At 43.9% G+C, this 234,312-nt stretch overlaps 1 protein-coding gene across 2 annotated transcripts; it reads left to right on the forward strand.

Moving 5' to 3' along the window:
- The first annotated feature begins 96,955 nt into the window (after nt 1–96,955).
- Nucleotides 96,956–210,192, forward strand: DEUP1 (deuterosome assembly protein 1). 2 transcript variants are annotated; one of them, XM_073612997.1, is made up of 13 exons: nt 96,956–97,277; nt 108,536–108,593; nt 111,371–111,542; nt 116,610–116,705; nt 132,102–132,236; nt 148,417–148,530; nt 154,075–154,329; nt 160,128–160,264; nt 168,006–168,075; nt 180,085–180,267; nt 187,867–188,015; nt 203,677–203,947; nt 208,341–210,192. In XM_073612997.1, exons 2-13 carry the CDS (start codon nt 108,586–108,588, stop codon nt 208,518–208,520), a joined length of 1,770 nt encoding a protein of 589 aa, XP_073469098.1. In that variant the 5' UTR covers nt 96,956–97,277; nt 108,536–108,585; the 3' UTR covers nt 208,521–210,192. The 2 variants fall into 2 exon arrangements, with proteins under 2 accessions (XP_073469098.1, XP_073469099.1); XM_073612998.1 differs by lacking the exon at nt 96,956–97,277 and having other exon boundaries at nt 108,413–108,593.
- The last annotated feature ends 24,120 nt before the right edge of the window (nt 210,193–234,312 follow it).

Consider the following 234,312-nt stretch of genomic DNA (forward strand, 5'->3'; position numbering starts at 1 on the left):
AAAAGGGTCCTGTGCGTGTTTGGGTTCGGTTCAGGTGTAAATTCAGGCAAAAATTCGGACCTGATTCGCACCTGAACCAGTGAATAGGGATGTACCGAACCCCATGCTGGGAACTGCGGCTGCGCAATATGTGAACCTGGCCTAAAAGAACTGTGGACACTAGGGAATTTCATAAAGTGTATTGCATATTGTCTCCAGAGTGGTATGCTAAAATACTTTGGCAAAGCCTTCATGATCAAAGAATCCCACAGGAAGTAGTCCTAGCACACTGTGCTAGGTTGACAATGCTGCTCCTCCACAGATACAGTACAGTGAACTTTGCCACTCTAAGCAGGAAGGGTGTACCAGACAGGGTAACCAGGTAAAAATAAAGAAATTAAAGCCTGAAAGTGAAAACAAATGCATCTTTCACATCCAGACTTCAACAATATATTACATATTTGTTCTTGGGTTTAGATACATTTTAGGGTGGGGAGGAAAAGGAGAATGAAGGGGTAGAGGAGGGGTGGGGGCATGAATGATCCTTTGGCAGCAGTCATTGACTGTTGATGCAAAAACCTAAGAGCCTGTTTACACTCTTAAATTGTGTTTTCAGGTTAGATGTGTTAGGACCAATCGGGTCTGCCTTTCAGTTTTTCAGGCGGACACGATTAGACCATCCATAGTTCTCTATGGAGCGGCGGACGTCAGCGGACACGTGTCCGCTAACACCTGCTGGCATCCGATCTGGTCTGCTAAAAACAGATAGATGTGGATCCATTCACCCTCCGTTCCGCAGATCGGATCAGATGACAGTTGGGTGGAAATGGACAGGCGGTCCATTTCTTTCTGACCGCCCCACAGAGGAGATTGTTTTTTTTTTTTTGTTAAAAATTTTCAGTCTTTTTTTGTTTGTATAATAAGAAATAAAAAAACACAGATGAAATATCACCAGAAATTACATACACTTCATTTGGGTACAGCGTTGCATGACTGCACAATTAGCAGTTAAAGTAGCACAGTGCTAGATAGCACCTTCTGGAGCTCGAGTGGTTAAATTCTGTCTTCCAGTATGTAATTTATAAATGGCAAAAGTCCAATGGGTAAATAAAAGAGGCTAAAAGTGAATAATATTTGGAAACAAGACCCCAAGATATAGAAGAACCAATTTAATAAGTGTTGGCCGATGTTATATTTCCCTAACTGCAAAATGTATTCTCTGATTTCTTATATTTCTTAATTGGGAAGTCATTAGTATGCAGAAGAAAGGTTCAGAGGGTAAGATCATGTTTATGAATTTTCATAAGATCTCTTTGACTCTAACCCAAAATTCCTGGAACCTAGGGCAGCCCCCGGATATATGCAATATTGTTACTTCTATTCTGTTGCATCTCTAGAAAGTATTGGGGGCCTGAGGGGAGAATTGTTGAATATTATTTGGTCAAGATTTTGTAGCCTGTTTTCTGGAATTTACTACTAATGGAGGATCTCTGTAACAAAGGTATGAGTTTGTTCTTTGCCCAGGGTAAGTTGGAGCTCAGGGTCAGTTGGAGTTATTCTTTCCATACTTGCCAGCAAGGCGATACAAAGTCCTCTAGTCCTCTGAATTTTTTATTACGATTGTACTACCATCCTACGCTCATCCCTCGGATATTATGAGTGGGACAGAAAGTGAGAGGAAATTTCCCTGTAGGACCACAAACATCTGATCATCATAACGTCATAACATCCTAAAACCGAAAATATTTTTTGGCTGCATTAGGCTTTAATCATTGTCCCACAGATCAAATTATAATTAGCAATTTTGGATTACAGATTTAATTATTGATGTCTTTTCTATCTTCTTAGGAAATTGCTCTACCAGATTAAGTTTCTTGATGACTGCAAGTCTTGCTTAGATTAGTATATGCCTTGAAAAATTCACTTGTTTTCTGTATTGGCCATCTATATTATAATGTTCTAAAAGCAATGCTTTCCCTTAAAAGGTTAGTTCACCTTTACCCAAAAAAAAGCTCCCGGGCTCTGGGTGAAAAGCAGCACTTTAGGCCAATTAATAGTTATGCCTGAAAAAGTACAAAAGGCATAAATTAAATCTAGGGCAGCCTGGATAGAATAACCCCCATCTAATAGAGGGTGTCATTAGTGTAGCGCTGGTAGATTTTCAATCTACTGCTTATAGGTAAATTTAGTGGGTTGTCTGTTCATACATAGTCAGATTTGCCTCTGTTCCAGCTTGGCTGAGTTGCATGTAGTTTCGCACTGTGCCTGTGGGTGTCGTTGTCACCATGGGTCGGTGCTGGAAAGGCAACACGTTAAAGTGTATGAGTGCACCTCTGTCCCAGAGATAACTCGGTGGAGGTGGTCCTCCGAGTTGCATTCTGGGAGAGGGTATTTATGGGACAGATGCCATGTTTTGGGGTTTGTTTCGTTCCACCTGCTGGCCCTCCTAGCCGACAGGTATGTGTTAGGAGTACTTCATTTGAAGATTTAAATGACCATATCTGGTTTCCATATATGTTTTGGATGCCAGTAAGGATTTCACTTGATACATTTTTATATGTTCACTTCACCAACCTTTTTTTCACAGCCAGATTTGTATATTTGACTTATGTTCACCTACATAAGGGGGTAGTTTTATGTTTATTTTGTAAATGTGATCCTACACACACTTATTCACTTTACCGTATTGGCCTTTTTAACACTAACCCAAAGATAGGTTATATTGGCTTATTTAACACTAACACTGTAATTTTTGGGTGAGATTGTAGGTCACTACCCGTGTTGTTTTTCGTGATCACTGATAGTTTCACGTACCTGTAACCCCCTTTCCTCCTAGGGGAGTTACTGCCTTGGTTATTTTGACATCACATTAGCGCTACACTTTATTTTATATACTCCGACCGGGAGGCCCACCCTGCTGCAGCAGGTGGGTGGGCCCAGAAGCCTGTCTGGGGCCTACCACAGCGGCGAGGGAATGGTCCTGGGCTGTCTGTCCTACGGGAAGAAGCTGGACAACTGAGAAGATCCCAGGGGAGGACCTGTCATGGAAGGATCATGCAGAGTGCTGGTCTGGAGAGGGGCCTGGTGACTCAGTTGGAGGACGCATCCAAAGTTAACCTACCGCATAGTACTGCCGGGTCGGCTTAAAGGTTCTAGTGCTGTGTTTGCTATCCATCGTGAACCATTACATCCTGTGGCAGAGGATCGTACGGGTTTCTATTCCATTCAAGTCTGTGGCAAAGACTTTTGTTCATGCTGCGTACTGGCTGCTAGGTTAGTGAGAGAAACCTATCCAGGCGGGCAAAGATTCAACTCTAAGAGGAAAGTACATTCATCTATAAGATTCCAATTCCTAATACTACACTAAGAAAAGGTATTTGAACTTCCCTGCAACTCTTCTTCTACCTCTTTCCTGCTACTTCCTTCAGTTACGTTTATTAAAGCTTTGGAAAAGATACTCAAGTGTCTGGTGCCTACATTGTCTGGTATTAAACTCAACGGGACCCTAGACCCGGTTCTGGTGAAATTGAGGTAACGAAGGTGATGGTAACAGCCCGCTTTAAACCAGCAGCTCCATCGAGAGTTATTGCTACATTAGCATAAAGCCTCTTACTCAAAGTCACTGTAACCAGGGGTGTACCTAGAGCATTTGGCAACCGGGGCGGATCCTATATGTGGCACCCCCCCCAACTTTAAAATGTAAAAACACCCAAAGATTTGTAATGCTTTCAATAATATTTATTGCACAAATTCATCAGTGCAGCCTCACCAGTTCCCATCAGTGCCAATCAGTGCAGGCTCACCAGTGCCCATCAGTGCAGGCTCACTAGTGCCAATCAGTGCAGGCTCAAGAGTGCCAATCAGTGCCGGCTCACCAGTGCAGGCTCACCAGTGCCAATCAGTGCCGGCTCACCAGTGCAGGCTCACCAGTGCCAATCAGTGCCGGCTCACCAGTAGAGGCTCACCAGTGCCAATCAGTGCAGGCTCACCAGTGCCAATCAGTGCTTGTTCACTAGTGCCAGTCAGTGCAGGCTCACCAGGGCCAATCAGTACTGGCTCACCAGTGCAGGCTCACCAGTGCAGCCATCAGTGCCATTCAGTGCCCATTAGTGCTCGCCAGTGCCAATCAGTGCTCACCAGTGCAGGCTCACCAGTGCCCATCAGTGCAGGCTCACCAGTACCAATCAGTGCAGGTTCACCCGTGCCAATCAGTGCAGGCTCACCAGTGCCAATCAGTGCAGGCTCACCAGTGCAGGCTCACCAGTGACAATCCACGCAGGCTCACCAGTGCCAATCAGTGCCCATCAGTGCAGCCTCACCAGTGCCCATCAGTGCAGGCTCACCAGTGCCAATCAGTGCCCATCAGTACAGGCTCACCAATGCCAATCAGTGCTCACCCATGCAGGCTCACCAGTGCCAATCAGTGCCCATTATTTCAGACTCACCAGTGCTAATCAGTGCCCATCAGTGCAGTTTCACCAATGCCAATCAGTGCAGGCTCAACAGTGCCAATCAGTGCAGGCTCACCAGTCCCAATCAGTGCTCACCAGTGCAGGCTTAGCAAACCAGCTCAGGGTGGCAAACACAAACACCCCTTCATCTTCTCACACCAGCTCAGGGTGCTAAAGTGACTGGGTGGCAGACACAATGCCAACCCCCACCCCCTTACCAAAAGGTCACCTCGGGTGGTGGAGGACACTGCCATCGCAATCTGCAACCCCCCCCCCAGGGAGGGCGGTTGGCTTACCTTCAGGTACACATGGGCAGCAGCTAGGAAGGTCCGGACTCCGGAGGACGCAGCCTCTCCACCCAGGTGGAGAATAGGGACAGGCCTGACTCTGCAGCACAGCAGTGGTGGGAGGAGCGAGGAGGAAAACACAAACCAGGCCAGGCTAGCGCTGCCAAAGGGAGCAGCCAGAGCTCTCGCTGCCCTCAGGATGGTGTCACCTCTGGTGGGTGTCGCCCCCAAAGCGATGCCACCGACATCCCCCCATAGTGTGGCACCCGGCGCGGATGCCATACCACCCAACTTTTTGAGACTGGAACGAGAGATACCTATTAGCAAAAGTATGAACGCATAGGACACACCCCCTACCACGCCCCCTTAAAAGAGGATTATACAAAAAAAAAGAGGATATATTAAACCCACAAGTGCTTTTACCCCTACTATTCCTTTATAGTGGCTTCTGAAAATTACAAATGCTGTCATTTAGAAATTGGATGAAAGGGTTAGCATTGGGAAACACTTTTTGAAAGTTATATATTGCATTTTATATACAACTTTATAGATCAGACCAAAATGAGGGTCAATTGAGGAGTAAAGAGGGACAGAGGGACTTTGTTCTGAATCAGGGACAGTCCCTCGAAACCAGGGACAGTTGGGAGCTATGGGTATGCCCCTGCCTGTAACAATGTAGATAGAATAACGAGGGATTGCAGGGTTAGTGTAAAAAGGCAGGATGAGAGAAAACAACCCTGATCAATACGTCTCTGTAACATGAAAGGGTCAAATATAATTATGTTGATATGCACTGTAGGGCTCTAGGTGTTTATAGCATATGCAACCAATGCACGAATTTAGACCCAAAACCATATCTACGCAGTCAAATTACTTTTCAAAATTTAGTGGGGCAATAACTCCTTGCCCCCTTAGCATGAGGGATTTTTAGATTTAAAATTGAATTGCCTGAGATTAATGTTGGTGCCCTTGCCAGGCATAAAACCCATCTGGTCTATGTGAATCAAGCTGTCCAGGACTAAGGAAAGCTGTTTAGCCAGTATTTTTTCTAAAAATCTTGGTATCAGGGGCGGACTGATAACTCATGGGGCCCCCGGGCAATAGGAGATTATGGGGCCCCCAGGCAATCAGAGATTATGGGGCCACACAGTATACACACACACACACACAGTATACAATCACACAGTAAACACATACATGTACACACAGTATACACAGACAGATGTAAAAAAAACACAGATTTATACATACTGTCCCTGGTTTTACTGAGGCGGCAACCCTGATGGGGCCCCCTAGTGGCCCAGGGCCCTCGGGCAGTGCCCGAGTGGCTCAATGGTCAGTCCGCCCCTGCTTGGTATGAACATTTAACCAAAAAATTGGGCAATAGGAGACACACTTGTTCAGGTATTATAACCTTTTGTATTCCGTTCCCTTTTAATTCGATCCTGTACGGGTGGTATCTTGTGACAGCTTCTCACAACTGCTAAAGGGTTATATGGCAAGCTTCATTCACATTTATTTTGTCCCTTTATTAAATGCCGTTGCTGTTTTGAGCCTCTGAGAATCCCAGTGACATTTGTTAGTGCTGTGGCTGTTTGTAAAATGTCACATCTTCTGAAAAAAGTTAGCAATAATTATTTCCAATATACCAAGATTATTTTCTGACTTGAATGGGGAGAATTTCCCGGAATTATGTGCCCTAAACGTTAAAGTATCAGTATACAAATATACAGTAAGACATTTTAAAGTGAGCAATAATTGCCAGGAATATCAGCGAAAAGCTTGTTCTTGACATTTATTTTCAAGGACACCAGAGATTCTATTTACAGAGAAAAGCATTCACTATTGGAAATGTCTGCTTTGTTTTAGTAGATGAACCTGAGTTATAAAGAGCAATTGCAAAATGCGATGATAAAAATCAAAACTGTTCAACACCATAGCATGCTGCATGGTAATTGTTTTCTTTTGAAAGAAACTTCAGGAGTCTAATCCTAGCTACACTCTTGGCAGTCTTTGGGTAATTTTCAACACTTTCAGTCAGGTTTTGATTGCAGAAATAGTTAAAGTTTTCATAGAAACATAGAAAAGTAACAGCAGAGTCTGCATTTTCTTTTTTTTTCTTTTTTTTTATTTATACATGTTTTTGTATTTATTTTTTGTTACCTTTTTATATCTGTGTATAGATCTATGTACAGTGCCTTGAAAAAGTATTCATACCTCTTGAAATTTTCCTCATTTTATCATGTTACAACCAAAAACGTAAATGTATTTTATTGGAATTTTATGTCATAGACCAGTGGTCTCCAAACTGCGTCCTGGGGGGCCGAATGCGGCCCTTTGCTTGCTTTTATCCGGCCCTTGGGGCAGTATTTTATTCCCTGACACCAGCGAAGGGGGACAGTTTATCCCAATGACACCAGCAATGGGCCCAATAATACCAATGATGGGGACCATTCCTTCCAATGACACCAACAATGAAGCCCAGTGACACCAATGATGGGGGACCATTCCTCCCAATGACGCCAATGATGGTGCACAGTTCCTCTCAATGACACCAAAGATTGGGCACTATTCCTCCCAATGACACCAATGATGGGGCACAGTTCCCCCCAATGACCTTAACAATGGGGCACTATTGCTCTCACTGACACCAAAAATTGGGCATTGTTTACTCCAACTGATGCTGGGTCAATTTCTACTCATGATGGCCACAGTCCGGCCACCCTAAAGTCTGAAGGACAGTAAACTGGCCCTTTGTTTAGAACGTTTGGCGACCTCTGTGATAGACCAACGCAAAGTGGCACATAATTGTGAAGTGGAAGGAAAATTATAAATTTCGATTTTTTTTACAAATAAATATGTGAAAAGTGTGGCGTGCATTTGTATTCAGCCCCCTTTACTCTGATACCCCTAACTAAAATCTATTGGAACTAATTGCCTTCAGAAGTCACCAAATTAGTAAATAGAGCCCACCTGTGTGTAATTTAATTTCAGTATAAATACAGTTGTTCTGTGAAGCCCTCAGAGGTTTGTTAGAGAACCTTAGTAAACCAACAGCATCATGAAGGCCAAGAAACACACCAGGCAGGTCAGTGTTAAAGTTGTGGAGAAGTTTAAAGCAGGGTTTGGTCATAAAAAATATCCCAAGCTTTGAACATCTCACGAAGCTGTGCTCAATCCACCATCCCGAAAATGGAAAGAGCATGGCACAACCGCAAACCTACCAAGACATGGTCGTCCACTTAAACTGACAGGCCAGGCAAGGAAAGCATTAATCAGAGAAGCAGCCAAGAGGCCCATGGTAACTCTGGAGGAGCAGCAGACATCCACAGCCCAGGTGGAATCTGTCCACAGGACAACTATTAGTCACGCACTCCACAAATCTGGCCTTTATGCAAGAGTGGCAAGAATAAAGCCATTGTTGAAAAAAAGCCATAAGAAGTCTTATTTGTGGTTTGGGAGAAGCGTGTGGGGGACACAGCAAACATGTGGAAGAAGGTGCTCTGGTCAGATGAGACCAAAATCAAACTTTTTGGCCTAAAAGCAAAACGCTATGTGTAGTGAAAAATGAACACTGCACATCACCCTGAATACACCATCCCCACTCCAAAACATGGTGGTGGCAGCATCATGTTGTGGGGATGTTTTTCTTCAGCAGGGACAGGGAAGCTGGTCAGAGTTGATGAGAAGATGGATGGAGCCAAATACAGGGCAATCATAGAAGAAAACCTGTTAGAGTCTGCAAAAGACTTGAGACTGGGGCAGAGGTTCACCTTCAAGCAGGACAACACCCCTAAACATACAGACAGAGCTACAATGGAATGGTTTAGATCAAGGCATATTCATGTGTTAGAATGGCCCAGTCAATGTTCATACCTAAATCCAATAGAGAATCTGTGACAAGACTTGAAAATTGCTGTTCCCAGACGCTCTCCATGCAATCTGACAGAGCTTGAGCTATTTTGTAAAGATGAATAGGCAAAAATTTCACTCTCTAGATGTGCAAAACTGGTAGAGACATCCCCAAAAGGACTTGCAGCTGTAATTGCAGCGAAAGACGGTTCTACAAAGTATTGACTCAGGGGAGCTGAATACAAATGCACGCCACACTTTTCACATATTTATCTGTAAAAAATGTTTAAAACCATTTATCATTTTCCTTCCACTTCAATTATGTGCCATTAGTGTTGGTCTATCACATAAAAGCCCAATAAAATATATTTATGTTTTTGGTTGTAACATGACAAAATGTGTAAAATCTCAAGGGGTATGACTACTTTTTCAAGGCACTGTATAGTGCAACCCACTATCAGCAGGTATAGTGGCCTGCACTATATTTACTCAGGGAATTTGATAATATACTAGCTTGTTAAATATAGGTCTAAAACTGATATTTCAGATTTGAGAGGACACCAGCTTCTTATAACACGGGGGGGATTTTGATAGAAAAAGTTTCTCTTGGGAATTCTGATTAAGGCCTTCTTCTATTTCTCTGCTTGATTTGATAGCCAGCAAAGTTGTCATGCTTGCTGGAATTCTGTCCTGAGCTTCATGACCACATAGCTCAACTTCAAGACAAACTAGGCTGAACTAAGAGGGGGAGGTTAGTATTTTGCAGAGATTTTTCCTCTGAGATGGCCCAGTGTTATAAGAATCTGGTAAGTGATTAAAGTGGTTGTAAAGCTACTTTTCTTCTTCCTACAATCCCCACTGTTATATTACAGTATGTGCCCCAGTGCATGTTATTAATAAAAAAATGATGCTTTACACCTAATTTCAGAGCGCCACTCACGTGACCACCCGTCTCCCCTGATCCGACAGCTACAGCGGGCAGGGCTGAGAATACCTGGCTGACGTCAGCCGGGAGGAGGGGAGGGGAGCTGCGGGTGGTCACGTGAGCACCAAGCAGAACTCTGAAATTAGGTATGAAGCAGCAATTTTTTTATAAATAACATGTACTGTAATATAACACTGGGGATTGTAGGAAGAAAACAATGTTTTTTGCAGCAGGCGAGAAGCGATCAGCCATGACACAGTTGACAGGCAGACAGGGAGCAGAGGAAAGAGGCAGCAATGAAAGACAGCGGATGACAGAGGCATGTAAACTGACCAAGGTGTCAGAGCACAGCAGCCATGATAAGCTGTGGTCAGTTTACAGGGGGGAGGGAGAACCAGGCAGAATCAGCCAGGTATTTTTTTTTTTTTTCTGATCAAATAGTTTTTATTTAGAGGTTTGTACATTTTACAAAAAACAAACATACAGGCAAGAAAAAAAAAAAAAAAAAAAAATGAATATGCCAAAAAATGGACAGCAGCATCATAAACCTGAGCAAGTCTGGGATACAAATCCTGTTAGCGCATATGAGTAATAAAACAAAAGCAGTCGCTACAAAGACAAAGTATGTCTATTTCTCCACCCAGATCTCCCTGCACTATGCAGCGTGGTGCACTTTGTGAAATTTTAACATAAGATACAGCAAAAAAAAAAAAACAGATCAGAATACCTAATACATGGTATAACACTAATTCAGTGTTATATAATGCCAACCGCAAGCAGCTTGATCAACAGGGCGAAAAGGAGGGGGTAGAGGGGGCACCCCTGGCGCGTACCTCTATGAAGGGAAAAGACATCTGAATATGAGCCATTGACTTGCATAGTGGCCTTTGGGGCAGAATATAGCAATTTAACCCAGCCGATAAAGAGTTTACCCAGACCAAAGAGATTTAATACTTCCCATAGATAGGGCCATTCCATGCTGTCAAACGCTTTGGCCGCATCCAGAGAGAGTATGGTCCTATCTCCAACATTGTCCGAGGGAAGTTGTTGGTTAAGGTACAATCTTCTTATATTATTTGCTGTCAATTTGGTGGGAATAAAGCCTGATTGATCTGGATGAACTAATTGCTGCAGAACCTTACTGAGGCTATTTGCAAGAACCTTGGCCAGAATCTTAACGTCCGAATTCAATAGCGAGATCGGACTATATGATTCCGGGTAAAGCCTATCCTTTCCAGGTTTCAAAAGAACCATAATGCTGGCCACGTTCATGGAATCTAGGTAATTGGTGGGATGTATAAGCCTCCTTTATCACTTTTAATAACTTGTGGAGCAACACGTTTCCGTATACCTTATATATTTCGTCCGGAAGGCCATCCATCCCTGCCCTGGCGCTTGGCTATTAGGTGTCTGTGCTACAGCTGTGATAAGCTCTTCAATAGTTAGCAGGAAATTTAAAAGCTTCCTGTCCAATGAAGTGAGGCCAGGCAAGGTTACTGAGTATAAAAACTCCCAACATTGAGAGGGGGGGTAATGTACTTTGCTACTTTAGAGTTCCCTATAGAATTCGTAAAACACTTTCAAAATAGCTTGGGAGTCGAGAGTAGATTCTCCCAAGGCAGTAGCAATAGAGGAGATGTACTGTGGGGGGTTTTGGGAACTCGCAATTACAGCAAGGAGTTGTCCCGTGTTTTCGCCGTCAGAATAATACTAACAGTGTGTAAAAAAGTTTTTATTCTCAGCACTTTCTAATGCTTTTTGCCTGTAAACCATTTGAGCATCTTTCCAAGATGCTCAATTTTGTTTTGTAGGGGAGGATATGTACTGTGTCTCTGTTCTATGAACCTCAGCCGAGAGAGACAGCTCTCCCATTCGGTCGTGGACTTTTTATATGCACTAATCTCCTTAACCAAGAGGCCACGCAGCTTTCATGGTATCCCACACCATCATGGGCGAGGCAGAGTGGATAATTAATAAAAAGAATTCAGAGCGGGAAACCCCCACGGAAATACCCCGCAGGAGCACTTTTAGCCAGAATGGATTGACTCTCCAGTGGAATCTTCTAGGGGTAGAAGAAGTTAGCAGAATCAGTGCTAACGGGGAGTGGTCTGACATAGCGGCATATCAATCTGAGATAGGGTATTATATGTGCTAGAGCAGCAAGAGCGAAGGAGAGCGGGGGGGGGGGGGGGTTGCATATTCTCCAAATGTCCCTTAAGCCCAGTTCCTGAATTTGAATGCAAAAGGGTGTAGCAGATTGTGCTCCTGCCGGGTAATGTTCCACAGCAGGATCCCCCACCGAATTAAAGTCCTCCATCATCAGGAAAGGAACCCCAGGGTGATCAGCCAATAAACAAGCCACAGCCCTGAGCACCTTGCTGTTATATGGGGAAGGTATATACACATTACCCAAAAAGCAGAACAAATTATCAACATCACATAAGAGAAAGATATACCTGCCCGCAGAGTCTATAAACAACTGCCGGCAGGTAAAATGCACTTTAGATGATATTAAAATACAAACCCCCCTTGCATAATTGGAAAACACAGAATGATATTGCAATGGGAATAGTCTACTATTTAACAGACATGTAGTATCAGTGGTAAGGTGCATCTCCTGCAGAAAGACCACCAGAGAACTGTAGAGGGATAGTGACGTAAACATAGCCTTTTTCTTCATGGAGTCCTTAAGGCCTCGGATATTCCAGGAAACAAAAGTTCAAACCAGTCACCATAAGTGAAAAAAAAAAATAAAAAACTGTGCAAATATTTCCAAGTGTAGGGTATCCTTTACTTTGCTTGAGGAAGAAACTTATTTGGTTTATGTAGATCAAGTGTGATTGACATCCACACCAGAGTCTGACTGTTAAGGATGAATGATAAACAGAAAGACAGGAACATATGGAGTTCAAGTTGTAGGCCCAGGCATAGGGTGCGGAACTCCGCACAAAAAATAAGAACAGAAACTTCAAGAGCAAACCAACAAAAAAAAGAAGAAAAAGAAGTAATTATTCTCGCAGGAACTTCCATTGGGGGGGAAGTATATATACCACCAAGGCCAAAAAGGGAGTCAGCTGGTGAACTTGTAGCCTCAAGTGGACCAAACTTCTTTATGAGGAAAACCTTTGCATGTAGGTGCTGCCTATTGCAGGTAAAGGTGGAGCATCATTGCAGCAAGGAGTGAACAAAACCGACTTAAGGTTGGAGTGCGTGAGCGAGAAAGATGGCGCTCATTTCTATCCAGCCACTGTTGTGCCATTTTGGGAGTAACAAAGAAGTGTGTCTCTCCTTGTGCCACCACACACAGTTTGGCCGGGTGTAGCATTGCGTAAGCAATGCGGAAGGCCTGTAACCTGCTTTTAATATCATCATACTGTGCCTGTAATTTTTGCACTTCCACTGAAAAATCTGGGAAGAAAAAAACTTTGACGACATTTATCTCAACAGTTCCTTTTGATCAAGCCATAGTAAGAATGTTGTCATGGCCTTTGTAGTGTAAACGTTTCAGGATGAAAGGATGAGGGTAGTTACTGGGAGGAAGAGCATGAGTCGGAATGCGGTGCGCCCTTTCTACAGCAAAGAAAGGCGTGAAGTTGTGCTTATCAAAGGTGTCTAGCAGCCATTTTTCCAAAAAGGCGACTGTTTTTCTCCCTTCAGTGCGTTGTGGCAGCCCCAGAATACGAATATTATTCCTGCGTAGGCGGTTTTCAATGTCGTCAATATGCGCAGCATGGGTTTGGACAGTAATAGTATTAGCTTTAATGTCGCATTTAGCAGGGGCAATCTTGTCTTCAAGTGAGCTCATACGTCCCTCCAATGCAATAGTGTACTGCCGCATCTTCTGCATGTCATGGCGAATGAGCACCACCTCCTCATGCAACTGTTGAAATTGGTTGGTACCCTGTTTCCCCGAAAATAAGACCTAGCGTGATTGTCAGTGATGGCTGTAATATAAGCCCTACCCCCCAAATAAGCCCTACCCTGTTTCCCCGAAAATAAGCTCTACCCTGAAAATAAGACCTACAAGGACTTTAACTAGGGCTTATTTGGGGGTAGGGCTTATATTGCAACCATCACCGACAATCACGCTAGGTCTTATTTTCGGGGAAACGGTAAGTGCATTCAGAGCTGAATTGCCACATTGCACAGCATGTAAAACATCTTTCAGGGTAGGCTCAGGGGAAGAATCCTGCAATATAGCTGGAGTGTTAGCAGCCCAGTCACCCTCATGTTCAGCTGGCTGCATATCCTCCTTCTCTCCCCCTGTGACTGTGTGTGCAGCAGTGGACGACTCACCATGAACCAGCCCCACTTGAGATGAGCCACCAGCCCCATCCAGATTAGTTCGCAGCGGATCCTGCAGCTCTCCGGCCAGGACATGAGCAAATTTCTTCAGCCGTGCAGCTGCATCCCTGCTCCTGTCCCATGGTGCACTGGGGGGGAGCAGAATGGTGCCATCTTAGACAGCTCTGCCCGGCGCCGTGGCCTCTCCTTTTTTCTTCCTCGTCATGTTTCTGGTGACCAGGCGGGAATTCAACGTGGACTGGGGGGGTACACCAGTCCCACAGCCAGACGAGAAGTTAGGTCTTGGCTGAAGAAGAAGCTGATTATAAGCAGATGGTCGGCGGCTGGTCCGCGGCTAGCACCCTCTTACATCGGCAGCTTGGCCATGCCCCACCCAGGTATTTTAGGTGATACAGGGGGCTAAATTACTCTGCTGTATAACATGCTTTAACCCCTTAAGGACCGCCCCACGCATATACAGTACATTACTGATTGCATATGGTCCTAAATGTGCGTATTTGATGCGCAAGGGCCAAACTGTCTGTATGCATGTGGCTTAATGCTCCATGCTGTGCTTTCAGAGATGGTGAACCTTGGCACCCCAGATGTTTTGGAACTACATTTCCCATGATGCTCAACTACATTTCAGAGTTCATGAGCAACATGGGAAATGTAGTTCCAAAACAGCTGGGGTGCCAGGATTCGCCATCACTGCTATAAGATGTATTTTTGAAGGTCTTTATTTCACTGGATGTGCAAAAGCCTCTGTGAAGCTTGCTGTCAGTACCTGTAGCTGTGTGGCAGTAGATCGGCAGTATGGAAAACCTTTATAAATGTTATCTTTCAGTGAAAGGTACCTTTTAAAATGATTGCCAAAAATCCTGCTGATAAAGCAATTTAGTCTTGCAATGTAAATGGTATATACGTCCATCAAGAGGGATTAGGAGAATTACTCTATAATAGTAGCTCATTTGGAAATAATGTAACAGCATAATTAACACGATATAAAGCAAATTATCCTGGTTGTGGAGCGGTTTCACAGCTTGGCGGTTACAATTTGTGTTATTGGAATCAAAATCAGTATAAGGATTGACTGGCCTTTTTTTTAATGAAATTCGGAGTCCTGCCAGCAAGAGATAAATACGTAGTTATCTTAACTGCGAAAAAGTGTTTACATTTTTATTCCCTACAATGTTACCTGCTACGCCGTTTCTTGCCCCATAAGTTCTGTCTATAGGAAGACAATAAAGGTTGTCCTGGTAATTAGGTACTATATAAAGCCCTGATAGATAGAAACTCCACAGGCAGTTGGGAGAGTGAGAATTAAACATTCTGATAAGATCTTAACACGCTGACAATACGAATAATTAGGAATTCTTTTCTCTTCAATTACCAGCATCTCTCATTCAACTGACCTTCACTTAAACTGCAAGCTTATAATCACTGATTGTCATATCTATAACATATCAATAAATGTTGCATTTACAGAGCCTTGCAAAAGTATTCACCCCCCTTGGCATTTCACCTATTTTGTTACATTACAGCCTTTCAATGTTCAATGTTTTTTTAATCTGAATTATATGTGATGGATCAGAACATTATAGTCTAAGTTGGTCAATGTTGTTGAGAAGTACAAGTCAGGGTTAGGTTATAAAAAAATATCCAAATCTTTGATGATCCCTAGGAGCACCATCAAATCTGTCATAACCAAATGGAAAGAACATGGCACAACAGCAAACCTGCCAAGAGAGACGGCCGCACACCAAAACTCACAGACCGGGCAAGGAGGGCATTAATCAGAGAGGCAGCACAGAGACCTAAGGTAACCCTGGAGGAGCTGCAGCGTTCCACAGGAGAGACTGGAGTACATAGGACGACAATAAGCCATATGCTCCATACAGTTGGGCTTTATGGCAGAGTGGCCAGAAGAAAGCCATTACTTTCAGCAAAAAACAAAATGGCACGTTTTGAGTTTGCGAAAAGGCATGTGGGAGACTCCCAAAATGTATGGAGGAAGGTGCTCTGGTCTGATGAAACTAAAATTGAACTTTTTGGCCACCAAAGAAAACGCTATGTCTGGCGCAAACCCAAAACATCACATCACCCAAAGAACACCATCCCCACTGTGAAACATGGAGGAGGCAGGATCATGCTGTGGGGATGTTTTTCAGCAGTCAAGATTGGAAAACTGGTCAGAGTTGAGGGAAAGATGAATGGTGCTAAATACAGGGATATTCTTGAGCAAAACCTGTACCACTCTGTGTGTGATTTGAGGCTAGGACAGAGGTTCACCTTCCAGCAGGACAATGACCCCAAACACACTGCTAAAGCAACACTTGAGTGGTTTAAGGGGAAACATGTAAATGTGTTGGAATGGCCTAGTCAAAGCCCAGACCTTAGAATAGAAAATCAGTGGTCAGACTTAAAGATTGCTGTTCACAAGCACAAACCATCCAACTTAAAGGAGCTGGAACAGTTTTGCAAGGAGGAATGGGCAAAAATCCCAGTGGTAAGATGTGACAAGCTCATAGAGACTTATCCAAAGCGACTTGGAGCTGTGATAGCCGCAAAAGGTGGCTCTACAAAGTAAGAATAGTTATGCACATTGACTTTTTCTGTTATTTTGTCCTATTTGTTGTTTGCTTCACAATAAAAAAAAACATCATCAAAGTTGTGGGCATGTTCTGTAAATTAAATGATGAAAATCCTCAAACAATTCATGTTAATTCCAGGTTGGGAGGCAACAAAACACAAAAAATATACAGTGCAAGGCACTGTATATTATTGGTTTTATGTTCATTCATTATGCAGATCAAAATATGCGGTATGTTTGTCTGAGTCTGTCCTATGCTGTCAAATTCTAAACTCTAGTACAAATAAGGCATAGTAAATGGTCAATAAAGTGACCCTATGAGGATATGCATAAGGGCGATACAGCAAAACCTTGGTTTGAGAGTAACTTGGTTTGAGAGACAAGCTAATTTTTTTTTAGAAATTTTGACTTGATATAAAAGCGATGTCTTTATATACAAGTAGTGTCATGTCATAACTGAGTATAAGAGAGAAGAGAGGCGCCGCTAAGTGTAGCAATATGGTTACATTTAACGAAGGTACAACATTTAGCAACATATACACTTAGAGGCGCCTCTCTTCTCTTTTATACTCTGTAGCTCCTGCTGGATTTTGCTTCTAATCCCCTTGTGGAGGTTTCCATTTGTGGATGGACATTTTATGGTTACACAAGCTGGTCACATTGCTATACCCTTTTTATATGGACTATAAACTGAAGGACTTATGAATAAATGGTTGTGGAACGAATCATCTGATTTTGCATTATTTCTTATGGGGAAATTTGCTTTGCTATACAAGTGCTTTGGATAACAAGCATGTTTCTGGAACGAATTATGCTTGCAATCCAAGATTTTACTGGTAATTAGTAACTGGTAACTTCTATAGATGCAGACCAGGGATGAACAAAAATCAAGAGTTTTCCTTTACCCAAACTGCAAAAATCTGTGGATTTCAATGAGTTTCAATGAAAAGCAATCTATGAATGGAGGACAGGTGGATGAATGAAAGATCCCCCTTCCCTATTTAGAGATCATTTTTCATTCAAGGAAGCTATAGTACCGCTTCTATGAGTGGCAGAGGGGCCAGAAAGGGTGGGTATAGTCGGCACTCTTGATAAGTACTTAACAAAATTCTAGAACTATATATATATATATATATATATATATATATATATATATATATATATATATATATATATATATATTTTTTTTTTTCCTGGGAGGAGTCAGCCTTAGGGAAGCAAACTGCGCAGGTTGCAAACTTGCGCTAACAGTAGGAGGGGCCTAAAACCTTAGTGCATATCGCACAGATCACAGGGGTCAGAAGTACGTAAGTACACAGAATGCAGGGAACAAGGGTGTGTAACACACAGAGAGCAGGGGTCAGAAGTAAGTAGCGTACAGAGTACAGGGGGCAGCAGTAGGTATTGCACAGAGTGTGCAGTACAGCTCTCCTCAATACAACCCTCCCTCCCAGTACAGCTTTTCCCTTCCCCCAGTATAGCTTCCCTTCAGTACATTTCTGCCCCCTCTCTCTCCCTCCCAATACAACTCTTCTCTTCCCCCAGTACAGTTTTACTCTTTTCAGTACAGCTCCCTCTCACAGTACAGCTCCCCTCTTTTGCCAGTACAGCTCTTCTCTTTCGCCAGTACTCCACCCTGGCACAGCTCTGCCCCCTGTATACATTTCTACCCCCTTGGTACAGCTCTCTACTCAATCCCTCCTAGTACAGCTCTTCCCTTTCCCCGGTACAGCTCTATCCCCTCAGTACAGATCTCCCTCTCGCAGTACAGCTCCCCCAGTACATCTCTGCCCCCTAAGTATATTTCTACCCTGTTAGTACAGCTCTCCTCCCTTTGTATAGCTCTCCCTTCCAGTACAGCTCTACTCTTGTCCAGTACAGCTCCGCCCTCTCAGTACATTTCTACATCCTCAGTACAGCTCCCCCCAGACTTGGTTCTCACCTACAGGTGCGTCTGAGCATACGTGCGTTTTCAGCACGTCCCAACGTGTCCCGTGTTGGACAGCTCAGTGATTGCAATGGGATGCCCTAGGCACGAGAAACATGGGAAAGAAGCCCTGACTCACGGCACTGCCATGTGTCTGTTTAATGGCAGTGCATTTCTTTGTGTGAGTGCTTAATTTTATAATCATAGATGTAAACCTAGCCTAAGTACAGCTCCTCCTTTTAAGTACAGCTTTCCCCCATCAATACAGCGCTCCCCCATCCATTAACCACTTCAATACAGGGCACTTATACACCTTCCTGCCCAGACCAATTTTAAGCTTTCAGTGCTGTAGCAGTTTGAATGACAATTGCGCGGTCATGCAACACTGTACCCAAACAACATTTTTAGCATTTTGTTCCCACAAATAGAGCTTTATTTTGGTGCTATTTGATCACCACTGGGGTTTTTATTTTTTACTAAACAAATAAAAAAAGACTGAAAATTTTGAAAAAAAACGTATTCTTTGTTTCTGTTATGAAATTTTGTAAATAAGTAAGTTTTCTCCTTCACTGATGGGCACTGATGAGGCTGCACTGACGGGCACTGATAAGGCGGCACTGATGGGCACTGATGAGGTGGCATTGATGAGGTGGCACCGATGGGCACTGATGATGGGCACTAATATGCAGCACTGATGTGCACTGATATACAGCACTGATGGGCATTGATAGGGGGCACTGATGGGCACTCATAGGTGCCACTGATGGGCACTGAAAGGCTGCAGTGATGGGTACTTAAGGGTGACACTGATGGGCACTGATAGGTGGCACTGATGGGCACTGATAGACACTAATGGGTGGCACTGATAGGCATCACTGATGAGGAGGCACTGGCAGGTATTACTGATGGGCACTGATTGGCATTATTTATGGGCACTGATTGGCATCTCTGGTGGTCATGGGTGGGCATGTCTAGTGGTCATGGGTGGGCATCATTGATGGGCATCCCTGGTGGTCCTGGGTGGCATCCCTGGTGGTCCTGGGTGGGCATCCTCAGGGGGGTTGCACTGATAATAAATCAGTGCAGACCCCCCCATGTCAGGAGAGCAGCCAATCGGCTCTCCTCTACTCGCATCTGTCTACTCGAGCTGTCAGAGTCTCTTTACCTACATCAGAGTTGCGGTGTGTCAGATTGACACACCACACCACCGATCGCCGCACTGCACACTTCTGCAGGCGCGTGCTGGCTTGTTATCCTACTGGACGTTATATGGCGCCCAGCCAGGATAACTGAACCACTTCCCGGTCGTCATTCTGCTATAGGCCGGGCGGGAAGTGGTTAAACATACCTACCAGATCAGGCCAGTTTAGAGTAAAGGAAGTCCTCTCTTGCTCTTGGGGGAAGGGGTTGAACCCCCATGCCCCCCTTTATCTACACCCATGCATAGGTCTCCCTGCTTTATTGGCTAACTAAATAGATTGTAGTGCAAGCTTTCAAAGCACACAGGTCTCTTCTTCAAGCAAAAGGCCCATCTGTATCGAAAACAATCTATTTACTTAGCCAATAAACAGTATCACTCTAGGTCCAAACTTCTACTTTGTCAATGGCCAACATGGTACAACATTCTTCTACTGTCACATTGTTTTACCAAAGGCAGTCCAGCTTCCATAATTGCATAAGACATTTATAATGGTCATTCCCATTCTATATACTATACTATATATGTAGCGCCCTGCTCCTGAAGAGCAGATGCTATTCTTTTGAAATTTAAGTTGGCTACAGTTTGGCTCAGCTTATTATTATCTAAATGTAATGATTTCTGTACCAGTTTAGCTGGACTGTGCAGTTTTCCATCTGACCATGGGTGGTGCTGTCACCATTGGTGGATGTTGTAAATACAGTCTGCTTGGACATATTGAATGCTCTTTGCTCAGAAACAGGTTCGGTGGGAGTGGTTCATTCACCGTGCATTCTGGGGAGAGGTATTTAAGGGACAGACACCATCTTTGGGGGTTTTTTCGCATTTCTTGACCTCATGGCCCTCCTGGCCTGAGGGGGGTTCGCGCTTCCTGACCTCATGGCCCTCCTGGCCTGGGGGAATTGCTGCTGCCTAAAATTCTACCTTGGGGTCGGCGGACCCAAGGCTCTGTTAAGAGACGCATCTGAGATCAAGTACAGTAAGCAATTCATCCAAGGTTGTCAGGTCTGTGGCAGAGACCGTATCAAGTACAGTAAGCAATTCATCCAAGGTTGTCAGGTCTGTGGCAGAGACTGTATCCAAGCATCGCATCGGCTGCTAGATTGGTGAGAGAAATCTATCCGATGATTGCTAAATCCAGCTGAAGCTCCTGCTCGCTGGATATAAGAAATACCTTTAAACCGCAAGATTCAAAATACCTGAATTCCGTTCATCCCTTTGTCCTGCTATTACATTATTTTGTTTTCTCAATAAAACTTGGAAAAAGGACTAAGTGTTGGAACCAGTGTTTCAATTGAGCAAATGACAAGTACCCCTATGATGAACACTGTGAAGATGGTAAGGGTAAGCCCGAAGAAAATTATTAGCAGCTCTTTCGGGGGAAAATTAGTGTTTTCTACATGTGGGGGCTTGAGTCCGAGATTTACGGTTACCTATAGCGAGTAAAAGAACCTTTTTTGCCAAGAAAATAATGCAATAGAGGGTTTTGGACTTTGCCATTTTTTTTGTCTGTTTGTGCTCAACAAAGTGATTGGTTGCGGTCCAAGGTACTTGCGGTGGGCGGAGTCAAGAAAGCCCAGGAGTTGTGTGACCAGAGGAGCCAATGGGATGAGTTGTCTATACTACGTGCTGAGTGATTCACCGCGTGGTCTGACTAAACACGGAGAAGGAAGGTCCTGCTGAGCTGTCTCCATGTCCCGAATGCCAGGGATGCAGTCTGCTATGGGGCCCAGAATGTTCTCTGGAGGCACCACTACGAGTATCAGACTGCCTGGAACATTATTGACAGACACGGGGATTCGCCTGAAACCGCATGGGCGTTTCATCCTGTATACAACGGGAGACTCAGAGGCTTTGGGTATGCTGTGTAATGGATGCAAGGGGCTGGTTGCAAGTCCTCGACCGTTTGTTCAATGCTTACACTGCGGGGAGTATCTATGCACTGTGGAACAACCCACCGTGTCGCCCCGGGCCTACCGGATGGATTGGGCCACAGGCATCACCACTGAAGAGACTGATGTATTCAATCCTGCAATCAGGCCTACGCTCTCAAAGTCTACTACGCCGAGTGTTCCTGAGAGAGATGGTGCTACCATTAAGGAACCAACAGTGGATATTGCTACTGCCATCACTTCTACCATTACCAACCTTGCTGTTCCTACGCAAAAGAAGGTTGGGTATGTGAAAGCCTCCCGCGGCTGTGGTCGAGGTTTACCTCAGAGATTGCCTGAACTGGATCCACAGAAGGAGTTCACGTCAGGAACAGGTGAGATCTCAGGTGACATTATGCATGGGGGGACTGTTTGCTGATATACGCCTGCGGAGGAGTTGCGGGACTCGGAAATAGACTCTCTCTCAGACCTTTCAGGAGATGATGATCTCTTTGAAACTATGTCCCAAGAAATGCTGTGGGCGAATAGTGAAGATGTTGCTGCAACATTTAATTTGTCTGACTGGGCAGCAGTGAACTTGGGGAGCACATCACCTCGGGTGGAAACACCTACAATTACTAGCGGGACTTTGTCTAAAAATACCGGTCCGTCCTGCCAAACAAATCATCTCTCTTTGCCATGGTACACAAATCCCCGGTTTCATGTGTGCCTTCTGGTTTGGGAAGTTTCCGTTCTTTGCCAAGGCTTGCTCGATCTCAACGGCTGTTAAATAAGCGAGTGGCCACGGAATATGGACTTGAATTCCTGTACGTTCCCAGGGATATTATGCAAGAGATCGAGGGAAACCAGAGAGCTGGTATAGTGAGGACATTTGGGACTATTTGAAAGTACCAAAGCCCTTTAGGAAGCCAGGATGTTCTTCGGTGATGGATGATCGGTCTGCCGGATGTCTGTTGCATTGGAGTTATGGGAGGCATATATATGCGGCCAAAGTAGTTATCTGTCGGCCGGGAAAACACAACATCGTATACTTCATCACCACAGTAGATGCACAAGGGATAGCCGTGACTTTGCCTGATCCCCGGTTTTATTGGTGATCGATTATGGTAACTGTTTCTGTTGGTGTCAGCCTAAGAAGAAAACTTCTATTTTCTTTTTCTTTCTTCAATGCAAAGACTATGGGGAATAGTTAGTTAGTGCCAGTTGATAGAGAAACTGCGTGTCAAGGTTTTCAAACTCTTTCAACATTTGTTTAAAAAGATTTGCATTGCAATGACTTCTGCCACTAGGTGGTAGCAGTCTGCCCATCAAGGTTGAACTTTTTGCACTTAGTTATTTCTCATAAAAAAAAAAAAAAAAAATAATAGTAAATCATGGCGAGAAAGAAAATTTCATTTTTCAGGAAATGGGGTTTTGCTTCTTGCAAGAAAGGTACTGACTTGTGTATTTCTGTTTGTTTTCTGTGTGTTTTGTTTCAGATTCAACCGGATCTTCTGGCAAGCAACTGGACCATAGGTGGCATAGATAGCTAGATAGGTCACGGGAATGTGTTGCTGTATTCTATAATTCATGTGTTATGCTGTTAACCATTTTAAGGTGTTGTTACTTTATCCTTCTGCTCTTTCCTATTCAAATGCTGGGATTCAAGTACTTGATTCTCAGGATTGAGAGTCAATTGTTTTTTTTTTCTCTTCCAGACGATGGGGACATCGTCTATTGCAGTGGGGGGAGTATATAGCACCCTACTCCTGAAGAGCAGACGCTATTGTTTTGAAATTTAAGTTGGCTGAAGCTACAGTTTGGCTCAGCTTATTATTATCTAAATTTAATGGTTTCTGTACCAGTTTAGCTGGACTGTGCAGTTTTCCATCTGACCATGGGTGGTGCTGTCACTATTGGTGGATGTTGTAAATACAGTCTGCTTGGACATATTGAATGCTCTTTGCTCAGAAACAGGTTCGGTGGAAGTGGTTCATTCACCGTGCATTCTGGGTAGGGGTATTCAAGGGACAGACACCATCTTTGGGGGGTTTTTCGCGCTACCTGACCTCATGGCCCTCCTGGCCTGAGGGGGGTTTGCGCTTTCTGACCTCATGGCCCTCCTGGCCTGGGGGAATTGCTGCTGCCTAAAATTCTACCTTGGGGTCGGCGGACCCAATGCTCTGTTACTAGAAGAAAGCCCAAAGTCTTAGTGGCCTATTGGTCCATAGGATGGTCTTTTTGCTGTCTGGCCTGCGGGAAGAAGCAAGGGACTGTAGCAACCAGGGGAGGGCTCTTCGGGAGAGGACCGAGCATAAGGCTGGCATCTTGAGAAGAGCCTGGGAACTCAGTCGGAGACGCATCCAAGATCAAGTACAGTAAGCAATTCATCCAAGGTTGGAAAAAATAAAATACTGCGCTAACAATCATAAAAATGTGTGAGCTGCGACTAAAGTGTTATACAGCACAATCAAATATAAAAAAGTAAAAGAAGTTGCGCTAATGGTGTGATACAAGCAGCAAATAAATGCCTTAAGAACTTATACCGAAATTTACAAATACTGTACTGGTGACCCCACAATAGGGATAAAACTTTTTCGCAGAAGAGAGTTTAATAAGACTCGTGGCCACTCATTACAATTAGAAGAAAAGAGGTTTAACCTTAAATTACGTAGAGGGTTCTTTACTGTAAGAGCGGCAAGGATGTGGAATTCCCTTCCATCAGGCGGTGGTCTCAGCGGGGAGCATTGATAGCTTCAAGAAACTATTAGATAATCACCTGAATGACTGCAACATAAAGGGATATGTAATGTAATACTGACACATAATCACACACATAGGTTGGACTTGATGTACTTGTGTCTTTTTTCAACCTCACCTACTATATAAGTAAAAATGTAAACAATAATCAATATATAAAATGAATGGGTGATAATCAATATTGTGAAACAGATTAAAAATGTAAATGATGTCCATAAAATCTGTGCACAATGAACAGTGATTGGTTACAGTCCATATATTGTGTAGGCCAAACGGAAAAAACAGAAAAAAGGACCAAAAAGAAGAATGTCCCCAAGTGACAGGTGAAAAAATAATAATAGTAATAAGCTTGCTGCAGTGAATGGGGTGCGTAGATGAAACCTCCACCTTCAAAAAACTGCTGCCTCTTATCAGAGAGCGTTGGTCCCTTAATTATAGGAGACCTCACTAGGCAGGCGGCTGTAACCCCAGCCAGGGATCTCAGAGACAGGCACTGGGTGTCATCCGGTCCACAGGAACCCTCTCCACAGACCGCAGCAGGATGGATTGGATGTGTCAGCGTGAAAGAGATAAATAGCTCCACATGGCATAAAATCCTCACATTTATTGAGTAAATAAAGCAATAAAATACACTTACAAACAGCGGTTGTAAGAAAGCATATAGAGAAAGCTGGCCGGCTCCAAAACAGCCCGTAACTTCCGGGTACTAGAATAGCGGTGTCGTCTTTTACCATAGAGCGTTGGTCCCTTAATTATAGGAGACCTCACTAGGCAGGCGGCTGTAACCCCAGCCAGGGAAGGTCCCGTGACCACGTCCTGTAGTGACGAAACGACGAAGGGAGGAGGAGCTACGTCCTGACGACACCGCTATTCTAGTACCCGGAAGTTACGGGCTGTTTTGGAGCCGGCCAGCTTTCTCTATATGCTTTCTTACAACCGCTGTTTGTAAGTGTATTTTATTGCTTTATTTACTCAATAAATGTGAGGATTTTATGCCATGTGGAGCTATTTATCTCTTTCACGCTGACACATCCAATCCATCCTGCTGCGGTCTGTGGAGAGGGTTCCTGTGGACCGGATGACACCCAGTGCCTGTCTCTGAGATCCCTGGCTGGGGTTACAGCCGCCTGCCTAGTGAGGTCTCCTATAATTAAGGGACCAATGCTCTCTGGTAAGAGGCAGCAGTTTTTTGAAGGTGGAGGTTTCATCTACGCACCCCATTCACTGCAGCAAGATTATTACTATTATTATTTTTTCACCTGTCACTTGGGGACATTCTTCTTTTTTGGTCCTTTTTTCTGTTTTTTCCGTTTGGCCTACACAATATATGGACTGTAACCAATCACTGTTCATTGTGCACAGATTTTATGGACATCATTTACGTTTTTAATCTGTTTCACAATATTGATTATCACTCATTCATTGTATATATTGATTATTGTTTACATTTTTACTTATATTTCGGTATAAGTTCTTAAGGTATTTATTTGCTGCTTGTATCACACCATTAGCGCAACTTTTTTTACTTTTTTATAATTCATCCAAGGTTGTCAGGTCTGTGGCAGAGACCGTATCAAGTACAGTAAGCAATTCATCCAAGGTTGTCAGGTCTGTGGCAGAGACCGTATCTGAGCATTGCATCGGCTGCTAGATTGGTGAGAGAAATCTATTCGATGATTGCTAAATCCAGCTGAAGCTGCTGCTCACTGGATATAAGAAATAAATTTAAACCGCAAGATTCAAAGTACCTAAATTCCGTTCATCCCTTTGTCCTGCTATTGCATTATTTTGTTTTCTCAATAAAACTTGGAAAAAGGACTAAGTGTTGGAGCCAGTGTTTCAATTGAGCAAATGACAAGTACCCCTATGATGAACACTGTGAAGATGGTAAGGGTAAGCCAGAAGAAAATTATTAGCAGCTCCTTTGGGGGTAAAATTAGTGTTTGCTACATATATAAATGTGTATACTGTTCAATCAAGTTGTGTTACGGTCAGATGAAAGAAACTGGAAGAAAACCTGGTGGCAGAGGCATCCAAGGAAAAAAATCTCAGCAGGTCATCGACTTCATAAAGTTTGCTGTTTATTAAAAACCATAAAATGTGTTTCATGACTTATTGCAACTTTTTCAGATGTTTGGTTTGACAGAAGTTCTGTAGCAAAAATAGAAGATATACAAAATAAAAAGAAAACATGTATGAGTATATAGAAAGGGGAAGATTACAAGGAAAATTTGTGGTAATATGGTTTTATCAGTCATTTTCCTGCAGACAAAATACATAAGAAAATGCATTGCTTTTAAAAGAGTTTCTTCCCACTCCACAGTGCATTGGAAAGAGTCCTTCAGGGTGTATTTTGGATGCGTGGATCTGTAGTTTGTAGCTCAATTGAATTCAAGTCAAGTCTTTCAGAAACACCACTAAAACTCATGTGAACTCATAAATCAGGGTAATACACATTAGCATGTGTTGTGGTGTGATTGAGCCTGTAGTTATGAAGTGCGTGTAAAAAAAAGAGCTTTAGGCCATCGCTCCCCATCTCCCAAGCTTCCTTATTAGTGGATGAGGTCTTCCATCACATGAAAGTTCAAAAGAAAAGCAAAGGAGTTGGTGCCAAGCTACGATTTTGCAGAGAAAAACATGTTTACATAAATATGATGCTTATATATTTGCCATATAAGTTATTTTTTAAAGTTATGATTTTCCAGAATCCTCATTTAAATAAAAAATGGGGCAAAGTTAGTTTATAAAGTTCCATTTATATTTCCCATGGGCTTTTATTTTCATTTTGCTGGAGAGTTTTGATATTGGCGGGAGGGATCAGGGCCTTAATAAATAATCAAGCCTTGTTTCCTTTTTTTTTTTATGGGTGAAAAGTACACTTAGAAGTACACTTAGAAAGTCTTATTTCATGAGAAAGAGCTAGTACAGCTTTGAGACTCATTTTGAAAAATTGACATTATTTTATTGGTTACATAACAAAGACTGCTGGAAGTTGCGGCTTGTTGTGTGACGTATGGCATCCCAGGTATCCTTTTAGAACTGTGCAGAACATCTCAGAACTGTAAATAAATGTATTCCCCCCGGAAAATAAAGCAGATCTACACCCAAAAGGAGAAGCTTCACTTGTCTGCCCCCCCCTTCTGCTGCCACATTTGGCACTTTTTGGGGGGGTGGGGGAAGCGGAGAGGGTACCTGGTTTTGACAGATACCCGTTCCCACTTCTAGTTTGGCCCCCTCCTCCTTCCTCCTTCCCCCCGTAGCCGTGCCAATCCACAAAGCGCAGCACAATTTGTGCATGCGCAGTAGGAAACCGGCTGTGAAGGCTTCACTGCGGGTTTCCCCTAGCCAAGATGGAGGCGCCAGCACCCAGGAGCTGATTCAAGAATTGGCTTGAGTGAGGACACCGTTGGATGCCTGGACAGGTAAGTGCCCTAATAGTAACTTTTAAATTTTGGGGGTGGGGAGCCATCTGCTAATCATTAGGAAGCCCTTCATTTCCTGTCCCATAGCCAAAACAGGATGTGAGAGGAAATCCCTCTAAAGAAAGGCAATTTCTGGTTGCCACCAAAACTAGCATCCCCATTGGAAGATTTCCCCTCTATTCCTGTTTTGGGGATAACCCAAAATTGGGGATCTTCTTTCACTTTTACTTTCAGTGATAATGGTAAACAGGACAAATAAAGAGGGTGAATCTCATAAACAGAGAAACAGACAGTAATAAAACCTCTCCACTCTATCCAAAACAAAAAAAGTTTTGTCTTTAGGTATACGTTAATTGTCTTATACATTTAGTTTCATTGAAAGAGTGTGAGATCCTTGCAGATGACAGGCAGGTGGCTTAGCATCAGCATTTTCAGAATCTACACTATATTGTCAAAAGTATTGGGACGCCTGCCTTTACACGTCCATGAGCTTTCATGGCTTCCCACTCTTAGTCCGTTGGGTTCAATATTGAGTTGGCCCACCCTTTGCAGCTATAACAGCTTCAACTCTTCTGGGAAGGCTGTCCACAAGGTTTAGGAGAGTGTCTATGGGAATGTTTGACAATTCTTCCAGAAGCGCATTTGTGAGGTCAGGCACTGATGTTGGATGAGAAGACCTGGCTTGCAGTCTGTGCTCTAATTCATCCCAAAGGTGTTCTGACTGGTTGAGGTCAGGACTCTGTGCAGGCCAGTCAATTTTCTCCACCCTAAACTCGCTCAGCGATGTCTTTGTGTTCCATGAGTTGAAGCTTGTTATAGCTGAAAAGGGTGGGCCAACGCAATCTTTAACCCTACGGATCAAGACTGAGATGCCATTAAAATTCATGTGCGTGTAAAGGCAGACATCCCAATACTTTTGACAATATAGCAGAGGCGTCCAAACTTTTTTCAAAGAGGGACAGATTTGATGAAGTGAATATGCATGAGGGCCAACTATTTTGCCTGACATTCTTTGAACCATTAAAATTAAATGCAAATTAACTAATACACTGCCCAACAAGAGTTCTCTTGCCTTTGTGGCTGTGTGTGGTGAAGAGTCTAAGGATGAGCTCCGGCGTGTTATTTGGATAGACCATATTTATGGGCATATAACACGCACCTTCACTTTAAGAGGGAAGTTCCAGGACAAAAAATTTAATTTTAAATGAAGAACTGTGAAGCAAAATAAGGGTCAGTGCCCATCAATGCAGCCTAATCAGTGCCCATCTGCAGCCTCACCATTTCCATGAATGCAGCCTCACCATTAACATAAATGCAGCCTCACCAGAGATATAAATGCAGCCTCACCATTGTCATGAATGCAGCCTCACCATTTTCATGAATGCAGCCTCACCATTGCCATGAATACAGCCTCACCATTGCCATGAATGCAGCCTCAGAAGTGCCATGAATGCAGCCTCACAATTGCCATGAATGCAACCTCAACATTGACACGAATGCAGCCTCACCACTGATAAAAATGCAGCCTCACCATTGCCATGAATGCAGCCTCACCATTGCCATGAATGCAACCTCACAAGTGCCATGAATGCAACCTCACCATTGCCATGAATGCAGCCTCACCATTGCCATGAATGCAGCCTCTGAACACAGCCTCACCATTGGCATGAATGCAGCTTCATCATTGCCATCAGTGCAGCCTGATCCATGCCCATCTGCAGCCTTGGAGGGGGCAGGACGAGCTCTAACAGATTACATACAGGAGAATCTCCGGTTTACTCTGCGGCCTCTTTAATACAAATTCCCGCCTCCTATAATAGACAGAACAGTCGTCCAATGCCAGCCCAGGAGACGGGACTTCCTATTACAGAGGGTGCCGAGTAAACAGGAGATTCTCCTGTATGTAATCTGATGGCACTCATCCCGCCCCCCTCTGAGGAACGATAAATACGGTATATATCTTTTGTGGGCCCCCAACAAACCCCTGAGCGCCGATTCATTGGGGGCCACAAAAGATATATTTATACAAATTACCAGTGGGGCAGTATAAAACTTTGAACATGCCTGCAATATAGTGTACCTCTTGGTTTAATTTTGAAAATTTTCAGCAGTGACAGTGCCCTTAATTAGAGTATGCGCAGTGACTACGCAGCAAAGGTAGATACTAGGAAGTGAGAATAGACACAATTTATTAAAAAAAAAAAAAAGCCTTGCTCTGTTCTCTAGTCACCTTTCAGCAAATCCCAGAGGGGAGTTTTTTGTACTAAATTTGTATTAAAGGTAGAATAACTAAAACACATTTTTTTTTACTTTGCCATCGGTACAATACTTATCTTTTAATAATCTCCTTGTGTTTCCAAGAACAATGTCACACCAAAAACAAAACAATACCAACCACTGAACAGGCAAAACATCAATGTAGCGATCAGACGACATTACCACAATAATAATCAGTTTGCATATGGAAATGAATGTCACCTATTAAAATTGCAAAAAATAAAAAAAACACGAGGAGTTATAGCGCAAGGTAATTAAAAGCGGGGAGAGCACACTATCACAAAGATAACACATGTTATTGGAGACTTTTCTCATTGTGAGTTGTTATTAATACAAAGCCCAAATGTATGTAAGACAGAAGATTTAATTATCTCCATTCCCTAATCCTCGTTAACACACCAGCTATTCAAACTTCATGCATGACGTCCGCGAGGACACACAGACCATACGGTGCAGGTTGGTGATGAAAACTTGCATTCGTTAACCTCATCCTAAATATCTCTTTATTAAAACAAGATGTGGATTTAAAATGGTAGCACAGAAAAAGTTTGTTAATTAGTAACAAAAAGAACAACAAAAAAAAAAAAACAGAATGACTCAGAGAAGGATAGTGTTCCAGTGTCTGCCCTGATGCTGATAAATTCAATTTTGCTTATCGAAATAGAAGCATGTATACACATTGGGAACGGTCCAGAGAAAATGCATTTGTTGGAAAGTTTTCAGCAAAACTTAAAGCGGAGTTCCACCCACTTTTACTACTCCTCAGCATCCCTCACTAATCTGCGCACTAGAAACGAATTGGATATATACTTTTTTTTTCCTCAGCACCTACTGTATATATGCTGTATTCATTTTTCACTTCCTCCTCCCTGGCCGCGGCCCCGCGCGTCATTTCTGGTTTGCAATGCCTCCTGGGAGATGTGTGTCATCAATCCCAGGAGGTAATAGGCATCACTGGGCTGTGGCATCGCGTTATTTGCAAACCGGAAATGACGCCATGCAAGGCGGTGGCCAGCACCATTTTTAAAAAGGGTAACCAGGCTTTTGTTGCCATGGTTACCAAAGCTTCTTATACACAGTGATGGGCGGTGAGGGAGGCGGCTGGAGCATCTCAGCTCTGATTACAGAACCCGGGGGAAATCACAGCCACACCATCTATTAATGATTCATAATAGAGGGATATATGGAGCATTTTGATGGTGGCAGTATGGTGGGGGAAATATGATCGGGGCAATATGATGGGGGCAGTATGATGGAGGCAGTTTTATGGAAGAAGTTTTGATGGGGGAAGTTTTAATGGGGCAATTTGATGGGGGCAGTTTTGATGGGGACAATATGATGGGGCAATTTGATGGGGCAGTTTTGATGGTAGTAATATGATAGGGGCAATTTGATGGGGGAATATGCTGGGGCAGTTTTGATGGTGGCATTATGATGGGGGGCAATTTTTATGCATTTGATAGGCAAAAGTGGCTGCATTTGACAGGCACAAGTGGTTGCATATGGGGGGCCACAAGTGGCTGCATTTGATTTGGAGAGTGGCTGTATATGATGGGCACAAGTGGCTGCATATGATGGGCACAGTGGCTGCATATGATGGGCACAGTGGCTGCGTATGATGGGCACAGTGGCTGCATATGATGGGCAAAAGTGGCTTAATTTGATGGGCACAAGTAGCTGCATATGACGGGCACAAGTGGCTGCATATGATGGGCACAACTGCCGGCATTTGATGGGCACAAGTGGTTGCATATGATGGGCATGAGTGGCTGCATTTGATAGGCACAAGTGGCTGCATTTGACGGGCACAAGTGGCTGCATTTGATGGGCACAAGTGGCTGCGTTTGATGGGGAGAGTGGCTGCATATGATGGGCACAGTGGCTGCATATGATGGGCACAGTGGCTGCATATGATGGGCACAGTGGCTGCATATGACAGGCACAAGTGGCTGCATTTGATGGGCACAAATGGCTGCATATAATGGGCACAAGTGGCTGCATTTGATGGGCACAAATGGCTGCAAATGATGAGCACAAGTGGCTGTATATGATGGGCACAGTGGCTGCATATGATAGGCACAGTGGCTGCATTTGATGGGGCACAGTGGCTGCAATTGATGGCACAGTGGCTGCATTTGATGGGCACAAGTGGCTGCATATGAAGGGCACAGTGGCTGCATATGATGGGCACAGTGGCTGCATTTGATGGCCACAATGGCTGCAATTAATGGCACAGTGGTTGCATATGACTGGCACAATGGCTGCATTTGATTGGCACAGTGAGACTGCAATTGATGGGGGGGGGTTCAGCAATGGCATCCCTAGGGGGGGCCAGAGGGGGCCCTGACCCACCCAACATTATGCTGTGCCCCACCATGTGACCCCCCCAATTAAAAAAAAAAGTTTTGTTGTTTTTTTTTTACAAAAAATCAATGTCTAAGAGGGAGAGAGTCCCGAGTCAGCTCCTGTGGGTGATTCCTCCCCCCTCCCTCTGCTTGCTAACACTGCATAATGCGAGCGCTCACACAACCACGGCCGCCCGATCTGCTCCTTCCCCTGCATCCTCATTGGCAGGGAGAAGAGCGAGTTGCAGGAAGGACTGCAGCAGGACTCTCAGTTACTGAAAAAACAGACTGATTTCTCCTGTTATTAGGACAGGAGAACCAGCCTGTAAATTTCAAGAGATGCCAGACCAGCACTGTCAATAGCAGGGGCAGGACAGCAAGAGGAGGCTGGGGAACCCCCACAGTGGCAGAACACCAGGGTTCAGAGGCAAAACAACCTTTGCAACCCTGATAGTTCTCCCACTGCTTTGGATCCTTATATTTTCTTGGTATGCTGGTGACATATATATCTTGTTTTCTGCCACCCTGGGGGACCCCAATACAGTAGGAAGGGAGCTCACTGCAGAACATGTGAAAGGGCCGTTGTGGGGTCGTAGTAAAGGGCCCCAGTATATATTTATATATCTATATATATCTATATATCTATATATCGATATAGATATATATATCTATATCGATATATATATGCATTTTATAGTTGCCCCCCTACTTTTGTCCCTGTCCCCCCATGTGCCCCCCCTAAATATGAAAGCTGGAGACACCACTGGGGGTCAGTATTTTTCAGTTTGTTTGTGCCCCCCCAAAAAAATTTGAGCACCAGCCTCCACAGTTCCTCTGCGTTGAAAAGGTTGAGAAAGGCTGCCTTAGTGTGATATTAATAAAAAGTGCTGTGCTAATACATGAAAATCACCTAAATCATAAATATAAATTATGTAAAGTCCACTTGTGTGGAGTCCATTTTAGTGCACCATATATACAAATAAAAATTTGTGTCCAAAAGACTCAAACTGGTAAGCCCAAACCATGTAAACTTCAAATAGTAGACCGGCACCACAGGAGATCTTCACCACCAAGAAGACACAAATGGAGGCTTACCAGAAACCTATGACTCTCTTATTAAAGAGACTTCATACAGTAGAAGGCATTGGGTATTAATATTATTAAACAGGATATATATATAACCAACAGTTTGCGCAGTGCTTTATCAATAGTCATATATTGACTGGATCTTCAACATAATTTTCAAGGTATGCTAATTGGCCCAAGATATCAATACCACTATGTATCCTCCTGCAGTCTCCACATCTCTCAGCACACTCAAAGTAAAGAAAAGGAAGGATACGCTCCACATAATGTGAAACCCCATCTAAAACTTTTATTAAAACTTTAAAATGCACTTATAGTACATTCAGAACGTACACATTGCGCAATAAATGGAATCACAGCCGGCAAAATGGTCTGCTTCCTGTAGCGCAATGATGTCAGGATGAGGCTTAACCCTACAGGTTTCATCAAAGGTCACATCTTCCAAGGTATTAGTGCACATTAGTGTGATGGTCAGTGGGAAGAAATCTTATTATATTTGTGGACACTGGGAAGACTTACCCCCTTACAGATCACTAAAAAGATCAATGGTGTCAGTGGGAACTTATCTTAGAGGCAGAAATTGCTCATTGCTCAAGGAACCCCTAGCAAGCTCTGGATGAACCCTAGGGTTCCATGAAACCCTGGTTGACAACCCCTGTTTTATGTTTGTATTACACATAGAGGTCTCCCTTGAAGTTTTCTTTGCTTCAATAGACAGTCCCGTGGGAACATAGATAACATTTAATATCCAAGTGTACGGCCAGGAGTGATCTTTGTTGTTAGGCATACAGTTGTACTTTGTCTCAGCCAGTTTAAACCTGATCTAACCTTATCTCTTAACAGTACAAAATCTTTTGTAAGCTGCGGAATAAACCAGAGAACCTTCTTGCCCCCATCTGGCATGTATGTGTTCTCATACCGAGTACGTAGTATGGGCATCTTCTTATTTTTTATACAACAGACAGTTCCTACTTCAACATCGGTTGGAATGAGAAGACTTAGACCCTCTGGCAGTTTTCTTTTTTTTTTTTGCTGTCTGTGTTCCTGCTGAGGGGATTCACCCTTTCTACTTGTTCTGGTAGCTATTGTCACTGATAGAAAAAAATTGTTTGTTTGTTGTCACCCAAGCAAGAAGTGAGGGAAATTCTTCCAATGAGGACACCTGTTCCAATGGCAGCTATAGGAATTAAGTTCACATCTGAATTCTTCTCATTTTCTGTTGTCTATAGTAGGGGGCCTTCAAATGATGGCCCCAGTACCACATCTGACCTGCTACAAGATTTTATCTGGCCTGCAGCTAGGGTCAGTCGTTTGTTCTTAATGTGCACATGACTAAACATTAAGGTCAGCAGTGGCTGCCTATGATCTCTGCTTCAGACCCACCCCATATAATGGGGGACTCTGATGTAAGGGGGCTCTGATAGGAACCGTGATGCAAGTAGGAATTTGATGGGGACCCTAAAGCAAGGGAGACTCTAAAGTGGACCGTGATGTAAGGGGGGTTCTGATGAGGACCTTGATGTAAAGGGGGCTCTGATGGGGACCCTGATATAAGGGGAACTATAATGGTGAACATGATGTAAGGGGGAACCCTGATGGGAATCCTGATGTAAGGGGGGCTCTAGATTCTTTAAAAGACTCTAGTTATCCTTTAAAGCAGGACTAAAGTATATTTTTTAATGCAGAAACTCTAATGCCCTGTACACTCGATCGGATTTTCCCACAACAAAATCCTGGATTTATTTCCGACGGATATTGGCTCAAACTTGTCTCGCATACACACGGTCACACAAATGTCGGAAATTCCGTACGTTAATAGCCAGTGCGGCTCTTCTGCTTGATTCCGAGCATGCGTGGAATTTTGTGCGTCAGAATTGTGTACACATGATCGGAATTTCCAACAACGGATTTTGTTGTCGGAAAATTTGAGATCCAGATCTCAAATTTTGTTTGTCGGAAATTCCGACGAAAAAATGTCCGATGGAGCCTACACACGGTCCGAATTTCCAACAACAGGCTCCCATCGAACATTTGTTGACGGAAAATCCTATTGTGTGTATAGGGCATTACACTGCGTGTGTGCATACCTCCTGCAAATATTTGTTGCTTTATCTACTTTTTATATTATCTATATGCTAATTAGCAGAATCTGTTCAAATACATCTCTTTAGTAGTTATGGCCAGATCTGCCTGGGTTTGATTCCCTAAGGGTTCAATGAATCTTGTTCAAAACCTGAACACACTTGAAGTTTATAGTAGGGGATTTTAGAGGCAGATGCTGGGTTCTTATGAGAGCCTGTGTCTCCTTGTATACAGGGGCTCTGGAGCTCAGTTTCCTCTGATGGGCACAATGTGAGCCATTGTTAAGGCTTGGGATTGTGTTCAGAGGTTGATGGCACCTGCCCCTACCGCCATATCTTCGGCCTCAACGTTGTGGAGAAATCCCCGTTTTCCCAATCTGCTCACTATACGAGATTTGATTATATGGGTATCCCGAGGAATTAAAACTACAGTTTTCAGATCTTAAACAGAAGTTTGACCTTCCAAACCCCTTCCAAACCCCTATCTCTTTCATTAACCTCCAATTGTGCCACACTTTCGTGTCCCAATTTGGTTACAGTAAGCTGGCTCTCAGGCCCACATGTTTGGAGGATATTTGGAGGATATTCTATTGGATGACTCCATGAAAAAAAAATTATCTGGATTATATAGAGCTGTTCCCTGTCGCGCCTCCTTTGGTGGCCCACTGGCCAAATGTAGGGCGCAGTGGGTGGTGGAGGGCCCGGATTTGGGTGGAGAAGAGTGGGACAATATGTTCCTTTCACTCACTTAATGTCCGCTAGAGATCACTTGATCCAATTTAAATTTCTGCACAGGATATATTACACCCTGGCTAAGCTATCTAAGATCTACCTATCTACATTGGCATAATGTTGATGTTGCTCAGATTCTCCAGCTACTTTTAGCCACATATTTTGTCACTGCCGGGTGGCCGGGGAGTTCTGGTCTGCTGTTGGGCATCGTATAACTGAGATTACTTCTGTGCCTGTGCCCTTAACGGTGGCAACCTACTTGCTTGGTTTGGTGGAGGGCTTGACATCTACTAGGGCTTAGCGTACCTTGCTTAGCTTGTTATTGTTTTATGCGGGCAAGGCACTGATCCTCAATTGGAAGAAACCCATGACCCCCTCATTGTTATACTGGAAGGGGCTAGTAAATAGAGTAATTCCGTTCTATAAGGCAACATACCTGAGCAGAGGGTGTCCAAAGAAATTTGACAAAGTTTGGAAGATTTGGTTAGATCTTTTGGTAGCCTAATGACTATATAGATTCTTCTAAGATGGAGGAGGTTATCTGCAGGGTAATGGATATGAGAGTATATGGCTTTGTAATTCCTGAACTACTATTGCTAGTATTCTTGGGACTGACTGCTGCTTCAATAGCTGTATATAGGAATGATTGCTGGCCTTATTACCTGGTGCAATGTGAAGTTGTTATATTGATGTCTATATTATGATGTTGGTATATTTACCCCTTTTGTTTTAGGGGATTTGGAGGGTGGATTGTCCACAGGGTGGTAAACCTGGATTGGTGGGGATGTTTCTTTTGTTTTAATGTTTCCTGCCCTACCGTAGGTTGTTTATTTTTTTCTCTTTTTTGTGTTTTTTGTACTATGCAAAATATTAATAAAAAGAAATTTGCAAAAAAAAACCAAAAAAACAAAGTTTATAGTAGGTGAATTTTATAGTTAAATTATGCTCATTTTTAAGGCTAATAGGCAAACATCTGCAAAAAATAAAAAATAAATAAAGGCATGAGAAATAAGACACTGCCATAGGGGACATATATCGATATATATATATATATATATATATATTTTTTTTATTCGGTACAGCAGGCAGAGGATCTATTCCTGTGGCTTCAAACAGAACATTGAAAATACACAAATCCTTTAAAGATCATGCCTGAGAATGCCTTAAAGCTGGTGTTATGGAACAGTAAAATTTTTAAAGACAATATCAGCAACAGCTTATACTGGCAGCACATCAGTTTAAAAAAATGGCACTTTTTCAGGTAGCTTTAGCAGCAACACATGCTTTTTTATCAAACTGTAATGGGCCCACTTTGACCAGCGGATAGAAATTGGCCAGTAGTTTGCTGTGACTGTTCCTGTTCTTGCTGATGCTAAACTGTCCTTTACCTGGACATTTTCTACCAAACTGTCATTAAAGTGATCCTTCACCTAAAAATTAAAGTAGTGCGCAGTTCTACCTCCTCACCCCTGCCCCTAACACTAACATTATTTTGTTTGTTTTTTCATGGGAGCAGGTACCTTTCTTGACAGATACCTGAACTCAAATCAGAGATTGTCCCCAGAAACTGGGGATATCTCGTCACTAATGTATACTGCTGAGGGACCAAGTTTGCATTTGGGACTGATGTATTTATGATGCATACATCATTCCTAATGAGTCCTAGCGGTTTTAATATATGGTGTGCTCAGTGACATTTGCTGTTATTTCCACCTGCATACTAATCCTCTATTCCAGAAATAGCAGGTGTTGCATGGGGGTTTACCTATATGATATGTTCTATTTTATTCTACTAAGATATATATCTATATATATATATATATATATATATATATATATATACACCTAATATTGAGTATGTCCCCATTTGCCAACAAATTAGTCAGTAGCAGATCCTTGTTAATTGCAGTGTGAGGCCACCATGGATCAAACTTGTTTTTTTAAGCACATCCCACAGATACTTGATGGATTGAGATCTGAAGAATTTTGAGGCCAAGCCAAACCTCAAACCATTCCTAAACCATTTTTGCACTGTAGCAGGGCACATTATCCTGCTGAAAGAGGCCACTGCCATTAGGGAATGCCAATTCCTTGAAGAGGTATATTTGGTCAGCAACAATGTTTAGGTAAATGTCAAAGTAACATTCACATGAATGGCAGGACCCAAGGTTTCCCAGAAGAACATTGCCCAGAACATCACACTGCCTCCACCGGCTTGCCTTCTTCCCATAGTGCACCCTAGTTTACATACCCTGGCAGAATTTAGGATTTCTTGGCCATTTTCAGAGAATATGAATGATAACACAAAAAATTTTCTTTCACTCATGGTTAGTGTTTGGCTGAAGCCATTTATTATCAATCAACTGTGTTTACTCTTTTTAAATCATAATCACAACAGAAACTACCCAAATGACCCCGATCAAAGGTTTACATACGCTGGTGATTTTGGCCTGATAACATGCACACAAGTTGACACAAATGGGTTTGAATGGCTATTAAAGGTAAACATCCTCACCTGTGATCTGTTTGCTTGTAATTAGTGTGTGTGTGTAAAAGGTCAATGAGTTTCTGGACTCCTGACAGACCCTTGCACTTTTCATCCAGTGCTGCAGTGACGTTTCTGGATTCTGAGTCATGGGGAAAGCAAAAGAATTGTCAAGGGAAAAGGTAGCTGAACTGTATAAAACAGGAAAGGTATATAAAAAGATATCCAAGGAATTGAGAATGCCAATCAGCATTGTTCAAACTCTAATCAAGAAGTAGAGAGTGAGGGATTCTGTTGAAACCAAACCACGGTCAGGTAGACCAACAAAAATTTCAGCCACATAAAGCTTTGGGCCCTAATGGGCTTCCCTACTCATACTACAAAACCTTGCTTCCACTCCTAGCCCCACGCATGCTAAAAGTCTCACTTTCTAGATGCATTTATTACCATCAATCCTAAGCCAGGTAAGGATCTATCACTACCCAATAATTACCGTCCTATTGCCCTGTTAAACTCGGATTATAAAATTTTTACAAAGATATTGGCGAATAGACTCTCATTGTTATTGCCGTCACTGATACACAGGGATCAGGTAGGTTTTGTTCCCACAAGACATGCAGGCGATAACACGAGACGTACAATAGATCTTATAGATCTTCTGACTAAAACTAAACGCCCTGCTTTAGTACTAAGCTTAGACACTCAAAAAGCCTTTGACCGCCTGAGTTGGCCGTTTATATTTGCAATCTTGTCCCAATATGGGGTCTTTTATCCAGGCTCTACAGGCATTATATTCAAAACCTACCTCTCAGGTACAACTCTCCTCCCATCTTTCATGTTCGTTCCCCCTTAGTAACGGTACTAAACAGGGTAGCCCTTTGTCACCTTTACTTTTCATTCTCAGTTTAGAGTCCCTTGACGCGGTCATTAGGTGCAGCCCTGATATTCATGGGGTGCATTTGCGACAGCGGGAGTATAAACTGTCCCTCTTGGCTGATGACTTTCTAATGATGCTTACACATCCACACACATCACTTCCCTCTTTACACAACATTTTAACCTCTTTTAGTTCTATTCCGGGATTCAAAATCAACTCTGCCAAAACAGAAGCTTTACCTATTAATATCCCCCCAACGCAACTTACAACTCTTCAACAAAACTTTGACTACCACTGGTGTCCCCACACACTTAAATATCTAAGAGTTCAACTCACATCTTCTTATTCTACTCTGTATCAGGCTAACTTTCCCCCTCTGTTAACGGAAATTGATCGTCTATTGACCCATTGGACCACCCTCCCTCTTTCTCTTCTTGGAAGAATCAATGTTCTTAAAATGTCAATACTCCCCAAATTACTTTATTTATTTGAGACGCTCCCAGTATCGATTCCTCTGTCACTACTGAAAGCTCTTCAGAGGTGATGTCTCCATTTTATATTGAATAATGGTTCCCACCAGATTGCAGGATCACTGGTCCTGGACCTGAGAAATAGGTCTAGGTGCCCCAGACTTTATAAAATATTATTACGCCTCACATTTATTGACCTCCTGGACGTCCAGGAAGGCTCTGAATCGTCTGAGATTAAGATCAGTGTCACTTCACTTCGGTACATCCTTGTTATATGCTATGGCCATCCTCTAGCAAACATATGCTTCAATTAAGGAGCATATATTTAGCTCTGATGTTATTTACTTTATCAATATGGAGAGGATGCTCTCTCTCTTCCTCATGCCCTCCACTTCTAAACGTGCTTTTCAATTCAAACATGCTAGATGTCTGTCCTATGATCGAATACTACCCGGGACTCAAGCAGGAATTTTCCAGTTGCGACAACTTATAAATCCAGTGACGCATAATTTTATGACCTTTATTGACCTGCAAAAGAAACATCAGATTCCCAAAACAATTTTCTATTCCTATCTGCAATTTAAACATTTTTTTCTATCAAATCTCCATCCCTATCATTAGAGAAACCAACTGATTTTGAAATGTTATGTGCCAGAGGCCCATATGAACCCCAATTCATTTTTACTATTTATAAAATTCTAAATGAAGCCATTCCCTTAACTGAGTGTAGTCACAACTATATGAAGAAATGGTCTTGGGTCCTACAGCAAACTATTTCCTTGGCGGATTGGGAGTCCACATCCAAAATCTCCTGATGTGTGACCCAAAAAGAAACCGCGTCTAAGATTCTTTTATACTGATATAGGACCCCAGATATCTTACACGCCCGTAACCCAGCAGCTTCGATGCTGGAGATGCAATGACGCTGTAGGTTCCCATTACCATATTTTCTGAGAGTGCCCCTCTGAGAGTGCCCCTCTATTAGCCAATTTTGGGCTCAGATTCAAAACCTTCTGCAAAAACTGTTGGAGACTTCCATTCCTTTGAACCCTATACATTACTTGCTGAGTTTCCCTTTCTTAGGTATCTCTAGGGTTGAAGGGAGGTTGATGTCCTTTATATTGCTGGCGGCTAAACAGATTATACCCAGACTTTGGTTATCTATCTCACCCCCAACGTTTTCACAATTGTTAGCCACCTTGGCAGATATACATAGGATGGAACATCTGACTGCATTAATAGATGGCTCACAACAAAAATTTTCTAAAATATGGCAGGTGTGGGATGAATCTGAATATTGCTCTGAGGCAAATAGCTCGATACTGTAGGTAAATAGACTTCATGCAATTCTTATTTTTTATTTTTTTGGCTCTAGTGATGATGAAAGTTGTATATATTATAGTCTTTGGTGCAAACCCTTTTCCTTTTTTCTACATGATTGTATGGTGTGATATATTCGCATAACTGAATCCAAGTCAAGATTTATTTATTTATTATTTATTTCAGGTACTTATATAGTGCCGTCAATTTACGCAGCGCTTTACATATACATTGTACATTCACATCAGTCCCTACACCCTCAAGGAGCTTACAATCTAAGGTCCCTAACTCACATTCATACATATATAAATCAATGTTGGTTCATGCCATAGCTTTACTACTCATCGTTTTCATGTTTATATGACAGTGTATATTTGAAATACCTGAAAAGTGTTATTTTCTATATCCTTCTGTAAACTCTGCAAAAATTCTATAAATAAACAATTCAAAAAATAATAATTTCAGCCACAACTGCCAGCAAAATTGTTTGGGATGCAAAGCAAAAACCCACAAATAACTTGTGAAATACAGGACTCTCTGAAAACATGTGGTGTGTCTGTTTCAAGATGCACAATAAGGAGGCACTTGAAAAAAAGATGGGCTGCATGGTCGAGTCGCCAGAAGAAGGCCATTACTATGCAAATGCCACAAAATATCCCTCTTACAATACGCCAAACAACACAGAGACAAGCCTCAAACTTTCTGCCATAAAGTAATTTGGAGTGATGAGACCAAAATTGAGCTTTTTGGCCACAACCATAAACGCTTCATTTGGAGAGGAGTCAACAAGGCCTATGATGAAAGGTACACCATTCCTACTGTGAAACACTGAGGTTTTGGGGATGTGTGAGCTACAAAGGCATAGGTAATTTTGTCAAAATTGATGGCAAGATGAATGCAGTATGTTATCAAAAAATACCGGAGGAACATTTGCATTCATCAGCCAGGAAGCTGCGCATGGGACGTACTTGGACAATCCAACATGACAATGATCCAAAACACAAGGCCAAGTCGACCTGTCATTGGCTACAGCAGAATAAAGTGAAGGTTCTGGAGTGGCCATCTCAGTCTCCTGACCTCAATATCATTGAGCCACTCTGGGGAGATCTCAAAACGTGCAGTTCATGCAAGACAGCCCAAGAATTGACAGGAACTGGAGGCTTTTTGCGAAGAGGAATGGGGAGCTTTACCATCTGAGAAGATAAAGAGCCTCATCCACAAATACCACAAAAGACTTCAAGCTGTCATTGATGTTAATCACAACAGAAACTACCCAAATGACCCGGATCAAAAGTTTACATACCCCAGTTCTTAATACTGTGTATTGCCCCAATACACAGTATTAAGAACTGGGGTATGTAAACTTTTGATCAGGGTAATTTGGGTAGTTTCTGCTGTGATTATGATTTAAAGAGTGTAAACACAGTTGATTGATAATAAATGGCTTCAGCCAAACAATAACCATGAGTGAAAGAAAAGTTTTTGTGTCATCATTCATATTCTCTGAAAAATGGCCAAAAAATCATAAATTCTGCCAGGGTATGTAAACTTATGAGCACAACTGTATATATATAAAAATGCAGAAACTTTTTGAAGACCCCCTCATATATATATATAGATATATCTATATAGATATAGATATAGATATAGATATATCTATAGCTATATATATATCTATATCTATCTATCTATCTATCTATCTATCTATCTATCTATCTATCTATCTATCTATCTATCTATCTATCTATCTATCTATCTATCTATCTATCTATCTATCTATCTATATATATCTAAAGTATTCATACCCCTTGAAATTTTCCACATTCTGTCATGTTACAAACAGAAACGTACAGTAAATATATTTTATTGGGATTTAATGTGATAGACAAACTCAAAGTGGCACATAATTGTGAAGTGGAAGGAAAATGATAAATGATTTTCAAAATTTTTTACAAATAAATATGTGTGGTGTGCATCTGTAATCAACCCCCCTCAACACCTTGTAGAACCACCTTTCGCTGCAATTACAGCTGCAAGTCTTTTTGGGGATGTCTCTACCAGTTTTGCACATCTAGAGAGTACATTTTTGCCCATTCTTCTTTGCAAAATAGCTCAAGCTTTGTCAGATTGGATGGAGAGTGTCTGTGAACAGCAATTTTCAAGTCTTGCCACAGATTCTCAATTGGGTTTAGGCCTGGATTTTGACAGGGCCATGCTAACACATGAATATGCTTTGATCTAAACCATTCCATTGTAGCTCTGGCTGTATGTTTAGGGATGTTGTCCTGCTGGAAGGTGAACCTCTGCCCCAGTCTCAATTCTTTTGCAGATTCGAATAGGTTTTCTTCTAAGATTTCCCTGTATTTGGCTTCATCCATCTTCCCATCAACTCTGACCAGCTTCCCTGTCCCTGCTAAAGAAAAGCAACCCCACAACATGATGCTGCCACCACCATGTTTCACTGTGGGGATGGTGTGTTCAGGGTCATGTGCAGTGTTAGTATTTTGCCACACATAGCATTTTGCTTTTAGGCCAAAAGGTTCAATTTTGGTCTCATCTGACCAGAGCACCTTCTTCCACATATTTGCTGTGTCCTCCACATGGCTTCTCGCAAACTGCAAACGGGACTTCTTATGGCTTTCTTTCAACAATGGCTTTCTTCTTGCCATTCTTCCATAAAGGCCAGATTTGTGGAGTGCACAACTAATAGTTGTCCTGTGGAAAGATTCTCCCTCTTAAGGTGTGGATCTCTACAGCTCCTCCAGAGTTACCATGGGCCTCTTGGCTGCTACTCTGTCAGTTTAGGTGGACAGCCATGTCTTGGTAGGTTTGCAGTTGTGCCATACTCTTTCCATTTTCGGGATGGTGCTTTAATGCTTTAAATTTTTCCACAACTATATCACTGACCTGCCTGGTGTGTTCCTTGGCCTTCATTATGCTGTTTGTTCACTAAGGTTCCCTAACAAACCTCTGAGGGCTTAACAGAGCAGCTGTATTTATACTGAAGTTAAATTACACACAGGTGGACTCTATTTACTAATTAGGTGACTTCAATTGGTTCCACTAGATGTTAGTTACGGTTATCAGAGTTATCAGAGTAAACGCGGCTGAGTACAAATGCATGTCACACTTTTCACATATTTATTTGTAAAAAATGTTGAAAACATTTATCATTTTCCTTCCACTTCACAATTATGTGCCACTTTGTGTTGGTCTATCACATAAAATCCCAATAAAATACATTTACGTTTTTGACTGTAACATGACAAAATATATGAATACTTTTTCAAGGCACTGTGTATATACTGTATATATACAGTGGGAACGGAAAGTATTCAGCCCCCCTTAAATTTTTCACTCTTTGTTATATTGCAGCCATTTGCTAAAATCATTTAAGTTCATTTTTTTTCCTCATTAATGTATACGCAGCACCCCATATTGACAGAAAAACACAGAATTGTTGACATTTTTGCAGATTTATTAAAAAAGAAAAACTGAAATATCACATGGTCCTAAGTATTCAGACCCTTTGCTCAGTATTTAGTAGAAGCACCCTTTTGATCTAATACAGCCATGAGTCTTTTTGGGAAAGATGCAACAAGTTTTTCACACCTGGATTTGGGGATCCTCTGCCATTCCTCCTTGCAAATCCTCTCCAGTTCTGTCTGGTTGGATGGTAAACGTTGGTGGACAGCCATTTTTAGGTCTCTCCAGAGATGCTCAATTGAGTTTAAGTCAGGGCTCTGGCTGGGCCATTCAAGAACAGTCACGGAGTTGTTGTGAAGCCACTCCTTCGTTATTTTAGCTGTGTGCTTAGGGTCATTATCTTGTTGGAAGGTAAACCTTTGGCCCAGTCTGAGGACCTGAGCACTCTGGAGAAGGTTTTCATCCAGGATATCCCTGTACTTGGCTGCATTCATCTTTCCCTTGATTGCAACCAGTCGTCCTGTTCCTGCAGCTGAAAAACACCCCCATAGCATGATGCTGCCACCACCATGCTTCACTGTTGGGACTGTATTGGACAGGTGATGAGCAGTGCCTGGTTTTCTCCACACATCCCGCTTAGAATTAAGGCCAAAAAGTTCTATCTTGGTCTCATCAGACCAGAGAATCTTATTTCTTACCATCTTGGAGTCCTTCAGGTGTTTTTTAGCAAACTCCATGCGAGCTTTCATGTGTCTTGCACTGAGGAGAGGCTTCTGTCAGGCCTCTCTGCCATAAAGCCCCGACTGGTGGAGGGCTGCAGTGATGGTTGACTTTCTACAACTTTCTCCCATCTCCCAACTGCATCTCTGGAGCTCAGCCACAGTGATCTTTGGGTTCTTCTTTACCTCTCTCACCAAGGCTCTTCTCCCCCAATAGCTCAGTTTGGCCGGATGGCCAGCTCTAGGAAGGGTTCTGGTCATCCCAAACGTCTTCCATTTAAGGATTATGTAGGCCACTATGCTCTTAGGAACCTCAGTGCAGCAGAAATTTCTTTGTAACCTTGGCCAGATCTGTGCCTTGCCACAATTCTGTCTCTGAGCTCTGCAGGCAGTTCCTTTGACCTCATGATTCTCATTTGCTCTGACATGCACTGTGAGCTGTAAGGTCTTATATAGACAGGTGTGTGGCTTTCCTAATCAAGTCCAATCAGTATAATCAAACACAGCTGGACTCAAATGAAGGTGTAGAACCATCTCAAGGATGATCAGAAGAAATGGACAGCACCTGAGTTAAATATATGAATGTAAGTAAATTTAAGGGGGTCTGAATACTTTCTGTCCCCACTATATATATATATATATATATATATATATATACAGTATATTATATAAATATATATTCATATACAGTTACTCACAAAAGTGAGTACACCCCTCACATTTTTGTAAATATTTTATTATATCTTTTCATGTGACAACACTTAAGATATTACACTTTGCTACAATGTAAAGTAGTGAGTGTACAGCTTGTATAACAGTGTAAATTTGCTGTCCCCTCAACATATTTCAACACACAGTCATTAATGTCTAAACCGGCTGGCAACAAAAGTGAGTACACCTCTAAGTGAAAATGTCCAAATTGGGCCCAAAGAGTCCTCTTCCACTCCTCCATGACGACATTATGGAGCTGGTGAATGTTAGAGACCTTGCGCTCCTCCGCCTTCTATTTGAGGTTGCCCCACAGATGTTTAATAGGGTTTAGGTCTGGAGACATGCTTGGCCAGTCCATCACCTTTACCCTCAGCTTCTTTAGCAAGGCAGTGGTTGTCTTGGAGGTGTGTTTGGGGTCGTTATCATTTTGGAATACTGCCCTGCGGCCCAGTCTCTGGAGGGAGGGGATCATGCTCTGCTTCAGTATGTCACAGTACATGTTGGCATTCATGGTTCCCTCAATGAACTTTAGCTCCCCAGTGCCCAGACCATGACACTCCCACCACCGTGCTTGACTGTAGGCAAGACACACTTGTCTTTGTACTCCTCACCTGGTTGCCACCACAAACACTTAACACCATCTGAACCAAAAGAGTTTATCTTGGTCTCATCAGACCACAGGATATGGTTGCCCTTAGTCTGCTTGTCTTCAGCAAACTGTCAGCGGGCTTTCTTGTGCATCATCTTTAGAAGAGGTTTTCTTCTGGGACAACAGCCATGCGGGCCAATTTGATGCAGTGTGCGGCGTATGGTCTGAGCACTGACAGACTGACTCCCCATCCCTTCAACCTCTGCAGCAATGCTGGCAGCACTCATACGTCTATTTCCCAAAGACAACCTCTGGATATAAAGCTGAGCATGTGCACTCAACCTATTTGGTCAACCATGGTAAGGCCTGTTCTGAGTGGAACCTGTTCTGTTAAACCACTGTATGGTCTTGGCCATTGTGCTGCAGCTCAGTTTCAGGGTGTTGTCAATCTTCTTATAGCCTAGGACATCTTCATGTAGAGCAACAATTCTTTTTTTCAGATCCTCAGAGAGTTCTTTGCCAATGAGGTGCCATGTTGAACTATCAGTGACCAGTATGAGAGAGTGAGAGCGATAATACCAAAGTTAACACACCTGCTCCCCATTCACACCTGAGACCTTGTAGCACTAACAAGTCATATGACACCGGGGAGGGAAAATGGCTAATCTGGCCCAAATTTGGACATTTTTACTTAGGGGTGTACTCACTTTTGTTGCCAGCGGTTTGGGCATTAATGGCTGTGTGTTGCATTATTTTAAGGGGACAGCACATTTACACTTTTATACAAGCTGTACACTCACTAATTTACATTGTAGCAAAGTGTAATTTCTTCAGATGAAAAGATATAATAAAATATTTTAAAAAAATATAAAGATACTGTATATATATATATATATATATATATATATATATATATATATATATATTATATATACCTTTGTATGTACACTATATGGAGCTTGCAAGTAAGAGCAGTCTACATTGATTCCAGTGAGGCTCGCTACTGTACGTTTGAAGATTTCGCCTTTAACAGATACACCTGTTTCAAGAGAACACCGTAAGGCTTTATGTAGGTTTTTTTTTTCTTCTGGCTGAACTATAACGAAAGCAGCATTAGATAAAATGAGAACATAACGGACCTTTCCAGAATATAACATGATGGCAACAATTACACCACCTTATCTGGTAAAAGTGATAATTAGAAGATATGTAAATGCGATGCTGCACAAAAGCACAGAGTTGTGCTGTCCTTCCAGTAGCACTAATGGAGAACAAGTCATTATGCTCATTAATCTTTTTGTTGTCCTTATTTTCACAATGGAGAGCGAGGTGGCACAATGAGATGTCCTTGCTGCTTTCACATTTCTGTAAAGGGTAGATTTGTCACCTGGTCACATGGAACAAAACAGCGGGTCTGACCGTGAAATATTCCACTTACACCTCTTCTGGAGGCGCTGTTAAACGCTTATTCTAATAACTGCCATTTCCACCTCTGGTACAGTGTGTCCATCTATTAGCCATTCAGATTGACCCAGTTTTGATATTGTATATCTCATTAGATGATCCACAAGTCCAGCTTTTCACTTCCTCACAACAAAGCCTGAATATGTTTTTCTCTGTGACGCTCATAACCGCTGTATGATTTAAGAAAGTGTGATATCATATTGGATTAACACTCAAAGTCTGCAAATTTGTTGTAATTAATCTTAGTCATGGGTTGCCTTTATTTTCCTATAAAATTGTTGTCATAAGGGTATAGAAACTAGAAGGCATTCATATAAGTTCTGATTGGAAGAGTGCATAGTGGGGATAATAGCGGTATGATTTGACAGTAACGGGCATGCTGAGGTTTAAATTACAGGTAATATGGGCCTCTAATATAACATCAATGACACAACAATACGCAAGTGAAAAAATAGCATCCCTGACAATACATAGACTACAAATGGGTAATCACTGCAATATCTGGGCATGAATGGGCAACTGTACCAATACACAGGAAACAAATAAGAAATCATTACAAAGAACAGCCAACAAATGGGTATTCCTATCACAAGCCAAGCAACATATAGACAATCCTAATGCCATGTCACCAGCTATGGTTTCCCACTCGCTTTTCCCATTCCCATCCCTGCACTGGAGGACAGGGTGCAGCAGCAGCGGGCAGACTGTGTATGTGTGAAAGCCTCTTCACCCTCGCACTTCTAGCAGCAGCCATTGCTCAAAGCAGTGGATACAGCTGCTGCTCTGCACACTGGGAGATGTAGTTTAAGAGAGCAAGGGAACACTGCACTGTTTTGTTGGAGGAAAAACTACAGGTCCCAATAGACCGTTGGACTCAGGAGGAGGAGAGGGGCATTTTTACTGTTGTACCTGGAGAAAGTTCGGGCTTTTGAGCATCAGAGCTGGAGGAGAGAGGACCTTTGCATGTCATCTCCTGAAAATTGGGGAGTCTGGCCGGCGGATACTGAATGCTGTGTCCGAGGGTCAAGGACGCTTGGTACAGCACAGCATTGGCTGCACTAGCAACACTTGTGCCGCTGTGACAAGAAGGTCAGATTCTTTACTGCAATCTGCTCATACCACTGTCCGCTGGAAGTTTTGGGGAGAGTCTAGGGGGCCCTCTTCCGCCAAAACTGCCTACAGCTATACCCTGGAATTGGTGAGAGGACTATTGGCCCATTGATAATACTGTTGGCAGAGACTTTGTTACTGAGAGCAGGGTTCCAACTACACCTATGCACTTATGGGCACTGATAGGGGGCACTGATATGTGGCACTGATGAGCACTGATAGGCAGCACTGATGGGTGGCATTGTTGGGCACTGATAGGTGGCACTGGTGGGCACAGATAGGTGGCAACAATAAGCACTGATAGGCAGCACTGGTGGGCACTCACAGGCAGCACGGATAGGTGGCACTGATGGGCACTGATAGGTGGCATTGATGGGTGGCACTGATGGGCGGGACTGATGGGCATTGATGGACAGCACTGATAGGCGGCACTAATGGGCACTGAAAGCCAGCACTGACTGGCATCACTAATGGGCACTGATTCCTGGCACTGGTGGACACTGTTTGCTGGCACTGGTGGGCACTGATTGCTGACACTGCTGGCGCTTTATTGTAATCAGGGCACTGATGATGAGTACCCTGATTACATGTGCTGATGTCCCCTGTGAGGAGATGCTGCCGGTCGGCTCTCCTCGCCACACACTCTGTCAGTGTGAGGTGATGAGAGCCTATTACCGCCACTTCCGTGTTTACATGTGACCGGCTGTGATTGGATTGGAGTTGATGGAAAATGTATGAAGTCAAATACAGGGCAATTTTAGAAGAAAACCTGTTAAGAGTCTGCAAAAGACTTAAACTGGGGCGGAGTTTCACTTTCCAGCAGCAGGACAATGACCTCAAAGCATATTCATTTGTTAGAATGGCCCAGTCAAAATCCAGACCTAAATCCAATTGAGAATCTGTGGCAAGACTTGAAAATAGCTGTTCACAGACGCTCTCCATCCAATCTGACAGAGCTTGAGCTATTTTGCAAAGAATAGGCAAAAATGTCCCTCTCTAAATGTGCAAAGCTGGTAGAGACATCCCCAAAAAGACTTGCAGCTGTAATTGCAGTGAAAGGAGGTTCTACAAAGTATTGACTCAGGGGGGCTGAATACAAATGCACGCCACACTTTTCACATATTTATTTGTAAAAAAAAATTGAAAACATTTATCATTTTCCTTCCACTTTACAATTATGTGCTACTTTGTGTTAGTCTATCACATAAAATCCCAATAAAATACATTAACGGTTTTGGTTGTAACATGACAAAATGTGAAAAATTTAAAGGGGTGTGAATACTTTTTCAAGGCACTGTATGCATTTGAATGGAAAAGCGTCTTAATACTTAAATTTCTTTTAGACTTTTCTTAAAATGTTCCAAAAATATTAAGTTATATATTATCATTCTTGAAATGTGTAATTTCTTTTTAGACAGTTTCTCGAAAGTTTACTTTTTGTTAAGCTCTCATACAATGTCCTTTCATTTGGTGCACAACAGGGATATACTGCCATTGTTATAACTGTCCAAGAATAATGACTTCTTCACCTGGGCAAATAAAGTTTGTTCTGTCCACAATTCCATGTTTGTGATTTCTGAAGGTCCTTGAAAATATAGAGGAGCCGTTCTATTTAACTTTTGGTCTTGATCAGGGACGTACCTAGAGCATTTGGCACCCGAGGCGGATCCTATATCTGGCACCCCCCAGGGGGGGCAGGCAGCGCACCGCGCATCAACGTCAAGTGAGGTCACGTGTAGTGCCTCCACGCACTGTGGCCCGGAACCTGGAAGAATCCCCCTCCCTCTGCTCTCCTGGGCAGCCAGGCCCCTCCTTCTCCTCTGCAAAAATGGCGCCAACCGACCCAAGGATTGTCATCGGGCGGCCAGCGCCAGACAGAAATACATGTAACTGGCAGCGGCCTACTTACTGTGTGCTACTGCCAGTGGCATCACCAGGGTTGGTGTCACCTGGTGCAGTAAAACATGGTGTCACCCCCCCAAAAAAAATGTTTTCTGAAAGTGCGCCAAAGATGGAGCATGCGGGACTTTTGGTGCGCTTTCAGAAAATACAGAAAAAACCCTTTACATTACATTACCACACCTCTGGACCCCTTTGCATTACAAAGCCCCCCACACACCTCTGGATCCCTATACATTACACAGCCCCCCACACACCTCTGGACCCCTTTACACCCACCAGAGGGATGACAACCAGGGCCGGCCACCAAAATGCCTCCACCACTCACTAACACAGGAGAGCAAAGCAGGGGCAGAACAGGATATAGACACAGCAATGCTTAATAGACAGCGGGAGCTGCCGGAGTTAACCATCAGGGGATTGGTTTTGCTAGGTGGTCCTAGCAACCAATCACCAGCTTATTAGTATGAAAAATTAACTCCGGCAGCTCTCGCTGTCTATTAAGCGCTGCCGTTTCTCTCTCCCGTTCTGCCCCCTGCTCCGCTCTCCTGTGTTAGTGAGTGGTGGAGGCAATCCGGCGGCCGGCCCTGGGTGTCACCCCTCTGGTGGATGTCACCTGGGTGCCGCCTGACTCCCCCCTAATGTGTGGCACCCGGGGCGCCCGCTTTCCCCCGCTCGCCCCCCCGTATGCCAGTGCCCCCGTCTAGTACAAATCAATCAACAATACTTCCCAACTCTCCCACTTTTTGCGGGACATTCCTGAGATATGAAAAAAATCCCGCAAAGCCGGACTAAGGGCCAGTTTACACCAGTGCGCAGTGTGGGAAACCTGCGTTTCTCGCACTGCATTGAACGCACAGCAGTTGTGATATGCAGTGGGTGTCGATGTTAACTTAATGACACCACAAACGCAGGTCCCAAATGCGTTTACCCGCATTGGATCGTATGGCACAGTAGTACCATGCGATCCATTTCCTGTGGTTCTTATAACTCTTGGTGCGGTCCGGCACAGTTTCAGCTCACTCGAATGGGCTGAAATTGTAATGCACCTGGAACGCATGTGAATCGCACACAGTGTGATCCTGTGCAATTCATTGTGTAAACTGGCCCTGATTTCTGGAGCCCAGTGACGGAAAAAGTTCTGCCACCTGGCTCCACTAACTTGCCTGGCAGGGGGACATTAGTGTGAGCACCTGCGGTGATTGGCATGCATCTCTAGCGGGGTGCCCAGGGTCCTGGATGCCATGATTGTCCCCTGTGTAGCAGCCAGCATCTTTTTGAATCAGGGGTAAGGGAGAGGTACTACATGTGCTAGGGGGCACTTTGGGAGGAGAGAGGACTGGGGGGGGCAGATTTAATATCCAACAACATATTATAAAACACCCCCTAGCACATGCAGTACCCTTTCCCCCACACCCAAATCACTGCATGTATTAATTTATGTCAGCTCCCTCCCGCGCAAGTGCTATCTATAGTGTGTGTGTGTAATGATGATAGACCTCAGATTCATCGGCATTGCACTTTCTGTATTCACAGTGAGAAAGGCAGCCAATGGGGAACAATGCCAGTTGCCATAGAGAGCTGATATCACGTGGGACCACAAAACACCCTGCACAAGCTACGGGGCGGGTGCACCCACATTAGCGCACCCCTCTCGGGAAATTCACTGCTGCAGTGCTCCAGCAGGATTTAGCCTGCATTCCCTGGTAAGCAAGGGGCGGCTAATCAAGGAGGTATGGCTGACACCCCCCCATGTGTATCAGCCGGGGGCGGACCGCCCCCCTGTTGGTACACTGCTGGTCTTGATTATAGGAAAAGAAAACTGGGTTTAATTTGATTGAAACTCTTCTGCTTACTTGGAGTCTTCCAACTTCACAGGTCTATTTATTAGGCAAATGTCTCCTTTTATTTTGGAAGTCAACAGTGTCTTCTTATCTAGACAAACAAAGTCCTTCCAAAGCATTGCATCATTACCTAAAAAAGAAGTTCACATGAACCTAGTGAAAATGAGAACACTATGATAAAATATAAGTTTTCCTTCATAGAAATTCTAACACTGCTCAAAAGTCTACACTACTTCCACAGCCTACACTTACTTCATGCAGGTTCGTCAGGACTGTTGTTAAGTGCACCAACACTTCTTAAAGGGCCCCAATAATAGCCAGCATAAGAAACCTCTTAAGGACTTCTCCTTTCACATACCCTTTTTTTTATGGGCCACACCCCAAAACACGTGACCACTCTCATTTAAGCCACATATTCTGATTGATACCATCATGGCCGTCTGGTTGGCCTGCAACACTTACTTGTTGTCAACAGTGGTTCTCATCCATGTGATATACACACACAGTCTGCTGCTTCTGTTGGCTCTTCCTGGTGTTCCCCTTGTTACTTTGCTGGTTCCAAGCACCTCACATCACATCCATCCGGAGAGGCTTGCTCACCAATGACCACCTGGAAGGTTGCCACCTGCTGGAGACTTATTGAAATGCTTTTTAATACCTTGTACATGTGAGCGCATAATTATTGTTTTTCATTTTATAAAAATGCTTTAATAAATACCACACTTGGATAGCATCACTTTTCTCTCCTTTTTTTTTCATTTATACATGGTTTGCTGGTGAGAGCCTCCCCAGATCCTGCTTGGAAGAAAGACTGCTGACACTGTTATAATATGAACTTCATGCCACAGCGTTTTTTTTACGGACATTTCTCAAGGACTAATAATACACTTTCTTTTTATGTCATTTATAATTTTATGTTAATTCTCATTTTTGGCAATTGTACTAGTGTCCCATTGTTTCTTGGGCCTGGGTATGTTTAGGGCGTTAATGCTCTTTGCAATTTTTTCAGCTTTAACTCCCCAGTACCCTCTGCAGAGCAGTTGAGTTTTGGCAGTTTCAGAGAAAAGAAAGTTATATGTAAGTAGCAATGAAAAAAAAATGTTGCTGTGTTACGCTATGTGAATGGGAACACATAACAGATATAAAGCTGGTGTTATCCCAATTTGGCTGTAAAAGTGGAAATACAGTTTAAGCATAGATGGGGAAAAAAAATTCATGTTACCAAGTGTATATGATACCTTTTGCTCTGGAACAATTTCAAACACCATAAAAGTGATGGCACCGTAATGTTTTTCCAGATTTCATCTGATGGAACAGAAAATGTGCCAGAAAAGAAAAAAACAAGTTGACAAAGATAAAACATCTGTTTTATCTGTGAGACATGATAGTGTGTCTGAAGGATTTTTTTTCACTCTGCGGAATACAACACTTGAATTGCAATTTGAAAATGGCTCAGAAAAGAAGAGTTATTTATTGAAGAGTATGGATGATTACAGCAAGCTTGACACAGCCTTGTCTCACCATCAGTCCTCAATCCCGGCTTTCCAGTGGTGAAATGTGCATTGTGCTCTAGTGGTTCCTAACCAGGGTCCTGAAAAAGGTTTTTGCTCTTAAGGTGATGTTGGCATTGAACAAGAAATGATGCACCTAGTTTTTTTTCTGAAACGGATTTGGTGGATTCAAAATAAAAAAACTGGGGATGTGCATGAAACTATATGCCAATCTACTTGAGACGGTACATGAATTTAATTAATGTGTATTTAAAGAAGAATTCTGGGCATGGATATTTCATACATAGTTATGTTGGTCCAACTTGGACCAATGAAACTATGTGCAGTATATACCATTGCTGCCTGATCTCCCTGGAAGCTGGAAACCACTGAAGTAGACATCGCTACTCCAGTAATTTCCACTAAGACCCCTTTCACACTGGGGCGGTTTGCAGGCAGTATTGCGCTAAAAATACCACCTGCAAACCGCCCCTAAACAGCCTCCGCTGTTTGTTCAGTGTGAAAGCCCGAGGGCTTTCACACTGAAGCGGTGCACAGGCAGGGCGGTGAAAAAAGTCCTGCAATCTGCTTTTTTGGAGCGGTGAAGGAGCGGTGTATTCACCGCTCCTTCACCGCTCCTGCCCATTGAAATCAATGGGACAGCGCGGCTATACCGCAGCAATACCGCGGCTATAGCCGCACTGTACGAGGGATTTTAACCCTTTTTCGGCCGCCAGCAGGGGTTAAAATCGCACCGCTAGCGTCCGAATACCGCTGCAAGAACGACGGTACAGCAGCGCTAAAAATAGCGCTGTTTTCCCGCCGACGCCCCCACTGCCCCAGTGTGAAAGGGGCCTAACTTAAAGTTCCCGTGCCGAGCAGATGGTGGCATGGACACTATTCAGAGAATATGGAGTGCAAAACATTTTCTGATTGGATGAGGTGGAGAGGTGGGGCAGTGACATCACCTCTCCTATGTCCAGTCAGAGAGTGCTTTGCATTCTTAAATGAAAACTCATATTTGATGGGCCAATTTTTTATTTTATTTTTTTCTAAGTTCAAAAGTTTTTAGAGCAATGTTATACTATGCATACTGTATTCAAATTTACAAAAAAAACCTTTACCCCTTTACAGGGGATTCACAAAGCATTATGGGGTTTCAAATGAGAGAGCACAGCAGTGGCAGTTTGCTTTAGACTCTCTCTCTCTCATCAAAACTTCTAATGGTCTGTCTAAAGATAGAGGGCAGGAAGGGGGGAAGGGAAAGGAGTCACTGATTTGACGTGTTCATGCCTGCATAAATGTCAGCTTAAGGGCTCTTTCACATGGACGATCCGTGTGTCCGTTTTTCATCCTTCTGTTTTCGGATGAAAAACGGACATACATGTATCCCTATGGAGCGTCGGATGTCAACGGTGACATGTCAGCTGACGTCAACGGAATTATCTCTGCAGTTATGTACATATACTCTTTACACCAGACTTTATCATGTTTTGGGTGTGATTATACTTCCACTCCAATTTTTTGCCATCTGCACAGACATCCATTTTGCAATATTGTCTTAGTTAGAGATCCACTCCTTTTTTTCCCTTTTCTTTCATTTCAATTTATTTATTCAATATATTTTTTTTTTTCCCTAGCATGACTGACATATTTATTATGTCCTTTTCATTCTAGGCAGTAATTACTGGCGCATTATTATCTTTTTTACTATGAATATCAGCAGCCTGGGCTCTGGGACCAGGGGTGGCTTATGTGCGTCCCGCCTGCACGCTACCCCAGAATACCTCAGCTCCCGGGTCAGACATCCTCCTGGACCCTGGTACCACACCCGCTATACCTTTTATTACATGTAAGTACTCAGGGTGGGCTTTTCTGCCCTCCCCTAGTATGACTAGATTTACTCAGACTAATTGCACCTTACGATTTTTTCTAGATGTCCCTGTGCTATCGCCCCTGATGAGTGTCCTTCACACGAAACGCGTCGGGCATTGTGGGATGCATATATATTTCCTTTGTATACCTCCACTCCAGAACCATTCTATTTGTAGTATGATTGTACTGTTACACCTTATTCCCAGTGAAAGTGCTGCTGTAACATCACATGTACATATATGAAATTTTCTGTTTTGTCTGTACAATTTATCAATGGTCACCACTATATGGCACCAAGTGGGTATATATTTCATGTACTCTTGATGTCTGTATTACGTTTGCACATACATATGTGCTTGTAAATACTTTATGGAATGATATTTATTGCAATGTCTTTTATATATGTGGTTTATACCGATATGATTGTGCATTTCATTACGATCAATAAATATGTTTTTATCCAGTCATTTCCACAGTGTCCATGACCTCATTTTAAAGTCCCAACTTTCCCATTTTTAGTCTTGTAACACCAATGAGTCACATGACACCAGGGAGGGAAAATGGCTAATTGGGCCCAATTTGGACATTTTCACTTAGGGGTGTACTCACTTTTGTTGCCAGCGGTTTAGACATTAATGGCTAAGTGTTGAGTCATTTTGAGGGGACAGCAAATTTACACTGTAATACACTCACTGTACATACACTGTAATACATTGTGTACACTCACTACTTTACATTAAAGCAAAGTGTCATTTCTTCAGTGTTGTCACATGAACAGATATAAAAGAATATTTACAAAAATGTGAGGGGTGTACTCACTTTTGTGAGATACTGTGTTTGTGTGTGTGTGTGTGTGTGTATATATATATATATATATATACAGTTGTGCTCATACGTTTACATACCCTGGCAGAGATTTCTTGGTCATTTTTCAAAGAATATGAATGATAACACAAAAACATTTCTTTCACTCATGGTTAATGTTTGGCTGAAGCCATTTATTATCAATCAACTGTGTTTACTTTTTTTAAAAATCATAATTCAACCATGAGTGAAAGAAAAGTTTTTTGTGTTATCATTCATATTCTCTGAAAAATGACCAAGAAATCATAAATTCTGCCAGGGTATGTAAACTTATGAGCACAACTGTGTGTATATATATATATATATATATATATATATATATATATATATATATATACACATACACACACATATATATATATATATATATATATATATATATATATATATAAAATATATATATATATACTGAATGACATCTGTTTAATATTGTAATTGTAAAATGCAACAAAGTATTTTTCACATTTTTGCATTTATCAGTCATTAAAAAGAAATGGAGCAAGATTTTTTTTTTCTAAAAAAGGATACCAAATAAGCATGTACCTCAGAGGTACCCGAGGATCACAACAATTTTTACAAATATAATCACAATTTTATTATTGAAATATACATATAAAACAGCACATACATTGTTAAAACAAAGAATAATTATCCTAGTACAATTCTAGGCGTGCTTTTTATTTTATTGAATACAGATTGTTGTTCTCCTATCCTCTTGTAAAAGCAGGGTATCCTGTGAAACACATTAAAGTAGAACTATAGGCTAAACCTTTTTTTTTTTCATTTTGAATAGAGCAAGGGAGGGTTATAACCCCTGCCGGGTTTATTTTTGCCATCTTTGTTCCTATAGGGAGATTTATCTTCACTTCCTGTCTCATAACCAAACAGGAAGTGTGAGGAAATTCCTGCAAATTAGGGGAATTTCTTGGGGACCCCCAAGTCACTAGAACTAGTGTCCCCATTGGAAGATTTCCCCTCTATTTCTTTTCTGGGGACAACTCAAATTTTGAGATTTTCTTTTACTTTCACTTTCAATGATAACGGTAAACAGGACAAATAGAGAGGATGAATCTCCCTGATGGGGGCACAGACAGCAATGAAAACTGACAGGGGTTCTAATTCATCTCCCCTCTTTCCAAAACCACAAATAAATGTTTTGCCGTTAGTTATACTTAAACTGCTTCCTGCCCACCATATAATGAAATGACGGATGGGCAGGGGTACCCTCCTTCTGGGAGGACATCATATGACATCCTCCCTTTCTCATTGTGCAGCATGGCAATCAGTGCTGCGCCATGTCCCTGTGACACAGCGTACCACAGATCACAGGAAAGAGCCTATGACGATGGCCCTTTAACTTGTGATCAGCTGTGTCCAATCACAGCTGATCACAGTGTAAATAGGAAATGCCGGTTATCGGCATTCCTCTCCTCACGCTGTGTTAGCATGAGGAGTGGAGAGCCGGTGCAGAATTCCTCAGCTGGGACATCTGCACTGACAATCAGGATCATCAGTGTCCCGATTATCAATGCAGCCACTACAGTGCCCACCAGTGCTGCCAGTCAGTACCCACCAGTGCTGCCTGTCAGTGCCCATCAGTGTTTCCTCATCAGTGCCAACTATCAGTGCCATCTATCTGTGCCCATCTGTGCCACCCATCATTGCCAATTATCAGTGCCCATCAGTGCTGTCTATCAGTGCCTATCAGTGCCGCCTATCTGTGCCGCCTACCAGTGTCCATAAGTGCTGCCTATTAGTGCCCATCTGTGTCACCTATCAGTGCCCATTAGTGATGCATATCAGTACCGCCTATCAGTGCTGCTTATTAGTGCCTCTTCATCAGCACCCATCTGTGCCATCTCATTAGTGCCCCCTCATCAGTGCCCATCAGTGCCACCTCATTAGTGCCGCCTCCTCATTGCCCATCAGTGCCGCCTCCTCACTCCCCATCAGTGTAGACTCATCAGTGCCCATCAGTGCAGCCTTATCAGCGTACATCAGTGAAGGAGAAAAATTACTTATTTACAGAATTTTATAACAGAAATGAAGGGAAAAAAAATTCTCAAAATGTTCAATCTTTTTTTGTTTGTTTAGCAAAAAAAAGAAAACTCAGTAGTGATTAAATACCACCAAAAGAAAGCTCCATCTGTCTCAAAAAAATTATTAAAATGTTGTTTAGGTACAGCAGTGTCCATCAGTGCCGCCTATCAGTTCTGCTCATCAGTGCTGCCCATCAAAGCCCATTAGTTCCACCCATCAGTGCCACCCATCAATGCCACCCATCAGTGCCGCCTATCCGTGCTGCCTGTCAGTGCCCACCAGTGCCGCCTATCAGTGCTTATTGTTGCTACTTATCTGTGCCCACCAGTGCCACCCATCAGTGCCACCTATCAGTGCTCATCAGTGCCCCCTATCAGTGCCCCCTATCAGTGCCCATAAGTGCAGCATATTAGTGCCTCCTCATCAGTGCCACCTAATCAGTGCCCATAGATGCCGCCTCATCAGTGCCCATAAGTGCCACCTCATCAGTGGCCATCAGTGCAGACTCATTAGTGCCCACCAGTGCAGCCTTATCAGCGTACATCAGTGAAGGAGAAAAATTACTTATGTACAGAATTTTATAACAGAAACCAAGGGAAAAAAATCTTTTTTTATTTGTTTAGCGGAAAAAAAAACTCAGTAGCGATTAAATACCACCAAAAGAAAGCTCCATATGTCTCAACAAAATGATAAAAATGTTGTTTAGGTACAGCAGTGCCCATCAGTGCTGCCTATCAGTGCTACCTATCAGTTCTGCCCATCAATGCCCATTAGTGCTGCCCATCAATGCCCATTAGTTCCACCCATCATACCACCCATCAATGCCACCCATCAGTGCCGCCTATCCGTGCTGCCTGTCAGTGCTCACCAGTGCCGCCTACCAGTGCTTATTGTTGCTACTTATCTGTGCCCACCAGTGCCACCCATCAGTGCCACCTATCAGTGCTCATCAGTGCCACATATCAGTGCCCCCTATTAGTGCCCATAAGTGCAGCATTTTAGTGCCTCCTCATCAGTGCCAACTAATCAGTGCCCATAGGTGCCGCACACATCAGTGCCCATAAGTGCAGCCTATCAGTGCCCATCAGTGCAGGAGAAAAGGAGAAAAATTAATTATTTACAAAATTTACTGAAACTTTTTTGTGGAAAAATAAAAAAAACAGCAGTGATTCGATACCAACAAAAGAAAGCTCTATTTCACAAAATTTCACATGGTTACAGTGTAGCATGATCCCGCGTTTGTCATTCAAATTGTGACAGCATTAAAAGCTGAAAATTGGCCTGGGCAGGAAAGGGGTGAAAGTGCCCTGGAGGCAGGGCTTTTTTTCAGTGGGAACGCGGGGGAATGCAGTTCCGGCATCTTCTGCACTAGATGTATATATGTATGTATATGTATACTATATGTATGTAATGGCAAGCAATGCTGAGGTGTGCTGAAAAGTCTATTGATGCTGGCTGCTGGGGAATCTATTGTTGGTGGAAGGGATCTATTTCTGTGTAGTGGTCTATTTTTGCTAGCGAAGTCTATTGTTGTAGGGGGTAAATTGTTGCTGGGAGGAATCTACTGTTGAGGGAGGGGTCTATTGTTGCTTGAGGAATCTATGGTTGCTGGGGAGGAGGGATCTATTGCTGCTAGCTGCAGGGGATCATTAACCAATTCCATACAAATTATTTAGCACCACAAAATAATACTTGGCTCTAGGGCGGTACTGAGATGTGGGTACGGGGTGGAACCAAGGGACAGCGTTTGGAGGTAGGTAGGGGGGAGTTCCTATACCTATTGCCTGAGAAAAAAAGCCCTGCCTGTAGGCAAGTGGTTAATGGAAAGCAGGACCTCTATAAAAATCTTAATGTGATTTACAAAAAGGCCTCATGACCTTGTTCAATGATATGTATGATATAAGAAGCTGTTTAGGGGCCCTTAGATAAAGGAGGGCTTGGATTGTACTGGAATACGTACTCTTTTTTTTTATTTTTTTATTAACAATGTACAGTATGTACTGTTTTATATGCATACACCAATAATAAAACTGTTGTTTCATTTTTTTTAATTGTTGTGATCCTCAGGTCCCTGAAACTCCATACTTATAGTTATGTACAAATTTTGTATGAACCAGGATTTGGTACCCCTCTTTTTGCCCACTGCCTATTTTATTCTTCACTAATAGTTTACTAAATAAAACGTTTTAAATTTGTACATCGTTAAAAAAAAAAATCGTATATTTCTTGAAAAAAGATTTTATTCCAGTCTTCTAGACCAGGGGTAGGCAACATTTTGAGCACAGTGTGCTGAAAAATTTTTTCAAAGAAATTGAGCGTGCCGATTTTATAACAAAAAAATGTCAACTTTACACTCTCAATCACGAGAAGGATTTTTTATAAACTAAATGATGTAAACTACTTTAGTAGTGAGAAATTAACATCCTGCACTCACATCTCAGATCAGCCCCAATTCTCGCAACTCCACACCTCAGATCACTGTGCCCCCTGCACATCTGCCCCACCACTGTACCCCCCTGCACATCTGCCCCATCAATGTTTCCCCTTTCTCATCTGCCCCACCACTGTACCTCCCTGCACATCTGCTCCACCGCCATACCCCCATGCTCTTTTGTCTGAACCATCTTCTCATCTGTCCTAACACTGAACTTATCTGCTCATCTGCCCCACCACTGTAACCCCCTTTCTCATCTGCCCCACCACTGTAGCTCCTGCACATCTGTCCCACCACTGAACTCCCCTGCTCATGTGTTCCACGCCGATGTACCTCCTTTCTCCTCTGCACCCGTCTGCCCAAACTGCCCGCCTCTGTACCCCCTGCTCCTCTGCCCCACTGCTGTATCCCCCTGCTCATCTGTCCCACCAATGTACCTCCGTTCTCCTCTGCCCCAACACTGAACCCCCCCACTCATCTTTCCCACCACTGTAACCCCCTGCTCAACTGGCCCATCACTGTACCCCCCTTCTTTTCTGTCCCATCGCTGAACCCCCTTCTCATCCCTCCCACCACTATACCTCCTGCACATCTGTCCCACCACTGTACCTCCTGCACATCTGTCCCACCACTGTACCCCCTTGCTCTTCTGTCCCACCAATAGAGCTCCTTTCACATCTGCCCCACTGCTCTACCCCCCGGCTTTTCTGTCCCACCACTGAACCCCCTTCTCATCTGCCGCAACACTAAACCCCCCCTGCTCATCTAGCCCAACACTGAATCCCACTGCTCATCTGGCCCAACACTGAACCCCCTTCTCATATCTTCCACTACTGTACCTCCTGAACATCTGCCCCACCACTGTACCCTCCTGCTCATCTGTCCCACCTCTGAACCCCTCCTGCTCATTTTCCCCAACGCTGTACCATCTTGCTCATCTGCTCCACTGCTGTACCCTCTTCTCATCTATGATATGTGTGATATGCAGAGTGGTGAAAGGAAGCAGAGATGAGACACATCTAACTGTCCCGGCACACTCATCCTGCTGATCCAACTCTTGCATCCAACCCACGTGCTTGTATGTGATGTATGTGATGTATGTGATGTATGATGTATGGGATGTATGTGATGTCACATACAAGCATCTGGACTGGATGCACAATTATGAGCTCAGGTCAGGGGCATTTTCTGAAAGCAGTGGGTCCGTGTGCAGGAAAATTGGGATTTTATGTGATAGAACAACACAAAGTGGCACATAATTGTGAAGTGGAAGGAAAATGATATATGGTTTTCAACATTTTATACAAATAAATATCTTAAAAGTGTGGCGTGCATTTGTATTCAGCCCCCTTTATTATTATACCAATAACTAAAATCTAGTGGAACCAATTGCCTTCAGAAGTCACCTAATTAGTAAATAGAGTCCACCTGTGTGTAATTTAATCTCAGTATGAATACAGCTGTTCTGTGAAGCCCTCAAAGGTTTGTTAGATAACCCTAGTAAATTAAACAGCATCATTAAGGCCAAGGAACACACCAGACAAGTCAGGGATAAAGTTGTGGAGAAGTTTAAAGCAGGGTTAGGTTATAAAAAAAAATCCCAAGCTTTGAACATCTCACGGAGCACTGTTCAATCCATCATCCGAAAATGGAAAAGTATGGCACAACTGCAAACCTACCAAGACATGGCCTTCCACCTAAACTGACAGGTCGGGCAAGGAGAGCATTAATCAGAGAAGCAGCCAAGAAGCCCATGGTAACTCTGGAGGAGCTGCAGAGATCCACAGCTCAGGTGGGAGAATCTGTCCACAGGAAAACGATTGGTCGTGCACTCCACAAATCTAGTCTTTATGGAAGACTGGCAAGAAGAAAGCCATTGTTGAAAGAAAGCCATAAGAAGTCCCGTTTGCAGTTTGCGAGAAGCTATGTGGAGGACACAGCAAACATGTAGAAGAAGGTGCTCTGGTCAGATGAGACCAAAATTTAACTTTTTGGCCTAAAAGCAAAATGCTATGTGTGGCGGAAAACTAACACTGCGCATCACCCTGAACACACCATCCCTACCATTAAACATGGAGGTGGCAGCATCATGTTGTGGAGATGCTTTTCTTCAGCAGGGACAGGGAAGCTGGTCAGAGTTGATGGGAAGATGGATGGAGCCAAATACAGGGCAATCTTAGAAGAAAACCTGTCTGCAAATTACTTGAGACTTGGGCGGAGATTCACCTTCCAGCAGAACAACAACCCTAAACATACAGCCAGAGCTACAACGGAATGATTTAGATGAAAGCATATTCATGTGTTAGAATGGCCCAGTCAAAGTCCAGACCTAAATCCAATTGAGCATCTGTGGCAAGACTTGAAAATTGCTGTTCACAGACACTTTCCATTCAATCTGACAGAGTTTGAGCTATTTTGCAAAGAAGAATGGGCAAAAATGTTACTCTCCAGATGTGCAAAGCTGGTAGAGACATCCCCAAAAAGACTTGCAGCTGTAATTGCAGTGAAAGGCGGTTCTACAAAGTGTTGACTCAGGCGGGCTGAATACAAATGCACGCCACACTTTTCACATATTTATTTGTTCAAAATTTTTAAAACCATTTATCATTTTCCTTCCACTTCACAATTATGTGGCACTTTGTGTTGGTCTATCACATAAAATCCCAATAAAATACATTTACGTTTGTGGTTGTAACATGACAAAATGTGGAAAGTTTCAAGAGATGTGAATACTTTTTCAAAGCACTGTATGCAAGAACTTTGCCTTTGGATATTACTCTGCTGTAATTATGCATTTCCTAAGTGCAGTTGGGTACGGGAGAGAAGAAAAAGAGCCCATTGTATGTGTTGGTGTTAGGGGTAGAAGAATGTCCTTTTCTTCAGTGTCATTTTCCAACACTAATCCTTCTGCCGCCGTTCATTGAATTTTCATTCCTGTTTCAATTCCCCAACATTAGAATTTTTTTTATATTATTCATAACTCCTCTGCCCCTTTAGCTAATGTATCCACCATCAATACCATTAAATGTACCATTTCATCTTTTCAGAAAATGGAGCTAGAGAAATTTGTGTCATCTTGGCTCTACAGACTGTGCTGGGCAACTTTCATTTGCTTTGTAAAGTAATGTATTGTGGTTTGTCCATTTCAGTAGACTCTGTCATTTCAGAATGTATGTACAGTTTTCATTCTGTACAAAGCCATCAGGACTAGAAATACAATAAATATAAATAAATACAATTTGCATCCAATCCTAGGTGCATTTGTTATTATGCATATATACTTTGTTTTATATATCTGACTTTACCCATAGAGCGCTGCTTTTTTGTGTTTTCTATCAGGACTAGAAATGAATGTGGATTCCTCTATCTGCAATCACAGAGGGCTTATTATATACTATCGAGACAGGTTTTGTCCTGCTAAATGCTTATTGCAGATTTAAGGATGATTGTAAATGTTTTTAAACCTGTACCACTGGGGTCAGAATACTTGATTTTGCCATGTTTCATTTTTTTTAAGATAGTCAAGCACAGTCTGTTCTCAGTTGGCATCAACAAAATGCAGAGGTGACATTAGAAGTGTAATAGATCCTTGATGTCTCCTTAACGACTTGCCGACCACGCTCTAGCCGAATGATGGATACAGCGCGGATGGCTAGTTCAGGGAGACATCATATGATGGCCTCACGTGATCACCTGATCCAATCACAGCTGATCACGGATGTAAATAGAAGCCAGCGATTGGCACTCCTTTCCTCATGCTGACAGGTGACAGCATGAGGATCGGAGAAGAGAGACGATAACCAGCTTCTTTAAAAGGGACATGTACACTGATAATCAGGGCACTGATTATCAGCATCATGATTATCAGTGCAGTCCCAACAGTGCCCACCAGTGCTGCCAATATGTGCCTACGAGTGCTGCCAATCTGTGCCCACCAGTGCTGCCAATCAGTGCCTATCAGTGCTGCCAATCAGTGCCACCTATCAGTGGCACTGAGCATTGCACATGAGTGCCGCCTACCTGTACCCATCAGTGCTGCCTACCAGTGCCCATCAGTGCCGCCTACCTGCACCCATCAGTGCTGCCTATCAGTGCCCATCAGTGCCGCCCATCAGTGCCACCTATCAGTGATCATCAGTGCCACCTATCTGTTCCCATCAGTGCCACCTATCAGTACAGTCTCATCAGTACCCAACAGTGTCTCCTCATCAGTGCAGCCTATCAGTGCTCGTCAGTGCCACCTCATCAGTGCCCATTAGTGCAGCCACATCGGTGCCCATCAGTGCAGCCACATCAGTGCACAGCAGTGAAGGAGCAAAATTACCTTTTTCCACAAATTTTATAACAAATTATGAAATAAAATGTTTTCAAAACGTTTTGTCTTTATTTGTTTATTTAGCAAAAAAATAAAAAATCCAGTGGTGATTAAATACCACCAAAAGAAAGCTCTATTTGTGTGAAAAAAATTATAAACATTTTGTTTGGGTACAGTGTTGCATGACCGTGTTATTCAAAGTGTGCCAGCACTTACAGCTGAAAATTGGCCTGGGCAGGAGGGGCGTAAAAGTGCCCAGTAGGCAAGTGGTTAAAGAGAACCTGTCACCTGCACTATGCTATCAGATGAGAGGTTTGTCAACCCTCTCCTGATTGCAATACAGTGAGCTAAAAAAAATGTTTAAAAAATTGAAGTTTAATAAAATAAGTAAGCCACAAAAAATGCATCTCCCATGGGACTTTATGGCAGTCAAAAAAAAATGACTGCAAAAACTTTTAAAAGAAAAGAAGTTTATTTGTATTAAAAGATTAAAATTTCATCTTTACATAAAATGATCTGGTCTTTAACTCTACAGTGTCATCTGCTATTCTCCCATTGGGAGTAGAGAAAGTGTACACTATACATAGACAGATCATTCATTTGCCACCAATTTGCACATCCAGGAGCAGAAAAAAAAACATACACCATGCATAAGCTAATGGTTATTAGCCATCGACTGTTCCCGACGCGTTACAATTGTAGACAATCTTCTTCAGGGGATATTGGGTGGAACATATCTTAATATACAAATAACAAGAAAGAGTACATGGACCTAATACATGCGAAGTTAACAACAATCAAAAGCTTTTGGCCACAAAGAATCAATTCACATGAGTAAATAGACCAGATAGACTGGGTGCAGAAAAATCTGGTCTATTTACTCATATAAGAAAAAAGTTTGTAATAATTTTTTGGCTGCCATAAAGTTCTATGGGAAATGCATTTTTGTGTAGTATTTAGGGACGGAGCAGCATTTGACTTTTGATAACAAAAGTGGCCAAGGACGGCAGGGGAGTGGGATAGTGACTACAGATGCCGCTCCCATATTATGTAGTGGGACCAACAAGGATGCCAATGAACAGTGCTGCTCCGGCCACGCCCTCTGACATGTTTTGCCCCACCCACTTGAGGGCAAGCCTCGGTGGGGCCAAACATGTCAGCAGCGTGGCCGTAGCATCTTTGGCTGAGGCCATACACCGTTATACACCATGATAACACCGGGTGGGTTTGAGTGGCGTCTCATCCTTGGCATGCTTACACTTCTGGATTAGTGCACTTAGACACTTGCTCCCATATTCTGAGTACTGGCACGGGGATCCTTAAGCCTCTAGCTTTGAGCAGTTCTACAAGCCCTTCAGGAACAACAAGGAGTCATAGGAAGCGGAATAGAGTGGGTTAATGTTCTTCTTTCTCTGCAAAAGTAGACTTTAAGTGTTTTATTTATTTAAAAAATGTGCTTATGACATTGATAAATGTTCACACAGCCACAGATTTTGTGTAACACGATTACTTCCTACGGTCATCAGCCCCATCTAGTGACCATATTGCTGTATTGTTCCAGAAATAGCTCAATCAGAAAAAAAACCCATTATGGTCACTAGATGGTGATGATGATCATGGGAGACAATCATATTAAACAAAACACAGTGATTTTTCGTTACAGCCATAGGTGTGCACAGCTTATTGCATTAGGGTGTGCACCCCAAAGCTAAAAACACATATACATGTGTGTGCATGTGTATATGTACTGACAATGTCAGTAGGGCAGAGATTGGTGTTAGTAGGGGGGTGACCGGTGTCAGTAGTTTTTATTTTTAGGATCTTATTTTTTATTAAATTTTACAATTTTATTACATTTTTTAGGAGCCCCGTTAGGGGGCTTAGCTGAAATACCAGGGGTCCAAACAGGGGGAATCTGCACCACACGGGGTGATCAGGGTGTGCCCAGGCAAGCCTATGGTTATAGCTGTGTGTATGTTTGTCACTAGTGTTGGGTGAACGGTTCGGCCCCGCCGAACGCCCTGAAATGCAGTATGCGCTTCTCAGTACATTCTGTGCCCTGATTGGGACAACCTTTGCCCAATCAGGGTGCCGTAAAAGCTGGTTGTTAGGCGGCGGGGCCGGGAAGCTGGCAGAGGCGTCCTTAACAACCGATGAGTCATCAGATTTCAATGGGCTTCCCCGCTGACAGCTGAATTTAAAAAAAACAAACACTTGCTAGTAAAAAAAATAGGAAAAAAAAAAACACGTGGGGTCCCCCCAGTCCATACCAGACCCTTCAGTGCATGCTGGGTCAGTGCAGAGCCCCTTCTGCCCCAAAGCACCCAAACCCAAGTTGAGGGCATGTGGCCTGGTATTGTTCAGGGGGGCGCTTGCTCAGAGTTTGGTATGCATTTTGGGGGAGACCCCACGCTGTTTTTTTTATTCTAGCGTGGGGTTCCCCTTAAAATTAATCCATGGACTGGGGGGAGGAACCTAATGCCGTTTTTTTCTTTATTTTATTTAAATAGCCGGGTGGCGGCAATTGCAACCGCAAGCCAATTTAAATGTGATTTGACTTGTTTTTTTTTTCTTTAGAAATGTCAGTTTTGCTGGTTCTATAAACGGTACAGATACGCGACTTTGCAGGCAGACTAATGCCGCGTACACACGATCGGATTTTCTGACAACTAATGTTCGATGGGAGCTTGTTATCGGAAATTCCGACCGCGTGTAGGCTCCATCGGACATTTTTTGTCAGAATTTACGACAACAAAAATTTGAGAGCTGGATCTCAAATTTTCCGACAACAAAATCCATTGTCAGAAATTCCGAGCATGTGTACACAATTGTGTGTACACAATTCCGAAGCACAAAATTCCGCGCATGCTCGGAAACAAGTACGAGATGGAAGCGCTCGGTCTGGTAAAACTAGCGTTCGTAATGGAGATAGCACATTCGTCACGCTGCAAATTTTGAAATCTTTCAATGCAGCGCATTCTCTTCATCTTTATAATGCTAGAATAATGAAGTTGTTTTGCAGCTGATATTCACACAGAGTTCTGACAAACTGATTTCTTTATTATTTCTTGTGATCTCATGAATACATTTTTTTTTTCCCGCCAGATCTCCATAATAATGTTTTTCATTTTTGTTTATAGTAATCTCCTTTTTTTTTTTAAATCAAGATCTCCTGTTTTTTATTTTTTTTCTTGTAATCTCCATAATATTTTTTTTTGTTTTGTGTGTCAAGTTACCACACCATTATTATCTTGTATTTTTTAATCTCAAGGAGATTGGTTGGTGTTGGTGTCCCTTGTTAATTTGACATTGTCTTTTTAAAATATACCTGCCTACTCACAAACAGACTGTCCTTTTTTTAATTTTAACACATAGCCAATGATTTTAGACAAAAAATAGACATTTATTAGGAGTAGGGATGAGCTTCGTGTTCGAGTCGAACCCATGTTCGACTCGAACATCGGCTGTTCGCCCGTTCGCCGAATTGCGAACGATATGGGCCGTTCGCGCCAAATTCGTGTGGCGCGTCACGGCCCATAATACACTGCGGCATGGCAGGCTTTGGCCAATTATGGCTCAGGGGATTTAGTACACGCCCCACACTATATAAGGCCGCCTGCACGGCGGCCCTGTGTACTGTGTGTTCCGGCGTTCATTGAGAGAGAGAGACAGACAGTGTCATTTGATTTGAGTTAGATAGATTAGGCAGAACAGTCAGTCAGTTAGCTGCACTTACAGTGTATTGTGTATATATATGCATCCCAGGTGTTGCATATATATATATACACTGTATTCAGTTTAGCTAGATCCGTTCCTGTTATCTTCTAGACTATTTACATTTAGTGCAGTGCGTCCTGCTCACAGTGTTCAGCTAGATCCGTTCCTGTTATCTTCCTACTGACAGGCAGGCTTGTCTGGTTACAGTATATAAAGCTACCTGAAGAAAATTACTGGTGTTCTATTTGATCCTATTAGTACCATGGTCAGGCAGCTAGACTATTTACATTTAGTACAGTGCGTCCTGCTCACAGTGTTCAGCTAGATCCGTTCCTGTTATCTTCCTACTGACAGGCAGGCTTGTCTGGTTACAGTATATAAAGCTACCTGAAGAAAATTACTGGTGTTCTATTTGATCCTATTAGTACCACGGTCAGGCAGCTAGACTATTTACATTTAGTACAGTGCGTCCTGCTCACAGTGTTCAGCTAGATCCGTTCCTGTTATCTTCCTACTGACAGGCAGGCTTGTCTGGTTACAGTATATAAAGCTACCTGAAGAAAATTACTGGTGTTCTATTTGATCCTATTAGTACCACGGTCAGGCAGCTAGACTATTTACATTTAGTACAGTGCGTCCTGCTCACAGTGTTCAGCTAGATCCGTTCCTGTTATCTTCCTACTGACAGGCAGGCTTGTCTGGTTACAGTATATAAAGCTACCTGAAGAAAATTACTGGTGTTCTATTTGATCCTATTAGTACCACGGTCAGGCAGCTAGACTATTTACATTTAGTACAGTGCGTCCTGCTCACAGTGTTCAGCTAGATCCGTTCCTGTTATCTTCCTACTGACAGGCAGGCTTGTCTGGTTACAGTATATAAAGCTACCTGAAGAAAATTACTGGTGTTCTATTTGATCCTATTAGTACCACGGTCAGGCAGCTAGACTATTTACATTTAGTACAGTGCGTCCTGCTCACAGTGTTCAGCTAGATCCGTTCCTGTTATCTTCCTACTGACAGGCAGGCTTGTCTGGTTACAGTATATAAAGCTACCTGAAGAAAATTACTGGTGTTCTATTTGATCCTATTAGTACCACGGTCAGGCAGCTAGACTATTTACATTTAGTACAGTGCGTCCTGCTCACAGTGTTCAGCTAGATCCGTTCCTGTTATCTTCCTACTGACAGGCAGGCTTGTCTGGTTACAGTATATAAAGCTACCTGAAGAAAATTACTGGTGTTCTATCCCAGCTTAGTGCAGCTACAGGCCATTAGTATGTCTGGAAGGCCAAGAAGGAGAGGCAGACAGTCACAAGCCAATAAGAGAGGGCAAGCAGGCTCTGTGTCTAGTGCTGGTCGTGGAGACGGTGCATCCTCATCAGCACGTGGCCATGGGACACGCTGGGCCTTTTTTTCGGCAGCTGGCCGTGTTGAGCCGCAACATGCGGAAGACTTGGTTGAGTGGATGACCAAGCCGTCCTCATCCTCCTCATCCTCTCTCACCCATGCCCAGGGTGCTTTGTCTGGCAAAGCAGCGGCCTCTTCCCTCAGCTCAATGTCATCAGTGACTCCTTCCCTAGCTCCACCATGTCCTCATGAGGATTCCCTCGAACTGTTTGACCACAGTGTTGGGTACATGCTCCAGGAGGATGCCCAGCGTTTGGAAGGCTCTGATGATGATACTGAGCTCGATGAAGGCAGTAACATGAGCACGGACAGAGGGGGTGCCCAAGAAGGACAGCAATCTGGCAGTCATGCTCCCCCTGCTGCAGCATACTGCCAGGTTTGCTCCAGTGATGAGGAGGGAGGGGATGATGAGGTCACTGACTCAACGTGGGTGCCTGATAGGAGAGAGGAGGAGGAGGAGGAGGAGGAGGCGGCACATCACCAACGAGGCAGGATGCCCTCCAGGGGCCAGCCTAAGGGCAGCACATTGACTGCATCACACCCCAAAGCTCCACATGTGCAGGGCGCTGCAGTCTCTGCGCGTTATTCAAAAAGTTCTTTGGTGTGGGCCTTTTTTGAGACGAGTGCATCAGATCGCACCGCTGCTATTTGCAACATATGTCTCAAGCGTATCTCACGTGGCCAAAACATCTCCCGCTTGGGTACCACATGCTTGACCAGACATATGTTGACCTACCATGCAGTTCGTTGGCAAGCGTATCTAAAAGACCCACACCAAAGAACAAAGAGGATCTCTCCTTGCTCCTCATCAGCTGAGATTTCCAACCCCACTAGACCTCCAGTCCTCTCTGAGACCTGCAGTGAGAGGAATGAAGGTGTAGAATTAGGTGTGTCACAGCCAAGTACTTGTGGGCAATCTGCTTTTGGTACACCGACGTCAGATTGTACCAGGCAAATTTCCCTGCCCCAGCTGCTGCACCGCCGAAAGAAGTTTACTCCCAGCCATCCACATGCCCAACGGTTGAATGCTAGCTTGGCAAAATTGCTAGCACTTCAACTGCTGCCTTTTCAGTTGGTAGACTCTGCCCCCTTCCGTGAGTTTGTGGAATGTGCGGTTCCTCAGTGGCAGGTACCCAAACGCCACTTTTTCTCACGGAAGGCGATTCCGGCTCTCTACCGGCATGTGGAAGGCAATGTCCATGCCTCGCTGGACAGGGCGGTCAGCGGTAAGGTGCATATTAGCGCTGACTCATGGTCCAGCAGGCATGGACAGGGACGTTACCTAAGTTTCACGGCACATTGGGTGACTCTGCTGGCAGCTGGGAAGGATGCAGGACAAGGTGCAGTAGTGTTGGAGGTTGTTCCGCCACCACGCCTCCAAAATGCTGATTGTGACACACCTCTCTCCTCCACCCCCTCCTCTTCTTCTTCCTCCATGGCCTCTTCCTCGGAACCAGCGGTGCTCCGTAGTCGTTCAAGGGGCTACGCAAGTACGCAGGCCAAAAGATGCCATGCGGTGCTTGAGCTGGTGTGCTTGGGGGACAGGAGCCACACTGGGGCAGAGGTTCTGTCAGCTCTGCAGGGGCAGGTTCAGAGGTGGTTGACGCCACGCCAACTTAAGGCAGGAATGGTGGTTTGCGACAATGGCACCAACCTCCTCTCTGCCCTCCGACAGGGACAAATGACCCATGTGCCCTGTTTGGCTCACGTCCTTAACTTGGTGGTGCAGCGGTTCTTGGGCAGGTACCCGGGCTTACAGGATGTCCTGAGGCAGGCCAGGAAAGTCTGTGTGCATTTCCGCCGGTCATATAATGCCAGTGCTCGGCTGACGGACCTCCAAAAGGAGTTTAACCTGCCCAAGAACCGCCTAATCTGTGACATGCCCACCAGGTGGAACTCAACTTTGGCCATGCTGCAGCGGCTGCACACGCAGCAGAGGGCCATCAATGAGTACCTGTGCGACTATGGCACCAGGACAGGGTCAGGGGAGCTTGGTTTTTTTTCCCCACGCCAGTGGGCCATGATCAGGGATGCATGCACTGTCCTGTCACCATTCGAGGAGGCCACGAGGATGGTGAGCAGTGACAGTGCATGCATCAGTGACACTGTCCCCCTTGTCCACCTGTTGGAGCACACGCTGCGTGGAATAATGGACAGGGCACTTGAGGCAGAACAGAGGCAGGAAGAGGAGGACTTCCTTAGCTCTCAAGGCCCCCTTTATCCAGACAGTGTTCCTGCGTGCCCGCCGATCACACAGGAAGAGGACGAGGAGGAGGAGGAGGAGGAGGAAGATTGTGTCAGTATGGAGGTGGAGCCTGGCACTCAGCATCAGCAGCAGTCTTTAAGGGATCAGTCCCAAGAAACACATGGACTTGTACGTGGCTGGGAGGAGGTGGCTGCAGACGTTGTCGTCCTTAGTGACCCAGAGGACTCCGGACCGAATGCCTCAGCAAACCTACGCTGCATGGCCTCCCTGATCCTGCAAAGCCTGCGTAAGGATCCTCGTATTCGTGGTATCAAGGAGAAGGACCAATACTGGCTGGCAACCCTCCTTGATCCACGTTACAAGGGTAAGGTTGCGGACCTTATCTTGCCATCGCAGAGGGAGCAGAGGATGAAATATCTTCGGGAGGCCTTGCAGAAAGGTCTGTGCAACGCGTTCCCAGAGACTGGGAGGTTACAAACTCCTGTTTCTGGACAACGTGTTGCTGAGGCTTCGGTCAGTCAAAGAAGGAGCGGTGGAGAAGGTGGCCGTCTGACCGATGCGTTCAGACAATTTTTTGGTCCGCAGCCCCAAGGTATGATCGGTTCCAGCAACCATCGCCAGCGTCTGTTTTACATGGTGCAGGAATACCTAGGGGCAAGATCAGACTTGGACACCTTTCCCACCGAAAATCCTCTGGGTTACTGGGTCTTGAGGATGGATCACTGGCCAGAGCTTGCACAGTATGCAATTGAGCTACTGGCCTGTCCTGCATCCAGCGTTCTTTCGGAACGCACATTCAGTGCTGCTGGAGGCGTGGTAACCGAGGGTGCGTCTGTCCACCGACTCGGTCGATCGGCTGACCTTCATAAAAATGAATGAGTCTTGGATCACCACCAGCTACCAAGCACCTGATGCTGATGTAACCGAATAATTTTTTTTGAAATCTCAGATCCCTTCAAAGACTGCCTATGCTGATGCTGAGTGACTATCCCTGAGTAATTATCCTCTTCCTCCTCAATCATCACGCTGATAGCTTGTAAGAACATTTTTGGTTCTGGGCGCCACCACCAGTGCCTAAGGCACAATTTTTCAGCCCCTGTTTAACAGGGGCGTGTTAATTACAATTTTTGATGTAATACTTTGCAGCAGGGCTCGTTCCTGCATTCCAACTAGAGTGTCTGTGAGGGGTTGCAGTATTGTGGCACCAGCACCAGTGCCTAAGGCCCAATTTTTCTGCCCCTGTCTAACAGGGGCGTGTAATTACAATTTTTGATGCAATACTTTGCAGCAGGGCTCGTTCCTGCATTCCAACTAGAGTGTCTGTGAGGGGTTGCAGTGTTGTGGCACCAGCACCAGTGCCTAAGGCCTAATTTTTCAGCTCCTGTTCAACAGGGGCATGTAATTACAATTCTTGATCTAATATTTCACAGCAGGGCCCTGTGAGGGCTTACAGTGTTGTGGCCACAGCAACACCTAAGGCCCAAATTTCTGCTGAGTATATAGGGCAGGACCCTACTTTCAAACATCTAACTTACAAACGACTCCTACTTGCAAACGGAAGGAGACAACAGGAAGTGAGATGAAATCTACCCCTAGGAAGGGAAATTCTCTCCTGTAAGAGTTAATATGGGAAAACAATTTCTCCTTTCCACTGATGCTTTCCAATCCTTGTTCCACAAAAAACCCAAATTTTCAAAAAACATTTTTCATTGGGACAAAAAGTGAGGTGAAATCTTCTGAAGAGGAGGAAAGACAGCAAAACAAATGTCACAGGGGTGATAACCCTTCCCTATGTTTTCCAAAAAGCTTAAAAAAGATTTTTTGGCTGGAGCTAAACGCTTTAAAAATTTACCCGTTCAAAATTACAAAGAGATTCTACTTAACAACAAACCTACAGTCCCTGTCTTGTTTGCACCGCCTGTATACTGCTGTTCAGAGTATATAGGGCCTTTCCTTATTTTAATTTGGGTGCGGGGTTCCCCTTAATATCCATACAAGACCCAAAGGGCCTGGTAATGGACTGGGGGGTACCCATGCCGTTTGTCTCACTGATTTTCATCCATATTGCCATGACCCGACATGACATTAAACCCGCAAGCAGTTTTAAATGAGATTTTTTCCTTTAAAAATGACATTTGGTGCAGGGACTGTTCTAAACACGGGAAACACGAGCCACTTTACAGGCATACTATAGACACACCCCAGGTACGATATTTAAAGGAATATTTCACTTTTTTTTTTTTTACTTTAGGCATCATTAAAATCACTGCTCCCGAAAAAACGGCCATTTTTAAAAGTTTTTTTTGCATTGATACATGTCCCCTGGGGTAGGACCCGGGTCCCCAAAACCTTTTTAGGACAATACCATGCAAATTAGCCTTTAAAATGAGCACTTTTGATTTCGAACGTTCGAGTCCCATAGACGTCAATGGGGTTCTAACGTTCGTGCGAACTTTCGGTCCGTTCGCAGGTTCTGGTGCGAACCGAACCGGGGGGGTGTTCGGCTCATCCCTAATTAGGAGTCATAAGAAAATAAAGAGGAAGGCAACGCTGGATAAACTGGTGAAATTGGCGAAGCCTTTGTACCCCAGGGCGCACATCAACTATTTGACAAGCAAAATTGGGAGCCTGAGGACTCCATTTAATAGGGAGCACAATCCAGTCCAGGACTCAGAGAGATCAGAAACAGCAGCAGGTGATATATATGTCCCCAGGCTGTGGGCTGCCAGACCAGACTGAACCCAGGCCATCATTCTCTTGTCTTCCTTACATGCTTCCTTCCACACTTGCTTCCAGGCTGTGGCTCTGGTGTTGGTGTTGTGGCAGGAGGTGGAGGAGGAGGAGGATGATCCAACTCACACAGGTGGGTTTTGCTTGTGAGTTTGCCCCTCAACCCCTAATTTAGGGCCATATATATCACTTCCTCACAAAAGAGGCATTGGCCCACCTCCATTTCCTGCATTTTGTTGGCAGCCATGCAGGCACAGGCCTCAAGAAGACTGGGGGGGGTTCTGAGGGCCGCAGAAGCCTGCCGAATTAACCCAAGTGCTGACTCCTCCAGGCTCCTCCCCTTCCTGGGCCTTTTTTTTAAAAGCGAAGGGGAGGGACCTGGGATTTGGTCAGGCTACTGGGCCCGGCCACCTCCTGGCTGCCACTTACTCCCGCCACCTCCTGGCTGCCACTTTCCCCTGCCACCTCCTGGCTGCCACTTTCCCCTGCCACCTCCTGGCTGCCACTTTCTACAACCTCCTCCTGGCTGATGATTTCCTGTGTATGAAAAAAGGGACATAGTTTTAGTTTATTGTCCATCAATCACACACAATTTTGAGAAATATGTTGAACAATGCTATACTTGACTCAAGCTGGGCTCCTCCACATCTTCTTTCTGGGTGAAAGGCCCAGGTTGTACGTCGGAAGCCTCAGCTGGGGTGGAAGGAAGAGTGGAAGGAAGGATTAAGAGTGATGGCCTGATTTCAGTCTGGTCTGACAGAAATCACAGTTTGTCGTAGTACCAGAGCCTGGGGACATAAATGTCATCTTCTGCTGCTCCTGATCTCTGGGAATCCTGGACCTTCTTGCGCTCCCTATTATATGTGCTCCTCAGGCCACCAATTTTGCACTTCAAATAGTTGATGTCTGTCGTGGGGATCTGCGGCTTCACAAATTCCAGCAATATATCCAGTGCTGCCTTCCTCTTTAGTTGATTTGTATAAAAGGGGTGTTTTGTCTGCCACAGACAGGACAGCTCTCTGTACAAATCGATGAATTGGGGGAGGAAATCATGATTGTTGAATCGATCCATTTTATCTGCAAGACACAACACAAGACAAACCCTAATGTCAGGCTAAACTCGCATAGTCTTGTCCCAATATAGGCCTCAATCTCTGAGCAGTATAGGCCACTGATGCCTCAAGATCAAATTGTACCTTCGCTAGCATGATCAGTGCTTCCGCTACTCAGTCCTCCGCTCACAGATCGTACATACGACACACGCGTGTTACGCTTTATATACACATGCATGAAACTCCGCCCGCCCCTGACCTTCTTTATAGTATATTCCCCGCCCCTTCTCTTTCGGCGTAGTGGGAGAGCACATGGCGGAGAAAGAACAAGTGCATAAAGACAGCAGCAGCAATGACGAAAGCCTGGAGCCACGAACGTCCCGATCCCGGAGGAGAATTAAGGCCTCTAATATATCCTTTGTAGAGATGGTAGAGATGGTGGACATCTTGAAGAGGGCCGAATATGATTGGAAGCATGGATCTTACCCAAACCCAAATGTCAGAAAGACCAAGATCATGACTAAAGTTGTGAAAAGTCTTCAGAAGAATTTTGGGGTATGGCGATTCAAGGATCAACTGAGGAAACGATGGTCAGACCTCAAATTGAGGGAGCAGGATCAGTACAGAAGAATCAAGAGAGTGCTGCAAAAAGTAAGTATTTTGTCGTGTCTTCCTATTCTTCTTATTAGGTTTGTGCTGCTCCATGTGCTTTTCTGTACTGTTGTACAGTTTAAAATAGCAAGTTTTAGGTTCGTGGGCACAGTAAATCATTTATAGTAAACATCGTTCGTTTGCCCACTAATACAATGTTTTTGGCAGATGCAGGTTCATTACATTTGTTCACGCCTATTTGGATTAAAATAAGTTTAGGACATTGTTGTCTAGATGGGTTTGTAACTAGAATGAAATGCAAACTTAATTCAGTGTAAGGAAATGACATTCAGCTGCTGTTTACACATCTGGACGCAAGAGCACTAGTGTGGGACACCAGAACAAACTTTTTAGGGTGTCCCACATAGGTGCTCCAGTGGATACTAGGGCTGTCTCCATGTGTGAAACTTTACCCAAAAAGGTAAGTATTCCAGCTTGAAGAAAGGGAAAAAATCATGTCTTCAACTTGGAACTCTCCCAAAACAGACAATTGTTTGACACTTAGAGCAATGTTTCATATTCCTATTTCTTGCCTCAAATATCTGTGTGCTAAGTATACCTATTTTTTATTCACATAGGGGAGAAAAGAATTGGGACATCAGAGGACACCAGGGACCCCCCACCTTCTAAAGAAGGGGAAGTCACCACACCACAACCTCAGGATGTGGAGGAAGGAGAGGTTCATGAAGTGGGCGAAATAGTGACCACAACAGGTGAGTGTTTGAGATTGGTAATAGATGTATGGCTGCATATTTATAATACATGATGTGTTTTTTTATTTTAGGTGATGTGGATGCTGTGGAAGAAGAATCTCATTTTACAAGTGCAAGTGCACACGTCCTCATCGGGGAGATCATGGTGTGCAATCGGGATTTACAGAAGATCAAGGAAGACTTTTGCACTTGAATTGGTCACGCTGGAGTAACCAATTCTTAGTCCATGAACTCCTCCCCGCCCTGTTCATGGACTGGACTTGGGTCAAAGTAAGAACCCCAACACCAAGCCCCTGCACAGCACGAACTCTACGATGAGTAAGTACCTGCAACATGGCTTAAAAACGGTCGGCTGGTCAGAACGAACTAACAGAACGCACTGAAAATCAGAAAGGCCTGAGAAGAGCGAGCTGAAAATCAGAAACGAGCGGACAACGACGCACTGAAAATCAAATACGTAATAAAAAAATACGCACTGAAAACCAGATGCGAACTGACTACATGCACTGAAAACCAAATACAAACCCACAAGCACAAACTGAAGAGCAGTAACGAACTGAAAAGCACGAGGCTGAAAATCGCGAATCGTCTCTCACCAAACTTCTACTAACACGAGATAAACATGAGATTAGCAGAAGCAGCCCAAAGGGTGGCGCACTGGCTATTGAACTTCCTCTTTATAGTGCGTCGTGCTGTACGTAAGCGCGTTCTTGACGATCGGAATTTCCAACAACATTTGTGCGACCGTGTGTATGCAAGACAAGCTTAAGCCAACATCCGTCAGAAAAAAAATCCCAGGATTTTGTGGTCGGAATGTCCGATCGTGTGTACGCAGCATAAGGGGACCCCCAAGCACTATATTTAAATTAAGTTTTCTTTTTATTTGTTGCATTTTAAGCATCATTAAATTCACTGCTCCTTAAAAATGATCGTTTTTTCAAAAAAATGTTTGCGTTAATTCATGTCCCCCCCAGGGCATTACCTGGACCCCCATGCACTTTTTATGGCCAATTACTTGTATATAAGACTTCAAAATAGGAAGTTCTCCCATAGACTTGGGGTTCGCTGTTCGGGTCAGAACTTTTCCTCTGTTCGGGAGTTCTGGTGTGAACCGAACAGGGGGGTGTTCTGCCCCCCTAACTATTTGTCACATTAGTAAAGTTTTTAGACCCTAAAAAAAAAAAAAAAAAAAAAGGAATAATTCTAAATCATATTAGTTAACTGGGCAGGGCTAATGATACTGCTTTGTATTTTAGTGCAGCAGAGGCACTGTGTTGTTGGCTCATACAAGATTATTATTTTTTGCACGTATATAACAGATAGAGCAAAATCCTTTTAAGTTGAATATATAAAAAAAGGAAAGGGAGCAAGCAAGAAAAATTCTTTGCATGCTGCAATAGTGATTATAAATAAATTATTATTACAAGCTACGTGGCAGTTATTTTTGTTAATGTGCCTTTTTTTTTTTTTATGACCCGCTATTGTATTGTGCAGACATCTCATCAACCAATAAAGGGTATATTAAATAGGCATTAAACATTTTTACACAATGAAAAAGAAACATAATTACAAGAAAGTAATACATTTAGCGCCAGACTTAATCATAGCTGTGCATTCCTGAAGAGAACATAATTATTATTGTGTTTTCATTAATCCTCTCCCATGGGGAGAAACAAATGGAAGATGATGGAGGGCATGAATATTCATGTATTATCTATTGGGGATCAGGGATGGGAAATACGATGTAATATGGAGGCTGTGCTGCCTGTATTGTCTGTACCGGTGGGACAATGGCATGTGTAAATGGGGATGAAAAGCCACAACTGTGTACAATTTAAAGAAAAATAATAATAATGAATAATAAGATCTTGAATTGGAGGGTTTATGTTTGCATGTAATAGAATTCATTAAAGTCTCTGCAAATTACTATTTAAAACTTATACAGCTTAGCAAATACTGCAATTATAAAAAAAAAAATTAGATGATTGCAAGGTGGCAGATTTAGGCTTCATGCACCTGGCATTCAATTGACACGTTTTTCTCCTACAAGAGTTTAGCAGCAGCAAAAAAAAAGGTAAAAAGCTGAATTTTTGCATGTACATTCATGGGCCTTTCTTGTGGACATCAATGTGTGTTTCCGCGTCTGGCATTAATAGATGCTATTTCTGGCCATTAGAATGCATTAATGCGGGAAGGGGTTAATACATTAATGTGCATTTAGACGCTTTTGAGCATTGTTATGCTCAAAAGCTCCTCTCCTGAATTCACAAGTGATGATTTTTTTTTCTGCCTTTAACCACCTCAATACAGGGTACTTTCCCCCCTTCCTGCTCAGACCAATTTTCAGCTTTCAGCGCTGTTGCATTTTTGAATGACAATTGCGCGGTCATACAACACTGTACCCAAATAAAATGTTTATCATTTTTTGTCCCCACAAATAGAGCTTTCTTTTGCTGGTATTTTTTTGCACTTTTCTGTTACAAAACTTAAAATAAACTTGAAATAAGCAAGTTTTCTCCTTTATTGACGGGCACTGATGAGGCAGTAATGATGGGCACTAATAGGTGGCACTGGGCACTGATAGGTGGCACTGATGGGCACTGATAGGTGGCACTGGTGGGCACTGATAGGTGGCACTGATGGGCGGGACTGATAGATGGCACTGTTAAGCAGCACTGATCAGGAGGCACTGGCAGGCATCACTGCTGGGCACTGAGTGCCATCCCTATTGGGCATTGATTGGCATCCCTGGTGGTCCTGTGTGGGTATCCTCGGGGGGGAGAGCTGCACTGATAATCAATCAGCGCAGACCCCTCCTGTCAGGAGAGCAGCCGATCGGCTCTCCTCTACTTGTGCCCGTCAGTGCTGTGATTGGACACAAATGATCACCTATTAAAGAGCCTACGTCAGAGGCTCTTTACCTCGATCGGAGATGTGGTGTGTCAGACTGGCACACCACACCACCGATCGCCACGCTGCGGACCACCGCGGGCACGCGCAAGCTTGTTATCCTGCTGGACATCATATGATGCCCAGTCATGATAACTGAACCACTTTCCGGCCGTCATTCTGGATACAACGGGCGGGAAGTGGTTAAACTCCCCTTCCTTTAAACGCCTATAGGTTAACATGGACACCTAGGTTAACATGGAGGGGCATTTAGAGGCAAAAAAAAAAATGCCTGCAAAAGTAGCATTTTTTAGCTCAAGTGTGTATGAGGCCTTAGGCTTCATGCTCTCTCTCTCCATTCCTCTCTCTCTCCCCCTCTCTCCTCTCGTCCCCATTCTCTCCCGCCTCTCCCCTCTCTCTCTCTCTCACCCCCTCTCTCTCCTCCTCTCTCTCCTTCTCTCTCTCTCCTGCCTCTCCCCCTCTCTCTTTCCTTTTCTCTCTCTCTCACCTATCTCTCTCTCCCCCTCTCTCTCTCTCCCCTTTCGCTCTCTCAGCCCCTCTCTCTCCCTCTCTCTCTCCTCTTTTCTCTCCTCCCCTCTCTTTCTCCCCTCCCTCTCTCTTCTCTCCCCCTCTCTCTCCTCCCCTCTCTCTCTCCTCTCTCCCCCCTCTCTCTCAATCTTTCTCTCCTCTCCCCCTCTATCTCCCCCTCTCTTTCTCTCCATCTCTCTCTCCTCTCTCCCCCCTCTCTCTCAATTTTTCTCTCCTCTCCCCCCTCTCTCTCTCCTCTCTCCCCTCTCCCCCTCTCTCTCCTCTTTTCTCTCCTCCCCTCTCTTTCTCCCCTCCCTCTCTCTTCTCTCCCCCTCTCTCTCCTCCCCTCTCTCTCTCCTCTCTCCCCTCTCTCTCAATCTTTCTCTCCTCTCCCCCTCTCTCCCCTCTCCCCCTCTCTTTCTCTCCATCTCTCTCTCCTCTCTCCCCCCTCTCTCTTAATTTTTCTCTCCTCTCCCCCCCCTCTCTCTCTCTCTCCTCTCCCCCTCTCTTTCTCTCCATCTCTCTCTCCCGCCTCTCCCCCTTCTCTCTCTCTCTCTCTCCCCCATCTCTCCCCCTCTCTCTCCTCCCCTCTCTCTCTTCTCTCCCCCCTCTCTCTCAATCTTTCTCTCCTCTCCCCCTCTATCTCCTCTCTCTCCCCTCTCCCCCTCTATCTCCCCCTCTCTTTCTCTCCATCTCTCTCTCCCCCCTCTCTCCCGCTCTCCCCCCCCCCCCGCTATACTCAGGTATACAATGATCTATCGTAAACACAGGTATAGTGTACAGCAAAAAACAGAAACGTATTAATATATCTCAATAGAAGAGCAATCCTCGTTTTATTTATTACAATAGCACTGTGTACCTCCCCCACAGTGTATATTTGTTGATCCTGCCAGTTTACTAATGATTACCTCATTTCCTGCTGTAGGAACACTGCTGAACTTGCTGCAGCGTTGTCAGCCTCTCAGCTATGCTTCTTCCCTTAGAACCTCCAGCTTGTTAGGGCTTCCTAACATTCTTAGGTCAGTAGTGGATCTTTATCAGGATCCAGCCCCCCTCCCCCAATTCGGGGTGTTTTGGAAAGCAGCCCAAAGTGGTTTGTAAACTTCATTTATGGCTCCTCTCGCACCATCAGAGCGTGTGTGCGGTTCTGTTTGTAGGGTGGTCCATTGGCTACCCCAGTGGTTCTCAACCTCAGTTCTCAAGTACCCCCAGAGGGCCATGTTTTGGATATTAGATAAAACAGCTCCTATCAATACCATTTCATTGGTATAGATTTAAAGCAGCTGTGCAAAGTAAAGGAAAACCTGAAAAAATGGCCCGTTGGGGGTACTTGAGGACTGAGGTTAAGAACCACTGTCCTACCCTATATGCAAGAAATGTTCAAAAGAAGTCCCTGAGCCTTTTGAGAAATTGCACCGCACAGAAATGCATGGTGCTGCAGTACCATGTGTTTTGGCACACACAAAAAAGCATGCGTTTACAGATGCATGGAGGTGCCATTAAGAATGAATGGCAGTGCTGCACATCTGCAAAGGGGCAGCGTGTTTCTGTGTGTTGTGGGAAATCACGCATTCCCGCGAAGCACCATCTGAACTAAGTCTAAAGGCCCGTACACATGATACAAAATTAGGAAGTAAAATTTCGTCCAACGAACGATCTGCTGATTTTCGGATCGTTAGTACGGTGCTTTTCGACAGCCGCTTCTGGTTTTCCGTACGACAAAAGCTGGATGTGCAGACGATAAAATTTTTGTCAGATGTGAACACAACATCCGATTTTTGTTTCTTTACCACAGTTTTCGTCCGAAAAAAATCGTAAGAGCAAGACTACGCATGCTCAGAAACAAAAGAATACATACAAAACGATTCAACGCGCTACGTCACGAGAATTTTCGTATGGTGAGTAACCTCTTCACTTTCGACATGAGACTAGCATGCAACAAAAAACAGACGAACGTTTGTCCGAAAATCTGATTGTGTGTACTAGGCTTAAGGGTCATGAAACTAATAGCGGAGAAGTATTTTAAAGTATTTTTTTAATAGTGCTAACCATGCCACTTTGAGGAGTGTAGTATTACAAAGTCGCCATCTACTTTAATTATTTCAATAAAACCAGTTTCATGATCACTCTCTGCGATTTCTGCATCCTAATCGGTGGTTAAATAGTTTCAGTGAATGTATATTGGGCAGGATCTGACTGCCATCAAGTGGCCTTTTTAAAGAAGTACATACATACTGTACAGTATATATATATATATATATATAGATATATCTATATATATATATATAGATATATCTATATATATATATATATATATATATATAGATATATCTATATATATAGATAGATATATCTATATATATAGATATATCTATATATATATATTTTTTTATTATATATTAAGAACTCCGCTCTAAAAAGAAATGTATAGGTTTTTTGTTTTACTTATACGCCTCAATAATTGTGATCAGGGTTTAACATTTAAAAAAAATCTAAATAATATGTTTGTCTTTTTTTTAAAGCATACAGTATCTCACAAAAGTGAGTGCACTCCTCACATTTTTGTAAATATTTTATTCTATCTTTTCATGTGACAACACTGAAGAAATGACACTTTGCTACAATGTAGTAGTAGTGAGTGTACAGCTTGTATAACCGTTAGACATGTGCGATTCGGTTCGTAACAAATAGATTTTCGTACAAATTTGTTAGTATTCCTACATTCGGATCAATTCGAACATCTGAATAGCTGAAAGAACCAAAACGAGTCCGAATATGAAAACTCGTGTCTTATGAAATTACGAATCGTTATGAATCAACGGAAACGTAAAGAAACAGAACAAATTTTTTTGTTGTGCACATGTCTAATAACCGTGTAAATTTGCTGTCCCCTCAAAATAACTCAACACACAACCATTAATATCTAAACCTCTGGCAACAAAAGTGAGTACACCCCTAGGTGAAAATATCCAAATTGGGCCCAAAGTGTCAATATTTTGTGTGGCCACCATTATTTTCCAGCACTGCCTTAACTAGGGTTGCCACTTTTCCTTCAAGCCAAACCCCAACACTTTAGCACAGCAAAAATGTTTGTTTTTTTGTTTGTTCGTTTGTTTAGTACACACTATAGGATTGTAACAGACCTGGGACATCTACGGGCACTCCAAATAGAATAGTAATGCAGTGCACATAGTGCCCTGGACAGGTGGCAACCCTAGCCTTAACCCTCTTGGGCATGGAGTTCACCAGAGCTTCACAGGTTGCCACTGGAGTCCTCTTCCACTCCTCCATGACGACATCACAGAGCTGGTGGATGTTAGAGACCTTGCGATGCTCCACCTTCCGTTTGAGGATGCCCCACAGATGCTCAATAGGGTTTAGGTCTGGAGACATGCTTGGCCAGTCCATCACCTTTACCCTCAGCTTCTTTAGCAAGGCAGGGGTCGTTGAGGTGTGTTTGGGGTTATTATCATGTTGGAGTACTGCCTTGTAAAACACCCCATTCAGTTTAAAATAGAAATGAAAGGCAAAATGTGTGTATGGAGTAAAAAAAAAAAAGTATAAATACCTTTTTCCCCCTTTTTTTTATAAGTGATCACATGCCCTCTGTTCTCAGCTTCATAAGAGCTGGGGGGGGGCAGAGAGGAGAAACAGCAGCACACTGCTCTCCTGCCTAGTGTGGTCAGTTTTAATAGGAAAGCAGAGGCACTGGCACCAGCTCAGCGAAGCTGGCCCCCCTACAATCAGCACAAATAAAAACTTAAGTGTGTTTCTTTAGTGCTACGTTTGTGCTGTTTTGTGCCGTAAAAAATTAAATTTGTGCTGCTTTTATTTTTAAGATATTAGCAATTGTTTTTTCCAGACCATGACATCACCTAGCCCCCCTACAACGTCCAAATGACACAAAACTGGTCTCGTTGGTTAGTGCTACATTTGTGCTCTTTTGTGCTGCTAAAAATTCTGTTCTATCTTTTATTGTTTTTACGTTATTAATGATTTATTAAAGGTCACCAAAGGTCACTCAGCCCCCCTACAACAACCAAATGACACAAAACTGGTCTTGTTGGTTAGTGCTATGTTTGTGCTGTTTTGTGCTGCTAAAAATTCCGTTCTATCTTTTATCGTTTTTGCGTTATTAATGATTTATTAAAGGTCACCAAAGGTCAGTCAGCCCCCCTACAACGCCCAAATGACACGAAACTGGTCTCCTTGGTTAGTGCTACGTTTGTGCTGGTTTGTGCTGCTAAAAGTTTTATTTGTGCTGTTATGGTTTTTAAGTTATAACAGTTTTTTTTTCAAACCCCACTCACTTTGCCCACCCTACAATCAGCAAATAAATAACAAATAAAAACTCAAGTGTGTTTCTTTAGTGCTACATTTGTGCTGTTTTGTGCTGCTAAAATTTCCGTTCTACCTTTTATCGTTTTTGCGTTATTAATGATTTATTAAAGGTCACTGAAGGTCACTCAGCCCCCTTCAACACCCAAATGACACAAAACTGGTCTCGTTGGTTAGTGCTACGTTTGTGCTGGTTTGTGCTGCTAACATTTCCATTCTATCTATTATCGTTTTTGCGTTATTAATGATTTATTAAAGGTCACCATAGGTCACTCAGCCCCCCCTATAATGCCCAAATGACACAAAACTGGTCTCGTTGGTTAGTGCCTCGTTTGTGCTGGTTTGCGCTGCTAACATTTTTATTTGTGCTGTTATGGTTTTTTAGTTATAACAGCTTGTTTTTATATTTGGAGGAGATTTATATTTTATAAAGGAGATAGAATGGAAAGTAAATAGGCACAAACCAACACAAACGTGGCACTAACCAACCAGCCCGTTTTCATTTTGTTTGGCTGTTGTAGGGGGTGTCAGGGAAGGCTTTTGCATAGCACAAATGATGTTTCCCTGTACATACATATGCGCATGCGCAGACTGGCAACTGGCTGGGCAGATGAGCGTGAGCCTGTCACCAATGCTGGCACCAGACAGACTATTTAAACAGGCTGCAATTTGGTGTGCCGCTTCTGTGTGTTCATTCCTGATTCCTGTGTTTGACCTCTGATCCTAACCCAGCTTACTTCTGACCTCCGTTTGACTGCTACCTGCCCTGACCTTGGCTTGTCTCTGGATTCTGCTTCTGCCTTCTCTTCTTGCCTGATCTACCTCCTGTTGCTGACTTGGCTTGTGACCCGACTATCCTGTTGTGTGCCGTCTATGCCTGATCTGCCTGACCATTATGGACCCGGCTCATCTGACCCTGCATCCTGCTCATCCAGCCTGCTACAGCTCTTCAGCCCAGCAAGGTCTCATCTGTCTCCTGTGTCCAGCTGCTTACCCACAGTCTGCCACCAGCCAAGCTCAGTGCCAGCTCATCTGCCACCAGCTGGTTCTGCCACCACATCCACCTGCTGACTGCTGCCACAACGCAGTCTACTGGACTGATTACAGGCACTCATACCGCACTGTGCTCCCATGGCTGCTTTCTAACCAGGAGCTCACTAACCAGGTACGTGACAGGAGAGCGGGGTGATGTCATCATCTGGAAAAAACAAATTGCTATTATCTTAAAAATAAAAGCAGCACAAATTTTTATTTTTATGACACAAAAAAGCACAAATATAAAAACAAGCCGTTATAACTAAAAAACCATAACAGCACAAATAAAAATTTTAGCAGCACAAACCAGCACAAATGAGGCACTAACCAACGAGACCATTTTGTGTCATTTGGGTGTACAAAGGCAAAGGAGAGTGGGATCAAGGGGACAGTGGCTGATGTTGGCCCGATCATGATCCCACCCTGGAAATGACTGGACTATATCGGTACAGATAAACAACAATGAGAAGTTAAGTAAAAAATTTTTATTACAAAGAAAGAAGTTACATGGTGTACTTGTTAAAAATGCAAAAACAGAGGCTCGGAAAAGCCCAAGAGACATCTGTTGTTACAAGGTATAGAATGGTCTAGTTCTCGACTAGTTTCGCGGTATTACCGCTTCCTCAGGAGGACCAATCTATGAGAAAAATAGTACATAATAATACAAACAATATACATACAAAAATCATAATACAGCATGTAAAAAGACACCATAAGAGATAGATAGAGAAGTGGCTTACCCTATATCTAGAATAATTTGGATGATGGTACGTTTCTAACAAATTATTATTTTCGCTTACAAGAGGCTATACTCATCATTTGGGTGTAGTAGGGGGGCTGAGTGACCTTTGGTGACCTTTAAAAAAATCATTAATAAAGCAAAAACGATAAAAGATAGATTATAAATGTAAACAGCACAAAACAGTACAAATGTAGCACTAAAGAAACACACTTGAGTTTTTATTTGTGCTGATTGTAGGGGGGAGGGGGTAAAGTGAGTGGGGTTTGAAAAAAAAAAAAATCTGTTATAACTTAAAAACCATAACAGCACAAATAAAAATTTTAGCAGCACAAACCAGCACAAACGTAGCACTAACCAACGAGACCAGTTTTGTGTCATTTGGGTTTTGTAGGGGGGCTGACTGACTTTTGGTGACCTTTAATAAATCATTAATAACGCAAAAACGATAAAAGGTAGAACGGAAATTTTAGCAGCACAAAACAGCACAAATGTAGCGCTAAAGAAACACACTTGAGTTTTTATTTGTGCTGATTGTAGGGTGGGCAAAGTGAGTGGGGTTTGTAAAAAAACAAACTGTTATAACTTAAAAACCATAACAGCACAAATAAAAATGTTAGCAGCACAAACCAGCACAAACGTAGCACTAACCAACGAGACCAGTTTCGTGTCATTTGGGCATTGTAGGGGGGCTGACTGACCTTTGGTGACCTTTAATAAATCATTAATAACGCAAAAACGATAAAAGATAGAACGGAATTTTTAGCAGCACAAAACAGCACAAAAGTAGCACTAACCAACAAGACCAGTTTTGTGTCATTTGGGCGTTGTAGGGGGGCTGAGTGACCTTTGGTGACCTTAAATAAATCATTAATAATGCAAAAACAATAAAAGAAAGAACGGAATTTTTAGCAGCACAAAACAGCACAAACGTAGCACTAACTAACGAGACCAGTTTTGTGTCATTTGGACGTTGTAGGGGGGCTAGGTGATGTCATGGTCTGGAAAAAACAATTGCTAATATCTTAAAAATAAAAGCAGCACAAATGTAAATTTTTACGGCACAAAACAGCACAAACGTAGCACTAACGAAACACACTTGAGTTTTTATTTGTGCTGATTGTAGGGGGGCCAGCTTCGCTGAGCTGCGCTGAGCTATTGGCACCAGGGATTTCGCATAAAGGAAGCAATACAAAGAGAATAGGCAGTGTTGATGTGGGAATCCCTCCTGCCGAGTCATTGTCTTCTCCCAGCGGGGGGGGGGAGGTCGGGGGAGGGTGGGGGAGGAAGCGGCCCCCACCGGGCGAAGACAGTGATTATCGCTAGTGGCTATAGCAGCCGCTTGCGATAATCGGAAGCAAATCCAGCAGGCTGGTTGTACCCAAGTTGATTGATCGATCAACTTGTTACATTCAGCCTGCTCATTAACGTTTCGAATCAGCAGGAACCGGCTGAGATCTGAACCGTGTACAGTATGGCCGCCCTTAGTATATCAGGTCTGGGTGCGTCTTTTGTCTCTTCTTCTTTCTGCTTTCCTTTTTTACACAATTTCTCTTTTTTCTTCACTTCTACACCACTTTATGGAGTTCATCAAGTAAAACACACGGTCGGATTTTACGACGGAAAATGTTCGATGGGAGCTTTTTGTCGGAAATTCCGACTGTGTGTAGGCTCCATCGGACATTTTCCATCTGAATTTCCATCACACAAAATTTGAGAGCTGGTTCTCAAATTTTCCAACAACAAAATCTGTTGTCGTAAATTCCGATCGTGTGTACACAATTCCGACACACAAAGTTCCACACATGCTCGGATTCAAGCAGAAGAGCCACACTGGTTACTGAACTTCATTTTTCTCGGCTCATCGTACGTATTGGACGTCACCACGTTCTTGACGTTCGGAATTTCCGACAACATTTGTGTGACCGTGTGTATGCAAGACAAGTTTGAGCCAACATCCGTCGGAAATAAATCCAGGATCTTGTTGTCGGAAAATCCTATTGTGTGTACAGGGTATTATTATGGCAATACGTGACACTTGACTTCTGTTCTGTTACAGAGGTTGTGATCTTGTTTTCTGGAACAGAAGCACTGTTTGGGACGATACAACACACACATGAGTATTTATTGTTGTTTATGACAAATTTTATGTTGACAACTATTGTTAAAGCAGTACTTGAACTTGTACCTACAGGTAAGCCTATAATAAGGTATAATGTGAATATCACCTAAAAGTGCGGTAATTATCACCTAAACTTGCAGTGAATATCACCTAAACTTGCGGTGAATATCACCTAAACTTGCGGTGAATATCACCTAAACTTGCGGTGAATATCTCCTTAACTTGCGGTGAATATCTCCTAAGCTTGCAGTGAATATCTCCTGAACTTGCGGTGAATATCTCCTAAACTTGCGGTGAATATCTCCTAAACTTGCGGTGAATATCTCCTGAACTTGCAGTGAACATCTCCTAAGCTTGCGGTGAATATCTCCTAAGCTTGCAGTGAATATCTCCTAAGCTTGCGGTGAATATCACCTAAACTTGCAGTGAATATCTCCTGAACTTGCGGTGAATATCTCCTAAACTTGCGGTGAATATCTCCTGAACTTGCGGTGAATATCTCCTAAGCTTGCCGTGAATATCTCCTAAGCTTGCGGTGAATATCTCCTAAGCTTGTGGTGAATATCTCCTAAGCTTGCGGTGAATATCACCTAAACTTGCGGTGAATATCTCCTAAACTTGCAGTGAATATCACCTAAAGTTGCAGTGAATATCTCCTAAATTTGTGGTGAATATCACCTGAACTTGGCAGGTACTGGACACTCAGCAAAAAGCACAATGGCAGCTTACACAAATGTATGCAAACGAAACCCCTTGTTTTCAACGTGACCTGTTGGACAGGACAATTCGGTTTTGTTGCAGGCTGGCTGGTAAGTGAGCTGGGAATTTTTGTTTGTTTTTTGACATGCGTCACCCTTCCATGTGCTCCTTGCTGCAAAGGCTAGTTATAGGTCGGGGTGGCTACTGTTTGTTTGCATCTCCTCCGTGCCTGTGGATGTTGTTAGGTCAGTAGCGGCAGGACACAGCCTCCCCTGAGTTGGGTTGTTTGGGAAAACAGCCCAAAATTACATTCATTGGTTTGTTTGAGAAAAAAATTTCGTCCTAAACCTACAAATTTTTTTATCACTGTGACCAAAAATGAACGTTGGTTTGACCCCATTGACGATTAGAAAATTTAGGGTAAAAAGCATAATGTGCTAGTATGCATCACATTGCTGCACAGATGTCAATGGAAATCGCACCCCGAAGTGGCAAAAACGAGTACAGAGACTACTTTTGGAAATCGGTGCCGTGCTGCAAATGCGGCATCGCACCGATTCAGACGGTGCCATTGCTGGCAATTGCCGTCAATTTGGCACGCGATTTGACATGCTGTAGGCCACAATGAACTGTGGGGTTTTACCGCCCCCCAAATCGTAAATGTAAACAAGCTCTTACTGTCCTGAGCCCCCTATAAGGCTGCTTTCACACTGATAGGCTGCAGTTTCCCCGCACATTTTGACCCCTTTCACGCTGAGGCGCTTTTCATGTGTTTCAGCGCTAAAAATAGTGCCTGTAAAGCGCCTCTCATGCCTCCCCAGTGAGAAAGCCCCGGGTGCTTTCACACTGGGTGTGGTGCGCTGGCAGGATGGGAAAAAAAGTCCTGCAAGCAGCATCTTTGGGGCAGTGGAGGAGGGGTGTATATACCCCTCCTCCACCGCCTCTGTCCATTGAAATGAATGGGCAGCGCTTCCGAAGCACCGCAACACGGGTACTTTTAACCCTTTCTTTTAAAACCCCCACTAGCGGCCAAAAAGTGCAGCGAAAACGACGGTAAAGGGCCACTAAACGGACCCCCACCCCAGTGTGAAGGTACCCTTCTAGGAGCCTGGAGAGTGATGCCAGCAGAAGCTGGATGAGGAAAAGGTCAGTGTGTTGAACAAACACCGCACTTTTGCAATAAGAAAATTAGCACTAGACCCCTTTCACACTGAGGCGCATTTCAGGTGCTTTCACGCTTGAAATGAAAGGAAAGCGCTTCAAAAGCGCCTGAAATGCTCTTCAAAAGTGCTCAGTGTTTTACTGGCAGTTTACAAGAGCCTCAGTGTGAAAAGGGCCTAAAAAAGGGTTATTAGGCTACTTTCACACTGATCCGCGGGTGCAGTGCAGTGCACCTGCAGCTGTCTTGTGGGTTAGCTGCACTGAGCCATAGATTTCTATTATATCCTGCGGATGTGGTGCGCTTTCAGAAAACGCACCACACCCACGAGATATAATAGAAATCTATGGCTCAGTGCAGCTAACTCACAAGACAGCTGCAGGTGCACTGCACTGCACCCGCGGATCAGTGTGAAAGTAATGCATACCTTTCAACAATTTGAGATTTGAATGAGGGACACCTACTAGCAAATGTATGTAGGCATAGGACACACCCCCTGTCACACCCCCTTAAAGGAGAACTAACCAAATGAAAAGGTTAATTAAACCAACAAATGCTTTTTTTTTAACCACTACAATTCCTCTATATTGGCTTTTAAAATTTACAAATGCAGCAATTTAGAAATTAGATGAAAGGTTTAGCACTGGGAAACATTTTTTGAAAGATAAAAAGTGCATTTTATATACAACTATCTAGATCAAACCAAAAATGAGGGACAAATAGGAACATCGTTCCAAATCAGGGACAGTCCCTAGAAATTGGGGACAGTCCTTAGAAATTGGGAGCTATGAGTAATGCATTGGGATTAGCAAAGCACGTTATATGCACTGGTGTGATGCCATTTATTTATTTATTTCAGGTACTTATATAGCGCCGTCAATTTACGCAGCTCTTTACATATATGTCGTACATTCACATCAGTCCCTGCCCTCAAGGAGCTTACACTCTAAGGTCCCTAACTCACATTCATACATACTGGGGACAATTTAGACAGGATCCAATTAACCTATCAGCATGTCTTTAGAGGGAGGAAACCCACACAGGCACAGGGAGAACATGCAAACTCCAGGCAGATGGTGTTGTGGTTGGGATTTGAACCAGCGACCCTTTTTGCTGCTAAGTGCTAATCACTACACCACTGTGTTGCCCCAATGCCATACCCATAGCTCCCAACTGTCCCTGATTTCAAGGGACTGTCCCTGATTTGGAGCAATGCCCCTCTGTCCCTCTTTCCCCCTCATTTGTCCCTCATTTTGGTCTGATCTATATAGATGTATATAAAATGCACTTTTTATCTGTCAAAAAGTGTTTTCCAGCGCTAAACCTTTCATCTGATTTCTAAATTGCTGCATTTGTAAATTCCAAAAGCCAATATAAAGGAATAGTAGTGGTAAAAAAAAGCAGTTGTGGGTTTAACCAGTCTTGTTTTTTTGTACAATTCTCCTTTAAGTGGGCATGACAAGGGGCGTGTCCTATGCCTGCATGCTTTTGCTGATAGGTGTCCCTCATTCCCATCTCAAAAAGTTGGGAGGTATGCATACCATTCACTCAGCACACTTACAAGGCACTAAGATATGCTGCAGTTCACTGGCAAAAAAATAGCGCACATAACATTTTTTGTCCGTGCAACACAATGCAAATTAGTGCTGCAACAATCAGAATGAATGGCACCAAATAGGTCAATGCATTTAACATGGATGTGCATTACCATATTACATGGCAAAGTGCGTTAAATGCGTTTGGTGTAATGTGGTGCCATTCGTTATGAATACCCCAGCTCACCTGCTGACAGACATGTGATGCAGAGCAGCACAATGTGTGACAGGGAGAGACGCCATTTTTTGACAGCACACCGTACCACACTGCAGTGAATATAAGTGCGTTGCACTGCCTTGCGCTGCATGGCACATCCATTGGCAGATGCATAGGGGTGCCATTGGAATGAATGGCATCACTTAGTTCCAGCAAATTTACCAACACTTTGCAAATAATGTTATACGAGTTGCCCTGATGCAGTGCCATTCATTCTAAAATGCACTCCAAAGCACCTTCAAAGGCTACGTTTACACTTGTGCAACACACAAAAACATGCAGCCCCTTAGTAGGTGTGTCAGTGCCATTAAAGTAGTTCTAAAGGCTTAAAGAGGAACTGCAGTCGGCTCACATAATTTGTAAAAAAAAATCTTTGTCATTCTGAAGCTTCCCTCCAACCGCTTCGCATATTATTTTATATATGCTGTGATTCTGTACTTGCCAAATATGCTGCATCCATTTTAACTTTGGGCAGCTGAAGCTGCTGCCTGTTCGCTTCCTGGATTTACACAGAGGCACACCTCCAGCTCTGCAGCTCTCATTGGCCCTCTTATGACTCACCCCCCTCCTTTTCTGGCAAACTCTCACAAGAGTGAGAGAGAGAGCCGTGTATGATGTCATAAGCCTAGGCTAATGACCAGACAAGAAACAGGAAGTGGGCTGTATAAGGTATTTACTGGCAGAAAAAAAATGTTTTACTATCCAAAGTTAAAACAACAAGGACAGAAGATTTAATATATATATATTTAATATAGATAGAAAGATGAAAAAATGACTGCAGGTCCGCTTTAAGTTTTTCAACCTGCATTCTCTTAAAGGATAACGAAAGGTTTGGTTTTAAAAAAAAAAAAACAAACATGTCATACTTGCCTCCTCTGTGCAGTTGGTTTTGCACAGAGTGGCCCCGATCCTCCTCTTCTGGGGTCCCTCACAGCGCTCCTGGCTCCTCCTCTTCTTGAGTGCCCCATTGGAGAGACGCTGTCCCTCTGGGCACTCGTGCGGGCGCACTCCCGGGTCCTGCTGCTGCGTCTATTGCCACAGACAGCAGGACTCGGCCCTGCTCCTCGGCTCATTGGATTTGATTGACAGCAGCGGGAGCCAATGGCTGTGCTGCTATCAATCTATCCAATCAGGACCCGAGACACCAGCTGGAGCTAGTGTGCTCGTCCCCGTCGCTGGAACGATTGGGTTCAGGTAAGTAAAAGGGGGCAGCTGCAGCACAGGAGGTTTATCACCTTAATGCATACATTAAGGTGAAAAACCTTGAGGGTTTACAACCCCTTTAAAGTAAAAAACCTTCTGTGCCACAGGATCCCCCCCCCCCCAGCTCCTCTATACTTACCTGACCCCGATCTTGATCCAGTGACATGCCCGAGAGCAGCCACATTCTCCACTCTCTCCCTTCTCACAGGGCAGATTGATAGCAGTGAGAGCCATTGGCTCCTGCTGCAGTCAATCAAATCCTGTAACAACGGTGCGGGGGAGCCCCACTGTCTGTGTCTATAGATGCAGAGACAGTGCCCCTTAAGATTGAGCCTGCAGGTGTGCCACAATAGGAAGCCACTTGCTACGGTGGTATACTGAGAAGAGGAGGAGCCAGGAGAGTGGAGAGGGACCCAAGGCGGATCGGGGCTGCTCGGTGCAATGGTAAGTAAGCCATGTTTATTATTAAAGTGGTAGTAAACCACACTTTTTTTTTTTCTAAAACCCTGCAAGCAAGACAATGGCCTAATGCGCTAGTATGCATCGCATACTAGCACATTATGAAATACTTGCCTTAGAACAAAGCCCTCCAGCGGTGCAATGTCTCCACTGACAGGGCTTCCATCTTCACTCGGACTTTCGTTACAGGTTCGAGTGCTGTGGCCTTCCGATTGACCAAGCTGCGATGACATCACTCCCGCGGCCAAAGCACAGAGCTCTGAATGGATGGCACGGTATGCCGTCTCTTCAGAGCGCATGCACCAGTGATGTCACCGGCTGCATGCAGTGTGAATATCTCCTAAAAGGAGCAAGTTTACTAGATAGTCACTGTACCTACAGGTAAGTCTTATTATAGGCTCACCTGTGGGTAAGACTTTACTACCACTTTAACAAAACAAAAAAAAAAGTTTACAATCACTTTAATTTTGAATGGTACCTAAAGACATCCTGCTACTCTGTGTACGTTTGCTTATGCCAAAACCCATGGTAACAAAGTCCCATGCGTTTTGGGGTGGTGCAATTTTTAAAAGGGTTATATGCTTCTTTAGACTATCTTCACACTTGTCTGAAGGAGGCCCAAAATTGTGTGCTTTCCCACAACGCACTGCTGCCACTAACGCCAGCACCGTCCCAGTGTGAAAGTACCCTAAGTGCTCAGTTTTTGGGGGGGGGGGGATTTTTACTGACACTTAATGCTCACACATTTTGGGGGTCGGGGGGCGCAGTTTGGCATGTTCGCCCTGCGCTCTAGATGACCTTGTCCTGGCACTGTTCGCATATAAGGAACCTGCTGAAATGAAAGGGGCTACCCTAAGGCTGCTTTCACACTGAAAGCGCCAGCCACTAGCGCTAAAATGTGACTCATTTTAGCAGCACTATAGCGCTGTTTAAGCAGCGCTTTTGCGCCGCTTTTCGGCCACTAGATGGGGCGCTTTTTACCCCCCCCAAAAAAGGGTAAAATGTCACGTTTTGCGTCACTTTCAAATCCCTTTTAAGGCGTTTTCAAAGCGCTGCCCATTCATTCCAACGGGCAGGGCGTTTTGAGAGCGCTAAATACAGCGCTCCCAACCCACCCCAAAAGATGCTCCTCGCAGGACTTTTGGTAACGTCCCGCAAGCGCACCGCCCCAGTCTGAAAAGACACACCGGAATGAATGGGAGGCTTTTTTTTTTTTTGCGCTTAGCAGAGGCTATTTCCAGCGCTAAAGAGCCTGAAAACCGCCCCAGCGTCAAGCTGGTTTAAATGCGACGCACGGAAATGCTCTCTGCCGCGCCTGCATAGGGTGTGAACGGAGCCTAACGCGCGTTTCCCAAAAAATACTGCGTGTGTCATTCAGGGGGACGGCGCACTAAATGGCACGTTCGCGCGTTTGCCGCGTCTTGCAACGCAGGTCTTGTCAGTGGCCAATCAGAATAATGCGTTTGAGGTGAGCAGCCCCTATAGGACAGCAGAGTGTCCTTGTAGCAGCTGAGATCTCCATCACACCTGGAGGAAAAAATTCCTTCCTGTCTGACAGCTGGCTAAACTTCTATCACCATGACAACCAGAGTAAACTGTTGTTATGTTTCAAGTCTCGTATGATTGGTGGAGGGGCGTGGCCCGGCTGTAGCTCGCCGCTGTACTGGAATGCAGGAGTGGGCGGGGAGATTGAAGAAACGGGCGGGGCCAAGGCTCAGAGCGGCATGAGTGGCGCTAAACAGTGAGATGAGTGATGTGATCTCCGGCCGATCGCTTATTCCCCGGAGAGATCGGCGGAGAGCACACACTGTACAGGTAGGAGAGCCACCCGGGGATCGGGGGATTTGTGCGATCTCCAGATACAGAGAGACAAGGTGTGCTAGAAACGGTTTGTATCCAATTAGTAATCATTGATTACTAATTATTAGTCATTAATAAGTATTGATTGGTTGCTGCTGCTTGTACAGAGATTGTACGAACAAATTGCAATTAACGAATTCAATTAACTAAAAAAAAAAAAAAAAAAATATATCAAATTTGAAAAAATGTTTTTCATTTTCTTTTTAAGTGATTGAAGCTGGCCATACACTGTACAACCTGATTGTACAATCTTCTTTAGCGTTACTAGAAGGAGGCACCTATTATTGATGATAGATCTAAGGCCAGATGCATTGCGTCCCTCCCCCTTGCGTCGGGGGGCCAATTCACGCCACAACAAGTGGGACAGCCCAATTATTTTGATGGTTTGCCAAACACACAGGAATGGGCAAGCGAGGTTCAGCAGGTGCGACTTTTTTTTTTTTTTTTTTAACATCGCACTGCACCAAGCCTCATGGTACTGCGGTAATCGTGCGTTTTGGTCCCCTGCAATGCACACACGTGTGGAGGTGCCATCAACCCATGTGTGTTCAACGAGGAAAACGCGTTGTGTTTCCTGCACTGTGATTGGTGTGAACGGGGCCCTTAGTGCTCCCCCAGGAAGGACAGGTGCAGCATCCAGCCCTCTGGAAGTCTATGGCGGGCTGCGACTGGATGTGGCTGAACGTCGTACCGGTTTTAGCCCCTCGTTCACACCAATGCGATTTGACCGGTTTAAAGTCACATGACAAGTTGCTCCCTGTTTTCGGGATTGGAACCGCTCAAAATCGCGGCGACTCCAGTCGCAGCAACTTTGAAAAAAGGTTCCTGCATGGCTTTTCTGTGATTTCATTGCAACTTGCATTGACTTCTATTAACCACTTGCCTACTGGGCACTTTTACCCCTAGGGTTGCCACCTCATCCCTTTAAACCCGAACAGATATGAATTACACGGGTTCTGAGGATAAATGAATGCAAATAAGGCACCGAGTGAGTTTAACCTCTTCAGCCCCGGAAGATTTTACCCCCTTCCCGACCAGAGCACTTTTTGCGATTCGGCACTGCGTCGCTTTAACTGACAATTGCGCGGTTGTGCGACGTTGCATCCAAACAAAATTGACGTCCTTTTTTTCCCACAAATAGAGCTTTCTGTTGGTGGCATTTGATCGCCTTTGCGGTTTTTATTTTTTGCGCTATAAACAAAAAAAGAGCGTCAATTTTGAAAAAAAAAACGCAATATTTTTTTACTTTTTGCTATAATAAATATCCCCCAAAAATATATATATATATATAAAAAAAAAAAAAACAAACATTTTTTACTTGGTTTAGGCCGATATGTATTCTTCTACATATTTTTTGGGGAAAAAAAAACGCAATAAGCGTATATTGATTGGTTTACGCAAAAGTTATAGCGTCTACAAAATAGGGGATAGATTTATGGCATTTTTATTATTATTTTTTTTTTTTATTATTAGTAATGGCGGCGATCTGCGATTTTTATTGTGACTGCGACACATCGGACACTTTTGACACTATTTTGGGACCATTGTCATTTATACAGCGATCAGTGCTATAAAAATGCACTGATTACTGTATAAATGACACTGGCAGGGAAGGGGTTAACCACTAGGGGGCGATGAAGGGGTTAAGTGTGTCCTAGGGAGTGATTCTAACTGGGGGGGATGGGCTTCAGCTCACATGACAGCGATCACTGCTCCTGATCACAGGGTGCGGTGATCTCTGTCAGGACATAAGCCAGAACGGGGAAATGCCTTGTTTACATAGGCACTTTCCTGTTCTGCGGCTCCATGTCACGATCGCCGAGAGACCAGCGGACATCGAGTCTGCCGGTCCCGCGGGCACGATCATGCTGTATGCGCCTGATAGCCCCGCCTCTTAAAGGGGACGTACAGGTACGCCCATTTGCCCACTGCTGCCATTGTGCCGTCGTATATCGGTGTGCAGCGGCCGGCAAGTGGTTAATTACCACCTTAATCAGCCACAGAACCTGTGTAATTAATATGTGTTCGGTTTTAAAGCGATGAGGTGGCAACCCTATTTACCCCCCTTCCTGCCCAGGCCACTTTTCATCTTTCAGCGCTGTCAAACGTTGAATGACAGTTACGCGGTCATGCATCACTGTACACATATGAGTTTTCTTTTGGTGGTATTTAATCACCGCTGGGTTTTTATTTTTTGCTAAATAAACAGAAAAAGTCTGAAAATTTTGAAAAAAAAAAACATTTTTCATAGTTTGTTATAAAATTTAGCAAATGGGTCATTTTCTCCTTCACTGATGGGCAGGGGGCGTATTATGAAATCAGTGGGCCTGTGTGCAAGAGCAAAAGTGGGCCCTAGGCATTTCGCTGCTGTGAAAAGTGGGCGTGGTTTAAATTGTGATTAACATTGGGCGTGGCTTAAAGGGGGTGTGGTCAGAGATGACTTGCATAGTTCAGAATGTGGTAATGTTAAATCAGGATTGTACAGTGCGGAGTGTATACAGGTGGGTAGTATGTGCAGGAGAAGAGTACGGTGTGTAAGGCTGGGCTCAGGCGTGTTCGCAACTCCACGAGCCCGCCAAGAAGCTGACACTGTACAGCGCTAATCACAAGAAGTGAGATATTTCCCGATCCGCGGCTGCACAGATCAGGAAATGTCTCACTGCCTGTGATTAGCGATGCACAGTGTCAGCTTCTTGGCGGGCGCGAGCGTGTGGAGTTGCGAACATGCCTGAGCCCATTCTTGGTGGTGGGTAGTATGTGTGGAGTGTACAGCGGTGGGTAGTGTGTGTGGAGTGTACAGCGGCGGGTAGTGTGTATGGAGTGTACAGCGGCGGGTAGTGTGTGTGGAGTGTACAGCGGTGGGTAGTGTGTGTGGAGTGTACAGCGGTGGGTAGTGTGTGTGGAGTGTACAGCGGCGGGTAGTGTGTGTGGAGTGTACAGCGGCGGGTAGTGTGTGTGGAGTGTACAGCGGTGGGTAGTGTGTGTGGAGTGTACAGCGGTGGGTAGTGTGTGTGGAGTGTACAGCGGCGGGTAGTGTGTGTGTGTGGAGTGTACAGCGGCGGGTAGTGTGTGTGGAGTGTACAGCGGCGGGTAGTGTGTGTGGAGTGTACAGCGGTGGGTAGTGTGTGTGGAGTGTACAGCGGTGGGTAGTGTGTGTGGAGTGTACAGCGGTGGGTAGTGTGTGTGGAGTGTACAGCGGTGGGTAGTGTGTGTGGAGTGTACAGCGGTGGGTAGTGTGTGTGGAGTGTACAGCGGTGGGTAGTGTGTGTGGAGTGTACAGCGGTGGGTAGTGTGTGTGGAGTGTACAGCGGTGGGTAGTGTGTGTGGAGTGTACAGCGGAGGGTAGTGTGTGTGGAGTGTACAGCGGAGGGTAGTGTGTGTGGAGTGTACAGCGGAGGGTAGTGTGTGTGGAGTGTACAGCGGAGGGTAGTGTGTGTGGAGTGTACAGCGGCGGGTAGTGTGTGTGTGGAGTGTACAGCGGCGGGTAGTGTGTGTGGAGTGTACAGCGGCGGGTAGTGTGTGTGGAGTGTACAGCGGCGGGTAGTGTGTGTGGAGTGTACAGCGGCGGGTAGTGTGTGTGTGGAGTGTACAGCGGCGGGTAGTGTGTGTGTGGAGTGTACAGCGGCGGGTAGTGTGTGTGTGGAGTGTACAGCGGCGGGTAGTGTGTGTGTGGAGTGTACAGCGGTGGGTAGTGTGTGTGTGGAGTGTACAGCGGTGGGTAGTGTGTGTGTGGAGTGTACAGCGGTGGGTAGTGTGTGTGTGGAGTGTACAGCGGCGGGTAGTGTGTGTGGAGTGTACAGCGGCGGGTAGTGTGTGTGGAGTGTACAGCGGCGGGTAGTGTGTGTGGAGTGTACAGCGGCGGGTAGTGTGTGTGTGGAGTGTACAGCGGCGGGTAGTGTGTGTGTGGAGTGTACAGCGGTGGGTAGTGTGTGTGTGGAGTGTACAGCGGCGGGTAGTGTGTGTGGAGTGTACAGCGGCGGGTAGTGTGTGTGGAGTGTACAGCGGCGGGTAGTGTGTGTGGAGTGTACAGCGGCGGGTAGTGTGTGTGTGGAGTGTACAGCGGCGGGTAGTGTGTGTGTGGAGTGTACAGCGGTGGGTAGTGTGTGCAGGATCATGTCAGTAGGGCAGTGACCGGTGTCAGCAGTTCTTTAGTTTTTTTTTTTGTTTGTTTTTTTTTGGGGGGGGCAGTGTGTCAGTAGAGCAATGAACAGTGCCAGAATTGTTTCATTATTATTGTTTTTTTATTTGTTATAACTTTTTACTATTTTTTTTCATAATGCTTTGGGGGGGGGGGGGGAATTGACAGTTGGACGGTGTCAGTCGTTTTTTGTTTTTATTAATATATATTATTTTTTACAATATTAATGTTTATTTTCTCATTTTTTTTCACGTTGTTTTGGGGATGGGGGCAATGGACTGTGTCAGTAGGATGGTTTGTATGTGTGTGTGTGTATGTATATGTGTATATGTATATGTGTATGTATATATATATATATACTGTCAGCCAGGGACGACTCATCTATAGGTGCAGGGTGGGTCAGAGCACAGTGAACACACTGCACCCATGGATGATACACCACTGATGAGTCTTCACTGATAGGTGGCACTGATGAGACGCCACTGGTGGGCACTGATGAGGCTGCACTGTTAGGTGACATTGATGGGCTCTGATAGGCAGCACTGATGAGGCTGCACTGATGGGCGCTGATAAGTGACACTGATAGGTGGCATTGATAGGCAGCACTGGTAGGAGGCACTGATTGCCAGCACAGATGGGCACTGTTGGGACTGATAACAGAAGCCAGTTATCGGCTTTCTTCTTCTGTCCTCAGACAGCGTGATGAGGGAAAAGCCGATAACCGTCTTGTGGTTACATCCTGTGATCATCTGTCATTGGCTGACAGCTGATCACGTGGTAAAGGGCCACTGCGATTGGCCTTTTTTCCACCGATCTGTGATCAGCTGAGTCCGGAGGACTTGGCGATCACAGAGCACGCTGCCCGTGCTGCAGGGGGGGCGTGTGGGCATCACGATCAAGGGAGGACATCCATGGACGCCCTCCCAGCATGGGAAGCACACGTTGTAGCTGTCTTATGGCTATAGCGCGGGAGGGAAGTAATTGAATGAAGTGGCATGGTGCAATGAAATCGGAGAACCAAATTGCACTGATCTGTGGCTTTCAAATCCACGCATGTACCAGGGCTTAAGGCCCTTCAGGGACAAGGTTTTCGATTGCTGAAGATCTGTGTTTCTGACTTCTAACCCCAAATGCACAGACGCGGGTACCACTTGGTGCAGCGTTCAGCCCTATCCAGCCCCAGCTTGCCGTAGACTTTGACAGGCTGCCTGCAGTGGAGCTGGATGCTGCACCTCTCCCTCCTGGGTGCAGTGCAGCTGAACATCCCTGAATGCAAGGGGCCTATGCACACCACCGTGTGTCGCACATAGGGCAGTCCATTTGCTTCAACAGGCTTCCCTATGCGCGTTTGTCGGCCAAAAGAAGTTTCTACTCCTTTTTGGGCAACAGGCTTCACACCATTTTTTAAAGGCACGTTTTGTCGTGATTGTTCTGCAAAATCGTACCACGTCTGGGGTGCCATTTTTAGATTAAGTGGCATCCAAACGTGCGCCACGCGCTTTGCAGCGATTGCCACTTGATTTGGAATTGCGGGCAGAATGGTGATGATTCCATATCACAAATGGGGCCTCAGGTAGCCCGTCGAGCTTTTCGGGTACTTTTTGGAGGAGTCTGTGTGATCTGCAGAAGCCAGTGGGGGGCATTCTGAATGGAAATTAGTGAAATCTGGATTTGCAGTAAATCTAAGTTTACATTAGCGGCAGGTCTTGCCACCCCTCAGAAAAGCCATCTGCTGTGAATAGCTTTTCAGAGGCGATTGATAGGTGGTCTCCATTTTTGGAGGCCTCTGTTTTAACTCTGTAAATGATGCATGCATGGCCCCGTTCACTTGAATGGATCACATTCGGCGACAGTACTGCCCGCCGAATGCAACAGGGGGATAATATTGGCCGTGAAGCATTATGGCTGTGACATGTGGCCACCCCCATCTGGTTGCCATTACAGATTAAGGGGGTGGTCAGATGTCAGTAAAAATGCAGCTCAACTGCCAGTTTTTACGGCTCCCTGACCACAGGTGTAGACAAGCCCTAAGGCTAGGTTCACATTACTGTGTGTCAGGAATGCGTGCAAAATTGTGCGCATTCCTGGTACGCAGAGGAAGCTGCTTCTCTTCAGCAAACGCCCAGGGGTGCCATTCATTTTTAATGACATCCCCCACACATCTTCACCTGGGCATGTTTACGCGCATGCCAAACCACATGGTGCCACTGTGGATTTTTTTAAGAAAAGGGTTGGGGACTTCTTTCCTCCGCGTTTCTCGTGGGTAGGGCAGTCCATTGAAATGAATAGGCTGCCCTATATGTGACGTGCCTACGCAAACACGCATGCATAGGTGTCACAGTATGCTGTCCAGTTCTGGGCACCAGTTCTCAGGAGAGAGAGTCCAGAGAAGGGCAACAAAACTAATAAAGGGACTGGAGATTCTCCGCTATGGGGAAAGACTACAAACATTGAACGTATTCACTCAGGAGAAGAGACGCTTGAGAGGGGATTTGATCGCGATATACAAATACCGTGCTGGTGACCCTAGCATAGGGGAAAAAAACTATTCAGTTATGTAGCACCCTCCTAGGTAGGTGCTAGAAGAGAGTATAGTTTTGGGGTCTTTGTGCTTACCAGGAAGATTGCCAGGTAAATTTAGAGTGCTCTCTGCCTACCAGGGAGCAGGATCTATTGATAGGGTCTGCTCATGGTGATCAGGTGCAGCTCAGCTTGTCTGAATGTTTCACACTGGTCCAATAGGGAGGCATATTGGACAGTGGGAGGGCACAGGCGTTGTTACAGCTCTAGCTATTGGCAGAGGAAAGTGCCTCATTGCATGCTGGGTGACTGTATAAATGCCAGGAGCACATGTGCTCGGGGTCTTCGGCTGGAAAACGGGGTCTCAGAGGGACGGGGTGGCTGCCCCTTTTCTGTAGGAGTTGCTATGCAGCCTTGGGTAGCTGACCATGAGGGCCTGAAAGTCAGAGAGAAGCTGAACCCAGAGGTCCTGCAGAGCTGACTGGAAGGGAGACACCAGGAAGGATCTGATTCTGCCTACAGGGAGTACAGATCCGTGTCTTTGGGGCTTGTAAGGGCCACCCCTTCTGCTAGAAGAGTCAGTGGACGGGTGTCAGTCAAGGGGATGCTAGAGAGTGTCCTGAAGATAAAGTAGTTGCATCAAGTCTGCTGCTAGAGAGAGCAAGAAGACCTAATTCTTCCATACGTGTGGCAGTATGGTAAAAGCCGTGTGTCTGCTTCCACAAATCTTCTTGTGAGGTCAAGTGAGAGTTGTCCTTATCTACTGTGAATCGTTCAGTTCACTATTACCTTCTCCCATCCAAGCTCCACAATAAATATGAAAAAAATAAATAAATACCCTGGACTCAGTGGCGACTGGTGCTCAAAAATTTTGGGGGGGGTGCAAACAAACGGAAAAATTCTGAACCCCATCAAATTTAGCCACTTGTGCCCCATCAAATGCAGTCATCACTTTACTAACCCCCCGCCACCCCCCACCCGGGCGCGCGGCTGGTTACATAGTTACATAGTTAGTCAGGTTGAAAAAAGACACGAGTCCATCCAGTTCAACCATAAAAAAAAAAATCGTACAATCCAATATACCCAATACTATACCCACAGTTGATCCAGAGGAAGGCAAAAAACCCCAGCAGAGCATGCTCCAATTTGCTACAGCAGGGGATAAAATTCCTTCCTGATCCCAGAGAGGCGATCGGATTTTCCCTGGATCAACTTCACCTATAAATGTCAGTACCCAGTTATATTATGTACATTTAGGAAAGTATCCAGGCCTTTCTTAAAGCAATCTACTGAGCTGGCCAGAACCACCTCTGGAGGGAGTCTATTCCACATTTTCACAGCTCTTACTGTGAAGAAACCTTTCCGTATTTGGAGATGAAATCTCTTTTCCTCCAGTCGTAAAGAGTACCCCCTTGTCCTCTGTGTTGACCGTAAAGTGAATAACTCAACACCAAGTTCACTATATGGACCCCTTATATATTTGAACATGTTGATCATATCCCCCCTTATTCTCCTCTTCTCAAGAGTGAACAAATTCAGTTCCTCTAATCTTTCCTCATAGCTGAGCTCCTCCATGTCTCTTATCAGTTTGGTTGCCCTTCTCTGCACTTTCTCCAGTTCCCCGATATCCTTTTTGAGAACTGGTGCCCAAAACTGAACTGCATATTCCAGATGAGGTCTTACTAATGATTTGTAGAGGGGCAAAACGATATCTCTCTCTCTGGAGTCCATACCTCTCTTAATACAATAAAGGACTTTGCTCGCTTTGGAAACCGCAGCTTGGCTTTGCATGCTATTATTGAGCTTATGATCTACCAAAACCCCCAGATCCTTCTCCACTATGGATTCCCCCAGTTGTACTCCCCCTAGTATGTACGATGCATGCATATTCTTAGCCCCCAAAGTTAGTGGTCCGGCGGCACTTACCGCTCCTCTCCTGCAGTGATGGGGCTCTCTTCCTCAGCGGCTTGGCGGCTCTCTTCCTCGGCGGCTGCGGGTCCTATGTCCGTTCGGCTTGTCTTCTGGCTTCCTCTGCCGTGTGTCCTAATGCTTTGGCCAATCGGGAGACAGGTCTTGCTGACGTGCCTGCTGATTGGCAGGGAGGAACGTGCGTGTGAAAATAGCGAAAATTAATTTATAATAATAAGCCACACAACAGGGTGTGATCGGGACGCAGTGCTGTGCGCCCCGAGCCCACCCTATTTTGAAGCCTATTAGAGCCTCTGGCTCTAATCATGTGCTTCAAAATACACACCCCCCCCCAGCAACTGTCTGCAGGTAATCAGAGGGAGGCCGAAGAAGTCAACACACAGCAAGCCCTATGGGGACAGTGCTACAATTAAAAGGGAATTTAAAAAGACATGCTGTCATTCATTGAAACTGGAAGAGAAGCAGTTTAACCTTAAGCTGTGTAGATGAGATCGGTAAAGATGTGGAATTCTCTTCCACAAGCAGTGGTATCTGCAAGGAGCATCAATAGTTTTAAAAACTATTAGATGGCATCTTAATGATCGCAACATACAAGGATATGGGAATTACTATTGACATAAGAACACATACACTCACACAGTTCAGTGCCCCCACGTTGTGGTGCGCTGCAATGCAGATGTGCAGAATGAATGTGTTTCTGCAGTGCAAAAATGTGATTGGGCCCTTAAAGGAGAAGTTTGGGGCATACAAAAAAAAAAAAAAATGAACCTACATACTCTGCTCCATGATACAACTGTCCCACACCGGCCCTAGGACTGAGAACTGGGTGATCACATGACCACTGATTGGTCAGTTCTCAGTCTGCCCGGAGCAGAGAACAGTGATGGTCAGTGACTACTTTCCGTTCTGCTCCTCCAGTGCTCACTAGAGCGCCAGGCTGGGGAGGGGGCAGGCACAGCTGGCTCCAGCTCTCAAGCGCACCTTGAAAGGTGGAGCCATCGGTCAGTGAGGCAGCCAATTGGATCCTGACAATATTGTCAGGATCCTTCCTGATTGTGGCACAGGTGAAAACCTTAATAAGTGGACCCCGCAGCATAATGCAGGTCCCATACAGTAACACTGCAGTAAAAAGGGGGTGGGCTTAATGCTGGATGTACACATAACCTGATTGTTCAGTTTCCTTTAGATTTACTAAAAATAGAGATGCACCAAAATTTTGGTGGCTGAAACCTTACGTTCGAAAATTGGTGTTTTCAGCATTTTGCTGATAAAGAAAAAGGTGCCGATTTATTGGCACCGAAAACACAAAACGACTCAACTGCATCAAAAACGTATAGCCTGGTTCACACCTGTGCTTTTTGTAGAAACGCACTACAGTTCATCTAACATGGTTTCCTATGGGAAACGTTCACATCTATGCTTTTTTTTTTTTTTTTTTTTTTTTTTTTTTTTTTTTTTTTTTTTTTTAGCCACTGCCCTTTTGGAAGGGGTCAGGGACTTTTTTAAATGCAAAACAGTGCTTTGTTTGCTTTTTTGGTTCAATAGACTTCAATGAAAAAACTGCAGAAAAGCATGTAGTGCGTTTTGGCCGTGATTTGTGTCTTGCATTTTGTTTTGTTGTTGGGCAGATTACAAAAATGCGAAAAACGCAAAACAACAAAACAAAATGCAAGACGCAAATCGTGGCAAAATTGCTGTAAAATCGCATGTGCACGAAACGCACTGCAGGAAACGACCAAAAGTAAACTGCATAGATTTGAACCGAGCCTTACACAGGTGTGTTATTGATGCGTTCTTGCTGTGTTTTCAATGCATTTCAAAAGGGGAGGTGCGTTTTTTTGATTTTTAACACCACAACAGAAGTGCATTGGACCAGTGAAGACATACATAGAATTTAAAGGGATGGATTTTTCTTGCACTAAAGGTGCCGATAATGGCCGACAATAAATTCATATTCATTTAAATTCATGATATTAATCAAAAAGTCGAACATAATACAATTATATTTAAAAATATAGTGTGTGTGTGTGTATATGTGTGTGTATATATATATATATATATATATATATATATATATATATATATATATATATATATATATATATATATATATAATATAATACACACACACAATCTCTTAAATTTTTTTTTTTTTTTTCTTTTTAAACTGTCATTTTTGGTTTTTCGCCAAACTGCATTTTCGGCATCAAATTTCCATTAAGTGCACCTCAAACTAAAACTGTAAAACCAGTACATTTAATTAATATCAAATCGGTTTGTCCCTTGTATTACAGAAGATTGTATAATCAGATTGCAAAGTCATGGTCAGCTTAACAGAAAGGGGTGGACTTTCAGTTTTTCACCTTTCAGCATATTTCGGAAGTGTTGTTTGACATTTTGAGGAGTAGCGGGACTTTGGCACTTGTTCCATACCATGTTGCAGCAATGCGGGGAGACTGATGTGAATGAAGTGTGTGGGATGGAGTGGGATTTCTGTATTATGCGGAATGATGCCGCGTTATAATGAGGAAAGACGATTATTTTATGGCTGGTGGTAGGAAATGAAAATGTGTCAGGAGCTGTACTATGAAGAATGAACTCATGGTGATCTCTCTTTGTGTCACAGGAGCCAAGTAAAGACTGAGACAATCCAACAGTACTTTGAGGGTACAAAGGATGATGGGGTAAGTAGCCCTCTACTGGTTTCTGTACTGTATACATGTCTGTAATGTATATACCCAAACTGGGATGTTGTGACCATGAGAGGAGCATGCCCAAACTGGGATGTTGCTGTCATGAGAGGAGCGTACCCAAGCTGGGATGACTCTACCATGAGAGGAACGTGCCCAAACTGGGATGTCGCTGCCATGAGAGGAGCGTACCAAAACTGGAATTAGCTACCATGAGAGGAGCGAACTCAAGCTGGGATGTCGCCACCATGAGAGGAGCATAGCCAAACTGGGATGTCGCTACCATGAGAGGAGCGTGCCCAAACTGGGATGTCGCTACCATGAGAGGAGCGTGCCCAAGCTGGGATGTCGCTACCATGAGAGGAGCGTGCCCAAACTGGGATGTCGCTACCATGAGAGGAGCGTGCCCAAGCTGGGATGTCGCTACCATGAGAGGAGCGTGCCCAAGCTGGGATGTCGCTACCATGAGAGGAGCGTGCCCAAGCTGGGATGTCGCTACCATGAGAGGAGCGTGCCCAAACTGGGATGACGCTACCATGAGAGGAGCGTGCCCAAGCTGGGATAATGCTACCATGAGAGGAGCATGCCCAAACTGGGATGACGCTACCACGAGAGGAGCGTGCCCAAGCTGGGATGTCGCTACCATGAGAGGAGCGTGCCCAAACTGGGATGACGCTACCATGAGAGGAGCGTGCCCAAGCTGGGATGACGCTACCATGAGAGGAGCGTGCCCAAGCTGGGATGACGCTACCATGAGAGGAGCGTGCCCAAGCTGGGATGACGCTACCATGAGAGGAGCGTGCCCAAGCTGGGATGACGCTACCATGAGAGGAGCGTGCCCAAACTGGGATGACGCTACCATGAGAGGAGCGTAGCCAAACAGAGATAGTGCAAGTGGTATAAGTTGAGCTGCGCATGCACAGCTCAGTTTTCATGCCGGAGACGACACCGAACAGGCAGGTAGGTGTATCTTATTGCAGAAGAGATATTGCATGTCTGTTTTGCAATAAAGACCTGCCTGCTTTCAGTTTGTGATATCTGAACTTTAGTTCCACTTTAAATCTAGGGGTGCCTCATGATGAATCATAAGAGGGCCAATGAGAGCTGGAGGTGTGTGTCTGTGTAAAGTGAACAGGCTTCAGCTGCCCACAGTTAAAATGGTTGCAGCCAGACTTGGTGAAGGGAGATTTCTGCAGCATATTTGGCAAGTACAGAATCGCAGTATATATAAAATAATATGCAAAGTGGTTGGAGGAAAGCTTCAGAGTGGCAGAGATGGTTTTTATTACAAATTATGTGAGCCGACTGCAGTTCCTCTTTAATTTCTCTCATTAGTGGGGTTCATGTGTGCAACACGAGGACAAACCTAAACAATCTATACATGAAGTACCCTAATAGGCAGACCCTTGCACTACAATGTTGATGGTAGATCTATAGGATATTTTACCATCAGATTGTATAGTGTGTGGTCGCATTCCTGCCTCCTCTAATCACAATGCAGGGTTAATAGCCCTGCATTGTACATGATGGTGCAGAGAGTTGCCCACACTCCAGAGCTTTGGGGAGAAGAGAGTGCTGGGGCAGAGCTTAGAGTAGGTAATGTAATTTCCTCCAGTTAGACATAATATGCATTTAAGTACAAAAATTGATTTCTAGACAAATAGATATGCTAATCAGTCCATGTGATGTGTGAACTACATGTGCCAGCAATCCACAGTGCAGATCCACTGCTCCAACGCCACGGATACTCTGCCTCCCTACCAGACGGTCTGACCCCAAACCTTAGAGGTCAACAGCGCCTATGTACAGGGCAATGCCTGTCAACTGCCAGGTGGCCTTAAGGTGAAAGATGGCAGCTTCCCGAACTTCCAGCCCTGAATTTTAGCCACAGTAGCCTTCAATGTTAAATCCTTGAAAGCAATGATTAATCTGCACCAATGCTGGCTCCAGTAAAATACCAATTGGCATTAGAGAGAGCAAAGAAAAACTATAGTGCATTAAAGTGATTGTAAAGGTAATTTATTTATTTATTTTTTTAAATAACATATCATACTTACCTCCATTGTGCAGCTCGTTTTGCAGAGTGGCCCCAAACTTGCTCTTCTGGGGTCCCCCGGCAGCTCTCGCGGCTCCTCCCCACATCAGATAACCCCCTAGGAGAAGCGCTTCCCCGAGGGGGTTACCTTGCGGGCACGCTCCTGAGTCCAGCATTTGGCGTCCCCCCCCCCCAACCCCCCCCCCCCCGGGGGTCGCGTCATTGGATTTGATTGACAGCAGCGGGAGCTATCCAATCAACAGCCGAGAACCCTGGGTCAAGTTCGAGGGTTCATGTAAGTAAAACTGGGGGGGGGGGCTGGGGGGGCCGGTCACTGACAGGTTTTTTTTCACCTTAATGCATAGGATGCGTTAAGGTGAAAAAACACGAAGGTTTACAACCCCTTTAACCTTAAACATAACCTCTATATTAGGTACGAATTATACTCACAAGAGACAAAGATAAAACGACATATAACAGAAAGCACATTGCTAAATCAAGCGCGCATGCGCTCTGACATCAGCAATTAAGCTCCGAACTGACGTGTTTCGTCTGCATAGACATTCTCCAGGGGATAGCAATTGTTGGAATAGGAAGCATTTGGAAATCTCTCTAGCTGTGATATAGCCAGCAGTAACAACGTACGAGAAGTACTAAACCTTCCCCACCTTATCAAAAACATAATGTGTTCGGTAAAGTCTCATTTTAAATTCTGCTTTATCCCTCGATGTCCCAGTGATTTAGCCTGTGAAAACGATCTGGAGGAACTGATGAAGCAGATTGACATTATGGTGAACAGTAAGAAGGTGGAATGGGAGAAACAAGTGCATGTTATGGAGCAGAAGCTGGAGGTGCGGGATCAGGAGCTGATCGGAGCCAGGGGGGTGCTGGATCAGAAGGACTGCGAGGTAAGGGGGGGGGCAGTGGGCACAATCAATATATGGGGGCAGGATTACTGTGAAGTATTCTCCCGTCTCCTTACCCTTGTCATATAGAACTAAAAAACAAAGTGTTGTTGACACTTCTCTATAACAGAACAGAGTGATTTCCAATATTGTATCTGTAGATGTTCATGTTTTATGTTGACTAATAGAAAACCAAACTATATTTTAAGTGTTCATTTTATTACAGCTATTTTTATAGCGCCAGCAAAGTGGAATGGCGATACTTTACTATAGAAATCATGACCCTTCCTGAAAATGTTAAGAACAGCCAACCAACATCTCCAACCCATAACCACTTCAGCCCTGGAGGGTTTTACACCCCTTAATGACCTGGCCATTTTTTTGTGATGTGGCACTGTGTTACTTTAACTGACAATTGCGCGGTCGTGCGACATTGTACCCAAATTAAATGAATGTCCTTTTTTTCCCACAAATAGAGCTTTCTTTTTGGTGGTATTTGATCACCTCTGTGGTTTTTATTTTTTTGCACTATAAACAAAAAAAAGGCCGACCATTTAAAAAAAATATATATATATATTTTTTACTTTCTGCTATAATGCATATCCAGTACATTAAAAAAAAAAATGTATTTCTTTATCAATTTAGGCCAATATATATTTTAGCTACATATTTTTGGTTAAAAAAAATCCCAATAAGCTTATATTGATTGGTTTGCACAAAAGTTGTAGTGTCTACAAACTATGGGATATTTTCATGGCATTTTTATTTATAATTTTTTTTTTTTTTTTTTTTTGGCGGGACTGCGACATTATGGTGGACAAATTGGGGACCAGTGACACCAATACAATGATCAGTGCTAAAAAAATATGCACTGTCACTGTACTAATGACAATGGCAGGGAAGGGATTAACATCAGGGGCGATCAAAGGGTTAAATGTGTCCCTAGGGGGTGCTTGCTAATTGTGTGGGGGTTGCTCTGACTGGGTGAAGACAGAGATTGGTGTTCCTTAGCAGGAACACAAGATCCCTATCTTCTCCCCCTGTGATCTGCCTTGTTTACATGGGCAGATAGCTATCCTGCCTCTCCCGGGAACGGTCACGGGTGGCCAGGGACATCAGGTCCACCGGAGCTGCTGCTTGGCATCCCCTGTGTCCAATCAGCGTGCGATCGCACTTCCGGCGGCCCACGTGCTCCCCCAGTGGCTGTTGCACGAAATGACGTACAGGTAGGTCGTTTCACACAATAGAGCCGATCTGCCGCAGTACATCTGCAGTCTCCAAGTGGTTAAAGTGGTTCTAAAGCTTACACATTTTTTTTTTTAGCTTAATTCATTTCTTGCATTAACCCCTTTCCCGCCCATGCTATAGCCGAATGATAGTTACAGTGCAGGCTTACTTTGCTGGGAGGACGTCTATTGATGTCCTCCCATGATCGCGCTGCCCGTTCACCCCCTGCGGCGCGTGGGTGGCGCACTCTGTGATCGCCAACTCCGTCAGACTCAGCTAACAGCAAATCAGGGTAAAGGGCCAACCACAGCGGACCCTTTACCACATGATCAGCTGTGTCCAATGACAGCTGATCACGGATGTCAACACAAGCCGGTTATCGACTTTTCTTTCCTCACACCGACAGCATGAGGAGAGGAGAAGAGAGCTGATAACCGGCTTGTGTTAAAGGGACATCAGCACTGATTATCAGTGTCCTGATTATCTGTGCAGTCCCAGTGCTGCCAATCAGTGTCCATTAGTGCCTCCTTATCAGTGCTGCCAATCAGTGCCCATCAGTGCAGCCTCATCCGTGCACATCAGTGAAGGAGAAAAATGTTTGCAAAATGTTATGTGTCCCAGTGGGGCGATTTCCCTTTACTTTTTGTCCCATATGAAAAATGTGTCTTGTTTTTGAACGAGTCCCGCTGTCTGTGTCAATGGACGCAGCAATAGGGGTTAAGGAGTGGACACGTATAGAAGCGGCTTCCCATGGGGGGGCACTGGACAGATAGGAGGAGCCAGGAGCGTCGGTGGGGGGGACCCAAGAAGAGGTGCGGAGCCACTCTGTGCAATTACTTTGCACAGAGCAGGTAAGTATAGAAATGTTGTTTGTTTGTTGTGGGGTTTTTTGTTGTTTTGTTTTACATTTGTATATCCTTATAGATAACCCCTATGGCAGTAGTTTAGAAAGGATGGCATTGGGTTTACATCCACTTTAACACACACTCCTTCTCCCTTCCTATTGGCTAGTAAGCATAGCTGGATTTCAGCCCAGCTCATTTAAAGCGGTAATAAGCCAAATCTGTCAAAAACTACAAGCAGGCAGCTTTTTATTGCAGAAGAGACCTGCTAGGTTTCTTCTGCATTAGCACGTACTTACCAGCTGTTTGCAGTGTTCTATTGAATGTACACTGAACTGTACATGTGCCGCTTGGCATACATTCCTGGCACACTCCAGCTGGGCTAGAATGGCTGTGCGTATGCGGATGACATCCTACCCAATCAAGAAGCCAAAAACCTCTGGAAGCAATGTAAACAAGGCAGAGCACTGTCCTGTCAGTGGGGAAGTAAAAGGTTTTCTTTCCCTGCAAAGCAGGGTATAAAATTGAATACTTCCCTTAGACCCCTTTCACACTGGGGTATTTTTCAGGCGCTAAAGGGCTAAAAATAGCGCCTGAAAAACGCCTCCCCTGCATCCCCAGTGTGAGGGCCCGAGTGCTTTCACACTGGGGCGGTGCACTTGCAGGGCGTTAGAAAAAGTCCTGCAGGCGGCATCTTTCGGGCGGTGCAGTGAATACATGCCCCTCCACCACCCCTGCCATTGGAATCAATGGGCACCGCTGCCGAAGCGCCTACGAAGTGCTTCGGCAGCGGTGCTTTGCGGGTGCTAGTAACCCTTTATTCGGCCACTAGCGGGGGTTAAAAGCACCACGTTAGCGGCCGAAAAATCGGTAAAGCGTCGCTAAAGCTAGCTAACGCCCCCCCACCCCAGTGTGGGTGTGGCCTTAGTGAAAGCACCACACAAAGTAGGGAGTGACCGATTATCGTTTTTTCGGTGCTGTTACGATACCGATATTTCGGGCACCTCTCAGGCCAATATTGTGTGCCGATATTCTGTACATTTAAAAAAAAAATGTACACTTCCTTTTTTTTCCCACTGTTATTGCTGTCACAAGCAATGTAAACATCCCTTGTGACAGTAACAGGCAGTGACCGGTAATCTTTATTGAGGGATCGGTGGTCTATAAGACCCTAAACCCCTCCTCTGCACTTGAAACTATTCAAAACATCAAGATCTGCGTTTTTGAATACTTTATATTTTTTAAAACTGGCGCCTTTTAAGATGCCAGTGATCTGGGAAGTGATGTCATGACATCACTTCTGGGTTACTAGATCACAGACGAACGAAGCATCGGCTTGTTTGGGTCTTCGGCCAGCCCGCGGACGTGCCGGCTGGTGGCTCGGGTATCCCGGTGGGACAGAAGAGTCCGGGTGACCGGCGGGAGGGGGAAAACCCCTCCCGCTGCTTGTAATAACAGCCAAGCGGCTGCTGAACCGCATCAATTATTACAATAAAGCCGACCGTCCGCTCTAAATTGTTTTTTTTTTTTAATTGAAGATAGATGGCTGATACTGTTCTAAATTGGTTTTTTATCTGAACATACGGAGTACAATTGTTTGATGTATGGAGGATTGAGATCATTACAAGTTTGCTGCTACAATCTATTTCTCTTATGTACTTTTATCTGGATGTTTTAGTACGAAGATTTATATATGAACATTTTTAGTAGTTTTATTGGTGGGATTTTGATTTGGTATTACTTGTCATTTATTTGAATTTTATGCTTATATGGAAGTTGATTATTAGCGCACTTATAAATATTATATTACTTTTTTGTTTGTTTTTTTTTGTTTTTGTTTTTTTGTTTTTGTTTTTTTGTTTTTGTTGTTTTTTACCAAGAATATATAGCAGAATACATACATATTGGCCTAAACTTATGAAATATAGATATGTTTTATAGCAAAAAGTAAACAATGTTGTTTTCTTTTATATTTTTTTTTATTGGTGGTCTGTTTTTGTTTATAGCGCAAATAATAAAAAACACAGAGGTGTTCAAATACCACCAAAAGAAAGCTCTATTTGTGGGGGAAAAAAAGGCCATTTTTTTTGGGTACAGTGTCGCACATCCGCACAATTGTCAGTTAAAGTAACACAGTGCTGTTTAACAGAAAATGGCCTGGTCATGAAGGGGGGTAAAGCTTCTGGAGCTCAAGTGGTTAAAGGGTAACTCCCTTTCTACTTTCGTGGGAAAAAAAATAGCAAATTAAAAAAAAAAAAAAAAAAAAAATTATATAGCATGTACAATTTGCGACACAAGTCGCCTTGTTTTTAAAAATTATCTTTCTTTTTCAATCTGCAGCGCTGTAATATTATGTAAAATGCAATATGGCTACCTAGAGGTGTTCTGTACACAGATGGTGTACAGAACACACCCAGATATATAATTTCCTGCTAGTGTTGGCTCACTGATTTTCCCAAAAGCACTAAGATACAAGTCAGATTTTTGGCATCCCCTGCAACAAAAATGTCATTTTATTTGGTGAGATACTCCCAAAGAGAGAGCATGTCTAAAAGGATGCAGAGCCTGCCACTTGCCTCATTAGAGCCCTGCAGGTGCAGCAGCTGATTGAATATTATAAAATCACTCCCATTAGATTCACTTTACACATGGACACAGCCAGCTATTTGTTCAGAATAACAAAAGGTAGGAATCTACAGCAATGTACATAGATCACCCGGAGGGGAATGGTGTGGTTTTTTTTTTTTTTTTTTCTCAACAAAAGTAGAGTTACTCTTTAAGGCTTCATGTACGCGGGCCGTTGTTCGACCTCTTCTGAACGATTTAACTTGACAGCTAGAAACCGGTGTCTAAAAACGGCCGTTTAGCCCCATTTAAATAAGCTGCCAAACAGCAAGCACAGCTAAAATATATACTGTATGTGTCGTGCTTGGTATCCGCTGTGGAAGATGACGGCAGCAATATGTTTTCAAACACTTAACATTCTTTGTGTGACTGACAGATCCGAATTCTCTCCAAGAAGCTGGAAATAGCCGATCGTTCTCGAGAAGAAACTGTTGAGAACTATGAGAAGCAGCTTGAAGCCTTGAACTCTCAGGTGAGGCCTTCACTTTTTACTATGATGATCTGAATAGGATGTCACTGCAGATGTGCCAGATGTGTAGTCTACAGGCTGTACTCCAGGGATCCGTGTGATGGGAGACTAATAGATCTCAATGAAGTAATAAAAAGTCCTGCTATAACATTTTTTTTTGGATAGAGTGTGAAAGGATTACACCACATACCAGTTTTTTTTTTTTTTTGCTGTCTGTGTCCCATTGGGGAGCTTTCCCTCAACTTCCTTTCCTGGAGAACTAACAGGAAGTGAGAGGAAATCTCTCCAAAATGAAGGGAACTCTCTAAGAATGTTGTCACCTATCAGATTTCTTTCCGCTCTCGTTCTGGTGACAACTTTTAAAACTTTGATTACCCACTTGACCTCCGGAACATTTACCCCCCCCCCCCTCCTTTCCTGACCAGGCCATTTTTTGCGATACCGCACTTCGTTATTTTAACTGACCATTGCGCGATCATGCGACGCTGTACCCAAACTAAATAGATTTCCTTTTTTCCCCACAAATAGAGCTTTCTTTTGGTGGTATTTGATCACCTCTGCGGTTTTAATTTTTTTGCGCTATAAACAAAAAAAGGCCGACAATTTTGAAGGAAAAAAAAATATATTTTTATTTTCTGCTATAAAACATATATCTAATAAAAAAAAAAAGTGTAAAAAAAAAATGAATTTAATCATAAATTTAGGTCAATATATATTCTACTACATATTTTTCGTCCCAATTAAAAAAAAAAAAAAATCGCAATAAGCATTTATTGATTGGTTTGCGCAAAAGTTATAGCGTCTACAAACTATGGTGTGTATGTATGTGTGTGTGTGTGTGTGTGTGTATGTATGTATATATATATATATATATATATATATATATATATATATATATATATATATATATATATATATATATATATATATATATATATATATATATATATATATATATATATTATACATTTTTTTTTTTTTATATTGTAAATAAAATATAATTCTTTACCAGTAATGGCGGCGATCAGCGACTTATAGCAGGACTGCGATGTTGCGTGGACAATTGGAAACTAACTGACACTTTTGACACTTTTTGCACTGTCACTGTACTAATGACACTGACTGGGAAGGGGTTAACATCACGGGCGATCAAAGTGTTAACTGTGTGCCTAGCTAGTATTTTCGTGTACTGTGTGGGAGGAGATTTTACTAGGGGAAGGCATAGATCCATGTCTTTGCTTTGCAGGAACACAGGATCCATGCCTTCCCTACTGACAGAATGGCAATCTGTCTGTGTACAAAAGGATCAGTGGGTGTCGGGAGACATTGAGTCTGCGTTAACCGCCCATCGTCGGCTCCTGCTGTGAATAATCACAGTGGGTGTGAGCTGCCAGCGGCACACATTTGCGCCCACTACCTGGAAGTGCGGAATCATATACATGATCCTGCGCACAGTGGCTGCCTGTAGCAGTAAAACTGCTATAGGGCGGTTGCTAAGTGGTTAACCAGCATTTTTCTTGTCTGAACTAAGGTGACTAGCACAGAGAGAGGGCAAATCTCTCCAGCGGGGACACAGACGCCAATAAAAGCTTGACAGGGGTTCATACCCTTCCCCACTCTATGCACAACTAAAATAAAAGTTTGACTATACAATCGCGTGCTCCTACGCTATACTCTTTAACCACTTCAATACTGGGCACTTTCCCCCCGTTCATGCCCAGGCCAATTTTCAGCTTTCAGCCCTGTTGCATTTTGAATGACAATTGCGCGATCATGCAACGCTGTACCCAAACAAAATTTTTATCATTTTGTTCCCACAAATAGAGCTTTCTTTTGGCATTATTTGATCACCACTAGGTTTTTTTATTTTTTTTAACAAATAAAAAAAGACCGAAACTTTGGGGGAAAAAAAAGTTTTTCTTCGTTTTTGTTTTGAAAATGTTGTAAATGTAAATGTAATGTAAATGTAAATAAGTAAAGTTTCTCCTTCACTGACGAGCACTGATGAGGCTGCACTGATGAGGCTGCACTGATGAGCACTTATGATGAGGCACTGATAGGTGGCACTAATGGGTACTGATGGCACTGATGAGGAGGCACTGATTGGCATCTCTAATGGGCACTGATTGGCATCCCTGGTGGGCATTCTTGGTGGGTCCGATAAACGGCACTTCCTGGTTATGATGTGATCAGCTGTGATTGGACACAGCTGATCACATGGTAATGAGCCTACGTCATAGGCTGAGCCATAGTAATGAGCCTTCGTCATAGGCTGAGCCATGGTAATGAGCCTTCGTCATAGGCTGAGCCATGGTAATGAGCCTTCGTCATAGGCTGAGCCATGGTAATGAGCCTACGTCATAGGCTCTTTACCGAGATCGGGGATGCAGTGTGTCAGACTGAGGCACCCACACAGCTCATCCTGTTGGACATCCTATGACGTTCAGTCAGGATAATGGAACCACTTTGCGGCCGTCATATTGCTATATGGTTGGCGGGAAGTGGTTAAAGATGAGCTTTGCATCTCAGTAATCATTAATGCATAATTTTAAATGAATAACTGAAGGCAATTTTTTTGGGGGGATAGAATGTAGAAGGATTTGAACATCTATTAGATTTTTATTGCCATCTGAGCCCCCCTTAGGCAGGTTCATCCACCCTATTTGTTCTGTTTACCGTTTGCATTGAAAGTGAATGTAAAAGAAAATCCCAAATTTTGGGTTGTCCCCAGAAAAGAATTAGAGGGGAAATATTTTAATGAGGACGCTAGTTCTGGTGACCTGGGGGTCCCCAAGAAATTCCCTTAATTTGCAAGTGATTTCCTGACCCCGGGAGTGTGGGGTTCACCTCTCTTAATAGCATATTGCCACAAGTTCCTCCTTGGTGATGAATATAGGAAAGTGCTGCCATGTTGTTCAACTGCAGAGAGACTGATCTTCCCTTCTCCTGTAGGCAGGGATTAAAGCGTTGCTATTCAATCTCTAATGAGGATAAAACCTGTATAGACAAAGGAGATTTTGCCGTTCTGAAGAAAGGGTAAATATGACTTTACCCATACAATTGGCCTGCTTGACTGTCTGGATACGTAGTTCAATGGACGGAAAACTGAAGCCAAGCAGATCCGGGCCTTCCTCTGATGAAGAGGAGCTACTTCTGTCCGCAGGCCGTCCACTCACCAGAGTAGCGGAACTAAGTGGGTTATCGCCACCTGCCAGGAAGCTCTTCTATTGACAGGCAACTAGGAGTGATCTGCCTGGCTGAGATAATTGAAATAAGTACAGCCTAAAATCTCACCCCACCCTCTTCAATAACAACGATATTTGAGTGTTACTTGTCAACTGTGAACTCCTCCAGGCAGTCTTTACTCACCAGCCCAATAGGTATTGTGCCACAGGCGCTGCAGGACTTTTGCTGGGATGGTAGTGTTGCTCTAGGAAGAAGCGATAAGACGTCATCCTTGGAACTTTCCCCTTGAATGGGAGCGACCTCTAGGGCTACGTTCCTCCAAAGAACGTCCGCCTTCCGTGGCTCTTGAACTTAGAGAATATGAGCATGCGGAGCTGAAAAAAATTCAAAGCAATCCACAAAGGGAGGCTCTCTTTTCCTGAAACTTACCACATGATTGTCTCCCACCTTTGAATTTGAGGGTCTTTTGTATAAATGGTGACTGACTCATGGTTTGAGGACAAATAGGATGGCCAGCTGAAAAAACAAGGATAGCTGAACAGGAAAATAGCATCAGAGAGCGAAAGGTTTAGAGATGAAAGAGAAAAATATACATTGTTAACAAAAAAATTAAAAGGCGTTCCTTTGGTTTTTCTTTTTTTTTTTTGTTTTTTTTTGTTTGGTTTTTGTTTTTCCTTTTAGCCACTTGCCTACAGGGCACTTACACCCCCTTCCTGCCCAGGCCATTTTTCAGCTTTCAGTGCTGTTGCATTTTGAATGACAATTGCGCGGTCATGCTACACTGTACCCAAACAATTTTTTTATAATTTTCTTCACACAAATAGAGCTTTCTTTTGGGGGTATTTAATCACTGCTGGGTATTTTATTATTTACGGAAAAAAAAAAAGACCAAAAATTTTGAAAAAAAAAAGTTTTTTTACTTTAGTTTTTGTCAGTAAATTTTGTAACTAAGTAATTTTTCTCCTTCACTGGTGTGCGCTGATGAGGCAGCACTGATAGGTTGAACTGGTGAGCATTGATGAGGTGGCACTTATGGGCACTGCTTAGGTGGCACTGAGGAGGCACTAATATGCCACGCTTATGGACACTGTTAGGTGGCACTGGTGGGCACTGATGGGCGACACTGATGAACATTGATCAACAGCATTGATGGGCAGCACTGATAGCCAGCACTGACTGGCATCGCTAATGGGCACTGATTGCTGCCACTGGTGGGTACTGGTTGCTGCCACTGGTGGGCAATGATGGGCACTGATTGGTGACACTGTTGGCACTATATTGTAATCAGGGCACTGATGATCCTAGCAACACGGCGTTGCCGCGCTGCGTGCCCCCCCGTGGGCGCACGAGAGCGGCCGTTCTAGAACGCCGTCATATGACGGCGTCTCAGAACGAGAGTCACACCGCCCCACCATCATTTGGCAGGGCGGGCGGCAACTAGTTAAACAAAAATCTAAGGGAAATAAATTATTGCCCATACATACACATACGAATATGTCTGATTTTTTATATATATATATATATATATATATATATATATATATATATATATATATATATATATATATATATATATATATATATATATATAATTTTTATTTATTTATTTATTTATTTTTTTATTATTATTTATTTATTTATTTTGTGCCATACCGGAAACATACAGCAGGGAGCATTGAAGGAAAGCTCACCTGTCCCAGGAAGCAGAGGGAAGAACAATCCAGAGCCAGGTGTTTCCTCAGATTAGGCGACCTGTCAGAATGTGTAACGGAAGTGACGTTCCGTCGCCGCCATCTTGCCACACCCCGCACGCCTCCATAGTAGGGATACACTGAGAAGGGGGAAAGCAGACATCTTGTTACACCCACCGGAGTTTTGCATTTTACACAATGAAGTGATTTGATATAGTGAAATACAGTACTTAGAACTCCGTCTGACTGTTTAGATGTTGAATTTCAAAAGCAGCGGCAAGCCTGCTCATCTCATAGGTTTGCTAATCTGACAGAAGATCACTGCTTTTAAAATTCAACATCTAAACATTCATACAGAGTTCTAAGTACTGTATTCCACTTGATAACCTCACTTTACTGTTAAAAATAAGTGTAAAATGCAATGATATATCCAATTTAAAATACTCCACAGAGTATATTATACCCCAGCAAGACTAGCCAGCATCCATGGCTTGGATGATGCGATTGATGGCGTTGTACCGCGGCAGGGGCGGATTTCAATCATGTATTCTGGCAATGTCAGCCAATACAGGAATTTTGGACAGACGTTACTAAAACGATACAGGGCCTGATCTCACTACCTGTTCCCATTACAATACCAATATGTTTGCTGGGCCTGGTGGAGGAAGTAGCCCCTTCTAGGGCACAAAGAACACTGCTCTCCCTCACCTTGTTATATGCATGCAAAGCCATCCTTTTGTGTTGGAAAAAACCTGAGGCCCCATCTTTAGCTTCTGGAAGGGCAAAGTGAATAAAGTATTACCTTTTATATAAAGCTACCTATTTAAGCAGAGGGTGCCCCAAAAAGTTTGAAAAGATATGGAAATGCTGGCTCTCCTCGGATGATACTGTATGAGCTATTGTATAATTGAAGGTCTAATTGTCGTATGAAGGAAACGTGCACCAATCAAGGAGCCCTGAAAGGCTTAATGGTAACCAAGCGATTGTAGTCATTGCTTTTTAGACCTTTCCTGAGTTCGTACCGTTAAACTAATCTGAGTATGCCGGAAGGGCAAGTAACTATGTATAACTGCCTACTGCCTAATACTTGGGACATTGCACAATAGGGGGAGGGAGGAGGAGGGAGTATGTTTAAGGGGTTACTTTTATGTACTGTTATTATTGTTCAAGAAAATGTGAATAAAAAGAATTTTCCAAAATTCCAAAAATAAGTGTAAAATGCAAAACTCCGGTGGGTGTAACAAGATGTCCGCATTCCCCCTTCTCAGTGTATCTTTAGTGTGGAGAAGTGTGATGGCGTAGGTGTAGCAAGATGGCGGTGACGGAACGTCACTTCCGTTGCACATTCTTGCAGGGTCGCCTAATCTGACGAAACACAGGCAAAGGAGCCTCTGCCTGACCAAACCTCCAGGGCCGTTTGAGCCCCTCTAATTATCGTTGGAGTTTTTTTTTTTTTTTTTGTTTTTTTTTTTTTTTATATATACATGCTTACATAGGTATTACAGGAATATTATAATTGTACTTTTAGGTAACAAGGGGAATAACAAAAGCAGTACAGAGGAGGGCTAGTTCCATGTACGGGTCCTAGGAATAAGAGTACGATGGCATAGGGTTGTCATGTGAAAAAAAAAAATATAAGTACCATGTGCAAAAGATCAGCCAAGCATACCAAATGAAGTACATGTATATACAGTGTTAAACATTTTTTCACAACCTCTAGTAAAAAGTTTAGGTTAGAATAGGGAAGTGCTAGATCCCCTGTCAAGCTTTATTTCTGAAAAGGGGGAAATTAGTGTTGCAAAGTCCCGGACCTCTTTGGGCCTAATAGTTACTTCCCAGGGTTAGGGAGAGCTGACATCCTTCAGTGTAGAGTGGGTTACAAGGCATGATAGGTGTAATGCAAGACAAACAGATGGGCGCCAGATAGTGCTGAATCGATTAATCGATAATATCGATAATAATCGATAATGAAAATCGTTGTCAACAATTTTCATTATCGATTAGTTGGTCCGCACCTTCCTCCCTGCCAGTCAGGAATCCTCCTGTGTACAAGGCGGGGGCGGCGCCGTATGTGACCAGGCACGTCCACGCCACTCCTCCTCGCTGACTTCAGCTCCCCACTGATATTCTCAGCCCCGCCCACTGCTGCCTCGAGGGAATAGACAGGGAGGCGAGAAGCAGCCGTGAGAGCCGAGCTGCACACTGTGAATACAACTCAGTCAGTACAGTAGTACATTAATTCCTATGACAAGTGCCCCATGATCCTAAGTATTTCTGGGGGGGGGGAGTGCCCCATCATTGGTGTTCCCGGAAGGATTAGTGCCCCATCATTGGTGTTCCCGGGAGGAATAGTGCCCCATCATTGGTGTTCCCGGGAGGAATAGTGCCCCATCATTGGTGTTCCCGGGAGGAATAGTGCCCCATCATTGGTGTTCCCGGGAGGAATAGTGCCCCATCATTGGTGTTCCCGGGAGGAATAGTGCCCCATCATTGGTGTTCCCGGGAGGAATAGTGTCCCATCATTGGTGTTCCCGGGAGGAATAGTGCCCCATCATTGGTGTTCCCGGGAGGAATAGTGCCCCATCATTGGTGTTCCCGGGAGGAATATTGCCCCATCATTGGTGTCCCCGGGAGGAATAGTGCTGCCCTATCATTTTCATTATTACTTTAAAAAAAAACGAAAAAAATTGCATATTACGTTGTGTTTTTTTTTTTTTTTTATGAATTTATCCGATTAATCGAAACAATAATCGGCCAACTAATTTATTTATGAAAATAATCGTTAGTTGCAGCCCTAGCGCCAGACACTTACTTTTTTAATTCAAAGAGATTTATTGTCTCTTAAACAGAACTGTGGGAGAGAGGGTTAGGGCCAGGACACCCTTAGGTAGATGCAATGATAATTGGCAGACTCCGAGACTTCTATAGGTAAATTACAGATGAAGGCCTCCAGCCAGACACCACTTCTTTATAGGTAGGACTGCTGTCTCCTATGGCAATGATCTTGTAGATGTTACTAACTGTAATGGTATTCAGCTATTTGCAACACGAACAGTTCTCTTTACCCCACACTCACTCACTGTGGGTCTTCACTCAACGAGCTCCCAGTCTCCCTCTCTCTCTAGACTGCAGATCCACTAGCCACTGGATCCCTGGAGCTCCTTCACAGTAGCACAGAGTATCTTCCTCAAGCATCACCCCCGCTTCCCTGCTGGGTCCCTGGCTTGGCACTCAGATACCCTTCAAGTTTCACCCTTGCTGACACGTTGGGTCCATGGCTGGGCACTTGCTGAAGTTTTGCCACTTCTTTTCCATCCCCGGCTGGCAAGAAGTTTGCTCTGGTACTGGCCTCAGCTTACTCATAATGGTCTCCGGTAGCAAGGTGGATGGTCCCTTCGTGGTGACAGCTTCCCCTCCACCTCCGACCACAACTGGTTCCCTGGCTGGCGGAACCATTACTTCTGGTTGCACTACAAGCCCGCAGTCCCAACCCTACACTGCTTTTCCTGCTTCTGGATAGGCCCTCAGACAGCCTAGCAGCCAGATGTCCCCGAGATGGGCCTTAGGTTTCTGGCATAGCAGCCCGGGGCATTACAACGCACGTCCACCCAGACTAGGGTTGCCCATTTTTCTTCAAGTCAAACCCGAACACTTTAGCGGCGCACAGCAATTTTTTTTTTATAGTATAAACTATACATATATTTTGCAATTAAATAACTTTTCTAATCATATTAAGTTAATCCACAAGAGTCCCCTTTTACATCCGAGTCAGCAGAGTTCCCCCTTTTACATCCGAGTCCACAGAGTTCCCCCTTTTACATCCGAGTCCACAGAGTTCCCCCTTTTACATCCGAGTCCGCAGAGTTCCCCCCTTTTACATCCGAGTCCGCAGAGTTCCCCCCTTTTACATCCGAGTCCGCAGAGTTCCCCCCTTTTACATCCGAGTCCGCAGAGTTCCCCCCTTTTACATCCGAGTCCGCAGAGTTCCCCCCTTTTACATCCGAGTCCGCAGAGTTCCCCCCTTTTACATCCGAGTCCGCAGAGTTCCCCCCTTTTACATCCGAGTCCGCAGAGTTCCCCCCTTTTACATCCGAGTCCGCAGAGTTCCCCCCTTTTACATCCGAGTCCGCAGAGTTCCCCCTTTACATCCGAGTCCGCAGAGTTCCCCCCTTTTACATCCGAGTCCGCAGAGTTCCCCCCTTTTACATCCGAGTCCGCAGAGTTCCCCCCTTTTACATCCGAGTCCGCAGAGTTCCCCCCTTTTACATCCGAGTCCGCAGAGTTCCCCCCTTTTACATCCGAGTCCGCAGAGTTCCCCCCTTTTACATCCGAGTCCGCAGAGTTCCCCCCTTTTACATCCGAGTCCGCAGAGTTCCCCCCTTTTACATCCGAGTCCGCAGAGTTCCCCCCTTTTACATCCGAGTCCGCAGAGTTCCCCCCTTTTACATCCGAGTCCGCAGAGTTCCCCCCTTTTACATCCGAGTCCGCAGAGTTCCCCCCTTTTACATCCGAGTCCGCAGAGTTCCCCCCTTTTACATCCGAGTCCGCAGAGTTCCCCCCTTTTACATCCGAGTCCGCAGAGTTCCCCCCTTTTACATCCGAGTCCGCAGAGTTCCCCCCTTTTACATCCGAGTCCGCAGAGTTCCCCCCTTTTACATCCGAGTCCGCAGAGTTCCCCCCTTTTACATCCGAGTCCGCAGAGTTCCCCCCTTTTACATCCGAGTCCGCAGAGTTCCCCCCTTTTACATCCGAGTCCGCAGAGTTCCCCCCTTTTACATCCGAGTCCGCAGAGTTCCCCCCTTTTACATCCGAGTCCGCAGAGTTCCCCCCTTTTACATCCGAGTCCGCAGAGTTCCCCCCTTTTACATCCGAGTCCGCAGAGTTCCCCCCCTTTTACATCCGAGTCCGCAGAGTTCCCCCCTTTTACATCCGAGTCCGCAGAGTTCCCCCCTTTTACATCCGAGTCCGCAGAGTTCCCCCCTTTTACATCCGAGTCCGCAGAGTTCCCCCCTTTTACATCCGAGTCCGCAGAGTTCCCCCCTTTTACATCCGAGTCCGCAGAGTTCCCCCCTTTTACATCCGAGTCCGCAGAGTTCCCCCCTTTTACATCCGAGTCCGCAGAGTTCCCCCCTTTTACATCCGAGTCCGCAGAGTTCCCCCCTTTTACATCCGAGTCCGCAGAGTTCCCCCCTTTTACATCCGAGTCCGCAGAGTTCCCCCCTTTTACATCCGAGTCCGCAGAGTTCCCCCCTTTTACATCCGACTAAAATCAAAAGCAAATCAAATGCAGTGCTAAATACAAAGTATCCCCTGAGGTATTATAGTGCATTCAATAAACGATATATAAAGTGCAATATGCAAAATGTGTTCTTATATACAGTATATAAATAATAGCAGGTAAAAAAACAAGGCAGAATCGATTGTTAGTGGTAGCTTTGGGCAGTGTGAAAGAGTGTAACAGACACTCTCCGCTTAGACAACTGCAGCCAGCAACCCTGCTGGGAAGCCATAGTCCAGTCTAAATGATGTGTCCGGGTTTCAAGCACTTTGAAACCCGGACACATGATTCCAATCCCGAACTGTCCGGGTGAATCTCGGACAGGTGGCAACCCTAACCCAGACAGCCGCCCAGGTGGCACAGAACCCAGATCATCTGACTCCACCCAAATAAATGGGTTTTCCCAGCAGGCCAAGGGACTCAAGAAAATCCCTGCCCATTGGCTGAGACACCCCATTCATTCCTAATCTGTCCTTGCAATGCCCTTGTCTTATCCCGGCCACCTAGCGAGAGAAGAGAAGTGCAGCAATTCCAGAATTAGGGCAAAATCAATTGGCCAAGGCAACTATCACTTGGCAACTAAATTTAATGGCAACCCTGCCTAGACATTGGGGTGCTACATTAGTAATTTTTAAGTTTCAGTAACATCCGCATATCATAAAATGCACACATTTTAAAGGCAGCTTTTGAAAGGGAAAAAATAAATACACCTACATTATTAAAATAAAAAAATGTGCATGTGTTATTTTTTTTGCATTGGAGTCTGCAAGGCCTTGCATCTGTGATCAGTGGATGGTCGGTGCAATGAAGACTTTCCCCAGCCCTGGGTCCATACAGATGGCTCAACCACCTGCTCTTACCACCCCCGACTGGCCGTGTGAGCCAGCCCTTAGTCACCATATTAACTTCTTCCCGCCCGGCCTATTGTATGACAGCCGGACGGGTGCCCTATTACTCTGGGTGGATGCCATATGATGATGTCCCAGGATCGTTCCTCGCTTGTGCCCCATGGGCCAAACTTCAGTGCAATCTGTCACCCGATGTGTCCACCGGACACAGCAGATGACAGATCAAGGTACCAGCCTGCTACCGGTACCATGTGATCACTGTGACCAATCACAGCAGATCACATGATAATTGTACACCATATTCATGCCATTCTTCGTGTACTAGCGTGTTGATCTCTGTGATTGGTCGCAGTGATCACATGATACAGACAGGGCCAATCATAGCCCATCTGTACAATACACACTGAATAAATTTTTCATTCAGTAAAAATGGTTCTTTATAACAGTGATATTCACTGTTGTAAGCAATCATAGCATGTAAAAAAAAAACAACCCTGATCACATCCTCAGAGTAGCACAGCACAGTGTTACTACGGTAACACTGTATTGCTCGGGTCACAGTATGTAAAAACAAAATTGTAAAAAAAAAAAAAATTATTATTATTATTTTTATACCATCACCAGTCAGTGTCCCTAATCACCACCGCTCCAATTATGATGACGTTGTACTGCACTGGTGACAGTATGTGTAAAAAAAAAAAAAAATAATAATTACCGTATTTATCGGCGTATAACATGCACATTAATTTTAAGAGGGAAGTTTCAGGAAAAAAACAAAAATTTTTAATAAGGAACTTTGAAGCAAAATAAGGGTCAGTGCCCATCTGCAGCCTCACCATTGCCATCAATGCAGCCAGATCAATGCCCATCTGCAGCCTCACAAGTGCCATCAATGCAGCCTCACCACTGCCATCAATGCAGCAGCCTCACCACTGCCATCAGTGCAGCCTGATCAATGCCCATCTGCAGCCTAGAAGGGACAGGGAGGGGGCAGGATGAGCGCCGACAGATTACATACAGTGAGAATCTCCTATGATAGACAGAACAGTGGTCCAATGGCGGCCCAGGAGACGGGACTTCCTATTACAGAGGCCGCCAAGTAAACAGGAGATTCTCACTGTATTTAATCTGACGGCGCTCGTCCTGCCCCCCCCCTCCCTGTCCCCTCCGAGGCAGCTAAAATTGAAGTATTGGCATATAACACGCACACGCTATTTGCACCCGATTTTCATGGTGAAAAAGTGAGTGTTATACGCCAATAAATACAGTAATTGTATTAATTTTCCAAAAAATTGTGACAAATTACAACTTTTACCAAATACCTTGGACTACCTACTTTCCTAAAAGGGATCATTTGAGGGATATCTGTACTGTCTTGGCATTTTTGGGCCTCAAGACTTTTCGGTCTTTTTTAATTTATTTAATAATAATGCATGTTTCATTTACAACACCCTATAAAAGAAAGTATTCTTTTGTGAGAATTTCGTTCTGTTTAAGCTGTTCTTACAAATGGCCACAAGATGGCGCTCAGTTACTATGGGAATACCTTTAGGCATCCCAAGTTTAAAAGATTACAATCAGATAAACAGCATACTGTGTTTGGTGGGTAAAATGTTACTAAACATTTGCTCGTTTACTGTGTGGGGGTAGTACACATAAATGACATGCTTCATTTTCCACACATCGGTAACTAACGCTACCAAATGACACCTAAAGCTGTGTCCAGAAGATTAGACTTTGATTTATACCCAGTGGGGCACAGATGGCAAAAAAAAAACCCCTAACAGGGGTTATAACCCTCTCTTACTTTTATCAAACATGGAAAAAAATGTTTTGCCTTTAGTTCTACTTTAAGAGTTTATTAACCTCTTGGTTACCTGTACAGTTCCTCTTAATAATGTAGTGTTGGTCTGGAGAGCTAACTTTATAATTTTATGTAAAATTCCAGTAATTTTTCAAGTGCGATATATGATTGGTTGGTATTCCAAGGTATCCACCTGCAATTTACAGAGTGATCTCTGCCATTAATTGATCCTGCTGGGAGCTGTCCCTCTGTAGCCCAGGCCTCAGCCAATCCTGATTTCCAGACAGTTAGTGTTTGTGCTCAAACCCCTTATCACCCACTATGGAACCCTTCTCTACTTATGGTTGGACACATTCATAATCACCCACCCTAGACTACTGATGATTGACACACTCACTATCACCCACTAGGGGAACTCTGCACTACTGATGGTTAGACACAATCATTGTAGGCCACTAGGGGAAGCCTGCACTACTGATGTTTGGACATACAGTTGTGCTTATAAGTTTACATACCCTGGCCAAGACCTCATAAATTCTGCCATTTTTCAGAGAATATGAACGATGACACAAAAACTTTTCTTTCACTCATGGTTAATGTTTGGCTGAAGCCATTTATTATCAATCAACTGTGTTTACTCTTTTTAAATCATAATAGCAACAGAAACTACCCAAATGATCCTGATCTTAATACCGTGTATTGCCCCCTTTAACATCAATGACAGCTTGAATTCTTTTGTGTTATTTGTGGATGAGGCTCTTTATCTTCTTAGATGGTAAAGCTGCCCATTCCTCTTGGCAAAAAGCCTCCAGTTCCTGTAAATTCTTCGGCTGTCTTGCATGAACTGCATTATTGAGATCTCCCCAGAGTGGCTCAATGATATTGAGGTCAGGAGACTGAGATGGCCACTCCAGAACCTTCACTTTATTCTGCTGTAGCCAATGACAGGTCGAGTTGGTCTTGTGTTTTGGATCATTGTCATGTTGGAATGTCCAAGTACGTCCCATGGGCAGCTTCCTGGCTGATGAATGCAAATGTTCCTCCAGTATTTTTTGATAACATACTGCATTCATCTTTCCATCAATTTTGACCAAATTTCCTGTGCGTTTGTAGCTCACACATCCCCAAAACATCAGCAATCCACCTCCGTGTTTCACAGTAGGAATGGTGTACCTTTCATCATAGGCCTTGTTGACTCCTCTCCAAATGTAGTGTTTATGTTTGTGTCCAAAGCTCAATTTTGGTCTCATCAATCCAAATGACTTTGTGCCAGAAGGTTAGAGACTTGTTTCTGTGCTGTTTGACGTATTGTAAGCGGGATACTTTGTGGCATTTACGTAGTATTGGCTTTCTTCTGGCGACTCGACCATGAAGCCCATCTTTCCTCAAGTGCCTCTTTATTGTGCATCTTGAAACAGCCACACCACATGTTTTCAGAGAGTCCTGTATTTCACCTGAAGTTATTTGTGGGTTTTTCTTTGCATCCCGAACAATTTTCCTGGCAGTTGTGGCTGAAATTTTACTTGGTCTACCTGACCATGGTTTAGTTTCAACAGAACCCCTCATTTTCCACTTCTTGATTAGAGTTTGAACACTGCTGATTGGCATTCTGAATTCTTTGGATATCTTTTTTTATACCCCTTTCGTGTTTTATACAGTTCAACTACCTTTTGCCATAGATCATTTGACAATTCTTTTGCTTTCCCCATGACTCAGAATCCAGAAATGTCAGTGCAGCACTGGATGAAAGATGCAAGGGTCTGTCAGGAGTCCAGAAACTGAAATGACCTTTTATACACACACACTAATTACAAGCAAACAGATCACAGGTGATGATGTTTACCTTTAATAGCCATTCAAACCCCTTTGTGTCAACTTGTGTGCATGTTATCAGGCCAAAATCACCAGGGTATGTAAACTTTTGATCAGGGTCATTTGAGTAGTTTCTGTTGTGATTATGATTTAAAAAGAGTAAACACAGTTGACTGATAATAAATGGCTTCAGCCAAACACTAACCATGAGTGAAAGAAAAGTTCTTGTGTTATCATTCATATTCTCTGAAAAATGGATGGCTAAGAAATCATAAATTCTGTCAGGGTATGTAAACCTATGATCACAAGTATGTGTGTGTGTGTGTTTGTATAAAAAAAAAAACTATATATCTTTATCTATATATAGATAGATAGATAGATCTCTCTCTCTCTCTCTCTCTCTCTATGTATGTATGTGTGTGTGTGTGTGTGTATATATATGTGTGTGTATATATATGTGTGTGTGTGTGTGTGTGTGTGTATGTATGTATATATATATATATATATATATATATATATATATATATATATATATATATATATATATATATATATATATATATATATATATATATATATTTATTAGTGTGTGTGTGTATATAATATATTGTTAACCCTGTGCATCCTTACATACTTCAAACTTTTCCATGAAAACATGGATGCTTTGTTCATAGACCATACACTGTATAATTTATAAGACTTTTCTGTTTCTTGGAAAGACACCAATCTCCTCCATGTTGAATAGTCTAATGTTTTGCTTTATTCTTGTCATTTTTCTAGCTGTGTAAGCTGAAGAAAAGTTATGAAAAACTGCAGTTTTATTGTGTGAAGAGTCAGAAGAATGCGCCCATTGCAGGCACTCCAGGGCAGGAGAAAAGCCAGTCTGAGCTGATGTGTATGTCCCAGAAGTTAGAGGTGAGTGCGGCTCTTGACTGGAAAAGGTGCAGAGAGGTTTAAACAGAAAATAAAGGCTCAATGAAACATAAATTAAAATACATTAAGCTCAATTCACAAAGCTAAAATACCAGGATAAGGATCCTTTTATTTTCAAAAAAAAAAAAAAAAGAAAAACTTTTAAAATTACAGTCTTGTGTCTAAAACGAAAGATCTTATACATGTATAACATAACCTAAGCTTGCACATTTTCCCTTTTTAAAAACGTTCTTAACATATTAAAGGGTATGGTCCTTCCACATTACAACTGCAATGTATTTACAGATACAAAAATGCATGTCCCCCTGGAAGAGCTGATTACTATCTGAGTTGAGTAACAATGACTTTGCTGTCCAGGGTTGGACACATCCACTACTCTTTTATTTCAATAACATCACTTTGACACTTTGGAGATATAACCACTTGCTGAGTCAAACTGAAATCAGAGTACCAAAGAGTTTTTTATTCGCCCACGTCTTTTAGTACAAGGGCCATCAAATATATTTTACAAATATTCACAGGTTGAAAAAAAAAATCTGTATCAGAACAAAGAAAAAACTTTATCAAAACATAGGAGACCCCATCAAGCGTCTCCCTCTTATGTTCATGTTCCTATCAGAGTCCCCCTGTGTGCCAAAATCTCGTAATGGGCCACAATTTTGAGATCCCTGCCCTGGTCTATTGCAGATGATATGGCTGACACAAATTCAGTAATTAAATCTCACACACTAGAGAGATTGTATAGACTATACAGTGTTATTGTGGATTCAGTAGTCTGGGTCAGGTTTAGAGAGGCTACCATGACCTAATCGTGGGTAATTGATAGTCCTGATGGTCAACAATCCTGCATGAAGACTACTACTAATACGAATTGCATTAAAAGATTAGCCTTTAGATCCTCATATATATAATATAATATATATATATATATATATATATATATATATATATATATATATATATATATATATATATATATGTGTGTGTATGTATATATATGTGTGTGTGTGTATGTGTATGTATATGTATATATATATATATATATATATATATATATATATATATATATATATATATATATTTTGCTCATCCTTTAGTATTTGATTTTTTTTTTTTTTTTGTTAATATACCTGCACTTTTTAAATTATTATTATTATTATTATTATTATTATATTATAAATAGTTTTTCACAATGCTTAAGGTTCCTTTTGATAGACGTTTATGTTAAAGTAGAACTTCACCCTAAAGGGGAAGTTCCACTTTATGCTCCCCCCCCCCCTTGTACTGTAGCCACTTTTTTGGTGGGAGGGGGGTAGTGAGTACCTAGGTCTGACAGGTGAGATCACCGTGGGGAATTAATCTGCCCCCCCCCCCCCCCCTTATTTTTTTTTTTTTTTTTCGCTGCCTGCAACCTTTTTGGACATTTAATATGTCCCAGAAGGCTGCAGGACCATTCACAAAGCACAGCGCAGCTCGCGCATGCGCAGCCTTACCAGCCTGGGTAAGGACAGAGCTGGATCATTGGACAGGTAAGTGTCCTTTTATTAAATGTCAGTAACTACAGTACTTTGTATCTGCTGACTTCTATTTTTTAAAAGCCTCAAAGGCTTTGTTAGTTGTGTTTTTTTTTTTTGTACCCTCAGTCTAGAGGAGTGCGTCAATAATTCACCCCTTGGCAAAAGTTGGGGGACAGGTCAGCCTTTAGCATGACACTGGGCTGACATTTCTTCCTGGAATAGGAAGGGAAAACAAGTGAATAACCATGTACACACGCCTATCCTTGAGAGGTAAGACTGCTCTATAATCGCAACTATGCAAATCCTAACAATTAACTTCTGCTATTAACTCCTTTTTGTTCTGCTAAATATACCACTGAAAGTTTATCAATATCTTTATCTTGAGCGCAAATAAATGGTGTCTTGATTGAGTCAGAAATTCAGAGCTGTCCTGGGCATACTTCCTGTGCCATCTCTAGGAGTCCTCCCTGGGTTTATCTTGCACAACCATTAGGGGTCCTTTCACACGGGACGGATCCATGATGATCCGCCCCGTGAACATTCGCTTGCTCAGCGGGGATCGCTCTGCCGATCCCCGCTGAGCAGGAAGATGACAGGTCTGTCTCTGCACACTGTGCAGCGACGGACCTGTCAGAGCGCCGCTCTCCCCTATGGGGGATCGGATGACGACGGACCGTAGAGTCCGTCGTCACCCGATCCGATCCGAAAACGGATGGAAAAGTAGGTTTTTCCTCCGTTACACTTTTTAGGATCAGAGCGGGTCGGATGTCAGCGGACATGTCTCCGCTGACATCCGACGCTCCATAGAGGTCTATGGAGGGTCTGTTCAGGTCCGCCTAAAAAACTGACAGGCGGACCTGAATGGATCGTTCATGTGAAAGAGGCCTTAGTCTTTATGTTGTGCAGATGTGGCGAATAGGTGTGATTGGGTTTCTTATACATGTCTTTTCCTAATGGGTTCTCTTTAATGCTTTAACAGTGAGGTCTGACAACATTATTTAGAGAGAGGGGCAACAAGGTACCATTATTGTGCAGCACCTCTAAGCAAGTGTGGTGTGTGTATGTATATCTCTCTCTCTCTATCTATATCTATATCTATATCTAATAAATATATATATTTTTTTAATCTACGGTAAGTTGATCACCAAAAAATTAAGCGTTTTAAATGCTTATAGGTTATAACCCCTGTTCGGGGGGTGTGTGTTTTGTTTTTTTCGCCATCTTTGTCTCATTAGGGGGATTTTTCTTCACTTCCTGACCCATAGCCAAAAGAGGAAGTGAGAAAAAATCCCTGTAAAGTAAGTGAATTCTTTGGGACGCCCAGGTCACCAGAACTAGTGTCACCATTGGAAGATTTCCCCTCTATTTTCTGGGAACAACCCAAAATTTGTAATTTTCTTTACTTTACTTAACTTACTTTCGCTTTCAATTATAATGGTAAACGAGACAAATGGAGAGGGTGGATCTCCTTAAAGTGGATGTAAACCCTTACAGACCACTTTCACCTACGGTAAGCCTAGATTAAGGCTTACCTGTAGGTGCTTGAAATATCTCCTAAACTTACACGGTTTAGGAGATATTTACTATTTCCCCGAACGATCCCGTCTTCTGCGCATGCGCTGATGTATTCGGCGCATGCGCACTCTTGAAAGGGCACGCTGTGCTGTTTCAAGCTGGGGTCATGCCCTGACTGGCGGCTCCTGCGCCTCCGGCCAGTCACAGAGCTGGAGTTCGCGGCCCCGGAAGGAAGAGGGGTGAAGAATGGACGCTCACTACCAGTGAGGAAATCGGGGACATCGCAGGCTCCTTTGTCAGGTAATTGACACATAATGGGCTACTATGCGATGCATAGTAGCCCATTATGCTTTACCTTTGCAAGGAAACAAAGAGGAAGTAAAACCCACTAGGGTTTACTTCCTCTTTAATGGGGCACAGACCAATCCCAGCTGGTCACATTGTAACCAGGAAGTGCCGTTTGTCAGCTTTTCCTCTATTCGCGCTGACAAGGCACTGGTAGAAGAGAGCCGATCAGCAGCTCTCCTGACAGGGGGGTCTGCACTGATAATAATCAGCGCATTGATCATCAGTGCAGACCCACCAGGGATGCCAATCAGTGCCCATTAGAGATACCAGTCAGTGCCTACTCATCGGTGCCACCCATCAGTGCTGCCTATCAGTGTCCACCAGCGCTGCATATTCGTGCCTCATTAGTGCTACCTTACCAGTGTCCCTCAGTGCAGCTTCATCTGCCCGTCAGTGAAGGAGAAAACTTACTTATTTACTACATTTTTATAACAAACGAAGAAAAACTTTTTTTTTTTTTTTTTTTAATTTTCGGTCTTTTTTTTGTTTAGCAAAAAAAAAAAAACCCAGTGGTGATCAAATACCAGAGGTGGGGGACTCGAGTCACCTGTTTGAGGACTTGCGACTTGCTTGACAAAATTAAATAAATAACTCGACTTGACTTTGACTTGGGCTATTTGACTTGCAATGACTTGGCACCACCAGTGCTGTGTCTTGGCCTAGGCAAAAGCCGCCCCCCCCCACACAACACACACACACACACACACACACACACAAAAGAAAGCTCCCCCCAGGTCCCGGCTTCGGGGTAGATCAGTATTTTGACTTAAAGCGGGGGTCCACCCACACCGCCAAAAAAAAAAAATATTAAAAGCCAGCAGCTACAAATACTGCAGCTGCTGACTTTTAATACATGGCCACTTACCTGTCCCAGGGTCCAGCGATGTCGGCAGGGGACGCCGAGAACCCGCTCGGTTCTCGGCAGCTGCCGCCGCCATCCTAGGTGAGGGAATCAGGAAGTGAAGCGTTGCGGCTTCACTTCCCGGTTCCCTACTGCGCATGCGCGAGTCGCGCTGCGTGTCCCTAGTGGTCCCCGCTCTCTCCTGGGAGCTGTGTGATTCCCAGGAGACAGCGCGGAGGGACTGGAAGTGGCGTAGACTCCCATGGGAGTCTATGCCGGAAGTGGGTGCAAATACCTGTCTTAGACAGGTATCTGCACCCCCCTCCCCCAAAATAAATGACTTGACTTGACTTGCTTGACTTCTAGCAGGGACTCGACTTGACTTGCTTGCTTTTCGCCACAGTAACTTGGGACTTGCTTGTGACTTGAAGGTTAAGACTTGAGACTTGCTTGTGACTTGCACATATGTGACTTACTCCCATCACTGTCAAATACCACCAAAAGAAAGCTCTATTTGTGGGAAGAAAATGATAAAAAATGTTGTTTGGGTACAGTGTTGCATAAACACGCAATTGTTGTTCAAAAATCCACAGCGCTGAAAATTGGCTTGGGCAGAAAGGGTGTATAAATGTATTGAAGTGGTTAACCACCTCAATACCGGGCACTTACACCCACTTCCTTCCCAGACCAATTTTCAGCTTTCAGTGCTCTCGCACTTTGAATGACAATTACTCAGTCATGCTACACTGTACCCAAATGAAATTTTTTATCATTTTGCTCACACAAATAGAGCTTTCTTTTGGTGGTATTTATTCACATATTCATTTTTTATTTTTTGCGATATAAGCGAAAAAAGAGCGAATATTTTGAAAAAAAACTAAATTTTCTACTTTCTTTCTTTTTTAAAAGAAATAAAAAAAAAATCAAATTTTGGCGAAAGTTTAGGCCAAAATGTATTCTGCTACATGTCTTTGGTAAAAAAAAATCCTGATTAGTGTATGATAATTGGTTTGTGTGAAAGTTATAGAGTCTACATACTAAGCTACGCATTATTGAAAATGTATCAATCCTAATGCACTGATGGCCTATCTCATTTATTGAGGCCCTAAAATGTCAGGACAGTACAAATACCCCCCAAATGACTCCTTTTTGGAAAGAAGACAGTCTGAGGTATTTAGTAAGAGGCATAAAGAATTTTTTGAAGTTGCAATTTTTTTCCCACAATGCTTTGGAAAATTAAGAAATATATCATTTTTTTTTTCACAAAGTTGTCAATTTAGAAGATCTTTGTAACACATAGTATGTATATAGCAAAAATGACACCCCAAAATACATTCTGCTACTCGTCCTGAGTATGGCAATATCCCATATGTGTGACTTTTCCACAGCCTGGCCACATACAGAGGCCCAACATGCAAATAGCACCTTTAGGCTTCTAACACATAGCATGTACACACCAAGAATTACACCCCAAAATACATTCTGCTGAACAAAGGGTAATAAAAAAGGCTCACCTATGGTTTTAGCAGGCAGGAATACCATTCCAGAGCAGTCAAAGCAGACAGAGATATGGAAAAGTATGAACATGGTCCATGGTTTAGCAGGCAGTTCAGGTGGCAGGCAGAGGCATGGCCAGTTCAGGTGGCAGGCAGAGGCATGGCCAGTTCAGGTGGCAGGCAGAGGCATAACCCGTTCAGGTGGCAGGCAGAGGCATGGCCAGTTCAGGTGGCAGGCAGAGGCATAACCCGTTCAGGTGGCAGGCAGAGGCATGACCAATTCAGATGGCAGCACTATAACATTTAGGCCTTGGCCAAGTAAGACCTGAGGACAGGGCTAGAATCTTCTTCCCACCCAAATCTCTACGAAGCCTCCGAGTCTCCAGACCCTAATCCGATAAACAAAAACCCGGAGAAAAACGTTTCCGTCTCCAAAACGTCTCCACTCGGAAAATCTTTTCTGGAGCCCCTCAAATATGTGAGACCCCTGTGCTGTACTCAAATGATCAGTTCAGGAGGCAGGCAAAAAGAATGGTCATTTAACAGGCCGAGGTCAATTCACATTGAAGTCAGAAACATGGTTGGCAGAGGCATAGTCGTAAACAGTCCGGGTCATTCACAGAAATGGCAGATGGTGGAAACTGGATAAAAAATCATCTTCATTTTACTAATAGTGTAGTGAAGTATGATAGCTCCGATAGCACGTTGCAATACAGAGGCCTGGCTGGGAGGGACATTGGGGACAGTAGTATCGGGTGTCACGGCGAATTCCTCTACTTGAACACACACAGCGTTTTTTGGGGGGTTTGCGACATGTTTGGGTGAGAGAGAGGATTTTGGAAAAGTGCCTTTCATGGAGTCTGGCTAATGTATCAGAGCAAATTAGTTGAGGGGCTTGGCCATGGGGATAGAGAAGGGCTGTGATCACGTCTTCTTTGAATTTAGATAGGATAGGGAACTTTGGGTGCACTTAGAAAAAATGATATACGAATTGAACATGGCTAGTTGCATCAAATAAATGGCAACTTTTTTGTACCAAAACAGTGATTTCCTCGTGGCCAAGTAGGGTTGCATCATCTGGTCGTTCATATCCACCCCCCCCCCCATGTAAAGATTATATTCATGCACACATTTTGGCTTCTGGACGGGGCCTCTTCTCTTCAGTTCCACCAAGGTGTCATCATGCATTGTGGAAAGGATGTAGACCTCTCTTCTTTTATCTCTCCACTTCAGCACTAGTACCTCTTCAGTCCGCATACTGGCCATTTCCCCCTGTTTCAATTTCTTGGCAACCAATCTCTGTGGGAAGGCTTTGCGGTTGATCCTTGCTGTCCCACAGGCCACAGTCTTCTTTTGGTACAGATGGCGTGAAAGTGGGAGACTCGTGTAGAAATTGTCTACGTATAGGTGGTAACCTTTCCCAAGCAAATAAAAGAGGAAACCACCGCGCTATATACTATACACAATTAACACAATCAAGTAAGTAAATAAGGAACAATTGAAAAAAGAGCAGCCGCTTAAAGGTGAGATACACACACTACAAATTAAATAAACAAAGGAAGCAGCGCTATAAATCAAATATGTGATACTAGACCACAATTAGTGATTAATGGTATATAAAGTTCATGTACAATCAAGTGACACAGTAAAGTTCAATCAGTGAATGAAAGTCTTCAAAGGTGCAATGGATAAGAAACCAGACAACTGGGTCCCTTGTTAGGCAAACGCAGATGGGACTGGATATACCTTCACCACACCACAGTGTTATGAATAAAATGGACGCTTACCAAATGGCAAGCTTAAGAAAGCTTGTGACCTTAACCCGGTCGGGGCCTTTTCTGAGATGGGAACACCTTTAGACCACTCTTCAGACCGTGGATGGCTCACTATCCTCCACATAAGGAAACCAGGATACAGGGAATACTATACTCCTATCTTGGAGTTGTTCTCACAAACAATGCCCCAAAAAAAAGGAAGAGCACATAGCGTAATCCTGGATGGATATTTATTAAAGAACAATAAAATTACACTTACAGTGTGTCGAATAAAAACAGCATGGAAAGCCGGCCGGCTAGCACGAACACCCGTCCTACAGACGGTAGATACGGCACGTCAGCACGTCAGCACACCCGACGTACGTTTCGTCACACTTCTGACGTCGTCTGGGGCACGGGCGACGCACTGACGTGTCGCTCATAAATAACAAACAAATGTAACCAAGCCTCGAAATGAAAACAAAGCCGGAAATCACCTTGCGCTCCACCGAGTAAGGGCGGAAGATATAGAAACGCCATCTTAACTAGGGGATCCCATGTTAATACAGGTGCCAATTTTGTTATTATGGCAGGCGTTATAAATTAATGGGAAAGGGAGGGAGGGGAAAAAAAATATATATAGTAGGCTCACTTTTACCAAGTTTGAAGGCAAATGCCAAGTTAGATTGAAGTTAAATTGGTTATTCAAACTTTAAAGGGGCCCAACTTCCCAATGGTAAGGGGCGCACCATGGCTTAAATATGACGCCTAAATCGGTGAACTTATAGTTAATCCGATTAGTATTGGCCTAATAAAAAGGCGCCGAAAAAGGGACATTATCCTAGGTGACATAGCTGGAGAGGGAAAGGAGATTTCTCAAGAAAACGGATCGTAACTCCTATATTCCTCTGAGTAGCTGCCATCATAGGTCATGGCTTCGGTCGGTACCTAAGAGCCAATTAGGTACGCAACTGCTCTGATGACTCTCAGTTTTTGCAACAGGCCGGTATTTTGATAAATAGGTTTGTGGAAAAAGGGTATACCAGAGAATCCCTGACTCATGCTTTGGAGGGGGTAAAGGATATAGATAGGAGACAACTACTGAGTGAGAGGGTGCTTCCCAGAGAGAATTCGATAACTCTGCCCTTTATCACCACCTAGTCTATCCAACATGACAATATTAAAAACCTACTTAAGAAACACTGGCACTTATTGGGCAATGATCCCATCTTAAGAGGGGTTATCCCAGATAAGCCACAAGTGATTTTTAAGGGAGCATCATCCCTTAGGAATAGATTAGCCCCGAACGCTCTTGATCCCCCCGTTAAGGGTATTCAAGGTCTTTTTGATAACCTTAAGGGGTATTACAAATGTGGGAGATGTCGGGTTTGCAGGCTAAATTCTGTACCATCTAGACGAACCCTTAAATTTACCTCCTCTAACACACAAGAGGAGCATGATATAAAACCTTTTATCACTTGCACTACAGAGGGGGTCGTCTACCTACTACAGTGCCCGTGTGGCCTACAATATGTGGGCAGGACTAGACGACCCCTCTCTGTTCGTTTGAATGAACATATTACTAACATCAAAAATGGCTTTCCTAAACATTCTGTTTCAAAACATTATCTGGTTTCTCATAACAAAGATCCCTCTAAGACTTTATTTTTAGGGATCGACAGGTATCGGCCTCACTGGAGGGGGAGCTCCCTGATTAGGAGCATTTCTAAACTTGAGATGCTCTGGATACATAAAATTAAATGCTACGTCCCATATGGACTCAATGTGGATACCGACACTAATGCCTTTATTGATAACTCATAATGAACTCCCTATGTTTAGCCCATTGATTATTAACCAACTGGTGTTTATGCACTTACCATATGCTCTGACCCTAGTCCCACATTTTTTTAGTGTGATGGTGGTTTGATGCCATTTATTATGTTTAATATTATACTTTTTATTTTTATTTTCTAATTTTAATTTTAATTTCTATATGATTATGTAATAATGGAGTTATTGCTTGTTATTACCTAATTTCTGAACTGGTTGTTTATACGAGGCTGAGAAATCTCCTTTCCCTCTCCAGCTATGTCACCTAGGATAATGTCCCTTTTTCGGCGCCTTTTTATTAGGCCAATACTAATCGGATTAACTATAAGTTCACCGATTTAGGCGTCATATTTAAGCCATGGTGCGCCCCTTACCATTGGGAAGTTGGGCCCCTTTAAAGTTTGAATAACCAATTTAACTTCAATCTAACTTGGCATTTGCCTTCAAACTTGGTAAAAGTGAGCCTACTATATATATTTTTTTTCCCCTCCCTCCCTTTCCCATTAATTTATAACGCCTGCCATAATAACAAAATTGGCACCTGTATTAACATGGGATCCCCTAGTTAAGATGGCGTTTCTATATCTTCCGCCCTTACTCGGTGGAGCGCAAGGTGATTTCCGGCTTTGTTTTCATTTCGAGGCTTGGTTACATTTGTTTGTTATTTATGAGCGACACGTCAGTGCGTCGCCCGTGCCCCAGACGACGTCAGAAGTGTGACGAAACGTACGTCGGGCGTGCTGACGTGCCGTATCTACCGTCTGTAGGACGGGTGTTCGTGCTAGCCGGCCGGCTTTCCATGCTGTTTTTATTCGACACACTGTAAGTGTAATTTTATTGTTCTTTAATAAATATCCATCCAGGATTACGCTATGTGCTCTTCCTTTTTTTTGGGGCATTGTTTGTGAGAACAACTCCAAGATAGGAGTATAGTATTCCCTGTATCCTGGTTTCCTTATGTGGAGGATAGTGAGCCATCCACGGTCTGAAGAGTGGTCTAAAGGTATTCCCATCTCAGAAAAGGCCCCGACCGGGTTAAGGTCACAAGCTTTCTTAAGCTTGCCATTTGGTAAGCGTCCATTTTATTCATAACACTGTGGTGTGGTGAAGGTATATCCAGTCCCATCTGTGTTTGCCTAACAAGGGACCCAGTTGTCTGGTTTCTTATCCATTGCACCTTTGAAGACTTTCATTCACTGATTGAACTTTACTGTGTCACTTGATTGTACATGAACTTTATATACCATTAATCACTAATTGTGGTCTAGTATCACATATTTGATTTATAGCGCTGCTTCCTTTGTTTATTTTATTTGTTTATTTAACCTTTCCCAAGCAGTGGTTCGATCAGCTGGCAGACAATTTTGCCACTTGTTCCCATGTAGGTAGGGCATCCAGGGGGGTTTAGCTGTCTATCTTTTCCCTCATAACCCGTGGCCCTGTCACATGCCTTATAAAATTTTACCCCCCCATCTGGCTCTTTTACTGGGGAGGTATTGCTTTATGCAAAGTCTTCCGGTGAAGTGTACTAGGGATTCATCTGCACAAATTATTTATATTAGGGGTAAACATCTGCTTGAAGCTAGTGCAAAAAAAATTGATTAGGGGACGAATTTTGAATAGTTTATCATAATTGGGATGATTTCGAGGGAGGCATTGGGCAGTCTTGTTGAAATGTAGAAACCTCATAATCATCTCATAACAGGTTCTGGACATAAATGACGAATAGACTGGAATGTGGTGGATAGGTTGGGTAGACCAGTAGGCATGGAGTTTATTTTTTTATTTTTTTGTCAGCCCCATGTTGAGGGTTAGGCCAAGGAAAATGTTAAATTCTTTCACGGTGAGGGGTTTCTAAACAAAAGGACGGGCATATGTAGAATTAGGATTGGTGGCTATATGTTGGCTGGCGTATAGATTACACTGCTCCACAATGTAGGTTAGGAGATCATCGGTAAAAAATAAGTGAAAATAATAAATTGGGGTTACATTTTCCAACTTTATCTGAGGGCCTGGCTGGGCTGTAAAAGGGGGAATTACAGATTCTAATGACGTATCGGGCAGCCATGTTGGATACAGTAGAACATCTGGGAGGCTAGTATGGGCCCTGCCTCATTGTTGATGGGACGCCCCGTTTCTAGCATCTGGCCTATCCTCTAGGAAGGTTGCAGAACTGCTAGTGGATGCCTGCCTATCCTGGCGTGCTGCGCTGCTGATGGATGCCTGCATATCATCATGGAGTGCTGCGCTGCTGGTGGATGCCTGCTGTTTGATGCCCTGGAGTGCTGCGCTGCTGGTGGATGTCTGCGCCTGCTCATATCTCTTGATCCCCTTTGTTAGGATTCTATCCTCCTCTGTTTCTATTTCAGAGCCACAACTTTCCACTGGCTCATATTCACTATCCGAGTCTGACAGAGAGAGTTCCCCGCTACTCTCGTCTTGGCGGGCAAATGTGCCAGATGTTGGCGGGCAGATGTTCACAGGCAGATGTGCCAGATGTTGGCGGGCAGATGTGCCAGATGTTGGCGGGCAGATGTGCCAGATGGTGGGCAAATGTGCCAGAAGTTGGCGGGCAGATGTGCCAGATGTTGACGGGCAGATGTGCCAGACGTTGGCGGGCAGATGTTCACTGGGACAGCTGTATGACAGGTGTTTTCACTGTGTGGACACTGTGTTTTGGGGGCACTAGCTGGGTGATCAGTGGGTAAAAAGCAAAGAGCTAAAAACTCACGGATCTCCTGGCTGCAGCACAGATTGTCTCTTCCTCTCCTCACTGACGGGCTCTGTGTGAGGAGAGGAAGAGATGAGAGCAGTTACAACTGCTCTCTATTTACATTACATGACGGCTGTGATTGGACAGCCGTCATGTGATCAGGAGGGTCAATCACATGGCCCTCCTGTCGTGCATACCTTTCCAGTCTCTGGGGGGGCACAGGCAGATCAGGATCACACCGCTGTGCGGGCACATGGCCGCACGATCCCCTGACCAACATCACACACACACATACCCCCCCCCTGTTTACATCACGATGGCTGTGATTAGACACAGCCATCATCTGGATCAGGAGGGCAGATCACAGTGCCCTCCTGCCGTTCCGAGATGCGGCGTGTCCGTGGGACATGCGTGCATGGGGATCGCACGGGTGTGCGGTCGAGCGCCGCCCCGATCCCGCTCCTTCTGAAGGACGTTCAGGAACATCCACTCAGAACTAGAGAGCGCCCACCCGGACATTTATATACAGTGGCCGGGTTGGAAGTGGTTAAAAGAAGCTCTCCAGTGTCACGCTGTCACTGCTGCAGAGGCTTCCATTTTCACCCAATCTTCCTTCCTGGTTTGGGGACTCCGGCCATCTGGATGAGCCACGATGATGTCACTCCCACACATGCGTATGGGAGTATCGGCCGCAACACGGGTGTGCCGTTCCTTCAGAGTGCATGCACCGGTGACGTTACCAGCTGCTGCTCACTAGAATATCTCCTAAATGGTGCACGTTTAGGAAATAATCATTTTACTTACAAGTAAGCTTTATTATAAGGTTACCTGTAGGTAAAAATAAGAAAAAAGCATTTTAAGTGACGGCTCTGACTCTGCTAGGGCCGCTGACATCACCTACAAGATGTCTCCGGGCTTTTGGATGTCAACACAAGGGGGGCTTTTATTGGTAGATAACATGCTTAAAACCTGCTAAAATACACATTAAACTCGTGGAAAGATTGTTGAAATAAAATCTCTGGTGACAGGGTCTCTTTAAGCCGGCCAATAATCCAATCATACAATCTCCTTTAAGATTTACTAACATTTGTGTAGTACAGGGGTGTACCTGATTGGATTTAAATGAAATGGCTTGTTTGCCAAGACACTGTCATCTTGTGGTTAATGGTGCACCAACCGTAAAAGGATATTGGACAGGGATTGCATAATCAGGTGGTAACATGTATAGACATTATCTTAGGTTTGGTTTCTTCCGAGTTGTTTTCTATATGTGTAACCTGTATAGACATTAGGGTTGCACCAATACTAGTATCGGTATCAGTGCCGATACCAAGCATTTGCATGAGTACTTTTACATGTGCAAATGCTCCGATGCTTGACCCGATTCGTGGCAGCAGGCCAGTGCACCCGGTGTCCTCAGCGTAGTGGGGGGGGGCGGGCAGCCTCACAAATGATTGGTGTGGTAGTGGGGGTAGTTACAAGCACTGATCTCCCCGTATAGCTTTTCTGACAGCCGCTTCTTCTCCTCTCCCTCCCGTGGCTGTCTGGGAGACTGGTGCTTCTAACTGTCCCCACTGCATCGATCGTCCCCGATTTTGTCCCCTGTATACTCCCCTGGTCCCCCCCATCGTCCTGGATCTGTCCGGATGGAGAGCGGAGGAAGGAGCCGGTAAATCTGTCATTTACTGGCTCCTTCCTTTCCCGAATGCACAGTCCGTGATTAAAATTTAAAGAAGATGGATCACAAGAAACGCAGCTAGTGCGATACGGAAATGGTTCCAAGGTCCAGATGTGCCAGTAGGCAAAGTTCATTCACTGCTGAGACCAGACCAGGGTTTAGGGGTTATGGTCTGTATCAGTGTGGACAGCCAGCTGTAGACAACAGAAGCGACGCTGTGGATATGGGTGAGAGAGAGAGAGAGGAGCGGCGCCGCTCTGAGCGTATGTCAGTTAAAATTCAATGTTTAATAAAAGTAAGATCAACACACATTTTGGTGAGATATGTGCATGGCATTAGTAGCTTGGGCTCCTGTAGTCCAGCTGAGCAGCGGTGGTGGTCAGCAGTTCCTGGTGGTTCCCGAGGCTGACGTCTTCTCAAAATGTGAGTTGATCTTACGTTTATTAAACATTGAATTTATTAAACATTGCATTTTAACTGACATACTGCACTCAGAGTGGCACTGCTCTCTTCTTACTCTCTAACACACAGTCAGTGATCACTGACTCTGTCCATTCATAACTGAGCATCGTAAACTTTTAGTGGAGCCTCTGTCTCCTGTCCATTCATTTTCAGTGCAGCTGAGGCTGCAGAGAAAGGGAATGGGGACTATCTGTCCTCCGCTTCATTCCCTGTCTCAAAGGGAAGATGTCAGGGTTCTGTTTTGGGCCCCTGATATCTCACCAAAGCCCCCCCCTCAACAGGGTTAATTAAAACAAAAATAATAAAAATAAAAGGGAAACATTTTAATAAATATTTAAAAGTTAAATTGTAAAAACAAAAAAACACTGACAACATCCATTCTCCATAACCCCCACCCAAAAAAAAGAAAGCATTGTAAAAAAATAAATAAATAAAAAATAAAATAAAAAAGCCGCATATTTGCGTATCTCCCTTTGTACTGGGAGTGCGTCACACGGCACGCTCCCAGCACAGAGACTGGGGTCTCACTGTGAGCCACAAGCCCCGTTTTACTGATCGGGACCTGGAACGTTCGATTCACCTGATTGCTGTGATAGCCTCCGATTGGCTATCACAGTGATCAGTCACTGTGAAGCCCGTCCTCATGTTTTCTGTCTCTGTGAATGGAGAGGAAAGAAAAGATATATTGTATCTTTCTCTGTCCTTGCAGAGATAGGAAGAAATATATATATTGTAAAAAATAATATAAAAAATTAATTGTAAAAAAAAAACAAAAAAAACCCCAAAAAACAAAAAAAAAAACTACTTGCACAGTCCACGCCTCATCAGTGCTGCATATTAGTACTACTGTCACATGACATTAAAGGAGAAGTATAGCCAAAGCTCTTTTGGCTGTGCTTCTCCTATGGATCACAGGAGTGCTCTCTGCTGACGTCACAGAAATCAGTCCAGACACCGCGTCATTCCGACGATGGGAGTCTGGATCCGCCAGGTGCCTGGACTGATCCCCGGCTCCCTGAGAGGCTGAGACGGCTGCTCCCTGCCCCTCCACAGCTCAGCGCTCCGATGAGCGAGGAGGGAGAAGAGCAGAGAGCTGTGAGAACCGAGCCATTGGCGATGTTCGATCGCTCGGTTCTCAGTGTGGAGGCGCCAGGGGACAGATGCAGCGTCGGACCAATGCTGTATCCACCTCCACCTACATCCACCTAGGTAAGTATGAAAAAAATCCCATACTTCTCTTTTAAAAAAAAAGTATTGGTAATCGTTATCGGCGAGTACTTGAAAGAAGTATCGGTCTTAAAAATGTGGTATCGGTGCAGCCCTAACAGACATGTGTCTAAAATATTAAAACCCGACCCTAGAATTTTTTTTTTTTTTTTTACTGTATAATGTGGGGACAACAGTGAGTTCTTTTATAAAGGTTGTCATTCCCCTTTGAATGCTTCCATTTTGTTATTTGGACCATACAGCAGGCAGAATCTCTTTTCCTTGGTGCACTATGTGGTGATGGCCCATTAATTACTGTGAGGTTGTTTTATCTCCGTCTCTGCGCTGTAATTAAGAAATCTCTTCTGGTGCTTAGCTTGTCTCTGACTGATATAATGCCGCAAATCCCCGTGGTGTACCCGAGCCGTTTCTCGGTAGTTTGTTGTTTTATTGGCTGTGATCGCTTTGATTCATTGAGTAAACAGTGATTTCTGAGTGCAGCAATTTGCAGAAGGTTCGGCGCGCTCTAATTAACTCTGTAATTACTGTCATTGTACACGTAAATTTTTCACATTCGCTAGGAGCCTTTCAAGGTACCGGAATAACATGCTTATTCAGTGATGTGAGGAGCAGCGGTGTGCAGAGTCTTAGCAGCAAATCACCTTTCTGATTACTGTTGTCAGATGAAACTCCAGCTTTGTTGAGAAAACTATGCGTATGGGTAAAAAATAAAATGGTATGGGTCTTACACTGATGAAATTTGTACCTCCCTTTTATATTTCTGATCTCTCAATTACAGGAATATAAAGTTCAGGCTAAACAATGGCAGAAGCAGAGGTTGATTTATCAGAATGATTTAAATGCGTTGAATGAGAAGAGGAAGGCTCTACAAGAAAAATGTGACTTTTTCCAGGTATGCTTTTTGCCATTTGTAGACCTGTTGAGCTGCCCTGACAGCACTGTTTAAATGCAGAAAAGGAGGTCATGTGTGCACTTGCAGTTAGTGGTTGTAGACCTTACACATGAAACATGAACAAAGCATATCACTCTATAGTGTGTACCTGTTTTAATCCAGAGCACTAAGTGTCATTTCTATTTGCTGCCTCATTTCTCGGCTATCTGTACGAGTCACTTCTGACAGGTTTTCCTTATCCGAGAGATACAAATGTAACAGGGGAGGGATCTTTAGCTCTTTAGGGGGGGGGGGGGGAGGTGTCCCTTCTCAGGCTGTATAAATCCTGCACTTTGAACTGCTTTAGAGAAGAGAGTGCTGCAAATAAACTGGTACAACATATGTGAGGGGATTTGATTCATCTGTGTATCGTTCACTTCACTGTGTATATGCAAGGTTTTACAACCACTTTAATGTTATGTAGCTCACAAGTAAAGCTGGGTATATTCACAGGAATATACCAGTACCTATTGCATACCTCCCAACCGTCCCGGATTCACTGGGACCGTCCCAGGATTTCAGGTAAATCCCAGTGTCCTCCGAATCTGGGCTGAATCCTGCAGTGGAGCCAAGTGCTGGAACAAGTTCCAGCACTTGACTCCACTAGTCCACCTGGCAGGTGCAGCTGTCAAGGCTGAGACTCACTCGGTGCCCCGCCAGCACAGCTCCCCCACCCCTCACTCACCCGCCAGCTCCATAACCCATAAAAATGGGTTTGGAGGGAGGCTAGGTCAGCTCTGAATCGGCCCCATGTCCCCCTGTGCCTGTCCTCAACCCCTGGCCAATTATGTGCTTGTGAAGGGGTTGTGTGGGCAGGAATTTTAAAGCAACGCAGAGGATTTCATTGCCTGAGATTCTGGAGACCGGCCAGCCTCGGGTGAGTGAACTCTCCCCTCTCTCTTCCTTCCATGTGCCATAGTAATTCCTCCTTCCTGCCTTCCATGTGCCATAGTGATCCTTCCTTCCTACCTTCCATGTGCCATAGCGATCCTTCCTTCCTGCCTTCCATGTGCCATAGTGATCCTTCCTTCCTGCCTTCCATGTGCCTTGGTGATCCTTCCTTCTAGCCTTCCATGTTCCTTAGTGATCCTTTTGAGGTTTATATGTATCCCTGAGATTCCAGCTTGTGGCACTGCAATCAAAGCATATTTTATAGGTACAAGGAAGCCCAGGTTTTGTTTAACCACTGCCCTTAAGCTCCTCCCATGATCATGTTTGGCCACACCCACTTTTTGCAGGTCACGGTCTCCCTGAAATGTCCCTCATTCTCAAGTTCAAAAGTTGTGAGGTATGCCTAATTGTCGGAATCTTCAGGAGATTTAGTCCATGGTACTTTCCAAATAAACATATAAAGCAGGAATATTCAATTAGCTGACCTCCAGCTGTTCCAGAACTACAAGTCCCATGAGGCACAGCAAGACTCTGACAACACAAGCATGACACCCAGAGGCAGAGGAATGATGGGACTTGTAGTTTTGCAACAGCTGGAGGTCCAGTAATTGCATATCCCTGATATAAAGAATAAGTAACTGGAGCACCTCATTCATAAATCACTGTAGTTTTTGCATCTGGCCCCACTTTTATGGGTAGCTTCATTATTATTCTTTTATGTACAGTAGATGCTCACAGTGATGGGAGAAAGTATTCTGGCACCCAAGGCTATGATCCCAAAGTATGCTATTCCCCTTCTGCAGCTGAGACGTGCTTGCATGTCTGCACATATGGTGGCCATCTCTTTGTGCAGAAATGACAGGCGCCGTTTGCCCCCCTATACGGAATGGGACGGGGGGTTGCGGCATAGTTATACCAGTGTAATTTATTTAACCAGAGGTTGGATTATTCAAAATTTACAAAGGCAATAAAAGAATTCAGAAATAGCTAAGAGGGGTAAGTAGGGAACATGACACACACACATTAATTAAAAAAATTAACTGCAGTAACTTAAACTAAGAACTAGCAAAAGAGATAAAACAGACATGCATGAAATTTATGAGTCCCCTCCGTGCACCCCCCCAATGTTGGACTTTAACCATTTTATGTGTCTCCAATGTGCAGACTGGCAGTGCTAAGACACTGACTTACCACCATGAATTAGCAGCAGCATTGTCAGACATTGTAGGAGCTCCTTGATTTGGCCATTGGGCTGTCAATCTACTAGACCTGAAAAGAAGCCCAAAAGCTAACTAAAAGAGTACACTCAATACTTTTGCGAATTGAAAGCCAATGGTTAAGCATTCTCCAGCCTGAAACGGGAAGTGCTGTTATTGACCGGATCTCCAGCTAAGCAACTTTGCAACCAATTCACAAAAAATTGTTTGGCATCATGCCTCAATATATGATGTTTTCATAAGCAAACATACTGAAAAATAGATTGTTTTTATATACTTTAGGACCCATTTACACCAGCCTGGGTCGCTGCAGTGCGTAAAAACCTCACGCGCACCACCACTGACCAGATACCATAAACAGTATGTAGCATTTATGGCAGCACAACATCGTGCACAATAGTGTGTTGCCACACTGTGCAGCAACTGGGGTAGGCTGGAGAGGTGTATTGGGGTGCCATTCATAATGAAGTCTACATGTGTGTGTTCCTAACCTTGTGGCAAAAGTTTGGGGAAGGTCCCATTTCTGTTCCAGCATGATTGCCCCCCTGTGTATAAAGCCAGCTCCATAGGGACATGGTTTGTTGAGTTTGGTGTGGAATGGCCTGCACGGAGCCCTCACCCCAACCCTATGGAACATCTGTTGCAGGCCAGGTCTTCTCATCCATCATCAGTACCTAACCTCACAAATGTTCTTGTGGCAGCATGGGCACAAATTTCCACCAGCATACTTCAAAATCTTATGAAAAGCCTTCCTAGAAAAGTGGAGGTTATATTGAAATGCAAACGGGGGGGGGGGGGGGGGGGGGGGCGTCCATTTTGATACCCATGGTTTTGTAATTGAATGTCCAACGAGGTGTGATGTTCAGGTGTCCACAAATGCTCAACCATATAGTATACACGAATAGTGGTCCTTCAACTGCATTTGTTTTACGTTCCATTATAAAATAGTGCTGTAATGGTCTTTTTTTCAGTCACAGAATTGGTTTGGAACTTCTCCTGAATATACTGTGGCTACAATAGGGTCTGGGCTGTAATCCTGGGATCTCGGTGTGTTTGCCTGAAGTGGTTAAACAATATTACGGGCATTGCATTACAAGCTAACTGACACCTTTTCAATTCTGTCATGAAACAAATGAAATTGGATTTATTTGATGCTATATTTTATTTTTGGCTTTGCTTGGATGATAGCCAGTATAAAATGAGATTTGTGGACATGGAGATACATGAGCATTAGCACTTAGTGGAAATTGTTTTCATTTGTCTTTTGGAGAGGTCATTAAGGTACCCTCCATTAAAGAGGAGGTGGTTAACATTCGAAGAGCACCTGTGCTGTAGTAATAAATAAAAAGATGTGATGAAAAAGGGTAGGGGAGACAGACAATTTACTTGGATGGATGAATTTTTAACTGGTCACATTTATCTCTAAGCTTTCTACAGCCCTATACGCTTGCAGGAAACTTTGTAGAAGACGTAAAACAGAGAATATTGAAACAAGAGGCAGCGGTTCTGCCCTTAAATTAATGTCAGGAAAACTGCATAACTCAGACTGCAGTAGATTTCGACATGTGAAATAAAGAGGAACTCCAGCCAAACACCCACTGGGGAGATTATCCTTCATTTTCTTGTCCCATTAGAAAAGGCAACGATAAAGTGCTTTGCTTATATTTAGTGGAAGTTCACTCTAGAATTACAGTGATCTATGAAGGGTAAATAGCCATATAACAATTTACTCAGGAGTAAATCGTCATCTGTACGCATGTAAAGTTCAAGCAACGTATACATGCGTACAGCATTAATGCAGCCTATTGTTAGGATGCAGGTGGCCATTGCCCTTTGTTGCTAGAATGCAAGCATCCATTGCAGCCTTGCAGTCTCTGTTTCTAGGGCCCAGGTGGCTATTGTTGCATGGCTTCCTCAGTTGGTAGGGCACAGGCGGCCATTGTTGCCTAGCATCCTCTGTTTCTAGGACACAGACACCTCTTGCACCCTAATAGAGTACATTTTGCACTGTACACTTGCACGTGTACATTAAGTACAGCCCATACACAGGATCTTAGATGCAGATTTTTCTATTTATTTATTTAATTTTTAAAAGATCTGACCGCAGCGCTAGTTTACTCCCAGATAGCAAGGATAACTTCCCACAAATTTGTGGCACTTTTGAATTGTAAGTCTGTTAATTTGCTGCACATTTTCACTGGCAAGTTATAAACTTGAAGCACCCTTTAAGCACAAATTCTAGTTGACAATTTTCCAATTTGTAGCAAATTTGCATGGCCACTCTCTAGCAAGAGCAAAGTTGCAGTGGTGAGTCTACAGCAAGAGCTCTGCAAGTCTACAGCATGCAAATTCAGCCACAGTGACCCCCTGTGGTGGGATGACTATTGCACAACATAACTGAACCAGAACTTGCAGCAGGCTTGCAGAATGTTTCCAAAGAAAGTTGATCTGGAGTCATGCAATGCAGACTTGCTGCAATTGTGCAACAAACTTGTGAAGTCTGGCAATAGCTTAGCAAGTTTTTTCAAACTTGCATCACAATTGCTTTCTATCTGGGCTGATCTTTACGCAGATGTATTCATGGGCCCATAGAACGCAATACACCTGCGTTCTGAAACTGATAAAAAAAACTGTGTTTTTGTGGCCACATGCATGAGCCCTTGGGGCTCCTTTACACGATCATTGTCTGATCTGTGGTGCATTACTTTTCAAAGGGCAGGAGGCTGGGAGGCATTACATCGCCCCTCACTGCCTGTTTCAACCCCCAAGAGCCTGCAACACCGTACTGCAACTGCTTGCATTGCATGATACTGCAGAGCGGTTGTGGCGTGACCGTGATTCACTTGAATGTACTGCCTGCCAGGTGTGCCGGAGGGTATAATTCTTGCTGCATTGCCAAGCAAAGGATCATGGGTGCAGCAAATCTATAACACTTCTCGGTTGCCTTTACAGCTTAAGAAGGGGAAGGGGCAAACTGTCGGGGGGCCAGTTAAACGTAGCTCAACCACCTGTTTTTATCATCCCCTAACTACAAGTGTAAACTTGGCCTTACAGAGCAGCCAGGTGCGTGGTGCCAAAGCGACGTGAAGGGGAACAGAGTCGGCTTAAAAGAAGCTTGGGATTGTCTGTTTTTTAACAAAAAAGTAGAACGTTTTGCTCCAGATATGTACACTTTAATAAACTTTTGTACAGCCCTTGTGTGTCTCATCTCCCCTCATCTGCAGAACCTTTTCCAGTAATTATTCCAGCTGGCTGAGCAGAAGCAGTGGGTGTTTGCTGTTTCATTTGTCTAATTGGTGCTCAGAGTCTTATTATTGTGCCCACAATAAGGAATTCAGTGTGTAATTAATTGTGATCTTAGTGTTTTCTTTTTATTTTTTTATTTTTCTCCTGGCAGAAGCAGTCGCAGAGCTATCAGGAGCAGCTCTCGAGCAGGACACAGCTGCAGGATGAGCTCATTACCAATAACCAAAGTGAAATCCGAAGATTGAGGTGCCAGCTTGATGCCTCGCAGGAGAAGATCAGAAGTGACGGGGTCATCATTGAAAACCTCAAGTCTGCTGGAAAAGAAATCACATTAAGCAGGAACTTGCTGAAAGAGGAAAATCAGCAGCTCTTGCAGGAACTGAGGAATTATCAGATGCGCTGCCAGGTAATGCAGTGATGGAGCAGAGTGTCTGTCAGCAATACATCCAATCAAGTCATAATGGATCGTGTGTAGGGTCCGATGAAGGGGGTCATAAAGTAAATTTACAGCAGTGTCACTATAAAGACAGCCATAGAATACTTGATGTCTCGTCAGGAGAGATGGGGAAAGATTTGTTCCTTTTCCTCCATTAAAGTATTAGTAAACCCACAACCCATTCGGTTTAAAATTGAAATGAATTGCAAAATATTTGTGTGTGTGTATATATGTGTGTATATAGATAGAGAGAGAGAGAGAGAGATAGTATCTCACAAGAATGAGTACACCCCTCACATTAATATTTTATTATATCTTTTCATGTGACAACACTGAAGAAATGACACTTTGCTACAATGTAAAGTAGTGAGTGAACAGCTTGTATAACAGTGTAAAATTGCTGTCCCCTCAAAATATCTCAACACACAGCCATTAATGTCTAAACCACTGGCAACAAAAGTGAGTACACCCCTAAGTGAAAATGTCCACATTGGGCCCAAAGTGTCAATATTTAGTGTGGCCACCATTATTTTCCAGCACTGCCTTGACCCTCCTGGGCATGGAGTTCACCAGAGCTTTACAGGTTGCCACTGGAGTCCTCTTCCACTCCTCCATGACGACATCACAGAGCTGGTGAATGTTAGTGACCTTGCGCTCCTCCACCTTCCGTTTGAGGATGCCCCACAGATGCTCAATAGGGTTTAGGTCTGGAGACATGCTTGGCCAGTCCATCACCTTTACCCTCAGCTTCTTTAGCAAGGCAGTGGTCGTCTTGGTGGTGTGTTTGGGGTTGTTATCATGTTGGAATACTGCCCTGCGGCCCAGTCTCTGAAGGGAAGGGATCATGCTCTGCTTCAGTATGTCACAGTACATGTTGGCATTCATGGTTCCCTCTATGAACTGTAGCTCCCCAGTGCCGGCAGCACTCATACAGCCCCAGACCATGACACTCCCACCACCATGCTTCACTGTAGGCAAGACACACTTGTCTTTGTACTCCTCACCTGGTGACACCAGATAAATAAGTTTATCTTGTTCTCATCAGACCACAGGACATGGTTCCAGTAATCCATGTCTTTAGTCTGCCAGCAAACTGTTTGTGGGCTTTCTTGTGCATCATCTTAAGAAGAGGCCTCTTTCTGGGACAACAGCCATGCAGTCCAATTTGATGCAGTGTGCGGCGTATGGTCTGAGCACTGACAGGCTGACCCCCCCCCGCCATCCCTTCAACCTCTGCAGCAGCAATGCTGGCAGCACTCATACGTCTATTTCCCAAAGACACCCTCTGGATATGACGCTGAGCACACGCACTCAACTCCTTTGGTTGACCATGACGAGGCCTGTTCTGAGTGGAACCTGTCCTGTTAAACCGCTGTATGGACTTGGCCACCCTGCTGCAGCTCAGTTTCAGGGTCTTGGCAATCTTCTTATAGTCTAGGCCATCTTTATGTAGAGCAACAATTCTTTTTTTCAGAACCTCAAAAAGTTCTTTGCCATAAGTTGCCATGTTAAACTTCCAGTGACCAGTATGAGAGAGTGAGAGCGATAACACCAAATTTAACACACCTGCTCCCCATTCACACCTGGGACCTTGTAACACTAATGAGTCACATGACACAGAGGGGGGGGCAAAAATGGCTAATTGGGCCCAATTTGGACATTTTCACTTAGGGGTGTACTCACTTTTGTTGCCAGCGGTTTAGACATTAATGGCTGTATGTTGAGTTATTTTGAGGGGACAGCAAATTTACACTGTTATACAAGCTGTACACTCACTACTTTACATTGTAGCAAAGTGTAATTTTTTCAGTGTTGTCACATGAAAAGATATAATAAAATATTTACAAAAATGTGAGGGGTGTACTCACCCCGGTCACTTATGCCTCGTTTCCACTGAGTGGATCGGTTCGGTTCGGTACGCTATTTTGGGTGTTTGCATTATGAAAGCGGCCCATACAACCGAACCGAAGCGTTCCATTCAGGGTCCTGCTTCAGATGTGGGACCATAGAAAATGGAACCGTTCGGTTAGAGCGGAGCTACGATACATTACACTGATTGGTGGACGTGTGACGCCATGACGGCATTTTTTCTAAACCCACGTATGGCCCCTGTCGGTCCGACTTGCAGTGGAAACGCTCACCTGAATAGGCCGGACCATTCTAGGCCTTCCAAACCAATCCGACCCGAACCGCTTGGTGGAAACGAGGCATTAGTCACCTTAATACAACCACCATGGTGTCATGAAATGCATGATTTTCTTGGACAATCAGCATTGTTGAACAGATCCTAATTGGAGTGTCGATTGCTGCTTTAAACAAGCTACTAGCAGGCTTCAGAACTCCTTGTTGAAAGCCTGCTAGCAGCTTGCCTAAAGTGCCAATAAACACCCTTTTATTGGGTTCTGTGTTCAGCATTTACAAGCTGGAGTTGAATGGTACTTTAAAAGTGTCAACAAAGCTTGCTGAAAGCTCTGTAAATGCTCTTCTACAAGCTGAAGCCCATGTGAAACAGACCTTATGCCTCTATGTTAATCCTAAATCTCTCTGTAAATCCGTTTTGTTAAGAAAATAACTTGTGAATCTGCTGTGAAATTTCTTACCTGGAAATTCTGGCAGTAACAGCCCTTACTGTTGCAGGCTGACAATGCTAAGCCACTATCTCACAATCCGCAGCAGTGTTGTCAGCCTGCCGTGCAAGCTTCTTCAGTTGGCCATTGGGCTGCATGGCTTATAGGCAACCTAATGGCCTACTGAAGGAGGGCATACTAAAGGCTGACAATGCTGTTGCCAATTGAGGTAGTGGCTTAGCGTTGTCAGCCTGCAACAGGAAGTGCTGTTCATTCCAGTGTCTACAGGTTAGACACTTTGAAACAGGTTCCCAAAAAAAAAAAAAAACAATTACCAACTTGTATACAGTGATGATGCCACAAAAAGATATAAGGTTTACATTTATTCAAAGCCTAACTCCAGCTTTGCTATCATTTTAAATACAATTGATGCAGTACTTTTTTTTTTCTGCTACAGAGAGAGAGTACATTCCCCTTCTCTTTGTGAGCATCACTTTTAAATAGCTAGTTTGTGCCAAGCGGGTCCAAACAAACCATTTCCTTTACTAATTAACCACTTCAATACCAGGCACTTTCGCCCCTTCCTGCCCAGGACAATTTTCAGCTTTCAGCGCTGTCGCACTTTGAATGACAATTGCGCGGTCATACAACACTGTACGCAAACTAAATTTTTATCATTTTCTTCCCACAAATAGAGCTTTCTTTTGGTGGTATTTGATCACCTCTGGGGTTTTTATTTTTTGCTAAACAAACTAAAAAACACCAAAATTTTGGAGAAAAAAAAAAGTTTTTCTCAGTTTCTGTCATAAAATTTTGTTTTCCCATTCACTGACGGGCACTAATGAGGCGGCACTGATGAGGAGGCACTGATATGTAGAATTGATGGGCACTGATAGGCGGCACTGATATGCAGCACTGATGGGCAATAAAAGGTGGCACTGATGGGCACTGACAGGCGGCTGTGATGGGCACTGACAGGCAGTACTGATTGGCACTGACAGGTGGCACTGATGGGCAGCACTGATGTGTTACTGACAGGTATTACTGCTGGGCTCTGATTGGCACTGTGGTGGGCACCGGCAGTCTTTTATTATGGGGACACTGCTGGGCACTTATTGGCATGTGATTGGCACATCTGAGGGGGCTGTGCTGATAATCAATGTGCTGATTATCAGCACAGACCCCTCCTCCACCCCCCCCCCCCCCCCATCAGCGCGAAGCAAGGTATGCTGTTCAACGGCACTTCCTGGTTCACGCGATGATCAGCTGTGATTGGTCACAGTTGATCACGTGGTAAGAGGCTCCTTATCACGATCGGAGATGCGGCTTGTCGGACTGACACGCCGCACTCGCGATCGCCGCGCCCCATGTTATCCTGCTGGACGTCATATGACGCCCAGTCAGGATAACAGAACCACTTCGCGGATGTCAATATGCTATCGACCGGTCGGGAAGTGGTTAATATATGTGGCTGCTGTCGGCATTGTATAAATTGTGTTGTATGTATGTAGCATCAGCTGCCTACAGTATGCGGTGCTGTGTTCCAGCAGCAGGACGGGGACTTTCGTCCCACTCCCAGGACAAAATCGAAGTGGGTCGTGCGTTGCCCAGCCATTCCTAGGAAGCCTTATATTTTTATAAATGAATACAAGGCTCCCTGTGATTGGCCAAGGTGGAGAGGCGGGCGGACAACATCACAATCTCCACTTCAGCCAGCCAGAGAAAGCCCTGTATTCATTGATAAAATAAAAGGCTTCCTGTGAATAGCTGATTAACACACGGCCCGACTCTATTTTGTTCAGGGAGTGGGGCAGGAGGTTCCTGTACCTCTGCTTCAACACAGTGCTGTATGCAGCTAAAGTACAGTGTATACAGTGATGACAGCCACCAAATGTATCGGTAAAGGAAATGGTTTGTTTGGGACAGCTTGGGCCAAACAAATTATTTAACCCCTTGCCGACCAGCGCACGACGATGTACGTCGGCACAATGGCACGGATGGGCAAATGGGCGTACAGGTAAGTCCCCTTTAAATCGCGGCATAGTGGGTGCGCGCATACACACCACGTACTCAGTTAGTGTGCCCGTGGGTCCTGCGGACTCTATGTCTTTTTCGGGGGGGAGGCGCGATCGTGTCACGGAGTGGCAGAACGGGGAGATGCCTATGTAAACAAGGCATTTCCCTCTTCTGCCTAGCAACATGACAGAGATCTACTGCTCCCTGTCATTGGGAGCAGTGATCTCTATCATGTTCTAGTGAGCCCAACCCCCAACAGTTAGAATCACTCCCTAGGACACACTTAACCCCTTGAACGCCCCCTAGTGTTTAACTCCTTTCCTGCCCGTGTCATTTACACAGTAATCAGTGCATTTTTTTTAGCACTGATCGCTGTATAAATGATAATGGTCCCAAAATGGTGTCAAAAGTGTCCGATGTGTCCGCCATAATGTTGCAGTCATGATAAAAATTGCAGATCGCCACCATTACTAATTTAAAAAAAATTAATAACAAAAATGCCAGAAATCTATCCCCTATTTTGTAGACACTATAACTTTTGCGCAAACCAATCAATATAAGCTTATAGCGATTTTTTTTTTTTTTTTATTTATTTTTTTACCAAAAAAATGTAGAATACATATCGACCTAAACTGAGAAAGAAAATTATTTTTTTTATATATTTTTTGGGGGATATTTATTATAGCAAAAAGTAAAAAATATTGCTTTTTTTTTTTCAAAATTGTCGCTCTTTTTTTGTTTATAGCGCAAAAAATAACCGCAGAGGTGATCAAATACCACCAAAAGAAAGCTCTATTTGTGGGGGAAAAAAAAGGATGTCAATTCTTGTTTGGGTGCATCGTCTCACGACCGCGCAATTGTCAGTTAAAGCGACGCAGTGCCATATCGCAAAAAAGTGCTCTGGTCAGGAAGGGGGTAAATCCTTCCGGGGCTGAAGTGGTTAAAGTGATAGAAAAGCTGGAGTTAGACCTGAAGGTGACGGATTTGCCCGTGTGGCTATACATGATGGGGTATGTTCTCAATTCGGACTTTGGAACTCAGTTGATTAAAAAGAGAAATGTTTTCAACATTGTAGAACAAACCCAGCTGATTGTGACGACTACTGGCTGAATCGGTAGTATTGAAAGTGATGGTTTAACAGATGTGCAAGTTAGTCACTCTCTTCTGTATTGTTTGGCACTCCAGAAAATCGAAATTGAACTCTCAGAAGCTAAAACTGAACTTCAGGCACATGACAACCTCTGGAGAGCGGCGGAGCCAGATCAAAGCCCGATGCACCTAGATGTGGCTCGATATCAGAACTCACAAGGGAATACCTTCAGGTATGGCTTATTTAATCGTTTTGCCAAAATTATTTGATGAAATTTGACTTAAAGTGAACATGGCAGTCATTTGAAACTTAAAAAGGAAACTTGTTATGAAAGAAATATGTGGGCTCAGGGCAGTAGAAGGTATCTAAAGCAGTCTACTGCTTATTATCATATGTTGATTAGGTTATAGAAGAGAGGCGGGGCTATAGTTGGGGTAGGCTTACATAGCAGCTTGAGTAAAGTACTACTAAGGGCAATGATGAGGTGCTATAATCCACTACAAACAAATCAGTTTTCTACCTTTATTCGTTTTTCAATTTGGGATCTCCAAACTTTATAAACAAAGGGCCAGTTTAATATCCTTCAGACGTAAGGGCGGCCGAATTGTGGCCAGTGGGAGTAGAAAATGCCCCAACATAAGTGGAAGTAAACAATGCCTTAAGCTTGATGATCAGTGGAAGTAAAATAATTACATAGCGCCTTTGGTCAATAAGAAGATGAATGGTGCCCCATCATTGGCATCAGTGGGAGGAATAGGGCCCCATCATTGGTATTAGTGGGATGAATAGTGACCCATCATTGGTATTAGTTGGTGGAATCGTGCCCCATCATTGGTATCAGAGAGAAGAATAGTGCCCCATCATTGGTATCAGAGAGAAGAATAGTGCCCCATCATTGGTATCAGTAAGAGGGAAAGTGCACCATCATTTGTGTCAGTAGCAGGAATTCTGCCCCAGTCTTGAGATCCATAATCCATAATGTCTCGTAGCAGTGAGAGGAATAGTGCCCCAAGGGCCAGATGAGGACAAAGGGCCACATCTGGCCCATAGGTCGCAGTTTGGAGACCACTGGTTTAGATCAATCAAGGCAATGCAACATAAATTCTGCTTTTGGATTTGCTGTACTACAAACATTGGGAAGACAAACTTTCACCATTCTTTGGGGTTTCTTTTCTGATAAAACGAAAAGATGTGAGCAAATTAGTTGTTTAGTTTTGCCCTTGTGAACATAAGCAGTTTATCTGGAGATAATTAAACATTTGATCATTATGGAGAAAACAGGTACTGCTGGTTCTTTTTAGCTGGGCTTTTTTAATAAGGTGAAGAGTAGGGTGCAGCGACCCAGATGACAAATCGGACTGCTTCTTTAATTAGTTGTCAGTACAACAATCTGTAATTGATGAATGGTTGCTATGGTGTATTGCGCGTTGCTTAATAAATCAGTTGTGCAGACCATTCCCTGTAGTGTCAGAGACATTGGTCCTGACCTGCGAGGTTAGATAATAATGTACTCTTACAGTGTGGTTGAATAAGCATCTCTTTACAATCTTTGCACCATCAGACAGTCTGAAAATGTCTCAGAGATCACGTAAAAGTGGACCTAGCAGAATTTCAAACAAAAAAACTAACAGTGTTGTCAAACTGCATGAACCTTGAGTTCATGTACATTGGGTAGGCTTCAGCCAGATGTCTTTGGAAACAGACTTTAAATACGGGGCCTCAATGCTAAATGTAGGGCCTTGACTTTTAACATGGAACTAAGCCATAGACATGTCATTCAGCGGTCCAATGTGAGTGCCTTTACTTGCCAATTAGGCTCTCCCATAGCACTATTACTTGGTAGGGGGCTTAGTTGCTTAGTTCCAAAGTGGATTGGGGTTAGCCGAAATCGAGGCTTTCTGTATGGTGTGGTTTTGATATCCAGAGTGACCCAGAACCACAAAACTCTAGCCGAGGATTAACAAATGTATATTTTAGCAAAGTGTCTGCAGTTTGGTTCCGAAAATGTTACTTTTTCATTTTTGATGGATACTTTCCTCTGTTCCGTTTAAAGGACAACTATAGCAATATAGAAGATATTGTTTGGTCAAAGTGGATAGAATTGTAGGCTTATCTTTGATGCTAGCTAAAGGCCTGAAAGACGAGGCTTTTGTGTGCATGAGATTGGGCAGGACCTCCCCACCCAGGTTCTTCAACTAACATCAGTACTTCTTAGGTAGGCCATAGATTTATGTGATTATCTTTCCTGCAACCACGGGTTGCAGGAAAGAAAATCACTGCATTTCCCCCATCAACACAGTAAGTGTTGATGAGCACATCTCTCTTGTGGAGCCGTCCTGCCAGGAGAACACAAAGATTATTGGTAGCAGCTATAGCTGCTGGCAATCGCATACTAGAAATCAAACATGCTGGTTGTACCCAAGTCAATCCAATCACTTTTGATCCAAGCACTTTCTACACCATTGTAGATTTGTGTAGCAATAAAGTTACCAAATGGTATAGGTAGTGGTCAACATATAATATGCAATGAGATAGCTTTAATAATACTATCTGGTTTAATAGCCTAGGAACAGTACCCATTAGGGTAAGGTTGAGGATGTTGCAAACCATGCTAAAGAAGTGTCTTAGTGGGCAGTATGTGCAGGAGAGGAGTGCAGAGGGCATGACTGCGGGGCAGTATGTGCAGGAGGGATGTGGGGAAGGTATAAGGTGGGGGGGGGGGTAGTTGCAGGATAAGATTTTGGCGGGTATGTGGGGGGGTGATATGTGCAAGAGAGGAGTGTGGGGGAGATGTAGGAGGGGACTCAGGAATATTTAATAGTAATGTTCAGGAGAGGGGTCCCGAGGGTATAACAGCAGGCAGTAAGTTCAGGAGTGAGGAGCTAGCAGGGATTTTTATTTTGGCAGGTAGCATATGCAGTGTAGGAGTGCAGAGTGTATGATGAGGGGGCAATATGTGCAGGAGAGCAGTGCGGATGGTATGATGGTGAGCAGTACTGTTAACGTTTTCACTTACAAATGATTAATAACTTAGTCATAATTGGCACCAAAATCACATAAAATTATGGTCATTGTATATGCAATGGAAACTGGGTACTGAGCAGTTAAAGCACCTACTGGGGACTGGACACTGAGGGGTTGTAGAGGAGAGCAGTGCGGCGGGCATGGTAAAACACAGTATGCAGGAGAAGAATATAGAAGGTATACCAGGGGGTACTTTGTGCAGAAGGGCGTGCAGAGGGTATGAAAGTGGACAGTACAATTTAACTTTTTGAATCAAAATGGTGGTTGCTGATCCTGATCTTTCATTAATTGGCAACATACACTGAAATTTAAACAGGACGGGTGTGTCACTGGAATTGGGGATAATGGAGGTGAAAAAAGACACCAAAATTCAAGCATTACATTAGAAAGGACTGTTGTGCTATCCAGGAACGATGGAGGTGGTACTGGGGAAGTGCGAGATGGGGAAAGGATTGCCAGGGAATGTTTTTAAGCAGGAAAAGAGCAGTGGAAGCCACAATGGAAATGATATTTGGCACGGTGCATACAATAAATGTGAGGGATTTTTGCACATATACTGGGTATAAGGGGTTTATGCATGTGCCCTGATTTTACACATAGGTTAGTGAACAAAACCCAGATAGTAATTGGATTTTACCAGTATAGAGAAGACAGACACATAAATTAATAAAAAGTTTACATGAAGTTTATTACAAATTTAAAAAATCACAGATTAAAATATTTAAAAAATTGGTCCTTTGACAGAACCTTGTAAACCACATATGGTATTCAATTACTGTTGTTTTTCCCAACATAGCCCAAGTGGTTGATGCGTTTTGCAATTGCTTCTTCAGGACCATGTGTTCTTGGAGACAACAAAGAATAGCCTAACTGAAAAAAAATGTACATAATGAATACATAGATTAATACAGAAGTATTTTTCAAAGATGCCAAATTCAAGGTACTGTTAATGCTATGGACCAGCCACAAGGATTTAATGCACATACACTGGAGACTGGATGCTGAGGGGGTTCAAGCCGAAAATGTGGATTGGGTGCTTAGGGGTTAACACAGTGGTGTATTTAGGTTTTGTGCTGCCCTAGGCCCGACTAAATGTGTGCACCCCCTTAATTTAAATATGACCCACCCCTTTCTGTCAAGGCCACACCCCTTCCTGTTTAAGACCCACTCTGTCATCTGTAAACCACACTCCTTCAGTGCCTCATATCAGTGCTGCCTTATCAGTGCAGCTTAAGAGTGCCACCTCATAATTGCAGCCTTATCAGTGCGCCCTCATCAGTGCAGCTTATCAGTGCAGCTTATCAGTTGCCATCAGTGTGGCCTCATCAGTGTCAATCACTGCAGCCCTATCAGTGCAGCTTAAGAGTGCCGCCTCATTAGTATGTTTCAGTGCAGCCTTATCAATGCCCATTAGTTCCGCCTCATCAGTGCCCATTAGTACAGTCTCATCAGTGCAGCGCCACCTCATCAGTACCCAGCCCAACGGTTTGACCACCAGTAAAGCCCATCAGTGTGGCCTATCAGTGCCCATCAGTGCTGCCCCATCAGTGGAAATCAGTGTAGCCTCATCAATTTCAGCTTATTAGTGTATATGAATTATTTATTGATTAATGCAGAGCCCTTTGCAGCACATGCATTTTTACTGAATGTGGACTGTTTAAAGCAGAGTTTCACCCAAACATGAAAGCTCTGCTTATCTGCTTCCTCTCCCCCCTCCGGTGCCACATTTGGTACCTTTCAGGGGTAGGGAACAGGTACCTGTTTTTGACAGGTACCCTTCCCCACTTCTGGGAGACGGCACTGCAGCGCCGTCCATTGGAAGTTCGGCCCCCCTTTTCCTTCCCTCGCCGGGCCATTCAGAAAGCACAGCTTGCTTTGCACATGTACAGAAGGGAACCTGCTGTGAAGTCGAAAGGCTTCACTGCCGATTTCCCTTAACACGAATAGCCCTAGCAGCACCCGAGAGCCGATCCGAAAATCGGCTGGGGTGCCAATATCGCTGGATCGATAGACAAGTAAGGGCACTTTCACACTGAGGCGGTGGGGGCGCTGGTGGTAAAGTGCCACTAGATTTAGCGGCACTTTACCGTCGTTTTAGCGACGCTTTTCGGCCGCTAGCAGGGCACTTTTAACCCCCGCTAGCGGCCAAAGGAGGGATTAATATCGCCTGCAAAGCGCCGCTGCCGAAGCCCTTTGCAGGCGCTTCGGCAGTGGTGCCCATTCATTTCAATGGGCAGGGGCGTTTTAGGAGCAGTGTATACACCGCTCCTAAACCGCCCCAAAGATGCTGCCTGCAGGACTTTTTTTTTTTACTTCCCGCAAGCACAATGCCCCAGTGTGAAAGCACGCGGGCTTTCACACTGGAGTGACAGGAGAGGCGCTTTACAGGTGCTTTGCAGGCGCTATTTTAAGTGCTAAAACGCCGGTAAAACGCCTCAGTGTGAAAGTAGCCTTAGTGTCCACATATTAAAAATCAATGCAAACTCTTTAAACAGTCCACATTCAGTGAAAGTTCATGTACTGCAAAGTTTACATTGATTTCAGCATGTGCAAAGTGCTCCAAGCATGCTGAAATCAATGCAAACTTTGCAGTACATGAACTTTCACTGAGTGTGGACTGTTTAATGAGATTGCAGCACGGGACACTTTATTGCAACAAGATCTTTGTATTAATTTCCATATTAGGCACTTATATGTGATTGGCTGCTTGGCACACATTACAAAAGTAATAGTGACTTAGTAAATTTTATCTGCTGTCCTGGCCGCCGCTGCCGCCGGGGGTTCCCCTCCTCCTCCTCCTCCTGCGGAGGGTAGGACAGAGGGTAGGCCTCCGCCAGTCAAATTGCGTGCAGCTGGTCTGGCCAGCCACTCCGCCCCCCCGACCAAGCACACTGGCATAATATTTACAAGTAACGCTGGGGGCTGAATTTGTGCGGGAGGCGGTCGCGGGGGCCAGGACTCGGCAAGACAGGTCTGGGGGGGGCTTTTTTTCGTGCGGTGGTGCCTAAGGTGACACAAGGTGCCACCCTAGGCCTGGGCCTTGTCGGCCTAGGCAGAGAGACGGCACTGGGTTAACACACGTGTTGGCAACTGGCCACTGAGGGTTAAAGTGGCTGTAAACCCTCACATATACCCAGTGAATCGAACTGTCTCCGATGATACACAGGGATGAAACCAATCTCCCTACATACGTTTTACTTGTATATCTGATGTCTTCATCTGTATATATCCTTTAGAAAGTGCTCTTCAAAGTGTTAGATTTTCTCTTCCTGGTTAAGACTGCAGAGAAGCCTGGGCTTACAGCCAAGACAGCTGATTGGAGGAAAGGCACACACCCCCTCACCTCATAGGCAGATGAAGAAAGGAATGTGCTCTTAGATGGCAAACTGTGCGCTAATCTATTGATAGCAACCTCCCCCGACACACATTCTGTCTCCTGCCTCGGAGAACGTGTGAGAAGTTATCAGGCTGATAACAGAGCTACGGAGGAAGAGACCGCTATGGAACTTAGTTCTTTGGAGAGAGATAAAGAAAACTCTACAGATATATGTGCCCAGCTCAAATTTAATGAATTGTTTTTACATCCACTTTAAAAATACAAGTGTAGGAAACTTGGTACCGAGGAAATAATGCAAGGCCTGACTTGCAGTCTCCACTCTAATTCATCCCAAAAGGTGTTCTATTGGGTTGAGGTCAGGACTCTGTGCAGGCCGGTCAAGTTCCTCTACCCCAAACTCGCTCATCCATGTCTTTTATGGACCTTGCTTTGTCCACTGGTGAGCAGTCATGTTGGAACAGGAAGGGGCCATCCCCAAACTGTTCCCACAAAGTTGGGAGCATGAAATTGTCCAAAATGTCTTGTTATGCTGATTCCTTAAGAGTTCCCTTCACTGGAACTAAGGGGCCAAGCCCAACCCCACAGCATAATCCCCCCTCCCCCAAATGATTTGGACCAGTGCACAAAGCAAGGTCCATAAAGACATGGATGAGTGAGTTTGGGGTGGAGGAACTTGACTGGCCTGCACAGAGTCCTGACCTCAACCTAATAGAACACCTTTGGGATGAATTAGAGTGGAGACTGTGAGCCAGGCCTTCTCTTCAGTGCCTGACCTCACAAATGCTCTTCTGGAAGAATGGTCAAACATTCCCATAGACACTCTCCTAAACCTTGTGGACAGCCTTCCCAGAAGAGTTGAAGCTGTTATAGCTGCAAAGGGTGGGCCAACTCAATATTGAACCCTACGGACTAAGATTGGGATGCCATTAAAGTTCATGTGCGTGTAAAGGCAGGTGTCCCAATACTTTTGGTAACAGTGTATATCAGACACATCTTGCTGCTTGGCTGAAACGGCTGAACTTCTAGAAGGTGTCTGAGCTGTGTGTGCAATGTCTATGGGCAGTGTTCAATATGCAATTTGTGTGATTGGAGAGTGGCACAGCTCAGTGGAGAACGTGGGGGATACGTTCTGTCTGGCTTAGCACTGGGAGGGGCAGAATTCATTTGAACTTGGGCAAAAGTCAAGGTGCCATCTTTATCCTGGGCCTACAAACATGGTCATACACTAGGGTGGTTTTTGGAGAGGTTGAGCACATAGTTAATTTTTTGTCAGAACGAATTTCCAAGCTTGTTTTATATGAACACTAAATAAAGCTTTAATTGTTATAAAAAACAACAGTGTCTAACTGTGATTCCTCCTTTTTAACTGCATTCATGTCTTCCAGCGACAGGTCCGCTTTATTTATCTCTAATAAAATCTTCAGTGTCTTGGAAGATCTGGAGGTATAATGAGCTATTTCTACTCTATCCACTTAGTTCACAGTTTAATTAGATTAAAAGTCTGCTTGCTGACAAAACTCTGCTGGATGAGAAGCAATTAAATTTGACGCCTGTACCTGTTCGTTGTATTTCATCGGAAAACATGTGTTTTTTTTTTTTTTTTTTCTTCCAGCTACAAGGAGTCGAAGCACAAAGAACAGATTCGGAAGGGGGGGAAGACATCTCCTTGCAACCAAGATGAGGTAACCACATTGACTTTTTGTACTTGTGCTGCAAGGAAAGGTTGATGTTTACATGCGCACTTCCTAGGTCCATTCAAAGGTAATCTTCTGTTTGACAGATCCTACTAAAAGAATAGCCTGGGGTTAACACATCGGCGTCTGAAACTGAAATGTTCCTTGTAGTTGGCTTAAACCCCCCCCCATTTGCTTGTCATTTGGTAAAGATCTTCTTAATTTTTGCTTAGGGTGCATTACAAGTTGTATCTCTGCTTTTTGTTATTAAAATTTGTGGGTGGGGGCCACTGACCCTGTGCGTGGGGGTACCTTTCGCTGTGCACGCGCTCATCAACGCCCGGGACCAGGCGGGGACTGCGGTTATTATTATACAGGACTTATATAGCGCCAACAGTTTGTGCAGTGCTTTACAACATCGGGGAAGACAGTACAATTACAATACAATTCAATACAAGAGGGATCAGAGGGCCCTGCTCGTTAGAGCTTACAATCTAGAAGGGAGGGTTAAGTGGAACAAAGGGTAGTAGCTGTGGGAGATGATCAGATGGACAAAATGAAAATACAGTTGTTAGGTGTGGGTAGGCTTCTCTGAAGAGGAGGGTTTTCAGGGATCGTCTAAAAGCTAATAGAGTAGGAGATAGACGGACAGATTGGGGTAAGGAGTTCCATAGGCTTGGAGAGGCTCTGGAAAAGTCCTGGAGACGAGCATGGGAGGAGGTGATGAGAGAGCTAGAGAGCAAGAGGTCTTGAGAAGAACGAAGAGAACGATTAGGTTGGTATTTTGAGACTAGGTCAGTGATGTAGCTGGGGTCAGAGTTGTGGATTGCTTTGTAGGTAGTTGTTAGTATTTTAAATTTAATTTGTTGGGTGAGCGGAAGCCAGTGTAGGGATTGACAGACAGGAGTAGCAGAGACAGAGCGGTTGGTAAGGTGGATGAGTCTGGCAGCAGCATTCATGATAGACTGAATGGGGGATAGAGAGGTAAGCCAATGAGCAGGGAGTTGCAGTAATCGAGGCGAGAGATGACCAGGGAGTGAATTAAGAGCTTTGTTGTGTCATTGGTTAGAAAGGGACGTATTTTGGAGATGTTCTGGAGGTTGAGGCGCAAGATTTGGACAGTGATTTGACGTGGGGCTTAAAGGAGAGTTCAGAGTCCAGGACTACCCTAGGACCTTGACATGTGGGGATGGGTTGATAGTTGTGCGGTCATGTGTGAATCTAACATTAAGGCAGTTCTCAGGATTAGAGATGAGCCGAGTCACCATGTGCAGTTAATAAAATGACCGAGTTTCTCTGAAAATTACTGTTCCGTGCAGTGGTGGAACTACCGCCATAGTGAGCCACGCGCTCGCTATGGGGCCCGCAGCTGAGAGGGGCCGTGGGGAGGATGAGGAATGCATACTGCGGGGGGGCGAGCACCGCCCGCATGGTCCCCCAGCCAGGGGAAGTGAGGAGAGGAAGAGGCAAGCTGTCCGTACGAGCAGAGAGCTCAGCTGTAAGAGCTTTTCATTAGAATTTCCTGTGTTCCCGGGGCTCACCGTCACATAGCCCCACCTCTTGGCCCAGCGCCTTTTGATAGACAGAACGGTCCAATGTGGGACATGTGATGTCATCAAAGGCGCCGGACCAAGAGGTGGGGCTGACGGTGAGCCCCGGGAACACAGGAAATTCAAATGAAAGCTCTTACAGCTGAGCTCTCTGCCCATACGGACAGCTTTCCTCTTCCTCTCCTCACTTCCCCTGGCTGGGGGACCGTGCGGGCAGTGCTCACCCCCCCCCCCCCACTCTGAGGCAGCCCCACGCTCACTAACAGCCATTTGAGGGCTGCAGTATGCATTCCTCAACCTCCCCGGTAGTTCCGCCACTGGCTCGCCTCTTCCTCTGCACAGATGAGGCTGCATTGTACAAGGGTCATGCTACATTGGGCACAGGTGAAGGCACTATTGGTCACAGGTGAGGCTGCATTGGTCACAGGTGAGGCTGCATTGGTCACAGGTGAGGCTGCATTGGTCACAGGTGAGGCTGCATTGGTCACAGGTGAGGCTGCATTGGGGCACAGGTGAGGCTGCATTGGGGCACAGGTGAGGCTATATTGTGCATGGGTCAGGCTGTATTGGGCACGGGCAGGCCACATTGGTCACAGGTAAGGCTGTATTGGGCACAGGCAGGCCACGCTGCATTGGAAACAGGCAGGCCACATTGGGCACAGGTGAGGCTGCATTGGGCACTGGACACGCTGCATTGGGCACAGGCAGGTCACGCTGCATTGGGCACAGGTTATACTGCATTGGGCACAGGTGAGGCTGCATTGGGCACAGGTGGGCAAGTTGAGGCAGTGTTGGGCACAGGTGAGGCTGTATTGGGCACGGGCAGGCCACGCTGCATTGGGCACTGGACATGCTGCATTGGGCACTGGACATGCTGCTTTGGACACAGGTGAGGCTGCATTGGGCACTGGACACCCTGCACTGGGCACAAGTGGGCACAGGTGGGACAGTATTGGGCGCAGGTGAGGCTGCATTGGGCACAGGTGGGCATGGTGAGGCAGTATTGGGCACAGGTGAGGCTATATTGGGCACAGGCAGGCCACACTGCATTGGGCACTGGTCACGCTGCATTGGGCACTGGTCACGCTGCATTGGGCACTGGACATGCTGCATTGGCCACGCTGCATTGGGCACAGGTGAGGCTGCATTGAGCACTGGACACGCTGCATTGGGGACAAGTGGGCACAGGTGAGGCAGTATAGGGCACAGGTGAGGCTGTATTGGGCACGGGCAGGCCATGCTGCATTGGGAACACACAGTCCACATTGGGCACTGGTCACTCTGCATTGGGCACAGGTGAGGGTTATTGAAGCGGCAACATCAGGTGTTTGGAGTATCTTTATCTGTTGATTGTTAAACTTTCTGGAATACATATATTGCTATTGTGGTGTAGGATTCGGGGGCTGTTGTCCTTTCTTTCCTTCTTTCCTTCCTTCCTTCCTCCATCCCTCATTCATATCTGACTCGAACCACACCCCCTTTGAGCCACGCCCACTATTTAATTTAAGCCCCGACATTTTTTTGGGGGGGGGGGGGGGGCTATGGGGCCCTGTGATTTCTAGTTATGCCCCTGGTTCCATGTCACTACACACTTGTTGCCTGATGTATGTTGCAATTCAGGGGGCCACCGCTGAGCCCGTGCCATCTCTACCAGTCCAGTGTACCTCAGACACCTCACTCCGAGTGACAGAATGGGGTCTCACCATGCACATAGTGCAGACCTCATGCATGCACTTGTTAACTCCTTCAATCTTGTAGCATGCGACCAGGTTATGGATCTCCATAACACAGGTTCCATTCCAGTTGATGGTAGAAACCAACTACTGGGGAGGGAGCCAGATCACCGACCCCCTCGCTACTGAAGGACCAGTCACCTACACCAGGTATCACTCTTCATGACCGGCTGCTATACACTTCCCACCCGATCTTGGTTACCCGTGGCAACTACATTACTTCTGCTTGTCCTGCTGAGTAGACCTCTGGTAGTGGCTTTACTTGATACCCCGTATGTGCTTTACTGACCCAAGTTCTTTTGATACACCAGAACCAACATGCACTCCTTTGAATAACTTCAGACCAGGTTTAGAACAGTTGATGCAACTTTACTTCAAAGTCTTTCAGCATTACAGATAATGGATTCCCAGTGCTTCCAACAGACTGCAAGATGCAGCAGTTCTCCTCCGTAGTAGTCACAGCATGTCCTGCTTAGGGCAGCATGAAAAGGCTCTCCGAACCTAGCCTTCCCACATAATTATATCACCGGTGGGTAGGCTGGATCCAAAAATCCCAGGAACAGTAGCACACACATTTACTCTTTTCCGCCCAGCCTGGACCAGCCACTAACTAAAAGCAACTCTTCTGTAGGCAACCTGCCTCCACTTTTCATATTTCAAATTGAAGAGAACAAGTTACCACAGAGCTTGTGCAGTTACACTTGTTAAACATCACCTCCTTTTACAATAACTTGATTGTGGTGTGGGTACTGGGTACAGCAGGCTAAGTAGTCAAGCTAATAAACCAGGCTTTTGTGGGTGGTTTTTAAGGTGTTTAGAGACCATGCAGCAAATATCCTTCTGGAAAGTGCTATGTATGCCCCAGTGCCTTTTAAAGTGGGGTAAGCCCAAAGTGTTCTTTACAATCCAGCCTGGGGTATTGTTCTGGGCTGGGCCCGCCCTGAGGTCTTTGCACCAGGCTGGGTCTTTGTTCCAGGTGTGGGGTTTGCCCCAGGTTAGGTACGCCCCAGTGTCCTTGTTCCAGGGTGGGGTGTTTGCACAGGGCCGGTATTTGTTCTGGCTGGGTCTTTCTGAGAATAATTTTATTATATTTAAAGTAGGAAAAAATGACTACATGGATTACAACACCACTAAAAACCGTAATTGCCTGGTTTATTCGACCTCACCAAAGGCAATCAAAAAATATGCACGCTTTATTTGACATTTTGTAGTTACAATTTAGTGTAGGAAAAAGTTCATACTGAAACTTGTGTGATGTTTCTAAAGAACGGGCATATCCTTATTTAAATCCTCTAGTTTTTATAAAGGCATTTGGATTTTCTTTAAATGCTATTGTATTATGGGTAAAGGGTTTATGATCAATATATTAATATATCGGAACAGGTGTTTCTTAATGACAGTGGTAGAAAAGTGTGTTTTGGTGCCAAATGGCTAAATGCACACAAGTAATCAAGGAAACCTTTGCTTGCTCACTCTTCCAGGCTAAATTGGACTCCTGCTGCAGCCTCTGTTAGCGTACACTCTATAGTCATTTGAACAGAATAAACAGACCGTCCCAAACCTGAATGTATACGTTTTATAGGGGGAATGATCTACAACTGCACCTGTTGTATACCTTCCCCATCATTATACAGGCTAAAAAACATTGATCTGCCTTTTCATAAATTGGTATGTGATACCATGGCCTGGCCCGTTAATACAATGACTCTGTCTGGTAATATGAATCCTATTTTGTACAGAACAGACTAAGCTATTTTCGTACGAACATTAATTGGCATTGGGGGTGCAGGTCAGTCCTACAGACCTTTTTTGTAAGACTTCATCATTAGCATTCCTGCCGCTTTGTCTTTTTCCTTCACTTTGACAAAGGTCTTCTCTGCAATCAATCGACTTACAGATTATATCGCTGTGCTTGTCCTTTCACCCTGTATACTTATTGTGTAATGCAACTGTAAAATATGGCCCTGTGTTAGGAAACTATACACGGGACAAAGAAAGTGGTCAACTTCTAGAGAATCTCTGCGGCGCATACACCTGGCATGCAAAGCCTCCTGTTTACAGGTTTTGAGTGTATAAACATATGGAAATTACAAAAAAAGTGGTGTTAAAGGAGGACTCTACAAAAAGTGAAGAGAAATATCACGTGGCTCATGATAAATGAAAAGAGAAGAATGAAGTGAATGATACCATGTTAAAATTATATATTATTTGGGCTGCTTGGGTGAATAATTTCTTAACACCCAATTTTGGCCATCAGCTTCTACATTTGTAGTAGAACATGTAAAGCCACTGGCTACCTCCTACATTTGTAGTAGAAAATATAGGACTGCTGGTTCACTCATACACTTGTAGTAGAGCACATAAGGCCTCTGGTTGACTCCTGCATTTTTAGTAGAGCACATAAGGCCTCTGGTTGACTCCTACATTTTTAGTAGAGCACATAAGGCCTCTGGTTGACTCCTACTTTTTTAGTAGAGCACGTAAGGCCTCTGGTTGACTCCTACATTTTTAGTAGAGCACATAAGGCGTCTGGAACTCTCCTACATTTTTAGTAGAACACATAAGGCCTCTGGTTGACGCCTGCATTTGTAGGCGGTGGTCTCAGCAGGGAGCATTGATAGTTTCAAAAAACTATTAGATAAGCACCTGAACGACCACAACATACAGGGATATACAATGTAATACTGACATATAATCACACACATAGGTTGGACTTGATGGACTTGTGTATTTTTTTCTACCTCACCTACTATGTCACTTTGTACTATGTAACTATTTTTTAATGGCTATAGCCAACGGTTTCACTGCCAGGGCAAAAAGCAGGGGCGATAAGGGACACCCCTGCCTTGTCCCCCGAACTAATGGAAAACATTCAGAGACTCCGTCATTAATCCTCACTTTCGCCCTTGGGCCCATATACAACCACTTTACTTATTTTATAAATACAAGGCCGATATTAAATGTAGACAAGGCTTCCCACAAATACTGCCACTCGACGCTGTCAAATGCTTTGACAGCGTCGAGGGACAGCACTGCTCTTGAGCTCAGCTCTTCAGCTGGAATTTGTAGATTTAAAAATAATCTCCTAATATTTAATGATGTCAATCTACCAGGACCACATTGATCAGGGTGGATTACGGTATGGAATATTTGACTTAATCTATTGGCCAACGCTTTCGCCAGTAATTTTAAAATCTGCACGAAGAAGAGAACTCGGTCTATATGACGCAGGTTGAGTTGGGTCCCTTACCTCTTTTGGTATTATTATAATCGTAGCCTCTGTCCTGGATACCAGTAATTCTCCCTTTTCCAGTGCCCTATTTCACACCTCTAGTAACTGTCAGCATTATCTCTCCATTTTCCCTATAGATCTCACTTGGTAATCCATCTGGTCCTGGTGTTTTATGATTAGCTGATTCCAATACCGGCTTTTGTAGTTCTTCAATAGTATTGTGTTTTTTAACGACACCCTATCTTCCTCCGACAGATGTGGAATGGTCAACCCCTGTAAAAAAAAATAAACATTTCTCGATCTACAGTGGATATAAAAAGTCTACACACTGTTAAAATGTCAGATTTCTGTGATGTAAAAAAATTAAACAAAGATAAATAATCTCAGAACTTTTTCCACATTTTAATGTGACCTATGAACTGTACAACTCAATTGAAAAACAAACTGAAATATTTTAGGGGGGGGTAAAAATATAAAAATAAAATAATGTGGTTGTATAAGTGTGCATACCCTCTTGATAACTGGGGATGTAGCTGTTTTCAGAATTGAGCAATCACATTCAAACACATGTCAAATAGGTCAGTACACACCTGCCATCATTTAAAGTGCCTCTGATTAACCCCAAATAAAGTTCAGCTGTTCTAGTAGGTCTTTCCTAACATTTTCTTAGTAACATCCTACAGCAAAAGCCATGGTCCACAGAGAGCTTCCAAAGCATCAGAGAGATCTCATTGTTAAAAGGTATCAGTAAGGAAAAGGGTACAAAAGAATTTTCAAGGCATTAGATATCCCATGGAACACAGTGAAGACAGTCATCATCATGTTAAGAAAATATGGCACAACAGTTACATTACCAAGAACTGGACGTCCCTCCAAAATTGATGAAAAGACGAGAAGAAAACTGGTCAGGAAAGGCTGCCAATAGGCCTACAGCAACAGTAAAGGAGCTGTAGTAATATCTGGCAAGTACTGGCTGTGTGGTACATGTGATAACAATCTCCCGTATTCTTCATATGTCTGGGCTATAGGGTAAATTGGCAAGATGGAAAAAACACATCTGAAGTCTCCCAAAAGCATGTAGGAAAATGTGTTATGGTCTGATAAAACTAAGGTTGAACTTTTTGGCCATAATTCCAAAAGATATGTTTGGCGCAAAAACACTGCACATCACCAAAAGAACACCATATCCACCGTGAAGCATGGTGGTGGCAGCATCATGCTTTGGGGCTGTTTTTCTTCAGCTGGAACAGGGGCCTTAGTCAAGGTAAAGGGAATTATGAACAGTTCCAAATACCAGTCAATATTGGCACAAAACCTTCGGGCTTCTGCTAGAAAGCTGAACATGAAGAGGAACTTAATCTTTCAGCATGGCAACGACCCAAAGCATACATCCAAATCAACAAATTAATGGCTTCACCAGAAGAAAATTAAAGTTTTGGAATGGCCCAGCCAGAGCCCAGACCTGAATCCGTGGGGTGATCTGAAGATGGCTGTGCACAGGAGATGCCTTTGCAATCTGACAGATTTTGGAGTGTTTTTGCCAGGTTAAGATGTGACATGCTGATGGACTCATACCCAAAAAGACTGAGTGCTGTAATAAAATCAACAGGTGCTTCAACAAAGTATTAGTTTAAGGGTGTTCACACTTATGCAACTATATTTTATATATATAATATATATAATTTTTCTTTTTCCTTCCTCCACCTAAAAGATTTCAGTTTTTGTACAGTTTTATAGGTCACATTAAAGGTAGAAAAAGTTCTAAAATGGTTCATTGGTCTCATTTTTTTTTTCACATCACAGAAACCTGACATTTTAACAGGGGCGTGTAGACTCCCTATACAGATCAAAATAGTAGTTTTTAAAAACATTCATTAGTTCTGCTGGACACGAGGTCACCCAACCAGCATGCGTCCCAATGGACATTATAGCAGACGTAGAGGGGCCTCGAGACCTTGCCAGAAGGGCTAGCATGTGTCAAGTATTTTCTCCCTCATAATGGGCTTGTTTTAAAAAAAAAACTATTCTCAGCTTTCTTCAGGGACAGTACTCGGTATAGTTGTTGTGCCTTAGTCCATTTAGCTAGATTATCTGACGATGGGTCTTCTACATATACTTTTTCCAAAGGAATCTGTTGTCTTATGATTCCTCTCAGATAGGCTTTGATGGGCTTTGAGCGTATCCCATACCACACCTTGTGGTGCTGATGTTCTATTGTACTCCAGAAATTCCCGGAGCATGTGTAACATATGTTCTTTGGGGGTAATTAACTGCAACCAAAAGAGGTTAACTCTCCACTTTCTCCCTCCCCGCCTTTTTCCTAATCCTAATGTCAGGACTAAAGAGGAATGGTCGACAGTCCTCTAGCCTCCTACCTAATGTCTGTTACAAATGGTATAAGAGTATCATTCCCTATTGCCATGTCGATCCTAGAGTGAGGAGTGTGTACCAGAATAGCATGAAAATGTTTGTGGTGCTAGATGGCGTTCACGTCAAATATCCCTCAAACCTGTTTCTGTAAATATCCTATATGACAGTGATGGTGAACCTTGGCACCCCAGATGTTTTGGAACTACATTTTCCATGATGCTCATGCACTCTGCAGCGTAGTTGAGCATCATGGGAAATGTAGTTTCAAAACAGAATAAGTATAAGCTCCCAAGAATAAAGCGTACCTTTGTAAGCGATATGCGGTTGTTGTAGAAATTCCTTTCTGAGGAAAATATTTGCACCCATTAACTGCCATTAATACCTCTCTCTCTCTACTGTTGAAATTTCTAAAGCTGAGGGATCATGTGATCCTACTGCAGTTGGAGTGAAAGTTGTTGAGGCCATATAGGAGGGCTTGCTATGCGAACCTAACCCCTTATGGGTTGTAGAAGATGATAAAGATCTTTTTAGGTTGTGTTTTTCCAGTATTTTGGGATGGATTATGAGCGAACCACTTTAATTTGGCAGCTACTTCCTTACTTTTATTTTTTTCTGTCTTTTGTGGTTGTGAGCTGGAGGCATCCTGTAACACTGATGTATCTTCCCTTTTCCTTGTCATAGTTCTTAATCTTGTCTCCAGTTGTAAACTAGTTGCAGGCTCTATTCCCCCAATCCCTCGCATCTACTCTTCTTTACAGTGCTCAAATATAGTAGGATACACAAATGCAGCATACAAAGAGTAAAATTTGCAGACAAGGATAGCACACTGGATTCCTTGTCTCCGCTAGAGAGTGAGCTAGAGGCAGTCAGGGCCAATATCAGGGAACATTACAGACCACAGATCTTGCCAGGGGTTGGTGAGAAGAGAGCACAGGAGACCATCTGAACTGATACAAGCTCATTCCCGCCGGGAATCTCCGATTGAGGCCGTCAGGAACCAGCAAGAGCCAACCAGAGGCCACGAATATACCAAGGAAGCCAAGGGAAGCCGATCGGGATCGACCAGAGCTGAGCTAAACCGATGAGAGCCGAGAGAGCTCAGGGCCCATCAAAGATTGGAGAAGGCTGCCTCACGGTTGTCCCTCATGAGCAGGTGTGGACACTGAGTCTTTCCGAGCCTCTCCGCTACAGCCGAGTGATGTTCAGCCACTCCTCAGCTCGAGCAGCCACGGAAGCACCTGGGGACCTCCTATACTCTGCTGCCCACTAAGCGGGACCGGAGAGAAAAAAAATGCATCAAAAACACTCCTCATTGAAATGAATAGGAGCTGCCTCAAAAATGTACCTGCGAAGTGTTTTTGGTGCAGTTTAAGTCACATCCTTTAAAAAAAAAAGCACCGCAAAAGTGCAATAAAAATGCTTCATTAATGCATAGGCAAACCAGAGTGAAAGTGCCCTTTTAATGATGTTTTGTGGTTCTCAACCTAATTGAGACCAGGGCCTGGTAAATTTTTCCAAAACCTCCCATGCCCCAACGGTGAAGAATCCAATATACTCCAGTATACTCCTGCAGTGAAAGTATGGGAATGCAAAATTATGTTTTGAAATTCTGGGTGGGGTTGGGTGTCACCGCAGGGGGGTTGGGGGCTGTGAAGTGAGTTTGGGGACTCTGTGGTGCACTTGTTGGCCGTGTAGGGGATGAGGTTTCTGTAGGAGGTTGGAGAGCACTGTGGGAGGTTTCTGGGTCACTGTAGGGACATTGTTGGCGCAACTATGAAAGGTTGGGGGGGGGGGACTGTGGAGACTGGGGGCTCAGGGGGCCTGGGGGCACTGTGGAAGTGCAACTTCACTCTCCCAATCAACACGGATTACTTATAATCCTCATATTTACTTGTGTTAAACTTTTTTTTTTTTTTTTTTTAACATTTCTTCAGTTACTTCCTGGTTTCCTGCCTAGGAAAATGATGTCATACATCCCAGGAGTCTTCAGGAAAGGAGGAGAGGAGGAGGGGTTTTCTCAGCTAAGCACACTCACCTGTATGGATACTTGAGCTAAGGGCAGGAAGTAAATGCTACATGAATCATTTGCCCTTATTTAAGATGGCCATAGCCAGAAATGCTAGGGAGTTTTTTAAAGTGATTTATCACCAACATGAAGCATGGAGACAAGGATGGATGGAGGAGTTGGCTTTGAATATTAAAAATAAATGAAATAGCATTTTTGGTTTGTGGTGCTGAGATGCAATGAAGATCCACTTTAAGAGATGTGCAGGTGGCTGGAGGCCAAGGAGAATACGGCCCAGCAATGGGCCATGGCCTGGTGGTTGAGAAATACTGGTATAGAGAATGGCTACATCAGCCCTTGAAAGAATATAAATCCATTATTTCATGTCTGATTGTATTGTTTATAGTTTGGCTTTTCTTTCACTTTAAAGGATTAGTTAACCTTTACCAAAAAGGGACCAATGCAAAAAAGGGGCGTCTGTAGATTAAAACAAAATGTGCAGCTCTGACTAAAGTTGAATAACGCCCTTGCTATAGGTGTAGGCCATTTATTTACCTCAAGAAGCCTGACTGGAAAACTCCCAGGATGTTGCTAGGCCATTGCTAAGAGAGGCCCAGCTGTTACTGCTTACCTTCCCCATCACAGGAATGAATTCTCAAACGCTTAGCTCAGAGCTACTGCATCAGGGGGGAGAGAGAGAGAGAGAGCATGTAAGGAGGTTTGAAGCAACATCCTAGCAATGTCCTGGGAGTTTTCCAATCAGTCTGAGGCATGAGATATGTAAATGGCCTACACCAGGGGTCTCCAAACTATGGCCCTCCAGTAGTTCAGGAACTACAATAATGCCTAGTCATGTCTGTAAATCTGAGTTTTACAAAGCCTCATGGGACTGGTAGTTCCGCAACAGCTGGAGGGCCGTAGTTTTGAGATCCCTGGCCTACACCTATGGCAAGGGTATTATTCAAATTTAGTCAAAGCTGCACAGTTTGTTTTTATCTACAGACACCCCTTACCTACGTAGGCAATTTTTTGGTAATGGTGAACTATCTTTAAAGTAATGTCTTTTGAGTGATTTGTATATGTTGTGGATATGGACAATTAATACCGTCCTTGCTCTGTGTTTGACAGGCTGAGAAGGATCCCCAGAATAAAAAGGATGGGGGTGCCGGCCTGGAGACTCTGAAGGCAGACCTCTATGGTCTGACTGCAATTTTAAACCAACAAGATGTCACTATGGCAACCCTGAGGGAGAAAGTCTGTGAACTGGAGCGAGGACTACATGTGAGCGAGCAGGAAAATGAGAACAAGCAGGTATGGCAATTGTAAATGCATGTTCCAGCAAAGCTATCCTTCATCTGCTGGCTTATTTACACAAATGGAGGGACCTCGTTTACTTACATTTACAGGTAGACTGTCAGAACACCTTTAAGATGCTAAAAGAGCACCTGTAATATTGGTGCCCATTTACTTTGCATGGTGCGTTAACCACTTGTGTACTGGGCACTTATACCCCCTTCCTGCCCAGGCCATTTTTCAGCTTTCAGCGCTCTCACACTTTGAACGACAATTGCGCGGTCATGCAACGCTGTAACCCAAACAACATTTTTTGTAAATATTTTTTTTCACAGAAATAGAACTTTCTTTTGGTGGCATTTAATCACTTCTCGTGTTTTTATTTTTTGCTTTTGAAAAAAACAAAACATTTTTCATAGTTTGTTATAAAATTTTGTAAACAGGTAATTTTTCTCCTTCACTGATGTGCGCTGATGAGGCTGCACTGATGTGCACTGATAGCCTGCACTGATAAAGCTTCACTGATGGGCACTGATGAAGCTTCACTGTTGGGCACTGATGAGGCTGCACTGTTGGGCACTGATGAGGCTGCACTGTTGGGCACTGATGAGGCTGCACTGTTGGGCACTGATGAGGCTGCACTGTTGGGCACTGATGAGGCTGCACTGTTGGGCACTGATGAGGCTGCACTGGTGGGCACTGATGAGGCTGCACTGGTGGGCACTGATGAGGCTGCACTGGTGGGCACTGATGAGCTCTGATTGGTGGCACTGGTGGGCACTGATTAGCAGCACTGGTGGGCACAGATTGGGACCAATGTCCCTCTAACAGAATCCGGTTACCAGCTGTCTTCTTTTCTCCTCGCACTGATTGTGAAAAGAAAAAAAGACGATAACCGGCTTCTGTTTACTTCTGTGATCAGCTGATTGGCTGACAGCTGATCACGTAATAAAGGGCCGCTGTGATTGGCCCTTTACCCTGTTCTGTGATCAGCTGAGTCCGAAGGACTTGACTATCCCAGAGCGCGCCGCTGGAGGATGTCTATTGACGCCCTCCCAGCATTGGAAGCCCACGCTGTAGCGGTCTTTTGGCTATAGCGCGGGTAGGAAATGGTTAATGCACGTTAATGTTGCACGTCAATGTGCATTGCTTTAAGACAGCCCATTGAAGACCTCCCCAAAAACAGACCTGCCACAAAATGTTATTTTAACCTGCAACATCTGAATGCTTGTAATGTGTGTTGCGGCAACGTGTGCATTTCTACAATGCATAGATGTGAATGGGCCCAAAGGCTAGGTACTAGGTCAACGCTAGCGGCAGCCTCTACAGTCCCTCTAGACGGCGCGTTTCAGAGGGTGGTAGAGAAGTAGCTCCCAGGTGTTCAGAAGACCCTTTTTTTTTTTTTTTTTTGAATGGGGATTTCCCTTTTTTTTATGACATAGTCCTCAATGAGCACGTTTGACCAGTCACCCGTCAAACGCGACAAGCTAAGTTAAATTTGCCGTAGCATGTATACAATCCCCTCCAGCTACCCTAGTGGACTTTTAGGGGCAGTAAAATATACCATTGGGGTGTTTTTGTTATATCTGTTCAAGAAGTTTAAAAAGTACTCACGGACCCTTCCAGAAATCGTATCCATTGTTAAAATCTGTCTCAGCTATCTCTGAGGACTACAGTTGCATGTAAAACATTTAGATATTCTGGCAGAAGCCTGTGGTTTACAGAACCTTACCCGGCTGACTTATCCCTGATCCCGTGGTCACACAGCCTGAGGTTTCAATTAAAGGGTGCTGCAAAGCAAGCTGCTTTGCTGTGTTTTCACTTTGCTAACCCGTAGAACTCTTGGAATCCTTTATCATGATTAAAGGATAAGTTCACCTTAAGGCCTCATGCACACGGACGTTTTCACAGCTGCTTTTTTGAGATTTTTTTTCAGCTTAAAAAGGCCTGTCTATGTTAGTCTATGGCTTCATGCCCACTTAGGCATTTTTGAGCTGCAAATGGCATAGGCGTTTTTAAGCTGTAAAAAAAACCCAGGACCAGTGGGTTCTGAGAGATGTTTTTCAGCTGTAAAAACGCTCTAACGCTCAAAAACGTCATTCACCAACGTTTGTTAACGTTTTTGTTCCATTGAAAAAAAAAAAAAATTGAAAAAATAAAAAACGCTAAAAACCGCTAACGCGGAAAAACGCTCAAAAATGCTCAAAAACGCTAAAAACCGCTATTGCAAAAATGTTGAAAAAAGCTAAATAAAGTAAAAAAAAAAAAAATCACTGCAAAGATATGGCGTTTTCATAACGTTATTTTAACAGCCTGTGTGCATGAGGACTTAGGAGTATGTTACACCCATATTTAGGGTGTAAGATGTAACATGCGCCTATACATCCACCTCCTGCTGCCAACACAATTCAAATACGGTGCGGCTGTGCAGGGCTCCGCCCACACAGCTGCATCATTCAGTCAGTTTCCTGTGAATGAATGAACTACAAAATACTGTTGGCCACAGCGGCAGACAACTTGTACTTCTCAACGAACTGCAAGGGCACTGGTAAGTAGTTCATTGATTCTCATTGCACGGGATGTACGAGCAGACAGCGACTGAGTCTGCAGGATCCTGGCATTGCAACTGTGATCTGCTGATTGCATGTAAAATGCCTTACAGGCTGCAGTGTAAAAAAAATTATAAATGCAAATTTTTTACCAGAAAAAATGGTGACAGGCCCTTCGGTAGCGAGGGGGTCAGTGTTCTGGCTTAAAGGATAAATTCACCTTTGGGAACATGTTACATGTTCCACCCGTTTTTTAGGTTGGAACATGTAACATGTTCCCACTGCTGCAGCCGTTCCCTGACCCTCTGTGTCTAGTGACAGTGATCCAGGGATCTTTTCCCCTAATCCGCTGTCAGAAATGTTAAAAAATACATTGCTGTGCGGATCTTAGCCCACCCGGCCGTGTCATTCATTCAGAGTTCTGTGAATGAATGAACTACAAGTACCGACTTCCTTTGAGGTTGCCAGCTTGTAGTTCTCAGTGAACATTAGGTACCGTATTTTTCGCTCCATAAGACGCACCTAGGTTTTAGATAAGGAAAACAAGAAAAAATATTCTAGACCAAATGGTGTACTAAAATAATTACCAGCGCCCGTGAAATGCAGCCTGACCGGTGCCCGTGAAATGCAGCCTGACCTGTGCCCATGAAATGTAGCCTTACCACACAGAACTCTGTCACGTCACGGATTTGAATATCCCGGCGCCCACTCTAACAAAGTCCTGCCACCTATGATACACATCACACTGATTCAATGTATCATTGGATCAGTATTCCGTCTATCTAGGAAGGGGGACTTTGTTACAGTCCTCCACCTCGCACAGATTGGCATTCCCTGGCGAGGACGTCATCACATCCGCCTCTCACTCAGATAGAAGACAGAGCAGCCCGAGCGGCCACTGCAGCCATACTCCATTCGGCCTCTCGGACTGCTCTGTCTGTGACTGAGTCAGTATTCACTCCATAAGACGCACAGACCTTTCCCCCAGTTTTTTTGGGGGGAAAGTGCATCTGATGGAGCGAAAAATATGGTAGTTAATTGTTTCTTCCTGTCGGTGTGTAACTGCCTTCCTGTACGAGCAGCTTACACAGACAGTCTGCAGGTGTCCAGCATTGCACCCACAATCTGCTTTCCAGGCTTCTAGTAAAAAATAATACATGCACATTTTTTTTTACCTGCAAAAAAGATTTGCATTTATTTATTTTTATAAAGGCGAACTTATGATTCAAAAAACCAAGTCCATAGTTTTCTAAGAAAAACAAGTTCTCCGTGCGTTTATGTATGCTAGCATTGCTCTTTCTGTGCAATCAGCGGCTCCCTGCTCTGCTTGCAGTTTTTACACCAACCATACTGAGCCCAAAGTGATAAGACAGAGCTGTCAATTATCATGAAAAACCGTCCAGCTGCAATTGGACTTGGTTGAGCAGCTACCGTGGACTATATTCCTATACAGTGCTATGTAGATATAAGTCTTTTGATGCCTAAGAAGACTCCTCTAACGTGGCGAGAGACTTAAGACTCCTCCGCCCCTTCCCACAGGCCGTGCGCCATTCCTCGCCTCTCATCTGTCATGTGTCTTGGCATTCATCAGTCTGTGAAGTAGCTGGAAGGCCTACAAAGTATAGCTTTTATTTATACGGCTATAAAAACAGACAGACGTGATCAATTGCCGGGTGTCAGACGCTTCTTGAGAACATCACTTGTTCGCCTGATCGTTTGAATCGCCAAAAATCCCTGCAGCAGGTGCGGGTTGGTGGCTTTCATCTTTGTTGAATGACGCTGTGAATGGACAGCACTTCCGAATCTTTTTCATCGTTTGTTGATTTCGAGACTAATAAAATGTTGCCCGAGAAGAAAGCAGAGACTGTGCAACTTTGTATTCCTAAAGACAATGGACTTAGAAAGGATAAATCTGACTGTAAAAAGGATTGCTGGATGAAATGGAACAGTTGGAATAACTTCCGTCTGCAGAACGTCCTTCATTTTGCCTGCAGTGTCTAGTGTGGTATTCCTTGTAAACTCCACTTAGAAAAGCCTACAATATAAAGCCATGTGCAATCAGTATACAGTTCCTTTAATTGGTTAGTTCACCTTTACCAAAAAGCATATGCAGGTAAGGGGTGCCTATAGGAAAAAAAAAAAAAAAAACTCTGCAGCTTTGACCAAAGTTAAGTAATGTCTCTGCTATAGATGTAGGTTGTTTATGTACCTCGCTAAGCCTGACTGAAAAACTCCCGGCGGTGACCAAATCCCACCCTGCCTTTCAAATACTGAGCTACTGCATCAAGTGCGCGGGACCCATGGGCGCGATCACGGAGCACGCGTTGGGGGCGCGCGCTCCGGCCTGTGCGCTAAATTCAAAGGGATGTACAGGTACACCCATTTGCCCAGCCGTGCCATTCTGCCAACGTAAATGTACATGCGGCGGTCAGCAAGCGATTAACTAAAGATGCTGTTTCCACCACAGAGTCCCATCTACGTATGCAGCGTGGCACACAGGTGATCACAGACAAACACATGCATGATTGCAATCTCTGAAGACGAAACGGAGGTCCTGTAGGTTTTGGTTGTGGTAATCAAGGATTTGTGTGTAGGAAATGGTCAACCCCAACTGCAAGCAAAATGACTGGAAATCATAAGGAAAATGGCACATTCCTGAAAGGAGAGTGGGCTGGCTTGTCTATATGGTCAGTTTACAATCACATTCCTATGGTTTGAGTCATTTAAGATAACTATGATATTAGAGGCTTTATTAGATATTTGTGAGGCCAACATTAATAAGGAATATGAAATATACAATTTCCCTATCTCTTAGTTTTTGTGAGTAGGCATTTACGTGAAGTGAAAAAGTTTTGTAATTATTAAGAGGCGCAAAAAAATTAAATATAAACTTGTCACCAACGCACCTTATTTTTTCACACATATACTGTGCATCGTTTATCATTGAAGCTTTTATAAATGTTTTTGACTAATCAGGATAGGGTTGCCACCTCATCACTTTAGGCCTGGTTCACACCTATGCATTTTTTTTGTGCGTTTTCATTTTTGCGGAAACACACTACAGTCCATTTAACACTTGCCGACCGGCTCCTGTACATATACGTTGGCACTTTAAAGATGGATATCTCGGTAACGGCAGCAGCTGCTGCCACAACCGAGGTATCCATCTTTTCAACCGGCGGTCCTGTTTACGATAATGGTGGTCTCTGCGGCGGATTCACAGCGAGATCACCATTTATCGGCAGCGGGAGAGGGGCCACCCCCCTTCCCGCCACTCTCCCGTGCCCTCCGCCACTTACCGGAGCCGTCGGCAGCGGCAGAGGCGATCAGAACCTGTCCGTGACTTGGTATGGAGACAAGTGAGGGGAAGATGGCCCCCACCCGTCTCCATACCATAGCAGGGCGGAAGCGACGTCAAAACGTCAGCTCCGCCCATACTTCTTAAAGGGCAATTTTTTAGTTGTCGTTTTTTCAAATGACTTTTTTTTTTTTTTTTAATTGAATTTAAGTCCAAATATGTGAGGACTTTTTGAACCCAGATCTCATATTTAAGAGGACCTGTCATGCTTTTTTCTATTACAAGGGATGTTTAAATTCCTTGTAATAGGAATAAAAGTGACTCAATTTTTCTTTAAAAAAAGTGATAAAATCAAGTAAAATAAAATAAATAAGAAAAAAAAAAATTTTTAAAGTGCCCCATCCCGACGAGCTTGCGCGCAGAAGCGAATGCATATGTGAGTAGCGCCCGCATATGAAAACGATGGTCAGACCACACATGTGAAGTATCGCTGCAATCGTTAGAGCGAGAGCAATAATTCTAGCCCTAGACCTCCTCTGTAACTCAAAACATGCAACCTGTAGAATTTTTTAAATGTCGCCTATTGTGATTTTTAAGGGTAAAAGTTCCACGAGCGGGGCGCAATTTTGAAGCGTGACATGTTGGGTATCAATTTACTCGGCGTAACATTATCTTTCACAATGTAAAAAAAACTGGGCAAACTTTACTGTTGTCTTATTTTTTTATTCAAAAAAGTGAATTTTTTCCAAAAAAAGTGTGCTTGTAAGACCGCTGCACAAATACGGTGTGACAAAAAGTATTGCAATGACTGCCATTTTATTCTCTATGGTGTTATAAAAAAAATGTTCTAAGTAATTTTCTAGCAAAAAAACTTGTTTTTAACTTGTAAACACCGAGTCTGAAAAAGAGGCCTGGTCTTTAAGTGGTTAACATGGTTTCCTATGGATGTAGTTCACGTCTGTGCCTTTTATGGAAAGGGCCAGGGATTTTTCTGGCTCTTAGTTCTATAGACTTCAATTAAACAACAATGTGTATTGAAAAACGCAAAATGCCCTTGGAATATGCAAACTGCAACTTGCATAGGTGTGAATCAGGCCTTAAACCCGAACACATATTAATTACACAGGTTCTGTGGTTGATTAAGGTGGTAATTAAACTCGGTACCTTATATGCATTTAAATTAGCCTCAGAACCTGTGTAATTCATATGTGTTTGGGTTTAAAGGGATGAAGTGGCAACTCTAAATCGGGAGAGTCTAGCCTACCCATATACTCACATTAAGCATGTTCTGTGGTTTCTAGAGTGTATCAGAGAGCATGGAACAGTTTGACAGGTCGTGGTTTAGTGAAAACACTTTTTCCATGTTCAATACTCAGAAAAATGTACGGCCATCTCACATGCAGTTCTGTTGCTGGTGAGAACGGAACAGGATCGCTAAATGTGCCGACTGTATCGGCAGCGTGTTGCTCTATCGCTGCCAAAAATGCTGCAGAATGTAAGTCACCAGCAACAGAGCCACGTTACATTTACCCAGCCAGTTTAGGACGCATGCAAGCAGGTCATGTCATCCGTAGAGATCCTAAATCCAACATCTCAAGTGTGAGATGGGCCTCAGAGAGGGTTCTAGAACTGCCATTTCTCATAATAGACCGTACAGCAAGACATGCTCCATACAGAGTATGTACCAAAGAGTGATCTTTTTCTAGATATGTGGGAACATTACGTTGGCTTGTCCCTGTGACCTAATCCGTTGTGTAATACATCTTGTAGGCAATACATTGTCCAGCAGAATCCACATACAAAGCCGGGTACAGTCTGTCCTTACCAGAAGAAGAGGAGGAGGAGGAGCCAGTGAAGATGAAAGATGCTCCATGGCAGAGCGATACCTGCAGAACACAGAGCCAAGAGAACCAGCAAAGGTATGCATGAACCAGTTTATTTATTCATATTAATTAATTTACCTAGCATTAACTAGTTCTGTAGTACTAAACGGAGGTGCTCTAAACTGGAACGCCAAGATTTAATTTTAAAACAAGAAATGCCAACTTGCATCTGTTGGGGGGGGGACAACCCTACTTCAACCCACCTCCTGTGAGCCCAGGCTGTTGTAGACTGTGCCCCTAAAGTAGGGAGTGGGGGCCATCATCATCGAACAGTCTTGGCTCGCAGTACTCCTAAACTGAGTGGCTCTCTATCTAGAAAGACAGACCACCCACCATTACTGCCAAGAAAAAGGACCTGTGACTTTTTATAGCTTAAAGTAGAATTGTAGGCAAAACTTTTTTTTTTTATCATTTTGGATAGAGTAAGGCATCTTTGTCTTGTTGGGGATATTTCTCCTCACTTCCTGTCCCTTAGCCAAAACAAGAAGTGAGAGGAAATCCCTGAAAATTAAGGGAATCTCTTGGGGACCCCCAGGTCACCAGAACTAGTGTGCTGATTGGAAGATTTCTTTTCTCTTACTTTTCTGGGGACAACCCACAATTTTGTGATTTTTCTTTCACTTTTAACGATAATGGTAAACAGGATGACTAGAGACATCAATAAAGCAGAACAGTGGTTCTAATCCCTCTCCACTCCAAAAAAAAAAAAAGATTTGCCTTCGGGTATACTTTAAGAATAATAGAAAAAATGGGTATTTCATGATATAAAAATAGATCTAATGGTAGGGGGGGTTCACAGATGGCAGATATCTGTAGTTTCATATTTATGCCTATGTATTTTTTTTTTTTAATATGTTTTGAATAGAGTATGGAAATTATAGACCCATTGTCAGGTTTTTATCGTATGTAGGGAGCGTCCCCTCATTTTTCCTAGTGACTTATCACCAAGAGAAAAATACAAAAAGTATGAGTTGTCATTAGAGCAAGAGGTAAGGGACAATCCTCTGATGGAGATATCTCTTCCATTGATGACTCTGGAAATTGGGATTTCTTTCACTTTGCAAAGATTTCCTCCAATTTCCTGTTGTGTCTCCAGGACATAATGTGAAGGGCTTTAACCCTTCCCTGCACAAACTGAAAATAAGTTTCCCTATATATACACTTGTGTGATTATTGGGTGAAAACAAAAAGACCCCAACGTTTCACCAAGGAGCACCTTTTTCCAATTGAATGCAACTGGAAAAATGTGTGAAATTGTGTGAATCTTGTGTCAAAACCTTTCTAGGTAGATCCCTTTTAAAGTGGAGCTCCGCCAAAATTTTTTTTTTTAAAAGTCAGCAGCTACAAATACTGCAGCTGCTGACTTTTAAAACATGGACACCTACCTGTCCAGGGCGCCCGCGATGTCGGCACCCAAGGCTGAACCGTCTCTCAGTCCTCAGGTGCTGCCGCCTCCATCTTCGGTAAGGGAATCAGGAAGTGAAGCCTTGCGGCTTCACTTCCTGGTTCCCTACTGCGGATGCGCGAGTCGCGCAGCGCAATACGGATGGTCCCTGCTGTCTCTGGGACCCGTATGTTTCCCAGCAGACAGCGGGGGGGGGGGGGGACAGGAAGTGGCGTAAATAACCGCAGATTCTGCGGCTATCTATGCCGGAAGTGGGTAGAGATACCTGTAATATACAGGTATCTGCACCCCCCTGAAAGGTGTCAACTGTGACACTGGAGGGGGGAGGAATCCGATGAGTGGAAGTTCCACTTTTGGGTGGAACTCCACTTTAAGTTGTACATTTTTTTTTTTTTTTTCCTTTAAGCCCGGGTTCACACCTATGCGAATTAGATGTGGGTTTCCCACATCTAATTCGCATAGTAGGAGAATGTGACTGGCTCCCTATGGAGTCGGTTCACATATCTCCGGGGCGGCTGCGGAGCGCACTGCACAAAAACGCTGTGCGTCTTTGGCTCCTTTCAGGGTTGAATTCAGGCATAGAAACGGCCCTGATTCGTCCCTGAAATGGGGAACAGGGATGCACAGCGCTCCTGTGCGATCTGCAGCCCGTTTATAGTGTGAACCCGGGCTTAACCATTTGACCTCCAGAAGATTTACTCCCCTTCCTGACCAGGCCATTTTTTGCGATACGGCACTGCGTTACTTTACTTGTACACGAATAAAATTGACGTCCTTTTTTTCCCACAAATAGAGCTTTCTTTTGGTGGTTTTTGATCACCTCTGTGGGTTTTTTTATTTTTTGCACTGTAAACAAAAAAAACTGACTTTTGGGGAAAAAAACAATATTTTTTACTTTCTGCTATGAAACATGTCCAATAAAATAAAATAAAAAAAAGAAACATACATTTAGGCCAATATGTATTCTGCTACATATATTTGGTAAAAAGCTTATATTGATTGGTTTGCCAAAATGTTATAGCTTCTACAAACTATGGGATATTTTTATTTATTATGTATTTCACTAGTAATGGCGACGATCAACGCTTTTTGGGGACCAGTGACACCAATAGAGTGATCAGTGCTAAAAATATGCACTGTCACTGTACTACTGACACTGGATGCAAAGGGGTTAAATAGGGGCGATCAAAGGGTTAACTGTCCTAGCCAGTGTTTTAGTGTAGTGTGGGAGGTGCTTTTACTAGGGGAAGACATGGATTCTTGTCCCTCCTTTGCAGAGACACAGGATCCATGCCTTCCCTCCAGTCAGAATGGCGTTCTGGGTTTGTCTACATAGGCAGACCACCGTTCTACCTCTCTGCTGGATAATCGTCAGACATCGAGTCCGCGGTACCCGCAGATCAGCTCCCGCTGTGTATAATCAGAAGATGTCGGGGTGCACATGTGCGCCCACTACCCAGAAATGCCGGGTCGCGCACTAGGTACGTGATCCAGCGCAGCAGAGCCAACTTCCACCGTATATATGTAGTGGTTAAAGCAGGACTGCATTTTTCTGTGCTAGAAACCCAGAAACAATGTAGACAGGCACGAATGAAGCCTTTAATAAAACTATTTTGGGAGCCACTTTTTTTGCGGAGACGCTAATGAGCGCAAAGCTGTTGCCAGTGATCGATAGTCCAGGTGTTGAATGCTGTCTCAGGTAAACAAATCTGTGGGCTAACGAGGAATGAATAAACTTGTAGCGGTGGCTGGATTCTGCAGGTCTCCGAAGACGTGTATTTATTTTATTATTGGAGTTTTCTTTTATTGGAGATTCAATTATTGTAGAAGAAATTGGAGACTAAAAACAATTTGGAGGGTTTATTAAACACTGATGGAAAAACAAGCAAGCTGCTAAGTTGGACATGCATCTAAATCTACCTCTCCACTAAAGTGTGATCTGCCTTCAAATTTGGAGTTTGACAGACGGTGACGCAATGTGACGCCTCCTCACTGTCCATTTTTTTTTACCCCATTTTTTTTTTTTTGCTGACAAACGCGCCGCAACCGCGTGCAGTTTCGGCACTTCCCTGTTCGTCTGCATTTGTCGCGAACAGAATATCTGCTTATTCAGTGTCCGATTTCTGCCAATGTTGTCTTTGTAGATTTTTATTTATTACATTTTTTTTTTTTTTTATCCAGCACCAACAATTTACATACAATACATTCACGCAAGTCCCTGCCTTTTTAAATTTAATACATGCCTGCTAGGACCAATTTGGAGAGGTGCCAATTAATCTACAAGAATGCCTTTGAAATGTGAGAGAAAACCTAAATACCTGGAGAAAACCTGTCCAAGCAATGGGAGAGCATACAAACTCCATGCAGATAGTGTCTTGAGCAGGGTTTATACGTGCGCAGTTTAGTTTTGTTCTGATTCGTTATTTACATAAATTAGTTTAGTTAAAATCGTTTAATACGTTTTTGGAATTCGCTTTGTTTCGTTTGTATTCGAATCAATTCGAATTTTCTGAATTCAAAAAGTTTTCGAATTGGAAGGGTTTTCGATTTGTTTTCCAATTTCGAAAGATAATAAAATAGAAAAAAAGATAAAGGAATAGAATACAAAATCCAATAGAATAAAAAGAATAGAATATAACCATCTTCTGAAATTCGAACATAAAATAATAGAATTCAAAAAAACAATAGCATAGAAAGAAATACAACAATTTCCCAAATTTCAAATAGAATTAATTTGAATAGAAAAGAATAGATTATAATAGAAAATAACAGAATAGTATAGAAAAAATCAATAGAATAGAAAGAATATAACCATCTTCCTATTCTAATCTATTCTTTTCTTTTCTATTCAAATTTGAATTGATTCTATTTGAATTTTGGGAAATGGTTATATTCTTTTCTATTCTACTGTTTTTTTAATTCTTTTCTTTTTCTATTCTATTATTTTCTATTCTTTTCTATTCAAAATTCCAATTTCGGAAGATGGTTATATTCTTTCTTTTCTATTCTATTTAAATTGATTCTATTTGAATTTTGGGAAATGGTTATATTCTTTTTATTCTATTGTGTTTTTTTCTTTTACAAAGGGTTTTATTGATAATCATAGCAATTTCACAGTTTAACAGTGTAGATCAGTGTTTCTCAACTCCAGTCCTCAAGGCGCCCCAACAGGTCATGTTTTCAGGATTTCCTTCAGATGAAACAGCTGTGGTAATTACTAAGGCTCCATTCACACTAGCGCGTTTTTTGATGCATTTTGCATTTTGCAGAAATGCACGGGAATTTTTTAACATGGGTTCCTATGGAACATGTTCACATCAATGCCTTTTTGTTTCTCTGCATTTTTGGAAAGGGTCGGGGACTTTTTTTCATGCAAAATGCAGCGTTTTGCATGTAATAGAATTTAATGGACAAGCATCAAAAACGCAAGTGCACCGTTTTTGCACCGTTTTTGCACCGTTTTTGCAGCGTTTTTGGTGCGTTTTTGGTGCGTTTTTGCCGTTTTTTTTTTTTTTTGTAATTTTTTTTAAAGACTGTAAAAAAAAAAGAAAAAAAAAAACCCAAAACGCAAATCGCGGCAAAAACGCTACAAAAACGCTGCTCAAAAACGTGGCAAGCATGAAAAAAAAACCTCCAAAAACGCTCAAAAGCAACATGCATAGGTGTGAATCGAGCCTAAGGCAGTGAAACTGATCAAATCACCTGTGCAAACTAATGGAAAGCCGGAAAACATGACCTGTTGGGGCGCCTTGAGGACTGGAGTTGAGAAACCCTGGTGTAGATAATGCATCATGAATAAACATAACATAAAGTTTAGCATCTTATAAATAAAATAAGTATGCTAGTAAATCAAAGAAAAACAAAACAATAATGTTGTGTTTTTTTTAATTCTATTCCATTATAGTCTATTCTATTTTTGTTTTATTTTTTTTCTATTCTATTCTTTTCTTATGTATTCAAATTTATTCTATTTGAAGTTCGAATTTCAAAAGATGGTTAGTCTTTCTATTTTATTCTATTCTTTTTTTATTCTATTTTATTCTTTTCTATTCTATTCTTTTATTTTCTATTTTATTTTATTCTCTTTTGGAAATTTGAAAACCTTTCGAATTTGAAAACTATTATAAATTGATCCAAAAACTATTAGAATCGATTTGAATTTCATCCAAATTTTTTTTCGTTATTTCAAATTCAGTATTATTGTAATTCGAAAATTCGGATACACTCGTTTTTCTGAAAACTGAAAATTCGTCCCAATTTCAATTCGGAACGAAACAAACTGCACATGTCTACCAGGGTATGAACCAAAGTGCTAACCACTAAGCCACTGTGCTGCCCATGATTGGTTCCATCGTCATCTCCTTCCCCCTACAGATCTCTTGCTGATTTTTGCTACACAATGTCTAGGGTTGGGCAGAAGGAGGAAACCAAATAAGTGAATAGGTATTCCAGTTGAAACATTTTAAAGCTTGGTACCCCCCACCCTGCCGTCCCAAGCATCAGAGCCCACGAGTACCATCATGATAAATACAAGCTTCTTTATTCACGAGCCCTTTAGAATTGTAATGGTCACACTTCTGTCTTCATAGTCACCTAGAACTGTAATTATTCACATTTATTACATTTATTTCTGACTCTGTAAGGAGTCTGTGTGTCTAAATTAGTCATACAGCAATTAGATGTGACTCAGTCTGAGGTGCCACTCTTTTAATGAATAAAAGACTCTGTCATTATTCTTCATCTGTAGCCGTGTGCTTTTTGTTTCTACTGAATTCTTCTTTCCATTAAGGGACCTACAAACCTAAAATACAACTTTGTATTATGTAAAAGTACAATGAAAAGATCTGTATTTGGGGGATATTTGGGATTGTATTTGCTTTCACAAATAAGGATAGAGAAGTGAGGATTTAAAGGCTTAAAAGTTCACCTTTAAAAAAAAAAAAAAAAAAATTATGAGTTGACTTATTTTTGGAGGTAAAAAAATGCATTTTTTTTCTCACAGAGCATTGCACCCACATTCAGTGGATTGTGGGTGCAATGTCGGGCATATTTAAGAACAGTAATTACCCTGAACTACAAAACTTCAGGGATTTACTAACTGGTCTGGTTATGGTATACAGTACATCCCGCAACTTTCTAAAGGTTAGCTATTGAAAGATTTCCAGACACTAAGAGAGGAATATGGTCTACCGAACCATATATTCTACCAATACTTACAGCTCAGGTATGCCATTTCCACCCAATCTAAGTTATTCAGTTGGGTGACCCAAAGATACTTGCTCAACTTGTAACCTCCTCCTTTTTGTCTTTATATGGATCTTTTATGTCTCAAGTTTCCAATGCTATGTCTCTATTGTGTAGAACTAGATGGTCAGAGGACCTGGAACATGTCTCGAATGAAGAATGGTCCACTATTCTCGGCAATGTACCTAGAGTGTGATTGCTGCCCCTCTCTGCCAATCCCTTCACTGGTTTCCCCTAACCCACCGTATAAAATTCAAAATGCTAACCACAACATACAAGGCCATCCACAACATCGCCCCCAGCTACATCACCAACCTCATCTGCAGATATCGCCCAAATCATCCCCTCCGCTCCTCCCAGGACCTCCTGCTCTCTAGCTCACTTGTTACTTCCTCTCATGCGTGCCTTCAGGACTTCTCCAGAGCCTCTCCCATCCTCTGGAACTCCCTGCCCCGATATATCCGATCAGCCCCTAACCTGTTCACCTTTGGCAGATCCCTGAAAACTCACTTATTTAGGGAAGCCACACCCACCTAACTGTCCCCGAGCCCCCCCCCCATCAAATCATTCACCGCATCTATTACCTTTTGTACCACCACCCCCTCCCTTTAGAATGTAAGCTCTACGAGCAGGGCCCTCCTGTCCCTTCTGTATAGAACTGTAATTGTGCTGTCCCCCCCTCTACATTGTAAAGTGCTGCGTAAACTGTTGGTGCTATATAAATCATGTAAAATAATAATAATAGAGTCATCAGCTCAGAAACTTGCTCAGCTTTTTATTATCCACCGCACCTATCGTACTCCGCAGAAACAACATGCTTGGCAGAAGAGGGACACCCTTCTTTGCCCAAGATGTCAGGTGGCTAATGGCACACTCCTTCATATGCTATGGAAGTGTCCAAAACTGACGAGATATTGGATAAAGGTGCTTGGATCAATAAACAGTATATGGAATCCTAATCTCACATTAGACCCTAAACTTTTGTCTCCTGGGCTGGTTAGATGAGGAACTGTACACCACACATATACACAGCTATCATTAGAATTGTATTTATTGCTCGGAAACTTATAGCACAGAAATGGTTCTACAACACCTCCATCCTATAAGGAATGGATCACTGCTGTGAATGCAACATCGCTAAAGGAGAAATTGGTTTATATACATAGAGGTAGTCCAATCAAATTTGAACATATATGGGATGCCTGGCTGGAAACCCCTGGTCTAGCTCCTATACAATTGGTCCAAAATAGAATTCTTGGAGGAAGAACCTCCTCCCGTTAAGCGTAATGATGCTACATAAGCAACGGTTTTAATTAATATGGGGTGCCAGTATTACATGGATTTCTTAAGATCCCAAGGAAACGAAAACCAATATACAGTGGATATAAAGTCTACACACCCCTGTTAAAATGTCAGGTTTCTGTGATGTAAAAAAGGAGACAAAGATAAATAATTTCAGAACTTTTTCCACCTTTTAATGTGACCTATAAACTGTACAACTCAGTTGAAAAACATACTGAAATCTTTTGTGGGGGGGGGGGTAAAACTAAAAAAACTAAAATTATGTGGCTGCATAAGTGTGCACACCTTCTTATAACTGGGGATGTTGCTGTTTTCAAAATTAAAGAGGAACAGCAGTCTGTTCACATAATTCGTAATAAAAACATCTTTGACATTCTTGCTTTAACTGACAATTGCGCGGTCGTGCGACGCTGTACCCCAAAAAAATTAACGTCCTTTTTTTTTCCCACAAATAGAGCTTTCTTTTGGTGGTATTTGGTCACCTCCTGCGGGTTTTAATTTTTTGCGCTATAAACAAAAACAAAATGACTATTTTGAAAAAAAAAAAGCAATATTTTTTACTTTTTGCTATAATAAATATCCCGCAAAAAATATATATATATATAAAAAAAAATTCTTCCTCAGTTTAGGCCGATATGTATTTTTCTACATATTTTTGGTAAACAAAATCGCAATAAGCGTATATTGATTGGTTTGCGCAAAAGTTATAGCATCTACAAAATAGGGGATAGATTTATAGCATTTTTATTATTATTTTTTTGTTTTACTATTAATGGCGGTGATCTGCGATTTTTATCCGGACTGTGACATTACGGCGGACAGATCGGACACTCTTGACACTATTTTGGAACCACTGACACTTATACAGCGATCAGAGCTATAAATAGCCACTGATTACTGTATAAATGTCACTGGCAGGGAAGGGGTTAACATTAGGTGGTGATCAAAGAGTTAATTGTTAATTGTCATTTTTTTTTTCAGCCAGTAAATACCTTTTATACAGCTCACTTCCTGTTTCACACAATTTGGTAATTGTGTGTTACCTAGGGAGTGATTCTAACTGTGGGGGGATGGGACTGCCTGGGCGAGGAGACTGATCATTGTTCCTAAGCATTAGGAACAACAGATCGCTTTTCTCACCCCTGACAGAACAGAGATCTGTCTGTTTTACATTGACAGACCTCCGTTCTCTCCTTCTCAGGAGCAATCGCGAGTAGCCGACGGCCACGCTCACGAGCTCCTACGTCGCGCCGTGCGCGCGCTCTATACTCCTTAAAGCGTCCGCCGTACAGCTACGGCGTTTCGCGTAGGAGTGCCATTCTTCCGCCGTTAATCGTTAAGCGGCGGGCGCTCAGCAAGCGGGTTAAACACTTTGCCTTACTCTGTTCTTCTATTAAGATGAATGCAGTCCTAAACCCTGTTTAACGTTGACAATACTTGTATGGCACACTGCTATGTTATAACAATAATGTCTGTTCTGTATAATCTGGTGAACATGTATGGTCCATCGATCTCTTGTTTTGTTTGTATGGAAAAAAATGTAATAAAATCTGATTTAAAGAAAAAAAAATATAATAAAGAAGTGATATAAACCAATATGGGATACCACATCTGAAGTAACACATCAAAGGAAAAGAGGGACTTTTAAAAAGGTATCCAACACAGTCTATACAGTAATACTAATTTACTTTTATTGACATAAAAATTAATTAAAATTTCCAAAAAGTCCATATTTCTCACATTAAAAATTCAACATATTGCCTCCTTGGACAGGTGTTGTTTTATTGCAAGATGTTAAAGTATAAAGAAAAATCCCTATAGTGAAATCTCTATATAACTCTGCATGGAGCCCAGCGCTCGCCTTTACAGTGAGCGCTCACCATGGTTACACTGGGCTGCGTGCTTTATAATACAGATATATATGCTAATACATCAGATTAATGTCCCAGCCACACAGGAAAAGAGGGCTCGAGACGCCTTTTTAGGAAAATTACAAATGCTAGAGGAACCATTCCGCCATTACTGAAATAGAAGATTTGTTATATAAATAATCGCGCTCCGCATGGTGTTCTATTAAATTGGTTTGTAATATGGACGGAAGGAATATATTTGTGTTTTTTTTGGTCCCACGAGCTCTAGTGAGGACGGCATGAATTCTTCCCTGCACCTACAATTCTCGATCCCAGATCCCAAATACATGCATCCGTTGTCAGCCTCCTAACACTCCCAGAATCCTTTGGGCTCTTGTGCTCGAGCCTAGAAAGACTATCCTATGTAATTCTTCTATTACATACAGTGCCTTGAAAAAATAGTCATACCCCTTGAGATTTTCCACATTTTGTCATTTTACAACCAAAAAACCTAAATGTGTTTTATTGGCATTTTATGTGATAGACCAACACAAAGCAGCACATAATTGTGAAGTGGAAGGAAAATGATAAATTGTTTTCCCTTTTTTTTTTATGTGCATTTGTATTCAGCTCCCCTATAACATGACAAAATGTGGAAAATTTCAAGGGGTGTGAATACTTTTTCAAGGCACTGTACTTACCATTATATATACACAAGCATTTCATAAATCCAGTCATTTTAGTGTTCATCTAACTTAACCACTTCAGCCCCAGGAAGATTTGGCTGCTGAATGACCAGAGCCATTTTTTGCGATTCGGCACTGCGTCGCTTTAACCACTTGCTTACTGGGCACTTAAACCCCCCTCCTATCCAGACCAGCTTTCAGCGCTGACGCACTTTGAATGACAATTGCGCGGTCATACAACACTGTACCCAAATGAAATTTTTATCATTTTTTCACCACAAATAGAGCTTTCTTTTGGTGGTATTTGATCACCTCTGCGGTTTTTACTTTTTGTTAAAAAAATGTAAAAAACTGAATTTTTTTTTTTTAAATTTTTTATTTTTTTATATTTTGTTATAAAAAATTTAAAACGGGTAATTTTTCTCCTTCATTGATGTACGCTGATGAGGCGATAGTGATGGGCACTGATAGGCGGCAGTGATGGGCACTGATGGGTGGCAGTGATGGGCACTGATGGGTGGCAGTGATGGGCACTGATGGGTGGCAGTGATGGGCAGCACTGGCAGGTGGCACTGATTGGCACTACAGGTGGGCATTGATAGTTGGCACTTGTTGGCATTGATAGGTGGCACTTGTGGGCACTGTTAGGTGGCACTTTTAGGGGGCACTGATGAGGCAGATGTGCCTCTTCCACTTCGGGACCGATGTCCCTTACATCTGAGCCGGTGATCGGCTTTTTTTTCTACTCGCACTGTCAGCGTGAGTAAAAAAAAAAAAAAAACGATTACTGATCTTTTGTTTACATAATGTGATCAGCTGTCATTGTCTGACAGCTGATCACATGGTAAGGGGCCGGGACCGGCCCCTTACACGGATCGGTGATCAGCCGAGTCTCAGTGACTCGTGATCACAGCGCGCGCAGGGAGCGTGCACAGGGAAGGCCGTCATATGACGGCCTCCCGGGAATGCAGGTCCGCGCCATCATTCGGCCATAGCGCAGATGTCTAGTGGTTAACTGACAATTGCACGGTCGTGCGACGTTGCACCCAAACAAAACCGACATCCTTTTTTTCCCACAAGTAGAGTTTTCTTTTTGTGGTATTTGATCACCTCTACGGTTTTTATTTCTTGCGCTATAAACAAAAAAAAGCGACAATTTTGAAAAAAAACACTATTTTGTACTTTTTGCTTTAATAAATATCCCCCTTTAAAAAAAAAAAAAAAAAAAGCAAATGTTTTCTCAGTTTAGGCCGATATGTATTTTTCTACATATTTTTGGTAAAGAAAATCGAAATAAGCATATGTTGATTGGTTTGCGCAAAAGTTATAGCGTCTACAAAATAGGGGATAGATTTATAGCATTTTTATTTATTTTATTTTTTTCTTACTAGTAATGCGATTTTTATCAGGACTGCGACGTTATGGCGGACACATTGGACACTTTTGACACATTTTTGGGACCATTGGCATTGCTGCAGCAATCAGTGCTATAAAAATGCACTGATTACTGTAAAAATGTCACTGACAGGGAAGGGGTTAACACTAGGAGGCGATCAAGGGGTTAACTGTGTTCCCTGACTGTGTGTTCTAACTGTAGGGGGGAGGGGACTGACTTAGAGGAAATGACAGATCGTGATTCCTAGCTATTAGGAACTCACAATCTGTCTCTCCTCACAGAACAGAACAGGGATTTGTGTGTTTACAGACACGCGTCCCTGTTCTGCCTCTTGCGATCGCTCATGGCCGGCGGTCATCCCGACCGTCGGCCACGAGCATCGGCACTCCCGCAGTGCAGCGTGCATGCGCCTGCTATCCCGCTTAAAGAAGCCGATGTGTAGCTACGACGGCTCGTGGGATTGTGCCGACCTGCCGCAGTATAATGACGGCAGCTGGTCGGCAAGCGGTTAATATTTAAGCTCTGGTGAAGGTAGAGTGTTTAAACCTCCGAAACGCGTTGGCTCTTCTTTTACAATTTAGAAAATAAAAAGACTGTGTTGGACTCTGACCATTGGTGTGGCACTCATACTGCTTCTTACATATTTAGGTTTTATCATTGTCTGTCACCATCAGGGAAAACTTCTACCCTGGTGATCAGAGATTCTCAGCCTTCATTTTTAATTGTCTTTAACCCCTGTTAGAAATTTTGCTCATTTCTTTTCTCTGTAACTACAAAGTAAGAATGGAAAAATCTCCCCGATGGCTATTGCACTGCAATGAAAAAAACATCTGATGGACAACACAAAATGTATTTGGTTGGAGCTGTGCTTTTAAAATTAAAGTCCCCACAATGGATTGCCCCTGGCTGAAGCATTTTTGACCACTTTAGCTCCGGAAGAATTTGCCCCCTTAATGACCAGAGCATTTTTTGTGATTCGGCACTGCGTCGCTTTAACTGATGATTGCATGGCCGTGCGACGTTGTACCCAAACAAAATTGATGTCCTTTTTTCCTGACAAATAGAGCTTTCTTTTGGTGGTATTCGATTACCTCTGCAGTTTTTATTTTTTGCGCTATAAACAAAAAAACGCGGCAATTTTGAAAAAACAATATTTTATACTTTTTGCTATAATAAATATCCCCAAAAAAATATATAAAAAAAACTTTCTTCCTCTGTTTAGACCGATATGTATTCTTCTACATATTTTTGGTAATAAAAATCACAATAAGCGTATATTGATTGGTTTGCGCAAAAGTTATAGCGTCTACAAAATAGGGGATAGATTTATGGCATTTTTATTATTAATTTTGTTTACTAGTAATGGCGGTGATCTGTGATTTTTATCGGGACTTTGACATTGCGGCGGACAGATCGGACACCTTTGACACTATTTTGGGACCAGTGGCATTTACACAGCGATCAGAGCTAAAAATAGCCACTGATTACTGTATAAATGTCACTGGCAGAGAAGAGTTAACACTACGGGGCGATTAGGGGGTTAACTGTGTGTTCCCTCAATGTGTTCTAACTGTAGGGGGATGGGCTCACTAGAACGTGACAGGGAACAGAAGATCTGTCATGTCACTAGGCAGAACAGGGAAATGCCTCGTTTACATCTCTCCGTTCTGCCTCTCCCTGCCGCGATCGAAGGCCACCAGCGCACATTAAGACCGTGGGGGCACGCCCGCTCTGAAGGAGGTACGTACAGGTACGTCAATTTGCCCACCCGTGCCATTCTGCTGACGTATATGGGCATGCGGCGGTTGGGAACTGGTTAAATTTGTATGTAAAATATAAAAAATTACCTAAAAGTAAATGTTTATCTTAAAGTGATTGTAAAGGTAAAAATGTTTTTTTTTTAAAAATAACAAACCTGTCATACTTACCTCCACTGTGCAGCTCGTTTCTCTTCTGGGGTCCCCCGGCGGCTCTCACGGCTCCTCCCCATATCTGATAACCCCCTCGGAGAGGCGCTTCCCCGAGGGGGTTACCTTGCGGGCACGCTCCGGAGTCCAGCATTCGGCGTCCATAGAGGCCAAATGCAAGACAAGTTGGATGGAGGAATCCTCCCCTCCAACTGGGACATTGAATTCAAATGATCATCTTCTATTGAGCAGGGATGGCCAAAAACTGATTGAGATTCAGCCTGTTTCTGCTGAATCAGCTGAATTTCGATCTGTCTCTGGCCCACTTTATGGTATATCCACTGGCTCGAACTGTGCAGATCGCTACGCAAATGTATATTATAGCAATTTGTACTGTCTGAGTGGGTGGAGCTTTATTCAAAAATAAGTACATTTTTGGGACAACTTTTTTTTTTTTTTTTTTTTTGTGGACACCTGATCATCACATTTTAGGCGCTTGATGGACATGCCATTCCATAACCATGTACATGTATATAGAGACCCCTGGTCCCTTTGAGGCCAAAAAAAAAATGCCTCCACTCTCCTAGGAAGGCTTTCCACAAGATTTTGGAAGTGTGGCTGTGGGAATTTTTGCCCATTAAGCCCAAAGAGCATTTTTCGTCATGTAGAGATCTTGGATGAGAAGATCTGAATTAGGGTTGGCATTTTGGTTCATTATCAAAGCGGCACTTCACTTTAAAAGGGACATTCTGATCCTCCTTCTCCCCCCAACTTTACAGCTCCCAGCAGGGCCGTCTTAATAGCATCATGGGCCCCAGGGCAAAGTAATGCACTGGGGCCCCCTACCAGCTTGCCCCAACTTACACACCAACATGAAGTATAAATAGTTAATAGAATTAAGCATATATTTATTAGTATTTTCAATTTATTAGTTACTTCAATAAAATCGATTTTAAACAATAAAAAAAAAAAAAAAAAACATGCCATAAATCAAAGACTAATCAACACAAAGAACACAGTATGAGGGAGGCAGGGCAGAAGGGCACAGTACAGGTTCTGGGACACTGTCTGGGACACAGCCATCCCGGGACAGCTTCGTAAAAAGCATGACTGTCTCGGCAAATCCAGGACAGTTGGCAATTATGATATAATGCAAGATTATCATGGGGCCCCCCATGAACCTGGGGCCCCTGGGCAGGGCCCCTTAAGACAGCCCTGGCTCCCAGGAGGCTGTGGGACCATTCATAGAGCGCCAACCAGCTTCCCACAGTCAACAAGATGGGACAAGGGACCCAAGAAACCAGCAAAGAACAGGCCCGGGTGAGGACAGCGCTGGATCCTTGGACAGGAAAGTGTCTATTTATTAAAAATCAGCTACAGTATTAGTAGCTGCTGATTTTACATTTTTTCAAAAATGACTAAAGATCCTCTTTAAGGTGTTTAGTAGGGTTGAGGTCAGGGCTCTGTGCAGGCCACTTGAGTTCCTCCACACCAATCGCATCAAACCATCTCTTTATGGAGCTGGCTTTGTACACAGGTACACTTCACTTTTTTTATTGCCGTGTGTGTGTACTATTCATATAAGTTTGCGTGGCAATATTGCTTGTAGAATGGTATTTTAATTTTCACCTCATTTTGTAGTTGGCTGTAATTGAATATAAAGTTTGCTCTGCAGTACATAAATTGTGCTTTATCTTCTGTGACATTAATACTGCACTATTATGCAGCACGGACCGTTTCTTACGCTTGCAGAGATCGTGTAATGTTTTCATTACAGCTTTCAAGGTCCTCTTCATTGCACACATGAAAAACTTTTATATTCATGCAGTAAATATTTGATGGCTTTGGGTCAGATATGAGTTTGGTGCAATAATAGTTTAACGTTGTAATCATACTTTTTATTTCAGATTATGTAATGAAGAAAATCACCTTAGGATGCTAAAACCGCTAAATAACACCACAAGTAATAATTTAACACTGCGGGGTGCCTGCCAGCCTACTTCGTATGACAGTGGCTGGAGAACGCCATCCCAGAGCCTCCTAATGGATCAGAGCTGCCTGGAAGCCATTCTGCCTCTTCTAAATAGTGAGACATCTCTACACAGTGGCCACCAGTTCCCAGAGATGGATCTGTCTCTGATTTGTATTTATGATCAGCTAGATGGAACTTCTACATCTGTAAGTAATACTTATTTGATGTTTGTGTATGATTTCATCATAATTGTATGTATTGTGCATGCATCATTTTTATATCATTAAACTCAAAAACAAAAATGTAATCTATTGCAGCTTGCCAATTCATACAGTGAGGGTAAAAAGTATTTGATCCCATGCTGATTTTATACTTTTGCCCGCTGACAAAGAAATGATCAGTCTATAATTTTAATAGTAGGTTTATTTTAACAGTGAGAGACAGAATAACAAAAATATCCAGAAAAACGCATTTCAAAAAAAATATAAATGGATTTGCATTTTAATGAGTGAAATAACTATTTGACCCCTTCGCAAAACATGACTCAGTACTTGGTGGCAAAACACCTATTGGCAATAACAGAGGTCAGACATTTCTTGTAGTTGGCCACCAGGTTTGCATTCATCTCAGGAGGGATTTTGTCTCATTCCTCTTTGCAGATTCTCTCCAAGTCGTTAAGGTTTCGAGGCTGACGTTTGCTTTCGAACCTTCAGCTCCCTCCACATATTTTCTATGGGATTAAGGTCTGGAGACTGGCTAGGCCACTACAGGACTTTAATGTGCTTCTTCTTGAGCCACTCCTTTTGCTGCCTTGGCTATGTGTTTTGGGTAATTGTCATGCTAGAATACCCATCCACCACAATTTCAATGCCCTGGCAACAAAAGCAAAGGAGGTTCTCACCCAAGATTTGACAGTACATGGCCCCTTCCATGATACCTTTGATGCGGTGAAGTTGCCCTGTCCCCTTAGCAGAAAACACCCCCAAAGAATGTTTCCACCTCCATTTTTGAGGGTGGGGATGGTGTTCTTGGGGTCATAGGCAGCATTATTCCTCCTCCAAACACAGGGAGTTGAGTTGATGCCAAAGAGCTTGATTTTGGTCTCATCTGACCACAACACTTTCACCCAGTTCTCCTCTGAATCATTCAGATGTTCATTAGCAAACTTCAGACGGACCTGTACATGTGCTTTCTTGAGCAGGGGGACCTTGCGGACGCTGCAGTATTTGAGTCCTTCATGGCGTGGTGTGTTACCAATTGTTTTCTTGGTGACTATGGTCCCAGCTGCCTTGAGATCATTGACAAGATTCTCCTGTGTAGTTATGGGCTAATTCCTCATCGTTCACATGATCATTGAAACTCCACGAGGTGAGATCTTGCATGGCATGCCAGATCGAGGGAGATTGACAGACAGTTTGTGTTTCATCCATTTGTGAATAATCGCACCAACCGTTGTCACCCTCTCACCCTGCTGCTTGATGATGGTCTTGTAGTCTGTTCCAGCCTTGTGTAGGTCTTACAATCTTGTTCCTGACATCCTTGGACAGCGCTTTGGCCATGGTGGAGTGATTGGAATCCTGATTGATTGTTTCTTTGGACAGGTGTCTTTTTATACAGGTAACAGCTCATTAACCTGTATAGAAGACACCTGGGAGCTAGAAATCTTGCTGATTGAAAGGGGATCAAATACTTATTTCACTCATTAAAATGCAAATCAATTCAGCAGGGGATCAAATACTTTTTTCCCTAACTGTAGATGTGGTAGCTGAATTTTTTTTATGCTTTCATTTCTTCAATCATATTTTATTTAATCTCTACCAGGCGAGGTTATACTTGAGGAGTCACAGTCCTGTGCTTTGGCTCTTATTGATGTGGGGCACACTACATTGAGACTGGCACAACCTACTATCTCCATCCTGGGTCTCATTGGAGAATCCACATCTTCTGGCCTATATCCTGGAGTCTTAGGAAATGTGTTTCCTTCTATATCACAAGATCATCTCCTCGGTGGGTCACCTGATGTAGATCCAGTTAGATGCTGGTGTGCCTCAATCATCAAGGAGGAATTGGAGATCTTGCTGCGACAACAGAGGGAGTTGGGATTCTGAATTGGGCAGAATTTCACATTCTACACCCGTTTACTGTTTGTTTAGATCACAATTGTCACCTTATAAAAGGAAGTGCCTGAACAAAGACATTAATGCCAGGATCAGCACATATTTTTTAATGAAAGTTACATACCATCTCAAAAATTAGAATATCATCAAAAAGTTCATTTACTTCAGTAATTCAATTCAAAAAGTGAAATGCATATATTATATAGATTAATTACACACAGAGTGATATATTTGAAGTATTTCTTTCTGTTTAATTTTGATTATGGCTTACAGCTAGTGATAACCCAATATGCCGTATCTCAGAAAATTAAAATATTGTGAAAAAGTTCAATATGGTAGACTCATGGTATCCCACTCTAATCGGCTAATTAACTCAAAATACCTGTAAAGGTTTCCTGAGCCTTAATAATTGGGAAGACTGCTAACTTGACAGTTGTCCAGAAGACGGTCATTGACACCCTCCACAAGGAGGGTAAGTCACAAAAGGTCATTGCTAAAGAAGCTGGCTGTTCAGAGTACTGTATCCAAGCATATTAATGGAAGGTTGAGTGGAAGAAAAAAAGTGTGGTAGAAAAAGGTGCTCAAACAGGGATAACCACAGCCTTGAGAGGATTGTGAGGCAAAGGCCATTTGGGGGAGATTCACAAGGAGTGGACTATGGCTGGTGTCAGTGCTTCAAGAGCCACCACACACAGATGTATCTAGGACATGGGCTACAACTGTCACATTCCTTGTGTCAAGCCACTACTAAACCAGAGACAATGTTAGACGCATCTTACCTGGGCTAAGGAGAAAAAGGACTGGACTGTTTCTCAGTGGTCCAAAGTCCTCTTTTCGGATGAAAGTAAATTTTGCATTTCATTTGGAAATCAAGGTCCCCCGAGTCTGGAGGCAGAGTGGAGAGGCACAGAATCCAGGTTGCATGAGGTCCAGTGTGAGGTTTCCACAGTCAGTGATGATTTGGGGAGCCATGTCATCTGTGTTTTATCAAGTCCAAAGTCAGTGCAGCCCTCTTGTAGGAAATTCTAGAGCACTTCATGCTTCCCTCTGTTGACCAGCTTTATGGAGATGCTGATTTAATTTTCCAGCAGGACTTGGCACCTGATAAAAGCACCAATAGCTGGTTTAATGATCATGGTATCTTTGTGCTTGATTAGCCAGCAAACTTGCCTGACCTAAACCCCATAGAAAATCTGTGGGATATTGTCAAGAGGACGATAAGAGACACCAGACCCAACAATGCAGGTGAGCTGACAGCCGCTATCAAAGCAACCTGGGCTTCCATAACATCTCAGCAGTGCCAACGGCTGATTTCCTCCATGCCACGCCGCATTGATGGAGTAATTCCTGCAAAAGGAGCCCCGACCAAGTATTGAGTGCATACTATACTGTACATGGACATATTTTTCAGTAAGCAAACATTTCTGTATTAAACTCTTTTATTGGTCCTATGTAATAATCTACTTTTCGGAGATACTGAATTTTGGGTTTTCACTAGCTGTAAGCCATAATCATCAAAATTAAAAGAAAGAAATGCTTGAAATATATCACTCTGTGTGTAACACATCTATATAATATATGATTTTCACTTCTTGAATTGAATGACTATTGAATTGATGATATTCAAATTTTTTGAGATGTACCTGTATTTGTCATCCTTAGGCCATTTTAAAACGTCCAGATCTCATGAGCTTGGTATAATCTTTTTTAACCGGTGTTTGGCTGTTCAGTAAAACAGATCCAGGTGGCTCTAAAGTCACCCGATAACTTTCACAATCGTGAAAAATGACGTTCCCCATGCTCTGTGCTTGATTAGCTGCAGTGGAGGGCAGGGGAGACATTGACCCTTGGGGGTTGATTCACTAAAACTGGAGAGCACAAAATGGTGCAGCTGTGCATGGTAGCCATCCGCTTCTAATTTCAGCTTGTTCAATTAAGCTTTAACCAAAAAAAATGGAAGCTAATTGGTTTCTGTGCAGAGCTGCACCAGATTGTGTACTCTCCAGTTTTCTTAAATCAAAGCCATTGTCTCAGGCTTGTTGGTCAGTGGAAGTAAAAAAAAAAAAAAATACATGGCGCCTTTTGGTCAGCAGGAGGAGGAAAAGACCCTTATTGTTGGTGTCAGTGGGAGTAATAGTGCCCCATTGTTGGTGCCAGTAAGAGGAAAGGCCTTTTATTGTTGGTGTCCGTGGTAGGAATAGTGTCCCATCCTTGGTATAAGTAGGACGAATAGTGCCCCACCAATGGTGTCGGTGGGAGGAACGGTCAGTGGGAGGGATAGCGCCTCATTAATGGTGTGGGAGGGATAGTGCCTTGTATCTGTTACCCAAGGGCCAAATAAAGGGAAGAAAAGGGCTGCATCTGGCCCATGGGCCACAGTTTACTATGGTTGTCATCACAGAGGACAATATAGCCCCATAGAATTAAGACCTGGCTGTGACCGGTGAACTAGCACTTACTGCAATATCTTGTTCCATTGTAGTGTGACAGAGAAGAATCCTTCCTAGCGGCAGCAGAAAGATTCCTGCTGGAGGAGAACAGAAGAGCTCAGGACTTTGAAAGGATTCTGAATTCTCACATTGAGGAACTGCAGAGACAGTCGGAGGACACTGTGACCAAATACACATCACATGGATACAACACATGTATTGCAGCTTCCTGAGCAAAGCAAGAAAAGAATACTTGTTTGTGATTTTATATTAGAAAACCATTGTAGATCCATGAGTACATGCCTACAGACCTAAGCTTTGTTTAATGCATACATCCAAGCAGTTTTGTATAGAGTCTAGACACTGTAATTCTCCAACCTGTGGTCTGCACTCAACATTTTTATGAAAACATTTGAAAAATGAATTTATGATGTAATGTGTCTAGATAATGTTACAAGGCTATCAATGTTCAAAGTGAAATAACTGTGTATATACTGTATTATATATATTACATACTTCTACTAAGAGAACTACAAAGCCTGCTTTACTGACGACCTTCTGAAAATGCTTGTTGTCTGACTTCCTCTTGACATCCTAGACTTTGAGTCACTTACCTAGAGGAAGCATGCAAGGTCAGAGTCAAGTCTTCTGATTTGTATTGTTACCTTAGGCCTGTGACACAAAGCATTGAAGTTAATAAATCCGTATGACCAGGAACAAGCCTTTACAGAAGGGCCATGGCAGCCTTACTTTCTTAGTACGATTTTTTTCAATAAAAGATTTCATGCAGGTAATGCCGCCATAGGTGGTGCATGATGGATCGAGTCACCTGTTGGACTTTTGGGGCTCTTTAACTTGCAAAATTTGGAATATTGCTGCACTCCTTGGTATCTTTATTGAAGCATTAACCGCTTCAGCCCCGGAAGATTTTACCCCCTTCCTGACCAGAGCACTTTCTGCGTTTCGGCACTGCGTCGCTTCAACTGACAATTGCGAGGTCGTGCGACGTTGCACCCAAACAAAATTGATGTCCTTTTTTTTTTCCCCAAAAATAGAGCTTTCTTTTGGTGGTATTTGATCACCTCCGCAATTTTTATTTTTTGCGCTATAAACAAAAAAAATGCGATTTGAAAAAAAAAACGCAGTATTTTTTACTTTTTGCTATAATAAATATCCCCCAAAAATATATAAAAATGTTTTTTTTTCCTCAGTTTAGGCCGATGTGTATTCTTCTACATATTTTTGGTAAAAAAAAATTGCAATGAACGTATATTGATTGGTTTGCGCAAAAGTTTTAGCGTCTACAAAATAGGGGATAGTTTTATGGCATTTTTATTATTAATTTTTTTTTTAAATCGGAATGGCGGCGATCTGCGATTTTTATCATGACTGCGACATTATGGCAGACACATCAGACACTTTGGACACTATTTTGGGACCATTGTCATTTATACAGCAATCAGTGCTATAAAATGCGATCGGTGCTATAAAAATGCACTGATTACTGTGTAAATAACACTGGCAGTGAATGGGGTTAACCACTAGGGGGCGATCAAGGGGTTAAGTGTGTCCCAGCGAGTGATTCTAACTGTGGGGGGATGGGCTTCAACTCACATGACAGCGATCACTGATCCCGATGACAGGGAATAGTGATCTCTGTCATGACACAAGCCAGAACGGGGAAATGATTTGTTTATATAGGCACTTCCCCGTTCTGCGGCTTCGTGACGGGATTGCCAGGACAGAGTCACACTGTACACAGCGGGCGCACGTGCGCCTGCTATCCCTGCCTCTTAAAGGGGACGTACAGGTACACCCATTTGCCTACCGCTGCCATTGTGCCGATGTATATCAGCGCGCAGCGGTCGGCAAGCAGTTAAAATCACATCACAGGTATGACCGGAACAAGAAAGGCAACGCGTTTCGCACAAAAGTCAGCGCTTACTCTTAGTAAGCGCTGACTTTAGCACGAAACGCGTTACCTTTCTTGTTCCTGTCATACCTGTGATGTGATTTTAATGCTTCAATAAAGATACCAAGGAGGGCAGCACCCTGGGTTCCCTGAGTCTCACAGACGAGCTGTGCAGCACCCTGGGTTCCAGTTCACAGCATGTGAGAGTCACTCACCTAAAGTTTTGGCTTTTAGGGCTTTTGTTGACAGGCATCCTTTTTCTAAAGCTGCGTTTACTACTCAAATGCAAACGAATAGCAAATGCAGCATTTGACATAAAAAGACTGTTTGGCATGCACTTTAAACACGCCTCAGTAGGCCAGGCTGCTTCCAAAGTAAGGCAACGCAAAGGAGGTCAATTGCAGTCTTTGAACTGCCATGTATATTGTTTAATTGATGTCAGTGCGTTTTTGACAACCTGTGTTGACCAGTGCAGGAAAACAACTCCCATTGACATGAGCTCTTACAGTTTACAGTGTATGATGGGGACTCCAGCATAAATATCGCACTACAATACTTCCTGGCTAATGTGTCGTCCCCCCCCCCCCCCATCCTCTTAGATGAAGGACAAGGCCTATTCCTGACATTTGTTGCTTACAAGTTAAAATCAAAATTTTTTGCTAGAAAATTACGTGGACATTACCCAAACATTATATATGTTTTTTGTTAGCAGAGACCCTAGAGAATAAAATGGAGATTGTTGCAATATTTTATGTCACACTGTATTTGCGCAGCGGTCTTACAAACGCATTTTTTTGGGGAAAAAATACACTTAAAAAAAAAATTAAATAAAATAAAACCGTAAAGTTAGCCCAATTTTTTTGTATAGTGTGAAAGCTGATGTTATGCCGAGTAACGTCAATTTTTTTACAGGTTACCTGTTTAGAGTTAGAGAGGAGCTCTAGTGCTAGAATTATTGTTCTCACTCTAACGATCTTACATCCCTTGTAATAGAAATAAGCATGACAGGGCCTCTTTATTGTGAGATCTGGGGTCAAAACGATATTTACACTTAAAAGCAAAAAAAAGTAATTTTGCCTTTTTAAGAGATGATATAAAAAAAAAAAGTATAGGTGTGTCCTGACACTGCTCATCTCCCATCTGTAGTAACTCATCAGATCCTACAAAAGCTTCAGCTTGGCAGAATACCCAATACAGCCTCTCTAGATCTGATCCAGGGCCTCAGTGTCTTCATATCTGAGCTGTTCTTCCCTGAATTTGAATTACTATTATATAAATTTCATATTTTGTGTTGGATTTTAAAACATTTATACAAGTATTATATTTCATGTCTCTACTCAGAGTGTATGTAAACCCGAACATTGAAGTTTTCTTTTTTATATTGTGAAAGATGATGTTACACAAGGTAAATTGATACCCAACATGTCGTGCTTCAAAATTGCGCCCGCTCGTGGAATGGCGACAAACTTTTACCCTTAAAAATCTCCATAGGCGATGTTTAAAAATGTCTACAGGTTACCAGTTTTGAATTACAGAGGAGGTCTAGGGCTAGAATTATTGCTCTCGCTCTAAAGATCGTGGCGATACCTCACATGTGTGGTTTGAACACCATTTTCTTATGCGGACGCTACTCGCGTATGTGTTCGCTTCTGCGCGCGAGCTTGGCGGGTCGGAGCACTTTAAAAAAAATTTTTTTTTCTTATTTATTTGAATTTTTTATTTTGACACTGTCTTTTTAAATAAAATCTTTAGTGTCACTTCTATTCCTATTACAAGGAATGTAAGCATTCCTTGTAATTGAAAAAAAGCATCCCTTGTAATTGAAAAATGACAGGACCTCTTCAATATGAGATCTGGGGTCAAAAAGACCTCATATTTACACTAAAATGCAATTAAAAAATGAAATAAAAAAAATTTCTCCTTTTAACCACTTCAGCCCCGGAAGGATTTACCCCCTTCCTGACCAATCCCTTTTTTGCGATACGGCACTGCGTCGCTTTAATTGACAGCGTCGTGCGATGTTGTACCCAAACAAACTTGACGTCCTTTTTTTCCCACAAATAAAGCTTTCTTTTGGTGGTATTTGATCTCTTCTGCGTTTTTTTTTTTTTTTGCGCTATAAACAAAAAAAGCATCAGTTTTGAAAAAAAAAAAACAAATTTTTTTACTTTTTGCGATAATAAATATCCCCCCCAAAAAATAAAATGTCTTCTTAAGTTTAGGCCAATATGTATTCTTCTACATATTTTTGGTATAAAAAATAATCGCAATAAGCGTTTATTGGTTTGCACAAAAGTTATGGCGTCTAAAAAAAAATAGGGGATAGATTTATGGCATTTTTCTTATTAATTTTTTTTTTTTATTAGTAATGGTGGCGATCTGCGATTTTTATCGTGACTGCAGCGGACAGATCAGGCACTTTTGACACTATTTTGGGACCATTCACATTTATACAGCGATCAGTGCTTCAAAAATGCACTGATTACTATGTAAATGTCACTGGCAGGGAAGGGGTTAAACACTAGGGGGCAATCAAGGGGTTAAATGTGTTCCCTCAGTGTGTTCTAACTGTAGGGGGGATGGGCTCACTAGAACATGACAGAGATCACTGGGAGCAGTAGATCCCTGTCATGTTGCTAGGCAGAACAGGGAAATGCCTTGTTTACATAGGCATCTCTCCGTATCACGATCGCGGGCCACCGGCGGACATCGAGTCCGCGGGACCAGCGTGCACGCTCCCGCCGATGACGGAGTGACGTGTGGGTATGTGGTTTTGCGCACCCGTGGCATTCTGCTGACACATATCTGCGTGAGCCAGTCAGCAAGTGGTTAAGAGCTATGGGCGTAAGTGACGTTTGATGTCGCTTCCGCCCTCCCATGCCATGGAGGCGAGCGGGGGCCATCTTTCCCTCAGTCAGCAGCCAGGCATCCACAGGAGAGGACGCGATCGTCTCTGCCGCTATCGGCAGAGGCGCCTGGAGTGCGGCGGGAGGGGGGTGGGCACCTCTCCCGCCACCGATTTAAAAGGGATCTCGCGGTATATGCGCCGCAGAGACCACTTTTATCTTGAAGAGAAACGCATGGAGTTCCAGAAAATACCAGGGTTATGGCAATGAGCTAGTTAGTACTAGTGCTGACGTTCGGGTACGTTGTTTTGCGTGAAGTGGTTAAGGTGGCCACTTCCAGAAATGCTAGGGGGGTGTTTTTTTTCAAAGTGATTTCTCAGCAAAATAAGATAGTTTTTGGTTTGTGGTGCTCAGATGAAGACTAGTTACGCTTTAAAATGCTAATATTCTAGCTACACAGCTAATATCATATGTGGAAAATAGAATATTAAGCAGAATTCAGCACTGGAAAGTCAACATTGGTTTAGATTTTCCCCTTGAGGCAACTATATGGAGTTACAAAACACGTCTCCTGTTTGTTGATATTGCAGAATCATATAAAAAAAGAAAAACTTGAAATCTGAACAGAGTTTTGTATAACTGAGGGAAGGTGTTCTACCCAAATAATGAATAAAGGAAAAGGTAGACCCGACAAACGCAAAGGAAAAAAAAAAAAAAAAAGAGTCTCACTGTGACATCATCCCATTAGTTTCAAATGCCATACATTCCCCTAATGAAGGAAGGCCGGGATCCAACCGGATACGAGGCTATTCCTCCACCGGGGAAGGGACTTTAAATGTGCCAAGCAAGTGAGAAACCAAATAATATATATATAAAAACCTTCAGGTCATAAAATACATCAGTTTTATTATATCTTGTTAAAAGATGCCATCTAGATTAAAATCAACAGTACAAAACAATCCAATAAATGTACATAGGTTAATCTAGATGGCATCTTTTAAAAAGATACAATAAAACTGATGTTTTTTATGACGTGAAGGTTTTATATATATTATTTATTATACGCGATTTATTATTATTATACGAGATTTATTATTATTATACGAGATTTATATAGCGCCAACAGTTTATGCAGCGCTTTACAATGTATAAGGGGGACAACACAATTACAGTACAGTACAATACAAAAGGTACAGGAGGGGGGCCCTGCTCGGGAGGGGGTGGTGGTACAAAAGGTAATAGCTGCAAAGAATGATTTGATGGGGGTGGCTCAGGGACAGTTATGTGGGTGTGGGATAGGCTTCCCTGAATAAATGAGTTTTTCAAGGATCTCCTAAAGGTGGACAGGGTAGGGGCTGATCGGACATACTGGGGCAGGGAATTCCAGAGGATGGGAGAGGCTCTGGAGAAGTCCTGAAGGCGAGCATGAGAGGAGGTAACAAGGGAGTTAGAGAGCAGGAGGTCCTGGTTTCTCACTTGCTTGGCACATTTAATGTCCCTTCCCCGGTGGAGGAATAGCCTCGTATCCGGCTGGATCCTGGCCTTCCTTCATTAGGGGAATTTACATTGTATGGAATTTGTATACCCAAATATTTATAGCAAATAGAACAGCTCAAATCTGAATCCAGTCCTCCTTATTAGAGGCACTGCATATTATCTACGGACAGAGCCAGGGTGATGTGCTGCCATGTATTCACATTAAAGATTTATTATGGTTCTGGGTTAATCTAATTAGATTTTAAAGTAGGGGAGGAAGAAAAAAGAGGAAAGGCCAAATAAAGGGGAAACAACAGATCCTCTTTTCATCCCAAAAAGAGGGGGACTTTAACCACTTCCATACCGGGCCTATTCTGGCACTTCTCTCCTACATGTAAAAATCATTTTTTTGTGCTAGAAAATTATTCAGAACCCCCAAACATTATATATGTTTTTTTTTTAGCAGACACCCTAGGGAATAAAATGACGGTCGTTGCAACTTTTTATCTCGCACGGTATTTGCGCAACAGTTTTTTAAATGTGTTTCTTTGCAAAAGTAAAAACAGCTTCATGAATTAAAAAATAACAAAACAGTAAAGTTAGCCCAATGTTTTTATATACTGTGAAAGCCGAGTAAATAGATGCCCAACATGTCACGCTTTAAAAGTGCGAACACTCATGGAATGGCGCCAAACTTCAGTACTTAAGAATCTCCATAGGCGACGCTTTACATTTTTTTTACAGGTTACTAGTTTAGAGTTACAGAGGAGGTCTAGTGCTAGAATTGTCGCGCTCTAACGCACGTGGCGATACCTCACGTGTGGTTTGAATGGCATTTACATATGTGGGTGGGACTTACGTGTGCATTCGCTTCTGCATGCGAGCTCACGGGGACAGAAGTGTTTAAAAAAAAAAAAAAATTTTTTATTGTTTTTTACTTTATTTTTTTTATTTTTACACTTTTCTTTTACATTTACATTTTTTTTTTTTTTATCACTTTTATTCCTATTACAAGGAATGAAAACAGTGTGTGACAGGTCCTCTTTATGGAGAGATGCGGGGGTTAATAAGCCCTCATGTGGTGCTAAGCCCTCTGATCAGGGAGGAGGTCTCATGGCTTGTTGTGTTCTGAAAAGAAGAACTTCTTTCCTGTTTTAAATCAAAGAAGCAAACCGAGTTTAGAAAATGTGAAAGGAAGACTAGAGCTCCTCCTGCTGAATATTATTATGCAGTATTTTATATCTAGCTCTTGTTCACATGGGCGTTTCCTGAGCAAGGGCTGTATTTGCCCAGATGGGGATGCTCAGGTGTTCTGTACATTCCCATGCAGGCAGTCAGATTCATGTCCATTGGAACTCAGCGGCTGCACAGACACATCTACTGTTCCCAATATTGCCCTGTACACACACAGTGGGTTGGAAAGGCTTTAACCACTTCAGCCCCGGACCATTTGGCAGAATAGTGCCCGTCACTGGTGTTCCTGGAAGGGGGACAATGTTGGGGGGACCCCCCAACATTGATGTTACTGGGGGGGGGGGAATAGTGCCCCAGGAACACCAATGACGGGGCACTATTCTCCCCCAGAAACACAAAGGAATGGGACACTATCCCCCCGAACACCAATGAAGGGGCACTATCCCCCCCGAACACCAATGAAGGGGCACTATCCCCCCGAACACCAATGAAGGGGCACTATCCCCCCGAACACCAATGATGGGGCACTATCCCCCCCGAACACCAATGATGGGGCACTATCCCCCCCCGAACACCAATGATGGGGCACTATCCCCCCCCCGAACACCAATGATGGGGCACTATTCCCCCTCCCCGAACACCAATGATGGGGCACTATTCCCCCTCCCCGAACACCAATGATGGGGCACTATTCCCCCCCCAGAAACACAAACGAATGGGACACTAACCCCCCGAACACCAATGATGGGGCACTATTCCCCCGCCCGAACACCAATGATGGGGCACTATTCCCCCTCCCCGAACACCAATGATGGGGCACTATCCCCCCCCCGAACACCAATGACGGGGCACTATCCCCCCCCGAACACCAATGACGGGGCGCTATTCCCCCCCCCCCGAACACCAATGATGGGGCGCTATTCCCCCCCAGGAACACCAATGAAGGGACAATATTCCCTCCCAGGAACACCAATGATGGGGCACTATCACCCCCCCTAGGAACACCAATGATGGGGCACTATTCCCCCCCCTGGAACACCAATGATGGGGCACTATTCCCCCCCTAGGAACACCAATGATGGGGCACTATTTCCCCACCCCAGAGGCACTATTCCCTCCCAAGAACACCAATGATGGGGCACCATTTCCCCCTCTAGGAACACCAATGATGGGGCACTATTCCCTCCTCTAGGAACCCCAATAATGGGACAGTTCCTCCCAGGAACACGAATGATGGGGCATGTCACGGAACGCCCCACACTCCGCTTGAGTGCTTCCGTCATATACCGCTTCCTAAGTTCTGGACCACGAGTCCAATGGATCTGGCTATAGGAACCCCAAGAACTAGACAACACCAGTCTTGGAGTACATCAGAACTACCTTTATTTTGAGATCTCACAGACCTTTATACAGCAGGGATGACTCAAAGCTAACCTAATTAACATGACCTAATTTACTACAAAATGTACCCAGACCAGATGACAGTCTTGTGGGCACCGAGCTTCACACATTAATACAATTAACAATACAAACAACAATCTCCCCCCTCCTCAGCCTAGACCATTCGTCTATTAGCCAGGGCTGGTGGCTAATGTGATCAGCTCTCTCAATTAACATAAACACATGTTGATAACACCAGCATCTCCTCACAGGATGTGTCCCAACAGAATGAATCAGTCTTATCAGCAGGGGGCTGCTGGAGGAATCCCCCCTCCCTCTTCAGGGACACAAATATACAGTAAGGAGTCCCCATACAATATATACATGACTGAGTCCGATTAATACAGTTCAGACTGGATTTCTCATTCACCTCAAATGCTAGGGCCCATAATCGGTGGGCAACAGGCTTGCACACAGTCCTCTCCAACAGCCTCCGCTCTGGCCATGCCCGTGACAGGGCACTATCCCCCCCCCCCAGGAAAAGAAATGACGGGGCACTATTCCTTTCAGGAACACCAATAATGGGGCACTATCCCCCCCCCCAGTACTACCAATGATGGGGCACTATTCCCCCCCTCCCAGGAACACCAATAATGGAGCACTATTCCCCCCCCCCCCGGAACACCAATGATGAGGCACCATTTCATCCTCCCAGGAACATCAATAATGGGGCATTACCCCCCCCCCCCCAGTAACACAAATGACGGGGCACTATCCCCCCTCCCTCCTAGGAACACCAATGATGGGACACTTTTCCTCCTAGGAACACCAATGAACACCAATGACTTTCCACCCCCCAGTAACATCAATTATGGGGCATTATTCCCCCTTCTAGGAACATCAATAATGGGGCACTATCCCCCCCCAAGAAACTCCAATGATGGGGCACTACTATTCCACCTTCCAGGAACACCAGTGATGGGGCACTATTCCTCCCAGGAACACTAAGGATGGGGCACTATCTCACCCCCAGTAACAGCAATGATGGGACACTATCCCCCCCTCTGGGAACACGAATAATGGGGCACTATTGCCCCCAGGAACCCCAATGATGGGGCACTATTCCTCTCAGGAACACCAATGATGGGGCACTATTCCTCCCAGAAACACCAATGATGGGGCATTTTTCCCTCTGGAACCCCAACGATGGGGCATTATTCCCTCCAAGGAACATCAATGACGGGGCACTATTCCCTCCCCCCCCCCGGGAACACCGATGATGGGGCACTATTCCTTCCAGGAACCCCAATGACAGGGCACTATCCCCCCCCAGTACCACCAATGATGGGGCACTATTCCCCCCCTTCTACGAGCACCAATAATAGGGCACTATTCCCCCCAGGAACCCCAATGATAGGGGGTTTTTCACTCCCAGGAACAACAATGATGGGGCACTATTCCCCCCCAGAGAAACTTCAGTGATGGGGCACTACTATTCCCCCTTCCAGGAACACCAATGATGGGGCACTATCTCCCCCCAAGAACACCAATGATGGGGCACTATCTCCCCCCAAGAACACCAATGATGGGGCACTATCTCCCCCCCCCCAGTAACAGCAATGATGGGACACTATTCCCCCCCCTCTAGGAACACGAATAACTATTGCCCCCAGAAACCCCAATGATGGGGCACTATTCCTCCCAGGAACACCAATGCATAGGGCACTACTATTCTCCCCGCCCCCAGGAACACCAAAGATGGGGCACTATCCCCCCCTCCTAGGAACACCAAAGATGGGGCACTATTCCCCCCCCCCAGGAACAACAATGACGGGGCACTATTCCCCCCCAGGAACAACAATGACGGGGCACTATTCCTCCCAGGAACACCAATAATGGGGCACTACTATTCCCCCAGAACACCAATAATGGGGCACTATCCCCCCCCCAGGAACACCAATGATGGGGCACTACTATTTCCCCCGGAACACCAATAATGGGGCACTATTCCCCCAAGGAACAGCAATGATGGGGCAATATCCCCCCCCCCTCAGGAACACCAATGGTGGGGCACTATTCCCCCCCCCCCGGAACACTAATGACGTGACTCTATTCCTCCCAGGTTTACCAATGATGGGGCACTATTCCCAAGAACAGCAATGATGGTACACTATATCAGCCCCCCAAACACCAATGATGGGTCACTATTCCTCCCAGGAACACCAATGATGGGGCACTATTCCTCCCAGGAACACCAAAGATTGGGGCACTATTCCCCACCCAGGAACACCAATGACAGGGCACTACTATCCCCCCCCCCCCCGGAACACCAAAGATGGGGCACTATTTCCCCCCCCAGGAACACCAAAGATGGGGCACTATTCCCCCCCAGGAACACTAATGCTGTGCAGTATTCCTCCCAGGTTCACCAATGATGGGGCACTATTCCCCCAAGAACAGCAATGATGGGACACTATATCCGCCCCCCCCCCCCGGAATACCAATGATGGGGCACTATTCCTCCCAGGAACACCAATGACGGGGTACTATCCCCCCCCCCAGTAACACCAATAATGGGGCACTATTCCCCCCCAGGAACCCCAATGACGGGGCACTATTCCTCCCAGGAACACCAATGATGGGGCACTATTCCCCACCAGCAACACCAATGATGGAGCACTATTACCTCCCCCCCAAGAACTCCAATGATGGGGCACTACTATTACCCCTTCCTGGAATACCAATGAAGGGGCAATACCCCCCCAACACGAAGGATGGGGCACTATTCCTCCCAGGAACAGCAATGATGGGGCACTATCCCCCCCCCCCGGAACCCCAATAATGGGGCACTATTCCCTCCCCTGGGAATATCAATGATGGGGCACTATCCCCCCCAGTAACACCAATGATGGGGCACTATCCCCCCCTCTAGGAACACCAATAATGGGGCACTTTTCCTCCCAGGAACCCCAATGATGGGGATTTTCCACTCCCAGGAAAAACAATGAACGGAGCACTATTCCCTCCCCCCCCAGGAACTCAAATGATGGGGCACTACTATTTCCCCTTTCAGGAACACCAATGATGGGGCCCTATTCCCCCCAGGAACCCCAATAATGGGGCCCTATTCCCCCCAGGAACCCCAATGATGGGGCACTATTCCCCCCCCCCAGGAACCCCAATGACGGGGCACTATTCCCCCCAGGAACACAAAGGAATGGAGCACTACTATTCACCCTTTCAGGAACAGCAATGATGGAGCACTACTCCTCCCAGAAACACCAATGATGGGGCACTATTCCCCCCTCCCAGGAACACCAATAATGGGGCACTATTCCTCCCAGGAACACCAATGCATAGGGCACTACTATTCGCCTTCCAGGAACACCAATGATGGGGCACAATTCCTCCCAGGAAAACCAATGATGGGGCATTATTCCTCCTGGAACCCCAATGACGGGGCACTATTCCTCCCAGGAACCAATGCATAGGGCACTACTACTTCCCCCCCAGGGACATCAATGATGGGGCACTACTATTCCCCCCCGTAACACCAATAATGGGGCACTATTCCCCCCCACCAAAGATGGGGCACTATTCCCCCCAGGAACAGCAATGATGGGGCAATATCCCCCCCCGGAACACCAATGATGGGGCACTACTATTCCCCCCCCCGGAACACCAATAATGGGGCACTATTGCCCCCCCCGTAGGAACACCAAAGATGGGGCACTATTCCTCCCAGGTTCACCAATGATGGCGCACTACCCCCCACCACCACCACGAATACCAAAGATGGGGCACTATTCCCCCCAATAACAGCAATGATGGGACACTATATCCACCCCCCCCAGGAACACCAATGATGGGGCACTATTCCTCCCAGGAATACCAATGATGGGGCACTATTCTTCCCAGGAACACCAATGATGGGGCACTATTCCTCCCAGGAACACCAATGATGGGGCAATATTCCCCCCCCCAGGAACACCAATCATGGGGCACTACTATTCATCCTTCCAGGAACACCAATGATGGGGCAATACTCCCCCCCCCACCAGGAACACCAAAGATGGGGCACTACCCCCCCAGTAACACTAATGATGGGGCACTCTTCCCCCCTTCTAGGAACACCAAAAATGGGGCACTATTACCCACAGGAACATCAATGACGGGGCACTATTCCCTCCCCCCAGGTAACACCAATGATGGGGCATTATTCCACCTGGAACCCCAATGACAGGGCACTATTCACTCCCCCCCCCCCCGGAACACCAATGACGAGACACTAATCCTTCTATTCCTCTCATGAACACCGATGATGGGGCACGGTCCCTCCCCCCCCGCAACACCAATGAATGGGGCACTATTCCCTCTCCCAGCAACTCCAATGATGGGGCACTACTATTCCCCCATCCAGGAACACCAGTGACAGGGCAATACTCCTCCCCCCCAGGAACACCAAAGATGGGGCACTATTCCCCCCCGGAACAACAACGATGGGGCACTATTCCCCTCTGGAACATCAATGATGAGGCACTATTCCCTCCCAGGAACACCAATGATGGGGCACTATTCCTCCCAGGAACAGCAATGATGGGGCACTATCACCCCCCCCAGAACAACAATGATGGGGCACTATTCTCCCCATGAACACCAATGACGGGGCACTATTCCTCTCAGGAACAGCAATGATGGGGCACTATCCCCCCCAGGAACAACAATGATGGGGCACTATTCCCCCCAGGAACACCAATGACGGGGCACTATTCCTCCAGGAACAGCAATGATGGGGCACTATCCTCCCCCAGGAACAACAATGATGGGGCACTATTTCCCCCAGGAACACCAATGAAAGGCATTATTCCCTCCCAGGGACACGAATGATGGGGCACTATTCCCCCCAGGAACAGCAATGATGGAGCACTGCCCCCCCCCCCCAGGAACACCAATGATGCGGAACTATTCCACCTCAGGAACACCAATGAATGGGGCACTATTCCCCCCTCCCCCCAGAACACCAATGATGGGGCACTACTATTCCCCCTTCCAGGAACACCAGTGACGGTGCAATACTCCTCCCCCCCAGGAACACCAAAGATGGGGCACTATTCCCCCCCAGGAACAGCAATGATGGGGCACTATTCCCCCCCCAGGAACAACAACGATGGGGCACTATTCCCCTCTGGAACATCAATGATGGGGCACTATTCCCTCCCAGGAACACCAATGAATGGGGCACTATTCCTCCCAGGAACAGCAATGATGGGGCACTATTCCCCCCCAGGAACAGCAATGATGGGGCACTATTCCCCCCCCAGGAACAACAACGATGGGGCACTATTCCCCTCTGGAACATCAATGATGGGGCACTATTCCCTCCCAGGAACACCAATGAATGGGGCACTATTCCTCCCAGGAACAACAATGATGGGGCACTATTTCCCCCAGGAACACCAATGAAAGGCATTATTCCCTCCCAGGGACACGAATGATGGGGCACTATTCCCCCCAGGAACAGCAATGATGGAGCACTGCCCCCCCCCCCCCCAGGAACACCAATGATGCGGAACTATTCCACCTCAGGAACACCAAGGAATGGGGCACTATTCCCCCCTCCCCCCAGAACACCAATGATGGGGCACTACTATTCCCCCTTCCAGGAACACCAGTGACGGTGCAATACTCCTCCCCCCCAGGAACACCAAAGATGGGGCACTATTCCCCCCCAGGAACAGCAATGATGGGGCACTATTCCCCCCCCAGGAACAACAACGATGGGGCACTATTCCCCTCTGGAACATCAATGATGGGGCACTATTCCCTCCCAGGAACACCAATGAATGGGGCACTATTCCTCCCAGGAACAGCAATGATGGGGCACTATCACCCCCCCGGAACAACAATGATGGGGCACTATTTCCCCCAGGAACACCAATGAAAGGCATTATTCCCTCCCAGGAACACGAATGATGGGGCACTATTCCTCCCAGGAACAGCAATGATGGGGCACTATCCCCCCCCAGGAACAACAATGATGGGGCACTATTTCCCCCAGGAACACCAATGAAAGGCATTATTCCCTCCCAGGAACACGAATGATGGGGCACTATTCCCCCCAGGAACAGCAATGATGGGGCACTATTCCCCCCCCCCCAGGAACACCAATGATGGGGAACTATTCCACCTCAGGAACACGAATGAATGGGGCACTATTCCCTCCCCCCAGCAACTCCAATGATGGGGCAATATTCCCCCCCAGGAACACCAATGATGGGGCACAATTCCTCCCAGGAACAGCAATGATGGGGCACTATCCCCCCCAGGAACACCAATGATGGGGCACTATTCCTCCCAGGAACAGCAATGATGGGGCACTATCCCCCCCAGGAACACCAATGAATGGGGCACTATTCCCTCCCCCCCAGCAACTCCAATGCTGGGGCACTACTATTCCCCTTTCCAGGAACACCAATGATGGGGCAATACTTCTCCCCCAGGAACACCAAAGATGGGGCACTATTCCCCCCAGGAACAGCAATGATGGGGCACTATTCCCCCCCAGAAACAACAATGATGGGGGCACTCTTCCCTCCCAGCAACACCAATGAATGGGGCATTATTCCTCCCGGGAACACCAATGATGGGGCAATATCCCCCCCCAGGAACACCAATCATGGGGCACTACTATTCATCCTTCCAGGAACACCAATGACGGGGCAATACTCCTCCCCCCAGGAACACCAATGATGGGCACTATCCCCCCCAGGTAACACCAATGATTTGGCATTATTCCCCCCCCCCCCCCGGTACACCAATGACGGGACACTAATCCTTCTATTCCTCTCATGAACACCGATGATGGGGCACTGTCCCCCCCCAGGAACACCAATGATGGGGCACGGTGTCCCCCCTCAACACACCAATGATGGGGCACTATTCCCTCCCCTAGCAACTCCAATGATGGGGCACTACTATTCCCCCTTCCAGGAACACCAAAGATGGGGCACTATTCCCCCCCAGGAACAGCAATGATGGGGCACTATTCCCCCCCCAGGAACAACAACGATGGGGCACTATTCCCCTCTGGAACATCAATGATGGGGCACTATTCCCTCCCAGGAACACCAATGAATGGAGCACTATTCCTCCCGGGAACACCAATGATGGGGCACTATTCCTCCCAGGAACAGCAATGATGGGGCACTATTCCCCTCTGGAACATCAATGATGGGGCACTATTCCCTCCCAGGAACACCAATGATGGGGCACTATTCCTCCCAGGAACAGCAATGATGGGGCACTATTCCTCCCAGGAACAGCAATGATGGGGCACTATCACCCCCCCGGAACAACAATGATGGGGCACTATTCCCCCCAGGAACACCAATGACGGGGCACTATTCCTCCCAGGAACAGCAATGATGGGGCACTATTCCCCCCGCCCCCCCCCCCCCCCAGGAACAACAATGATGGGGCACCGTTTCCCCCAGGAACACCAATGAAAGGCATTATTCCCTCCTAGGAACACCAATGAATGGGGCACTATTCCCTCCCCCCAGCAACTCCAATGATGGGGCACTACTATTGTTCTTTCCAGGAACACCAATGATGGGGCAATACTCCTCCCCCCAGGAACACCAAAGATGGGGCACTATTCCCCCCAGGAACAGCAATGATGGGGCACTATTCCCCCCCAGGAACAACAATGATGGGGCACTATTCCCCTCTGGAACATCAATGATGGGGCACTATTCCCTCCCAGGAACACCAATGAATGGGGCACTATTCCTCCCGGGAACACCAATGATGGGGCACTATTCCTCCCAGGAACACCAATGATGGGGCACTACCCCCCCCAGGAACACCAATGATGGGGCACTACTACTCCCCCTTCCAGGAACACCAATGACACTATTTGCGGGCACTATTCCTCCCAGGAACACTAATGAATGTGGCACTATTCCCTCCCCCCGAGGAAATCCAATGATCAGGCACTATTCCCCCTTCCAGGAACACTAAAGATGGGGCACTTGTTCTCCCAGAAATACCAAAATTATTGTTTTGCTAAGTTCACCCACTGTATTTTAAAAGTAAGCCGCTCGCTATGTATCTTATTATATCGCAGCTCGGCGCTCATGTGACCGACTGCTTCTCTCCTCTCTCTCTCTCTTCCCTCGAAGTAGCAAAGGAGGGGAGGAGAGAGGCGGACGTGCCCGGTCACATGAGCGCCGCTATGAGAAAGGTATACAGCGCCGGTTTGTATACAGGGGATTGTAACAGAAAACACTCAGGCGGAGGCAGAACTGACAGGCAGGGAGGAAAGTACATGCCGTTAGAACAACCAATCGCAGAGCAACTAATCGATAATGAAAATTGTTAAAATCGATAATGAAAATGTTGTCATCGATTCGTCATTTCAGCCCTAGACTACAGACAAAGGTCATGCATTATCCTGTGCAGTGTCATGCCGCATGTCTCATGTTTGAACACAAACTTCTGACGCTGGAATGTAGAGTTTTTCTACATACAGGGCAACAAATGACACCATAAAACTACATAATCAATGTACAGTTTGTGCCGGTGAAAACACAAGTGACACCATGATACAATGGATCGCCAAAATCAACTCCAACCCAACAGCTCGAGTCAAGGCCAACAGAAAACTCTCTGACCCTTTCCTCATTATGAATGCCACGAGCCATTTCTCTGCAAAATCCGACTAAACCCAGATATCCAGGAACTATTGGTTGGAGATACCCCGTTTATTCCGTACTTATGAACTCAATTTTCCATCTCTGCTGATTAAAACCCGTGTCCTATTAGAGAACTGGCACAAAGGACTGCACTCCTGGTTCAGTAGATGCAACCTACTGAAAATGTGTATCCTGCCAAAATACTTCTACCTATTCCAAGCCTTACCAACCAAGATACCTTTTATTAGGTTTATTTGGGCACATAAAAAAACCCCGTCTTCCTCGCCATCGACTCTCACTACCTAAACAATATGGCGGACTGGCACTTCCCGATACCCGGAAGTATTAGCAGGCGACTCCCCTTGGTAGATTTATTGATTGGCGCCATTATTATAGTTCCAAGCTTTGGGCACAATTAGAACAGGCTCAAACGGACATTCCGTTAAAAGGTACTTTGGGGTGCTATGATCACTTACCGCCGGTGCTAAAATTGCACCCTCTATTAGGCACAACACTCCGTCTATGCTCACAGGTCTGTATACAGACTTCCCTCTCTACCCGAGACTCTCCCTTATTCCCTATCTTAGGGAATCCACAATTATCTCCTGGCCTTAGCTCTCCTGTGCTCAGGACTCTGTACCAAATCGGGTTGTGACCAAGCATCCTATTTTTTAATAGCAGAACAATGGCCCTCTATAGCATCATTGGTAAGCAGCACAGGCCCTTTTCAAACTTCCCTTTTGGAATGCCCTCCAGTTACACCATTTTCTAAATTCCATACCAAACCCTCAGTGTTTTGGCTGTCACTTGACAACTTTTGAGGACTACTGTTCAGATGATGGAACCCTGTCACAGGTATTATCTAAGACCTATGATCTTCTAAACACTCCCTCCAAACAGCCACATCTACCCTGTATGACAGGGATATGCAATTAGCGGACCTTCAGCTGTTGCAAAACTACAAGTCCCATCATGCCTCTGCCTTTGGGTGTCATGCTTGTGGCTGTCAGAGCTTCATGGGACTTGTAGTTCTGCAACAGCTGGAGGTCCGCTAATTGCGTATCCATGCGGTATGAGAAAATGGGAAACTGAGCTAAATCATACATTTTCGTCAAACACCACATTATCAGGTTCTCCCTAAAATCGTCGATCTGCACAAAGATTCACGAGACCAACTATAACATTTTGACTTGGTGGTACCTTGACCAGGGCCGTTTTTAAGGCAGGGCAAAAGGGCAGCTGCCCAGGGCCCTGTCATTGTTGTGGGGCCCGAAGCAGCTGCCTCATACTTGCCAACTATGCTGGTTTAAATTCCCTCATCCCTTGAGGTTTTAGTCTTGTGCTGTGTCCCAATATCTCAGTGTGAAGTGCTGCTACTAATGCTGCCCAGCTCTGCCCTTCTGTTGTGTACAGATGATTCACCTGCAGACCCTGTGTTTACATGTAAATTACCGGCATTCATATGTAAATAGTGGCGGCATTGATATGTATATCATGCCCCTCTGAGGTTATAGCCACAGTAATCTTTAGAAAACAATCAACAAGCAGAAATCATGTGCTGTAACCTCTAGCAACCAATCAGTGAGCCCTAATGTGTACTGTAACCTCTAGCAACCAATCAGTGAGCCCTAATGTGTACTGTAACCTCTAGCAACCAGTCAGTGAGCGGTAATGTGTACTGTAACCTCTAGCAACCAATCAGTGAGCCCTAATGTGTACTGTAACCTCTAGCAACCAGTCAGTGAGCGGTAATGATACACTGTAACCTCTGGCAACAATAGCTATCGCAATAGCTGCCTGATCTGATTCAGTAAACTGATTTTGAGTCTAGCTGCTATTTATTGTATGTCTCAGGCAAGGTGGAGAGCGAAACTGCACGGGGGGGGGGGGGGGGCAAGAAAAGTTTTGCCCAGGGTCCAATCAATATTAAAAACGGCCCTGATCTTGATCCTCATATGTTACATAAATGCTATCCCAATACCACCGACTATCTTCCTGCTACACGTTTCAACCATTCCCGCTAAAACCTATAAAGAAAAAAAATCAGTTGTACGACACCTCTTACATGCTACCAAGTCCTGTATCGCTCTTCACTGAAAAAAACAACTATCGCTGACTATTCCTAGTTGGCTTCACAGGGTAGAGGACATAAATAAAATGGAGGCATAAACGTGAAAAATATTCTAAGGCCTGGTGGCTCTGGAACCTGTTTGTCTTTCTCTGAAGAGGGAATGGCCCTTTTCGGATCATAAACACTCTAACAAGCCCTACTGACCGACTATCTTGGGTATCCCGAACCATCGCCATCTCAAAACTTCTCGCCCCCTCGCCCCCTCCACACCCTGCTTTTATTTTTTCTTAGCTTTTCTCTTCTCTACTCTTGACCTATTTATATTTTCTCTACTCTGGTTTTTGGAAAAGGGAAAATGGGATTGGGCAAGCCCAATACCTTATGGCCCGTACACACGATCTGAAAATTGGACAAAAAAATACCGCTTTCGAAGCGATCGTGCCATAATCGGATCGCTAGTACAGATCTTTCAAGAGCCAATCGCGACAGTTCATCCGATATTATGCGATCGGACAAACACAGACATTTTTCTCGTGTAATACCAGATCGTAGGATTTTTGTTTAACCACTAAAGCCCCGGACCATTTGGCTGGCCAAAGACCAGAGCACTTTTTGCGATTCGGCACTGCGTCGCTTTAACTGGCAATTGCGCGGTCGTGCGACGTGGCTCCCAAACAAAATTGACGTCCTTTTTTCCCCACAAATAGAGCTTTCTTTTGGTGGTATTTGATCACCTCTGCAGTTTTTATTTTTGCACTATAAACAAAAAAAGAGCGACAATTTTGAAAAAAAGCTATATTTTTTACTGTTTGCTATAATAAATATCCCCAAAAAATATATAAAAAATTTTTTTTTTTTCCCCTCAGTTTAGGCCGATATATATTCTTCTACATATTTTTGGTAAAAAAAATCGCAATAAGCGTTTATTGATTAGTTTGCACAAAAGTTATAGCATCTACAAAATAGGGGATAGTTTTATGAAATTTTTATTAATAATTTTTTTTTTACTAGTAATGGCGGTGATCAGCGTGACTGCGACATTATGGCGGACAGATCGGAGACTTTTGGTGCTATTTTGGGACCATTCACATTTGTACAGCGATCAGTGCGATTAAAAATGCATTAATTACTTATTACATTAATTGTAAATGTGACTGGTAGTGACAAACTAAACTAAAAGAAGAGATCTGTCTGACATGTTCTTTATTGTTATTTACTTGAGACAAACGTAGTTCAGAAAACGGCTTGTTAGCTGGACATACAAGTTATTTGACTTGAAGTTTTCAATGTTTGCACATTATGGATGTAATCACTTGGTTTTGCCCTTTCTGGGATTCAATAAAAATTATATTTGAAAAGAAAAACACAAGGGACGGGTAGGAGGGTTTATAATGCCTTGAATATATTTGTATTTTTTTTTACATCTTCCTGGAGTTCTACTTTAAAACATCATCTTCTTTTTCAATTAGAAAAACAAATTCCTATTTAAATAAAAGCCACGTGTAAAAGAAAATTGTTCATTTCTTAAGCGGCTTGAAAATTCCCCGCACCGCTAATACTGCCAATTAATTACTTAGTGTTGTGATTATTCATTAAAATAATTGCTGAGAACGGGATTAATACTTTAAATAACCTTTGTAAATCTCCCACAACAGTTGTCAAATTAGAAACTCTGTTAAATTATCGTAGTCGTCATCTTTCTCATGGCAGGGTATTAAATGATTCGCACCAACGTGAAACCGTCACCAAGGTGCAGCATGACCTATATATCTCTCACACTTGTATAGATTTAGTAAATGTGTTCTTTTCCTTATTTCTTGAGGTTTTCTGGGTGTAGTGGTGTTTTTTTTTTTTCTGCTGCGGAATGACAAAACACTATAGAGAAGGTAGCCAGCTGGATCCGCTGGGATGCACATTGTAGCATTTTTATCCACGATGCACTAGGATTAATAATGGTGGATGTGCCAAACATGCTGGCTATTCGACTTCATAATGTTCAAAAGGGTCAGTCCTCCCATAACTGCCCCACTGCTTCTGTTTTCGGATGTCTCCTTTAGCTAGGCATCTCCGTATGCTTGTTCCTGGGGCAAACACAGCCCTGGCAAGCCATGCCCCTGCCCTCTCCATCCAGGCAGCAGTGGGGGGCCAATCAATCCCAATCCTGTTCCCTCTCTGATTCATTTTATAGTACAGGGAGCGGGTGCAAATCATGGAGGACCCAGCGATGGGGACAAGGACATCAGATAAGCGTTTGGGGATGTGGGGGAGGATTGTACCAGTAATGGGGACATTTTTATTGCGAATGCATAGGCTTTAGTACCACTTTTCTGTAAAGTGTAGGATAGGTAGCAAGGGGCGTTTACATGATCAAAATCCCCCTTTTAAAGTGATACTGTGAGCTATCCATACTGGAAAGTGAAGCCTACTGAGATACAATGACGTAATTCCTCCTTTCCGTATTTTCTCTTGGCTGACAGCACAACCAATAAGTTAAACCCAAATGGGTGATGGAGGGGTAATGTCATAAACAGGAGCAATGCTAAATGTTACAAATGGTGGATATGTCAAAAATGTTGTGCTTAGTAGTGTTTCAAGGGTCAGTCCTCCCATAATAGGAGGAACATCATACCAATGCGGGTGTTAGCAAAGCAGTGAGAAATGCGGCCCAGCAATAAGCCATCAATTTCTGTTCCTCCCCTTTAGCATTAATGCCTGGGCATCTGGTCATGAGGGACTACCATGGGATCTCACAGCAAAGTATTTTAGGACTTCTGATACTTTTTATGACTTTACAGTAATATGGAAGGATGGGTATCATGGCGCTTTTCATATGATTAGAATTCCCCTTTTAAAAAGGGAGACTGTAAACTTACGAGTGAGCTGGCTGTAGCTGGAAAGTGAAGTCTACCGAGATACAATGACATACAGTTAGGTCCATAAATATTGGGACATCGACACAATTCTAAGCTTTTTGGCTCTATACACCACGTTCACCTGATTTGGATATAAATACCCTCAAATTAAAGCTGAAAGTCTGCAGTTAAAGCACATCTTTCATTTCAAATCCATTGTAGTGGTGTATAGAGCCAAAAAGAATAGAATTGTGTCGATGTCCCAATATTTATGGACCTGACTGTATTTCCTGCTTGGCTGAAATTATTTTTTTTTCTCATGACTGACAGCATAACCAATGAGTAAAAATATATATCTAGCCAATTGGGAATGGAGGGATAATGTCACTGGGACCTGGCACAATTCATGGATTTCAGATTTTAGAAGTCAATAATTACACAGATTTGTCACAGCTGCTATCTAGGGATTACTAGAGTGGTTACAAGAGAGAGAGGGCGCAAAAGGGAACTTGCAGCAGCTCTAGAGAAAAAACAAAAAAAAAAAAAAAAAAAAAAAACACTTTTTTATTGCTACTGATCTGCATATGTTTTCAGCGACTTGAAGAACATGAAGACAATACATTTGCAGATCAGCCAGGTAACGAGCATCTTCAAAGGGGAAGATGATCTAAGGTACATCCTCGCTGTACAAGTTTACTCGAAAGTAGAAGATTGCTACAAACATTGCTAACCACACAATCAAAAAGCCTCTCGAAATACCCCAACTTTTAGTATGATAGTGGGCATGCCCTCCCCTCCTTTACATATACTGGAGTGGCCCATTGGTGGGCACAAGAACTGTCACATAGGGGGCAAGTCTCAACACTTATAGAGAAATTATTCATCAGAACATTCTTTCGTGCCATCATTGCATCAACTAATTTTGTTTAAAAGCCTTCATCCAGAGCTGCGATTTGAATGGAATCCTATTAAACTGGTTTCAGTACAATGTGTACGATTTTTTTCCCCCAAATAACCTCATTCAGTTAGAATTTAGTTTAATGAGAAAAAAATTCCATCCTGCTGCTTTGAAATTTCTCATCACTACAATTGTGAATAAACCTCAAATTTTACCCCACTAACCATTAAAAAAATTGAAAGAATATTCCAAAAGCACAACATTTCAAACAAAAAAATTGTACTGGTGTATGGCCAGTTTTAGCCTATACAAGTTCTAACAAAAACAAGGAACGATCTTGGGGAAGGAGTTGTCTCGGCATCATCCTCAGCAGGATAAAAAGGTTTAAGCCCTCTTTCAAACGAGACGGACTTCGCTTCCACGGAGTCTGCCGGCACAGCGGGAGATCTCTCCGTTGATCTCCGCTGAGCCGGCGGATGACAGGTCCCTCTCTGCTCATTTAGCGAGGAGGGGCTTGTCAGGCGCCGCTGCTGCCTATGGAGGGATCGGATGAAAACGGACAGCCTGTCCGTTTTCATCAGATCTCACCTGATTCGGACGTAGAGCCATCCGTCTGCATTTGCGGATCGGACCGGGTCGGATGTCAGCGGACATGTCTCCGCTGACATCCGACGCTCCATAGGCTAACATGGAGCGCCCGTTCAGGCCTGCCGTCAAAACTGACAGGCGGACCTGAACGGTCCGATCATGTGAAAGGGGCCTAAGGCTGCAAGAGCTAGATTGGTGATGAGGAAATAAAAAAAAAAACAAACAAAAACAAAAAAAAAAAAAAAAAACCAAACACACAATCCCGCGAGGTATGGAACTTTCTATATGCTGCACTTCAATTAGAAGGCTGGCCAAAGAGGATATGAAAATAAATGAATGGCCGAAGTGGACATGAATAAAGGATAGGAAAGAAAAAATGCTAGATTCCTGACTGTTGATGGGGAATGCCTTTCTGCTGCACTATTGTATTCTGCCAGCAGGGGACACAGGGAGAATTCACAGCTGGCAGAATACAAAGTTTAAGGCTGATCGATCTTACAACTTGGGTACAATCAGCCTGCCTATACATGGTTTGAACCTGGCCAAGATTCGAACTGTCTATGGCCTGCTTAAAGCTGAACTCCAGCTTTTGTTACATTTTATGTCCCTCACTAAGGTGAGGCCGTTGGATGTGCGGTATAAACTGTATGTAGTTGGGGCAATGTACAGCACTGTTTTTCGGGTGCGAGCAGAGACCTTCCTGTCTTATACCCAGAACACAACAGAGTCTATCTGAGCGCCGTTCAGCTATTCATTCATAAAAAGCGATGTAGTCTAGCAATGACTACAAAGTTTCCTCTGACTGGCCAAGTCAAGAGAGGCGAGCTGATGACGTCACAACCTCTGACGCCAATCAGAGGAAGCTTTGTATTCATTGCTAGAATACATTGCATTTTATAAATGGCTGAGCGCCGCTCACACTCTACTTTTGTTCTGGGTATAAGACAGTCACATAGTGACTTTACATGTATCCCCTCCGGATTATGCTGCCAATAACTACTGTGTATGTGTTTTTTTAAAATGAAAAGGCTAGATACCTTTTCCCACACCGCAGCTGTGCAGTCACATGATCGCCCCTCAGCTCTTCTTCCCTGATCTATGGAGAGAAACGGGAGGGGCCAAGATTCCCCTGTGGCATCAGCCGGCCAGCAGAGGGGGATCACGCGACCGCACAGCGGCAGTGTGGGAAAAGGTACTTAGCCTTTTTTTTTTTTTTTTATAATGAAAAAGCTAAGTACCTTTTCCCACATTGCCGATGTGCGGTCACGTGATCCCCCTCTGCTGGCCGGCTGATGCCACAGGGGAATCTTGGCACCTCCCAGTTCTCTCCATAGATCGGGAAAGAAGAGCGGAGGGGGATTATGTGACCGGAAAAGGTATCTAGCCTTTTAATTAAAAAATAAAAAAAACACACATACACAGTAGTTATTGGCAGCATAATCCGGAGGGGATACATGTAGATTTGCTGCAAATTGCAGCTGAACAACAGCAGTGAGGAGAGCCGCTCTAATGCTGACAGGGAGGGAGGGGGAAGACTATCACAGCAGAGCAGCGGGATGAGGGAGGCACGTAACCTGACCACAGTATCATGGATCAGCAGTCATGATTACCGTGGTCAGCACAGACAGGGGGACAACAAGAACTGGCAGGATCAACCAGGTTTTTTTTTTTTAGAACAGAGAGGGATAAATGACACAGCACAAGCACTGTGCTATAGATCATGCCTTAAAGTAAAAAGATTTTTATTTTTTTATTTGTTTAGGGTTACAACCACTTTAAGGGTATTGTGATCTACCACCTTTGTAGGCTTTGGCTACCAGGCTGCAGATAATTGTCCAAACAAATATACAATCACGCACACAATGGATTGTTCCATACTTTATTTAAAAAATAAATACTGGGGGTGTGCGGTACAATATATTAGACTGACATTACCAGAAAGTACAGTCCTTTGGTAAATGTGACAGTATACAGCAACAGTGTTATACATCAGAATAACAGACATCTCTTCCCACTCCCAGATTTACAATTCCCAGATTCTGTTTCAGCTGGTCTTTTTTTAAAAATGTTTTTTTTTTTTTTTTTTAAAGGCACAACTGTAGCATTGTTTGA

The sequence above is a fragment of the Aquarana catesbeiana genome, linkage group LG02 (assembly GCF_042186555.1).
Source record: "Aquarana catesbeiana isolate 2022-GZ linkage group LG02, ASM4218655v1, whole genome shotgun sequence".
NCBI lineage: Eukaryota > Metazoa > Chordata > Amphibia > Anura > Ranidae > Aquarana > Aquarana catesbeiana.

Coding starts and splice junctions, on each gene's coding strand:
- DEUP1 (XM_073612997.1), top strand. Junction 160,265..168,005: donor TCACAAGGGAATACCTTCAG/GTATGGCTTATT, acceptor TTTTTCTTCCAG/CTACAAGGAGTCGAAGCACA. Junction 203,948..208,340: donor TAGATGGAACTTCTACATCT/GTAAGTAATACT, acceptor GTTCCATTGTAG/TGTGACAGAGAAGAATCCTT.